At 35.8% G+C, this 243793-nt stretch overlaps 1 protein-coding gene across 1 annotated transcript; it reads right to left on the bottom strand.

Annotated features, from left to right (window-relative positions):
• Nucleotides 1–468: 468 nt before the first annotated feature.
• SEMA3E (semaphorin 3E) lies at nt 469–131657 on the bottom strand. The gene is made up of 17 exons (XM_008493024.2): nt 131517–131657; nt 62666–62826; nt 53938–53997; nt 49378–49497; nt 34287–34380; nt 26299–26418; nt 25009–25151; nt 22549–22663; nt 22159–22228; nt 20743–20887; nt 15791–16013; nt 13164–13255; nt 12154–12195; nt 8927–9093; nt 4342–4409; nt 2840–2979; nt 469–1167 (listed from the first exon to the last, which is right to left on the bottom strand). The coding sequence occupies exons 1-17, from the start codon at nt 131638–131640 to the stop codon at nt 715–717; spliced, it is 2337 nt and encodes a 778-aa protein (XP_008491246.2). The 5' UTR covers nt 131641–131657; the 3' UTR covers nt 469–714.
• Between the last annotated feature and the right edge of the window lie 112136 nt (nt 131658–243793).

Raw genomic sequence — 243793 nt, 5'->3', positions numbered from 1 at the left:
TCAGTTTTCTATCTAAACCACTATTCAAATTTTTAATGTATATAAATTGAAGAATTTCATTCTGTTTGTGTTCTCGGCATGCATTTGAATTATGTCAAGTTACTGGGCAGTATTACTTAGCTGTGAGAGCACACTGCACTTTTTAAATGACAGATGAGACAAAATGGGTGGGAAGAAAGAAGGATTGCCCTTCATTATTTTTAGAAATAGCAGTACACTGTATTAACAAAACTATTTGTTCTCAGTGATAAACTCAGACAGGTCACAATCAAAAGGAAAGGTCTTAAGATGTGCCACTTTCAGAAGCATGAGAAATTTGTGAACTGAAGATACGTGTTGCATTTTTCATCTGCTTATGAATGCTTAGCTATTTGAATTTGCTTAAATATGCCACCATGTGCAACAATATACAGCGCAAGCATAGTCCACACAGGAAACTGACTCAAGCACTCAAAGTCTGAAGATTGTCATGTCCCCCATAATGCAATATTCTGATTGCATTGACCTACTTAGAATCAGACACGAAGATTCTGCTTAAAATTATTCTAAACAGTCATCATGAGTGTAGAGTATAACTTACTATAGCATTTTTGTTTTCAGTCCTGATATTTATATATATAAACCAGGGTCATTTACTAAAATCAAGACTGATCTCTCCCTCTTACTTAAGTCCAAATAAAATTTTGCCCAGAAAAAGTGGAGGGATTTGGTCCATCAAGAGTCAACTACATTCCTGGGCAATCGGTAATGCTCTGGCCTGATCCTTGCCTTCTTCTCCTGAGGGTTGGCATATTTCCACTTAGATGGAGACATTTTCAGCTTTTTTCTTTTCTTATCTGTACACCACACTTTTTCACAGTATTCTTCCACCCTCTGGAAGTTGCTGTAACCTATTAGTTGAAGAAATTCCTTGTACCAAGGCCTTGATGCCTGAGGTATACTGCTCTGCATTGGACATGGCATTTTGTGAGGTATTTCCTCCTCATAGTCTTTATTGAACATCTCATCTACACGTTCTTCCTCAACTATTTCCAGGGTGATTTTCCTGATGGTGTGAACAATGCTGTGTTCCACTGTCTGACAAAAATAGGTCCCTGCATCCAGACGATGCAGCTTCAGGAATAAGAGGCCAAGGTCCATTTTGATTATTCTGTCATCTGTTTTCACCTGAAAAACAAATGGATGCAGTTACAGAGCACAAGCCTTTACTGTTACATGAAATCAGTGCAATTAGTTCTGAATTGCACTCTCATGAATGCAGTATCAATTTTTCGGAGGAAGATTAGAGATCCGTAGTTTTTTAATTAGTATTTTTTTAAGCTACAAAAATAACTACTTGAAGTGACTGAGCTGTGAAAGGAAAGCTGTCTAGATAATCTGGAAGCAGGGAAGAACAGATAGTGGAACAGATAGTTTTCTGTTTTACCAGCATGAGTTAGTCACTTGTGGCTAAATCACAGAGGGAAATAAGGGAAACATGCAAGTAAACCACTGAATGCAAATCAAAGGGGAAGTACTTTATTTGCCTGAAGACCTGCAATATATGTTATATTGACAAAAGTTTTTGAGGAGACACTTATAGGTGTATTTGTGTATATAACTACAGGACCATTGTGATCTTAAAGCCTAAGTTTCTCAGTTTGGTGTGAGTTCCCCCTACAGATTCTGAGAACTAGGTTATTAACTATGAGGCATTCACAGATGCTACCAAGCAGGGAGACCTGAGCTGTCTAATCCATCCTGCAGAAGTGCCTAGAAGAATGGATTTCTCATCTTTCTATTCAACAGCAAAGAACTGAATATTAAGCAGAAAAGAAGTACCAGATGATCAATGGATTGACATCAGCCCTGCAGAGAAGGACTTCAGGAAACTGGTGGATAAAAAAATTAGGCATGAGCGAGCAATATGCACTCACAGCCCAGAGAGCCAACAATATCTGAGGCTGCACCAGAAGTGTGGTCAGGAGGTCAAGGGAGGTGATTGTCCAGCTCTGCTCAGCTCTAATAAGACTCCACCTGCAGAGCTGCATCCAGCAATGGGGTTCTCAGTACAACAAAGACATGAACCTGTTTCAACAGGTCAAGAGAAGGGCCACAAAAATTATCAGAGTGCTGGGACATCTCTACTATGAAGAAAGGCTGGAGTTGTTCAGTCTGGTGAAGAGAATGCTCCAGGGAGACCTTACTGTGGCCTTTCAATATGTAACATGAGGATTAGAAAAAAGAAAAACTTTTTACCAGGGCCTGTAGTGACAGGACAAGGGGCAATGGTTTTAAACAGGAAGAGGGTAGATTTCAGATAGATATAAGGAATAATTTTTTTGTAGTGAGGGTGGTGAGACAGTGGAAGTTTGCCCACAGAGGTTGTGGCTGCCCCATCACTGAGAAGTGTTCAGGGTCATGCTGGACAGTGCTTAGAGCAATGCAGCCTCGTGAAAGATGTCCTTGCCCATTGTGAGGGGGTTTGGACTAGATAATCTTTAAAGGTCCCTTCTAACCCAGACTATTCTTCGATTCTATGACTTATGATTCTACCTCTCTCTGCTTTTATTTAGAATGGAATCATAGAATGGATAGAGCTGGAAGAGACCTTAAGGATCATTTAGTTCCAACCCCCCTGCATGGGTGGAGAGTTGTCTTTTTCTAATTAATATATAGTTTTTCAAGAAAAAATGAGTAATTTCCAGGGAGAAACAATGAAATAAATTCACACTAGTAGTATAAAGTACCCATGTACATTTCAGCAACTGATGATAGGCTCTTCAGTGAAGAGTGGTCTCTTTTAGTTAAAAGTTAGTATAGTTCAGTTAAAAGAATAGAAGTATAGAACAATATTTACCTCTTCCTTCTTTGCTTCATGAGGTCGTTGAACAAACCAGATTACTTTTGCTTGTAAGGTCCTAGGGGTGCACTCCAGAAGGGTGCTGTTGTGCTCTATTCCATAAACAAGTCGTTCTTCAGTTCTCTCCAGGACTTCACCTAAAAGGTGAAGGAAAAGAAATATTTTAAAAATATGGGTTACTGCCAATACTTACTACACTCCAAATTCAGGGTATATTTATTTTAAGAGTGAAGTTGAATTCAGGTCCAATCAGGTAATTACTGAAAAGCAATGCCTGGTGAAGATCTGACCTGCTAAGTGAATTTTCCCATCATGTCAGACTCCCACATGATCTGGACATAAGAAAAATGGGCTAAATTGTGCCATGATTCAGCTAAGTTTATATACAGAGGAACAGATCTCAGCTTTTTACACTGCTAATTGGTTGTGCCTGGTTCTTATGAATAGTTAATCTATTTACTTTTCAGTCAGTGAAACAGGATTCTATTCATGCTTAAATATAATAAGTAATGAAATATTTTTAGGAATAGGCTTTTGCAGAATGAAAATCTTAAAAACTATTACTACCCTAATCAATGTTAGATATATATGTTATGTACATGTAAAATGAATGCATAGTTTTGGCCCAAGGCTGCTAATAAAAACAAAGTGAATTAAATTTATCAAAACTTAATTTTGCTTTTCCATCCAACAAACCATCTGGAGTAAGATAAGCTAGATGATATACTGGAGGAGTCCAGCTGCCTCATTAATGAAAGAATTTTATTCCATACTAGCGATAAATATTCTTGAGATCAAAGAGGTTTATATCCTTAAAAATACAGAGTGACATTGTGTTTTCTCTGCTGTATTTCAAACTGACTGTACAATAAGTATTTCATATTTGAACATACTTTTCCAGAATCTACTAAATCCTTCAATGGACATCAATTGTAATGAAGATTTTCTAGTAAAATAATTTTCTAATATTAAATATCTAAAAATACCTTTTCCCTGGCTATCTTACCAAAGTAATATTTTAGAGTTGATATTTTTTTTTCTTCTGTAAAGAAGAAAAGGTATTTATTGTTATAATGGAAAATACTGAGGTCAAACTTGTGTTCTGACATGTCATTGCCCATGTCTGTGCTATGGAGTGCCTTCAGTTCTGCCTGAGTGTCCTGGCAGCATTTCACACTCACATCAGGATGCAGTCTTATTCCCATCCAATCTTTCTGCTTGTATTTCCATTGGAAGCCTTTGAGATGCATTAGCCACATCTCTAATCTGTGTAACAAGGCTGTAACTAAGTGAATGTTACAGGATGCACCTGACCTGCCATCAAACAAAGTCATTCTTAAATTAGGATGAACTGGGCTCATGTCATGACTCTTACAATTTACAATAGGAATATGACAGTAAACTCAGGTGAAATTATGCCCTGGCTCATACTCTTGGCAAAGTCTGTGCTCTCAGCTCCAGGCATTTGTTAGCAATTTGTAAATATGTGAGTAGATTACCAATGAACTGTTGGCCAAAGCACTGCTGTGCTGCATTTCCATGCCGAACATCTTGTCTGCGGAAGCGTCTGGAGGGGAAAGAATGGAGTTGTTTGAGACAACATGTTTAGCTTACAGATTGTTTGGTTTATGCTAAAATGGCATTCTTGAAAAACATAAGCTAAATCTTAACTCCTAAAAATTTAGCATTGTTGTGAGAAATATTAATTTATGCACTGGTATTTTCTCTCTAGTCAACCTACATGGAAACTCATGTCTGAAAAAAAGGAACACAATTCTTTGGGGAAAAGGCACAACTACATGTCCAGTTTTTATGTAACTCCTCTGATGTTATAAAAACTAAACCAAGATTTTCTGTACCAACTGGATATCAGTCAGTGCAAGGAAGTCAAAGGGACCTTTTTTGCCTGCTTTTGTGTTCTGTCTGTAAGCCAAGGAAATTTTCTTAGTTTAGAACAGTCTGCCATGAATGTTTATGGAAGCTCTTTCATCTTTCTCCCTCATGATATTTTTTTTATCTTGGGAATCTCAAAGCACAGGACAAATCTTTGATTTTATCACATCTGTGTAGCAAACAGTTGTTAAACTAATTTTTCTCTAGCAGGAGAACAGACACATTCATGACTTGCCCAGGTCTAGAAACTGAGCTAGTGGTAGAACTGTGGTCAGAAACTGTGAACTCAGGCTGTGGTCTGGAAATAATGTGATTGCTTTTGAGAGAAAAAATGTTGTCAGCGTTGGAGTTTGGGTTTTTATAAACATTAAAAGAACAATAACTAAAATAATAATTGTATGGTGTATTCCCAGGACTACGTTTTTATATGACTTTTTTCTCTGAGTGTCCTAATAAATAAAATTGCTCACTAGATCAAAAAAAGAGCTTATTGGAATGTCATATGTTGCCATATGTAACATTTCTAAACATGAAATTTGGTTATACTAAGGATACCTTTCCTATGTTTGGATAAATAGTAATTCTATGCAATATTACCAATGCCTACATAGCAGACGAACAGAAACATGCACTGCAGCAAATCTTACACAGCAGGTACACGCACAGTATGTTCATGTGTGAAACAACAAAGCCAAGCAGTTTAGTTATTCTCTGTATCTACTGCTTAAATAATTGTTTTCTCCAGTGCTACACAAACAAAAAAGGCAGAACTCTTAATAAGCACAATTTGTATTTACTGCAACTACGTAGGTTACACTGTTTAAAGATCTTTCCCATGGACTTTACTCATTGTATTTCTAAACTGGCAGTAGGCAGTGAACATTTTCTGAGTTCTGTCACCCTCATGGACTTCTGATCCAGTGGTGCTCGTGGACTGTCCTGGCTTGAGAGGCCCAGGATAAACCTCGCCGTGGCGGCACTAACCCAGTCCCGGCAGGCTCCGGGCTTTGGCTGTGGCAGTGGCAGTGACTGTGGGGAGAGCGGCTGTGCCTGTGGGGAGGGGAGGGTGGGTCAGGTGACCCAAACGGACAAATCACAGCACTCCTTACAGGGAGTGCCCTAGTGGTCTCTGGGGTGCTTGGTTTTGTCTCTTTGTCCTCTTGCATTCTGCTGCTCCTTCACCCTGTTTTCTTGCTAGAGCAGGGCATTGTTTATAGAGACAGCTCATTCTTCCCTTCTACCCCAAATAGAACCCAGTTGGCAGTTCCAAGGCTTTTAGTGCATCAGCACCCTGGATTCAAACACTCTATCTGTTGGTGAGTCTTGTTTGGGACTTTTCTGGTTGGGACATAATTCCCATCTGAGGAGTGTTGGTTCCATACTTACATGCTTTTATATAAACCACCATTATTTATTATTTTATTAAACCTTTCAATTTCTTTTTCCCGTAGCCTTATAGTATCTCTCCCTTATTACTCTGTTTACCTTTCCCTGGGAAGAGGGGGATAAACGAGAACGCACACCTTAGTTTACAGTTTTTCTGTTTCATGTTTCTCTAAACACTTGTCATACTTGAGAAGAATTAGTATCTAAAGCAGGTAGCATTTGAATCAAAGTAGGGAGGACACACTGTTCATCTTTCCTTTGGCTTGACTCTTCACCAATAAGACTGGAAATAAAGCGAATTCTTAGCAGTACTGGGTCTGCACCAGCAGGGCTGCTCTCACAAGTGCAACTCTTGCCTCAATTTGACTGCATTTGAGCTGGCAGTGGTATAAAAGATAGCTCAAGTATATAATATAATTTAAGGCACATCTCCACAAGTCCAGATGAAGTGAGGGCTGCCAGGAATAGGGGGAACAAGTTTCCTTAAATACCCTTTGTTTTTCTCAAATACATTACTTTTACTACCTGATGCAGAAATCTGGAACTCTGACACAAGGCTAAATCACTATGTGTATGCTATGGGAGCATATCTAGAGCCCAGAGTAGCCATGGCAGGGTCACTGCCTGCTGAGGCCACTTGGTATCAGAAAAGTACATGTTGTTTAATGAGTTTTGTCTTTTCCACTAGAGGTCTCCACCCAGTACACAGGATGAGGCAACTTAAAACATGTGTCCTGAGCAGCTCTTTTTCCTCTCCTTGTACTGCATAGTGTAAGCTCAAATTTTAAATGCTCTGAACTTCAGCTATGAGCTAAAGTGAACAAAGCAAATGCCATTCATCCCTCTCAATATGATTAGTTCTTGCTGGTTGTTCTCCAAACTCTGTTATGTAAAACAAGTTCTGCAGACTTCAAGAGCATTCAATTGAGTGCAAATCCCTCCTGTGCTGCTGCAGTGCTTATCTTAAGAGAAGGAGGTTGATAACAGGAGTATTTTCATCTTGTAGAGGCTGACCTACTGAATGCTGGGGAGATAATGCACTGGAGGGTGCCTGGGGTGCTGCCTGTATCACTCAACTCCGGATAAATGTGTGTGTCAGGGGACTTAGGGCCTGCTACTCTGGAAATTGTCTTAGGTGAGAAGTATGTTAAAAATGTACAATGGAGTTCAGGATTGTCTGAGTTTCTCTTATCTTTTCTTAGACAATAAATAGTCAGCCGAATAATGTAAATGCTTATAAAGTCCTAGCAGGCTGCTGGGAAACTTTTCAAACCTCTCTTTTTCAAATGACTTTTACATCATTAGATGAGTAATTCATATGTTTCATGATTACGGTAATCCAATTTATACTTATGCTGTAGGAAATTAATCTCTTTGACCCACTATGTAGCTGTTCATCTTTCTTAATCTGGGGTCTGAAAATTTTAGCCCAATTCTTCTCATAGTAAGAAGACAACCAGAGCCCACTTCTTCCGTTAGGTCTGCTTGCATGAGGCATGAGAACATGCCTCAATCCCCCTTGTAAAAGTGGTGTAGATTTTTTACTTGGCTAAACTTATGCTTCAGTGTAGTAAATCCAAGAGTTTCTTACTTACGCTGAGTCACTGGCCGTATTTGTAATTTTTTTTATATTTTATTGAGACCTACTTAGTGCTTTCTCTGCTTATTGTCTCTAAGAAACATCCAGAGAAGTGTCTGTTGTGCCTGAGAACAGCCAACAGTACATTTGTTTGAGTGCATCCAGGTTTCTGAAAAGATAAGGTGTGTAGGGAAAGAAAAACAATAGAGAAAAGCTTTCCTGTTTTTCTTTAAGGAACAGTAACCTATTTCAGATGAAGTAACTTGGTTCTGACTGAACCATGTCTACTTGTTTTCAAAACTATCTCCAGAAATTATTCTATTCATTGCAGTCCATGTAGATCTAGTATCTATAAGCATATATGTGCAGAAAAAGTAAATGTAAAAAAGCCACGGAGAGGGTTTGAATTATAGATTGCTAAATTTTTGCTGACTAAGGTTAGAAATTACTCTGTCTAATGACAAAATTGCATCAAAGTCTTGTGAAAAGATCTGGATTAAAATACATGTTTGAGATGCTTGGTAAGTATTTTTGTAGCTGAACTGACCAGTCTAGGTTTGAGAGGGAAGGAAAGATGACAGGTATGAGTGAAATTACTGCACAAAAGAGTGAAGGCCAAGAGCCATGAATATGCGAGTGGTGGTAGAAAGAAGTCTTCTCAAGGGAAGACTTAAAGTACACAAATTAGGTTTGTGCTTTGAACTGGCCTCTAGATTAGCTTGTCAATAAATTCACCAAAGAAAGCCTAGTCCTTATCTTACCTTTTGCAGATACTCTGGTTTCATTTTCGCTACTGAAAGTATATGACTGAGAACACAGATTTTTCTTTGCTTTGCTTTTTTTTTTTTCTTTTGTTTTAATGATATTGTACTGTGATATTTGTGTAGAGTAATACTATGAAAATAGGTCTCTGTTGTAAGGAATCCTTCCTGTGAACACCAAAAGATGTAAAAGGAAATGGAAGTTTGTGTAAAACTTGGTGCAAATAATTAAGTGACTTTGCCTCATTCATGAAAATATTCGTGACATGGAACTTTATGCCATTTTGTTAATCTGGGTCCTTTGAAATTGTCTAAATTTGTGCTAATAAATTAGCAAATTGCATATCTTCCTACTGCTCAGTTATTTTTATAAAGGGGAGATGCGAAGTACTTTGTGTTGCAGTAGGATCTCTACAGTAGCAGCTATTTTGCAAAAAGGACATCACAGAGAGCAGCAGTTCTCACCTCTTTGCCTGTATTCCTGTGGGATAGTATCGGGAGCAGGAGATGCCATCCCAAGCACAGTACGGATCTCGAGCGAGGCAGCAGTCTGCACAGGCAGTGCCGTACATGTCACACTGGTGGAACTTCACCTGTGCTACGACTGACTCAGATCCAACGTAGAGCTGTTGCTGGAAAGTAACCACCATTATTAAATTCCTCAAATTCCTGCTAAAACTTATGTTACCAATGGAGTTATTAGAAATGACTAGCTTTAGCATTGCTTGTCAGTTGTGCATCCAGTTTGTGCCCTGAGGGAGGCAGAGTTACTCTGTAGGAAAATATGTTTACAGATTAAACTCTCTCACACATGAGGACAGAAAGAGGGAAAAATGAATGTTTACTTTGGCATTTCCTCACTTTTGGAGTTTCAGATTTGTAAATTTTGTGTTTGAATAGACAGGGTTTTAAATTCCTTTTTGATGCTCAAGATAGTGCCCAATGCCTGCTTCTCTCCACTTCTCTGTCAATTAAACAACCTGCAAAAAAAACCCCAACCCCCAAAATTACCCAAACGTGACATAAAGATTTCAAACAAAGAAGTTTAAATTTGCAAGTTAAAAGGAACCTCAATCTTAAAATAGGCATTATCATGTAAATCTGACTCTTCATATGGCTGCTTACATTATGGCCATGAATACCCATGCACAGTAGTATTATGATTTTTATTATTCCAGTTTGTATTGTCCTTCAGAGTATAGGAGACAAATGTTTTCCTGTTACTGTGCAATCCTTTTTTATAGATTATGTGATCACAATCTACTCTAATATTTATTTGTAGGGTTCTGTTTTGGTTTTTGCAGCCTTTGTCCTGAGACTGTTAGACTCTTATGAGTTCACATAAATGTCCTTTTCAAATCAAGTGAAAGGTCATCAGTCCAATTCATGAACTGGTATAGTAAAATCAGAAAAAAATAGATTGAATTTACAGGCATTTAAGGAAAAATGTTGTTGGTAGAGAATGTAAATGGAGTTATCACAGAAATATGCAGTTTGTGCTGCAATAGGAACTGTTTATGCATGACTCACTTCCATAGTTTTAATGGTCAGAAAAAGGTATTCTAATGAACCCTTAAGCTGTGCTTATCCTAATGCCCAAACTTAGTGCATAATTCACACTCCTAGACCAATCTTTCAAAATCTGATATTTAAAAATTCCTACAGCTCAAAAATACGAGCAGCCCATTTAGTCTGACTTGCCAATCACAGAAAATAATTAAAAAAAAAAAAAAAATAAAACTAACAGAAGCTGGTAAAGGTAATGCTTGAATATTTTTTCAAGTGAGGTAAACCTGAAAGATGGTAGTTGCAGGAATGTACTCTGCCAGCTGGAATGTAGTAGAAACACAGGATTCTTGTTTGAGGGGATTTTTCTTTTTTTGCAAAGGCTGCAGCACGATTGTCCCAGCAGACAGGAACAAGACTCAGTGAGACATACAAGACAGGATTTTCTTTTCATCTTTATGTAGGGGTAAAGACTAAATTTTGGTTCACCAGAGGAGGGCAAAAAGGATCCAAAAATATCTAGTCAACTGAACATCAAAGAACATTCCTTCCCAGCCTCTGCATATTATTAGCTCAGTCCTGAAGCATATTTTATTGTGCTACTGACTTAGTGAAGATTGATTAGTGTTATAAGGATATTGAGACAAAGCTAGCAAAGAGGTCTCTACAGGCTCACAAACTCCTTTGTCAGCCAAAATGCTCTAGCAGAGAAGCTATGTAGCTCTATTCATATAAAGATAGCTAGTTATATTTCTGCTCACAGATATGATTTTAAAGATAAAAGAACTTCGTGCCAATGCTGTCCCTAACATGTATTGCAACAGTTAATTGTCCCCAGTACCAGACAACTGCATCCTGTTTCAAAATAATCGACATTCATCAAGCTGTACTTGGTTATTTAATCTTGATACTACTTTGCCATCAATGTTCAAGAATCCTTAGGCACTAGGAAGTCACTTTGCAGAGTTGAAATTCTGTATCTGGCTAGCCTGTTCTTTCCCACTCTTTTCTCTGATATCTTGAAAAATTTGAGCTACTTTTACTTCTCATAAGAAAGTTTACTCTTCAATTGATTTGACAGGTTTTTTGCAATTCTTTCCAGATACTTCTTGAATTAGTAGTTAGCAGCCTCTTGGGAGCTGGATATAACGGAGGAGACTGCTTCACTTTTGTACAAAAACTCCTTTTTACTCTTCCAGTGAAACCCTTTTACTGTAACATTTTTCTGAGAGCCAAAGGTGAGCAAATATCTGAAATGACACTGAAGCTTTTCTCCAAAAAAAATCACTTTGCCACAGTGTTAGACAACACAAAGCTTCTTTGGCCATGGAAAACAAAACAAAACAACAAATTGGTCCAGGAAATAATTCAGAACACTTATGCCAAATATTGTCCCCTAAATTGCCATTATAGGAGTTTGTATTTCAACATTACCTGCACAAAGCATGAAAGCTGACTGGACACCAAGTCTACAATGAGCTTTTGGGGAACACTTACACTTCCCAGTAATGCAATTTTCAGTTTTTATTACTTGTGTTTCACAATGTTTATGTGCACCTACATGGTGCCAGATGTCTAAGATCTATTAAGATACTACTATCTTGGGATGTTTATAATGGCTTCATCCTGAGATTAGACTATCATATGGTATAGATACCTATGATACGATACAAATGAGAATCTACTTACATGAATAATAAATTGGGTGTTTAGATTATCAGAAACTAACAGGAACTCAAAAGGGAGTTAGATCCAAGCAGCCTTGCCTTTCATAGACAACTGGATTTGTGTGAAAGTCAGCAAGGCTCGTTTTACATTAATATCCCTGGGGGGCTGAAGTCTGTGTTTATCAGCAAGGAACTTTTCTGTGAGTTGTCATATCCACCAAGCTAATCACTACTGTGATTACTTTGCCAATAACTCATGGAACTGATTGGGGTTTGCTTGCCTGGATATGAATGATACTGTGAAATAAGATTTAACATTAGAATAGAAAACCATAAATGTTTCATGAAGGGACAGAACATGTAACTGTAATTTTATATTACAGAAGGATTACATGTATAAGACCAGATCTCATTATAGATGATGTACATCTGTCTAGCTATCTGTCTATCTCTATAGAGTTTATAGCTTTGTTACATTTTAGTTACAATCTTTACATTTCAAACTTGTTAAATACTTACCCTTTTTGAAGAGATTTCCATAGAAATAATAGGATCTGGCACCTACAAAATAGGAAATATTTCATTTCTTATTAAAAAAGAATACCTTTTTGCTATGACAGTAAATGAGTAAAATAGTGTTGATGTTTACTGATATTTATTCAGCCTTACTGAATATAAAGTCAAATATAAATCAAACAAAGCACTTTGACTTTCTCTAAGTTCTGATGCTACAGAAAGATGTGAGGAAATTGTGAATTTCAGAAGCATTGGTTTTAAAGAGTGCATCTAAAACCAACTAGCCAACACTTGATTCAGGATCGTCAGAGCCACGGGAACACTAAAAATTCCCTGTCAAACATGACATCAGCTCTTGCCACCACTGAATCTCTTTTGTCCTACTTGAGAGTGATAAATGGAGTGTTCTTTATAGCAAAACATTAATTGAAGATAAGATAAAAATAGCAGGAATTCCTTCTTTTACCATTGTCTTCTCTCTCTCTGCCCTCTGCTTTTATTTCCTGAAGCAACGTCAAGACATAGCCCCTGACAGATCTATTGAAAACCAGTTTTAACAAGAGGGACAATTTCTGTGATTTCTCCCCAGGCAACAAGTAAATACCCCCACTGCCAGATGTAAATATTTAAGTTTTGATGCTAGATTTTAGTAGATCCAAGATATTAGTAGGCACATTTTTGTGCATGCAATTATAATATTTTTAATACTTAATTAATACAAGGGGAGTTAAATAAAACACAGTCTAATAAAAAGTCACGCTACATCCTCCAAGCATGTAAACGAATTACAGTAGTCCTGGTTTTCTGCAATACATTTCAGTAGTTGGGCAAACTCCGCCTTATAAAAACTTCAGATTAAAATGAAGATTTCATGTCATAAAATAGCTAGATTATTATAAAACTTCTTGCAGACAATTATATATTTGACTATCTTGAGATTTTGTAGACATATCAATTCTTCAGAAAAATCCAAGACTTGTATATATGCTTCAGGTAAATCACAGGTAAATCACCTTGAATATTTGCAGCTCTTCAAGAATCACTTCTTCCATTGATTCTGTTTCTTGATTGTAAATTGTAATGACTTTCAGCACAATTCCATTATCTGGGAAAAAGAAACAAAATACAAAGCTAAACAAAAAAATTTATAGCTGGTGAAAACACTTATATGGATTTTAAATACATTAAATTGTTTCTCCAAACTGGTAATGGATAGAAGTTTATAAATATGTATGTGTAGTTGCAAATCACTGTTGTTAATTAGGATTCTTATTCTCAGAAAACAATCACATGACAACTTGTCCCTGGCAAACAAGAATCAACTGAGATATCAGTTGAGCTTTATGATTAATTGACTTGTATTTTTCAAACTCTGGGTTGCTACCTCTTGGCGAGCTGCAAAGGATCAAAGAGGGTGACCATATTTCAGAAAAAGAAATTAGTAGGCAGGAGCTGAGTCCACGAAAGCATGGGAGTGTAAAGTAGCTTTAATTATAAGATCTGGGTATTTACACTAGTTAGGAAACCACTGACTATCCTTAATGGCTGGCAGCAACTCTGTTCCTTCAGGCAAGAGCACAAAAACCTTCAGGGGTTCATTGTCCAAAGTTCTCATTGTCCTCTAGGGAAACACTGAGCTGCTGTAGAGCTGAAGGTGCTAGTCAAAGGCAGACTAACCCAAAAACCACCTAAAATGTTAAAAATGTCTAAGGTACACTAGTGTTTAGATTTACCAGCCTCTTTGTCTCTACAACTCTTGTAGGAAATAAAAACACATGAATAGCATCTGGTCTTCTTCTGACTATTATTAGAATAGTCTTTCCTAAATCTAAAGATTTGTCATCAACAATGGTAGATATCACTTCCTTTCTTCTGTTACTTTCAGTCATGTTTGATTTACAGGTGAAATATTAAACAGACAAGCACTAAGAAAAATGTTCAGCAAAAGTTCAAAGAGGTAAACATAGAGGAACCACTAAACTGGGGTCATACACCACTTCTCAAAGAGAATATATAATCAAAGGCATCCATTTTGTGATGGATGTAAAAAGAAATTGCATTCTGAGCTCAGATTTTGATAAGGAAATCCCTCTTTGAATCCTGCTGACAGACACGTGAAAGTTAGCCCTGACATTCCCACTTTGCCTTTGATAAACCTTTCTAACCTGCACTGCTACCCAAAGAAACCTCTCTGGTTACTTACGTTGCACAGTAGGTACTGGACTTGGATAAAAAACATATTAACTCTTTTTAACATTACATTTCCCAGAGACACAGTGAGGTTTTGGATGGGAGCTTTGCCAGAGTACCAATTTCAGGGTTTGTGTTAGAATTTTCTAAACCTGAATTTCTATTTCTTCTCACCTGAGATCAGACATCTTGAGAAGACTAAGCAGCCATTGGGTGTGAGTCCAGCATAGCAATAAAACACACACTTAAGACCTCTTGGATTCAATTTTGCTTAACAGAGGACTTATGTACCAGGGTACTTGAAAAAATATCTCAATCACAAATGCAAGTGGAAAATATGAAAAATCTAGGCACCACGATAAAATCTGTTGTACAGAAATAAGCTTAAAACAGTATTTTGTTGACTACATTAAGTCCAACATTGAGACCATACTGAGGCTATTTAAGAGCTTATAGAGAAGCCCTAGTATAAATAAGTCTTTTATATGTAAGTCTCAGTTCTCAACACTGAAATGTTCTTATCAGAGGAATTTCATTAGTAAAAAATAATTCACTGTAGCTGCTTTCTTAGACTAAATGGTGAAAATGATTTGTGATACCACTCCTGTTATTAAATTGATAACATGTGAATGTATGAATCCTTGGATTTTTTCCAGATAGATTAGATGTGACTAAAATCTTGTGTAGTGCCAGGCTTTCCTCTTATTTTCTTAAGTTTTCCTATTTTTCAAGTACCATTAGAATGCATTTTTTTCTCTGATTACTTAAGGTAGGTCTCTGATATATTTTATCTTAATCGTATTTGTTTGGTAGATGTTTAAAAATCCTCTTTAAACAAGCTCTCTGTGTCTTAGAAAAATGGTGCAAAATGAAGACAAGAAAATTTGACAAAAAACTTCTAACAGTTTATTTTTAAGAAAGTTGGGCATTTCCTCACTCCTTCCTTGAGCTGTGCCGTAACTCAAATCTGGAATCTTTTTAACGATATGTGCTAGACTTGTGGTCTCCAGAATTACGGAAAATAAAACTTGCAATAAAACCAGTAATTTAAACTAGTATTTTAGAAAATCTTATCACCTTTGTTTCTCTCAGGTCTCTAGGTCTCAGCTCAGAACTACACTCAGATACATGATTGTATTCTGAAGTCTTAAAAATAAGGACAATTGTCCAGGAAAAGAAAAAAGAATAAAATTGAACCTTATACCTAAGTTTCTCTTCCTAGTCTTTAAATGTTTCCCTGCTGTTACTTTTCTTTAAAAGGTTATCAACATAATGAAGCACATGTGCAGAATGAGTAACCTCTTCTTCAAGGTGGAGACTGGTAGTCATACAAACAGTAATTAACAAGGAATGTCATATTGACTTTTTATTTTTGGACTACACAGAATGTCATTCATCCTAGAGGTAAAAAAACCCTATTAAATCATGTTCCTTGCTTTCTTTAATTTACCTGTGCCAATGAACAAGACATCATATTGCCCATCTTCAGCTTCCACTCTGTCCACTGCTATTTGTTTAAGATTGTACTTGCCATCTGTTTTAACTAGTATTGGTCTCTTATGAACAGGTTTTATGGGCTGATACATCAGTGGATGAGTCCTGGCAAAATGGACAGCTTCATCAGGGTAGTCTTTAGTGGTAGTATACAGGCCACCATTCACCTTGCTGGCACACTGCAAAAATATAGAATATAGATTATCCTCCATGTTTGCCAAATAATATGCGAGAAACAGGTCTTAGCATAATTCTACAGAACACCTGGCACAAAAACAGGCACAGAAGAGTACAGTAGAAACTCAGGCAGTGAACTCTGTCCTTTATGCACGTGTGGATTATTCATAATGAGAAATCAAGGAAGGGAATGCAGAACAGAGACTTGGCATTGTCATGTTTACAAAGAGGGCATTCTTTCCTCTCTGGAATACAAAGAGCAGGATAGTCACACTGCTAGATTTTGACAAAAAACATAGTGCTTATGTTTTTCCCAAATTCATAGTAAAGATAATCAACATGGCCACCAGAGTTAGGAGAAAGGGGTTACCTATCCTAGAGACACAGCCATGTAAAGTCAGCAGTATATTAGTGCTTGAAATCAATCTCTAGTCTTAATACTTTTGATTGCAAAATATATTACTATAAGAAACTAAGAACACTTTACAATTATGCCAGCAGCAACAGTTACTCTTGATCTCAGGCATTCTAACAGTATTACATTTCCTAACTCTCAATGACAGTATTATATATCACAGTTTAGCCTGAAATACCAATGTTTGCATTGATCAATCTACAGTTTTCTGAAGCAAATAGACTTTATGTCAGTAGTTGATTAGAAGAGGCTTACTCATTTGGTTGAATGTACAATTAGGGAAAACTTAATGCATTAAACACAAGTTAATTTTAGGATGCTTAGATATAGTGTTCCCTAACTAACATATATTCCATATTTCCAATTTGCTACATGATGTCTAATTGAAACCATTTATGATCAAGCTGGAAATATCTCAGTAATCACTTACTTTCTCCAAATATTCATAAGTGTGGTTTCAAAAAGCATTTCAGGCAAAGCCACAGTAGTAGCCTTTCCTTATTTAAATTGGATTTTTCAATCAATAAAATGAAATCAAATACCCTTTATGTTTGCTGGAAACAGTAAGTTTAAACTTGTGGTCAACTGTAACTGACAGTAACAAACTCCTTCACTTGTCAAGTGGGGCAATGTCTTTTTCCACTTTTGGGGCTTAGCTACAGGAAAGTATTTGTTCAGTGTTGACTTTAAAGTAATTGTCTAATCAAGCTAGTGATGGAATTTCACTGGCTGTTTGCAATAAAGAGACAGATCAGGAGCATAAAGACAGGGCCAGGCTTCTGCTTTCCATATAAAGTGAATAAGCATTGCCAGATTCCCTTCACAAAATCCTAACCCTGGAGAGATTTAATAAAAATAATCCTTTACATGCTTTTCATTTTTAATTGAATAAAATCAAGTAGTCTAGAAAGGAAACAGTAGATGCAGCAATCTTTAAAGTTTATCAGCAGTGTTTTTGAGGTAACTGATGTCATTCTCAGAAGCATTCTCAGCAGTTTAAATGTGGTAAATGAATCAGCAAAACGGGAGCAGAAATTATGGCAGCAGCAGTGTTTCAATCGGGCTTCAGAGAGCAGTGGATTGCAGAAGCTGTCAGAACCTGTGCAGCTCGTAACAGTGGTTTTCTGTTTATTTAGCTTTAAGCTACTCATTCCTTACAGGCTCCATCTTTACCCATTCAGTAGCTAGGATCAAAGAGTGCTGACTCTCAGATTCCTAACAGTAGGTTATTTTTGGCCTCTTGTCATTGTCACTCCTGTAATGGGAAAATCGGTGGGACTCAGCTTACCAATATGCTGACCTTTTTTTGAGTATGAAATGTAACACTGGGCTAAAACCCAAAGCATGCTTTCTCTGCATGCTACTTGAAAAATGATGAAAAGGCCTCTAAACAGTGCCCTAAATGAACAGTCAAAGATATATCAATGAATACCTAAGCCTTGCCTGCTGGGGAGGCTATAATCCAGTATGGCCCAAATGTGGTGTTCAGAGCCAAGGGACAGAAGCATTGAAAGTGAGTGGATTTTAGGGCAGCCTTTCTGTAAATGCTTGTCAATTTTTTCTGAAGCACTGCCTCAGTAGTCTCTCCTTCTTGCCAAAACCACACAATTTAATCTTCAGTGCTAGGACATGTCACTGTAATGACTGTAGTCGTTAATAGTGAGCTCCTGCCTGTTTTAAACACTGGTTCAAATAACATTTGTGCGATGTTCTAGTGCCTGGGGAAAAAAAAGTGGCACTTAAAGAACTTGGACTGCAACATCTTTTTAAAATATCTGGTCTTTCTGCAACCCATGCATGGTACTGTCTCATTATTTGGTAAAACTGTAAATTTGCTATATAAAATGTCAAATAGGAAACCAATAATTCCTTTGAATTTGACTACTTTTATCAATTCAGTAAATTATCAGAACTTGATAATTTACTTATCTGTTTTTCTATCCTGACTCAATACCAATGACTTGCTCTGATCCACATCAAACAAACAAAAAACCATTTGGTATTGATGTGAGCAATGCTAAAGTAATAGCTTATTGTCCAAGATGGTCAAATCATATTTATAATCCTTAAATCCCAGATAATCTCTTTTTTGGAGCATCCACTTCTGCACTATGACTTATGTTTCTAACCCAAAGGGAAGCAGAGGAAAACATTGATTTAAAATGAGAGAGGGCATGCATTTAAAACCATACTACAGGGGGTAAGGCTGTGCTGGCATGGCTAATAGGCCTTTTCACCTCCTATTCCTGTGATTCAATGATAAATTAATTGTATGCAATATTTACTTCTGCAAATGCTTGCTTTTAGTGTAGGCGAGGATATTGATTCAGATAGCAAAGGAAAAACAACACAAAGTAATGCTCGAGCATCTGTTTATGCCACCTGTAAGCTCAAGAGAGTGAGCTTCTACCTTGAGAGAAGATAAGGAGGTCAGGTGTGAAAACCAGGCAGGAGGTCAGACCAGCAGCTATTAGAAGTGTTTTTGCATCTCACAGAGTCAAAAATCTGCACCATGCTGACATCATAAGGGGCAGATCTTAAGTGAGTGAAAACAAAGGCAGCTTTGCAACATATGACAATTGCCATGAGTGGGTAAGTGGCTGTATCCCCAGAAGGTATGGGGAGAAGAAATCCTGGAAGTGTTGCTTCTCTGGGTTTGCCTGGTGTTGCCTGCTGTGGAACTTCTCCTGACTTAGAGCAGGAAGGGGAAGGAGACCCTATCCATGAGATGCTGAGGAGAGCCTGCAATGAAAAGGGCACCCTTAAGCCACACTGACAGGCAGTGGTCTCATCCCCTGAACTGGAATGTGAGATTCTACATGGATAGGAACTTATACCTAAAAAGAGAGTGAAACACGGAAAGAGTTTGAAATGATTACTTGTGATGCCTTTGGGACATCAACATAGAAATTAGGAATTCCTTGTAGAAATTAATTACCTGTCTCCAAGTAATGAATTTGTGATTTCCTCAATAAATTCTATTTACCAAATGAAAAATCCAAGTGTCAGACAGGAACAACTCTCTACATGTCAGCACCAGTATAGTTGCAGAGTGTGCTACAACAGTTGGCAGATTAATTGCTTTTTCAAAATCTGTCATTTATTTTCTTCACTTAATCTCCATTGGAAGAAAAAAGTTTATGAAGAAACTTTCTGAAAGCAAGAAGTATGAGCCGTTTCACTGAGTTTGATTCTTTGCATTGTTCTTTTACTATTTCTGTATTCTTTGTAGAGGATACAGAACTAGAATGTTAAAAAACTGAAGAACCTGATTTGAGTGTAATAACATCTCACTCTGATGTCTGAATACAAACTGATAAATATTAAGAATGCTGGACCATTGCCTCTAGAAAAAGCAGTCTTTAGAGAAGGATCTCAGGTGATGAAGCATTTACTCCTTATCTAGGAACATGTTTATTCCAATTAGTTACTTTTGTTAAAATCTATGTCTGATTTCTAATGTATGACCTGATAATAGAAATTCAGTGGTTCCTGTTTGAAAAAGAGACAAAAAAAGGAACCTGAACCACCTGGTTTTGAAATAGTGGATCATCTCTTTTTAGTTCCTTTAACACTTGCTAAATGCCCTGGCTTAAGCAGGCTATAGAGGGGAAGTGAATTGCCATGTGTCATCTTGTTTTCTCCAGCAATGGTCTTATTTACATTGAAAAGTAATGCATACATCTTGAATATATATATTTAATGCAAATAGAGGCACATGTTTCTAGTTCATCTGTGCTTTTTTATGTCATCATGTCAGTAGGGGCAATTTGTTCTTCAGAAAGATCCATTAGGGAAAAAACCTCATGGTCCACTCAATGCACTTAAATAAATTTGATTTTTCATTTATTTCCTTGGCATTTATTAAGGTCCAGATGCAAAACTATGTTAGCAGCCAAATTTAAAAGAACAGTTACTCCAGGCTCAATAGAAAGTGAGTTTTCTTCCTAGGTAATGCACTTACTGCTTTTGAACAAAGCATCAGACCCACCTTCTAGAGGTGCCTCTGGTGCCTGGTGTCCTAACTATGAGACTTTAGGATCTTAACACCAGGTTCCTAAATTCAAGTCTGATAGGATTTTGAAAAACTTCATATACTTAATTCCATTATTTCCCTTTGGGAAATTCATGGTTCTAGTACTTGGTTAAATATGTCTGAGCTGGTCCGCACTTCTCCAGAAATGCAGGGGTAGGTATATATCAAAATAATTATATCTTGGAGTGTGAACTCAGGCAGATTGTACATTACCAGCAGTCTGTCTTGTCTTTCTGACTTAATTTGTACAGCAAATAAGTGGAAAATAAATTGTACTCACTGAACCAGGTCTAGGATAGGGTACTTTTCCTTCGTATAGAGCCCAGTGGTATTCAGGTCCTTCTTTATGAGCGTATGGTCCATTGAAAGCTGCTCGGACACTTGCCATGTGGTAAACACATACAGCATATCCTCTAAATATATTGCTATGAAGTGAAATTCAAAGACATTATTAAAACAGTATGTCACATTCTGTATATATATATATTACTGGTATTAGTGTGTAATTAAAAATAAGTAGCATTTCAACAGTATTCAGCGAGAAAAAAATATTTGTTTCCCATATGCTTTTCTTACAGCTTCTGTATCCAATGTTCTTTGCAAAGTCTTTAATGTGTTTATAACATTTCTCCAAGAAAGCTCTGTTGTTATCCCGGTCTTTGAAGATGGTGAATGCAAGCTCTAAATTACTTGTTTATAAACCCAGAGGAAATGCAGCAAACTGAACTCAGGTCTTGTATGTCTTTGATTAGAGACTTAACAGTAAACAGTTAATCATTTTTGTTCTCATTTTTTCTTCTGCCATTGGTACTTTGGAAAGATGAGAATCACCCAGTGTGACTGAAATGAAGATGACTCTTTTTATGTTGACTAGGAATGTTGGTTAGTGCTCTTAGTTAGATCATCAGGATCATATTGTGTAAATCACTACACATAAAAGTACTTATTTACATTTAAATTCTATTTGCTTAGTTACAGAGAAGCAATTCGTTATTTTTTCAGAAGCATCAGTGCCCTCCACAAAGAAATTATTTCTGGGAGACTCCAGAAGAGGATCTAGTTCATTTTAATTACGTGCCCACCATTCTCCTCTGGCATAGGGAGCCAGTAGGAAATGATAACTGTCTGAGGAGATACTTCCAACCCTAGAGGACCATATCTGCCCTGTTTTATTCCAAAAAAATAATTCAGAAGAATGAAATACTGGCAAAAACATGGATGCTCTTCTCTACCAGTTACATCCTAGACTAACAGTTGGATTTGCAAGACAAAGGTACTGCATGTGTGCACTTGAACTTGGCTGCAATGGAAAAGAAGGCCACCAGCAATAGCACAGCTGCTGTTTTAGGCTTCACTAAGAAGTTAGTAGGAATTTTAGCTGCTATCTACTTAAGCTTGAATTAGAGTGAACCTCTTGAAGGCAGGTGTCTCTGATACACTACTCTTACAGGCATGCAGAAGTGCCTATACTTTAGTACCAAGAAATTTTCAAGCAGGGAAACATTTAATTAATACATGATCCAGACAGACCATAGAGCAGTTTTTACATTAACGAGGAATTCCCCTGTGAATAGAACAGGAACCAAACTGTTTTACTATGCATTTGCTATGGGATATTTATCATGCAGGCTCCATCTTTTCAATACAGTGTTCAGATATTCCCTTGTTGCTGCTATTATTTCTTCTAGTAGCTTACCTTGTGGTATTGAAGAGGCCAAATATCACTGGATTTTTGTTATCACGTGTTTGCAGCAAAAACACATCCTCTGTAAAATTGAAATGCAATGTTATTGGTAGCAAGCTACTTTTCTATGTGCCAAAAGAGAAACTTCGTTGCTTATTAAAAATGTGATCCTATTTTCTCATATATACTATTTAGTTTTATGCAGATTTTAAATGCAGTCTTTAAATCATAATTGATAATAGTCAGCTCCCTATGTATAGAACTTCATGCACATTGGAACTAAAATGCTGACAACCATTCCCTGTTAATGAATATAAATACAATATTTAACAATAATGTATTATCATGAAAATATATGTTTTGCATGGTATTTTTCAGTTTGTTGCAGTCTAGGTTACTTACCTAGCTCATCAAAATATGTATCAATTCCATTTGCCCCAGGCACAGAGCAAACTAGCCTGGTTTTGAGGAAGGTGCTCCATTTATTCACAAGCATTCGTTGGCCTCCCATATCATTCTGCATAGAAAGGAACAACGGTTGATTGTAATTTGAATGACTAAGTCTAGAATATCAAACATCTCTGCTGAATTAGATGCTCATTGTATCAATTTATGTCAAAAACATGCATTTTCAAACCATGTGTCTATTACTAGTATTATTTCTCTGGAGTCAGTTTTCAAGTATGATTGCACTGATCAAGTCCCTGTGTCATTAAGAGCTGATGGTTTATAAGATTTTTCTTCTAATTCTCTACCTCATCCATGGATAGTTAAAAACATAGAGTGATTTTAAAGCTTTTTTATATTTAATTTTTGTTAACCATATGTACTGAACACATTAATAAAGTTTAGCACTGCAGGGTTAGATCAACGGATTTGCAAAATGAAGCTCTGAATATTATCTGTAGAGCTGGTGAATATGGGATGAGTTTTAAGCAAGTGTCTACATGGGTTTTAACAAATTCTCAACAACTTTAATAATTCCTGTTTTGCTGTGGCTATCTCTTCTTTTTCTTGCTTTCACAACTGTTTGATTGTCAAGTAAACCATGCATTTAGTAAATCAGTCTGTAACCTCTGGGTAACATCCTAGACTGTGCAACTGACTGTTGCAGGCTATGTGCTAGGCTTGCAAAACTCCTCTCATAACTTTATTCTAAAAAGGTTATCTATACAATATCTACAAATACAATATCTAATTAATCAAATTAATCTTGATTTCCTCAGCTTTGCACTGAGCTCCTGCACAAACAGAGATTTTTTTATCCTCAGAAAAGCAGAAATATACAGAGTAGATGCCTCTGTGTTGTGAAACCTGTTACAGTTCAGATGAAAATGTAAAAGCTGGAAAAAAAAAGAAAGCTTGTTCTTGATTCACCAGCTAGCTACTTTTTGTATTCATTAAATCAATCTTGAATTATAGCATATGGCTTTGAATTTAATGGCCTGATGATAAGGGATTTGGAGTTTTGAATAAGTGGAAGAGAAAGGTCTGTGGGACTTTTTGTTTTACCCATGGCTAGAGATAAGAAATTCAGGTTGATATATTTCAGACTAAAGAGAACTGTGGAAATAATCTATTCAGACATCTACCAGAGAATAGACCAAAGAATTCTACTTCAGCTCTTGATTCAGACTTGAATTCAGAAAGCCAGATGGCTTTGTGAACATTAATATCTTAGGCTGCAATTTGGTACTTTGCATACTTCAGGTGCTTTAATTTATGCATGAGTACTCTTTAAGAAATTTTAGCAGGTAAAATCCTGGTGAGCATATGTGCCATATACTACACATTAAGATAACAGAAGCCTTTAAAGTTGTATCTTCCTCTTTGCCCAATAGTCTTAGGAATGTATCCCCACCATTAGGAGGGGGAATGAAATTTTTTTCAGAAACAAAATCAGATGCTAAGAAGTAAACTTTTTATTCCTTCCTTTTATCAAACAGATGTAGTCTCAGTGGGTATGTGACAGCTCCTTTCATCAGTTTCACCCCAGTTCAATTACTAGAGAAGGAATGCATCCAAACTTGATCAGTTGTTCAGATATGAACAATTATGGGCAGCTTAATCTGGGAGGTCACATGTTACCAGTTCTCTTCTACCATCAGCTGCCCAAGGTTTCTTTCATGTATGGGAAGCTTGGGAACCAAAAAGAGATGGGATCAAGAAACAAGAAGCATGACTTAGTATGAAATGGATAATTGCACAGGGCAGTGGAGAGAAGCAAGGTCTTTCCTCATGATTTTTCTGCTCCTTTTTCCTGGCTGTGATAATAATTTTCTGGATGAGACAGTTCTAGCTTCCTTTCTGCACAATTTTACTTAGTTGCTTTGAGAAGCAGAAAGAGAGATGAAATGAAAACATTAATCAGCTACTATTTATAAATCACTCTATAGATACTTGACATTGCACCCATCCTATCATTTTTGCACCAGGAAGAGGTTTTCAAGATTTACAGAACTGCAAAATAATTGAATTTGGCAGGGATATTTGGAGATCATCTAGGCCAACTGCCCTGCTCAAAGTAAACTGCTTTGAGCAAGTTGCTCAGCAAATTGCTCAGGTCTGTGTCCTGTGAGGTTCTGAATATCTTCAAGGACAATCTGTCTGGGCAGCCTGTGTCAGTGTTCAACTACCCTGGCAGTAAACAGTATCTTCTTACATAAAAATGGAAATCCATATGTTTAAATCTGCACCCATTACTTCTTGTCCTATCGGAACTATAGGTCTGATAGGGTAGCCATCAGCCTATAACATACCCTTATATACCTTAACAGAAGCCATAATTGCTTGAGGGAGAAGGACCAAAGAAAGAAGAATGCTTTTTTTCATTTAGCTGGGGAATAAGAGAAAGGCTCTTACCGCACATACACGTCCCACTCTGCTATATATGGCGTGAGTGCTTGTCTCAGCCTCTAATGCTTTTTCAGTAAAGAAGAAATATACTTTGTTGTCATCATGGTCTTCATTGTCAGGAATCATGTATGAGCCAACAAATTTTGGTTCTTTAAAAGAAAACAAAAATTAATTTTATTAAAGTTTATTAAAACATTCTCTTACTTTTTTTAATCCTTAAAATCATCAGGTAGCAAACAAACAAGCAAATCAAATGAAATCAGTGATTTGTAAGTCAGAGAAATACCGAAGTTGAATAAAGTCATAAAAATGGGAAAAAAGTATATATTTGTGGGTATGTAGAATGTATAGAATACATTGAAGTCAAAACTATTTTTATAACTCAAATGCACAAATCAATATTCCTTTGCATGTATACAAGAAAAAGACCTTTTTGCAGTCCTGTTCTCTGGGGTTTATGTATTTTAATTTGGTTGAAGCTAAAACCTGGCACTAAAATTCATATACCAAGCTCTGATCCCATACAACCCAGATGTAAGAGTGTCAATTTTTGGACAGACTTTTAGATAAAGAAAAAACTTTGGTAGTTCAGCAAATAGGTGCTATATATTCATGTGTCTTCATATATAGAAGGTGCATTGTGTATCTTTGCCATGAAATAAAACTCACCATTTTTCCTGCTTTGGCATTTTGCTGCAAAGTTGAAATGTAAGCTCAGACTGTACATGCCTGCATAACTTTTAACCTCACACCAAGCAGAGCTGTGAATGATTTCATCTCGTTCATACAATTATTATTATTTCCTAAGAAGCAGTGGATAATGTAAATATTTTCTAACTTCAGTTTCTCTGTGAAAATCCTAATAGTGTTTTAAGACACTTATATAGCAGTTGCTGATTTTCTGAAGAGTTTTTAATATACAGGGTAAAATATCTCTTTCTGCAAATTTAAAAATCAAACATAGACCAAATGAAAATCAAAGTTTGAGGCCATAATTTAGACAATTTTGTATTTAAAATTATTACATTTTCCAGAAATAAACTGAAGCAAATATAAAAGTGAAATATTAAGGATGTAAAATTTACAATTGTTAAATACAATATGTAATAAAGATTTCAATTTGTTTATCCTGGTGGCGGGGTTAATGAAAAGTTAAATGTAAAAAAGTTAGTTAAAAAAATTCACCTCCAAATTTATACATATATGCATGAATAATATCTTTTTAATTTATGGTTAAACAGAAATTGTCTGCTTATCTGAAACACCTCTGGATCTTCCTTCTCCTCCTTTCCATACCTTTCAAGAGGCGCTCACTGTCAGGTTCTGTTCGCAGATGGGCCATGCGATTCATGGTGCGAAACAGAGCAGCATCTCTGCCCCAGTAGTCACTGTAGAGACCAGCAAAAAGTTCACCACCTGCAGATCAAACATAAAAAAACGAGACTAAAGCAAAACACTTTGGTGATAGTCCACTTATTAATTTCATTGCATAAGATAGGAACTGCGTTATAGATGTGGCTCATGAATGTTTGCTCAGTAAGTTTTACGTATAGTTAAAAGAATGTATGGACATTAGTATTCCAGCTACCAATTCAGCATTTACACTTTGAACAGCAATGAGGACAAGAATTTAGAATTTTATCCATGGCCTCAGTTTCAAGGCTGACTTTGGTATAGGTTCCTACACAAAACATGAAGGCATTGAATAACATGTAGCTACATCTGACAGAGTAACATCTGTCACATCAAGAACCTAGATTCATCAAAGATTTCACTGTCATTCAGCTAGTGTGCAGCCCTAGAGACACCTATTCTGTGTCAGCACATAAGTTTTCACTAGTAGAAGAACTCTGACCAGTGTTTTGCTTCTGAAAATCTCCAGGTGTTCCCTGGACTTGATACTGAGAAGCAACAAAGTGCTTGGCCCCAGAGCTGGAAGGGATATGTTAGGTTCAGGCAGCAGAAAATGGGATGAAGATGCAACAGCAGGTTTCAGAGGATGAAGTACTAAGGAAAAGAATGGTGTTAGCTGCACCAAACCACTGATTTGGGCTATGCTGCATGGATACAGCTCAAGGCTAAATCAACCTGAATCCATGGATTAAACCTCAAATAGAGGAATGTTTCCTGAACATGCTTATAAGATTTGGCAGCTTCGCTTGTAAAACACAGTTGTAAAAAAAAAAGATTAATTAGTGAAGCTCATGCTGAAAATACTGGAGAGCTGGATGCACTTATCTCCCCAGCTGGAGAGAAAAGAAGCAGGGACATACTACTTTAAAAGTGATTTCAATAAACAAGCAGATGTTTTTATTAGGCTGAGGATGTTTTCCAGTCAGCCTATTGGAGCTGTTCCACTTTCATTGAAATAACTATAGTTTTAATATCACTTCCTGGCTGAGGAGTTTAGGTATTCAGTGGACAAAGAGGCTATTTTTCTCCATTCCAGCAACAACTTGTTTTCCTAGCCTTAAAATATTCACCAGAGTTGGAACAGGAACTGAGATCTCATCCATCCTTTGCAAGTGATGTTGAGTATTTTCTGAAGAATTTATGGGCACAGAAATTGGTCCCATTTTCAAAGGGTTTAGGTGGCATTAAAAATTAAGGATGCATAGGAAAATACAACTGTTGAAAATCTGTATGCAGTTGGTACAACTAGATCATACATAAATCACAGAATCCAGCCTATCTCTCTCTGAGCCATTTAAATTGCAGTACCAGGTATATTTTACTTCAGTGAAATAAAAATAATTCTACATTTTATTTATGCATGGTTGCAATGTCCCTTAACTGACCAAGCATTAAGAACAATATATTTTGTGTCTTTGTAACCTTAGGTTAGAAATATTTGTCCCATTTTAACAAATAGACCGTTATTGTCACTAGGTGGCATCCTTGTGTTAGAAAATAGCACAGCAAGAATTAGCACAAAAAGAGGGAAATAAATTATTTCCAGTTTGTGGCTAGTCTTAGAGGAGGTTTCAGTGACACAGCTTCCTACCATCTAATCAAAATAAACACAAATGATCCAGTCAAATAACATTAGCTAGCATTTATAATGGATCATAGCAAAAGCAAGAATTATTCTTGTTGGTCTCCCTTAAAGTACAAATTTTGTTTCTCTTAGGAGATATGTATGAATTGAATGGTACCATAAGTCTGAATAATGATTCTGAAAAGTTTCTTATTTGGCAGCTGGGACTGGTTCAGAGATATCTGCTGATTTGGACCTGAGCATAGTTTTGCCTTATGCTTCATTGTATAAAAATTGGTATCACCTTGTAAAATTCATGGTCATGATTCAGCGTAAAGTATTGGCAAGTGAAATGAAAACTAAGGACAAATCTTAGCATCAGTAGAAGATAAGGTTACCCAAAACTAATAGAGAGCTTTATTTTTTAAACACAGATCTGCTTAAATAGAATTTGCCAATGTCTGAGTAATGTTCCAAACAATATTCACAACCCTAATGAGTTACATTAGTCATAAATCCCCCTTTAAGAATTCTGTTGGAAAAATATCCCAGACCTTGCTTTTTTTTTTTTTTTTTTTTTTTTTAACTATAATGTGTGATACAAAACATGATGTGCAATACAAAACATGATGCTTTTATCTTTTCAGCCTCATAGTGAATCTTGGGAAATGCATCAGTGCAGGGTAAATTATTTGTCACCCATTGCTAGTGATCAGCATTGATGTTTCTAAGTTCAGACATTCAGAAGCCTATATGATATGAAGCCTATTACTTCTCCTTGACATAGGTATAAAATGTAAGAATATTTTACTAACATACTGTTAGGGCATTCTACCATAAATGAAGTTGTCACTGATTTTATCTGATAGATATGTGGGGGAGAAAATGGGAGTTTCAGTCTTAGATGAATATTGTTCCTACTGTATAGCTACACAAATTGAATCTGGTTATTATGACTAAACTAAACAAGATGGGTCACCTTGCCTAAGGAAGGCAGTAAGACAACAGTGATTAGTGTGTTCTGAAAACAACAACAATGACCATAATTCTGAGATCTTTTGTACTCTTGACATTAAGATGATCTCTTTTCCTGTTGAGCAGTCTTTTGCACATCCTTTAAATTCATGTTACAAAGTTGGAACACTGCTAGGTCTTTACAGGTATTGACTAATTCGATATTTAGGGACAACCCGAGGTTGATGTATGAAAAATCCTGACAAGACTTCAGATTTCTACTCTCTTCTCTTCTATTGAAAAGCTGCTACTCCATATAAATTCATTCCTCTTCTGGTTGCAGGGTTATACATGGCTGCACATACTACAGATAACCCCGTATCATCCAGTGAAAATTAGCTGAGCAATTTTACAGGTTTTCACCACTCCTCAGATTCCACGTGTGTTTGTTAAATTAATTGCTAAAATTTAACAAAGCCTGGTTAGTCCTGCTAGAACAGAGATAAGAACTTTCTTGTTTACTTACTAATTCAAACAAATCCCATGGACATAAAAAACTAATTTTATCTTAAGTGATGCATGTGTACTTTTTAGCTATCATTCTTTTGAAGTAAATACATTAAAGTTCAGTTGGGACCACTTTAATAAAGTTATCTTTAATTTTTCCCTTTTCTCAAAGCAAAATATTAACAAAACCAAGTGCAACATCTTTCTTCTAAAACCAAGAATTCCTACATGACAACTGTTAAACAGATTGAATCCTGATTTAATAAAAAAAAAATATGATATATACAAAGGATTTCTATAAATAGGCTTCTTCCACCTTAGAAGTGGGTTTCTTTCATTTGTTATTAGCATGTTGGAAGGAATTGGTGATCTGCTTGAGTGTGGGAAGGCTCCAGGTAGGGACCTGGACAGGTTGACTTGATGGGCCAAGACCAATTGTGTGAGGTTAAGCAAGGCCAAGTGCTCAGTCGTGCACAACAACTCCGAGCTATGCTACAAGCTTGGGGAAAAGTGGCTGGAAAATTACCCATTGGAAAAGGGCCTGGGGTGTTCGTTGACAGTGGCTGAAGTGTGCCCAGGTGGCCAAGAGGGCCAACAGCATTCTGGCTTGTATCAGGAATAGCATGGCCAGCAGGACTAGGGGAGTGAGTGTGGCTCTGTATTCAGCATTGCTGAGGCTGCACCTTGAATCCTGTTCTGGGCCCCTCACCACAAGAAGGAAATTGAGGTGTGGAAGCAAGTCTAGAGAAGGGCAATGAAGCTGATGAAGTGTCTGGAACACAAATCTTATGAGGAACAAACGTCTGAGGGAACTGGGGTTGTTTATTCTGGAGAAGAGGAGGCTGAGGGGAGACCCTATTACTCTCTAAAACTACATGAAAGGAGGTTATGGTGTGATGAGGGCTGGTCTCTTCTCCAAAGTAACAAGTGACAGGATGAGAGCAAATGCCTCAAATTGTGCCAAGGGAGGTTTAAATTGGCTATTTGGAAAAATTTCTTCACAGAGGGAGTTGTCAGGTCCTAGAATGAGCTGTCCAGGGAAGTGGTTGAGTCAGCATCCCCTGGAGGTATTTAAAAGCCATGTAAATGCAGTGCTTAGGTACATGTTCTAGTGGTGGACTTGGCAGTGCTAAGTTAACAGTAAGAGTTGATAATCTTAAAGTTGTTTTCCAACCAAAACAATTCCATCTTTCTGTGCTTTTTGTGCCTGCTTCAAATTAGAAGATAATGCAAAGGAAAGCTATTATTCTTCAGTAGTCTTTCTTGTTTAAAATCCCCATCATATCACATTTTAAAAAGTGGACTAGCTCTGTTATAATCAAAGTAATAGAATGTACAGAGTAGAACATAAGCAGCAGCTCCAGTTATTTCTCACATGACAACTGAAATCAGAATACCTATTTCATTTTAAGCAAGTAGAACTTTTTTAAGTATCAATTAAAAAAACCCTAACTCTTAGCTGGTAAAGTTTATCTGTATATTGGTACTTTCTGTCTCTGAAGTAGTCTGTCTTATGTTTTGAGAGAAAATATCTTATTCATTGTCTAGAGTAAAAGACAAGACACAAACATGTTAACCTGTTTAAAAATGTAAAAGCAAAAAATATTACCAGAATGGATTCCCTGGACAAAAAATCAAATTCAAACGTAGTTCAGGTTTTTCACCACTTGCTTACGATATATTGCAGGTAACAAAACACACATAAAATAATTTCTCATCTTTCAAGAGCTAGCGTGATCTAAGCTAATGATATGATATCAAAAATAGTTTTGGCTATTGAAAACAGATGGCATAGTTCATTAGAAATAGAAGTCCAAAAGTTTTAAAAGCCATTTATCTAAACATATACAGTTTATTCAGTCTGTCTACCAGCCAACATCTATACTGACGCTGACAATTAATTTCTGAAATTATAGGGTTTCTTTGGTTTTCTAAATTAATTGCTCATAAAAGTTCATCCTTAGATACTTTACCACTGAGTCAGATATCCTATAATAAGAATTATGACAGGATGAATATTTGTTTTTAAAGTCAAGTCACGAACTGTTTTTTTCTTGAAGTGGGTATTTTAGCTGATGTGTTAAAATACATGAAGAGATACAGAACAAGACATTCTTTTTCTTCCTAAATTAATCTAGCTAAACCTGGTTCTGATTAGTGATGGTGCAAATGATCTTTCAAGATCAAGATTTTAAAGCTTTTATCAGAGGTATGAAGTTTCCTTGTTAGTCATATCCTCACTGCTAGTCAGCAGCCATGCTAGTGCAGGCTGCTGAGTTAATGAGTTGCAGAGGTGGAAGCAGGTTTTGAATTGTTTAGTGAGAATGAAAAGATACTGAGATGTGAAAGCCTTTGCTGAGAGGTTTGCATAAAACCTGTTCAAGGGTATGCACATTGACTGAACCTACATGGGAGAGTGGAGGTAACTCTGGGGTGCAGCCTCCAAGGGTACATTAACTCCATAACAGGAGCAAATTTATCTCTCAAGAAAAGTGGAATGAATGAAGAAGGAATCCTTCAAGCATTGGAAGAAAGACTAGAATACCAGTCTTGGAGCATGTGTGGTGTATGGTTGTGATCTCCTGTCATGGCCATCTTGACATGGAATCAGGACTCAGCTGAATGACAGATCATCGATTTGGAGTGCACTTGGCATTAGAGGTCTCACTCACTGTCAAGTATTGGTTAAGAGATTCCTTCATATTCACCATATTTTCCTCTATGTCTTCTACACTTTTCAAGTAGATGCTTACAGAGGTAAAAAATACAGATTCTGAAGTCTCAGGTGTAATGTTAATTCTATTTATTCTGTAAGCTTTGATTAGTAGATGCTATCTGGATATAGTAGAAAACATGTTAATACAAATTTCTTTAGGATTTTTTTCCTATGTGTTGGAAGTGTTTAAATGGAATAGTAAAAAATATAAGGGAAAAAAAAATAAACTCTTTGAAGAATTTTGTTATGCTTTTAAAGTATCATTCTATGATCACTTGAAATTATAAAATTACCTGTGGTGTCTATAAATACATTTATTAGGTCATAGTTTTGATAGAGATGAAAGTTTGTTTGGTATTTGGAGTTGTATCAATGATATGATTAAATTTATTATTTTCTCCTGCTAATCTTGCCACATTACAGAATTGTTTTAGCTTTGTGAAACTGATTTTATAAGTCTTTGTCATTTGATGTCTAAGACTCCAGTCAACATTTATCATTATTTAATGGAATTTTCTTTATTACAAAACTGTGAGGGTCTATAGGACCTCCCATAATACAGGCAAACTAATGATTAGGCCTGAAACACAGGAACTATCAGTCTTGAAGTGCTCAGTGGGACAATCTGGCTTCCATTTAAGCAAATAAAATTCACATTGATCTCTGGGTAGGAACATGATCAGGTTAATTTATTTACTTAGTTCTGTCTGAGGAAAAACAGAGAAGGGCTTCAAGAGTAAGCCATGAGGTTTCAGGCCTACAGCAAATTCCACAGGATGAGTCTTTGTTCCCAATGAGCTCAGACTGGAGTCTGTTAAAAATGGCAGAAACAGTTTAAAAATAAGGGTGGAAGAAAAGTGCAGCAATCTGTGCTTCATGGATTTGTGAAGGTCAGTCAAAATACAGCAGGTTTGGTTTTGGGTTTTTTTTTTTTGATTCTTTCATGACTTCTTAACATACTGATTCTTAAGAATTTGAGCTGGTTTTTTTTTGGTTTTTTTTTTTTTTTTAATGGGAATGAACTATATTTTGGTGAACTGCTGCAGTTTTAAAGATATGGTATTACATTCTTCTTGTAAGTAATTTATTAATATGAAGGAACAAATATAGCTCACCAACCATGGCTGAGTTATGTCAGTGTAGTGAATAATCAGAGACTTTACCTGTCTGATTTTAACACAGGAAGTCAAATGTAAATATCAAAGAGCCCTAAAATCCTCTAAATTTTTTACCCTTGAGAAACTGAAAATTTATTTGATCTTTAGCCTTTTTTTCCTAGCTTTTTTTTTTAATGACTATTCCTTTTGAATGCTCATTTTTCATCTTGTTTATGTTTTCTAAAACTGTAAGTCACCGTGTTACTCCCTAAGGGCATCCAGCTTTCACCTTTTACTTGCTGTTCCAGTCTATTTTCAGTCAATGTACTATAATATTGCCAAGACTGTGTGTGCTTGATCTCACAAAATATTTTCAGGAAGACATTATACAGGAATAAACGTATGGTTTGCTGTAATAGACCTTCAAAGTTCCTAGCCCTGTAGTAATAAACTTACAAGCAAGGCACAGAAGAGCACTATGTCATCAAAGCTTTCTGGCCCTTCAGGATTTAAGACTATTTTTATAACTGTCAAGCATAAGATCAACTCTCCTAACAGAGTCACCAGTTTGGAATAGTTGGTTTGATCTCAAAAGCTTTGATTTCTATAAACAATAAATGCCTGATATAAAAATTGAAATTGCTGTTTTTACATGATGTTTGTTACTCAATAATGTCTCAGTAGATGAAAAATAGTAAATTTTCTGTATCTCTCTCAATGGTGTAAAAGCTTAAAATGGACATTCTGCTTTACTCTGTAGGAAAGCAGGAAATTACTGTTTCCAAAATTACACAGCAGTCAATTACCCCTTCAGGATGGCACATGTCATATAACATCTACTCACTTCAGTGAGATCTCTTGCTGGAGCTAATGCTTCCTGGGATGTAATATTAATGTGGGCATCAACATGAGGATTAGGAGTGACATGTGGAAGATTGCAACAGAAGACTGACAACACTTTGGTGTGCTGAAGAAAGAGACTCGGAATGACAGACTGACAGGACCGTGAAGCCTGTGATATAAAGATCATTACCAATTAAGATGGAGGTGAAGGAAGAACTGGGGTCAAAAGGGCACCTGCCTCGTCCTCTCTCAAATTTGTGCGATTCCAGTTGAAACAGATGATCCTTGAAAAAAGAAAAATCACAGAAAACAGAGTAAGCCCTACAGTCAAAGAAAAGTAGTCCTTAGAGACAAGCTGTAACTTTGTTATACCTTTTGTAATAAATTCAGTTCATTAAGGATGAAACACAACTACAATTGCTCACTGATGCATTAGTTCTCTTGGTTTCTAAAAATCACTTTGTATGTGAACTGTCCAAAAAGAATCAGTAAAATATTCAATTAAATTAATAATTTTTTATATTTTTTAAAAATCTCTGTGTGGGTAGAGAGTGAAGATTTCTCAATCTTTTCTCCAGATTATCTAAATACTAAGTAGATATCTAGGTATGGAATGTGGTTTTCCTCTTTAAGCATTTTCTTTACGAGTAGATATTAAATATATCATACTGCGTTATCTTCTCTTGGTAGCTTTGAGATGTTGATACATCATCTTCATAAAAGCATGCTTAGAAATGAATCCCTAGTTATGCTTTTCAGAGCAGATGTGATTTCTGCAGTGGATTTAACTGCATTAAAATATCAGCATTAAAATAATATTGACAATTTATTTTAATTTCTCTGTATGAGCTTTTAAAGGTTGAGAAAGAATTTGCAATTTCAATTTTATATGTAGTGTTATGGCTTTTCTGTCTTCTATCAGAGCCCATTAATATCTGATAAAACTATCAAGTGATAGCACAATATTTTAAAAATCTATGTATTCACAAAAAGACATACCAAAACCCACTTGGATCAGGAGAAAAAAACAAGAGAGAAAGCTATGAAATCTTCATAAAATCTATGCCACACAACTATCAAATGTGTGACTTGTAAACATTTGGATAATCTAGCAGTTCCAGTTCTGTGTAACACTTTTACTCAAGTCTATTGCTATGCAGGTTATATCAACATATTGAATACACATAACCTGCTGGTTCAGTAAATTAATCTCAGGTTTGCATCACTAATATACTAAAGCAAATGTTTTGTGAGGTATAACATTACATCTGACAGGATCCAACACTCCTCAGAATTTTGGTAAGGATCTGCCTGGATCTCTACAGCAGACATTCTCAAAGAGGTCCAATAGGCCTTTTAACCATAAAAATAAGGTTTTACTATAACCTTTCAGATTTTTATAAGAATAGTTCAGTATTCACACAGAAAAAAGCTTGATATAACTAGACTATACAAACTATCTACCTAATAATCTTTAATTAAGTATATGTAGTCCTTTTGTCATTATAGCAGGTTCTTTTTTTTCTGCTGTTTGTTACATTCATGTCATTTTGGGGTGTTGTAGCACACGCAACTTGGTACCAAAAATTTTACTTTTCAGAATTACAGAAACCTGATTATGTGCCTGCCATTTTCATGCCATTTTCATGCCATTTCATATCAAAAAGTAAGTTTCCAATAAGTTAGAGAGTTTCTATAAAAATAGGCTGCAACTCAGAATGCAGTTTTGGAAAAATAAGACATCTGTTTCATGTTTACTTGAAGTGAAAAATCCACCCTAAAATAAAACCAACAAGCAAAATCCATACAAATCTTAATTAATGGACCTGAAATTTAGGTGGTAACAAAGCATTAAGAATCTCACCTACCCAGAAGCTCCTTTGTGGGCTTAGCGCAACCACATTAGTATTTGGTGTTAGAAGCTGATACAACAGAAAATAATCATCTTGGGTAGAGACTGGTGTTGCTGGAATATTATTTTCTGCTGTATCAGCTTCAATAGCACATCAGTAGTAACTATTCCCTCTCTGCTGTTGGGTAAATGTCAAACAATGAAGAAATATTTCTCTGGTGTGGAAATCTCAGTTTCATTCCATACTTTTCAAACTTCACATACCAGATATTTTTCAAAACTAAATACTGTAACATTTTGGGTCAGCAGGAGGAAAAAAAAGAGTAAAGTGAAGTCAGGAAGAGGAAGAAAAACCTGAAATCACGAAAAAGAACTAGGGAGTCATAATTGTCATAAAATAGGATATAAAGGAAGTATTTCTGAAAACAGTCTGACTGTAATAGTCTTTATTATATCATCAGGTATTAAAATTACTTGTGAAAAAGTTTCTCCTCTGATATCTCAACTAAACTATTTATCAGTGAATCAGTTCAATAAAATAAACAGGCAAGCAATTTTTAGAGAGAAAGATGCAGAAGTAACTGGAGAGATAAACTATGTGTTAAAATTTAATAGATTTTTCTAGTCTTAATACTTTCTGTTCAACTTTCCCCATAGTAAAATAAACATGAACTTGTCTATGAAGGGAAAAATACCTAATTGAAAACTCATTACAGAAAAAACATACTCAGGTACAGTAACAAAATTATTTTGAAACAATTCTTGAAGAAATTTTACTATCCATACTTCATGTTTTACAGTATATGGCTTATATTTCATCCTACACAGTGAACAGAAACTGAGCAATGCATGATTCCACCAGGGCATCATAAGGCACACATCATATTCAGGTTTTCCCCTGATAAAATGCCACTGCTACTCAGATTGGGGTGACTTGGCTGGTATGGGAGTCTTCCAGATGGTGTGGAAGGATTTTGTGTCACTGTCAACCAGTGAAATAGTGTCACATTGAAAAAGCTACGACTGTTGTTAACCGTTCTCCTGTGAATCAGAATGAAATCAATGATGAAGATAAACCCATCTCTTTTAACGCTCATTACACACACATGCTTAAACCAGCTAACTCTATGGCCAGAGACTGGAAATGTTAAGCAGTCTGCAGAATCCTTCATTCTCAGCATTTTAATAGCTGGAATTTCTGTATAAGGATTGTAGCTTAAATATATTATCTGACACTAATATTGAAGGTAGTTAAAAATTAGGACTTCAGTGTTAGGAGAAGTTTTTAAGTGGATCTCACCAGTTTTGATATAAATCAGGATGTTTTTCTCATAAATGCTTGCAGATGCATTTAACTGTCTGAAAAGTCATTGCAACTGTAAGCAATAACTTCTGCAAGATTTTCCAACTCCGCCTTTTAGAACAGCATACCAAATTTTCCATAGTCACAGTAAGTTATTCCCATCACTGAGGCAAATAACTGGAGATCAAGTGTTAGATGTGTCAACTTCCATCGGATGCCACTTTAAATGAAATGAGCGGTGCACATTAATAATCAGCTTTGAAGGCTAATACCATAATTCTAACCCTCCTTGCTGTTTGTGACACTGGAATCCCTTGAAAAATGTCAGAAGAAAACCGAGTTTCCTAACAGATTATCCAACACAGTAGTTCAACACTGTAATTTATTTTATGAGCAATTTCAGTGGTTAGGGCTGAAATTACTCAAAAATCCATATGGAGGGCTGGGAGTGAAAGTACAAACTTCTACATGTAATTTGGGAAAAGCAAAGGAGTTCTGGGCTTGATTTATGTTACCTATAACTCAGGAAATATAATATATGTTCAACTACTATGAAAAAAAATTGTTGATTAAAAAGAAATAGAACATATTTCCAAGGGTATCAAGCATTTTGCCATTAACTTGATATAAATTTATAATTTTAGACAACCTAGAATAACGCAGGCTAAAAATAATAATGAAAGAAAAGGTCAATCAGAGCCATTAAAATTTAAAGACCGCACTTAACTTTTGTTTCAGAAAATTGCTTTCTCTAATGCCAAGTGCTGCTTTGCTCTGGTTCAGCATTTATGCATGTGGTTAATTTCAAACATATGCTTCTTCCATTCCTGTTCAGCAAAGTACTTAAGCCTATTCTCAACATTAATAAAAAGTCTTAAAAACATAGGGGCTTTGGTTGGTTTTACTATGATATTATTTTTATGAGAAACTATAACTTGATTTTCTGTAAGGGATTCTTTTCCCCAACTTTCAGTTATTATTATTTGTGTGGTAACTAAGTGTAAATATGTCATCCTGGCTTTTTATTTATTTATTTATTTATTTAAATAGAAATTGAAGCAATTTCAGCTCCTTTAATTATATACATGTATGCATATGAACAATATAACCAAGCTTTGCTCTCCAGCTGTGCCTTTTTGGGGCTGCTTTGTTTTCAGTGTTTTTTGGTTTTGATTTTGGTTTTTAAGAAGTCCTGTGACTTCTTGTGAATACAGCTTTTAACACTGATTTTATTACTTACTGTCATTGTAACTCACTGGATAAAAATAATTCTTAACATTAATCATCTGGTTTTCAACCTTAGAATAGAGAATGATGTTAAATGCAGAAGTTGTTGTCTTTCACTTACTATGGGTCATATATTTGACAAAGAGAACTATGAATAAGAAAGTTCATCTGTAAAGTGCATTGAATGAGAAAGTTTAATATAGAGATGCATTTCTTGTGCAAAACTATGAGAAATGCTCTTTTGAAAACAATAAAGCCATATAGTGCTAGTCTTATACAATTTCTGTTCAAGTAATTCTGAAAACATAAGAGGGGGACTGTAAATCTCAGAGATTCATGTTATTTGATCTTAGTGCCCTGCTTGTGAAGAACATTGTTGGGAAAGGATGGTGAATACTGGGATGCACTGACAGGGAAAGGACATCCCACTGGAATGTTTGACTGAATAACCTGGTAAAGTGGGCTTTCAACAAGGGTCATCAGGGTTGAAACCCAAAGCAAGAGGGAGATGTGCAAATGCAGAAGGTATGGGAGGGAGAGAGCTGCCAAAGGGATGTTCACATCCCTGCTCTCAAGCATGTTCAGATTTCCTTAAACCTCTGTACAAAACCTGTAAGGTTAATTTTTGCTTGCAGGGTTGCATCTTGTCAAACAGCACTTCCATTCCAGTCCATTACAGTTTTGCCTTTGCTCTGTATAACAGTTATACTAAGACTCTTATCTCAAAATAGGGGATGTTGTTCTTGGGTTCAGTGGTTCCATCTACTCTCTCTTTTTTTCTAATTCTATCTTAAAAATAAAGTAACAAAACAATAAAATAACATGGGGGGAAAACTGTGATTTAAAAGCCTCACCAATTTAGGTACACAGTGGGACAAAGATGCAACTTTATTGATGGAAATGCCACAGAAATGAATGCAACATGAAACTGTCAAGACAGCAACAGACCTTATACTGTAGAAAATAAAATTCAAAAATAGTTAACATAGCAAGTGTGCTATCAAAGAAAAAACTTGCTGCCAAACACAAATTTATTCTCCAAACACTTATAATAACACTAATAAGTTTGTATCACAACCTTCTGGCCTGTTCAAGTCAACATAATACAGGCATGCAGATGTATGGGAGAGTAACACAAGAATGCTCCAACAGTGAAAAAACCCATTTTTATTTAATATCTTATTCATAAATCCCTAACAGTAATTTTCAAAATTATCTAAGCATTGACATAAAAAATTGCTCTTGTTGTTAGAGGATTACTAATATATCTTCCGTGTTCACTCAACTTCACTTGCTGACAAAAATGAGGATACAATATTAGGAATGGAGTCCTCAAAGAACTGGATGAAATAGTCAGGTATCTGCTATTTGACATAGTTAAGATTATTTGGGAGGTAGCATTTCTTCTGAGGATCTGTTTTCAATCCTCTTTACTATCCTGTGACATACTGAAAAGATCAGTCGTCCTGTGGGATGAGAGTACATAAAATATTACAGACATTAAATCCTCCCTAAAAATTCAGATGTCTTTTTCAGGTCTATGCATTTTATTTCACAGTTAGATGATTAAGACACATTGGGTTCAAATCTGAAAACTTGTTTAAAATATGAAGCTATGTCAAACTGCTGTCTGCGTTTGCTAAAGGATTAGTAAGTTGTGACTTGCATCAAAATATCTGGCCTAAAGTGACAGAAATAATATATATCCCTGATTTAATGCCTGTGAAATACTCTGGCAGTACGAAATAAAACAAAACAAAACAAAACCAAACAAAAAAAACCTACAACCAAAAAAGCACCACCCTGGATATAGAAATCACAGACATTTATCCTTAGCAGTTCAGAATGTTTATATAACTGACAGAATTGGTCAAAATTTTAGTAGTTGTACCTTTGCATGACCTAAATTAGTCACATAAACTCACTAGGGGCCTATGGCATAGAAGAGGATCATTAGAAAAATAAATTGTCATTATATTGCACTACTGTGGGAGTAAGTATATATGAAAATTACAGGGGCCCTATAAGGGATTTCCATAATTAATATGCTTGAATAGCTGTAGATGGGGTGAAAGACAGTATTAAATTCCCAAAATGAAAGGAATTCTGTGGGGAAGTGTGCAGGATTTACATGGGACCTTGCTAACCAAGACTTTCCATTTTCCTTGATTTTGACCAGCTAAACTTGTGTTGAGATTGTGAGGCTCACATTAGAACAAATAACACAACAAAAACTCCTCCCATCTAGTTATTGCTATCATAACAACTGCAGATAAAGGTTGGAAAAAAAAAGTTAAAAAGAAAGAATAGAGCTCTATGATTTGATCATAACAGTCTGGGCTTTGGTGATGCATGGAGCAGCAGGGTCTTGGGCACAGCCAGGCCAACATCTACATTCAACTGAGAATGGATTGGAGAAAAAAGCAGATACTCTGGGAAATTCTGTCTGTCTCCATAGTGTGGAGCCTTGGATAACTGAGTCCTTTTGCAGAGCTTCAACAGGGCATGCCACAGTTTGCCATTCTGGAAGAAAGGGCAGAGGAATTGATCCTCTGACTCTTGATGACACTTGAATTGCAATACCTGTAGTAATTGCAAGTAATTCTTTGTAGTTCATTTTTTAAATTTAGAATAATCTTTCTGAAAAGATCTCGGTCAAATAAAAGTAAATAGAAGTCAAAAATTATAGAAAAATTAGAGAATATTGCATGGATTTTATAAACCTGCAAAAAATTAACTGAACCTTGTCATTGTTCATGGACTCCATTTAGAAAAATACATTGTCTCATATCTAAAAGTGGCAGATCTAAAAATCATTATGATGAGCATGGGAATATTTTACCTACCCCCAACAAATTACCACACAGGTGGAGTATTTATTTCTTTATCTTTTGGATAATAGTATTATTCCTCTGTATTAATTCATTTTGCCTTGACCATCTGTCTTCAATCTTGCAACAGACAGGTTAATATGATGGAAAATTCATGTCATATGGTTGATCAATTCACATTCTTTACTAATTTCCAAATTGAACTTAAAATTCTAATATGGCCATATTTAGATAATATTCCAAAGTAATGAATGTCATTTGCCTGATTTTATGGGTCAAACAACCCTGTTGCCTGCTAAAATGTGTAGGATTGGCTAAGAACAACTGATACAGAACACTTGACTTCTCCATGGCACCAGACTTAGTACATAGCTATGATGTCCTAAGCTATGATGACACACTGTGCAACACAGAATTATTAAGAAATGCAAACTGCTGAGATATATCAAAATATAGTTGTTGTTAGATATGCAACAATAAATCTTCCTTTACTGAAGGTTGCCCTAAGTTTTGTTTTTGATAGAAGATGATTTTTTAAATTTAGCAGTAATTTTAACTGGTCATGGGATTTCTTTCCTAGTAAAGTTTGAAAAAAGGTTGGGAATGCATAATTAAGAAAGAGAAAAGGTTAATGAGACCTCTGTGTGTGTTCAGGTTATTAAATGCTCTCAATACCAAGTTAAAAGTCAGAAGCTAACCAAGTAGATTTTAATATAACTTTTCTGAAGTGGTGTCTCTTGGAATAGGGAACAGAGTTTATATCTGAAGTACATCAAAATGCCCTAGAAGGTGGAGGTTCAGATACTTGTTCAGACTACTTTCATGTGTTAGACTGAGGTGCCTCATTTAGGATCTTGGGCATCTTAAGTGCCTTTTTACAGCTGACAGAGACAGGAATCTCTGGAAATCTCGTCATTGACCTTGACATGAGACTGCTAATCAGGTGCCACGACTTAAGTGTGTAAACTTTGTGCTCCAGACAAGAATACTGAGTCAAGGGCAAAATGCTAAAACTAGATTTCTCACTGTGATGCTTTGCCAAGAACTCAGCACTTGTCTATGAAAAGAGGAATCTCAAACAGAGGTAGGGAAGTGACCTTGCCTATATACACACCATTGAATTGCATGTCTGGTTCTAGTGTCTGCACTTCCAGAACATGTGAAAATAGTGCAGAGAGGTCATAGGAAGGATAAAAATGTGATTGAGGAATCCTTGTGATAGGAGGGTTAAGGAGCTATATTTATTTAGCTTATCGAAAAAAGTGAAGAGGTGGCTTGATCTTTGTGCATGGGTACTTACACATGGAAACGATGTGGAAAAGATAATGGGAGACTTTTCAACTTTGCTATCAAAGGCATATCAAGGTTAAATGGCAGGAAGTTGAAATTAGATAAATTTAACCTTGAGTAAGTGGTTATTTCCTAACATTTAAAGTAATTAAACATTAGGACAGTTTACCAGATTGGGGAGTTCCCATTATCTGGAGTCTCTGAAATGACAATGCATATTTTTCTGGATATGTTTGAATGTCTAGGAGAAATTATTCATGTAGTATGTGACTGACTATTTTACTAGTCAGTGAAATAGTCCCTTCTGACCTTTGTTCTATTTACACTGTACCCATTATCCCTTTCCTAGCAAACCAGGGAAAGAACAGAATTACCCTTTCTTCATAATCCTTACTGAGGTTCACATATACAGATGTTCACTAAGGTAATTATTATAACAAAATTTCATTTAATTTAAATTTTCACACAGCCATATATGCATTTGTTTGGAAGGGAATTTTTTCACCCTATGTCACCAGGATTTTTTTTTTCCTGGAAGGATTGGATCTTGGCCAATTGTGAAGGCTGGGTTGTTTTATGAGATATTCTTCAACTGTTGCTTGGCTAATATTTTCTTATTTTCACAAGGGAATATAGATAAGCCATGGGTTCAGTAAGAAACACTTCAGGTTATGACTGAAGCTTCAGCTTTTGATTTTTACTGTTTGCAACATGACACCTTTGTTGTATCCTGTGGGATTGGGGTAATCTTTACCCAAACAATTTCATAGAATCATAGAATTGGCTGGGTTGGAAGGGACCTCAGAGATCATCTAGTCCAACCCTTGAACCATCGTTGCGGTTGATAGACTATGGCACTGAGTGCCACATCCAGTCTCTTTTTAAATATCTCCAGCGACGGAGAATCTACCACTTCAGTGGGCAGCCCATTCCAATGCTTGATCACTCTCTCCGTAAAGAAATTCTTTCTAATATCTAACCTAAACTTCCCCTGGCACAACTTAAGACCATGCCCTCTTGTCTTGTTGAAAGTCGTCTGGCAAAAGAGACCAACCCCCGCCTAGCTACAACCTCCTTTCAGGTAGTCATATAGAGCGATGAGGTTTCCCCTGCGCTGCCTCTTCTTTAGGCTGAACAGCCCCAGCTCCCTCAGCCTCTCCTCATAGGGTCTGTGCTCGAGTCCCTTCACCAGCCTGGCTGCCCTCCTTTGGACCTGCTCCAGGACCTCGATATCCTTCCTAAACTGAGGGGCCCAGAACTGGACACAGTACTCGAGGTGTGGCCTCACCAGTGCTGAGTACAGGGGCAGAATCACTTCCTTGGACCTGCTGGCGACGCTGTTCCGGATACAGGCCAGGATGCCATTGACCTTCTTGGCCACCTGGGCACACTGCTGGCTCATGTTCAGCTTCCTGTCAAATCCAGACTCCCAGGTCCCTTTCTGCCTGGCTGCTCTCAAGCCAAAAAAAAAATAAAAAGAACACAATCCTGCTTTATTTACCCCTTTGTACAAAACCTTTTTTCCCTGCTTCTTATTTTACAAAGCCACCTCCGGCCCTCAGGACTACTGTTTAGGTATCATTTTAATCTCACTTGAAATGTATGCATATGTAACTTCCAATATCTGAAATGCTTTAAACTAACAGAAATCTGGAGTGTTTGATATTTTGGTGCAATTAGAGACACTGTGATGTGGGTATTCAGACTAGATGATGTCATGAACACCTTTAGTAAAAAATTCTGACATAGTTTTGCTTATTTGGCAGCATTTCATATATATGAACACTTAATATTAGTTTAAACATCACCCAGTTTAATGACTTGTTTCACATGAATTGCAGATGCAGAGGACTGTAATAAATCAGCCAATTCATATTATTCAGGATTTCAAATTCAGTGAGTTGAAAAACCTGTTAATATTTCGTGGATAGCATTTTAACTGGTGGCTTTTTCTCTGAGCAGAGGGACAGTGGAGGGGGGCTGGACTAGATGACCTTTAAAGGTCCCTTCTGACCTAATACATTCTATGATTCTATGACACTGTGAGCAAATATTTTCAGATTAGAGAATTTGTCACACATTCAATCTAATAAAGGACTGACCAACACCCACTTCTGTTTTGTCAGTGAAACCAGATGTTTCTCCTCCTTAATCTACTGCAAACTGAGAGCTGAGGTAATAGGAAAAAGCACAGAGAGGGAGTAACTGGGCAGATCATAATTTGTTTTGATTTGAAAAATATCTCAAAATAATATAAATAAATACATAATTTTGTTTCTCACTAAAGCTGAAAGCATGATGGCATTATGAAATGCTGGTCAAGAGCAGAAGAATTATGTCCTGTAAAATTAAACTGAGATGTAATTGAAACATTCTCTCTTGACTTTTATGTCGATTCACTTCAGTGCATTAAAGCAAGAGCTCATGTTGCCTACATTTCTTTGTGGTAGATAGGCAAATGGAAAGCTTATTGCACAATTGAACCTTATCCTGTTTTGCTTTGAATCATAGAATATGTAGAAAAAGAAGTCCCCCTCCCCATATCCAAAGAAATACTGAGGGCAACACAGGAGAGAAGGAAGAAATTCCATTTGACCAAACTGTTCTCCAATCTGTCAAATACACCCACTGTTCCAATGAAGGCAATTCCTTTCCAAAAGGCCTTAAAGAATTAGAATTCAAAGCTGTTTTCCCCTGATAAGCAGAATCTCATCTGGGTAATTGAAGAGCAAATAGCATAATAAGGACTACCTCAGATCAAGAATATCTGGAGGAGACTCCCAGAAACAACCAGTGCATTTTGTGGAAAGGGTGACGTAGTCCATTGGTCCCTTGAGGTGAGAAATATAACTGTAAGCAGTTTACTGTGCTAAGCTAGGCATTTAAAATGGTATTCTGCCAGCTTAATGTGCATATTCAAAATTTACTGCATGTTCAAGAATAGAAATTCTTAATGCAGAGTTCTTTCCCACAACTTTCATTCCCTCAACAGGTTTGGTCCTGTGAAGTTGCCTTCCCCTCCAGGAATCAGCTCTATCTTATCCCCATATAGTTTGCAAAAAGTTAGGATATTATATCTGCACATTTTTTCTTTTGGAATTTCTGCTCACTTTTCAGGTCATATGGAGGAAAAGTGATTTCCTTATCTGTATGTGGTGGAGCTACCACCTGGATTTGCTAAAGGTACTTTGTAAGTTAGCTAACAAGGCAGTTTGGATCACTGGAAGGCCTTGGCAGCACTCTTAAAACCTGTGTGCTTTGCTGGATAGATAACTCATTGAGAAAAAATCATTGCTTGACTGCAGATAGCTCATCCAGTTTGTCAAAATTTTAAAATTCCCCTAGAATATTTTGAGCTATATACAACTGTGGAGTACTGTTTTACTTACAGCTAGATGTGGAGAAACATAGGCACTTCTTCCAGTGCTCATCTTCTACTACCAAAACTAAGAAGTTTAAAAACAATGCAAAAGGGATAGACTGGATGCAGGTCCTGTAGATCTTTCCTCCCCATTATTGGCATGAAAGCCAACATATGTTTGGTGAGAATGGAAGCAGAGTAAATTTTTTTCTGCACTTTTCTTCATCTTTTATATTTGGTTTAAAAACTTATTTCAGTTTTTTTTTTCACAGAAAATGTGGAAAGGATGCAGATTAAATTGACCAAAGGATATTTGGGATGAAGGGTTTCTAAGTCCTGTTTTCTTCAGAAAAAATTGTTGATTTTTCTGGGTGATAGACAAATAGAGACTGGAGGGACCCAGCCTTTTCTGACCTGCATGGATTTTTGACATTTGGAAGCATGTTATGACATCAGTGATAATGAACTCACTGGCTGGGAGTTAACTTGCTTATAGTTTTTTGGATGAGATTTCTTAGTATGTTCTTTTGCAAACACCAACAGTTCTGTCTGCAAAGTCAGCAATCCTTTTTTTGCCAAGTTATATTTTATTTCTAAATGGTAGAAAAACATCAGGTAAACTGCTGAAATCTGAAAATCTGGAAAAGAATCATTCATCATAGTCAAGGTAACTGAAAAGAGACAAAGATAAAAAACTGCATGGTGCTGTCAGAGACTGTAATTGTATATTTTTAGAAAGGTATTAGCTGGCTACAGCTTTATGACAGTGAACAGCCTGCAATTCCAAAGCTATACCACTTAAACAAATATTCCAATAGAATAACTACAGTAAATCATTACATATTTCATCTTTCTAATGGATAAATAATACATTGTAGAGTTTATAAACAGTTTTGTTTTAAAAAATATTTGGTTAGCCTCTGGTGGTACAACACAAGTTAGGGGAAGAATTCAGTAAGTCAAATATTTATTGTGTCTTGGTTTATATGATCAAAATATGAAAATATAATTACTTAAATAAAAAAAACCACGTATCACTAAATTTCTGTAAAACCTTGAAAAGCATGAAAGAATCATTTAAACATATATAATGAATTATAGTAAAATTTCTTTATGAAAAATTATAATTACTGCATACTAAACTAGGTTAATGTTTTCTGGAGAGACTGGTTAGGGGAATGGACTTTTCTACTGTGTTTTTTGAGAAACCCAGAGGTATTGATTGTAAGTTCTAAGATTGAATCATCTGCCAGTGAGGCAATGAAATTCTGACTCTTTTTTTGAGATAAAAATCTCCTTTTGGCTTTCCTCTTTGTTTACAAGAGCTCAGTGTTTTCTTGCCAAATGGCTTTTCAGAAATGGATAACTTTATGTAATCTTTTGCTGCAAACCAAGAATGAAATATTGCTATGTGTGACTAGTGAGCACCAAGAACAAAAGCCTCAAAATGTATTTTGTTCCAACAGACTGTTTCTGTTCAGCCAGCTCAGTAAACTGTTAAAACAAAAGTTTATAGAAGATACAGTCTTGCTATTCTATCATGTTCTTAAGCACCTGTATCACTAATTTGTATTTATATAAAGCTTGTAATTTAAGAACTCTGCAGTCTTTACTCAGTGGGTCACATCTTCCCTTTCCTCTTAGCTCAAGTAACATTATTGAAACTTATGATTAAGAACCCTGACCACAGAACAAGTATTTACTCTGTACTGATACTGCTGATTCATAGTTCTGTGTGGAAGGGTGAATCTAGTTCCATAGGCTGCCTTAGCTAGGTACCTAAATACACAGAAGCCTACTATAAGGACTCCCTTTTTACCTTCCACTTTTATACCTCAACATGACTGCAAAGTGCAATTGTTCAAATGTATATAAGCCTCAAATACAATACACCTTGTGCCACTTAAAGAGACTGTTCAGAAGCAACCTGGTTTGCAGATCAAAGTTAGATTTTATTTCTACTGAAGTTCAATATAGTTCATAAAATTGCCAACAATATCTAAAACCCCATGCATTTTAACCAGCTGCATATTATGAACTGCATTCGACTGCATATTAAAAAACAGCAGTTAAAAGTCTGAATTTTCCTAGCTTTTTAATAAAGGTGTTTGGATCCTATTCATAAAATTTTCATATATTTATATTTTTTCACACTCCTTTCTATGACAGTCAAATGGTGAGAAAGAAGCCAGAGAGTTGAGATGGAAGAAATGGGGGACAGTAATCAGAAGTCATTGGGTAGGGATATTTTGGACAAACAGATAAACAGAGACTGAACTGCAATTTTCTGAGGAAGGATCTTTGCTTCTTGCAGCAACATGATGTCCTTATCAGTCAAAGAAAGTAAAATTAGAAAGTGCCCACTCCATCACATATCACGGGTTATTTTTAGCCTATCATACAAATAGCACCTATCTGTTTTAATCCTGATGGTCAGCTTTTCAGATAATGGAAATTAATATAGCTACATGTTACACATGCAAAAACATTGCAGTTTTCCCATGACTTCAGTGTGGGTAAAATTTTAGAACTTCTGTTTGACAACAGAGAATAAACAAAAAGACAGGAAGGAAGGACAGTGATACATAAAAGGAGGATCACGGGCCACATGTTCTTATATGCAAGTCTTATTTCTCATTTTTTGTTTATTTGATTTCTATTTTTATTAGCTTGATGCTTATGCTTTCCTAAATAGTATTCCTAAATATACAGACATTGCTTCTATCAAAGTGTACCAGGAAGCTTCAAAGGAGGTTCATGAGAGGAGCAAAGGCAAAATGCAGTTTCCTCAGTTTTGCAATTGTGTATTATTTAGTTCCTTCCTCAATTTTAGAAGATGTGTTTCTGCAATTCAAATAATTTCAAATGTGCTGGGGTCTTCTGATTTAAACGTAAATGCCAATAAAACCCAGTCTTATTTTTGTCCTAAAGATGATCTCCATCTATTAAGTGCTAACTCACAAAGTGTGTGACCAGGAATCCCTGGTCAGATCTCTAAAGCTGTTATCACATGTGCCTCTCTGTCACAAGATATTCCATCTCCCATCAAACTGGTATGTATTTTGCTATATGGTATATTCAATTTTTAAAAAAGCAACAAACAGATTTGGTGAAAAACCCCTAAATTTTTTTCAAGACTTTTTTTCAAGACTTTCTGTGTCAGCTAATCTAGAAAAAAAATTCTAAGATGAAAGTTACTTTGCATAACTCTCCAAAATGTAATTTCAATCATTGTTTGTGAATTCCTCTAGTAATAAACTGAATTTTAAACCAGCATTGCATTACATCAGGGAAAATTTCTCTTGTATTGTTTGTGTGAGAACTCTGAGTTCTTGAATTCAAATATTTATTTTTAACCATAGAGGATTTGCTGCAATCCAGACCAAAAGAGTCTGTACTGTAAAACAAATTTCTTACCTCTGATGGATGTCCAGCTCTAACAAAAGTACAAAGTGGATCAAAAGCTCCTGTTCCACAAGCCAGAAGATGTGTTCTGTTGTAGCGATGAAGGACACGAATGTAATTTGCACATTCATCCTATTTTACATAAAAAATAAACACATAAAAATATTGGCATTTTTTAAAAGTTGGGTTTATTTTATTTTAAATATCTTAGGTGCTCTTAGGTGATACCCTGCATATCAAAACATACTGTTCTTTTAACTGTAACCTTAGTTCTCTCACAATGCCAGTACCTCAAAAATTAATGTACCACCAAAAATTAATGTATCACCCAATTAATGGATGGAGACTTTTGACACAAAAAAGCAGGTTTAGCACACTGATTTATCACAATTTATTTTAAGTGCTTAACCAGTTAGGACTTACTAGTTATGAAACACTCTTCTGTGTTTAATCTCAGAAATACTGCACAAATCTAAATATTTGTTTTTCTAAGTATTACTAGATGCTCTAGACTGTAGAGTAAGGGCATGAGATGTGAATAATAAGCAAATACACCTTCAAAATTTATTTCTTGTGCAACTAATTGCTAGTTAATATTTTTTTGTATAATATAATCTCATGCTTTATCCGTTTCCACTGTTCTAACACTTATTTGAAGAAGAAATCATTAATTTCCCGAGGGCAATACTCTGGGATTCATTAGTGTATTTGCAGCTTCATAAATCTTACAATTAAAAATTTTTCAAACACAGCTTTGAGCTCTGGAGCCATTTTTCTCCCTACACTAGAAAAGGAGACAGGGAGATAAAAGTATCCACTGATTTTGGTACTCCTGGGACTTGGCTTTACAGAGTATTTAACATTTTGCAATGATTTCTGTGTTTGGAGCAAAATTTGTGTTCATTCCATTCATTGCTCCACACCTGTGTGACTCAGACCCTGGGTTTTAAGACAGTAATACCAAGTTTAAAGGAGCCAATTATAATGGGACTAATCTTACGTAACTTTAGCTGTTCTAAAGCTTAGACATCTAACGTATGCTATTCTCCTTGGCTTTTTCAGTAATCAACAAAGAAGGCCAGATGTCTCCAAAAGGCAATTAATTCTATCCTAAAATTAATGAGTGGAGGATTTTTTTAAATTTTTTTTTTTTAAATTTGCTATCCTTTACATGACTACTCTAGTTTTCAGACTGCAACATCTAGATGAGAAAAATCCTGGATATTACTGACCATCTGCAATTATTTATGTCACAGAAGATGGTCCACAGCTGTGCCATAGGCAGAATTTGGCTCTTACAAATCCATACTGAGTTCGAAACTAAGAAACCATCTTTATTCTTCAGACTCTTAGTGTCATTCACTGTAAGTCTTCCAATTGCTGCAATATATAAGGATAATAAAGAAAAATGCTCCTTTGCTATATGACTTTCTGTAATTTTTCACCTTGAAGATAACATCATGGTAATGGAAAGAAGAAGGTAACCTACACAGACTGGTGAACTGTTGCACAATTAAATATTATGCATACGAAAGGGACAAATGAACCTTGAAGTATCTTACTTTGGAGATTTCTTAATTCTTAACTAATTTATTTCTTTTTTCCAATTGGTTTCATACCTGGAGAAAAGTTTTAGATCCACTGAAAAAAACCCACTGAAAAATCTGTGCTTTACTGGGCACCAATGCTATCCCTCGTTCTCCCTCCCTTCATATATGACCTTACTGACCTAGCCCTTCTGTTCTCTCTCAGTGGTCATCTGGTCTTTATGGTTTCCTTTTTTTTATCCACATACACCTGATACTCTTGATCTTTGTCTCAAAAGCACTTTGTAGAAAAAGAGATCCTAGAATTTTTTTAAGTGGATAAAATTTATGCATTTTTTTCTCCTGTGCACCTTCACAGAAATGCCTGAAATTTTCTGCAGAAAAAGCAGGATGAGGAAGATACTAAATAAAGAAAAATGTTGTTGTGAATGGCTAGGCTTTATCGTTTGTAAACAAATGAAAAAAATACCTATTCTGAGAGGTCAGGCAGCTAGGCATTGCTGCTGACCCCACTAAAAATATCCTGTACACATAACAAGGAATAAATGAATCAGCCAAGGAACATTAAAAGAAATTTTCTTCCTACTATATTTATTAATTAAGTGTTGTAATTGTATTTAGGAGGCTCTGCAGACCTATTACTAGATATGTGGAACTTTACACATCTGAAACTTCTCAGCCTGAAGGAGTTAACCATCACTACAGAATTTGATTTCCACATTTAAACCATTTCCAGTTCTGATAAAACATTTGAAAGGATCTAAAGCTTTCTCCCACCACAGGCAAACAGGTGAGAGCAGAATGATTTTTCTCTGGGATTTGTCTGGATCAGGAAAGTGTGGCCTGAGCTAAACATGATGGACATAATGTTAACACAAGGCTTTTCTAACTGTCCTGTTAAGTCTATTACGAGCTCTATGAAACTGTTTATGACTACAATATTTGCAGTTTTACTTCTATAAGATGAATCATTAACTTTTAAAAGTTGTAAGAGCTTGTAAAAGTGGCCTGTTCTGTGATGTAGAAAGACGTAGCGGAAAACATGAGGTACCTTGACAGTGAGATACTTAGTAAAACATTCTCAATTCTACTAAATATTAGTTATGCACAGAGTAACAGAACTTATGCGAAGGAAAAAAATGAAAGAAACATCTTGGAAATAAGCAAAAAGCTTGGAAAGAGTACTGATGAACACTTTTTTTCTGAGACTTTACAGTGTGAACAAAATTCAGAAATGGTAAAGGGTTGATTTTAAGAGATTATGCCACTAAGCTTATGGCTACAAAAACTGAAGGTGGAAAAGAGAGTAATAGGAAAATTTAAAATTCTAATTTAGATTTCTTTCAGGTTTAGCAGTTTGTCTTACTGAATACTGAGCATGCTAATGGCATGCTAATCTAAGTGAACAAGGTTTCCCTGTAGTAAGTCATAGCCATTCTCATAGCCCTACACATAATTAGGTCTGTGTGAGGATCAGTATTGTGTGGTATTGCAATATTTACACCTTACACAATTTTAACAAATATTACAGCTCTGGAGTCTTATGACTATTTACAATTATGTATTTTTCTTTTAAAAAATAGAGATGCCTAACTTTCATAAGACAGAGGGACACTGCAAACACTTGAAGTTCTTTAAATGATCACATTCATTTCAATGCAGATTTGAAGAATAATAACAATAGGTGAGATTGTTAAAAATTTTGAATTTCAGGGAATCTCGTAGATCCGAGTGAGATATTTTTATATTACATTGCAACAACAGTACTTATTTCTCTATTTATTTAACATTGCAAATATTGTCAATTTACCAGAAAATAAAACCCAGAGCTTTAACTGTAAGGAGAGCTTGGGCTGAGGGTTAGTATTAAATAACGCTCAAAGAATTTAGGTTTTTTTATTTTTTCATATGACCACGAAGTTTGATTAATATATAAAATGTAGAAAAAAGTTCATAGCATTTTGTACAGTGAGTCCTTGGGAATTTTGTTTAAGGAAACTAAAAAAATTATCAGTTCTAGGCCAAGTGGTTGTAAGGAGTAAAGTATCATGTAGCATTTTACTGTTATTTTTATTTTCCAATCATGTTCACTGATTCCCTCAATGTGGACAGTTCTCATGCTTGTACTTCAACAGAAATCTTTAAAGCTTCCTAATCTTCACTGAGAATACATTGTGGTTATCACCAAGGGTGCCTGCTTGCTGTGGTTTTGGGGAAACAGTGTGTGCACCCTGCTGTGTTCTATGTTCCTGTCACGGCTGCTGTAAAACTATCATCATTTTTAAATTGTTTGGTACAGTGTGAGCTCTCTCAGCTGTGGGATTTATTAGGTGTTGTACTTTTTGTGTATTTATGAGGTGCAGATAATGAGCCTGGTGCACTGCAATATTAAGGAGGGCTCCCAATGAGGAGAATTCTCATCCTGTGGTGCCAGGGATATCAGCTGCTGTATGTCACTCAGCTTTTAGATCTTTCCCTGGGAAATGATTACAGTCATAGCATTAGATCATAAGAGAAAAACAGTTCTGGGGCTCATTAAAGCAGAGTATTTTTATTAATATACCTAAAAGCATACAGGACACAACAATTCAGAGTATATTTTAAAATTACTAATAAGTTAACTACTTGTAAAAAAGTATTTGAAGTATATTAAAGGATGTAAATTATGAAGATAAATTAGAATGTTAGTGTTAGAATGGAGAAGGTATCCTATGTTTATGAAGAGAAAAGGAAATAGAAATGGGAAAGAAGAATTATTAAGGTATCTTATTTGATATTACCAGAAAAAGAATTAGGAGAAAGTTCAAATGATCAAAAGTGTTAATTGCCTGTTAATGAGCTGGTTTGAAGAGCAATTAAACTAGTAATTTAATGTGTTTGCAGTAGTTACACATTTTTAAGATGCAGCACTTAGAATTATATCTGTGCTTTGATCTCTCTGAAGTTTAGGGATGCCTGAATTCTTGTTTTGGACCAGCCACTAATATAATTAAAATATATTTGATTTTTAATTATAAATACTTACAGCATCTCTTCCTTTAATTATGCATTCTTCAGTTTGCAAAGGTGTACTAGGCCAATGGATCTGAGGAAAAAAAATAAACAAACACAGAAAATCATTCACTTGGCAGTCTGATCATGTCAGTCCAGCTTTTACTTTTCTTGTCTCACAGAACAGAGTTACAGAATCATAGAACAGGGTTGCAACAGCCCTTGGAAGATCATTGGGTCCAACCTTTCATGGGGAAGGAAGCCTAAATGAGATCATCTAGCATCTCATCCTATCACATCTTTAAAATCTCCAGGGATGAAGACTTCACCATGTCCCTGGGATGGCTGTTTCAGTTACTGATTGTTCTCACTGTAAAAAAATTCTTTCTTATCTCCTAATGCAACTTGCACCTGTTGCTCCTTGCCTTAACTATGTGAAGAGAGAGCCTCTGTCCTCTTCCAGTACCCAAATACGCTGATGAGTTCCCCCAGAGCCTTCTCCAGTTAGAAAACACCTAACTCCTTCAGTCTTTCCTTCCAGGGCAAGTTCTTCAGCCCTGTGACCCTGGTCTGTACAGGTACATGGACTATGTTAATTTTTCTTTATATATACACACACACGTATATTTATATTTGACACATCATTAAATTTCTGTTGCTGTTTGAACGGTTTTTAAGTAAAATATTTCGGTTTATTTTTTAAAATGTATAAAAGTTTACAAGATAAGAAACCTTTTGAAACATAACGTTTGCTTAGCTGAGCAAACTTAATACTAGTCAACAGAATTTAAAGGAATTCAATATATGGAACATGTTAACATAAATTCAGTAGAAAGATTTCTGCTAAATTGTCAGTGACTTTATTAATAGAATATTAACTTTGAACTAATGTTTTCCTTATTTAAGTGACCCTCAAACCATGAAAATAGTTTACAGTGAAGTTAATCAATTTCAGCAATTGACCCTATAGGAGCAGAATCAACTTTGCACAGTCAGTTCCTAGAAAATCAGCCAATTACACATGCAAGATTTTTTTCAGCTTCCTACTTTATAAAACTTGTGTTTCCAGATGCAGGACTTCTTTGGATGAAAACAATGTTAAACAGTGACTGAGCAAACTGGAATGATGACTTCATTTCTTAGAACTTTTAAATGTGAAAACAAAAACATGTTCAGTTCAGTGATATCAGTCTTGGCTGAAACCAAATAAGTATTAAAAAATGGACGTCATCATTCATACATTTTTGTCAATAATCCAGTCACAAATTATTATTCTATCTAAAAACATTTTAAAATCAAGTGCTTTACTTGGCTTTTTTTCTTTCTGTGTTTTGGGGTTTTTTATTTTTGTGTTGGTTGGTTGGGGTTTTTTTGTTTTTTCTTTGTAATTGAATTAACTTTGTTTTTTGAAATAATTCTAATTCTAAGAAAAGTATATTGCAATAAAAGCGGAGAAAAATCAGAAATCCTAGCACCTAGTGCTGAAAAGCAAGAGGCCAGCTAGCTATCTGTTAGTCTTGTCAACTTGACCAGTCAGTGTTTAGGTCTCAGAACCCAAATCAGACCACCTATGGTCACATACCATCTAACTCTGCAAGAAACTTAAAAGTAATCAGAATTCATCCAGTCACCCTGGTCAGACCATTTCTCATTCTTTGACTGCAAAATTCCTCTTCCCCAGTCATTTACTGACTGCTCAAGAACAGCAGAGGCAATACCTTGGCAGGTACTGTAAAGAGTTGTAAAGAGTAGAGAGCTTGTAAAGAGTTTGTGGACAAACAGGAAGGACAGTTTATTTTCACATCCAAAAGCCTTGAAGTTAGGAGCTGTGAAATTTCGCATCTCCTGAGCTTAGAAGTTTGAAGTTACAGCTTTTACTTCCCAAAGAAATTTTCAAACTAATAGGCTAAAATGGAGGCATTTGCTCATATCAGATGTCGTTGGCTGTTAGGAACAGAAAAACCATGGAGGGAGTAAAACACCTGACTCTGTAATCTAGTATTGAATACTCTGTGTGTAGGTGATTATTTTTGTATTTGGATACTTAATCCCAGTGCTATTGAAAATACTCTTTATGTACATTTTCCAGTTAAGAAATACTGAATTAAATGCATAAACAGAATTAAGAGAAAAAAGCCAAAGAGGTAACACTATACCCCTGCTTTCTCTGGAATGTTGAAAACCAGCTGCAGTATAAGCAAAAACTTGGTCCTCAGCATAGAACTGTAGAATGAATCATAGAATTATAGAATGGTTTGGGTTGGAATGATCTTTAGAGATCATCTAGTCCAGCCCTTGCCATAGGCAAGGATCAGGTTTTTCCAAGCTTCAGCCTGGCCTTGAACATTTCCAATGACAGAGCATGCCTTGTCTGGGCAACTTGTTCCAGTGTCTCACCATCATGCTCATGATAAAAAAAATAATTCTTCTTTATGTCCAATGCAAATATTCTCTCTTACAGTTTGAAAATGTTGTCTCTTGTCCTGTTGCTACAGGCCCTATTAGAAGTCTTTGGCTTTCTTTACATACTGGAAGTCTACCCTAAAGTCTCCCCGGAGCCTTCTGTTCTCCAAGCTAAACAACCTGAGCTCTTTCTGTCTTTCTTCATAGGGGAGGTGCTTTGGCTCTATGAACATTTTTTGTGAGCCTCTTCTGGACACAATACAACATGTTCATGTATTTCTTGTACTCTTCTCCTCTCTTTGTCTTGCAGCCAGGCCATCTTTCAGAAGATTCTCACAGAAGCCACCCCTGTGGGCCCTCCCCTACTACCAAAGCCCACAAATACACACCCAACCCAGGCTGATGTGTAACAGGAGCAGCTCTCTGTCCCTCCATCTACCACTGCTGCCAGGTGTCTGTTTTCTAAAGTGACTCCAGCACAAACCCTTGTCTAAACCAGGACCTGCTTCTGTGTTGGTTCAGTCATATACGTATTCCCTATTGGGATATTCCCAATGCTTTATCTTAGCAGAAGATTCCTTACAGAAGGAGTAAGAGAGGCAGATATTTCTGTACCTCTTCTGCATCATGTGCAGAGGTGTAGGAATCTGGCTCAGATGCTTGTAGCAAACTACCTACATCTAAGGCAAGTCTGTTAGGAGCTTGAATTAAATGGGTCTGAATTATGACTTTTTGATACATATGAGTCTTCTGAAGATTTTCTATCCATAAATTATTTTTTAAGACATAACTCTAATGAGGTTTATGAGTCTTAACATAAATGAGCATTAAGATTTTAATCTCTTCAAGATTATTTTAGACTTGAGACTAAAAAAGCCCCTGTATGTCAGATTTTGCTATCATGCCTCATTTTAAAATTCAGTTTTATATGTATCCCAGGTCTAAGCACAGTAGTCAAAAATACAGATAGTAAATTTTTTTTTCTGCAAAATATAAAAATATAATATTTTATTATTTTTAATCTTGAGACCATCATGGGATTTTAAAGCAATTGAGAAGAACTGCTTGCTTTGTTATCATTTGCAAAGAAATCTATAGTAAGTGGCTGAAGCTAGTAATACTTTACCAATGTGTACTTACTGTACCTAATCATATTTGTTTAATTATTGCTATTTTACTTAACAATGTAACATAGGCTGTGTTTGTACTGTATGCAGATCCAGATATTAATCAACTGCAATGGTAGCCTTTAACCTGCCACATATCATTTTTCCTAATGTTTATGCTTTATAGTTAGGACAACTACCATTGATTCTTTAACTTCAAATTGATTCTTTGCCAGGACTACAATCTTTTGGCAAACTGTAGATAACTATCTTTGGGAAATTTTCCTGTGCATCTAGATTGGAATAACATCACATCAGAATGCATTTCACTGGGATGTATGCATGACTTGGCATGATTATTGGCTTGGATATTTTTTTTTTTTAAATGTTCACTCCTGGAGGACCTGTGAAGAAAATTTTTAAATTGATTGTTTAGTGAAATTTTGTGATCTTGCACCATAATATTATCATCCTTGAGATGTGGATGATGTAATTTTATCTGTATTTAAAAGACAGGAAAAATTTACTTTTACATATATTCCTCGTGGGAAAAAATGGAATTCTAAGGCAGTACAGACAACAGCTACTGAGCTGTCCTGGTTTGGGCCAGGATAAAGGTGATTTTCGGTTTTGTACTTTTACTTTTAGCTAAGTCTCTTTAAGTAGTTGCACTTGCTGAAATTAACAGCAAGTTTCTCAGACAGTGTGTGCTTCTAAGACTGATAACACTTGATGTTTATAGTTACTGCTAGAGACTGGTATGCAGAGCCAAGGACACTGCTCAGCTCTGAGGAAAACATTTTACCGTCCAGGAGGATAAAGAGGTCTCACCTGAGCCCTTCTTTGGGGAGGAACAGACAAGATAGATGCCAGAATTGACCAAACAGAGTATTCCATCCCATACATGTCATACTCAGTATAAATTTGAGGCATCACGAGGGCCGAGCCAGATTTCCGGATTTCCTGATTTCCTGCTTCCCTTCCTTCACCCGGCATCCTGGAAGGATCCCGTCCGTTCGTCTGCCTGTGGTCCTGATCCGTGCCAGCCCATATCTGTGTGTTCCTTCCTCCAGTTTCCGACTGCTGCTGACTCCAGGAGTCCAGCCTGGACTTTCCCAGGGCTGCCCTGCAGCCTCAGTGGTGGCATTAGAGTTATTGGGGGAAAAGGGAGGGGAATGTGGTTTCCATTTTCCTGTATATTTGTATATATTTAGTAATTTTTCCTATTTATCATTACTGTTTCATTAAAGTTGAATAGTTTAGTTTCCAACCCATAAGTCTCTCTCCCTTATTCTCTCTCCTTTCTTTATCAAGGAGGAGAGAGACATTAATAGAGAGCGTCTGTTATTCGGTTTAATTGCCGGGCCAGTGTTAAACCGTGACATGAGCAAATTCAGATGGGGAGGGACTTTAACTGGAACTGGAATACTAATTGGTGTCTCTGAACAGTTTCCCTATTCAGTCACTAGCCTCAAAAAAATAGGATGGCATGTTTAATAAAAACTAATTTCAAGAAATTATATGAGCTTTATAGCACTTCAGACTACTTTGTGAGCTAGTGTGAACTCTACTGTATGACAGAGAAATTAAACAATTCAACTAAAAGATCCCTGGTTTAAGTCAATAAAGATTGCTTAATTAACACAACCTGCAAACAGCTGAATCTCAGATTCTGTTAAAATGTCTGGTTTTTACAGGATATTACATACATACATTAACAAATACATAGCCTCTTTCCATCTTGGGAGGTAATTCCAATAGATAATCAAACTCACTGCTAAATGGTGTACTTCTAGCTTCAGTTTTAATATATATATGTCCTGATATAGTTTTCAAAGGGGATACAAGCAAGTCCTGTTCTAGCAGACTTGTGTTCAGCAAGATCTGGCAATACAGCTAACTTCAATAGAGGCAGGATTTATTATGAGAACTGTCTAGTTTAGTACAACAGAGACACTATTCTTAATATGGAGCTATCTCATACTAGATCAGAAACAGCACATTGTAATCTGCCTGCACAAGCTTGTAAAGAGTTTGTGGACAAATAGGAAGGGCAGTTTATTTCCACACCAAGAAATGAAAAGGAGAAACAAAGGTCATCCTTCTCTATGAGCTGTTAAATCAGTGGTGATGAACTACTGGCACTGGTCCAATCTTCCTGTCAACAAAGATCTGCTCTGACACCAATTGCAATGAACTCAAATGCTTTTTAAAATAAATTTGGCTCCAGATATCAAAGAAAGTTCTTTATCAGTGTGTTAGAACATTACAGGCCTTAAAAACTTTGGATCAAATCCTAAATATGTGCAAAGTTTGATTCCAAGAGTGGTGCCAAAATGAGTAAGAATTTAGGGAAAGCAAAAGTCACAATGGAGGGTACCTCCAAAGCTTTGGCTTTACACAGGTTACAAGTACTGTGTAAAGTACTGTATGGTTTTAATTCTCTGTCAATACTGATAACCACATTTCATATTCTCCCTCAATCTTACTAAGTTAGGGTTAGGCCATTCTTCATATAGAAACCAAATGGTAACATACATTAAAACCTTGTTCAAAAAAGTAGGACTGTCTTTCTCCAAAATGACATAGAAGACCTACTGCCACACTTGAGATCTCAACCCAAACTCTGGATTTCCTAGACAATACACAAATGGTATTAGTAGTTTTCTTTCCTGAAATACTTTTCCTGTTTTGTATGTATCTTTTCTTTATTGGATATGAAAAGTAGTGAGGATAATATATATCCTTAACATAATATTGGTACATATATACACAAACAGTGAAGAGCTTACATGACAAATCTATAAGATCTTCAGAGTGCTGCTTTGTATTTGAAAGCTAAAGAGAAATGAAACTTAAGGTAAAATGTAGTCTATTAAATGCAGATTTATAGGATGCATACCTCATATGCATCATAAATTGAGTTTTTGGGAATGCTGGATTACTTTGGCAGTCAGTAGGTCCCAATGCAAAAGCTTTTTATGTTCATTCAACATTTTTGTATTTTTCTTTCAAGATCTTCTAATATGCTTGCTAGAAATGAATTACTGGGTCATTTAACAAGAGAAGGGATAGACCTCTGGTTGGCTTTTACTGTGATTTTTACAGGCACATTCATATGCCTATTTGTGGAAAAAAATGGCTGGCAATTAATTAAAACACATAAAATGTTTTCTAGAAGACAGAAGATGAAAAAGATCTATGCAAATTTGCCTCAGTGATACCAACTTCATGAAACATCTGCAGCTGGTGACTCCTCCTGGTTACCAAAAACAGAATAAAACACAGGGACTTGCTTCCACTCATATTTTTTCTGGGTTGAATGGTGTTTCGGATTAATTAAGCTAAAATCTTCAGTCTGAAAGAAAAGGTCAAAGGCTGACCAACACAAAGTTAAAGGCAGATTACTGAAGAACTTTGCTAAAAATGAATCAACTGGTCTGGTCTCAACTCCAGGAATCACCTCCAGTGTATCTCACGCAACAGAAATGTCTCATTCCATACTTTTTCTGAAAGTGCTGTGGGACAAACGTTTTCTCTAGTTATCACTTACTGAGAAGACTGGAATAAGAGAAAACATGATATTTGTATTCAAGGGAGCTAAGTTCTGGAGAGGTCATGTTTCTAAACATGCTAGGTCAAGCTCCATTTATTTCAGTTTCTCATCTTCTGCACATCATAAAACAGGCAAGCAGGAAAGAAGAGCTTCGATTAATTTGTCATACTCTGCATACAGGTCTCAAGACAGAAACTATGATTTCAGAGTAAATGGCTGATCTTCCACCTTACAAAAATCACAAAACACCCCCCCCCCCCAAAAAAAAAAAACCAACCGTCAAGAAGAAAAGCAACAAACTTCAAGAACGTGTCCAGATGGGACAATGGTAGTTGGACAGAAGCACAAAGGGCTCTATCCTGTCATCTTTCTTCACACAGATTTACTGCCAAATAGGGAAAAAGAGAAGAGTAAAAAAGCTTATTTTATAGAAACAACTCCTTCCCAAATGTTTTCATATCCCCGAGGTCTAGTATCTTGTCACAGGATATTAATAATTTTTATCAAATGGAAAAGGAGTTAACTTATATCTGACTGTGGAGGAGCAAAGCTCAGCATGTAACATTATTCTCTGAGGAGTTAAGAAATTATGTTTTTTTATATGGAGATAAATTATCAAATGGCCTTCCTGAGAATATTCATTTCCCTATATCTAGAATTGCCTTTCCCAAACTGTTTATAAAAAGGATAAAGTATATTGTATCTGTTCACAGTAGAGGAACATGATAATTACATTTGGAGATAAGCAAAGCTGCTTACAGTACAGTTGTCCAGAGTGTTGGCATGGGAACAGTGATATTCAATTACAACAAGGGGGCAGGGGAAAAAGTAATTTGCAACATCAGTGGTCAGTGCTGTAAGCAGATCAACAAAAGTAATATTTCTCAGGGGGGGATTACTGATTTTGTATAATTAATTAATTTGAGAATGTATGAAAATGTATAAAGCTACCTTGAAGAAATTTTAAAAAGTAGATTAAATATATTGAAGCAGGAGCAATACTCCTACCAGCTTCCTTTATGCCTGCACACTTTCAGTCCTAGCTGCTGGAGGGAGAAAGGCTGTCATCAGCTCAGACTCCTGCCTCTTCACTTCAATTGCCAGCTTGCCCATCAGTTGTGGTTTCTATGATTACCAAGCTCTCTGGTAGGATTGTGAATTAACCCAACTTCCTCCCATAGACCACCAAGGAGACTTCAAATTTTACTTTCAGTCACTATCTAATAGCACCTCTGGTTCAGTTTCAAATCCAGGTTTTAAAGAAGGCTAAAAATTAGCTGTGTGACTTATACAGCTAATGAATAGCTCTTATAATTTCTGTGCTAAATTTGTAGTGGATTGGGGTTTTTTTTCATGCTTTCTATGTTGCTGTGCAAAATCCCCCACAAATGTCAGAAAGAAACTATTCCTCAGAAATCAAGTATGTACAAAGTATGAGATGCTCTAAATGCCTATAAACACGCTGGAAAACATAGAAGTCCCCCAGATCTCTTCACCTAAAATTACCCTTCTGGTGTATTACTGAGGAAAAATGGTAATTAGTATATTTTTCTTGAAACATAAACATGACCTTAGAGTTTACGCACAAACCATCTACAAAAACTCCATTATCTCATTCCCAGTCATGCAAACTGTGACATTCTGTGCTACTCATTACAACATGAAGTGACCAATGTATTTATAGCTTTTTACTCCACCTCTCGGTAGTTGTCGCTGACTCGATCCAAGCTGAGGGAATACAAGAGGTCTCTTCCTCCCACAAACAGTCGCTCTTGATACTCATCCAGCAGCATTATATGAAGACCAAGATATCCAAATGGGCTATGAAAGACTGACGTCCTGTTTAAATCCCAGAGCTCTGAAATACAAGCAGAGTGTGCATGATAAATACCAAACAGCTTAGCTTTCAGGGCTTCATTTTCATATCCTCCTAGGGAACTAGACCAGAAGTTGCGGGACATTAAAATGGTAATGGCATAATTTTTGAGTAAGAAAGAGACACAGAACACCTGGGAACAATTTTAAAAAATGAACCAGCTCTCCAGAAGATTTGTATGTGAATTTTTACATCATGATCTTTGTACTCGATACATCATGAGATGAGGATGGGGAAAAAAAGGTTTCCTTCTTAATAGTTCCTGAAAAGGAAAAACCACTGCTTATGATATGAATTGCAAATAGGAAAAATTTTAAAAATCAATGGAAAATGAAAAAAATACCAGAAATTGTCTAGTTTTTTTCATAAGACACATCAAATGGAAAGTTTTTACTGTACATATACCATTATTTTGCGGTTTGGGGGGATGTGGCTACTTGGTTTAAGCTCAGCACTCAGGTCACTGAAAATGTTGCCTCAAAAGTCAGTGAGAACAGTACAAAATGTGTAAAATACATAATCATAGTTTCCCAAGTGATTACTGTTTTTTCCAAGAAATACACTGACCAGATAAGGAGACCTGTGGCTCAGCTGCCCGTAATCCAGGCTAAAGGCACTTGCACAGAGAAAAGGAAATTCAGCCCGGGCAGTGTTGCAGAAACTTGGAATTAAGCCTCGGGAAGGAGGAAAGAGGCAAGCTGAGGGGTCTTTCTGCACTCCTGAGCAGATGGTGCAGAGCACAGCCTGGCTCACAGTAAGCCAGAGGCTGAGAACCATTTTGCTGTCAGGAAGCAACAGAAGTCATTACAGAGACTACCTTAGGACAGCCTCCTAATCAGTGAAGCTGGGACTAGGGGAAAGGAATTATGGTTTTATGTTTATATTTTGGTGAACTGTTTTATTTTGAACAAAAGTCACTCCTAGTAAAAGCAACTAAATTCCTTTTAGCTTATCCTCACAGCTGTTCCTAAGGACAATGTTTCCACTTGTTTGGATGTGGCCCAGCAGCTGATATTGGCAGAAGAGGGACTGTCCCAAAGCTACTGAATACAACAAATGGGCCCTCATCCAGTTTGGGGTGGAGGCCCCAGCTTGTGTCCTACACCAGCAGTTGTGTTCATACATCCATGGAGCACCTTGTCAGCCACATAGAGGACACAGCTGTTCTATTGCTGGTCCTACATGTCAGAGAAGGTCCTCACACAGTCCTATCACTGTGGCATTCACTTGTCATGCCACATATTCAATCCATATATGCTGTGATTTTTGGAATTTGATGTCTACCTTTAACCTGAAAATGCAGCCTTATAAGTTACCCGAGTATTAAGCCACCTAAATTCATAAGAATTATTAAAAATTTGTACTGTATACCCTGATAAAAGTGTGCTCCTAACTAATAAGATTTAAATTCTATGTTTGAATTTTAATTTTATCACAAAAAGATTTAGCATCACCAATTTTAAGATACCTTACTTATATATTAAGTTATAAAAAAGAGAACAACTACTTTGAGCCACAGCAAGAAATTTAACATTCAACAAGGGTATTAATTTAATCTAACAAGTAGCCACAATTCCTTTTCTTTTTTTTTTTTTTTTCTTTTTTTTTTTTTTTAATTATTTATATAGTGTTTGTGATGAAAATTGAAATTGATTAGTAGGATGTTTTATTCCATTTGTTCACTAGGTTTAATTCAAGTCAACAGAAACTGAAAGCAAATACATTCTGAAAGCTTTTTTCCTAGATGATAAAATTTCTATAAAGAAGCCATACTGGAGAGTCAGCTTCTCAGTTGTTTTCTTTCCTGAACTATCTTCAAAAAGAATCTGTTGATTACATAGCTGTGGAAAATAATGTAGATATCTAGGCTTTCCATAACATTTTTTAACAGTATAGGTCAAAAGACTTTGTATCTGGGTGAGATTGGCCTCATTTAACAAATGGGAAAACTAAGTCACAGAGAGAAGCATCATGATGAGCAGAACAAGAGCCTTTTATGCCTAAGCTTTCCCAACTTGCCAGTGAACATTCTTTGACAGTGATACCCTTAGCACAGAACTGGGCAGCAATGTGGAAATGGCACTTTCAAAACAAGCCTCTCTATCCAAGCAAATCCATCAGAATGCTGTTTTGGAAGAATGCTGTTTGTTTGTGATCATATTCAGAATTAGAAATATTCTTCTGGTCCTAAATAAAGCCACTCTTTATTTCCAAGAATACAAAACATCCAACATATTTTATTTTTTGAGTCAGTCTTGGAGTTAAAAGGATTTCATTTTACATTCTAGTTATACACAAGCCACAAAGGACACTGGCAGCTTCCACTGACTTATTTCCATGTTATCCTGAAGGCAAATTTTTCATGAATGAGACAATATTTCTTTACATAGATCAGATATATTGTGCACATGTTCTCAATGAGATCACAAATCCCAATGAACAGTCCTCTAACAGATCATGGACACTCTTACCTCCTCATATAAGACTCAGTCCAGCCAGGTACACCTGCAGCTCTCTCTTAAATGAAAGTTGAGAGTATGTAATACCTTTAGAAATCAAACTTGTAAAAAGATATATCTGAAGGACTACCTTAGCAAAGCTGTATAGACATGTTTTTGCCATTAGTGTGAACCTGACATCTGGAAGGGCTGGAAAACACCAAGCAGTGGGACCTAGAGAGCAATTTTTTTACTGAAACACAAATGTGCTACTATCATGTAGTTCCTTTGAAAGTTGCTAGTATTTCTCAATGTTGTAAGACGACTGAGATATTAAGATCATGTTGAAAAATACAATCCAGCACCTTCTGAATGTCAGGAGAATGGGTGGGATATTTAAGAGCCTAAAATGTCACTGCAAGCATGTCATTTTAAGGCAAGGAAACCTCACCATGATCTGGCTTCCTGTAAATGACCCAGGTTTTGAAGCAGTAGAAATTCATTCAGGTAGTGCTATGCCCCTTCAACAAAGCTGGATGGCTTCATAACCCAAAAAGAGGCTTTTCTTCCACCTAATGCTAGGTACATTCATGCTGAGCATATCTAGCAGACTTAAAAGATCAGGTGCAACTGCAATTTTCCTAAAGAACATGGCCAGAGAAATATAGTGCTGCCTAATGTTTTTAAAATATTCTGTTGGCTAAATTGGTCACCTGAGAAATAGCAGACATGAGTTCAATTTCCTTTTCTAAATGGATTGAGACCCAGATCTTTCTTTTTCCATAAAGAAGTCTAATCACAAGCTGTTCACTACTGGATGGATAGGGAAGGACAAATGTTTTCTCCATTTCCTGTGGCAGCAGTGCAACAGAATAATCAAGCTTCAGGAAGAACAAACAAGCAGTTAACTACTAATTCAGTAGTTAAACTGATTTTCTGGGAAAGAAACGCTGGCTCAAAGTAGTCCATGCATTTTATCCCAAGCAGTTAGTGGATAAACTATATCAAAGTGTTCTAGCACAGAGAATAGAAACCCTCTGCTCCTCTCTCACATGGGAATGACTACTTTGCAGCTGAGTAAAACTCCTCCTTTTATAGATTTTCTATAGATTTCTGTGACAAAAAGCCCTTCTCTATACTGATCTTGTGTAAAGAAGTAAAAAGCAAGAGAAGACATGAGTTGTTCAGGGAGAATATATTGTGGTCAATACACAGGACAAAAGAGAAAAGACCATCCCTATTCTTCTATCTTTTGGTAAGAACAGCTTCAAGTTGCTTTGCTGTAGAGATTTCCAAGTTTGAGAAAATGTTATTTAGCTTTTGTACTGTAGTGCTTTTCCATTTGTCTAAAATCCCAAAACCATAACTGAAACCACACCACTGCAGTACAAACAATATTTTACTCAACAAAGAATGGGCTGCTTCAATGTTTATTTATTCCTATATGGCACTTCACTTACCAGTGAAAGCCTTAAAGCAAGTATGGGTGGCTAGATTGTATTTCATAAGAGAACAAGTCTTATTTACTTCTGTTTTAAATGCTGAGAGCAAACCTGAAGGCTTGTTATTTCTCTCCCATGGCTTGCTGGCAGATACCCAGAAGTCACCTTTTTATTCTGCTATTTTGATTGTTTTTTAAATATCAATGCTTGATAAGTAAAATGTTTAGGACGTCAAATGCAAAATACTCATTTACTGCTTCACAAGAGCCAGAGTATACTGAGTGTGCTCCAAGTGTGTGTAATTAAGCATATAGTAAGATACAACTTTGAATCTTGCATATAGGCAAACATCACAGAAAACAATCTGTTTTCAAGGAGTGAACAAGCTGCTGTTGTTCTGCTCTGTTTTTCATAGCATTACATCATCACAACTGCACAGGTCTGTTGCTTTTACCCTCTTTTTGCCCTCATAAAAATCTGGTTCCACATTTAAATTCTACAGAAATATAGTCTCACCTCCCACACTACTTCATCCTGCAGAACATTCTTCCAGCAAAGATATTTTCCAGATGGAAGACACTGACAAATGAGTCTGGCACTTTGAACATGTTGAGTATGTAAGGTGGACATCTCAGGGCTGCTTTACAGGAAGAAGCAATGATTGGGGTGGCCTTCTCTCCCCATCAATAATGTCAAAGACCACAGATATAAAGTCTAGGTAATGTGAACATATGAATGACTTTTTGTGTTTCCAATTATCAGCATGGTCGTGGAGTATAAATATTACAGTGGAACAAGTTTTATAAGAATATGGTGAGCCTTATGTAGTTTTAGTTAGTTCAGCTTTTTGCCATATAGCTGACAACTGATTATGAAAAAGCAGTTCTGGTTGAAAAAGACCTATAACATCATCTAATCCAGTTCAGTTCAGTGCTAACCCATGTCCCTCAACACCATGTAATTGATTTTGAAAATCAATAAATGCTTTACAGAAACAAAAAGGAGAAAAAACAAAATACCTGTGACACAGTTTATAAACTACAGACTAATAGTAACATGAGGCAATGCAAGTATTCTTCAATTTTAAACCACTACTTTAAGGCAGATTACTGTTCAAGGATACTCTAAAGAGTCATCCATCACAAGAACAAAAATATAACCTAACAAGTGGTTGCATCTTTCTGACAAGGTTAAGACCTTTAACTGGCAATATTCCATGAAAAATTGGTAACAGGAGGCAGAAGTTTTCTTCCCTGGGAAAAAAATAGAGACCAGAACTCACCCCTTTAAAAGTCCATGCTGCTGAATATGAGGAAAGACACTAGCAATTTTTACACAGTCACCAGTCATCTCTAATGCTGCAAAAATGATTATAGAATCATGATAGTAATTACTAGGCAGTGGAAGGATACCACAGGTGAACCAGCAAGCAACTGAACCGTTTGAGCTAAAGAGAGCAGTGTAAATTGGCCAGAGATGGCTGAAGTCAGTGCTCCAGCAGATTTGCTGGCAAAATCTGAACCAGGAATTTAAAGGCAGAATTAACTGCAAATAGAAAACTAACTAAAAAATCTTGGTATGCTGAAAGTTGTCACTACACTTTTAAAACACAGTTCCTAAGGTGTTTTAGTATCTTATTTGGGGATCATGAATCAGTAGGAGATAAACTTTAAAGGCTGTGAGGGAGGCTGCAGTCTGAACTTTGACTGCTGGAGGTTTTAGCCGTGTGACTGCCAGGCAGATGCCTCAGAAACTTGGCAGGGAAGAAGACAGAAAGCAAAGTCTAGAAATGACAAGCAAAAACCCCTTAGTCCATAACTACTCTCACATGATTCAACCTCTGCTCTTAACAGCAGGTGAGTTTGGCTTTCCAGCTATATTTGGAGAATCTAATTGGCTTCATGAAGGGAGCTGGTGCAGCAAAGTCTATGAATAACTTTGTTTGGTGTTTCTTCTCCAAGTGTGTAGATCTAGTGATGAAGTTTAAATTATAGTGGAAGCTTCAAACAAAGAACTTCTCCTGTGAGTTTGTTTAAATTACAGTCAAGTTTCTGAAATTAAAAGGTATGGTTTGGAGAGACAAGAATATTTTCAGTCTGTATGCAATAAAAAATATATCTTCTCTCTTTTTTTTCTAAAAATATGGGAGAAACATGCAACTGGAACATGTAAGAAATGTTATGGTATATTTTTACTTCTTCTAATTCTACTCAGCTTATGGCACAAAAATTTCAGTAAAACCTGAAAGTCTTCAACACAGCTAATTAAGTTAGCTCATGTCCCAATTCTTGATATTTCTATTTCAAATTATTGTATGTTACATATATACTCTGACATATATACACTCTGACACATCTAGCAAATATTTAGTTTTTCTTCTGTACTGGGAAATAACATACTCAATTATTCCCACTATAACTGTTCTGGTTTTAGTTACTGAACAACAGAAATATAAACATTACAAATATACCAGGGCTTATAGTATTGATATGCAACATACTACCAAAAAACCGAAGTGTATGCATACACAGTATTTCATAATGTTTCAACTTCTCGCTGGAAAATTCTATAGTGTACACTAAATTAAAATAATGACACATAATCTTCATACAGGATGAGTTCACTGCAATTTTTACATGCATGTATAGGAGCATGAGCCAGCCCAATGAAAATTACATGGAACTCAATTTAATGTTACTAACTTTTAAGAAGAAATTCAATCAGTGTAATGAATTCTTGATATTCTTTGTATTCAGTCAGACATACCTAGAAATGATGGCCAATGCAGACTGTATTAAAAGTTCCTTGTATAATAGCTGAAAACATTTCCAGTATCTGTTTAACAGTAGTGTGTGTTGAAGTGTTATATGTGACACTACTAATTCCTTGATCTTTTAGTTGTTTTCCATTACAGCAGCAGTAAGCTTCTATGGCTTCTGATATAAGGCCTAATCCAGAAACCATCTACCTATTTTCCAAACATTTAAGTTCATTAACTTTGAGCTAGGTAATCACCCCACTATGGACGAAATACATGTGAAATATGTATGAATAATATTTTTCCTCCCACATTTTATCTGAAACTTATTTTATCTGAAACAGACAGGGAATCAACTCAGAATGAAAAGAAACTTTCATAATTCCAGTGTTAAAATTTTATTTAAGGTTAATTCCTTCCATGCTTTCACAACATGCTTTTAATTATAATATTTAATAACATTATTCAGTCCACATTTTTTTTTCAAATATTTAAAAAAAATTACTATATCAATTCATTATCTATTTAATTCTATTGGTCTGTCTTCAATTTCTATTCCCAGTTAGCTGGTTATTGCTTGGCAACTGACAGATCACTTACGTTTTGATTCATTTCAGTGCTAGATAGTAAATTCATTCAAACAAATTTTCTGTGGTCAAGTTGACATACCTGTCTGTAAACTTTCCAATGTGATTTTTGTCAGAAAAGATACATTCAGCCCCAAAAGGTTCTTTTACAGCCCAGTTTACAAATGTGGTTGTGGCAGAAGATAGTGAGCCATATTTGTTGCTTTTGCAAAATGACATTTTTGCAAAATGACCATTGCTGTTATAGGCTTCCAGGTCTCAGATCAAGGTAGGGTAGATTTTTACTCATGTGAGCAATATTAAACCAGTATAATATGGCTGCCTAAACTTCCCTGCTGAACTCTAGTCCTGATGTTCCTTATCTCTTTAATAAAGCATTTTGACTAGGTAATAATAAGAGATAATGTTTTGGATAATAATAAGGCTTCTTTTTATTGTTTTTCTTTTCTAAATATAGAATGCATGCTAGAAAGCTTCAGAAATATGATTGTCTATAAAACATTCCAGCAGAAATGTAAATCAGAATTTTTTAGTACTAATTTATTCCAGTCTGAGGATGGTACAGACATCCATGAAACAATCTTTCAGCACATTATCCACTTCATTCAGTGTATTTCTAATGGAGTAAGCATAGCAAGAAATGTCCTCTTTAAATTATATGCACAGAAGATGTTTCACATTATATTTAATATCTTAATAGTGCTAACAAGTTAAAGAATCTATTTATAAAACTCCTGAGTTTTAGAAGATACATATGGTTCAAATAATCACAGCCTTCTTCTGATGAAACACAGACAGTCCAGTCTCTTGAGGACTTGATTTATTAAGGTGTACCACTTACTGCATGCCTATTACCACACCAGTCTGGGAAGGGTAGAATTCTTTCTCCAGAGAGATACAGTGTTTTGACAGGAAGAGAATCTGGTGCTTTCATTTAAAATGAAGATGCCAAAAGTCAGGGTTTTATGCTATTCAAAATGACTGTTAAATTGAATTTCCTTTGGAAAAGATGGATAAAAAATGAGCTACCCCATTTGATTTTCAGGGGCATATGCTCTTGGGCGGGATGGCATGTGATTGACAGTATATGTAAGGCTATCTGGAATCATCAACATGATAAAAAATAGAACGAAGGAGAAAGGAGGCATTGTAAGAAAAGTAAAAGGCAGAGGGGAAATTGAGATGGAAATAACCAAAAAGAAGAAAGGAAACTTTCAGGGTATTTTTTCCACCAAATCAATTGCTTACAGCAGTTGCAGAGTTTGAGATGATATTCTGTAGGTGAGTTCAAAGATTTGCTACAACTCACACACTGAAACAAACTCATGTTTTACTGAGCACAGCAGCTCTGAACAACAGTGAATGGATTTGTGTGGAAATGAGTACATTGCTCCCCCATTCTCTTCAACTGACCAGAATAATTTCTCTGGAAAGATTTAATTCACAGGAAGTAGACAAGTATTCAGTTGGTAAACATCAGAGTCTTTAGAAGACCTACCAGATTTAAGTTATCTAGCATTGACACATCCATTATTTGATCCTGCTTTTCCTGATATGTCCCAAATACTTTAAAATATGAATGAAAAATAAATGCACTAAAGCTCTGTTTGTTGGCTTTAATTATGTTATCTTCTTTATTCTGAGACAGATTTTTAATGAAAGAATTCAAGCTCTCATATTGTAGGTGGAATATGTCACATTCAGCTTTTGTTCTTTAAGACATTTATTCAGCTGTCTTTTATCAGAACAAGAGAAAGAAGCATGCCCATATGGCATTTAAAATTTCCTTTATAAAAGCATCTCATGGAATAGTCTAAAAGTAGTCATTTTGTACTCCAAATTTTAACAAATTCTACCAAATTTTATACACATAATAATGCACCAACTCAAAACACATTTGATATATAAGGTAAGGTTATACTTTCTCAATTCTTGCAATTTAAACACTGCAATGAAAGGCAATAGAAATAACTTCAGGGATCTTTTGTTTCTACTCTTTCTTCCCCAATATACCTAATTATCTGTGAAATTCCAGTTAAGTTAAATGCCTTGGGAGAAAGAGACAGAGAAAAGCTTTATTTGAATAACTTGGGATATACTTGAAACCTTTCAATATCAATAGCATTTTGCAAATATTAGCAGTCAAAACCAGGAACATGCCTCTGCCATTTGACTTAGAGCCAGCAGAACTCAACTGAGTTGATGTTAAGTAGTGTAACTAGAGAATAAAAGTCAATACTAAGCAGCTATTAATGGTCACCTAACTATTATGAATTGTATTATGAACCATAGCATATTATCCTTAAAACTTCACAGATAAGTGCACCCATTCTCCCCTTCTCCCCCTCTTTTTTTTTTTTTTTTTTTTTTCCCTTTACTTTTCTCCACTATTCATTTGTTTCTGTACCTTTAGAAATTCACTGTAATCTTGATGTTTGGTTCAGCAGTGGTGCTTAAGTTCAGATATTTTGTAGTCAGCTTTTCTTCTACAGCTGAATTTACAGTAGGTGGAACAGGAAATAATTTCATTAGTTTTGAGGTGTGGCCTCAACAGCACCAAATACAGATCCATGATCACTTCCCTAGTCCTGCTGGCCACACTACTCCTGTCACAAGTTAGGATGCTGTTGGTCTTCTTGGCTACCTGGAAACACTGCTAGCTCATATTTAGCCACTGTAACGCAACACTCCCACTGGTAACTAGATAGCTCAGCAGAGATAAAATACACAGCCCTGGCTATCCTTTTTTCTAAGAATTTGCTATCTAGCTGCAAGGTATAGCCAAAAAAAAAATTATTTGGATTAATATCTATAGATTAAGCTCTTCATGATCTTTAAAAATCATTCAGCAAGTCTGTGTGTAACTGTTGTACACTTCATATGTTGAATGCAAGTATAGTGCATCCTGTGATGAGAATTTACCTTCAGAAAAAGAGAGCTGAACATACATGGAATTAGAACTGGGAAGGAAACTTTTTCTGGCACTGAAAGAAATTTTAAAGACTTTGAAAAATATTTCCACCCCAAACTGGAATAAAATCTTCAAATAAAATATTTTCAAATATTGAAAAACCTGTTATTTTTCATGCAGATGTGATGGAAATATTTTGAAAAAATGTTCATATTTTATTCTAATTAAAACAGTGTCATCTTTTTATTGTTAGTCAGTTAGCATTTCAAAATTAAATGCTCATTGAATAAGATAGAATTCTTCATTTAATATATGTAAATATCCTTTTTGTTTGGTTGTTTTTTTCCCAAAATATTAATCAATAGAAACAGTCTAATTTCATGATTTCGTAATGTTTCATAGAGGGAAGAAAAAACAGAAAGCAAACCTAGATCCATTTAGCCAGCAAAGAAATTCTGCATACTTTTAAAACATCTATTGCTACTCCTTAAAAAAAAAAAAAAAAAAAAAAAAATTAATAAATTGTAGATACTTCTAAAACAAAGTGATCTTTTGAATAAAATGTGTGTTTCATTAGTGAAACAGATACAGATTTGTCATAGTGGTATGGAAAGTTGGAAATATGTAGAGATAATACATAGAAGACAATATGCAGAAACCTTTTACAGGACTACAAGACAATTTCTAAGTATTTACTTCTGACATATGAAGGTCACTCCTAAAATTAGCCTTAATACAAATATGAATTAGTTGAAGATATATTATACATCCCAAGTACCACATTACTGAATCTGTTGGCAATGTTTTTGGTTAGACTGCAAGAGGAACAGATGGTTGTATTTTACACATTATTTATGAGTATGGGACTATCTGAGGACATGTTAATTTTGTAATACATGCTGCATATTGCACCAGTATATATCCATCAGGATACAATTCCTCATTCCTGATACTCTGCAAGATACATAAAAAGAACATAATTAACTGTAATAGCTGAAATAGCTTGTGACAGAATAATGTCTCAAACTGTCACAAGTAAATACTCTTAGGAATGAATAGGTCCTAAACATGTATTATTTAACTGAAAGCTATTTAATTGTTTATATTATATTTCATTAATACTTTAGAGGAAAGTGATGCATTTAAGTAGTTTTGCCACTTACTAAATAATCATAACTGAAGTTCAAGGGAATTTTCTCTTTGAGAATTCAAAAATCGGGAATATTATAAATAGTGTCTGGTCTTAAGGCAGTGAGAAAGCTTTCTTTATACAGAACAACAAAGAGCAGGAAAAGCATTAGAAAGTGTTGAATTGTATAGATATAAATGCAATATATCTAGTTTATGCCAGCTTTATTCACTGAAATAAGTATTATCTATATAATCAATTTCTCATTTTGACAAGCTCTTAGCTAGAGGGATATATTCCTCAGTCTAAGAGCTGCATGAACAACTCATGTATCTATCAGTGGATGGCTGGTGCTATGAGACCACATGGGACATGATGTGTATTTATATCAAAAGAAAAAAAAAAAAAATGGTCTTCATCACATCTTTTGTCATCTTACACACAGCTGCTGAAGTCGTGTTTCAGATAAGTATAAAAGACTGTCTCCGCATTTTCCACTAATGAAAGCAAAGGAAAATAAAGTTATTAAACAACAGCAAAATTACATATACTTGTTTTTGAAAGAAAAAAATTGGGAAAGAGAAAATGGGGAAAAAATGGAAAGAAAGAAAACATCAAATACTTTAAAGACAAGATGATTTTTTTTTTGTCATTTAACAATAAAGATAATAATGTGAGAGTCAAATATCTTAGTTTCAGAATAATCTGCAAAAGCAAACACCAGAACTACTATTAGATGAGCCAACTAAAAAAAAAAAAAAAAAAGATAGGAGAAAGCATTTGACAATCTAGTTTAGGTAATAGCCATGCTCTAGTTGGAAAACAATTACGCACCTTCCAGGTTATTTTGACATCTTAATTTTCTATCTGATACAATTCATGCTAAAGAACAGAGTTTTCTGTACCCACAGGATATCGGTACCAGGTCATTAGTTGGGTGTGTCACTTTTGCAAATAAAATATGTCTGCATAACAATAAGATAAAAAAAAAATATTTACATCCACATCCTTGGGACTATAGGCATCTGAGGAAAATATTCTGTGACCTATAGAATGTGTGTTTCTGTGCATGTACGTGTATTTATATATGAAATGTTATTTTACATGAAGGTCTCATTTTACAAGCAAAGCTGCTTGTCATCTCAAACTATGCCAGTGAAAGTGGTGTCAGCAAGTGAATAATAAATGTACAGATATGATAAATGTAAGGAGGAGCTATATTTTCAAAAGATTATGAATCAAATGTGAATTTGATAAAAACTAGCAGCATTCTATCAGTAGTGTATTTTTTTCCTGTTGTGACTTTTATTTTTTGTTTCAGAAATAAGTCTCAGTGGCACCACAATAGAAAATAAAGATCATCTCTAAAAACTGACACAGAGGTACTTCATATTTACACAGTTTCTATACAAGTCTAGCTTGCAGCTGTTAGTAATGTCATTTACCAGTAACTATTTTCCCTGTGGTATCAGTATTTCTGCCCTTGGTCCTCTTAATTATCTGAATACCTTCTAAAAATGCTAAATAGCTTTTGAAAAGAATTATTTTTATTCCCTACCAAATTTAGCATTTTGCTAATTCATAGCTCAGTTGCTTAGTGTGTCTGTGTGAATTATTAAATTATTTCAAAGAGCTTAACCATTTGGAATTGCACTACTTTCTTGTTTGCTCTTTTTAGAAATGGTATAAAGATCAGAAGTCAAGTCCTTTAGAATTATTTACTTCACTGTGTATCTGTTGGTGAGTTACTATGAAAAGGGTTTACATGTGTTGTAAAAGTAAGGAAGCAATACAGATGCTGTCTATAGTGAAATCTAGAAGCCATGGTGTTTGGATAGGTGCCTTGACATTGTCAAGTCAGCTGTGGCTTCCACCAGTTCCAGCTGCCCCTGTTTTTGCATTTATACCGAAAATATAAGCATTGGCCCTATAACACAAATTAGATGTCTTGAAATACCATCCTCTGCTTCAAGTTGTGTTAAAGACATCTAAGGAATCCCTTCATGTTAAATATTTACTCTACCTCCTTTTTACATTCTTATGTCAGAGAGCTTTAAATAAAAAACCCAAGTAGAGCAAGTCTCCAGAATATTATTGTAAACATTCAGGCGTTTCATTACAGAAGGGTTCTAGGAAATTTGGATTCTTTTATTCTTAATCACCTTCATCTGTCTTCCAATACCACCCAATTTGGGCTTTCAGTCACAGAACTCAACACGCAACTACAAACAATAAATTCCACATCAAGCTACAAACTCTATGCAGGTACTGGCATTTTTTCCTGAGTTCTAATGAGCCTTCTGGGGGAAAACAGGAATAGAAATATAGGTGGTTAGAGTCTAGTGCAACAAATCCTGAAACTGATAGATTTGACACAGGTAGGGATTCAATTTCAAATATGTCATTCAGCCTTAAGTGTCTCCAGGAAAATCCAGCAGCAAAAGGAGACGACGTGAACATTATGCACAAGATAGCATTATAAATTGCAAGTAACTTTTCACTGCTGCATCGTATTCTGAGGGCCAGGCATGTAGAGGTGAAGTGAATTTCTGTTAACCTCTTTCCACAAGCATAAATTGTTTCATTTACTAGTACCTGGGTAGAATCTGGCTTTAATGCACTATATTTCTGTTTTTGATTGATTTATACACCCTGCTAAATTACAGAAAGAATTTTCTTTCCTTTGTTAGGAAAAAAAGAAGATGCAATGCCTACAATTAAAATCCAAAATAATTCAAATTTGGCAAACAATTTTTGCAAATGCACATCCAAACATTCCAGTAATGTTTTTAGTTCTTTCTCTAATGACTATGATGATCTCTAATGATGTTGAACTGAGAGTATTACTCACTGTTGCTCAAATGGTACAGATTCATGCATTTAAGCTAACAGTTGCAGGTTCAGCCAGTCTTTGGCCTCTCCTTACACATAAATCTCACACATAAATCAAGTGTAATGAGTGGCAGAAGCCTTCAAAACCTATTAACACAGGTGGACCTTTGGTGCTTATTTGTATCCTTGGTGAATAAGCATGCTTCAGGCTGTTTGCATAGGTCCAGTAGCAGGGTTAGAAGTTGGGAGTGACAAGGTTACCTAAACCATAGCACAGCTAAAGAAAGTCAAACCATCCAAGAAACCCAAGGTTGGTCTATGTGTCACATTTAAAAACTAAATATGTACATTGCCTGAGGAATGCATTTGGAACAGCAAAGTCTGTAGGAAAGAATGTTTTAAGAGTGCTATTTCATCAGGGTTATTTCTACTGGGAATAAATAAACTGCTGAATGTACCTCATATTTCAATGCCCCACAGATGAAAACTGTACTTGATTCTATTGTCTGTAATTTAATTTAATGCTTGGAATGTTGCAGCAATATACAGTAACTGATATGTCCTTTGAATAAGAAAAAGTCAGACAAAATTTTATAATTTTTCCTGTACTACAGAGCCTTCTTATTATAAAGAAAAGGTTAATTCTAGCATGAATTCCTATTATTCAATTTTTTTTTTTTTTAAATTACATTTAGAATTTAGAGAAAGACAATGCCTGCTTTATGTCTTCTCTTATTAATGGAAAGCTTTTCTGCTATACATGTATTGGATTTTTCTTTTTCTTGTTGATTGTGAACAGTATCTTGCAAATTTAATTAAAAGTTCAATAGAAGCACTGGTTGAATCGTGCCATCAGCAGTACTGTGAAACTCTTTTCTTCTTCTACTATAATAGAACTGGTTTTTAGCTACCCTCATCTTTGTTTCTGCTGAATGTCTCTTGTTCCTTGAGGAATGGGCACTTAGCATTCAGTACAAGAAATATGCAAAAGAGTGCAGTAATATTAGAAATTGCTTTTCACTTTGAAACATTTCTAGTCAGAGAATTAACTTAAATATTCATATTTATGCATGGCACTATGTTGTGAATCATGATGTAATAGAATTTTAATTATTTACTCCATGTTATTTCAATAGATTTACACTGTCTATGGATTAGAAAACCAAATATATTTTGATGCATCGATACTTTGGTTTCTTTCCAAGTCAGAATATTGTTGTGTTGCTGTTCTTCAGACTACCAGACAGATATAGAATATCAGTAGTTTAATTTTGTAGGAGGAGATAATGGAATACTTATAATGCCAAAATTTATCAATTAAACAAGAAATATTTAAACTTTTTTTTTTTTAACTGGCTCTGCAACTAGAGCCTACTGGAAATATGTTAAGTGACCTCAAGGCTCTCTTATCCATAAAAATAGACTTTCCTGATTTTATGAACCTTATATTAGTGGAGTCTTATATTGTGCTTACATGGACTAAAATTGCCAACACAGGCACAATATATTGCCCATACTCAATATATACTCTTTTTGACAAGGTTGTCAGCTTCCATCATTTTAATGTGACTGTTGGAGCCCTGGCTTTTCTGCAAGTCCTTATGACTGGGCTGTTCAGTTCACATGTGAAGACAATCTTTTTGAACTACAAGCTTCCCTTTTGATTGTGCAGATGTTGAACATGTAACAGGATCATGAAGATGTTGAAGCCAAAAGAAATTGAAAAACAAACAACCCAATTTAACTTTGTTTCAGTTCATTATTTATTTTATGATTTTCAAACTACTTTCACATCAGTTCTTCTGATTTTTAAGCTGACTCCATGATTTGGAACAGAGATTGACTATTTAGGTTAGGCAGTGCTTAGTTACACAGTATATAAGTGTTTCTTTGTTTCAAAAATTATTTTTGACATAAACAACTGGCCTTCTAAAGTAATGTGCAAAATTTATTTCAGACAGAAGCGAAATTTGGATGGAGAAAAAGGCTGGAGACATTTAGAAGCTTGTTGATGACCTGCAAACTTCAACTTCACAATTTTTTTTTAACTCTTGAAAGAACATATATACTTTGATTGTTTCCACCACTGGTAGAATTTTCTGTATGGATGTATGCCATGTGGCCTCTAAGCCGTGTGCACGGGGTTTGCTTTTTGGCTTGTTTATCAGTTTTTAAAATAATTAACACTGAACAACACAAGAAAAAACCTACAAATGTATCACATGGTTTTTAAAAATAGAAAGTAATGAAATTGAATAGAAAATACATGTAACAGTAACAGAAAATCCATGTCAGACTCAAGGATTGAATGATTAATATATTGAATTGAATGATTAATATATTATAACCAAGGCAAGATGGCCATAGTATTTATGTATTTACTTATTTCTTCATTTCTGCACACAAATAAATAGAAACAGAATAGTAATCATTCATTGATGGTATAAAATCATCTACTTCCTTATTCTGAAAAACTGCAGATTTCTGAAGGCTGAATTACTTGCTACTATGGATATATCCTGAATATAAATATTTGCATTCCTTGGAGGATATTCTTCTCCACAGGAGCTAGAAGCACTTAGTTTTGGCTTTATGCCTAACTACACACCTTTAATGTGGGACTATCTCAAACTCTTTTGCAGTGTATTATACCTAGAGGTCAAGTGTGGCATGTTAAGGGGAGTCAAATTTCAATTAAAAAGGCAATAATGACATTAAAATATGCTCTGCTGTAGTTTCAGTAAACTGTCTTTTCTGTTACCATTAATAGGAACTTAAGAGTTTGCTTTATTATATGTGCACAGGGAATGATAGAGTTGGTAATGGTGTGGACAGTGGCACTTGAGCTGCATGTCAAATAAAACCTTGGCATTTTAAAACTGATCTTCACATTTTGGCACTTCAGTCCATATTTTGTGAGGTAGCTGCTTTTACTTTCATAGCTGCTGAGAATCTCCAGTTTTCAGCTGAGTTACTTGAGGAAAAAGTATGGGGGGAAAAAAAGAGGTATTTTGTAATGTTTATTTAAGACATATTAAGTAGCAGAAATATATCAAACAGGCACTGGCTGCACTGCCCAGAAAATCAGAGAATTATATAGCAACAACAGGGTTGTTGTATAAGATAATTATACTGTGTTCTACACAGTGCTCAGCTCATAGGAATCTCCTATTTAGACTTGGTGAGTTAACAAAGACTGAGAAGTATTACAGCTTATTTTAAAGTCTACCATCAAATTGGAAGCTGATCTATGGCTGGCAGGTTGCTTGCCAGGTATTTTATTCACCTGGAAGTTCAAAAGATACGAGCCTCTGAGCTTTGAGGCAGAGAGAGAGAACTTGCCTTTGAAAAAAGCAAGGGGAATAAGGCATGAAGAAGATGACTGAGACTAAAACATTTTATGTCTGAAAAGAACATGCACTGAATACTAAGAAAGCATCATTATTAGTGCTCTGAGCAAAAACTGGTATTACTAACAACCATCCCCTCTTGTTGATAGGATGGCACATGTTTTAAAGGATGGATTCAGTGGCAGATTTTTAATGAGATCTCCTCATCGTTACAAATATGCTGCTGCTTCCCCACAACAGAGAACTGTTTAATGTCTTTGCTCATGAAACCTAAAATTAATGGTTAATTTGCCTACTGTTTCTGTAAAGATCTCTTCTTCCCTCTGAACTAGTTAGTGAACCACACATTAATTTTCTCAGTTCAGTTTTGCAGCAGATTTTGAGAAATTCTTAGTCCCTTTTCTTTCAACCTATGGATGTGGTTCACTGCACACCATGCAGCAGCTTCTCTTTGTTCTGTATGTGCCAACAGCAGAAGTGGTTTATAGCATGCAAAGAGAAAAACTTGCAATGCTGCTGCTGCTGCACCTTGAATAGGAGTAGAGTCAAAGGCTGAAGCCTCAGGGAGAACTTCAGAGGCAGTCACAGACCTGTACTGGTTTTTTTGCCTCTTCTGCCCTTATCCGTGAGCATTTTTCTTCTGTGGGATTATCCACAGTTGGAATGAAGAAGTAAAATAATGGTTTAAAGGTGACCAGTAAGCTTCTACTTAGATGGATACTCTCAGTTATTGTAGTTTAACTCACTTGTTTTCACACTTTACTGTTGCAAGTCATATATTCAAGCCATATAATCTGGCACTGAACACTGAATTTGTTTGTTAAACAAGTGTAGGATTTCAGCATTGCTGATGCATGTTTTTATTTTGTTTTTCCTTTGCACAAACACCAGTAATGCACAAGTGTCAACTCAAATTCAAATTGGTTTTATTACATGTGAAGTGGAAAAGAGACTAATAATGGCTTTTTCTGCTCAAATACTTTGTTAACATTTACTCCATAGAACACGTGGAATGAAAAATAGTCTTGCCAAGAGAGGTGAAAACTGAGTGTGTGGTGGAGAAACCAAATATTATGGCAGTAAGTGTGTTTAGTCAAAAAACTCCCTAGCAGGCCAAAGTTTTTGGTGAGTAAGTGACAAAAGTGACTGTCTGAGGCTATGATTAATTCCCTTTTGTATGTAAATGTTAGAAGAAAAATTCTCATAAAAGAAGCAATTAGCTACAAATGTCAAATGTGAGATAGTATGACTGCACATATTAATCATATAGCTTGGAATGGAACAATAGATTTACTTTATACCCTTTTTATTCACTATTGATGGACTTCATGCATTTTTGTGAAGTAGCCAAAATGTCAGCTTGACAAATGTTTTCACATGATCAAAAAGCTCAGAATGGTTTTATTTCTGTTGTATGATGATGGATTTGGGAAACTATACCGTAATTGCAATGTCTGGAATCAAGGATGACTTTGACCATCTTGGAAAAAAATTTTATGATATTTAAGAAAATGTTATGGATGAAAGCCACTAGGAATCATGTTTTCTCTATTCTGCACTTCATTTAAATATGAAAAGTTAATGAACAAAGATAGTTTTCAGAGTTAAATCAAAATTAAAATTCATTAAATTTCATTTGTACTAAAAATTCAACATAGTGAACAGGTCTGCATGAGCAGTCGTATTATAGAAGAAAACTGATGAATAACATTTGCTATTTGTCAGTATTATCTAAATCACATGTAGCCACTCTTAGTCTCATATAAGATAACAAATCACATCAATAACAAGGAGCTGTAGCTGATGACATTACAACACAACCTTTTCCAGCTTTTCTGTGTGAGAAGTATTAATGCTGAAATAGGCACTGCTAGTGTGAAAGATTATAGTTTCCTTGGCTGCTTAAGCATTACTAAATAAAACCATTTTATGGCTCAAAGGCCATATGGCATATATCCATTCAGCTAAATTATTCCACTGCCTTCATCTCCAAGCACCATAATATCAACCTTCCTATGCAGAATGGTCCTTGTTGTACTGTCTCCTGGACCATGCCCAGATATTATTTGGAAGAGTGCTAGTTTTCACACTTGCCAAGAAGAACAACAAAAATTTAAATACTTTGGATAAACACAGGTCAATGCTTTAATGGTTGCTTTCTTTGAATTTTTTTTTCTTCAATTATACCTTTACTAAACCTATCTCTGTTACGTTTATTTTTATTAGGATAATTTCTTATTTTATAGCATGGTTATTCTGTTCCAAATAGAAACATTATCATTTTACTGATATATGACAACAGAGCTGAGAGAGCTAAGAAGGAAGAGTTTCTGTTGTCCCAAGCATCTCACATGTACCATAAAGAGTCCAGTTCTTTGCCTTTGATTTTGAAGAAATAGTTGGGAAAGATTAACTTGCTGCATAGTAGCCAAGGGGCAGTAAGAGCCCAATTACCACAGCAATGTTAATAAGCAGTGTGGTAACTTCAGATACCATCAACAACAGTGTAAGAAAAGCATCTCTGCAATCTCTTAGATAATATCTCATTAGAAGCTGCTTTGAGTACTTTCGCTGACCACAGAGATCAAGCATAATAGTCTTGGTTAATCCAGGTAACACTGCAATATGGAATGAAAAGTGAAGATAGATCTTTTCTTTTTCTTTTATTGATCCAAATCTCATTCTAAGAAACCTGTATTATGGAATTTGTCCATAAGAAAGGTTCTAGAATCTATCAAAACAGGCCATTTCACAGTGATGATGTATGAAGTGATTGCTTTGAAGTGTGAAAATTATAATCTGTAATTAATCTTAAAGACTGTGGAACAATATAGGTCACTTTTATCCAGCATGGTCTCATCAGATAAACACATGTTCTACAGTAGGTAGTATATTCATAAAGTATTTGATAGTGTGCATAGGAGCAAATTCTAGTCCCTAGTGGAAACAGTACAGTTGCATTTAAAATTTTGCTTGTTTTTGTTTGTTTGTTTGTTTCTTTTTAATAAGTAACTTAGCAACTGCGACTTGTTCTAGAGCTGAGAACAGAATTTAAAGTTTGTATCCAGAATTTCACTTCATTTTTTCCTTCTTTCATCAGTGCCCCTCCCCCTCGCTGAACAACTCAAGCATCTGATGTGGGGATGCCTGCATAGAACAGAGCTTCAAATCCACAGCGTATTGGAAAGATGTGGGGTCTGGGAGGGAGGGCAGGGGAGGGAGCTGTACACCCTGTTTCCTTAAGGAGCAATCTACAAAAGATTGGTGCTATTATGAATACATTATTTAGAATTTAAACATTTTTCCTTTTCTGTGTATATTCATATAATCTATGAATTATATTACAAACTGTAACAGCAGAACTCTGCCAACCTCTGAAGCAGAGTTTCATTTTCATATGCCTCAACTAACCTTTGCCTTCTCACATCTACTATGTGATAAATCACCATCTTGTTGGCAAAAGTCAACTCTTCTCATTTCAGAAATAAGTAATAAGCTTGAGTGTGCTGCAGGATCAGCCTTGCCATGCCAATACATCCTCACTCACTTTTTGCTGCAGGCACATAGCTACGTTTTCCCCTATATACTGTAGATATGCTGAATTGCATAATCCAAAATCAAACAATCTAGACTACAAACCCACATCAAAGTAGCACAAAGGAGTTAATTAGCCTCAGAAGAGGACTGCAGATATGTTTTCCATTGCCTCAAGTCCATTTAGCTAATTGTCCTGAAATATTTTTCTGATACTAAAAGGAGAATGCAAGATTAGTTTTAAGATAAATAATTTGCCTCATCTTGACTGGGACTTTTCTGCTAACCCTGACAAAAATCTGATGTTTCAGGAACTAGGAATAATTCTAATAATGTCCAGGTGATATTATTAGTACATGTTGCCCCAAAGTCTTCTGGTATATAATACTCATCTAGAAGCATGAAAATATTTCCATTCATGAGTACATACTAATGTCAATAGCATTAATAGTTACAGCTAAGTCTATTAGTACATTCAGTTGTATGAGTAGAATAATCATTCCTGTAAGTTGCCAGAAGCACATAATCCTTTTAATGTTCTATCTTATGATGTGGATTCAATTTAAAACAACATTGTGCATTTGTCTTCATATTCATTTACCCTTGGTATTTGGGAATATAAAATCATTCTTGACTCTCTGTTAAGTGCTACATTTAATTAGATCCTTGATAACCAGATCTTATTAAATACATTCAGATAAAATAAGATCAGGAGAAATAAAAAGACACAGTAACTAATCTTAAGTAAGAAGATACATTGTTAATCTGACTAAATATCAACTCTGAGATATTATTGTTTTCAATATTTTTTACTATTAATAAAACCAAGTATTTCCACAGCACACTTCCAGTAGTTAGTTGGAATAGTCTTTTTCAAGAAAATTTTTGCTGTGAAAGAAGTGCCACTAGAACAAATTTTTTCATTAGCAGTATCAAAGAATAGAACCAAACTATTCAAACATAAAACATAAACCAATGAGCTTATGAATCAATAAAGCATAATATTTATAATCAATGCTTGGTATTCTATAGATGTCAGGTTTTTACCTTTTATCATTTTCCCTTACACTTCATTGTATTAAACTTTGCAACGTTGCTTGAGTGAGAAATATAAATTTAGAGAAAGAAATGAAAACACTTATCTAAGGTCCCTATATATATTCCTTCACTTTACAGTAACATTTCTCCCTAAGAATGCATTCAAGCAATTCTATGAGTCAGAAGAATAATCGGAGAGATGTAGGAAAGTGTATGTTATGACCTTTAAAACTTATTAAAATTTAAACTAATTAAAATTAAAATTATACAAAATAAGTGGTTTTAGAGGCCTAAGACACTAAATACAAAGCCATAGAGAACAAAACAAAACACAACAAACAAACAAAGCCAAAAAAAGTCTATCTCATCTGCTACTCATTAGCGCACAGTAACTGGATAAACACATAAAAGGACTCCCCTCCTGTTTATACCTAACTATTGTTTGCATGGACATATGTTCTATTAGCATAAAAGTGTCTGTATTTCATTCTGATCATGCTTTAGTGGCATGTGCATTCTTTTTCATATATAAGACCTACTGATGTCATGTGGAAATCTCTGAAACAAAGTCTATATAGGGAAACTGCTGTTGCGATGATTTATTTGCATCATTATATGTATATCTTAAAACTTTTCTCTACATTTTTCTACATTTGTAGATTTTTTTAGCTGAGGTCATATTTCAAAATTTGCAGTTTTACAGCTGCTTACCACACACCTCAAACAGGATTTTTCTATGGCATGAGCTGTGATGAGTGGGTGATCACCTGTATGAAAGGAACAGAGAGGACACTGTGCCACACACCTGTAATGTGCTCCATGAGCCATGTGCACCAACAACCTGAGACTTCTTTCAAATCGTGGTACTTAAGCTATTTTCCTGAGTAAAAGACAGTAACTCTGGCTTCTGAGCCACAGCAGGGATACCATGTGTTCAAAGAGCTTTGTGGTGGGTTTGGACATCAGAAGCAGGAAGCTGGAGAAGTCTCACAGTGCTGCACGAAATTTCTACCATCTCCCTGGGAATTCAGGTCCATGGACTCAGCTCTGATAGGTAATAATGAAGTTTGTTGTAAGGCTTGATGTGGGAAGTAGTGCTCAGCTAAGGAATTCCAGCACTGGTGTTGGGCTGGAATACGTTTGCAGTATTACTCTTGTTTCATATAATAGGATTTCCCAATTGCATTGGAAATATTTTGCTTGATAGATTTTAGATGCCCCTTTTTCTTTTCATGACCAATCCCACTGTATAGCTAATTATCTCTCTGGGATCAGCCCTTAGACTTCTGCTTACTCCTTCCCTGTGGCTCCCAAAAGTCTTCACTGCAGCTTTTAACAGTCACTTTTTATGGACATTAGGTTTACAACCAAGCATTCAGTACTATTAAAACTTTTTTCAGTCTAAATCTGACACTTTTTTTCTTAAGGTCATCTATTTTGTGTATTAACTTCTAATTTCATTTACACACTGCTTGTTTTTATGCCAAGCCCATACATGAGTGGATAAAGTAAGATGCATTCCATGAATAACCCTTCTGGAATTTAAATTTAAAAAGCCTCAAAAACCCACAACCAAACCAAACCAGACCAAAAGATGCTTTGAAGCCCATTTATTCTTCTTTATTTATTTTTTATGAGGTGTGTGCTAATACCTGTCTAGCTATAACCCTTAGGCCGACTAACAGCATCTCATAGCACTATATTAATGATTTTACTGAAGTCTAAAAACATTTGCTTTACTACATTTTATCTGTTTGAAGAAATTAGTCATGTATCAAGCAACAATAAATCGGTACAAGTAAGTGCACTTTTCTTTGATGAAGCCATCTTCTGTGTCATCTCACTGTCCATTTAATTCTGTACTTTAAGGACTCTTTTATTTTTTCAAGTTGAAAAGATACTCCACCTACATTTAGCAAAACAGAATGTAGACATGAAGTTTATAGTAGCTTTTTAGGTTCCAAATAATTAGGAAGACATGTGCATACATGAAGAGTATGTCACTTCAAATATATGTACCTACATATATACACAGGCATATTTAAAATTAAATACAATACCTATTTTATCCTTGAATGAATTTGGAGCCATAATTTTAGACAACTGGATAAGCCTACAGTTTAGGTTGAAGAAGATTCTGTCTTCTGCCTTGAGGTTATCAAAGTCCTTATGCTTTGGGATTTTTTTCCTAAATCAGTCACACTTTCTTTGTACATATCTATTGTTATTAATAATGATGGTTTATTCCTGTATTTAATATTGATACCATTACTGAAATAATTTTTTAATTTAGCTTTGGTTTATGCTTAGATCATCTCTAAGTTCTGCCCAGTCCTTACTGAACAAGTGATCTAGTTGCCTTCTCCTTTATCTTCTTTCAAACACATTAAGATCTTAAAGCTCCAGCCCCTGTGAGGGCTTCCTAGAGTTTTAAAAAGTGTGTATTATATAAGCATATCAAATGTGGTGTCAGGAAATAAAAAAGAATAAAAAAACAAACAGGTTTTATTCTGCTTTAATGGAGACAGACCAGGCATATTAAAGAAAAAGCCCCTACTGACTTTAATGGGCATGACTTAATGGACCCTAAGGAAAAAAAGCATCTTTGCAGTCAGCAGACATATTATACCTTTTTGCTCAAAGCAAGTCTGGGAAAGTACATCTTCAGGTTCCAGCTTCCCCACCTCCCATTGGCTATGATGGAAGGACTTGAATAAGAACAGTAGCTGAACTGACAGCTTTTTCATTTCATAGCTTTAACTGCTGCATTTTAACATGCCTGCTACAGATATTCTTTTCCACAAGCTGGTTAAGGGTGCCAATTCTAAGGATACTACTCTGAAAATAACATTAAAAAAATGGCTTTTCTACGTATAAACATAACTATATCCTTATGTCAATGTTATTTTTTGTGCTTTTCGATGTCAAATTGGACAGCAGTGACACAAAGCCTGTAATATGAAGTAAAATGAATTCCAGATGGATTGCCCCAGTTTGTTATTTCAGTAGCATTCAGAACAATTTTAATTTATTTTTACTAAAAATTGTACCTTACAATGATGCCTTTGATGGTGTAGCTCAAGGGTGTAAATACATAAATCTATATTTGTGCTTTAAAATGAAGACCACAGTCCTTAAATTTCAGAAACTGTAACAGCTAGTCAGATGCTTCAGCATATGAGATTTAGAGCCACTAGCAGTGGACTTTATAAAAACTATTCTATAAATTTAGAATTGTATTACTTTATATATATGTATAAACAACCTCATCTATCATCTTATTTACTGCTCTTTGGGATACTTCAGTGAAATCAGTGTGAAATTCTTTTATGAGGTGTAATGCAATTTACCTTCAAAAGGTACTTCAGTGAAGATGGAGAGGCTGTGTGCAGCCAAATGAGCAAATGTATGATTGAGCCCAACCTAACAGTTACTTAGTGTATAATCCAGATATTGCAAGTACCTTTCAGGGCATGAGGTACAAGATCCAATGACATTTCTGAATGAAGACACTAATCACAGATTTATTGTTTGGAATTTAGATGAATGATAGGCTCCTAAACACAAATGTATGCATAGCTGAGACAAGCTAGATCTCATCTGAAAAGATAAGAAGATACAACTGGAATGGCTAAATGTTTTTTTACTTGCTATGTCCACTCTGATTTCTTTTGTGTAAAAAGACAGTGAGGATATTGATTGAATTGCTTTTTTCCTATAGATTAGAAACTATGTATTTCTTCACATATCACCTCCTGTAACAGAAGACTAAGTTGTTTAACGATAAAACTCAACAGTAACTAGGACAAATCAAGTGCTTTACGTTAAACATGTAGTGATTAACAAGATGAAGGTTGTCATACTCAGCACTAATAATGGACTGAATTTGACCTTTTCAGTAGCCTGAATGTGGGAGACCCATTCAGTCCTCCAGATCCTGAGTATTTTTATCATTTCCTTCTCAATAATTTTTGAGTCATGTGGATTCAGAACCATTGCTTCCCAAGAACATATCAGAGGCACTCAAGATACATACCTACTAACCAAACAAAATGCCCCTCCATAGAGTAATTGAGCCTACTTAAAATCAGCACTGCCTTCTAGAAAGGTCCATCCTTTTCCACTGACTGCATGAGTAGCTTATTTAGATCGTAATATTACTTTGAGTATTAGAGGTGCCTGAATTTACATTAAATAAACATACTCTCTGACTCACAATAGATGTAAGGACACAGATGTGGTTATAATGTTATATGAGATGTTTCCATGTTGTTTGGTCGGCACACATCTGGTATTATTGGTGCAGAATTTGCTACTTTGGTAGTCTTTAAGGCAGGAAAGTTATTTTCAGCCATAATGCCAGTACATTATGTATGGTGGCAGTATGTGTAGTGGGTAGTGGCAGTAAATATTTTCCTGCCTTTGCTAGCTATTTGTCTTAGCTCTGAACTGCAGAGAACCACCCACTCAGCTGCAAGAATAGTTCTGTCCCTGTGCCATTCAGTCTTCACTGCAGACTCTGGGACCACCAAGAATGTCCAAATATCTAAGCTCCAGATTGTCTACACAGTTTGCCAGTTACGATTTACTTGCTAGCCAAATAATTGTATGCTTCATGTCTTGTACTAATAAAGACATTAAACCCTACTTGATTAATTTAAAAATAAAAAAAAATTAAATGTTACTTACTATTCATTAGAATGTTATTGGAATCTATAACAATCAGAGTCAAGACTATCCTGGGTTTGGGCTAAAGGAAATTACAGATACACCATTATTTCTTTTACTTGCAACTAAGCTACTTTTCAAAACCACATTAAGTGCCAAGGAGATTGTCATCAGAATTTGCAGTGGTAACAACAGCTTTTGTAGCAATTGCAATTCAATTGCTATTTTAATTGTTTCCAGTCAAATGCATTAAAAAAGCTGCTGGGGTTGCTGTAAGGCTTTCAAGACAGCAGTCATTTGGCAGTACTTGCACAGTCAAAGAAGTCAGAAGACTAGGCCCTGCTTTTATTTTAGCAGTTATAGAATACTTTCATCCATAGCATGTCTCCAGTAAGATCTCAGATACACATTTAGAGGACAGGATAATGACATTGTACTTGTATCACAAACAAGAAAAATTTAAGCTTAGAATCATATTTTTCCTAAAGATGCAGAGATATGCCTAACACTTTACAAAATCTGATATAAAAGGTAGGACATGCAACTTCAGAAAGGGCCAAACTGGATGAGGCTCAACAAGTTCAAATGTAAGGTCCTGGATCTGGGTCAGGCCAATCCCAGGCAAAATTACAAGCTGGGTATAAAATGGGTTCAGTGTATCCCTGGAGAGAAGGACTAGGGATGCTGATTGAGAAAAAGCTCAGCATGAACCAGCAGTGTGCTCATGTGGCTCAGAAGGCCAACCATACCCTAGGATACATCAAGAGAAACATGGCCAGCACATCAAGTGAGGTGATTCTCTCCATTTAGTCTACACTTCTGAGACCCCACCTTGACTACTACACCCAGTTCTGGTGTCCCTGCCATGGGAAGGACGTAGATCTGTTGGAATGAGTCCAGAGGAGGGCAACAAAGATGATCCAGGGGCTGGAGCACCTCTGCTACATGGAGAAGCTGAAGAAGCTGGGATTTTTCAGCCTGGAGAAGACTCTGGGGGGACCTTAGAGATGCCTTTTAATACCTGAAAGGAACCTACAGGAAGCCCAGAGACTTTTCATAAGAGTGTTCAGTGACAGGACAGGGGGAAATGGATTTAAACTGAAGTAGAATAGGTTTAGAGTGGATATTAGGAAGAAATTCCTTAGTACAGGGTAAGACTCTGAAACAGATTGCCCAGATTGCCATAACGGAAGTTGTGGATGCCCCCTTCCTGGAAGTGTTCAAGGCCATGTTAAATGAGGCCTTGAGCAACCTTGTTTAGATGAGAGGCATTCCTTTCCCATGAGGTTGGAATATATGGTCTCTAAGGTCCCTCACAACCTAAGCCATTCTATGATCAGTTCTGATTTGTAGATACATTCTAGATGTATAATCTCTACAACAGAGGAGTGTGATGTTCTGGGAAGTCAGACGTTCAACTCATGTAAGTCCAATACTGCTGAGATTAATTATACTTTAGATGTGCTTGTTTCTCTTTAGTGGCTATAAAGGATGCCCATATGATAAGCCCAGATATAGATATTGGCACAAGAATCTGGTAGTCCTATTTATGTCTATTACTGATATGATAGATTTCATTACCCCCAACCATCCAGTCCACTTGCAGTTCTAAAGTTAAAAATTTACTTTTAAAGACTCTTTACCTAATAGTGTTGGTCCATCTGTCTTTAATATCTTCAGATTTCAGAATCTGTTTGCAACCCATTTATAGAAGCGTTGTCATCTTGGTACACAGACTATGCTTTTGGTATTTTTTCTCCCAGGGACTGTCTGTTAGCACATTGGTTTTTCTCTCTAGTTCTCTCAGATTGCTTACATTATCAAGCCAACATATTAAAAAGCTATAAAGCATCTGAGCCACATCCAGTATGATTCTCTGGTAAGCGAAAAAAATATGCTCTCCTAGATATGGATCAAACTTTGGGTTTTAGCGAAATGTCCATTATCACCTAATCACACATAGCTGAGTTGCAGTACTACCTCCTGTGCAACAGAACTTCAGTTCCCTTTCTGTTACTCTGTTAAAATATTTGGCACAATCTGTCTAAGAATAATCCTTTAGTTTCATGTTTTCTGGGAGTTAGCTTAAATTTAACAGGTTATCAGTAGATCAAAAGATCTGAAAACACGGAGATTGAAATACAATAGTAAATATCAATGTGCTGGAACTAGAACAAGAGCCTCAGAAGGAAAAATTGAACATTCTTCCTTTTGGTCTTTAGTTTTGTTTGAAGTCTTTTATTCAACAAAACACTATGAAGATGGACAGCCTCATGGTTAAGAAAGCTTTTTTGTGCAGTGTTTCTTAGCTGTTACTCTGATTATATGATAGTCTTTCAAGGAAGTATTTGAGAGGAAGTATTACAGAACAGCTTCTCTAGAGTATATTTCAAAATTCCCATCAAACACAATTCACATTAATGATCCATTAGTAAACCTAACTAAAATGTCTCATGACTTTGTGCTGTTATCTCAAAAATCCAATTGTTGCTGTCTCTTCAGATCGCCTTCAGCATTTCACAACTCATCAGAGTAAATAGGATAACATCATCTCGGTTCAGCAGTTACTAGGGGTAAAAGAAATCACTGAGGCCAAAGCTAAGCCTGTCACACTGAATAGTGAAATCCATCTGACAGAGTTCCTGCTGAAATCACACAGTGTCTTCAGGACTGACCATAGCTGGTCCACAGACAGTAATGGGGATATTAGAAATTTGGCTGACAGTGGAAAATAGTTGGCTAAAACTTCAGTTTTCCCCAGCATCTGTGGAAAACCTAATGTCAGCAAGGAACAGATCACACAAATTCATGCAGCACTTATGATCTTGGATTACAGTTTGCCAAGGCTTTAGACATTAGGAAAACCATTAATATATTCTCACATAATTCAGAATCAGAACCATCACTTCTGAACCAACGCTACAGTATTTTTCTTTCACCTAGCCTGAACTGAACCTATTGAACATTTTCTCCCCGATATAAATTGATTTTGCTCATTTTTCCACTACAGTAAATCTGTAATTATGACATCAGGGTAATTCTGCGTGGATTTATGTCCAATGTTATCTTATTCAACGAGAGCTTCCCTCTATGCACCATCCATTTGGCACCAAACAATTCGTTAGTTCAAGGCACCTAAGAGGTTCTTCTGCTATCTTCACAGATTATACCTTGCCACCTACTAACATTTGAGAAGGATTTTTTTTAACTATAGGACTAACCAGGAGATTAGGAAGTGCAAATTGTCTTCTTAAATTCCTCATCCTAATTTAAATGGATCTATTCTTGTTCTGTCAGCATGGATTTACTTCAGAGAGAAGGTTTGTTTTGGGGCTGCTTCACACAGTCTTTTTATAACATTAAGTTCATACCTAAAACTAGTATCTCCGAGAGAGTGGAGTCCACTAATTACTGGTATAGAGATAGTCATAGGAGTAAATCTTCATAATTTTAGCAATACAAGGTCTGTACAGAAACCTTGAGTTTCACTTTATTTTATTTTAGTCAACACAAATAATCTCACAATCTTTAGAAGACTGTGCAAGCAGAAACAGAAGCAACCAGCTGTAAACTGTGCTGAAGTAGCAGTGAGGAAATATGTAACCAAAGTACCATAATTCTTTCTCCATAGCCTTAAGGCAATTTCTCCCCTTTCAGGCAACATCTTAGATTTAAAATGCCTGCTTTGTGCTAAAACTGCCATATCATTAAATCAATCTCCTTTTTTTTTCTTTTCTTTTGCTTTTGCTTCAGTTATTAAGAGATAAAATCAGCATCTTTGATGGATTAAGTAATGATCCAATAAAACTGCAGTCAGCCAGAAGATCCATTACTGACAGCATAAATCCCATATTGAAGAGTTCCTTTATAAGGAAAAAAAAATTATAAAAAAAATCAATTGATTCTAATTACTCTATACCTGTTCCAAAATGCAATGAGATAATCTCTTTTATTAATGGATGATGAATAATAAAGACTTAAGTCTTCCAAAATACACACCAATGCAGATATCATTGTAATCAGAAGCACATGATGATGGGGTAAATCATATCCCGAAATTTAATTAAATACAGACATAACAAAGAAACATTTATAAAAATATTTACTTTTTTTTGGCTTATAAGCACTAAAATGACAAAGGCAATTACATTATAAATTTTTCAACTGTTTGCCAGTTGGCTATTGAAAAAAACCCTGCAAAACATGCAACAAATCCTCAACTTTGTGTCTTAAGAACAAGCCTCTTTGGGCTGTAGAGTCATCTTTACGAATGGAGATTTTCTCACAGGAATAAAATGTTTTGACTTTTTTTAAAGAGATGAAACTGTCTATGCTTAATTATCATTAGAAAGCATTAATTAAAATGAAAAAGAGTTTGTCAATTTGATTGAAAGCCTACAAAACAGTTTTCATTGCATCATGGGAGGTTTAAATTACATATGAGCATAGCTCTTTGTCTTCATTTTCCTTAAGAAATTTTAATTCTTATAACTCTAATTAGCTTGTATTTGAATATAACTCAGGTTCTGTTAACTAAAAAAAAACAACTAACCAAAACCAAACAAATTTGAGCAGCATCCGCATTGACTACTTTTTAATTGTGTATAGATTTAAATGGGATTTAATAATGTCTTTTGCATCTTTTGGGCACAATTTTTCAGTTCAATAGCAACTGTAATAGTATTTTGGATGTTCGCTGCTGAAAACACAAACCCATTTTCTGCATGTCTAAAGTGTTTCAACCTATGTTCCATACTATGTCAAAGCAAGGAGTATGGCAACTCAAGTTCATCTCTGCTTTCCAAATTTTCGAAATGTATCAGTCACCCATTCATTATTCCTTGAAAAGGGACTAGAAGTCAACAAGGAGACCTCAGCTGCCTCTAGAACAATTTGCTCGTTTTCCCCCCACAGAGAGCTGAAGAATGAGTGAAGAAATCTGTATCTGTATGCCAAGAAACACTATTGCTCAGGAGAGTTCAGGATGGTCCCAGTCAGACCTTCTTTTCCTGCAGCTGGCTGCACAAACCTGCCCAGACATATCTTTAGTTAGGAAAGCTCTCACAAATGACTGATATGCAGAGGACTAAATGTTGCTATTCTGACTGCTTAATATGACTCCAGTATGTGACTATAATCTATTTTAATAGGTTTTAATGTAGGGTTCATGCATATTTCTGAAAAATCCATTACGGGATTAAATCACTGATTTGCCACTTTCACCCTTCCTGGTTTCTGATCTGTTCTTGTACATTTTTTAGTAATAAACTCATGCTTATATCATCAGCTGAAGACTTAATCGAGATTCATATATCCTAATGTTAGCTGCCTAAAAATTAGATATCCAGTCTAAACAGGTACATCTCTGGTATACTTACTTGGAGATGGAAATTCAGCCACTTGCCTTTGGAAGTGTGTCTTTCCACAGACCATAGAGAAAATCTGAGCTCACTGAATTCTTAAGTAAAGGCAGATGTGACTACTCTTAAGCCTTAGTTAACTGTATTTTAAAGTAGATCTTTTTCTTCTGTGTATTTCATAATTGCTTTTGGCACGCTTCATTTTTCAAAGCACTTCCCTTGTATGCTACTGGCAAACTTTTACTATTATCTTTAAGTAACATTTTAAGAATTGATGGTTTTAATATGGGAAGTTATTTTCTCCAATGTGCAGACAATGGCACTTTTTTTTAAAACAAGTTTATATTTTTTCATATTTTTAACTTATATGATATGTGCACAGTTGTGTCTTCTGATGACAGTGGTATTACTGATAGTCAAAATTAAGAAAAAAACTCAAGCTAAAGTATTTTAAAAACAACATCTGTAACTTCTGACAAAAGTGCATTGAAGTGCACAACTTCACCAGTGAAGCAATTTCTAACCTGTCAGTGATTTGACTGAGAACATTATCTAACAAATTTGCCACTAATTGCTGTTGAAAATCAATTCACTGAAATAATGGCTTAAAAGTATTGCTGAATGATTTGTCATGAAGGATATATATGAATGAAGATAAAATGCTTTCATTTCAGCTGCAATTTATAAGTTATGTCTGTGCTGCCAATCACATCTACACAGTCAGAGCATTTCTTCCAGTGGCCGGAAATCCTGTCAGCATTTTCACAAGTGGAAAGTGATTGAATTAACTCCAAAACGCTAACATTATCCCTTTTGATGTGCAGTGAAAAGAAAAAAAACACAAGTCCTAGAAATACAGAAATGTTTTAAGACAGAAGCAATTAGAGGTCACAACAGCAGACTGACCTCCTTTACAGTGGACATTGCATTACCCTCTACCACATTGTATGAAGGACCTAAATATACAGGCATTAACTTGAAAGAGAAAAAAAAACAAAACCAAAAAAACCTGTAGGGTCCATAACCTTTTTCTCAGAGAAGTAAAAAATTTCTGTAATTGACTAGAAGAGGACTAAGACTAGTTCCTCAACACACAGTGTATATGACATCTGTATATATATGCATAGATATTTACACACATATGTGCACACTGTATCATAATATTCAATAAATGAAACATTATAGTCCATTATTAAGTAAAATCTTAGCAGGGCATCATTGGATGTTGTTTTAGTCATAATGAGCTACAAAAAGGCAAATGAGATGTTAAATTTCCAGAGACATTCAGCAGTTTTCTCAATATGTTAAAGGGGATACTTCTACCAGGTTTGTTCCTTAAAGGCACACGAGATAATAATAAAACCTTTTACATCACTGAGTCCATCTTTTCAGAGGAAAACTGTGCATTAACACCTTAACACCATACCTAAGGACTTCTGTAATGAATTTGCTGAAAAGGAAACTAATGGCCAAATGACAAAATGTTTGGTTCTGAAGATATTAACAATTACTCTTTGTTGTCCCTGATGTGGTGAAGCAATTGGACTAGATGATTCTTGTTGGTCCCTTCCAACTGAGCTATTCTGTTCTGTTCTATTCTATACTATTCTATTCCATTCTATTTTTAACTATTCTATTCTATTTTTTAGATTATTACTGATTTATGATTCTTTGAAACTCTTAACACACAGCCCAAAACCAGATAACTTTCCAGTTTTGCAAAGATGCTCTGGTTCAGATTTACTTCAGATGCTCTCTGACTGAAATCATCTGAAATCATTAATCATAGTTGAAAACAGAATCTTGATACCAAGAAAAGCAGCTCCATGGGGTGTGAAAACTAGAGCCAAACTGAATGAAGCTGAAGTAGAGACTAGGACTGTCAGCAGGAATATGGAGTTTATTGGAAGCTTCATTGCAATAATATAAAATATTGTGATGTTGCCTCCATGTTAAAGCTACCACAATTCCTACTGGGATACCATTTCTTTTTCACTTTCAAGCTCCTTCTGTGCAGGTGCAAAACTGCCCCAAATCCAGAACTGTTGATAGAAGTAACAGAGCAGCAGAAGAGAGGCAAATTAATTTTCAGATTTTCTGAGTTATTTAAGAACTACTGGTATCATGCTTTGCACTTTTCACTGAAGGTCTTTTGTTTATCAAATCTGATGTTTATCATGTGATTAAAAAACCCTATCACTACAACAAGAGTAGCAATATACACAGCTCTCAAAATAGCTGAAGTATTTTTACCAAAGGGACAGTTTTGTTTCATTTTTGAGTGAAATTATGAACTTTCTTTATTAGTTTACAAAGAACTTTGGAATCCCATGGTACAAAGGAGAATTAAGAATAGAATTGCTTTTTACCATAGCAAACCCATAAATAGGTATGTAGCATTGTAACCAGATCTCATTCTCCTTCGCTACACTGGATTACATAGCGTAATTAAAAACAAATTACCTAAAATACTCTCTCTTTCTGTATCCACCTGATTTAAGTGGAAGTTTTATTCATAAGTGTATTGGATGAAATAATTTTCTTATTGAAATCAGTAAGAACTAGGCCCTGCATTCATTTGGCCACAATTTCACCTGCAAATGCAGACCAAAAAGGATTATTATGACTATTTAGTTTGACCTCTTTCATTACAGGGGGCATGAAATTTAATTAAGTAATTTCTGCATCAAGTCTAATAACTTCCTGGTGAGTTTAAGTACATGATTTAGAAAGACACTCAGCTATAGCTGCTCGAACACTCTTGCTAGAAAATTCTCCCTACAATTAATTATTCTTACAATAAAAAAAAAAAAGTCTACATAATTTCCTATCCAAATCTGTCTTACTATGCCTTTGTCTACTATATTGCCTTTGTCTACTATATTGCCTGTGTCTGGAAAAGATGAATTACTCAATACTGGCATTTTGAAAGGACTTCATATAAATTCAAGAAAAACATGTCGCTTTTTTTTCCCCTTTCTATTTAACTTTACATGGCCATTCAGGCATGGTAGCAGGCCAGATGTCATTAGATATTTTTCTAATTAACACAAGTTAGTCTCAGTTGGAGACATAAATGTTCTCTAAAGCAAAAATGATAAAAGCAGGCTAAAAGAGCAAATTACACAGTTGAGCCAAATTAATTCTTAAGGCACAAGTTGTGTAAATCAAATAAAGTGAGAGAGGCAGATGAGCCAGAATGGCTCAGAATGAGCTCAGAATGGCTTTTCAAAAAAAGGATGAAAAAAAGAACTATTCCTGTTCAAGTTAAAAAGCAGCACATGATACAAATGCAGCATTGTTGCACTGACCAAATAGTCTGTATATGTGGATGTCTGGAAAATACGAAGTGTAAAATAAGAGAAACATCACTATGATTTCTACTGCATGCAAAATAGTAATATCCAAAGGAGAATCTGCATTACAATCTTACACACCTTGTTTCAGTCCCTTGTGAGAGGACAGTATTGCTAAGCATTTTATCATTCAAAATGCCAGAAACATTAAGGAGTTTATAAACCAGTGAGCAGAAAGTTTGATTCAGTGCTTTCAACTCCATCCTCATTTATAAAATTATGCCTGCATGGAAAAGAATAGGAAAAAAAAATAGGAAACCAGATGCTGAGCAAAATGAAAAGGGAAGTCATCCTATGTCTACTGAAGCCAAGCACTGGTGTTTCTTGACAGACAGTGACATGACCAAGTACACTCAGCATAGTCTAGAGATCTGATATTTGTAATTATAGTCTCTTTTCCATTAGAAATTGGGAGGTTAGCTTCCTTGTACATATTTCAGGACAATTTGTCCTTGTCACCTCTTCTTATTTTTCTGAAAAATAAAGTCCTTATAAAGCTGTTTCAGACAGGAGAGATATGAAGGATTTGTTTACAAGCAGATAATCAACAGCATATGAACTCTATAGTGGAGATAAAGTTACACATACTAACCTCTTGCCTCATTCACAAAGATCTAAAGTTTGGCCCATGATATAAAGTCTCAACATGAATGACCTTGTAAGCTGTAATTAAAATTCCTTGAAACCAGGGTTCTTCAAAAGTTTTAATAGTTTGCAGCACTGGCATGTATAGCCTGGGCTACTGGGACACAGACTTGTGAAAATGGACTGCAGCTGATACCTGACTACACCAGACTGGGAGGGGTGAGATGGAGAGATGTCAAGGTTTGCTAAGGAATAACTGGTGATGCTCTTCTCCCATTAGTGTCAGTGCGAATAAACTTTTATCTTACACCAAAAGAAAGAAAGAAAGAAAGAAAAAAGGCAATTAAGGGTTTTCTTTCCCTTTACACCTTGAAGGTTGATGTAAATTTATTTTTGCATAAATGCAAGTGAAAACTGAAAAGCTGGAATTTTTGTTCTAATAAATAATTATACAAGAGTTTCAGAAATTGATCCTAAATAGATGGGACTAGTTTCAGGCAGGGTGGAAAGCCTTCTCTTTTGGAAACATTTTCATATGTATTTATACCACAAACGGAAGCATCTTTCTACTTTCTTAAGGAAGATGAATGTTAAATTTGAAGTCCACTACACAGACTTTAGACTATGAATGCATCTATTATCTTTCTTGTTTCCCCAGTAGAGGAATTTTCTCTCTTGGAGGAATAGGGACACTCAGTGAAGTAGCCAACAGTGAAGCTGGCTGAAACTTCAGTGCTGGGGAACAGAACTGTGTTTTAATGGAAAAGTTACTTATTGAAATGTAAAATTCTTCCTATGAAGTTCTGATCCTTAAAAATATGGAAAATATATATATTTGGAATAATTTACACAAAGAAATTACTGGTGTTTCTGTTTTACGTGTGAATAAGTATTTTGCCACAGTAGTTGCTCCTTTTTTTATTTAAGTAACAGCATGAATGATAAAAATATATATTTATATTTAAAAATACAATGAAAATGTAAGTAAACACAGAATTCCTATTATGTACTAAGTACTGAATGAAAAACTCCATGCAACTTATGCACAGGACTGTAAGTCTGAGTCATTATGGTGCAGTGTGAACTCACAGCACAGAAACAATTACTGCAAGAGCTTTTTGAAACAAGAAGTGTAGAAACATGTTTGCATGTGTATATTCATGTATATCTATATATATGTGCATAAAAAAACACATTAAAGAAATTTGTGTATATTTACACTCCTATACACGCTACATCCAAACACATAACACAAATGCACACACTGTTATCTTCACATAAACACTTTTATATTAATCTTACTTTATCAGAAAAATAAAATATTACAGAAAAATTAAGCTGCCAACTATTTTACCTTTATCTAATGCCAAGGTATATCTACAAATGTGCACCTGGAGCCTAGTACCTCACTTGGTGCTGGCAAAGTCCTGACTGAACTTCAAGAGCATCAAAATCTTACCTAACTCTGGATCATATCAATCCAAGGATAAACTTTTCTCCTATTTTACTAGAAACACCTCTGAAGCTTTAGGGGCTTTTATAGAGAACCTTCCAGTAAATCCCTGAGGTTTTAATGCTTCTAGGCCCAGTTCTTAGCTGTGCTTCTCAGACTGTGATTAGAGCAAGACAGAGCAAAGGCTAAAGTGCCTTTCCCCTATCTTGATGAAAAAAAGCAGATGTGCAAAAAGTATAAGCTGTTTTCCCACTTATGAGACTGATACTGGTACTGGGAGGCACAAGCTACTCCACATTTTGCTTCTTTCACCAGGGCAGCTATTCAGTAAGGCAAAGATTGCCACTGGTCTCTTGTACGTATATTCTCTGATTCTTATGAGAATACTTACTCAGACACCAGATAAGCAAAATTGCCATCAGATTCATAGTGTGTTGGAGGTATTTAGCAAGGTTAACTGTGAGATCAAAGTGTATTTCTAACATGGATATATTCATAGATGTGTTAACATTTTAGCTCTGTTAAAATGTTTGAACATGAATGTGTTTCAACATACATTGAAAAACGGGGACACTTGAAATTCCCCACCGGAGTAGAGTGAAGCTGTAGAAAAAAGTATTCCTGCACCTAGGAAACACCCAGCTTCAGTGTCAGTAAATGGGTGTTTGGCAGATGTCCACCAGTGAGGCTGTAAGCCTTCTAGAATGAGTAACCACGTCGTTGTATTCCTATTGTGAGGTGTACCATCGCACTTGTACTTCTCACTGTGGACTCATCATTAACACAGTGGAAGGAATGAAGCAGAATCATGATCTCAGATTTGCTAGTGGCTTTATCAGAGTTACTTCAGATGCCCTCAACTCAAGCTGAAAGCACACAAAACCACAAACAAACACCATTAAGAAGCCACTCCTTGCAAACCTATACTTCTAAGCTCAAGTTCTCAGTGCTCCCTGTGCAGTGGAACTGGTTTATGCCTTTATCCTCAGCCCAGGCAGGAGTCTGTGTGTAACTCACAGAACTGTGTGTAAGCCCAGGGAACCACTGACTCACAGAAATCTCTCTGACTCATAATTTCTCTCCTGCTTCCTCCTTGCTCCCACAGCCTTTCCATTTGCTTATGGTCTTTTCAGAAATGAACTACTGTCCCACCTCCATGCCAGCTCAGCTACATTGGTCGGAAAGTGGAGGAACTGAGCCACAGACAGTGTTAATTCCCTTGATACCTGGGATGGGCAGGCAACAGAGCCAGCTCAGGCCTCCACACGGCCCTGCCAGTCTGGGAAGCTCAAGAAGGAATACAAAGCGGTTACAGGTTGTCCTGGTTTGACCCTTTTCTGTGGTCATTTAGCTTTTATTCTTAATCTAACCATTCTCATTAAGACCCAGATAAAGAGCTCAGAAGAAACTTTTAAGAGTTTCAGTAATTTAAGAACCAAGAGCATTACTGATACATAAATAGAACAATTTAACTAGCTACTGGCACTAATTCTCCAAGGGACGTACACCAAATACTAGGGATCCAGACTAAAGAAAACTTTGGTGTCCAAACATTGTTTTATTTAGTACATTTATCAACTGTTGCTTTTTCTCATTTGTCAGCCAAAGCAAACTTTCTTTTTCAGAACAGGTCTGTTAACACTGAAAAGTCTTCAAAGCAGTTAAAATTGAACTTCTGAATCACCAAATCCCTAAGCTGAACCAATTAGTAGATAAATAGGATCTGCCTCTCACAGACCCCTATTTCACTGCAAATGTTGATTGTTAAGGCTCTGAGAATAACCTAATAGAACAACTTAATGTATTAACATTCTAGTGCTTAAAAAACTGCACACCTGCTCTGAATTTAAAATAGGAACTGACGAGAAAAGCAAGGCAGAACTTCAGCAGTCTCAGAGAAAGCTAAATTAATTTCTAGAATTAAGATGATACTTCCAGTTTTCATTAGCTGTGTAATAGAATTCTGCAATGAAGACAAAAGTTATAAATTTTGTTCAAAATACTCAAAAAACATCCAGACAACTTCCTAAATCTGTGGAAGACTTAAGGTTCTGTATCTCCAGAATTTCCTTAACCAGGGCATTACTATAGCTTTTATGATGCCACAAGAGACTTAGTTTCACTTGCATCCTCTCTTGAATGACTCAAATATTTTTATAAAAGTGATAGCTGCAGTGGGGGGAGAGGCAAGGCTCCCCAGCACAGTATCAAAAGTCTCTATTGGAGGTGTAGGATAAAGGGTTGAATAGTCTGCAGCCAAAGAAGGAAGATGAGTTCAGAACTCTTAAAACTCAAATAAAAAATGTTCTAAGCATTAAGTTAGGTGGGAATGAAGCTATGTCAAGAGAGGAAAATTGAGACCTCTTCTCTTATTTCAAAAGCACATGACTACTATTTAAAAAATAGAGAGGTTCATGGTCCTGTCTTGCAGATGTCTGAAGTCATTAATTACCTGAGGACTGGGACTATAATGTTGCCCTTTTTGTTGACTAGAAGAGTGCAATTCCTGAGTTTGTTTCTTACCCGAGATAGTGTATTTGTCAGAGTGGGGTCTGTTTTCAGTCTACTGAGGTCACATGTGAAAGGTGACTGGACACTAACACAGGACCTGTCTCCATTGCAGAGGACAAGCGTCTGAAGTAAGTACTGGAAAACCTAAATTTTCATTGATTAAGCCAATTTCTTGTATATATTATTTTTCTTTCCTGTTTCATTCTATCATATCTTATACTGGAGAGGCAGGAGTATACATTTAAGTTTTCTTTTATTTAGATTATAGCAGAGAAGGGTTTAACTTCTCTGTTCTTCCCAAATTGTCTCTTGTTTGTCTAAATACCTTTTAAAATCAAGATTCCAGTGGCTGCTGGCCCTAATGAGGCAATTTTTCATGAAGCAGAGGATAGAGAGAACAAAAGAAAATTCATCCTATTGTCAATTAGTGATAGTGTAGAATATATTCAGTTTATTAATTGCTTTTCAAAATTATGCCTATTAAGATAAAATTTTCCATGGTTCAACACTCCTGGCAAATTCTTTCTGATTATTATGTAAAGTTGATGTGGAGGTAAGTTAAATTAAAAAAAATAAAAAACTTTTAAAAAGTCACCAAATGGAGTAACACCCTCCCAAATACTTTCCATGTCCATTATTTTTGTAAAATTGCTGATGAAATAACTTTTTCACTGGCAAACCCTGTGAAATGGACTGTTTTTTTCAGAGATTAACAATGGATCTTGAGAAATTTTCCAGTTAGTAGAGAAGCACTATTCCCTTCAGAAGCATAAAGTTAGTATATAAAAAATGTTGACAAGAATTCCTTCTCTGATATGAACAACTCATCACACTGGTTAATGTGCTACAAAGTGTTTCTGACAAAGCAAAAACAAACCTTCAGAAAATTCAGGTCTAAAGTAAGATGAAGAATGAATTCTCTAGGAAAACAGTACATGCATTCCCATGGCCATAAATCATGGTGTTCTAACTACTATAGAAGGGAAGAGAAGAGAAGAGAAGAGAAGAGAAGAGAAGAGAAGAGAAGAGAAGAGAAGAGAAGAGAAGAGAAGAGAAGAGAAGAGAAGAGAAGAGAAGAGAAGAGAAGAGAAGAGAAGAGAAGAGAAGAGAAGAGAAGAGAAGAGAAGAGAAGAGAAGAGAAGAGAAGAGAAGAGAAGAAGAGAAGAGAGAGAGAGAAGAGAAGAGAAGAGAAGAGAAGAGAAGAGAAGAGAAGAGAAGAGAAGAGAAGAGAAGAGAAGAGAAGAGAAGAGAAGAGAAGAGAAGAGAAGAGAAGAGAAGAGAAGAGAAGAGAAAAAAAAATTGGATACACAGACCCTTTTCTCACCTCTGGAGAATATTTTTCTCTGTATTTTTGAATTTGCAAACACATATATATATCTTTCACTTTATAAGACATCACAAAAGAAAGAAGGGAACTCAAGAGTAAAATTTAATACAGTTATCAGATCAACATAGAGACTGATGCTAAAAACATGTTTCTAGTGCCCCTGCCAGTCCATGATTCTGTAGGAAACAGTGAAAAAAAATTAAACCATGAAATACTTGTATTTGAGAACCAAGCTAGAATATGAGAACTTCTTTTTGAAATGTTATAATAAGATCTGTTCAAACTGTGAATAACCTGCTAACTTTCCTTCCATATCATTCTGATTTCCACAGACATATAGACTCAATTCAGTTAAATTCTAACAAACGCTGTATGGCTTTGACCACCCAAAAATAACACCACGATTTGGAATTTCTAAGATCTTATTATGAACTGCCTCCAAAAATAGATTGTGCTTCCTATTAGCAATAAAAGTTTTAAAAGTCAATTAGTTGCTGGCTGAATGTGGGGTTCCCCATGCTCTTTTTCAGTTGAACAGAAAAAGTAACTTCACAGGATTATGAAAGTGTTAATGATGTCAAATGGCTCCCTACAAGAAACTACAGACAACCATACATGTTCTTCTATGTAGCCTCTTCTGTTCTGTAATTATAAATTCATTGGATAGATTTTAATCCCTATTTTGTTTGTGTAAACCACATACAGCATCATTCATCTCTGTGCAGTAGTGTATGGAGCAGACAAGTCCATATTTTTCAGTATGGTTAATCCAATGTAAGTAATCAATTTGACTATGGGTAAAATCACAGAATGGTTTGGGTTGGAAGGGGTCTCAAAGACCATCTCATTTCACCCTCTGACATGGGCAGGGACACCTCCCACCAGATCAGGTTGCTCTAAGTGCCATCCAACCTTAAACACGTCCCAGGAGGGGGCATCCATAAATGCCCTGGAACACCTGTGCCAGTATCTCACAATTAAGAATTTCTTCTTAATGTATGATATAAATCTACCCTCTTTCATCTTAAAACTGTTCCTCCTCATCTCATAATATTAAAAACGTTAAGAACTAAAGACCTATAGATATGCCAGACTATTGTGTCTCATCTTAGAGATGTATTTGGTTGTATTTTAAATTTTATGCTTATGAATACTTAATACAAAACTGATGCGTAAGTTAAAATACGATTTAAAAAAATATATAAAGCATTTAAGGGAGCAGGATAAAAACAAATTGTGGTTATATTGCTAGATACAAGCACAGTCAATTCTATTGCTGTCTTCTACTAATTCACATTTTTCTTGAAAGATTGTTTTATACTTCTCTTACAGGAAAATAGTTAATTAGATATGCCGTTAAGCTTCTACACATGTAGCAAAAAGTTACAACTGCACTTAAAATAATAAAAAAATCAATTATTTGAAGGTTTAATGAATATCACTCGAAAATCATATATTGTTCTCATCAAAGACAAGTGTATGTCAAAGGATTATATTATAGATCATTTGAGAAGTACCTGAGTATTTTCAGAAATTATTCTTTAGGATAAATCAATAGTTAATGGTAGGATTTTCAAAGGGATTTAAGTGGATTAGATAAGGACTTGGTCACTGAAATCTCACAGCCTTCATAGAAAATGTCAGCAAACATGAATGTTTCAGTAATGAAGTCACACATTCATAGTCACTGCTTTATGGTTATATTGTATTCATTTATAATGTACACAAGTCAAAAAAGAATATAAGAACTTAAACAAAAACTTATTTAAGAATTCAAGTCACCAATAGTCTAGTGTTTAACTCAAAATAAAATGGCCAAATTAAAGAAAAGGGCATTTGTTTTCAGGTTGGTTTTCACTGAAACGTATCATGCTGACTGAAGTTTATTATGGAAAATATATTTTGATTTTTATGAAGTAAAAGGTTTTATGAATAATTCCACTTCTCAGGTACTCCAATCAAACCTTTAAAGGGATAATTGAAAAATCAATTCACACAAGTGTTTTATGAAGCAGCATCACAAGGGATGACTCTGCTAACACAGTTATCAGTAGTGCAGATGGACTGTGTGGAATTTCTTGTTAAAATTCTATCACATTCCAGACATGGCATCTTAAATATTGTACTTGCATACATATACATACATATATGTAAGACTTTAATTTATAACATAATCAGGAATGGTGCTAAAAATACTGAAGCGTGGCTGGATGGAGCCCAGAAAGTTCTTCAGTTGTTATATCCAATATCAAGTCAATGTATGCAGAATCCCCCAATTTATCCAAACTATTGAAGTGACAACTACTTCTCTCAATTTAAAACTAATTGCTCCTTATTAAAAATCTCTGCTTGAGTATGTTAATTAAGCATTCTACATATGCTTCTAAAGAAAATATGTCCTGGTAGTCTATTTCTTTTCAAAGAAAGAAACACTGCTGGATTTATACTTCTGTCTGCTCTCTTTTCTAAGGGTTTTTTTGCTTTTAATAAAAGCAGTGTAATGTGATTTTAGTTGTTAGTGTCTAAAGTTTTCCATTTCCAGTGCTTTTTTAACAGTGAAATCCATTAAAGTTAGAGAAAACATTATGCTACACACAACACACTATGCTTTTCAACCAGAATTATTTTTTTCCCTGAGGATGGAAAAAATATGCAGTGGTTAAACAGGATAAAGCTTACTACATTTTTTTTTTCTTTCTTTTTAAACTCAGGCATGCAGTAGCAGCTAAAATGATATGTTTCATATGTTTGCTCAAAGTTAAATGAAAAAAAGTGCATTAAATGAAAACTGAACATTAATAATGAAAGGGTATCAGAACTGCCTTTATAAATTAAGAGTCTATTGACAGTGAAATTGCACTAAGCCTATACATGCCTATGCATTCAACAGACCTGGACTGAATTATGCCAAATAAGAAATGTCCCCAAAATCCAAAGGATATAAGAGAACATTATCCTGATCTATTCCAACCCTCTGCATGGTACAGACTGTGCTGTTTCAATAGTCAGGTATGAAAAGACCCTTTCTTGTACCTGAGATATTCTAATAGAAAATACTACAGTATAGGCACTACCAGATAAATATTTGTATTTAGAAATATATATTTGTTGAGAAAAAATTAACATTATTTAACAAATATATATAAGATATATGTAAATAACATTATTTAACTAAAATATATAGAGAACCCAAAGACAGAACGATGTCCTCACTTAGGCTAACAAAGACTAACTAACACCATGCAGCTAAATAAACATATAATATGTCCACATATTGTGTTGTAAATCAAATCACAATTTGTGAGGCCAGTTTTCAATGTCTATCTAGACACAGCATACATTCATTCACATGGAGACAACAGGTAAGTCTAGGTTACAAAAGCTTTTAAATTTCATGCCTCTAATTCATGTCTAGTAGCTGTGAAAATGGTCTTTCAGGTAGGTAGTAGGATGGTATAATTGATGTTAAGGCAAATTCCATGTAAACTGGGAGACAGGAGAGTTTGAAACCCTTTCTTTTATCCTTTTTTTTTTCTTTTTTTTTTTTTAAAAAAAACATAGTTTTGCAATACCTAAGACAATGAAAACTTCCTCTTTACTGGAACAGATTATTAGTAATCTTAGTGAATAAATACTTCCCTGTTGGATTCATGAGGGAGGCCAAAGATTATGATAAACACAACACTGCTCTTGATAGCCAAAAGTCAAGCAGATGCCAGCCTTGATGAGAGATTCTTCTGGCTGGTCACTGGATCCCAGACAGACAAAGGCCTCTTCTGGCTCTTGTGAAACCTTGTTCAAGACTATTTAGCTAATCCAGAGTTACAGTACTGTACTCCTACCACCCTATTCCCTTACTACTTTCTGCTTTCTGCCTGCATATATGATTTACTGGGGTCAAAAAAAAAAAAAAAAAAAAAAAAAGTAATACATACTAACAAATGTAGACTGCCTGGCTTTATTGAAGGCTTTCCTTTTTTACACCTGTTTTGTAATTAAAGAGAAAGTGAGTAAAAGTAAAATCACGTGAAGAAGAGTTAATGTGAGTGGGAGCATGCTTCCAAGTGTTTTTGGTTCCAATTGGTCTTGTACACGTCTTATCTTTGCCAGCATGATGGGCATTTTGGATAAGAATTATGTTCAGTTGTTTGTTATTTTAATACCTTCTTTTTATAACAACATACTTTAATGGTTTTTTTTATATTTGGGATATGCCCAAATGGAATGGCCCAGCACATCTGTGCAAGGATAAGGAAGCAGCAGGTACACTGAACCTGCACCTACACTGAACCTGAACTGATGTCTGATAATTCAATTTACATTGAATGGTAATGTAATTTGCAATGAATTTGGATGCAATTTAATTTGCGCCGAGTGGCAATATTGTAAGTAGAAACTTATGCATGTGTAGCATAACAAGGAAAAATTTAATTCCTGGATTACTCAGTACATCAACTTGACAAACTATTATTTCAGAAGAAAAGTGTGGTTCTATTGAAATATTTGTTTCATGGATAAATGTGTAGTAATTCCAGGAAAAGGGGTGTTTGAACTATGATGACTGAAGTGCCAGGTGTAGGCTAGACTCATTTTACCTAATAGCATTCATTAAAGAATAAAATGCTACAATCACATTGATTTACCACAAAGAAGTTTTGAAACTGTGTTTGTACTGACACTTAAATAGCTAAGCCAGATCACAGTCTGTCTCAGACTCTTCAGGTTTCTCATCTGTAGAAAGGTTATAGAAACAGCCAGCTGTGGACAGAATTTGCTCAGGGGTTATAATTGCACACTTGCCCAAACATCTTTTTACAGTCAATCACTTCAAGGTGTACAAGTTGAAACGAGTCCTACTCTTCTTGCTGCTGCAGACCAGGTTGTGCAACCTCCTAAGCAAAGTTTTCCAATACTGATACTGACTTTCTGCTCTGGAGGCCCTGTTTGGGATGACTTTGTTGGAGATTGCAGGCATTACATTCCTTTTGTTAAAGCTGAATTCAGCTAGTCCACTGAATCCACTGAGTGGGAAAAAAGATATCTGGGCAGCTTTTTTTTAACTGTGAACATCACATTCTTCCTGAATAAGTGCAGCTACTCATCACTGCAGGCAAACAACTGGAATTCCTGCTGGTGAAAGACATATGTTATTCCAATATTTAGAGTGAAAAAAACCCCAACGTTGCTCCATAAGATATAGGCAGATGTGTTTTTTTGGATCTGTAGGAATGATAAACTGTCTCACTGGCCCACAGTGAAGTAGAAAACTCTGTCCTTAATTAATAGTCCAGGAAACGGGCTATACTCCATGGATCTACTCCCTAGTAAGCTGAAACACCAGGGATCTCTGCTTCTCAATTACACATAGTGAACAGCAATTGTTACACTGCGTGCAAGATTTCAGTGTCCCGCAGGCTACTCAAAATTGAAGTCTGGAAGAGAAAATTGAAAACATGAGATTTCTTGCTTAAATCGCAGAGTAGTCTGCAGCATCTTTTGAAAGACTGGATTTACTGATGGGAGAAGAACAAAGTGGTTAATGGCTCTTCCTGCCAGGGTGAACTACAAAGGTTACTCACATAAGATGGGCTAACCTTCATATTATAACAGTTCATCTATTTTCCAGACAGTCCCACAGGATTAATGAACCTGGCTTTAGAACTTCAAGTGGTATTAAAAAGACAAGGAAGCCTTCTTTAAACACTGAGGAGTGGTATCGAAATACTGTATTTAGCTATACAAGGTTTACATATAGTTGAGTTTTACACCCCTTCATGATTAACACATTGCAAAATACATTCTTTAATAAAGACAGCAAACCTTGTATTTAATTACTATGAAAACAAAAACACTATAAGAACCAAATAATAAATGATAAGGTATCCAAATCAGGACCTATGCAGATTGACATTGTCTATAAAGATCATGTATATAGACTGAAAACAGAATAGCATGTATGATTATTACATATCTGTATTTAGTATTGTTAAACTTTTCAAAAAGAAGCAGTATTAATTTACATAAAAATTTTATGTTTTCATTTCAGCAAGGGTATAGCTTTTTCAAGATTATGTGTGAAAAAATTCATGAGATCCACCTCATTGCTGTTCACAGCTCTTTTCCATAGGCCGAGCTGTGTACCAATTGGTAAGGATAAAAACGCACAGATACACAAACACGTGCACAATCTGCTTCATCTGCTTTGCATCTATCTGGGATCAGATTGGAAACTTTCTACAGCCATTGCTCATATTCGAAATAATAAGTAGAACAATAATAGCCCAGTATTTCAAGTAAAGAGAAACACACATCTCCCTATCAAATATGAAGAAAAAAAATTGTTTTGAAAAAATTTATTTGTCTTGACAAGTGAGAACTTGACATTTAAGGTTGTGTCAGATTCTATCAAAGCACAATGCAGTATAATACAACATAGTTCTTCAGTTCAAAGCTGTTTTCAATGTGCTTATGCATGCCAGCCTTAGGTGACCAACTGTAGATACAGAAAGGCAATGCTTGTTTCCATTCTAGCAGCTCCAAATAGCCAATTTGTCCTAAAATTGCTTGCCTTAAACTTTATTCCCAAGTGCAAAGCCAGCAATGTTAGAAATTCAGAGTTATTGGCCTGATTTAAGATGGGATGAATATACAAAGGAAGTCATATATATGAGGGATTTTTTTGTAATTCTATATCTTCCTCTAGAATATTGTCACACTTCCATTTCTGATCCCAGTCATAACTAGAAGGGTAAAAACAAGGAACAAGGGAAATAGCAGAGATATTTAGATAAATTGTCTAAATATTTAATATCCCACATTATTGCTGTTCTTTGTTTTGGCTTTCATTTTGAGAAAATGATTGTTTTGGAGGGTTCCATTACATGAATTGTTCCTAATGACGAATTGTAAAATAAGTCAGTCACTTCCTACATTTTAGTTATAGAATGTGCTTATGGTTTTCCTAGAGTGTAGGTAAGGAAAACAAAGAGGTTATAGCTTCTAATGACAAAACTGTTGGAAAAAAAAACAAGGTTTGCCATGAGATTTTTTTCAGCAGGTCTCTCAGATATTACATTTCCCCCTTAGATGTAGGATTTTGATCTCAGAATAACAATTAGCATTTCAGTTAGATTAAGAGTGTCCTACTGATGAAGATAAACCATCTGTCCAGCTGATTACAGATCTGAAATATTAGAAAGACCTCTCATGTCTTCAGTGGGTATGTGTCAACTAAAACAGATTAGACTGCTATTGATCTATCAGTTTAGATTAAAACCTTTGATTGTTGCTCTCTGATTTTCTCCTGTGATGACCTGGACCCTATGAGTAATGAGAAGTCTATGAAATCTCACAAAATACAAAAAATGTATTCACAGTTATTCTGGTTGAGGCATGTGGGTGATGGGAGTATGAACAGGCACAAACCCTGCTGTGGTAATTTTAAGAAACTATGCCAGAGGAAATGTGTCACAGGGGCACAGTCCTCTCCATTTTTGACACATTAATTGGCATCATCCTGAATGAAACTCCAGTGTTTTTTCAGATGTGGTTGGTTTGGTGGTTTTTGGGTTTGGTGCAATCTCTTCAGATGGGGGGGAGGGCAGGGAATTATATTCTCCCTTTCCTTTCCTCCTCAACCCCTGAAATTGTTTCAGAGGATGCTCACACTCTATTTCTTTTCTATTACAGGCACAACCACAAATCCTAAGTGCATGGGGATAGCTGTTTTGGAAAAGATTCCAGAATCATAAACAATCAGAAACTGGGTGTGGATTCACAGAAACCCAGAAAAATTACTTAGTCATACTATTTTCTGAATCAGAAGGGAACATTCTGCCTCAATATGACTAGTAACCACCAAGGCCAAAGCTTTACTTCCCAAACATTACTAATTCAGCAGCATACTTCTAATACCTTGAGGAGATATAGTTAGCTATGAAGAGAAACAAAGAAGTAACATCTGAAAAGATCATACATCTTTGCTATGCTCTTAATTTGGGCTTTTACTTGGTTCTCATTCATACAAAAATCCCATGGCCAAGTTTAGGAGTACTTCAAACAAAATGAAAAGCCCAGCTTGGGCTGTGGTATGTGAGCTAGCTCTGCAGTGAGGATGAAGTGAAAATAAAACTAACTAAGCTTCCAAAAACATAAGTTCCCTCAAAATTTGGAAAAGATCAGAAGAACCTCAGCCAACTGAAGCACTAAAAAGTCAAAGGATATATTCACAGAAGTCCCAAGCACATGTTCAAAGGATATGCTGAACTTCAGCTTCAGCATGGAATCCATAGCTCAAATCTCATTCTACTAACCTAAATGCAATTAAAAATTAACATAAATGTAATGTATATGTAAGTAGGGAGGCTTTGTCCTTTCTCTTCCCCTTTTTCTATAGAAATACATGTTCTTCAGCTAAAAGACAAATTAATCTTGAAATTACAGAGAGTACAATGCATGATTCATCAGATATTTCTGAATTCATTATGCACTGATTTTACATCTCAGAACAAATCCCACATACTCTTTTATCACCAGGCATCATTACAAAACCCTTATCCAAGGGAATGTATGCTTTTAACACAGAAACAGGCACAAAAGGCTATTCAGTTTAGAAATGCTCAGCTTAGGAAAACAAAAACATGCCACTTATTCAGCAGTCATGAATGTGCTGTTCATTAATTGTTCTGTTCAATTATGTCACTCTCCCATTTATCCACAGGCAGAAAAAAAGTTTTCATCTACTATGGAACTCTGGCTAACCTGAACAGTACATCAGAAACATAGTCTATTATTTTAGCCGTATAAATATTACCTAGGAATTTCTTGCAGTTTGAGAGCTTACATTTGCCTTAGATCAAAAGTTTAATCATTTTAACTAAGAATTCAGTTGGTGTTGGTGTCTATGTCTTAGAGGTAACAGTCAACTTCACACTACTGTAATTTTTTTTTACTTTTTCTTCAGGTTGCAGTGCAAGCTTAAGGGAGCAAATAAAAATTGAAGCTCATTTCTGAAAAAAGTAGACAGTTTTGGGAGCTACCAAATCTGGCTATCAGTTTAATCCTAATTGTGCAGGACATAACAACAGATACAGGACAGTTTAATGCCAAGAAGGGCATAAAGACTGTCTCTAGTTGTTGCCATACTCCAATACTTCTCAGAAGAAAGACAAAGAAAAAGCTCAAACCACAACATCAGGAAAAAAACCCAACAACTTAAAACTTGAATTCAAATTATCAAGAGAAAAGAAAAAAAAAAATCAAATCTCACCTGCAAAAGGTAGTCTAGGACCTGAAGCACAGGAATAGGAACATAATAGACAGGGCTGAAACAGAGAGTGGCCTATGTCTTTTCAAACACCACAAAACATAGAAGGACAGAATATTTTGATTGGAAAAGACCCCTAAAGTCATAGAATTTAATCCTTAACCTAACACTGCCAAGTCCACCACCAAACCATGTCCCTAAGCACCACATTTACAGGTTTTTAAATACCTGCAGGGACAGTGACTCAACCACATCCCTGGGCAGCCTGTTCCAGTGACTGACTGACAACCCTTTCAGTGAAGAAACTTTTCCTAATATCCAACCTAAGTTCCTCTTATCCCTTTTTACTTGGGAGAATAGCCCAACACTCACCTTGCTCCAGACTCCTTTCAGATAGTTGTAGAGAGTGCTAAGGTTTCCCCTCACTCATCCTTTCCTCCAAACTAAACAACCCCAGTTCCCTCAGAAACCCTCACAAGACTTGTTCTTCAGATTTCACCATCTTCACTGCTCTTCTCTAGACTCACTCCAGTACCTTGTTGTCCTCCTGAAGGAGGGGGTCCAAAACTGAACAAGGTGCAGTCTCACCAGCACCAAGTACCGTGGCACAATCCCTGCCCAAGTCCTGCTGGCCACACTATTCCTGATACAAGCCAGGATGCTGTTGGTCTTCTTGGCCACATGGACACACTGCTGGCTCATATTCAACAAAACCCATGTCCTTTTACTCCGGGCAACTTTGCAGCCACTTCTCTCCAAGCATGTAGCATTGCATATATATATATATAAAATGATAAGCTGTGCATATATACCAAAACAAAAGCTCTGCAAGGACTAATAGTAAAAAATATAATTACTTATTGCCAATATTTCAATTTTTTACTTACATAAATATTTTTCAAAAAAATCGAGGTCTATTTAATTACAATTGTCTTTTGCACTCTTCCTGTAATATCTCTACAGGGACACAAAATGTTTAATACTGTGCAGAATGAAAAGGTCTAATACTAACATTTTGTCACTCATGTTACCAGGAATACTGGTATGGCACTGCATCAGTGATGTGTACTACAGCCATTATATTATCAACATCCAGCATCTTCCTATAAGAAAAAATTAATTTTTTAAAAACTATTTCTTATTTAGTCTTTAAATAAAAATTAGCCCAGATAAAAAGTTTCTAGAAATTTTCAGCGTGTCCAATTAAAATAAAATAACTAATTGAAATGAACCATTTTCTTTTGCACTAAATTGATTTAGTAAGTAAAAATTTCTGCCTTGTGCTGACAGTTTAGAGGTTACTTTCTGTATTCTCAAAGTCTTATTCAAATATATTAAAAGGAAGGTCCACCCAAGAAAATCGAACTGGACAGAAATTCCTCTGTTTATAAAATATCCAGGCTGCCCAAAACTGAGCAAGAGACAAAAGCCACAAAAGAATGGGTAGAAGAAAAACTGCTATAGTCTACAAACAAGAGCCTGTACCTAATAAATACAGCTGTTGAACTAAAGTAATTATATTCTAAAATGTGAGAAATGTATTTTTTTTCTTAAACTGCACTCTGTTGAGAATATGCAGAGCACCAGAACAGTATGCTTATATCTCTGCTGTGGAGAATGTTCATGACATGGTCTTGCAGAGATCAGTGTGGTTATACAAAAGAATAATATTACATTAGAAAATGTCTCAGACATCTCTTTTGTAAACTGATTTTGTGGCATAATAAAGAAAATATTTAAGAAAGTTCTATTTTGCATGTTCAATGATTTCTTCTTGGAACAGCTTGCTTTGGAATGTATGAAAGGAAATCTTATTCAAAAATGGAAAAGTAGTTATACTTGAGACATCAAACAATAGTGACCACATCAGAATTAAATTTTTCTCTTTTGATGGAGGAATACTATTTAAAAAAATTTAAAATATCCCTATGGTTCGAAACTTCAGAAGAAATTCAAAAGCAAAAGAAAAATATATACAGAAGTAAACCAAAAAGGATCAAAATATTTTCAAAGTAATTTAAACCCTTGTATTACTATCTGGATGTTATATAAACACATGATACCAATCACACATGTTTATGGACCCTGAAAAATCAAGAAAATTAATGAAAAATACAAACTTTTACAAAACAAAGAAGGAAGAGTCTTGGATGTTGTGAGGGTTTTTTTGCATCAAGTAGAAATAATTTAAAGAAAAGAAACAGTCCATTAAAGCCAGCAAAAGAGAACTAACTATGACACATGAACTTATACATGACCAAGTTATGATGGGATAACAAGTTAACATACATCAACTAACTTGAGATAATGGGATGTCTAACGAATCAAAGTAATTTTGGCCCCCAATTACAATAATTCTGTGAAGTTGCTTTAATATATATTTGCTGCAGGTTATACATGTGCCCCCAGATGTCACATGACTTGCTAAACCATTATAAATTTAGTGTGTTCCCAAGTCCTGTGTTTATGATTTGCAAAGCTACAGTGAAACTCAGAACCAGAAAACCAGTCTGCAGAAGGATGTGTGTGCCACCTGGACTGCCTGCAATGAGCAGCTGAACATTTCCTTGCAGTTGTTCTTAATACAAGCAAATAATTGAAGCAAATACCTATTCAAGACATATTTATTTCAAGAATGACAAGCCTCTGTCCTAGAGAACAAGTACCACTTAATCTCACTAATAATTAAGAAGCTATTAGTATTTATTGGGTTCCATCAAAAAAAGCAATTTTGCCAAACCTTAACATTTTTAAAGCGAGGGACCAGACTTTTGAAAGAAGCCTGTAATATTTAAATAAATAAATGTAAAACTCTTCAATTTAATGTCAATTTTTCCCAAAATTTGGGGTTTCTGTTTCCAAGAATTCTTCACAGTGCTGAACACTATAATTAAAAAAGCCCTAATGCTTATATTCTTTAAAATGTTGAGATTTTAGAAACTAGGACTTCAAAGAAAAACACTGTAGCTCAATTCATTAATATGGAAGTCTCAGCATTGCTAAGACAATTTGTATGGAATTTATGAATTAAGTAACTTATCTGCTAGCAAAAATGAGCATTCTTGTGGAGACAAGAACCAAAAGACAACACCTGCCATTTTTGCTTTAAAACTGTTGCCACTGTTTCAAGCAATTGTGAGAAAACAAAGCTTGTTTTAACATTCCTAAACTATCTGCATAATTGAAACAGTTTCTGGCTCATTACAGAATAATCAATGGCAGCAGCTTAAGGAGAAATTTGGTTTCAACAGAATTCATTTGGAATCTTTGGAAATCTTTGGAATTTATAGTATGAACAATGAAAGGAAAAAAAGTTAATTTATCTTAATATCTCAGAGTACATTAAATAAAATGCTGCTCTACTTAAGGACTTTGGAGGTTACTGATAAAACTGCTTGCTAGCACCAAATGAAGTTATTTATTAATAGCTTATCACTTAGAGTTAAATGATACCATCTAAGATAATATAAAAAGTTAACAGAAAATGTTTTCTTGTATTGACTCCTAAATTAGAATATGCTCAGATACCCAGATTTTTCTGTCTGCATGTCTACACTATTGTCAGCTGTTAGCCTGATAAGCTTGGGGGGGGTTTTGATTTTGGGGTTTTTTTGGATTTTTTTTGTTGTTTGTTTGGTTGGTTTTTTTGTTTGTTTGGTTGGTTTTTGTTTGGTTTTTTTGTTTTGTTTTGTTTTTTGTTTTGTTTGGTTTTTGGTTTTTGGGTTTGTTTTTTTTTTTGGGGGGGGGGCTTGAAACTGTTCATATCATCAAGTCTTATGGTGAAAACTAGCTGATACTGACATAGCAGGATTGATTTAAGTTAGACCAAGCCCTCTCTCTCTGTGCCACTAAGCTAACTATTTGGTCTTTCCTAAAATTCCCAGATCATACAGTTTTCTAGCAAGGACTCTTTCATCTTCCACAATCATGAAGACCTTACGTGGTCTTTTTTTTCCCCAGGTGTTCTTTTCCTTTAACAATATATTGACCTGTGGCAAGCTGCTTCATTCCTTGGGTTCTTGCTTTAACATCCTCTCACTAGAAAGGTCCAAATGTGTGTATGTCTCCAAGACTCCCCTGGGAAAGAGATTATGTTAAATTCCTACAGGGTAGGACTGGGACCACAATTCTAACCCATTTGAAACCAGGTAGTATCAGAGAAAATGTCTTCCAAATATTCAGCTTATTGCACTGTCCCCAGTTATTGGTAAAATACAAAAAATTAAGAAATGAACTGTTCATATTTATTACTTTTAATCCTTCAGATTGTGCACCTAGTGTCTTTAACTCCCGTAATAAGAAAATATCTTCAGCCTAAATTGGTTATCAGCTTGGTTATCAGCAGGACTTCCTAGGAACAGCTACCTAGAACACAGAAGATTGAAATTCCCATAGGAACTATTGGAAAAGATAATTACATGGCCAGTAGGTTATCTGACTTCACTACAGAAACACCAGTTTGGAGGGCCTGAAAGGGAGGATGATGGTCTATCATAGAAACAATTATTTGATTCTCTTGTGATAAAAACAACATTTTAATTTCCTAAGAAAATGAGGCTTTCTTGATCACTCTGCTTGTTGGTGTATGCAGAATATCATGAAGATACCCAGTGGCAGGCAACAGGTTAATCAGTCATGCTAACTGGTCAACAAGCATATGTAGAAACAATCAGACCTCTGCTACTTATTCTCCACCTAGGAAGCCAGAAAAAGTGATTAATGAATATAAAGAGCTCCAGGCATACTGTTGAAGGTCATATGAGAGGGAGATAGTTGCTACAAGGAAGACTTTAGTGCCTGGAATACCATTATGTGTGCTGCAGTAGGAAAACATTATGCATGAGGAAAGGTAAATTTGATTTTGGGAGGATTAAGTATATGTTAGGAAATCGAGATACTAAAAAAGCTAGTGATATGGAGAAGATCTCAGACTATTTCAGTGGGGAAAAAAACAGAGGAAGCCCAAGGGGCATTGGATATAAACATACAGGAGAATAGAATACATTTCTTTCAATTTTCATATTTTTCTGCTTTAATGCTTGTGTCCTACTGAGGCAATTCCTTGATAATAATCCTTATTGCAATAGATACTTGAAGATACTTCAGTCTAAGTAGGCAATACAGTAGTTGGAAGGAAGTTTTATTTTCACATTTATTTTCACATTCAAAAAATTGAGATTTAACGAGTCTTAAACATTTGAGGATCCCATAAGAATGTTGAAAGTTTTTCATTAAACTTCAGAGTGAATCAAGATTTCTCAGATACAACAGATTATTAACACATTATTGGTGATCCAATCAGACCAAAAGAAAAACTCTCAATGAAACATAAGGACTGTAATTTTTCTTTCCCCAAAGTAATATTTTAATTATAAAAGGACTTAGTTTAAAATTGCGCACGTTTGGTGTATACTACAGTTTCTATAAGCATCACATCTCCTGGTAAGATGTGAACCTGTAGTTCTTACTGAGTCACCATCTACAGTTTCAGCAGGTGTGAGGTTTCTATAAGTGTAAAACTCATCAGATGCTTAGGTTAGGAACTGACTGGTTAAAAACAACATTAAGGTCAGCCTGCAGGCTTTCTAATCCAATTATGGAAGCTTCTCTCAGGATCTACCTCCACCTTTTAGTGCTCTCAGATGTATTTTTAAAAGTCTGTACACAGTCCTGTAGTGACTAAGAGGTATCAGCATTATTACAATCCCTGTGAAAGCAGCTGCAGAACTCCAAGATGCCAACAGAAACACATTATTGCTCTGAGCTACTGTAACGTAGTTGAAACCATAAGTATGCTACTCAGGTGGGTAGCATAATAGCTAACCTCGTCCATCAAAATTACAATGTGCAGTAAAAGCAGACCAAAATACAGACAATGACCAAGCACTTACAAAGCCAAACCAGAGTTTGCACAGAAACCCACACCTACAGAAACTTACCAGGTTTGGAACAGTTAAACACAGAAGTCAAACCATTCCAACAAGGCTACAGCCATGGATACAATGTATGACTAATTCAGGAAAACTGTGAAGTACCTTTTTGTCATAGATTAGAAATCCTCTTTCTTTATGTTAATCTATAGTTTACACCATTTAAAACATAAAACATGCTCAGACATGACAACTTTAACTCTCAGCTATTACTTATGGGTTCTGCAGTACTCCCAGGCAATAGTATCAGCTACTACTACTGGTCAGTATGTGTTACCTTTCAACAGTCCTGAGGTAGGGCATATCGCTGCTGTTACCAAATTCCCAGCACACTTCAGGAGCTGTTTCACAAGAATGTATAAACATCAGTTGTTATTATAATTTCCAAATCTCCATGCTGTAATTTTTTTTATTTTTTTTACCTTTAAATTAAGAGTACAAGGAATTTTCACTAGCCTGGAGATCTAATTTTACAGCTCAAGGGTTTTAGTGTTATTACACATTAAAGCAGTAAATGTGAAACCACAAAAAAAAAACCCAAACAAACAAAACAAAAACCAACCAAACAAAAAAAGGCCAAACCCAAAAAAGCCCAAAAAACAAACAACCCAGTCTATTAACCTGATATTATAAAGTAGTTTGTTGCATTTTTATTTCTCCATGTCAAGAACCTTAGATCCCATATATAGCACTACAATATCTGTTTCACAACTCTAAATGACAAGAACCCACACATACTACTGTATTCTATAACATCTTCTAAGAAGCATTTTCTGAAAATATCTTTTTCCTTATAACAAAGGAGCATGGCAAGTTGTATGTGTCAAAATTTTTTATGTGTTTTAATCAAATAATAAAACGGAAAATGCAATTATACATATAGAATCATAGAATCATAGATTTGGCTGGGTTGGAAGGGACCTCAGAGATCATCGAGTCCAACCCTTGAACCACCGTTGCGGTTGCTACACTATGGCACTGAGTGCCACATCCAGTCTCTTTTTAAATATCTCCAGGGACGGAGAATCCACTACTTCCCTGGGTAGCCCATTCCAATGCTTGATCACTCTCTCTGTAAAGAAATTCTTTCTAATATCTAACCTAGACTTCCCCTGGCACAACTTAAGACCATGCCCTCTTGTCTTGTTGAAAGTCGTCTGGCAAAAGAGACCAACCCCCACCTGGCTACAACCTCCTTTCAGGGAGCTGTAGAGAGCGATGAGGTCTCCCCTGAGCCACCTCTTCTTTAGGCTGAACAGCCCCAGCTCTCTCAGCCTCTCCTCATAGGGTCTGTGCTCGAGTCCCTTCACCAGCCTGGTTGCCCTCCTTTGGGCCTGCTCCAGGACCTTGATATCTTTCCTAAACTGGGGGGCCTAGAACTGGACACAGTACTCGAGGTGTGGCCTCACCAGCGCTGAGTACAGGGGCAGAATCACTTCCCTGGACCTGCTGGCAACCCTGTTCCAGATACAGGTCAGGATGCCATTGGCCTTCTTGGCCACCTGGGCACACTGCTGGCTCATGTTCAGCTTCCTGTCAATCCAGACTCCCAGGTCCCTTTCTGCCTGGCTGCTCTCCAGCCACTCTGTCCCCAGCCTGTAGCGCTGCATGGGGTTGTCGTGGCCAAAGTGCAGGACCCGGCACTTGGCCGTGTTAAACCTCAGCCGTACCAATTGTCAGAGTTTCATGTTGCTTTTTATTTTGTATGGGCAAAACAGAACAAATTTTGTCATGATTTGTTGTAATCAATCATGTTATGGGGATGGCCACAAAGAATCTGTGCCTCAGAATTTGATCTTGAAAACACATACCAGCTTAAGTTGTATTTCAATGTCTGATTAAAGGAATTCACATGAACAAGCATTTATTTATAGAATCTAGGTTTTAGGATATCATCTATAAAGCCGCATAAGGCTTTGGAAATAACTGAAACAGCTCTTATATAATTACTGTTTATTGCTGTTTCTTGGCCAGAGCGTAGCTGAGCTCTGGCAGGGAGCCATGAGAATCTCACCTATTTCAATATAATAGTGCACCATGCTGAACTTAGTCTAAGTTCAATACTAGGCACTTCTGAAAGACACTTAGCCTAATTCAGTGCATCGTGCTTCAACTAAATCAGCAGATTGTGCTTGAAAAAAGTCAGCATATCTGTGCACTGAACACCTGTGTTGCTGTTGTTGTCCACAGATAACTTCATACAGAAGCTCTTGTAGACACATGGACTACTCAAGTCACAGCTCAAGTGACTAAAACTTTGCCCTCCTTTTCCAGATCATTACTAGATCAAAGACATGTAAATTTTGTAGTAATATCTTCAGTTGCACTTTATCAAGGCAACTGTGCTGAAGCTTGTAAACTCTAAATCATTCTCAGTTGCAGGGTTTTATCCTCAGATATGTAATTTCCTAGGCCTATCATCAGACTTCCATCTCAAATCTACTTTACCTACTTTTAACTGAGTGCAAACTAGGCCTTTGGTTTAAGCTGGCCATTATTCTCCTCCTGTACTCAGTAAGACAGACTTCCAGGCTAAGTGCAACAACCAAATGAATCACCTTTTTCAGAGAGTAAAGTCAAGAATGAGGAATATTCTGACAACTCTTTAGTCAAAGAAGTTTGTGGAGAGTTTACTATTGTCCTTAACGGTGAAATAAGGCCTCTGTTTTATTTTTGTATTAAAGGTTTCACATATTTAGCAGTAGAATGTAAAGACAATATGTCACATTCAAAGCTGTTGTTGGAGAGCAACTCTTTACTGTAATGGTTTATCTTTAAACGTGAAGCACTTTATCTACAAGAATTCAAGTATTTAAAAAATGAAATAACCCACTGCAGTGTTTGAGTGTTGACTCAGAACCTGCAGCCACTCAAAAAGGAATACTATGGAATCAATGAAGAGCTGGGGACTGTTTACAGCCTAGTTCTGAGAGATAAATGTTCGAGCTGCTGAATACTTTAACACCTCTACAATTGTTTAGAAATTACTACTATCCCAGAGGCTTGTGTAACCTGAAAATATGCAGAAGGACATGGCCATGCCTAAGATAAGCAGAGAAGAGAAAATAATTACTGCATGTAAACACACACCCATAAAGACATTTTTTCAGCAACAACATCAATAGAAAAAGATCTACAAGACAGTTTACTAATTCAGGAAAACTGTGAAGCACCCTTTTGTCATAGATTAGAAATCCTATTTCTGGGCTCCCAGACAACATATTTTTCAAGCTTTGTATCATACCATTCTCAGTCAAGTGAGATGAAATATTTAATACATTAAGGAATGGGTTTATTTTCCTTTACTCTTGGCATTTAGCACACACCCATGGAAAAGCACTTAGCTTAATCATAAATAAAGAGTTACAGGAGCTCATGGAATTGAGCAACACATGCTAACCTTTAGCTTTCTGGCTGAAAAATGACCTTTAGTGATGACCCCAGTGAATAGTGCTATCTAGAATAATTCCCTCACATCAAGCAACCTATTATTTTACTATTATTAAGTTTTAGTAACACTGCTGGGAGAAACCATCTGTTAAAAGAGAACCAAAGTACTGACCCTTAGGTATTTGATGACTGTTGTTTTCTGCAATCAGTTGAAGACACTTCTCATTCAGTTTGTACAATTTCTTTTCACCAGTGTCAGGAAGATCAGAATAAGAAAAGACCAAACATCCCTGTGATGTTTATTGCACATCAACAGATAAAAGATATATTTACAGCTGCATTCACCATTTCACTAGGCCTATTAAACAAATGTGTTGTAAGTAAAAGCCTATAAAGCAAACTTAGCAACAGTAAAAAGCCCATTGTTTGCCCCCTACAGAAATTTCAATTGCTTCACAGTATGGAGTCAGGAATCTTTCAGATAAAAATAAACACAGAAGAAGTAAAGAATAGACACATTAAGGATGTTAAGAGGACTGAAGTCTTCTTTTACTGAATGCCTATCTTCCAAGCATTGGTTCCTTGGTTTAGAGAATTATTTTACAAATAGGTTGCAAAAAAACCTCCTCCATCATCATACTAGAGAGATCCAGTCAAGAACCCTTCAAATTTTTATGTAATCACATTTTGGGGGATTTAAACAAAAAGAAACAGGGGGTAAACTTCACAGGCTGCACTGAAAGAGCGAATTTCAGCAAGCCTGAAGTTCTTCAGTACTGATGAAACAGAAATGCTAGCAACAAGATTTCAAAAGGATCATGAATGTTATTTTTTTATTAGCTGTTGCTGCCAAACAGCAGTCTAGAGAGTATTATATATTGCCTGTCATCAAATTCTTACAAATAATTAATATCATCTGCTCAGGCCAAAGTGATATGGTAAGTTATCAGTGACTTTTTAAAATTTTTTTAATTTCTCCTGGTTTTGGCTAGTAGATTTGGTTTGATTTGGTTTGGGTTTTTTTTGTTTTTTTGTTTTTTTTTGGTTTGTGGTTTCAGTTTTGGCTGTCAATTTTTTAATTATGTATTCTAGGAATCCTTTCAACTATGCTTTTGTAGATGATCCAAAGCACAAAAATCCGATTTCTACCATATTTGGTATGGTACTTGGTAGCTTCATTTTCCTTGACTGGAAAGATAACCTTAATAACTAGGTTTCTAAAGTGAAAGCTCCAATCAATCAAATTGAACTAAGAAGCATAATACAATTTTAGAAGCTAAAGGCTGCCCTTCTATTTGCCGTTAGACTATTACTGGGTTTCCTTTGCTTTTTAACCTGCAGAAATATAAAATTCAGTTTTGAATCTTTTCCTTGGTGCTGGAGAACTGAGTATCAGGAGTCAAGCAGCAGCAGATAGGTAAGAAATGCTATGGTACTAACTGTCTTCATGGAAGGCCAAGAGACAATCTGGCAGAGGGTATTGCTTTTTCCTGATATACTTCATTGACTTAGTACTGTGAAGTGTACAAGGAAAATGGGTGACACCTTCATCAGGCAAATGAAATTTCAGTTTGAAACACTGCACTGCATTCAAGGACAAATTTTATCTCATTATGTGTAACTGAAAGATTTGTGTTGACTTTTAATGAGAGTTGAGTGGATTCTGATTGACAGAAGAGGTAATGAAGCACACCAAGTTCTATATTGAGAAAGGGTAACAAGATATGATGTAAACAACTACCAATTATCTGCTTTCACCTGAGACTAATAAAAAGTAATTTAAAGATGAGATTCAACTTTTATTCCATCAAAAATATTTTTCAGATACAAAAGGGATCCAAGTTTTGCAGCTATTGGCTATATGCAGTCTGTGCATCATGCCAGGGCCAAGGGGTTTGGCAGGCATCACTTTGTTGACATCTTTGTGGTTACAGACCTCCTGTACATACTTGCACAGAAACTGGAAAAGGCAACTTTGACATCCCATTATATTCTGCAGGTTCTGCAAATTACAGGTAAAATAAGAACGAGAGCAGACTAAAAGAGGAACAAAGATTCATGCTATGATGATATATTCGCCTAGAGAAGTGTGGTTGAGTACCCAGGTGCCTGATCATAATGTGCTGCAATTTGCATTCCCACTGAAAAGGCCATCAAGAAATGTCACAGAGAAACCTTGAAAAAAACCACAGAAACCTTTCCTTCTCATTGTAATGTTGTTTCTTAAAAATAATTATCTCAAAACAGTTTTGCTTAGGCAATTCTTATAGGCATGAAAATCATCATGTGGTTAGAAAAAAATGAATACATAATGATACATTCCTGTTTACATTGCTTTAAAAGGGAAAAAAGTCTTTACACTACTATAAAGCAGATTGCCAAAGGGATGCAGCATGAGTGAAAGCTTCATCAAAACTAACAGAGGATGCTTTGAGGAGAAAGAACAGCAGTATCTGCCTTCAGTTGAATTAGTTAACAAAGTGCAATCTCTATTCCAAAATAAGAATTTGAATCCTTGAGGGCGATCAGAAGAATCAAGATCAAAGGAAAAAGGCATTTGACAATGTGAGATTATAAAAGTTAGGAAACAATAAGTTGGCAACATTTGTTTTTGAAACTATGCTCCTAGACAATCATAATGGTTTTATTTGTTTTAATGTGTGTAGTAAAATCACTCAGTTCCTCAAACTGAATATCTGTGATGAAAATTTACATTTTTCACCAGTTTAAAGATGGGTTTTATTTTAAAAACTTCTCAAATGTTACTTCTTCATATATTTGCTTCCTTTCCTTTCAGCCATTTACAATTTTAACAAAACTACACTAAGGATTTTAAAGAATGCAATATTGTAATTCTTTTTTAATGTTTTCCTTCATGTTTAATCACGAATCCCTATGCCGAACATTAACTTACCAACACTAAACATTTTAAATAGTATACTCAAGTTAAGGGTTGGGGTTTTTTCTGTAAAACATAGATTATTATCTTTAACCCTGCAGGCTATGACTTCTTTAAGAAATGAAGATTTTTCTAATTAATGCTGGCTGCATCCTATAACTTCATCATGTTTGCCTGGTTTCAAGAAGAAAGTCAGGGAGGCAATTTTAATAACATTTAGTATTCCTATTGCACTTACAGAATATTTATTGACCAAAATTCCTCAGAAGGCCTGAAACAGATTCTCACCCTTCGACAGCGTACTGTAAATCATAGAAAGAGAATTAATCCTGTTTTTATTTAAGTAAAATATAATGCTTTCAGTGAGATAATAATGAGTACAATATCTGATGAAAAGTTTCAAATGGCAGATGGTGTCTGAAAGCAGGGAGGTAGCTGTGTAGAAGCAGCAGCATGCAGGATATTCTGGTCTTACACCTTCAGATGGTACTTAGTTCTTTAAAGCAAAGGCGGGAAAGTGATTGATGTTACGCAGCAAACAGTCTGTTTCTTGCATCCCCAGCCATGGTGCTTATCATTTCAGAGTTCTGCTGCATACAGAAGCCTTTGTCAACAAAATGCAATTATGAAAGGAACTAGCATAGAATCTCTGCCAAAAATTTCCTGTCTTGGTGAGTTAGTCCCTCTAGGATTACTTGAAAACACTCCTGAACTTCCTGCCAGTTACCTTTTGTAATACGGATTAATAACAAATCTAAAGCTTGCCCTGATTGTTTGAAAAGAATCAGTTGTCTGTCCAGGGGGAGAAAGGATGCAGAAGTTCTTCTCTCTACACTATAATGTCCCAGAGTTACTTGTGTAGCTTTCCCCAAGGTGTATCTCTGCCAACACTGAGTTGTCTGTGACCTCAATAATTTGGGTAAGAAGAAGAGACTGCTTGTCATGTGATTTTTCCAAACACTCATAATTCTGATATCAGCCCTTATAAACAAATACATTTAGACCTGAAGCCATGTTACAGGATACTACAGGTCTTTAGTTGCTAAACCCCTGGAATTTTACTGGTTTTTAATTCACTGTAAGAAAAAAACCTAACATATTTTATCGATACATATATATACAAATGTGTGTATATACATACACATAATAATTACCTTTTTCAAGATGGACTTCTATGGACTTTATGTAAGAATAGATGACAAGCAAAATCCTTGTTCTAGTACAAATTCAAGGTAATTTCTATCTAGCCTGACTTAACATCTTTCTCAAATTTGAATTTGTCTTGGGAAAAAACTAGTCTTTTCTAGTCATTCAAAAGCAAAATTCTATTACAGTAAAGGTGTTAAAAATAGAAAACATTTTCATGCATGAAATTGAATCAGTCATGACTCAGTTATGGGTTATGTGGCTAGTCATTAATTAGCTACAATTTATGCAGCCAGGTGATTACTGATTGAAAATATAATACTTTCATTAAATACATTTACCTACTTCAGCACTCACAAATAGTCTAAAAAGTTTTGTCATTCGATTTAGTAATTTATCCCTGAGTAAATATGCCTGTGACCTAGCTAGAAAACAGACACCATAAGTTATCATGGTTAAGTATTACTCTTAGAAACTCTCAGTATTAATTAAAATGAATTCTAGATTACAATTATGAAGAAAGTTAAAGCGGGTATGTTGAAAGTCTGGCTCCTGCCAATGGCAATGAAACACATTTTTTTTTGCTGTAACAGACCTCAGCAGTCCTCAAGGATGATTAGCCAGGCCTAACTAACCTCAATTATTACACACTAAATATTTAATATAAAACATTCTGTATATTGCAATCTGTACATGAACACAGACAGTATCACTTTTCTCCAGCAACATTTCAGCTCTCCCTTCATTAGTTGTCTGCTACTATTGTTTGACATATTTATGCTGGGAGAATAAATTTTCTGGTCCAAATTATTTCTCGCTAAATTCAGTCTGCTGCTTCTGCCTGCTGCAGCTTGACTACTATAGAAAGAAGCAAGCAATTCCCAAAGCAGGTAAAATGGAGGTATTTGGACTGAGAGGCAGGTACAATGGCTACTTGCCTAACCGTATCGTTTTCAGAAAAGTAGAATGTCCAGTGCATAGTTATACAGCCTGAGATCATGTGATGCCAAAATCCCTCTAGTCACTTAAGAGCAATATAAATGGCTAAAACAGAAAACAGGTCCCACAAGATCTGCAAATCTTCACATAACCAACTACATCAGATCCCATTGCAGCAAGAAAATCGTACAGACCCTCTTAAAAATCTCAAAATCTCACTTTCATACTGTGTTATCTTTGCTCTTTACCATATCCACAAACTAGAAAAAAAAAAGCAGCCCAAAATCCAGTTACAAATAGGCTCAAAGGCATGTGTAGAGCCTGAATTATACAATTACATCCTTCATGGGCTCTTCAGGCCTACATGCTTCTACTGTAGCTCTGTTAGGCTTATATAAATATATCCCTCATGTCCTCTGGAAACTCAATCCATTTCAATCTGCAATGTAAATAGTTTCTTTTTAACATGCAGTGTGTGGTGATTTCACCTTAATTATATATTTCCCATTGCGAGAAGTCAAACTGTGGGATACTGGAAAGGAATTTAACCAGAAGCCTATAACGAACAGGGGCTGAAGCTTGGCTTCCATTAACACTTCATTTGGCAGAGCCTGTACTGTACGTAAAATGAGCTAATGATTTTTAAATGTAGTTGTCAACCTATAACTTAATAATGTAGAACTTTTATTTCTCTGTAATACTGAAAAAGGGATAATACATTTTTATCTCCTACAAACCAACATGAAGCTATTGGAGCACATTATTACCCCAAGCAAGATTTTTGTTGGTCATCATCAAACACTGATCTTAACATAACCATACTACCAATACCACGTGATACCAGTAGCAGTGCAACTTTTCTGACAGACAAAAGCTTATGATTTGAGGAAAAACCTTCAAGTCCTAGATATGAATATAGTTCAGCTTACTAGAAATGAAGTTATAACCATAAAATGACTGTTAGGTGGTTATAGGATTAGTTCTAATCCCATATAAAGGAATAGTAAATTCTCATTTTTGTTGTTTACTGTGAATAAAGAGAATCCTCTACCTTACCAAAAATCACCAATATGGTTTCCATTAACTTGGCAGGTTTAAGCATGCAGGACTTTCATGAACTCCCACTGAAGCTGGGTAAATGACCATAGAGTCAAACATGGGTTGCACAATGCATCCCTGAATTGGCAAGGGGATTGTGGTATTCCTATCCAACAGGTGACCCCTCTGCACAAGGGTTAGGACCTGATCTTGTTCCAGGGGAGTTGGAGGCATGTGTGTGCTGCAGGTGAAGCCTGGGTTGCTGTGAGATGAAAAAGTTCTCATTCACTGTCAGTTCACTACATTTTCATTGAATATCACTTTTAAAGAAAAAAAAAATTGGTGAATTTATAAAAATAAAAGAGATTCTGCTTCTAAATTTCTCATGTTTTTTCTTGGTCTTTAAAAGTATCAAGATTTTAAAACAGACTGGTTTCAAATACTTCTTCCATAACAAAAAAATCTTGTGTCCATAAACCTCATCACAGAAGCCTTTAGCTCACCAGTCAGCACTATTGCCTGAATCCCAATTAAACACCAACAGGGAGGCAGTGAGCAGGCATGCTTACTTTCATGTTTCTGTGAAATTTTTAGCTGAATTTACAGCTACTCCACAATGGATATTTACACACATAGCCTTCATCATCTGCACCACATGGTAACTCACAGGCCAGGCTGGAGCACCTTTGTAAAGAGGGTGCACAATGCCTCCTCCCTACTACCCCATGTGTAGCTGGTACCCAGAGCAGCTTTTCCCTGGAGTAAATGCAATTAAGATTAGGGACCCTCCTGCTGTTCCTGTTTGATTAGTGAACACAACAACGACATTTACTCATTGTCTTCATGCTTGGTTGCTACATTCTTTTGGCTGGGAGGGCTGCAATAGCTGTTCCCAGGGTGAAAGCAGGTATGCCATTTCTAACCTTTGGCTCAGGAACTGTGGTCAGGCACTGGCTGACTGCAGCACAGCTCATAAAACCGGTCACATTTCCTAAGTGTGAAAAACGTGACAGGGTATGGTCCAAGGTGAAGTATAAGATGGTGATGTGTGTGTTTGTGGTAGAGAATTTACTTAGGGCAGATCTTTCTATGTCACTGGATTGGAGTGAATTGACATCAGGAAGGGGAGGTTTGGCCCTCTCTGAGAAAGGAACTTTTTAAAATCTCCTTGAAAATATCAGAGTTATTATGTGTTATGGCCAAATTACTGATTCCCTGATGAAAATGGCAGTAGTATGCAGTGAAATATACATTGATTCCAACCAGCAGAAAAACAATTATTTCTACAAGTGAGCACAGAAGCAGTTAATAGTTGCAGCACCATAGTGGGGAGGCTTGCCAAAACTGGCAGCTAAGCCAGAGTCCTGAACCAGCATAACAGTAGCTCTATTTGTTTCATTTACTGTGCTTTTTTCCCTTTGCCATCACATGCAAACAAGCATCAATAATAATGATAGCCTTAGTAATTACACCTAGAAATAGATCAATGTGCAAATGCATTTGGAACAGTAAGAGATGTGAAAGGTTTATGTAATCAGCATTGGTCACTCATACTTACTGTACTCTGAAACCACAGGCTAAGAAAGAAGTGGTTTATATATTAAAAGGAGTTATATAATTTATTTCATTGACAGCAATTAATTTTTTACTTGCAAGACAGCTTTCCATGACAAATCTTTTTTTCTTTAAATGTTTCACTGCTCTATAAAAGCAAACCCCATTTCTTACAGCTTCCTGGCAAGATATTCAGACCAATTATCCTACTCAGCTTCTCCTTTCTCTATAATTGGTAATTTAGCTTGCAATATAAAACACAATTAAACCTTGTTTAGACTAAAGCTATCTCTAAGTGGAGCTGTAGCTGATGCTAATTCTTAAATCTTATCCATACTTAAAATAGGTATTATAATGTACTTCACACTAATGCAGCTTAGTTATCACCTTCATAACCACAGAAATGTTCTTGAGCAAATTAGCATTTGCTTATTCCCAACTATGTCAGCAAAAAGACATTTGCTTTTAATCTTTGCATTAGAGGTAGTATCAAACCATTACTGACTGGCCAATCATCAATTTATCTTGCATACTTAGATTTTTTTTTCACTCCTACTGCAACAACTGCCTGCCATATATTTTTAAGTACATGAATTACAAATGTATGTACTGCTGCAGAGAACTGAAATGTCATGGCTGTACACATATATTTATATGCAAGATTAAAACCAAGTCATAGGAAACAATTTAAATCACATGAAATCCAGAATGGAGCAAGGAGATACTCTGAAGGAACTAAATTCAGGCTTCAGGTAAATTGAAACTTAATAAGTTATAACAAAAAAGTTGTAAGTACTCCACATACATCTGTCAGGAAAAAGAAAACAAACCATTTTCTTCTTTGGGGCTTACATTGGCAGTCATTTTAATTACAGTGTGATGACACTTGCTGGTTTAGAAAATGAATCATATGGTTGCACAGCAATTCAGTCTTTTTGCCTTAGCTATATTTGTAGATAGAATTCTAAAAGTGAAACAGACATTTAATTGTCTAAAGGTTAGTTCATGCATAAGAGTGTATTTGTCCAGCAATAATTTCAGGTTATCTTATCTTCTTCGTTTCTTACCCCTTACTAGGGACCAGACATCTTCTTACAGCAAGGAGGATGAGACAGAGTAAGACAGGAACATTTTACTGTCAAAGAACCATTTAACCCTGATGCAATACTTTCACAGAAGTCAATGAACTTGCATTAGCATTAAGTCTTAAAAAACCTGACACACTGACCTACCTTTATGTGAGAGACGTAACCTTGGCTGCCTCGTGTCTGTTGCATGACATCCAGTCGGTAACTCTCGTAACAAGCCATATAGTGCCAGGATTAAAAGGTCCTGGGCAGATGCCATCCTGACCATGATCAGATTCTTGTGCTCTTCACTTAACTGCTGCAGTTTGTTTGTTGTTTCCGTGGTTTGTTTTTTTAAGGCTCCAAGTTCCTCTTCCACTTTCCCAGTGCAGCTAGATCTCTCTCTTTGGACAGTTTGTGGGGTATCTCTATGGGAAATTCAGCATTCATCAGAGAAGGACACAGCTTCAGCTAGCCATTTGTCAAGCTGTGCAAATGTCATGTAAAAATATTCCCTTCCTGGGACAATTGTTTATAAAGTATGAGGACATTCCAAGACGTTACTCTGCAGTGTTGTGTCTTGAACCCTCTTGAGTAACTCTGCCAGTGGATTCAGGAAGAAGCTGTATTTTCAGTCCCTCCTGCAAGGCAATTCATTCAGAGAACGAGGGAGGGAGGGAAGGAAAAAAAAAAAAAAAAAAAAAAAAAAAAAGAGAAAACACCCTCCTCCTCCTTGGTGCTCTTCAGAACCCAGCCCCTTGCTCTGACTTGCCAGACAGCTAGTTTTAATTCACCTTTCACCTTTGCTAATTAAAAACAAGAAGTGCCATTTCGTCCTGGAGCTGCAGGATCCACCCAGCAGGGAAGCCGGGCTGTCAGGCTGCTGCATTCACTGGGAAAGTTCAGGCAGGGTTGAGGCGATCTCCAGCACCAGCGGCTTCAGGAAGCATTTTAATCCACGTGCCGTGCACTGATTCCTCAATTACTTTGTGTTTTCACGTTGTAAAGTATCGGGAGAAGGGTCAGAATTCCTCCCATCCCTCCCTTTCCAAAAGTCATTTCAGCTTTTGTTCCCGGCTCAGTTTTAGAGGAGGATTAACACTTGAATTAACTATTTAAGTACATAATCATGTAGAGTCATTAAACAGCATGCCTCTAAGTGGATCAGAATAAAAAGATTCCATTTGTATATCCTTTCTTACTTTAAATGAAAAGGTTTTGCTTTTGTGATTTTTTATCCTCCCCCCACCCCCCCCGGAACTCCCCTCCCTAAAGTGGCTTCTCCCCATTACATTTTAAAGGTCTGTAAGTCTGGAATCTGGGGTCATCTATACATGTCAGTAAAAAGTACTTACCTGACTGAATGCTTGTAGGATTGGGCAATATTTGGAAAAAGATAAGAAAAAGAAAATCCTGATCAGAGGGCTGTGATACTATGATAAACAGCATCAGATTTACACGTGCCAAACAGTTCCATCTCATATTGGAACAAATAGCAGACATCTCTTTTTCATTTAATTTTTAACTTCAAAATATACTTATGTATATAAAATACTAACTTTTCAATGAAAACATATTTTTATAAACTAAGACCATAGAACTATGTCTGGAGAACATTAATTAAAAAAAGGAAAATGAAAACTAATATATGCATTTGCAATAATGCACTCAAAAAATTTGGTTGGTAACAAAAGGTAATGATATCTGGAGATAAAGATTTAATATGTATGCCAGCAAACTGAAAAGAGCCCAGTACAATAATATAGTGAAATTTTAACAATTGTAATAGCAGGATATATGGATGGGAGAAGACAGAGCTGTTGAAGAAGAATAAAAAATATGAACTACTACAAAAGAAAAAAAAAAAGTGACTTTGGTGAAAATACAGAAGTAAATCATGAGAGTGCCTGAGGACTCCTGGAGGCTGTATAATTAGGAGCTGGGAGGAGGTCATGTCTACCTGTTAGTTCTCCAAAAGCAGGTCATACACACATACCTGTGCTTGCTTTAAATCAGCTGGAAACTGTGCCAACAGTAGATAAACCACAGGAACAAGAGCTGTATCACACAGCTACTTGCTCCATTTCTTGAACAGAACTGCAGGTTGCACTGAATTTTCTTCTGGAGACAGTGGAGTCAGTGGAGAAACCAAGGCAGGCTCTGCCTCCAATCACTGACCTCAGCATGGATGGGTTCATCATCTACTCCATGGGATTACTCTTGTTATTGGCATCTTTCTGTAGTAAAGGCATAAAAATGTTCTGTGTTTGACCATTAAAATCTGCTATAAGTGGGCATGACCTAGTGCCTGCTGAGGTTAGTGAAAACTTTGAAAATTTTCATTTGTCTTTGGATGTGATTCTGAGTCCTTATGGAAATAGCATTTTTCCTTTAAAAAACTAACATAACAGAACAAATAACCCCCCTCCCCCCAAACAAATAAAAGAATTAAAGCAACAGAATTCTCAAAGACTTATTGTTTCTCAACTTAAGTCTACAAAATAAAAACATTTCCTAGCCCAAATGGAATTTTTCCTTTGAAGGATCACGATATGGAAAATATAACACTCCTTCTAATTTAGTGTATACATGTTCAAAAAGGACACAAAAATACAAATGTGAGCTCCCACCATCAAAACTAAAACCATATGCAATGAGTAAAGCAAACATTAGCTCTAAGTCCAAAATCCTGCCTCTCTCCAGAGCTCCTCTCCAAGCTATAGTAAGGTGTTATTTATTAATTTTTGCAGGCTGCAGCTAAGATTATAGTTAGGCTTCAGGTGTCCTGAAGTGGTACCAAAAAGTTAGTACAACAAGCTCAAAACAATTTCCCCAATGTTAAAGTTCTGGTTTAATTTTCCAGCTGGGGAAAGGCAACTGTGGGGTTGAAGGGAGAAAGGAGCTGCTGAAAAATATGAAGCTGCTGGAAACTATGGGCCTATAAGACTTAGGGTGCAGCAGGTCTATTTTAACAAGACATATATACAAATAAAGGCAATTGCCCACCAATGTGAGCTTACATGTTCTCACACACATTCTAACCTCACACATCCTCAGCTGTTTCAGAGCTCCTTGGCTCCCTGCAAACACATGACCCAGGGCTGCAGCTTCAGTAGAGTCAGAAATACCTGAACAAGCTGATTTTCATATTTGTGTCCAAAGACAAAGCTTTTTTGTCTGAAATCTGATTCTCAAGCAGGGTGGGCCGTGCGGGTGCCTCAGGCTCCTTCCCTGCCTGCCAAGGGAAGGGCCATGGAGCAAAGGTGCAGGAGAAGGTGGAGCTGCTAGGCATTAAGGTTTTGGCTGTCAGCAAGAGATGCTGGGAAGGGCTGCTGAGCATGGGGAAAGATGCCTGCACTTGAAAGAGGCCTAACAGAACAGAAGAGGAAGGGAAAATTCATGTATAGGTATGTGCAGGAGACTGAATTTTATTTCTAAGAGAAATGGATATTCTCACAGGGCTAAGCCTCACTTTAATTTTCTCAAATTGCTGCGTAAGGATCACAAGCCTCACGCCATTATGCAAGTGGTTTGGATGCAAAGCAAAGTAGAGGAAAGGTACACACAATTTCAAGTCAGAAACTTGTCGCCTTAGGCAAGGCAGTCAAGCTTTTTGCCTCAGCATCTTTCCAATTAAATAGGCATATGGTCTTGCCTCAAGGGGTGTTTTGAGAGACTTCTTCCTGAAGGATTTTAAACAGTGGTAGAAGGATGGCAACAAACATGTTCAAATATTAGGATTCAATCTTAGATGAGTACAAACACAGATGCCCCAGGGCTGCATGTATTACAGTGCTGGGACTCTGAAGAGTAAACAAGGTGGGTTTACAGCTTATTTTCTGTTAATACCACAAATACAACAGATCTCTGTCAAACCTCAATTTGTTTCAGTAGTAAAATCTCTACTTAAGTAAATGGTGACCAGTAAAAAAGTCATGCTCGGAAACTTGTAAGTAAAGAATATTTAGAAATTCAAATGCAAACCCTGTATTAGATTGTTGAAGTAGAATTTGTACACTCTTAAAGAGGAAGATATCAAGTTTTATTAATAGAAAAAGAAAAAAAAAAGGTTGTTGTGTACTTTACCATTCTTTATGTTCAGTAAAGAAGACAATAAAAAGAACTACAGGTTAATTATGGATTGCTTGTAAAGTCTGAGAACCATAGTTTAATGTAAAGTAGTTCTAGTGAAGGCATTGAGCCTGTAAACCTAAACCCTCTAACACAAAATTCTTCTGATATATTGTGTGAACCAGTTTAAGTTCAACCAAGTGAGTGAAATGTAAGCATGGGAGCATGATAAAAATTGGTAGATCTGCAGTCACTAGAACCAGTAACAAATTCTAAACATCATAACATTAAGTAAAATGAAGTAAAATTCAGAAATTTTAAAGTGGAGGTCATCCAAGAATTGTCATTACCATAATTTAAAACCAAGTTTAAAAATTAGGGCACTGCTTCCTGCTTTTAATGATACATTGAGCCATGGCAGGAATCCTCTTTTTTTATTGGACTGTGCTTGCAGATCAAAAGAAGGTGTGCAAACTCAGGAGGAGCTTTGTGGCCTTCACTGATATTACTGATGCTTTTTTTGTCATTAGTGCTATAAGCTGTGGCAGCTGTATTGCACAGGTTATGTCTTCTTTTGTTTAATACAGAAAACTTTAAGACATTTAAAGAACTTCTCTGACAATACTTCCTTTGTAAAAGCTTTTTAAGTCAATACTCATCCACAGGGCACTGCAGTTCTTATTGACACATCAGCTTTCAAATTCTATTATAAATAAATATTTACAACACATGTAGGAGACAAATGAAAGATCTATATATCATGTAATTGTTATCTCTGGCTTATCTATGTTTGAGAAGGGAATTTATGTCTGTTCTAGTATCCATTACAAACTGGTATCTAAGTCACTTGCATCAGTGGAACTGGAAGAAATGGTAACAAAACTGCTTGTCATCAGCAAGGGCAGATACTGCAGCCTCGTAACTCTTAATCAACCCATAAAAAAGTTTGTGGACACATTAAGTAAGAGCTCTGACAAGACTCAACTAGAACAAGAAAAAGCTAATCCAACAGGTGAGAATTGACTCAGTAATATCTTCTGGGATCTCTCTTAACAAAGGGAGCAGAAGCATGGCTTGGCTGACCCCACTGCCCCTCAGGAGGATATGCTAACTGATAGCAGAAGAATGTTGCCAGATCATACTTAATACAAGGAAATAGCAGAAAATATTAATAAAATTTGGTCATTCTACTGAATCTGCAAAAGTTTTAGACCTTTTCTTTTGTCTGCAAAAGTTGGATACATGAAAGTAGATGTGTCTATATCTGATGTCTGCAGGATGGGGAAGTGTTATTTCTCTTGCTTTATATATGGTGCATTCTCTCTTTGAAACAAGATCAAATTTAGGCAATATTAATTAAGCAAAAGAGTTTGACTGAACATGAACCTGTACTTCAAGCTAGCCACAAAATTATATGGTAAATTAATTCTGTGAAGAAAGACTAGGAATTCTCAGTTAAATTACATTCCTCTTAATTCCAGAAAGACTGGGTTTTCACAGGTAAATAGTGAAACATACTGTGCTTGGAATATTGTTGTTTGCAGTAATATCATTTGTATGACTAATTAGAAGCAAATGTCATTTCTACCTGGGACATGGATTGCATTCTTTGCTTAACCTATAAAAAATGTGTAGTAAATGTTTCATTTTTTGCATGCAGTCTTCTTCAGAAATCTCTTTATAGGTTGCACTGAAAAAAATGGCATATCAGTGTATCTCATTCCTGAAATCAACTCCATGTGCTTGACTTGGGATTCATACATGGGTCACAGAAATCTATGTGGTTATTACGGATTAAAATCAAATTAGCGGTTCTCTAGGGGAATGTATATTTTGTGGTATTTTTGCTACTAAATAATTATTGATAACTCCCAAAAGAAAAAAAAACAACAAATGAAACTGTTAGTTGTTGCTGAAGATCAAGATACAAAATGACATCTTATATTTTCTACAGATTACTGAGCAGGAAATAGAAATGTAATGGTCAGAAGGCTAATACTATGTAATTATGGCTATTCCTATTAACTCAGAATAAGTAATATATTTTATTAGTAGATAAAGATGCTATTTTTTATAACAAATGTACAATGTTAATACTCTTTGATTCTCCCTTTAAATAATTTCAATTGTTTCCTGATTCTTCAATATTTCAAAAAGAAACAAAACTGGTTATATAAGAATGATATTTTATGTCTTAAAATTGCCATTTAGTTGCTTCAGTCTTAGCTAATAATTTCTTTATGCAAAAATGAAGTGGTTTGGACATTGCCAGAGAGTCTCCTTGATCAGACACATAAAGATATAACCTACACATTTTTTGACTGAAGCCTACAGTCATTTTTTAATGCAATTATCATTCCAAAGGTGAAATGGAAAGCATTTGTAAAAAATAAACCATTTTGAGCACAAATCAGTTGCAGGTTTTAAAGCTACAAATGTATTTTTATGCAAAATATTTGCAAATCAGTTCCAGTTTTATTGCCTGCTAATGTATTCCACATTCCTGCTTGAGCAAGGTGGTGACATCATCAGTCTGGACGTAAGTCTTGAGCTACACTTAGCTTGTATTTTCACTTACACCTATTAGTGGAAGACACATACCATGACAGAACCCAAAAGCAAGTAGTACTATATGCTGTGATTTGAATCAGTGGGATGTAATCTGCTTTCAGGGATTAATTTGATTTCTTATGACAGCAATGTGGGTCCAAAAACTGAAGGAAAGATAAAGAAAACCTAACGACATATTTTTAGGATTTAATCTGGAGCCTACTTGTAAGTGAGCTGTCTGAATAGCAGTACAGAAAGCAGCTTAGCTCATGTGCTTCTGTGTCACAGTGGTGAAAGCATTAATTCCCTCCTTGGTTTAAAGACTTTCATAGGTATGTATCCTGCTTGGAATCCCTTCTCAGTTGTCAGGCAGCTAACATTTAGGTAATGATGCTGAATACTGAAGCGCACAAATCCCTAAATATTGCAGCAATACCTGGTGGGCAGTGGCTGTGCTCACTGAAGACATCTCAAAGCAATGAAGCAACCAGCATGGTTGGAATTGAAACATTTATTCCATTTAAGATTTTTAGAAATGCCATCATTAAGCAAATCAACACTTTCAAAGGGAAAAACAATAACATCAACTTTATATTTCTAACTGCTTTACTCGCATACACACCCATAGCCAATAATATCTCTGTTTAAGAGAAAACTGATTGAATTACTGCCCTTCTCTGTGAGGTAACTGAAACAAAAAGATCTGGCTTTGCAGTCAGAACAGCCAGAACTTGGGTGTTCCTTACACCGTAAATACTTTTCTTTTCTTCTTTTTCTTCTTTTTTTTTTTTTTTTTTTTTTTTTTTTCCCTTATCTGCTTTATCTGCTTTATTATTATCATAATGAGGCAAGTCATTATCATTGGATTTTACTTTTCACATCCGTCTAGACAGATATTTATTTGAACCACCAATCCATTCACTTAAAGAAAAAAAAAAAACCCAGAGGCTTTAATACATTTTCTTTATTCAAGAGCCAACTTTAGCTTTCAAGAAGTCTTTGGACAGCATTAAGTTAATCCTTTAAATTACAAACTTGAGGAAATGAGAGAGGAATGTCAGTCTATTTTACCACTAGATAAGTGAATACTTTATCTCAGGAAAATCTTTTGTCTGTGTTTTGAGATAATTTATATCATTATTATTAAAGATGGACAAGTATCACTCTCATCTGCTAAGATACTGCCATCTTCATAGTCACTTGGCATTGTTCCAGCAACAAAATCAATGGTTACAGTCATTAGAATAACTCCTTAGGAATACATTTTACAGTTGTGTAGCGAAAGAGCAGTAGCATTGCCAAATGTGAGAAAAACAAACAAACAAAATTTGAATGCTAAGCCTGTATTTGCTGCAAGAAAAATTCCATGTACAGAAATGTCCCCAATTCAAAAAGAATGACAATGAGATAGAAGCATAAATAAGAGCCGAGCAATGGTCTATACAAATGTGAAAAGCTGTCCTCAGGCGAGGGAGGTTCATTTCCTTGCCATGGATGAACTCAAATCAAAGTGAGAGGCTGGAGCTATGAAACAAGGTATCAAGTAAAATCAATGGAAGTGCGGCAGCGGCAGGATAAGTTAGGCAGTTGACTGTCTTGAACTGTGCTCAAAGTCATGGGTTTTGTGTCATTTTGAACTACACTACCCTACCCTCTTGGGGAGGTGTGATGGGTGATGTGCCAGTTGTTTTCCATCCCTAGATGCTATGCTCTTATACATGTTGAGGCTCAAGATCCTGTCTATTCTGAATTAACAAAACCACTTTATATGTAGTGGGCAAAGCAGGGATTAGAGAGCTGATTAATCAGACCAGTACAAGACTGTTTATGTAGGGATTTTGTATACTTGGTGAGGGCACAGTGAAAACCACTCTTTTCTGTTTAATCTCTCTGCAGGGATTCTCTGAATCATAATTTGTTTTTATATGAGTGACCATCTTCCTCCAACACCAAAGGAGGCCATGACCCAAAAAGAGAGTCACCATAGACTGTAGTTTAGTCTGCTATGACTTCCCTCTTCTAATACAAAGCACATGTGTATTCCTCAAAATAGAAAAGTTAAAGTAGGCAAAACCAGAAGAACATACAAATTATGGCTGCCTGGGGGAAGCCCTGATTTACAATAAAGGAAGTATACAGTTTGGTGTTGCTGCATAATTACCACAGCAGTTACTGTAATGAAGTTTTAAAAAATATCAGTAATTAAATTATTAAATAATCTGGAATACAAACCTGGATTGTAAAATGCAGAACTTCCTCATTCTGGGTCTTGTGTATCACTCCTATGTAGCTCTTATTCCTTCACTTATATTTTCCTAAATTTTCAAAGCCAAATTAGTGCATCAACAAAAAGGCCAGAAACAGGATTGCCTTATTTTCTGGTTGTTTAAAAATTACTTGATTCAATTGTTATTAATAGGAACAGCTAGGAATATCAAATATCCTGAAATTATAACTCTACAGGTAGGGAATGTGAACATGCTAAAAACATTAACTAAAAAAGAAACAACCTTATTTTATGTGTTAAGATTCCTCAAACTGAATTTAGAGGCATCACTATTTGTCAGAACTGAAAAAAATTATAAATAAAATACATTTCTTCTATCCCAGTAATCTATGGCAACACTTCAGACACATTTCAGACTACAAACAGTCTCACTGATTTCATTCATGTGCTTTAAGTTAAGCAGCATTCATGTGCTTTAAGTTAAGCACTTGGGTAAGTTGGGTCAGGTTTAAAATCCTGAATTTTTTAGTATTAGAACAGGAGATGAACAACAAAAAAAAAAATTATTCCCAGTAACAGTGTTGCAAAAGAACAGTCTGTTACTTAGTTTTAGATGTGTTTTGCTCATTTCAGGAATTCTCCAAAACTAGATAATTTCTCTGAAAATTATTCCAGACAGAGATCTGTCCAGTAAAAAATTAGTCCTGAGGTGGTAGAAAATTTATGGTGTGGAGGGTAATTTGGGGAGAGCCAGCCCCAGGGAAGTGAAGGCAGGCGATGGGGCCAGATGTAGAAGTGGGTGTGGAAGGTACCTCTCCTAAGAGGTTCCTAAGAAGGTCAGGAGATTGTGGCTACAAGAGTGAAAAGACACACACTGACTGCTTAGGGCTAATCTGCAGATTGGCCATATCCACCTCCATAAATCATGGACCAAAGGTTTCCCCATGATCCCAAGTTCCTGGTGTGCGATTGTATCCTGGTGTGTTTTCTTAGTTTCAAACACTCTAATAATACCTTGGGAGATGTTTTGGAGTTCGCTAGTTTGGCATTTTTATGAAACAAAATTAAGGTTCTGTGATTGCATGCCATCAGGTGGGTTATGAAGGCTTGTGAGCTTTTCTGAGGATGCAAAGTCTACAGGGTTAATTTTGATGGACTTTGTGGGCCAAACATTGGTGCAGCCTTTTTGTACCATCTGCCCAGAAGCATCTCTGGAGTGAATTAATTGTCTCCTGGACTAGAGAGAGCTCATCAGAACAATCTGAACAAGAGCCAGGGAGCAAATGAAATACTATTGAATCCCAATGAAGTACTATTGAGTTCCCTCAGTGAAAAGAGGCTGAGATGGACTCTAAGAGACTTTAGAGGGATAGGAGTGAATGCAAGGACCTTCTTCTTTATTCTCTGGTTTTCATTTGTGGGATAGGAGTTATTCATTCCTACCAATACCTACAGACACCTCTGCCTTCCCTGTTGCAGCTGTTGTTGGCTACACTCAGGTCTCCCAGTGCAGAGCAGGCATTCCCCCTTTTTCCTTACCATTGACATCCTTTTGTACATCTTCCCTGGTATCTCAGGCTGACATGAAGCCTTAGCTGCTTTTACATGGAATGAAGGTGGATTGGGCTCCTCCTCTTCATCAGGTCAGGGTCAGCTTGAGATCTAGAAACTTCTGCTGTGGAAAATGTGCTTCTGCCTCCCCCGGCCTTTGCAGGGATAGGCAGGCTGAAAGCCTCCCTCTCACCCCCACTGCAGCTGCAGGAGAAGGGAACAGTCTATTGCAGGACACAGTGGTAGGCAAGAGCCTATCTCTGTTTATGCTGTGCAAGCTTTTAACAGTCAGATACTATTTTGTGTGAACAAATTCTAATCAGCACTTATCAGTTACTTCACTTTGCTGGAAATAAATATTATTTAGGAAGCTGGGATAGTCACTTCTGTCATCACACAGCTTTAGCTATTCTTCCGTTTCTGACCAAATTTTTGCAATCTGCGGTTTCTCTATCACTTAAGAATTTGCTTGAAAATGCCTTATTCAAAGGACTTCTCTGTCCTTTTCCTGACTGTGTCAATGGAAGCAAAACAACATGTTACTGCTTTCCTCTTTGAAAAGTTTGGGTCTTCTCCCTTACTTATTTCATTCCCACTACCAAAATTGCCATAGGTAATTTCTGGTCTTAAGGTCCAGAACTTGGGGATACTCAAGTTTGAGAAGATTCACCTGAAACCTACATAAAAAATATTGCTTTGAATCCAAAGAAAAGAGTGCATTGAATTCTTTTGTATGGAAGAAAAGGAAGTAAACAGCATAACTTGGAGAATTTACATTCTATATTGACTTCACTAACAGTGTGCCTGGGGAGAAACAGAGTAATAGAGTGCATCTATCTCCATGAACACTCATCAGGAGTTGACTTTGGAGTGAATCTTCTGATTCACATAACATGCTTCAGTTGACATTGCAGAGCAGTGGGAGAAAATGCAAACTGGATTTCTTTTTGATGAAACTCAACTGGAAGATACATTCCAGGACTGCAACCAGCATTCTCCTACTGTTACTGGGCAGAAGTCCAGGGAATCAGACTAGAACTAATCCAAAATTAAACTCCTGGAACGTATTTAGGAGAGATGTCAAATCTTATTAATAGTATACGATCTGATAAAAAAGGCTAAGTTGTGTTTGAGGATGCTGACAAATTTACATCAAATAATTGAACCATTTTAGATACAAGTACTTTTCATGAAAATAGTGAGGAAGTGATTTGGCCGACAAAACTGTTAAAGCAGGAGGATGCATCCTAGCTATATTGATCCAATAGACCAATGATATCCAGATGTGAGAGATGCATCTTTAAACTATGTCACTATTTGATTTATACCTGTTCATCTAAAATCTTTTTTTTAAATGAGGCAGTGAATAAAGTTGAACTGTGGTTCATGCCCACCTCAAGATTATCTGACATAGATCCACTTCAAATTTCTCTCTGATGTTCACTGCAGAAAACCAGGGTTTTTTTCCTTTTTTTTTTTCCTTTTTTTTTTGGTTTTTATGAGAAAGAGTAAGAAATTCCATATTCTTTCCCACTCATAACTTTATTTTCACTTTTGAAATACTGAAATATAATTATTCACATAACACTATTTACAGGACCTCAGCAGATCTGGCACTCAGTTCCCATGTTCAGATCATCAGACTAAAACACTCAGCAGAATGGAAGCCTGTCTGAGAAAGATTACTATTAGTTGTCACTTTTATGGAAATCTGCCATTTTCTTCTAAAAAAGGGGTGTGCTGGATCAAGAAAGCGTGCCAACTAAAAGTATATATTTATAAATACATAAATCTTGATCAGCCATAGCTGGGAGCTTTATTCTCTCTGGGCTGAACACCCAACAAATGACCAATTGACTTTACTATTTGGATAGCTGTAAGATGGGATGGATTATTTTTTACTGAAGGTCATATTTTATTTATTTCAGTTCAAGGTCCAGTAATTTTCCACAGCTAATATCCTGTTTTTTAAATATCTTTAAAGGATATACCTAAAAATAAAGTTGTATACTCACACATGTCTTTCACTGGCACTTAACTTTTGGGAAGATTTAATTTTAAATGTCTGTCATTGAAGTAGTTCTTTACACATATATTCTCAGGAATTTATCTCAGGATAAATATTTCTTTGAATATTTTCCTCCAGATTTTAATCCCTTTAGGATTTTATGATTATTCTAAGTTCTATAGAATACCCAAAAGTTTGACCCCTGTCCTCCATGATCTGAAAAGTATATTAACCATGTTTTCTACATTCAGTAATTTAGACTTTCACTGCTCAACTCTTCACCAGCATTGCCTTTCTCAGGCACTTTTGTGGGAAATTACTTATGAAGAGAACTCTTCAAGATTTCCTGTTTGAAATAAACACAAAACAAATAGAATTCACCAGAAATTAATCTACATTCCTTTAGACAAAGGAGGAAAAGAGAAAATCTTTTTATCAAAAACTACTTGAATGTCAACAAAGGGTTAGTGCAAAGAGGTGAAGATAGATGCAGAGTGAAACTGAAATATCATTTCAGATAATTGTGGTTTTAGGATAGGATATGAAAAAGTGAAGGTAACTCTCCAGTGGGAGGTTTCAAATGAACTGGAAGTAGCACAGAAGATGTCATATTGCAGTAGGAAGATTCCAATGACTATGGCTACCGAAAGTAAGGGCACAGAGTGTTTATGTCTACATTTTCAACTTGGCCTCCATGGCTACAGCAATAGGAGAAGCCACCAGCTGAAGAAGGAGCTGCTTTCTCAGTTTGGGGGCTTAAGAATCTTCATTAAATATTACAAGCAACACTTAATAGAGAGAGGTGGTATACATTTTGGTACTTGAGAAGGGAAAAAACAACACAATACCACCTTGCTCAGAAGAACCACATGGCTTTATATACTCAAATATATCTTTGCCTTTTTCTGCTGAGGCCACCAAAAGATGCCACAAGTCATTAGGTTATTAAGACTAGAAGAAAATGTGACTCAGCCCAAATATTTCACACTGAGCACTGGACAATAAAACTAGAAACTGTTGTACCTGTGGATGTTCTGGACTGAATTTAGCTAAAATGTTTGATACTCTGCAAGTTGTTAATTTGAATCAGAAGTTTTATTTTTTAGACTGTATTGATTTTGAAACTGTATTCTTCATAAAGTTGTAATTTCACTCCACATTAGTAGGGATTTAGAGAATAAAAACCATTTCAGAAGAATAAAAAATAATAATCAGCAACAGTTTCAAGAACTGGCTTAAATTCAGATCTCCTTAACTCAGGCTGCTGTTCATCCCTGTGGGGTTTCTACAGCTGCCCACATTTAATTGACCCCTTGGTAGCAGAAATCTCATTTAAATTTCTTGGCCTTGAGTTTACTATAAGGGCTCATAGCATTATTTGTGATGCTGCCTTGACCAAAATTCCTGAAAATGCCCTTCTTTTTCAAGTTGAAATTTCTTGCCTCTTTAAACCTTATAAATAATATACAACATTTTGGGTTCAATTCATTCATAATAAAAAACATAATAAAAGTAAAATGTGAAGTGTTCAGACTGATTAATAGTTGTATCCCTTTTATTGCAGATAACTTGCTTTTAGTCATGCATTTCAATATCCCCCCACCATTTTCTTCCCTTTCTATAAACTTCCTTCATATGGATATTTTCTACAGTTAAATAATAAAAAAATAATTTAAAAAATTAGTTACTATTGTGAATAGTTACAAACTTAGTTGTAAATTTTGTTCTGTTTTGGAGAACAGTCTTATAATTTTGAATCTTTAATATGAAGACCATATGATATTGGTATAATGTTTCCTTCTGCCAAAAGCTGACTGGCAGCAACAAGAGCTGAGTTTAAATTTTATAGAGGCCACTACAAAAACACTGGCTCCATCCAAAACCCTAGAAAATTTATACAAACAATTTTGCTGCTAAGTGAGCTAATTTTTAACACAATAACAACAAAAAAAATAACAAATCTTTTTGTAACAATCAAATTTTTCATCAAGAGAAGAAAAGAGCACACTTAAACAGGTAGATAAACAGAGCAACGGTGTAATTTTACTTATTTACTTATTTACTATTTTACTTACAGTCTTTTTCTCCTGAGATGCAATAATTTTTAAAATTTTTACAAGAGCATATGGTGATAGGACAAAGGGGAATGCTATTGAAATGAAAGAAAATAGATTTGGATTAGATGTTAGAAAGAAATTCTTTAGTTTGAGGGTGGTGAGACACTGGCACAGTTTGCCCAGGGAAGCTGTGGATGCCCCCTCCCTGGAAGTGTTCAAGGCCAGGTTGGATGGGGCTTGGAGGAACCTGGTCTGGTGGGAGGTGATGGTGTCCATGGCAGGAGGGTAAGAACTAGATGATCTTTAAGGTCCCTTCCAATCCAAACCCTTCAATAATTCTGTGATTCTAAAATATGTGGCAGATACAAAACTATATATGTCTTGTACCTCTGCATTTGTCCTTTTGATCTTTTACATCTTTTCTCCACCCAGTGACAAGACATCTCTGTCTCTTGTGGCCTTCTCTCCCCTCCAGAGTTCTTGGGATGTAACTGATATCTTGGTCATGAAGCTTATATAGCATGAAGCTTTAATAGCATGAAACTTTAATAACATGAAGCTTAAATGAGCACTAGGCACAGAGTTCTTTTTGCCCCAGTATTAGTCAGCTACTAATAGCTACCCTATGCTATACTGCATGTATGTGACTCTTCAGTGACTGATGAGGACATTTAAATGTCTATGCTCTATAAGCAGAGCTTACATGTCTAGATGTATCTAAGCAGCTAAATTTTGCTGAATCTACCTGAATTGCTGAGGTTCATCAAAGGTGCAATGTCTCAGAAATGCTGACAATATTTATTGCATTTTTCAACAGAAAATATGAGTCCTAATTACAAACCTATTTCTTCCAGTTGGCAGCCATCACATAATACATGCACATCTTTTTTCTTATGTCATCAACCAGCTAAAAAAGTTAGTGTCAAGGCCTAGAAAAATAAAATTTAATTGAATAACTAGATAGCTGTTTCCTTTCAAAATCACTGAAAGGAATATGTAGCTTTTTGCTGCTTTCTAAACCACATGGATGCTCTATTGGGAGCCAAAAGAGTAAGTACAGGAATGTCAAATGAAAGATGCCAAACTGCAACAAATAATTTCTTTCCTAAGAAACCACAGAATTAGTGTTCAGGAGATATAGTCTAAATTCCTGGCTCTGCTTTTGTGATATTTGTTCAGGTCATTTAATTTCTTCATATCTGAGATTCCCCATAGAAAAAAAAGTTACTACTTTTCATGTCAGAAGTGTAAAGTAAGGATATTTATTTGCATATTTATGGAGTCTAAAGATATCAAGTCTGGAATACAAATACCTCTTGGTAGGCAATCATCTAACAAAAGCATATACATTTTGGACTTCAAAATACTTCACACATCACACTGTATGCCTCAATCTTCTTATTCATATATTCCCCACCAAGCAGCCACAACAGAAACAAGATGATTTTTAAATAAACTTTGTTCTTTCAGATTCAAAAGCTAAAATAATCTGCTTTCTCAGACGCTTCAAGCCTTTCAGAAAGTTGTGAAGATCTAAACATTTTAAAACTTTTCCCAGAAGTCTCCTGCAAAACTTGTGGAAATAAAACAACTTGGGTTTAAGAAACATCATTTATCATGTTAGGGAGGCAGATGTTATTAAATACCAAAGTAGACATCACACACAGCAGAGAAAAAAAAAAAAAAGTGTAGTAGCATTGTAAGTGAACCATAAAATTACGATGTGTTATTTTTGCTAGGGGTGGTAAAACTAACATCATACTCAGCAAGAGGGAATGTTCCCTTCCTTGAAAAGAAAATATTACAGGAGAAATCTCCATTTAACTACATCTGTCAGTCTATTCATCTAAAAGATGTTTTCTTTTTCATTGATTTCTGCTTTTATAATGGTACAAACCTCATGAAGTTTGCACTAGAATGGACTGACAAATTGTGGCACAGCTCAACAAGTCAATGTAATGTGCTTCTGCTTCACTGACTTCCTATGTGAATCTGAATGACATGAAAAGGTCATTTTTTTATCCTTCCTCTTTTTATTCAACTGTTTCACAGGACATTTTTTTATGACACACCTGAGTGTGGACTACTACTATAGGTACCAACCTCAGATGCTGGCATATGGGTAGACTATGAGTAAACTATTTTTTCTTACATTGTTTTGCACTTACTTATCTCCAGAATGTTGAAAATACTAAATGTATTGAAATAAAATTGTAGTACTTCTTCTCTTAGCATCTGTTACACACCAAAGATACGTTTCAGAGACCAACCTATACTCCTTTACACTTGCAATCCTTTACACCTCGTGCAATAAATTTGAGTTTCACCCTTCTTTTTTGGAATTTGATTTTGACTCATAGTACAAGGGTGTTCCGAGGTTTAAAATTCTATAGGTATATCAGAACAATAATTGTAATATAATCCACATAACACAGTGTGGTTTCCTTTTTTTTTTATTTCTATAGAAACCCAAAACATTCTCTGATAAAATGAAAGCTGATGTATAGTAGAGTAAAAATAAAAATTTTTCTTTACTGCTGACATTACTTTTGATTTTTCACAGAATTGATTTTCCAAAACTGGAAACTCTTACTCTTTAGCTTTAGCTGAGAGTTACTCATATTTGGAATAAATTATATCACCATATGTTGAATTTTTTCATAATGATTCTGCCATATTGCTATTTACTTCCTTTCTAAAAAGACCATTTAATTCAAAGCTGATTTCACCATTTGACACTGAAGATTCAAATCTAAAATTAACACATGAGAAATTATAAACCAGGTGAGTGGATTCATCAACGTTTTAAATATTGCACACATTTTTAATATTGCTCACGTTAATATTTACTTATAAATAAAGAAAATTAAAAAATATTTAAGTCCATTTAATATTAATTATGCTTGTATTAGGTCGGTAGGTAAGAAAGTAATGATCAATAGAAAGTAATTATTAAATTAAAAATATTCTGATTTTAGAAAATACCTATTAAGTTTCAGTTGAAATTAATAGTAATTGGAAAACATTTAAACAGGGAGGAGACAGAATACAAACAAACCCATTAACCAATAATCCCATCAGATTTCACAAACTTGCAGATGAAAGATCACAGTTTTCAAATGCACTACTTGTAATTTTTAAAAAAATAGCTGTTTTCACAATCAATTTTTTCTTTGGCAGATGTGAAACCTGTTTTTTCCTGGTTACATAGATAGACCATGATGCTCTCTAATTCCAGTGAATAGTAAAAAGAAAAATTATACATAAAAAATGTATCATAAGTAACGTTGTATTTACAACTTTCATAAGGTATGTCATGCAGTCTTTGTCCAGGAAACTACAACATGGGAAGATCTTCTATGTAAAGAGAGTAATCAACCAGTAGGAAACTAATTTCTCCAGATTATTTTGTGCTTGGCTCTTTTCTAAGTGCAGTCATACACCTGCCAGCCCCAGTGGCTCACTTGATGGGGCTTTTGAGACCTTTGCTGTGTGGTATCACAATGCCTAGTGGAGCTTCAGCTAGCAAGAACTCTGCTTAGCAAAGCTGCTGTCTCCTTTTCATCCAATCTGTATTGTGCAGCCAGATGTGTGGCATCTGTTCAGTTATAGACCTGTATATTCTCTTTCCTTATGCCATGCCAAAGTAGATACTCTTCTACCTTGGAATGAACTATGAAGAGAAAATGAGAAACTGGAAAAACAAACTATAAAACAAGTTAAAAAATAGGTTTACCTTGCTAATGGACAGTGCTACTTACAGTAAAATAGTTTTCTTCTATTTATGATCATTTCATAGAATCATAGAATCCTTGGGGTTGGAAGGGACCTCGAAAGATCATCTAGTCCAACCCCCCCTGCCAGAGCAGGGCCACCTAGAGCACTTCGCATAGGAACGTGTCCAAGCGGGTTTTGAATGTCTCCAGTGAAGGAGACTCCACGACCCACCTGGGCAGCCTGTTCCAGGGCTCTGTCACCCTTACAGTAAAAAAATTTTTTCGAATATTCAACTTGAACCTCCTGTGCTCCAATTTACACCCATTACCCCTTGTCCTATCACTGGTCACCACTGAGAAAAGCCTAACTCCATCTCCCTGACACTCACCCCTTACATATTTGAAAACATTGATGAGGTCACCCCTCAGTCTCCTTTTCTCCAGACTAAAGAGACCCAGCTCCCTCAGCCTTTCCTCATAAGGGAGATGTTCCACTCCCTTAATCATCTTAGTAGCTCTGCGCTGGACTCTTTCAAGCACTTCCCTGTCCTTCTTGAACTGAGGGGCCCAGAACTGGACACAATACTCCAGGTGCGGCCTCACCAATGCAGAATAGAGGGGGAGGAGAACCTCTCTTGACCTACTAACCACACCCTTTCTAATGCACCCCAGGATGCCATTGGCCTTCTTGGCCACAAGGGCACATTGCTGGCTCATGGTCATCCTCTTGTCTACCAGGACCCCCAGGTCTCTTTCACCTACACTGCTCTCCAGCAGGTCAGCCCCCAACCTATACTGGGACATCGTGTTATTCTTCCCCAAATGCAAAACTCTACACTTCCCCTTGTTGAATTTCATCATGTTTCTCTCTGCCCAACTCTCCAGCCTGTATTTCCATCTTTAGAAAGCTGAAAGCCCTAGTTTCCAAGCAGTCAGAAAATTTCCACATGCTTATTCAGTATTTCTCAACTTTTGTTTTGAAGAACCTTAAAACCAGAATGCTTTGTGTCATTTCTATCTTTCTGGTCCATGTATTTCAGCTCTGATGGACTCCAGATTGTTGGTCTGTGTTTGCAAACTCTTGACATTTATGTGAAATTATAGTCCACTATTTTATTAGGCTATTGGAATGATTTAAAAAAAAATTAGAGTTACATGGGATATTTTATCCTTGTTTTTTATATAAATGGCACTGTGCTATTTATTCAGTGACATAACATGTTTTGTTTCTCAGTCTGCTTCATCTGCCTCATTAAATATTGACTGTTTCTGTGCTTTTACACTGTATAAAATTCTAAAAGCAATGCCTTGTTGCCTTCCCTCTCTCTGCTTGGGCTGGCAATTTAATCACACTACAAAAGAAGGGGGCTGTCATGCAGTTCTTGCCAATTGACAAGTTGTTTCCTCTGTAATGTAGATTCCCTGTCCCACCTTTGCAAGCAGCTGTCCCAAGTGAGGGAAGCAAAAGGAAGAACATCAGTTTGCTGTTGGCAAGTCCTGGGCATTTAGGGGCAGTGGAGTCTTGATTTGTCAAGATCCTTCACCCTTCTGAAGTGAATCCTTCAGAACACTTATTGATTTGAAAGGGGAAACATAGCTTAATGGTTTAATTTCTCTGCATCATCATAATAGGTGGTTGCTCAGAAGACTTTTAGGAAATAAAAATTACCACAGAATCATAGATTCATAGAATGCTTTGGATTGGAAGAGACCTTAGAGATGTTTAGTTCCAACCCCCTACATGACCAGGGGTACTTTCCACTAGACCAGGTAGCTCAATGTCCCGTCCAATGTTTGGTTAAACATATCTAGCAAGGGGAAATCCACAGCTCCTCGGGGCAAGCTATGTCAGTGTCTCACTCCACTCATAGTGAAGAATTTCTTCCTAATGTCTAACTTTCTAAGGTTCTTCTTCAAGGTGAACAACCCCAACTCTCTCCGCCTGTCTTCATGGAAGAGGTGCTCCAGCCATCTGATCATCTCCAACAAGCCCATGTCTTTTTATGTTGGGGGCTCCACATAAATTCCTAAAATTTGATATCTATTGCAGTGAATCACACTTGTCAAATCTAGAATGTTTTCCTCTGCAAGATCTTTCTCCGTACCTTAGTGCAAAAGCACTTTATCTACAGTGGTGGGAACCAGATAACTCAGGCAGAAATTCAAGAAAACTAATGAGAAGCACAGAGTAACTTTTCACAGGATAATATATTACTGACTCCTTGTTTGATGAGAATTACCATCCAGAATAAAAAGATACTTAAAAGCTCTATTCTTACATCAAGGAGGGAAAGTCAGTCATTTTATGTTAGAAAACTCAGATCCTGATCCTATTGATTGCATGATTCCTTCAGTTCTTCAAGCAATGCTATGACATTGAATCAAGTGCTGTTATTCTGAAAGATTTCCAGTGTTTGCTCTTATACGTCCAAAGTGAAGATGTCAATGAGGGTTGTGTATTTCTTTAATAATACCATAAGTAGTGAGTAAAAATAAGACAATAAGGCATTTTTATGTAATTTATGACTGTGTATCTGTATTGAAGTCATGTAAGGTATTTATGAATTGCCTTCTCATCAGAGACCTGTAACAGAGTCTGATATGGCATATGTTTATTCTCTTCTATAGACGTATCAGTACTTACCAAGCTGTAGGCAGTGCTTTATCTATAAAGGTTGATCTCAGGCCTTGTATTCTTCAGATATTTTCCTGGATGTTAAATCCTTTTGATGATGTCCATGAGCTAGAAGTCAATACATAAACCTGCTTCTATTTTTTTTCCCTTAATCACCATCGAGGATTTAAGCCAAGGCTCTGCTGTGTCTAACAGTGACCATTATCTAGTGCAACATTCCTGATGTTTGCAAGGTTGGTTGACTTTGGCTTATATGAGGTATTTTTTCATTACTATAGCTACTTTCCAGGAGATCTGGGTTCACTTGGCAAGTATCATGCATTATAACTACCAGATCCCCTAGAAACAGTTGTGGAGGTACTGAGGACAGGTCAGCACTTCCCGATGTGTTGCTGGAAAAAGCTGTATCTTAATGGATAGCATAACCCCAAATAAAGTGGAGTTATAATGGTTCTTTTATTAAGACTGATTTATGTAAAATCTTATTTATGTAACAGTCAGCCATCTTTCTGAGGAGCTTAACTTCCAAAGGGATTGTAGAATACAAAACCATTCTTTGGCATGAAGGTTGCTACCAGCAAAATGCAGTAATAGACAGATGGAAAATAGAAAAAAATTATATACTGAAGGCGCATCTCAACTCGAGACAAAACTTCCTCTTTTAGAAAAAAAATAAAAATTTATTCAGAATATGGATCTTAACTTGCTTTACTTATATCCTAATGACTTTAAACTATGAATCACATTATAATTGTAAAGTCAGAACACAAGATTCACTATGAGGACATAAAAACATAAAAATGTAGAGTAATATGTATCCAAATAGACAGCATTCAAAATGTGAATTGACTTATTTTTAGGACTATGCATATTGAATAGTAATCACAAAGTTACCAGTGTTATGACAGCTGAAAGCCACAAGTTTTTTTCCCCTTGTATGTATATTGGCATTTCAGATTTTTCTGATTTCCTTTCTCGAGCAGCTGTAGTACTCTTTATTTATTTCTCTAAAATCTAGAAACAAAAAAAGTTTGTGACTCTTGCCATTTGCTTTAAGTCCTGTCAAACTACTGTATAAGCACTCTCCACGGAAGAAGAGTCCCTTTTTTTACCATCAGTTACATTACTTTCAACATGGAAAAAGGTTTCAGTAGGAAAGCATGACAGCAGGCCTCTATGGAGTGCTGTATAGCTGCTGCCTTCTTTTATTTAGGTAGCTTGGCTTTGTCTCATTTAAATTCTCTACTAAAATCATAAAGTAAAATCTTTATATGATATCATTAGCCTACAAACTAGGGCCAAATAAGTTGGTAAAGTATTGAGATATGAATGTGATATTAACAGTCAAGGTTACTTGTTCTATTAGACAAGTGAAAGCATTTTACTCAGTATTTAAGAAACTAAATGTCTGGTCTACAAGTAACAGCATTAAGACTGATTTACTGACTGAGTTAACTGAAGTTATTCTTGACTGGTAAAATAAGCTAGTAACTAGTTAAAGTTCTTGGCACAGGAAGATATTAACTGTGTCCTAGTACAATCTTTCCTTGGGGAAAAAGAAAAAAAAAAAAGAATGAAAGAAACTAAAGTAGAGATCCAGAAATATTATATAATAATGCCAGTTCATTTATTCTTTGTAAATCTATTACAAAAAAACCTAAGCTCCACATCTGGGGAGGAAATGATGCATTACATCAGAAAAAAAAATGTGCTTTTTGCTCCTACTTAACCTGGAGTCTCTTCTTGGTTTTGGGCACGGGTTCCTGCTTGTGAGTGTTTTGTGAGTGTTAATCCTCAACTGTTCCTACCTTAAAGCTATCTCATTTAACTTCTTCCTCAATCTCCTTCTAACAATTGTATTGATTCCATACACTCATGCAAAGAAGATAAGACATGATTTGAGTAGAGATAACAGATGTGGTTTTTTTCTTGTATTTCACTAAGACACAGCAAGTGACTTCAGATATTAAATGCAAGGCCTTTTGGGAAGAATATATGACACCATCTTTTCTACTCTGTAATAAGTAGACTTGCAAAACATTCTTACCCAAAATGAACAGACATAATTTCCATTTCTACAGGGAATTTGAACAGGTGAGGAGGTCAACAGAAGTTACACTCAGACTGAAGGCAGCACTTTTGACAGTGGTAGCCTGAGCCCCCAGTTTCCATGAGTCCAGTGGAAGGCAGTAAATATTTTGAGAGTGCACAATATCTATTTCACAATACCATAATGATACTCCTTTTAACGTGTGCAAGAGAGAAAGAAAACATGCTATAGATGCTCCTATAACCTTGTTTGTTCTTTGCAAGCCAATATGACTACAAAAGGTTTCCTGGAGTATTTTTTGATCAATCTAAAGTAGGTGACTATAAAATGGATCATCATTTTTCGCCCAGTCCTCAGCAGGCTCGAAGATATTATGGAATGAATACTAAAGGCTGAGTTTCATACTTTAAGTTTGAAAAGTTCATATGCTCAGCTATAGAATTTTTCAAATTTTATGTGGCAGCTGTAATGGTAACTTTAAAAATAACCAGTGTTATAGTGCTCTTACCAACTGCCAGAACTGAGTCTCTAGTTTTTTATAGGAAGAGTTCAATAGGAATTGCAAAAACCATGCTTGTTTTTCTTATAAAACTAAGGCCAGACATAATTTTACATTTTTCAAGTATTGATAAGCAAGTTCATCACTAGGAAAATATGTTTAAAAGTTTAATTGTTGTGGGAATGTTTAAAATGCAGTGTGTAATTGCTCAAAAGGGGGTGGAGGGGAAGGAGAGAAAAGCAAGAGGCAAGGAGTATGCAGAACAGAATAAAGTATTTTCTCTTTTAGAGTTCTGGCATCTTTTTTATCTTATGTAGGTGACTGACTGTGCTGCAAAAGCTCACTTAGACATGAACTGTGATTGTCTGGGGTACTGCACTGACATTAAACTGAGCTGAAGTTCTCTCCCACATAAATCTATTTCACTTGAGAATTTAATATGGATGAAGTAGCTTTTATAAATCTTCCAACTGAAGAAACATAATAAGACTCTGACAACTTTACTAGCAAGAGGCACTTTGCAAATATATAAATTTGGAAATAAATTTTCTCTCTCTAATATAGAACCACGATGTAGCTGCGAATTCTAGTTTTTTGGGATTAGATCCATGATGGCATAAAAAATGAACAATATAGGGTCTTTTCTTGACATCAGTAGCAACTGGAATTACCAGCCAAGAGGTAGTCCTTATGCTACGTGCCCTACAGATGTTTGGTGAAATACTGTCCCAGTAGTGATTGAAATATGCAAAAAATACTGAAAGAATGAAAATGTCTTTAATATTTAGCAATACTAAATACTGCTGCAGTATAGTTCTCTTTCAGTGGTTTCAAACACTTCAGTTTTTCAGTGCACTCTGTTACTGAGGAGATTTGTTTGGAGGATTTTAAAGGTTTTTGAAGAATGCATCCTTCAGAAGGTTCATGTTATCTTTCAAGTTGGTCAAAAGAAAGCATTTAAAGATATATACAGCTTCTTGGACAAAACCCAAATAAAATAGATGCAGAAATGCAGACAAATAATAATATTTATACTTTGCCCACTTTCCCTCAAGCTGCCTTCTATCTCAGTATCTTTTGAGGAAAACAAAAAATGCATCAAAGTCATATCACATTATTTGGATCTGGTTCCGCCCATTGCTCCCTGTCCTGAGGTAGCCTGTTGGACCTGGTGGCACTAATTTCAGACTTGGGGAAAGAAATGTGCTATTGAGCTATGTCACATCATTCACATACAAAACAGATGTACAGAATGTCATTGTAATTTTGACTTCCCTTTTTCGTGTTTCAACTTATTCTTAAAGCTTATGACACTGGGGAAACTTCCAGTGATACCAGGGTTTTGTACAAAAGTATAGAATACACTGAAGCCTCTGTTCTTTACAACATGCTCCTGCTTGTAGGCTTCAAGCAACAAAACTCTTCTCTTAGCAAGTATTAAAACAAAAGCTATGCTAATGGCTGAAAATGTACCTGTACTTAAAATCTTTTCCTTTCCTATAAAACTGATCATGGAATCAGGTCTGTGTGTTCTTACAAATCCCTACAGTTACAACAAGGGTGTTCTTCACATTGGTAAAAATCTAAGCATTTGTTACCCTTAAAAGCTCCATTTGCTGAAGATCCAGTAAAGTTCAAATTAATTTTCTTTTTTCCAGTCAAATAGGGGTGTTTTTGATAGACTAAGTGTTTATTACTGCCTCCATTCCCCCATGCCACTTAGCACTTCCCAGTGCAAATAAAGACAGATGGCCATTGCCAATGAAGGCTTCTGTCAAAAATTGCCCTGTCCTAAGTATGAGTTGGGAGGTTGGTGTGTAGGGAAGTTGTATAAAACCTGCTATGTGTTTTTACAGAAGCAGACCCGGCAAGAAATTTTATGATGGTATCGCAGTTAGTTCTAAAATAAGAATTCTGTTTAAGCAGAATAAGAGTTCTATTCTTCATCTTATTTTTTAAACTTTACATAATACAGGTTTAGCTCAGGTACTTAGGAAAACAAAGAGAATTACAGAATTGTTTCTGACTGCTTACAAAGTATAAGCAGTTCTCAAAAATCCAATTTTTTAGATTTAGAAATTAAACTATTAATCCAGAAAAAAAAAATAAAATCACAAACTATTGCACTGCAAGTAAAAATGACCTAGTCAGATCAGGGAATTCATATGCAGTAACTATTTGCTATTAATAGTAGTGAGCTAAAGGAGCACAGAGTATATTATACTAAATAAAAGCCCCATATTGTATTATTCCAAAAATTGAGTAAGATGGAAGTGTAATAAAGCTAGATGTAAGTGACAAAGAGCCATAATTCTTGAATCTTGGCTAAATTTCACTTAACTAATTGTTTCTATATCTATATTTCTTACACTGGTGTGAAGATTCCTTATTGATCTCCTATCATATTGATATATTGATGTCATATTGATGTATGCTCAGAAGGCCATTCTATTCTTTCTCCAGCCATAACTGAATTTTAGTAATGGATGCAGTGATCTCATATATAGGCTGTAAAATTTGGATAAGAGCTGCTTTATGAAAGACTGTAATTTAAATAAATCACCTTTTTCCATGTCCTCCAGCTCAGTAAATTTTTCTTCTGAATACCATGTCTTTCTGCTTTTTCCTTATCTTCAGGATAGAGGGAACAAATATGTAACAGGTATTATTTTAATGTATCTTGTTCTATTACAGTTTAGAAGCCTCTCATTATAAGGGAGTCAAAGTTGCAAAGACTCTGAGCTCAAGGTGGAGGAGAAAGAACATTTATTGCTGTTTGTGTTTGATAAGTTAACTATGAGAAATGCAAATATTTGGATGAAGAAAATTATGCACTGATCATTGACAGGGTGTAGGCTTGAACTCTGCAACTGAGTGGTTGATTTTCCATGATGCCACCAAAAGACTATTAAGATTTAAAACAGTAGAACATAATTTTTAATGTATAATTTCTTTATAAAATAAGGAAAAGTTAGAAATCAGCTCTAAAAGGTTTTTTTTTTTTGTTTTTTTGTTTTTTTTTTTTTTAAAGTGACCTTCATTGAGATTTCCTTTAAACTCTGAAATTGTTATTGGCAGAGAATTAATTTATAAAATGAAAATGTTGTTCTGTTGATAATTCACTCTCAGGGCTGTATGGGAGGGTGGATGCTAATAGCAGGACTGTGGTAATATCATAGGTAGTTAGTAGCTATTTTAATTTCTCACTTCAACTCCTTACTTATGTGAATGCATTTACATGGGATGATATGTGCCCATTCAGTTCACAAACTCTGTTTCCCCCAGGTAAAGAATTTCAGGTTCTTACTAGGTGAGAAATTATGCATAAACCTCCCTTGTAAACCATATTAACTTGAACTGTGTGTTGGAGCTGATTTTGAACACTGCCAGATAAGTACTTCTTGAAGCACATGCCATGCTCTGATATCTAAGATTCTATTCCCATTTGTAGGATGAAATATAAAAGTTCCTTAGTTAGTTTATTTTGTATTATCTTGTCTTTATTTTACATCTTTTTATCCCCCTCATTATTTTAAAGACATCTTAGAGAGCTTCTGGTCTTTCAGTGAAATATTCCAGTCTTGGGAATCTGACCTTTTATGCCTACATTGTAGAAAAGTATTAGATTCATATTCATAGCTTTTTAAGGCCAGCAGGGACTATTTGATCACCAGACCTGACCTCCTGTATAATAAAGGCAAAAGAATTTCCTCTCTATTGAGTGCAGTAACTTCTCTGTAAACCATTTAGCAATTGGATGTTATATTTTAAGTGTGTTTTAAAATTGTACAGGTCTCACTTTAATTTTTCACCAATGGCGTCTTTTTATCATTCAAATAATATTTATAACATATAATATCTGTATGAATATTGACATTACTTTGTACAGATCTTTGGCTAAGTCTTAGTTTACTTTATTAAACCACTGGTGAAGCATACGTTGCTTTGCATTTCAGTGATTACAAATCTGAGTCTTCAAATTCTCCAAGTAGAGAATATGCTGCCATTAGACTGAATAACTTCATGCCACTCACAGGCATCTACTTGCAACCGCATAAATCATCAAGTTCAAATTCAAGGCTTACTTGTTAGTTGTGAACACCCTGTAGTTGCTGCCAGATTCAGTTTTTCCAGTCATAGAGAGTTTGAAAAAATGAAATGGCAACATTAAATTGCCAGTTCACATCTATTTACATCACATATAACAGCTTTTATCTCAGCTTTATTCAGCTCTGACTCCTCAGCTACATACAAGTTGATGGGAAAAATTACATTATGCAACAACTAAGAGGCATGCAGTGGCAACAGGCTCAGCATACAAGACAGCAATGAGAACCATGTTCAGATTATACAGATTTTCTAAAAAAAACATGGATGTACACCAAGTGCTCTGCTGAATCATAGCACAAAATGGCTTCTCTAAGAAGAACAGGAATAATGGCTCTTATAGAGGTTTGAAGCTAAGTCAAACCCAACTCAAACCTCTTAGCCAGTAAAAAAAAAAAAAGTGAAGAAAGGGTGAAAATCTCCAGCCACAGCTACTGATGAGTGGAAGAAAGTTTTTTCATTTTCACTGAAATGAGTAACACTGACTCCTACTTCTAAATGACTTCTAATGGAGAATAGAATGTGAGGATATATAGAGCCACTAATTTTTAGAACCTTACCACACTTAGAAGAGAGATCAATATCTACAACAACATTGAATAAAATGTAGGTGATGTAAGAGATTAGAAAAGACACAAATCAGATTGCTTACAGCTGACACAATTTACTTCTGTTAACACTGTCATTGTCTGAATGTGATACAAACCAGGGGAAGTTAGTCATGGGCACATAACTATTATTGTCTTGTTGCATCTGCACTCTACTGCTGGATCACACCATGTCCGCCATTCTTAAGATCATCTCTGTGAGCCCTTTTGTCCTTGAGGTCTCCAGTACTCCAGAGTACTGTGAGAAACTTCCATGAATTTTTGAATGCAGCTGTCCTGATTGCTTCAGTGATGTTCTGCTGGGATGCTACACTACATGGTCTCAAATCACAACATCTGTGTGGTTGGTCATAACCACTGCTTTTCACTGAACTTGAAGAGAATTGTGAAATGTAGATGTGAGCCTTAGAGTGTTATTATATAATAATTGAAAGGCTCAATGCTGAGGTGCAACTGCCTAGGAAGAAATGCTTTATCAGTCAGCTTGCCACCCAAAAACAATTCACTTCAAAGCCTGTGGGACATATAGTATGAATTTGGCCTCTGAATTTTAATATGTAGCTTCTTGTACCCAAGGCAAAGACAAACATATTTTCTTTCCTAATCAGAAGAATAGCAATTCTTACTTGGCATTGTCAAATAACTCAAGGTAGAGAATCTCTGTGTGCTGTAAATGAAGAACAGTGATAAAGTTGCATAGAACCTGGAAGTTACACTGCTGACAGACACAAGATCAAATAAGAGAAGATCAGGCACTATGACAATTAGCAGAATATAAAGGACTAATTAATATGGAGAAAGGATCACCTGAAATGGCACCAGAAGCCATGGCTGTGATCATTCAGAAAGTGTTAAACAAGCACTTTGAAGCAATGAAAACATAAGTGATGTGTTGTTGTGGCTGTGTTTTCCTTGGGTCCTGAAACATAAGTGTAAAGGCTTGTAGTTTAATACTGAAATAAAAAAACGGAAAATGTGATTTTGACACCATGGACTTTAAACCTTAAAGTATATACTAAGTAGACAGATGAGCACTTATACTGCTATTTTTTTTAGGAAATGTAAGCGAGAAAGTGGCCTGAGCATAGTCCAGGAAATTTGGAAATTCTTTAAGAGTAATCCTGCCTCTCCCAGAAAATTTTGGGTTACTTTGGAGAATAATTTCATTGCTCTACTTTCATCCTCCTGTACAAATAACAAAACAAACCAAAACAAAAAACAGCCACAAAAAAACCCCCACAAAAAAGCCCTGGGTGGCAAGAGGAAGACATTAGCAATGAATTTTGAATGCTTTGAAATTATGAAGCTGCTACTTGGGGGACTATATGGGGCCACTAAATGTGGCCACAGCTTTATGAGACCTAACAGGAAGTTTTAAACCATAATACTCAATATCTGAGATAGGTGTGGTTTATTGACCTACTACATAGGCTAATGCATTTTCCACTTCTTCTGCTGGAAAATTTATATAGAAAAAAAATCAATATCAAGTCCAGTTTCCCTGACTAAAGAGGACATACTGACACTGACAAAATCAAAAAGGTCTTTGACATCTGCTGGGCTGTCACCATAAACCTTGTAGATTAGTCTCAAATTTTCCAGTTTTTTTAGGCTTTGGAGTGGCTGCATTGTGCTTGTAATACTAATTATATGTATATGTAAATATAACCTTCAAATTCAAAGGAGTTAGGGCACTTTTTTAGTGACACTTAATGTGCTGATTCTCTTGTTCAGGACATGGACAATGTATGCAACCCAACATCTGAGTTTCACCAATCTCTCCATCTAGGAATAAAGAATTATTATGAATGGTGTATGAATGAAGATCTTTAATGCCTAAAGGTATAAAAAGGATAAACAGAATGAGGTATTTTCACAACTGCAGTGAAGTTACTGAGCAAAAGCAAAAATTCTTTCATTTAAAATGTGACAGAGATTACGTGAGTGCAATATTTCTTCCATGCTGCAATTGTAAATTTTTTAGTTCCTTGATTAAAGTAGCTGATAATCTGGATAAGATGATAATTCCTGGAAAAACAGGAGTTCTCAGAGTATTGTCTAGGCTGACATAATTTCTATATGCAAGATCTCATGTGGTAGCACCTATAATTCCCTGTAATGGCTTTCTTTTCTCCTTCCATCTCTATAATTTTGAGAGTCACATATTGGGGTCTATTAAAGTGTTGGGGGTGTTGCATTTCCAATATCTGTTGTTCAAGATGTGAAGTTAAAATGTTGCCTTATAAATCAAGTCTTTTTATGGAACTGCTCCAGCAAACTGCGTTTGTATCACACAGACATAGAAACATTGCAGTAAAAAAAGTCTTTGCTGAAAAAAAAAACCCAAGTATTTTGTCATATAAAACTTGCCTGAAGCCATGTCTCCAAAAAAAAGGTTTTGTCTGTAAAGCTAATAGAGAATTTTCTGGCCCACCATCTACTTCTAGAGCTGGACTGTTCACAGTGGGAGTTAGTGTGGGATAACAAGTATTCCATAAAATCACATCCTTCCTTACTGAACACTAACTTCCCTTTTTAGACAAGACTTGAAAGTTTGAGATTTACTCGTAGAAAGGGTTTGAAAATGCAGTTCCACCTGACATTCTTGTGAAAAGTAAATTTAACCTTCTATACAATTAACAGTGATATGTTCTTAACAATTCTTTTTAAAACAAATGAATTACTAACAAGACATTGGATAATGGTATCTTGTCTGCAGAGATTTCTATTTTTATATTTTGCTAAGAATAGTTTGAGTCTTAGCATTGTAATTAAGAAGAAGGTGACATTTTGAGTTCAGTTTTCATGGAATCAGCAGTCATTGCAGGCAGCTGGTAAAACAAAGAAAAAGTTCTTTTACCTTTTTTAACTCTATATGACTTTGAGCCAGAATTCTGGAGCCAAGTACAACCCCACCACCAGGAGAACTCCATACAGTCATAACAAGCTCACTGCAAATACATTGTCCATTTTCTTTCTCCATTATTGCTCACAAGTAACCTCAGACCAACATGTACAGTCTCTGGGGCAGCTATATGGTGGGCCACTGTTGTGCCCATTAGTCGATGTTGTGTAATGACTGTTGGTTTCTTTCCTTCATTTAATTTGAAAAGAAATCCAGAAATTCAGGGGTATAGAGCAAGGCAACAAGTTGGAGGCACTCAGGTTGAGACCTGGGAGGAAAGAGTGGAGTACTCTTCCCTCTTAGTGTTGGTTCAGCCCCTGTAGCTGCAGGTGGTAATAGATTTTACTTTATTTCTCTTCCTGCAAAGCAACTGCTCATTCAAGGATGAACATCTCAAACTGTGCAATGCATTCTGCAAGCTGATGAGTGTTTTGTTGTGCTTTCCACTTACTACTACTATGATAGTACTTATGATTCATATGCCACCTGACTGGCTAGGAAAAACTCAGAAGCTGTGAAACGTTGATGGTTTCTGCAGAGAATCAGTGCAATTATGGTGTGATCAATTGCAAATATAACCTGCTTTTTCAGATGAAGAGATACTTTTCTAAGACATTTTCATCTGGGTTTTGCTTTCAAACTCGAAAGCTCCTGTACACTGCAAAAAAAATATATGACCATATGTCAGCGTTCCTTCAGCCCACTAGATGTTGATAATGAAGTCTGTTTTTTCATCAAATCTGTGGAAGGAAAATACCTTATGTGTGTGTTGTAGTGAATGCATAGAGTTTAGCCATGTCCTGTGGAATCAGAACAAAAATAGTCAGAGGGCTAGAACACCTCTTCTCTGAGGACAGGCTGAGAGAGTTGGGGTTGCTCAGCCTGGAGAAGAGAAATCTCCAGGAAGACCTTAGCACAGCCTTTCAATATTTAAGAGGAGTTTATAAGAATGAGCAAGACTTTTCACCAGAGCCTGGTGACATAGTGACAGGACAAGGGGCAATGGTTTTCAATTAAAACAAAGTAGATTTTGTCTGCATGAAAGGAAGACATTTTTTGCAATGAGGGTGGTGGGCCAATGGATGAGGGTTGCCCAGAGAAGCTGTGGGTGTCCCATCATTGAAAGTATCTTGTTGGATAGGGCTTTGAATAACCTGATCTAGTGAATGATATCCCTGCCCTGAGAAGGAGGCTGGACTAGATGATCTTTACAAGTCCCTTCCAACCAAAACCATTCTATGATTTTATAACTTCCCAAATTGTGCCTGATGAAATCCAGGTATGCTCAGTTTTCACTGTGACTAGGACATCTATCTGTAACTCAAAATATCAAGGTCAGATTTCAGCACTAAGAAACTTTAGAAAAAGCTACAGAAAGCAATGTTTTTAAACCTACTCAGATTGATTCCGATATGTATGATGAGAAAAGAAAAAACTACCAATTTAAACAAATAAGAAAACCAAACTGAGTAAAAGATTTCCACGATACAAGTCAATTGAGACCTTTGATTTCATCACCTATGTTCCGGTAAAATGAAAAGTCCACAGACTTTACAGACTATGCTTTCATGCCCTGTTCAGAACAACTGGGCAATGCATCTGCTTTCATGTGCTTTACCATAAATAAAGAGTTTATTACAAGTCAGACCAGTTGTATCTAGTCAGAATTGGGGTCCACATGTTTATTTTTTATTGTTGTTAAATACACTGTACTTAGTTTTAACAGATGAAGAAATCAGACTTTTTTTTTTTTTTTTTTTTTTGGCTTTGCCAATCCTTATTCAGCTGACAGTGATCAAAGGCTAAAAAATGGAGTGTTCCTAAAATACAGCATGAGTCATTAGCCCAGGTTGATGTAAGCAAAGGCATCATAGCCTCTCTGTTTCCATACAGAGAAAGACATTGTTTTGCTGACACTAAAAATGTGAACTGCAATCAAGACACACATAATGTCTTACAGTGCAATGGGAGTCATGTTTGTAGGATCTGTACTGTATAGGAAGTTTGGATACTTGTATAATTCACACTGAATATAGAATGTGCTCCATCAGTACTAAACTTGCCAAATCATGTGCACAGTCCTGCTAGTGCAGTGTGAAACAGAGACCCATTACTTTCTTCTTATTCACACAAACCTTGTTTGAGTGGCATTGTAGCAAACACAGTGTAATTAATACCATTCATATTCTGTCATTGAAGGCAGCAAAACACACAGTAACAGTGTAAAAAGTTGTACTAAACCATTACTATACCTTACACTGAAATTATTCTCTAAACAGCTTATCCTAGATCCAGTTGGTTGCACTCCAAATCTAGCTATGGGATTTCTACCCAGTCATGGTTTTGAGTTCAGTCTCCATTTCCCAACTCCTAACACAAGCTACATGCTGGATTGTCCTCTGGCTGCAGTTTGGAAGGAGTCAGCTAAATTTTTGGGATGGGAAAGTTGTCCAGTATAGGACAGCCTATTCATACTCAAACTCTACTAGAAGCAGAATTAATAGAATTTTCTAGTTTCTTTTTTCTATTTACAAAATAGAGTTATCTAAAGAATTTTAATACTTTCTCAGCATTTTATTGGATACACTGTATTCCCAGGAAAACCAACTGAAATGGAGACATGTTAATTCTAGGGCAATTAAAAATTCAAATGCCATTTCTCTGAAAAGAGATCAATTGTGTAAAGCTTTGGTGGTTTTTGAATTTCTAGTTTTTAAAAAAGAGAACAAAACCCCTTCTTTTGACATAAGCCCAAAGTTCCTGCCCATAATCACAGTGTTCAGAAAGACTTCCAGCTTCTTCTTTGAATGAAAATCAATTCCAGTTAAGCCATTTAATATTTTTTACAATTTGGTTAGGAAATATACACTATATATTTTTTCTTCAGTTTGGTACAGTAATTTAGTGAACCACTAATATTGTCATTATTTTTTTCCCCAAAGCAATTTTAGATTGAGGAAATACTATCTCCTTTCTGAGACACTGAAGTTTTTAGATACTATTGTGTACTATACCTTATATTAAAGGCTGTAGTCTATTAATATTTAGTTGACACATAGGAAAAGAAACTGGGGTTCTTTTGAAAAAGGACCACTTCCCAGTATGAGTTCTTATAAATCTCTTATGAAATGAGACCTATATTGTCTTGCCTGATATTAATGAAACATAATGAGCAAAATTTCTGAAAGAGCTATTGTAGTCTATCCGCCAAGTGGAAAACTGTATGTCAAAAGAAATAATTAGACTGTTATCATAACTGAAACAAATTGTGAATCTAAACTAAAGGAATCCACTGGGACTGGTAGACTGTTCCTGGTCTCCAGTTCACAGAAATTTAACCCTAATGACTGTGCTACCAGAACTCTTCTGCTGCCATACGGGCCTATGCTGTGCAGTTTTAGCTTCAGAAGGTACCTCCAAAATCAGGAGTGAAGTGGTGAGAGAAAAATTCTATTAATTGCAACTGGGATTAATTAACTGGCTTCGTTCTTGCCAAATCAGCAGGATAGGCATTTACATGTATGATGTATTTTTCAATAATGTTCTGCAAATGAATTAATTAAAATGAGACTTCCTTAAGCAACTTGTTGTTGAATGAGGTAGCAGATGTACTTAAGAATATATATATATCTTCATATATGTTTACATAAATATGTCTCTATATAGTTAGCATATATATAGAAGCATATACTTGCACTTCTAGAAGATATATATGTGTGCATATAGGCTCATATATCCATAATGAAAGACAGGGAGACAAAGCATAGACATCAGAAGAGAGACTTTTCTTTGAAATGTATTGATAGGTTTCCAAGTCAACTGTTACTGTGAAGTAGATCTAGGTAGACTTTTCCCTTATAATGAGGTCCCTGAAGAAGACCATAAGGCTTTTAAAATTAATAAAAGTTACATTTCTATAAGAAATAAAGCTAGAAGTTGAGAGGGTTTTTTTATACAGAGGAATATTTTTAAACTCTTTTTATCCAAGGGGTACAGAAAAGAAATATTTATTCACGAACTTCCCTTTCCCACATTCAGCCTTGCAGGTAAAATTTGCTTTCATATCATGTTGTAATTAATTCAGTGATCTTTGAAATGGAGTAGACATTGTACAAGGTCTAATCCTTAGAGAACTTATAATTTTGTTTCATTTAAGCCTTGACTGATTAGGCCCTGATTTTCACAGCAGCTTCATCATCACAGAGCAGCATTTCCCCCATGCTAGTTTTACAGACTTTTGCCTGTCACCTCGTAAAGTCTCTGATGCTTTCTCTTTTTGCCCACAGGTGATGCCATCTCACCTAATGTTGAAAGAAGAAAATGCATGACCAAGAACAAATATGACACAAACCTCAACCATCACAGAGACTAAATAGCATACAAGACTGGTTTGGAGGATACAGTTTGAAGAAAAGAGGCCTTAAATATTTAAAAACATACTGTTCTGAAGCACGACTAAAGAAGTGCTAAAATAAATCAATGTATCCACCCAAAAAGAACTTTCTTACACATTACTAAATCTTCTTCCAGACAGTTTTCATAGACAGTTAAATAGAGTTATTTCCAGGCACTGAGTTTAGCTTAAATTAGATAATGTGGTGAATAGACTGCACAATAAATCTCCTGTAGTCAGTGGTCTGTCTGTGTTGGTTCCTCTTTATTATTCATAAAGAAGTGCTACTGTTGTTACATATTCATCCAGAGCTTACTTCACCAGTAAATAGACTGGTCCAGGAGTCATGGGCATTATGGATTTTAAGATTCCTGTATTTTTTAAGCAATCGAGACCAGACTGCGTAATTTTCACTGACTGGCACCAAGCCATTTGTAAGGACAGAAAAAATTATAAATTTACTTTCAGCAAGTTGTCTTGTTATATATTTTTTTAAACCTTCCTTTTTTATGAAACAGAAAGATTATGTATATACTACTGGTAAAACACTACGGAATTTTAGAGCTGATGACTTCTTTCTCCCAAGACCAAAAAGCTGATATCATGTTGGAAGAAGAAAAGTTATAATTGATTTTGCTTGTATTCTGACAGGGCATTAATGATCTCAGTTTCTCTTCCCAGTGTCAAACTCTATTTGATATTTTATGGAAATACCCACAAAACAAAATCCCACAAATCAAAAAAGAAACCCAAGGCATGTGGTAGTAACAATTTAAAAAAAATCACTGTGGACATGATAAAACTGAGCAGCTGCTTCAGATGCATTGCTGGAATTTTTCTCTTGTCCTCAAGACACATTATTAGGTGCAACTGTAATCTCATGAGCTAAAGATTTTTTGTTTGGAATCCCACAATGTTAATAATAATGAACTGTGATGGAGAACTGGCTATCACCCAAAAGTTTCTACTTTACTTTCACTGAATAAATATTCTGAATGCTACTTACTTATCTGAATATCTAAGCTTTTTGAGTCTACAAATGACAGCTAGAAATCTAGCTCTCAACACATTTGATGTCTTTTCTTTTTTTTTTCCCTCCTATCAGGCCAGCTATACATTAGGGCTAGGCTCTTGCACTGAAAGAAATATAAAAGTCATTGATTTTTGGTTTTAAATTAGACATGAGAGTAATGCAGAAGTAGATTCAGTGGCACAGAATGTCAATCTAGGTCTCAAGTCAGAGACACGTGGAAAGTCATGGTGCCATAATGAGTTACCCAATATAGCTGATCTGCAACAACATTTATCTTCAATCTCTTAGCCTGTGACAAGTGTGAAGTGATTTACATTTCTTTGATCCTCAACAAAATATGTGATAAAAGAGGATAAGGATTATTTGAATTACTTCACATTTGCCACAAACCAAGAGAACACAAAAGCACAGTTACAACACGTTGGTTGTTATTCAGTAACTTGTTATCTCTGTGGGAATTTGTCCATGTGTCTAAGCCCATAACTCTCTACCTCTTGAAATGAGATAACAGTGCTTCCTCCTCTTCCTGCTTCATCTTAGATGATTGTAAATTCATCAGGCCTAAGGGGGTCTCACAATAAATGACTTTTTGTTGAAACTACTTCTCCTCTATGAATAGGGGAACTTCAGTAAATAATGCCTACTTTTCTTGGCTCACTAACACAGGACTGTTGCCAGGTAAGTATGTTTCAATTTGCAAATAGCATGTGATAAATCACACACTGAACATGGTATATGCCATCTGCAACACTTGAATCTCACATCTTGACCATTCAATGTTATCAAATTTTGCTTAAATCTCTAACTTCTTTAGGGTAATTCTGAAAGAAATTTAACCACAGAAATGGTAAATTTCTTCTCTAAAGTTATCTGGCAATCTAAAGCTAGACTGAAAACTGGATAAAATTTTCAGCCCAGTTCTCTGCATAACAGATATTACTGCCATGTTAGGTATATGCAAACAAAGAGCTCATGAGAAGAGCCTATTTGTTCTCTAAATATTTTTTAAGGCATTACAATTTTGCAATTTACAATAACACATTAAAGTGTCACAACTTGTGTGTTGTCTTATGAAGTATATCAACAGCACATTGAAAGAATAAATGTATTTTCCTTGCATAAAATAGCTTCTTTATGCTATTTTTGTAAGCCTTGGTCAGTAACAAACCATTCAAAATGGAACAAGTATTTCAGACTGAAGTCAGTCAAAGGAAAATGGCAGCTGGACAACAGACCACTCATAAGCAAAATTTTTCTGCAGTGACCTCCTATGCCAGTAAAAAATGTCAAGAAGCAGTGAGACCAGACAGGAAGCTTACTGCATTCTGTGTGCTTGGTGGAAAAAAATACATTCCTGGCCTTGGCATCAAAATCTGACAGCAGTAAATGTCAAGTTGTGTGTGGCCAGAAAGTTCTGGCTGGAGGTTGAGTGTGTTTTAGGAAGTCAGGTGAACTGGAAACATGGATACTGGAAACCCGTCAGAGAAATTTCAACAGCAAGAAAAGCAGGGATAGTCTGGATGGTCTGACAACATATTTGTTTAACAGCCTCTTTAAGAAGTGTTCTGCCAAAACATTAATGCAGTTCACAGACTTTGACATTCAGGAGTGATGTATCGCTGCTTTTTAGTAGGAAAACCTAGTAATTTCCATCATGAAACTTTGTACTCAGTTGTTTATGGTTTTGATAAAACTAGTATTTTAGGGTGAACTTGCACAAGACTGCCATAGATTATACCCTTTCTCTTTGACTTCAGTCACATCAAAATGTCCAAATTAATGAAACAAGAAGAAAACCTGTAACAAGGCTATGCATGAAAACAACATTATGGGGATATATTAAATTCTTATAACCCCTTTCTTTGAGAAGGTCTTGCCTTAAGCATTTAAAAGCATAGGAAAAAAAATACTATAACCTTTGTCTTTGAAGCAGAGACAGCTGTGGGAATAAAGCCACCACAGATACATACAGGGGAAACTGGACTGAAGGAGAAAGAAGGAAGGAGCTCTCTGGTGAGAATAAAAATTGGAAGATAAAGTGCATTCAGCAGGACCTGAAAGGTGCCACTTAAATCTTGAAGGAGATAAAGTTGGAGAGGAAATGAGAGTCACAGGAAAATATATGGTATTCACTTCTCTCACCCACATAAAGAATAACAACCTATGATTACAGACAGATAATAGGTGGTTACCTGTGCTGGTAGACATGTCTGAGCAATGAAACTACAGTTCAAACTTCTTAGCAGCCAAGAGATTGGTAATGAAATAGTAATTTTAATCAGTTTGGTTTTTGAAATGTTGATACTACATATCCAAAAATCTCTGCAAATTATGAATTCTCGAAATTTGGAAATAAACTTTCTTTTTCAATTAAAATATGCTCTTTAAGCATATGATATACTCTTTAAATGTATGACCAATTTTGCTTCTACCAAGGGAATATCACGCCTATGGGCAGAAGATGTTTTTTTATATTTACACAAGTATACCTAACCTTAATAAATCCGTAATTGTCAGTGGCTGATTTAACAATATTATTTTAACACAGACTTATAAATTCACTAAATAGATAATGCAGAAATTACTATTATCTTAATTCATTCAAATTTTATTAATTTATTTGCATTTGCTAGCTCTCACAGGATGGCACCGCTTGGTGTAAGGTCTGGAAAGCCGTACTTAAAGATTAAGTAGCTATTTTCTTTTCAGATGGTGGTTTGAACTGAACCTAGCAAGCTGTCCTGTTTGCTGCAAGTAATTTTGGTGGTGAACTATCTTATCCTCACACTTGGCAGATGCAGGAACCAAAAGTTAACTTTTACTTTTTACCAGAATACCATGTTAAAGATGGTACAACAAATTTAGTAAATTCTTGAGAGTAAGATAAATCACACTGAATTTTCTTCTTCACTGGCCAGGGTCCCCAGCATACAGAGGTGAGAGAGAAGGTACAATCAGACTAAAAATGGCTGGCTCATTTCACTCATCTTAGACTCCAGTTTCAGAAGAGAATGAATCACCCTTGAAATGACACAATAAAGACCAAAATGAGAAGTACTTTAACTTAAATATTTTTAACACATGTAGCCTCACATTTGCCATAAGCATACAGCACGCGAAGGGTCAGTAGCTAGAGTTTGTGATAGACAAAAATTCATTAAATGTTAACATTTCACTGAGCTTAGAAGCCATTCAAAGTCTAGTCTATACACTGCTAGATAGATGCAGCCAAAGTACTAAAGGCTTATAAATATTCTAAACCCAGAAATTATGTATTTATAAGATTTTTTTCTTGAGTTAAATTTCTGAGTCAAAAAAAATACTTTGCTGAAATAGTAACTCTCATATCTGTGATTTCCCAAGCTAGCTCTTTACTGTCTTCTTTTGTTAATACTTTTCTTTAAATGTGTATTTTTGATGCATAATTTCCCAGATGAGAATTCGTCATGACTGAGGCTAACAGAAAATGCACACAAATGTTAAAAACTTTCCCCTCCAAAACTCTGTTCTTTTCTACAGAGAAAACAAAAAAATAAAATTCCTGACTAATCTCACTATAGTGTGGACCCCAACCATTTTTTTCTTTCAAGTCCTGCCTAATTTTGGCTGTGGATTGAATTTTCACAACTTTTTTTTGAACGCTGCTAACAGTATTTTTAATTTATTCTGTGTTTGTACACACCTCTTTGCAGGTCTCCAACTAATCCTGGGCAAACCTGCCTCTTTCAACAGTTTGGTCAACAAAGGTAAATAGGAATGTTGTTCTTTGCCAGCTGTCCAGGGAAAATACTAAGGAAACTAAGCAAGAATAGAATAGTAAGTATTTTCTCTAGCTGAAAAAATGATACAAAAGGCATCTGCACAATAATTAATCTTTTTGCAAATTTCACGTCACTGGATTGAAGATTTTGACAATGCTCAGTGTCAGCTGGAGACAAGCACATATCTGCACTGCTCAGTTAGAAGCTAATCTCAGTCTTCTCAAAAATAGTAAGTATTTTAAGGTCAGTAGAAGCATCTTGGTTCATTCCAAATCTGTACATATGGGGCTGTAGATTGGAAATTCTTGTGGGCTCAAATTTTACTTTCTTAATCAGTCCTCTCTCTAAGGTTATTGTTAATATATTCTTTGATACTGTGTCTAGGTATAGTTTAAATTCTGCATATAATTATTTTTTTTTTCTAGATTCACCTTCTCTAAATTATCTGTAGCTTTCCAGGCACTTTCCATTGGCAGTTGTTTCAGTACCTTTCTTTTTCTTTACACATTTATTCAGAATTCCTACATTTCTAATAACATCATGAACATTGCTGATTCCTCTTTAGCTCTGAGTACATTCCTATTCTCTCTAATTATCAACCCCTTTTATCAGAAATTATCTGCTGGTATTTTTCAGCTGGATTTCAGATCAACAGCTTATGGGTGTTAATGTTTTGTTACCTTCTCCTTTGCCTCTCTTGCACGTCTTCATTAGGGCACACTGCAGCAATGATATCAATATAGAATCTTCTTGAGTAGAGCAATTCTCATTTTAGCAGATCTTACCAGACTTTTCCACTTTGACCTGTTTATTGCAAAAACAAAGAGATACAATTACAAATTAAAACTACATCCTCTTCTTTTATCTTTTAAGAACAAGGGAATTAATGTAATAAAGTTCCTAAATATTCCCCAGAAAGCATCTGGCTTCTGCAACTTTTTCTGTTTGTCAAACTAAAGAGGTTCTGCTTGTTTCATAATTTGTGCTCTAGCAGAAGGAGCACTGAAACCATATGCATTTTAAATGCAATACATGTATGATGTACAGTCATAGATTCAATACTACACAACGAAAAGTAAATAAGTTCCCAAAGGACAAATTCTTCATAAAATATTTAAACTAACTTAAAGTAATGCACTATTTCTATACAATACCATGTAATTAAAATGTTAACGATATAATCCATGTCATGATGACATGGATTAATCTCCTAATAAAAGTATTTAAGATAGCTGTGCCAGTGTATGATTCACGCTCTCAAAGGTCAGAAACAGATGTAACAGTGATACAGCAGAAAATCAGCCAAACATGAAACCTTCAGTGCACGCAAGGTTCCAAATAGTCTTAAAAGCTGAAACATATTTCCTGAGTAACATACAACAAGACCATATTAAGCCTGTTCCCTTTTTAATCTGGCATTCTAACAGGTTATCAAATATTATTTTTGGATCCAATAATTATTTTTATGTCACTCAACACTGTCAGTTAAACTGGTTTAAAAGGGGCAGCTAATAAATATTTTGGCAAATATTCCATTACTCAAGTGCATGCCAAAGTAAGGATTTTCTTCTTAGAACATCAAGCCTTAACAAGTGGTAAAACAGAAGTTATGGATTAAATCCTACAGAACAAAACCCACCAATATTCTCATTATCTCTTATGTCAAGTCCAAAGAAAAAATATTCTCTTTATCTCGAACATAAAGGTATTGCAGCTTGAATGTATGTATATAAGATTAAATAAATCCTACTATTCATCAGTGGAGTATAGGAATGAAAAGAATATAATAGATAAGATAAATATACTGTTGTATATAAAGGCTTGAAACATATGTTTGGAACAATTCATACACTCCTGCAAGGCAAGACTTCAAAATCTCTGGGATAAAATATGTATTTATATTCTGGTGTTGACATATTATGTTGTAATTATTACTCTGTAAGCTCAATTAACTATGATATGAGGAAAAAGAATTATTGTAAAATGCATGTTAGATTGCATGATTAAAAGCTAATCACCATAAATACAGAATTCAAGCAGCATGGAGAGGAACAATATCATGATGAGAAATACCAGTAAATTACTGTGAACAGGGCACCCAGGAACACTTCCTTGAGCCTATGCAAGAATGGTGAGATCTTTGCTCCTGATGAGAAACCCACCAAAGTTTTGGAACCTTGAAATGAGGACTTGCAAGAGTCTCATGTTCATTGAAGCAGTTCATTCAGCAGCCTCTAGCATTTTAAAATAAAACATTCCTAAATCCTCAAAGTTTGAAATGGTGACCTACTAGCAGAGTATTTTTCTATCAGACACTCAAATTCATAGTCATGTGCTTCATTTTATTTCAACAAGCCCTGCTCCTCCCCCATAATATAGTTAGAAGAATCCTTTGGAAATCCTCTATAATAATATGACACATCTCCTGTCAGAACAAGATAATTTTATCTTACATAATTGCTCTAAAAGGATGTAATTCTTTTATGCTGTTTTTTAAGGACAGAAATTTTGAACAGGGATCATGAGCTGGTGTTTCAACTATGAGAAAGACAAAGGTTCATTGTGCTGCCAGTGATTCACAAACATTGTTGAAAAGGGAAAGGGTGCCTCAAAATGCAAAATGTGAGAGAAGAAAAAGCATTTCTTTACTTTTTTCTGTTATGTTGCTGTGACTGTTTGTTGACCGTTCACCATTTCTGGCAAACTGATAGAATTGGTCTGATGTTTCGCTTTGCTCCTGTTCTAGAGTGTGCTGTCTTCCTTGGAAAGCATTCCCACATTAACACTGAACAACTCTGATTTCTTTCTTTTGTCAGATTCCTGAGACTTCAACAGTGAATGCAAACTTTCACCTGAAAATGATGACACATGTATTGTCTCAACACTCAGCAGAGAATTGGTAAAATCAGAGACATTAGACAACTCCACAGTTTCTCACAGAATAATGATTAAGTGCTATCTGGATGCAAAATAGGTCTTTGTATCTTAGGTCTCTGTTGAACTGTGCTCAGCCACACATCCAAGCAAAACAAAAGTCTAGTTATCCAAAAAAGTTTCCTGAAACTTGTGTGGGTTGACAGCAGGTCATTCAACAGCTAGGAAATACTAGATGATAACCCGTACCTCACTACATAGCCTAGAGAGGAACGAGTTCTCCACCTTTTTCTATTCATAGATTTGCTAAGGCAGAACATCCTTAGGCAACACAAAAGCTGTAATTTTGTTGCTAGAGCTTTGTGATGTGCTTAAATATTGTGGACCAGTACCTCCCTTCATATACTTGTTAATGAATAATCAAGCAAAAAACAAAGCTCTATCACTGGTGAAAAGAGTGAACCATATGCCCTTATGTCTGACAATAAGGAGTTATATAGGATGATTATCTGATTTAAAATATTTTGTCAGTCAGCTTCAACATTGTGGTGTTGAAGCTAAGTAATATAGGAGTGACCTCCAAATCTGAAGCTGTGGAAAGAGAGAAAAATGTCTAAGTATAGATTCTAACACAAACTTGGAATGTCTTCTTGAACATTTTCAGATTCCATATTTTGAAAGTTACTGGAAAACAAATCAAAAAAACTTAACAATCCAACACTGTGATTGAAAATGCTGAGCTGAAATGACAGGAAATTCTCTTTTATGTACAGCTTTTATTTTGTATCAGCATAGAACTTTAATAACATATCTAATAAAGTACTAAATATGTTTGAGGCCACATTACAGTTTGTGTGGGGACCATCACTAGGAACTTCCTGACTTTGGTGAAAGTAAAACCTACAGGAGAGTGCATCATCTCCATTTTTAAAGTTTCAGATTTGATCTCGTAAAAAAAGTTGAAAGGCAAAAAGCACTACTGATGATACATTTCTTAATTAAAGCCACATAATCTATAGAAGCTCTCTAAAAGATCTTTGAATATAACTTTTAAAGCAATGATGTATCCTCAGTCAGCAAGAACATATGCATCATATTTAATGACTGATATTTGACCTTCTGTAGTTTAAATATATATATTAACATCAAAAAGGTCTGTAGAAGATAGAAGAAAGATATTCTTTAATTTAGCCCATAGCAAAGATCTGAAAGTAAGTACATTTACCTACCACCAACATTTTAGATGTTTGGAACAAGTTAATGAATTATAACAAAAGCCTGGGTTTTGTTTCTTCTCTGGAGCTGGAGGACATTTTCATTTTGGACCCCAATTATAGTGATTGTCAAAAAGAGAATACATTCAACAAGCAGTGGAAAAAAGTCAAAATGCAAAAAACTGCCAAAGCAAATAATAATCTGCATGAAAACACACTACAGTAATTCTGCAGTTGCAAAAAATTATGTATAGTCTCTTTGTAAAATAATTCTTTTATTCTTATAGTAACTGTTCAAGCATGACTGAAAGCAGAAACTATTAGAAGAACAGATGCATAATAAAATGTATAAAGAAAAATCCATGCTTAAGATATCAACCAAGACTGAAGCTATTTTCCTACATATTCTGTTTAACTTTATGCAGTACTCTTTCCATTAACCTCTCTGTTCTCACTATGTTCAATAATAGCACCTGAAATAGTCTTATTATTTTAAATCTAATATTACATCAAAACATTTATAGCAGTAAATATTGCAAGCCAAAATACATTATTAAAACTTTTCAGAAATAGGAGCTTAAGCTGTAAACCTGGAAAATAGCATAAGTGAAAGCATAAAAGTGATGACAGCCATCCTTACTGGCCCTTGTGAAAATAAAGCACCAAGAGTGATGTAGTTTAGTCTAGTAACTTTGTGAGCTAAGCAAAACCTTACTAGAATATAACTTAGTTCTAAGACATTTCACTCTCTTACATTGTTTGAGATCATATGAAACTCAACTTTCTAGCTCCCCAGCTAAAAGATTCATCGCAGATCCTGAGGATAAAATAAATTCCAGAAAACACCTGGGGAAAATGTTACTGATGTTAGGGATGAACTATTGCCAGATTTAAAAATAAATATATATATATATATATATATCTATGCAGAAACCCTGCAATTTTTTTTCCATAACTGTACATTAATTTCTTCCCTTATTACTGGAATCTAGAAAGCTGAACATTAAAATTTGCCTACTTCATCTTCTTGGTGGCTGCACAAAACATGAGAGAGATACATGTTCAAAAAGGATTTCTGGAGAGGCCATTCTGATAGTTACCCCTGCATAAATTATGTGTCAAGACTGTTAGCATGTGACACACATTATGATGCACAGTCCATGTATATTGACAGTTAATGAAAACATTTTCACAGCCAGCATTTTGCTGCAAATCAAATCCGAATGAGAATTCAGTACAATACATCTTTTGTTTCCAATCATACTTTGGAACTGTACTTCTAAATATAACATGACAGAAAGGATCTAGGTGAGAGGAAACTGACATACGTATGCCTGCTAGTGCTAGGAATTTGTACATGTGGTTCAACTGCCCTAATATGTGCCTAAAATATCAACTTCACACCTCTGGAAGACAGAAAAGTGAATACAAAAACGGATGACCAAAGTATATACCAACATGTCAGAATATCTCAAGTTTTCCTAAATGCTGGGTCTTTCATGAAATATTTCTTGAATACAAAAATGGGTAGAAGGTCCAGCTGTAAATGTACTCACTGCTAATTTTGGCAATGACTTGAACCAGTCCAGGATTTAGACCTGACAAGTTTATGACCAGGAATGTGAAAGTATTGGGAAATTAAACAAAATTACTTTTTAGGAAAATTTTAGAGGTCTGAAGCAGTCAGTAGATTTTGGGTATATAATAACAAAAACAAATGAAGTGCATTTAAAAGCATAAGGCAGTAGAAACCATTCTTCTGCTTGTGGGTGGAAAATAAGGGAGATATTCAAGGCTTGGAGAAATGGGATTACCCAATATGTTATGTTTCTGTCTTCAAATGTGGTAAGTCTAGGCAGGATCTACCCTGACTTGCTGGTAGACATATATATGTAACTGTCATGCTGGCTAATGAAATAACACAAAGGTTTTGTGCCTGGGTTCACAGTAATAGAGAAATATGTGAAAGAATGTTGAGGGCAGGGGTGTGGATTAAAAAAAAAAAAAAAGACGTAAATTTTCAGGTTAGGAATGACAACAAAGAAAATAATTATTAAAATTTAACAAGTGTTTTAATTATTTTATAGAGTAAAGCAATGATGAATTTTGTTATTTGGTGAGATAGACAGTATTCTAATTTCCTACTCTGGGGCTAAAAGTAACACTAGTTTTCAAACTCTGCTTTTTTATTACTCTTTCCATATTTTTAAAGAGTACATGACTATTATTGGAAGGCAATGACACGATCTTTCCATATTTGTAAAGGCAAGCTCTCCCACTGACTTTGGCACAGGCTTCTTCTGGAGAAAGGATGCTGGGCTGGGCTCACAACAGCTTGGTTTATTTAAGCTATGATTTTTATTACTGCAACTCATGTTTGTCATCTTCTAGGGAGCAGTTCATTCCCTAATCTTTTTCAATACTATATACTTAGGGTGTGTCTGTTCTGTGGCTTGGATGTGTACTGAAACATACTTAAAAAGTATATGTAAAAAACACACACAAACCACCTCTGACTGATGTTATCATACAGCTAGGATGTGGGATATTGTGCCCCTAGACATGCAATTGTTCAGTCATGAAATACTTTGGCCCAGTAGTGAATGGGGAAGCTGGTTTATACCAGTTCCAATATGTCTATGTCCCCTGAAGTTACACTTTTGGCTGCAAGGCAGAGAGGCTCAACCTGGTCATATTATCAGTAGAGATCCCTTAGATGGAACGATTAAGGGATGCAGGGAAATCCTTTGGGGAGGCAGAAAGTGGTAGTTGTCTTCCCGTCTATGGACAGTTTTACCAGGTGACACAGATGGAGCAAAGTCTGTGTTGGACACCTGTTTACCACCTCTACAGCAAATGGAGAGGTGTCTCACAGCATGCTTAACTGAAAGATCATGGTATTTCTTATCATGCTACTTGATAATCCCTATCCAGTTTAATGAAACACAATGGCAAGCTGGCTTACTTTGAAACGTATGTGCTTAACACCTTTATGCTAAAGTTAGGGATTTGATTATGTGCTTGGGTGACTCAGTCTAACCACAAAATTGAGAAAAATTACTAAGTGTTCATGTGTCAAAAACGAAGGGTTTGTTTTTTTTTTTCCTAATTTATTGGCAGATAGAAGCTTTGTGATACAAAGTCATACGATAGAAAGTCAAAGGTGTATTTTCCAAATCATGCATTAATTTACATTAATTTTTATTGCTTCTTACTGTTGAATCAGCTACTACATACTATGTCAACATTTATTCAGAGTTACCATTAAATGGCTCTTTATGCATTTAACTTCAACTTTAGTGATGGAGAGGTCTCCTTATTGAAAGCTTTCTTACCAAGAATGTTAAAGAAATGAAAATGTTACACCTGCTTCAGACAAATCCATCTGTCCAGAGCTTATACAGAGCTTAAACTTTTTTTGCTTTTGTGTGTTTACATAAGGTAGCAGTATTTTTAGTCACCTATGTACTATCTATGTACTGAAACTGTATTACATTCTTTGTTTCACAGTTCTGACTATAATACCTAAGACTGATTTATCTTTTTAAAGATGACATTAAACGTGGTCAAAAAATGTGAAAGAACCAAAGGCAGCAAGCCAGGTGGATAATAAGTGAAAACAGATTAGAGTATGCAGAATCTTACAGAGCAAAAGCACAGTCATTTTTTCCTATTTATATAATCCTTTCAACCCCAGTTAGCTGTGAATGATTTTGCTTGGAATATCTACCTTAAGAACACTTGTGAGAAGATAGGAAGATAAGCTTTATAGCTTTGCTTCCTTTTACTCAAATAAACAGCTGTATATTTGACTGGCAAAGGTTGTACTAAACAGAAAAAAATTCCATTTGGATTTTTTTTCAACTTTCCACCTTCATAATTTGTTTTTATTATTCAGGAATTTTGGTAGGATTCTTTGACAGAGGAAGAAAGAAAAATCTTTTGGTTTGGTGGACTAATTTCTTAGTAACTTGTTTTCCCTGTTGTTTCCAAGGTATTCAGGGGAAGCTCAACATTTTAAAGAAACACACAGATGAGCTCAGTGGTCTGGATCCTCAGAGTTGTTTAAATTCTTCATGGTCACTTTCAAAGATTTCAGATTCTCAGTCTGTAACAAGAAAAATCTACTTGACATAATGATAAAAATAAATCTAGCTTTTTTAAACTTATGTTAGCTTGGCAAAAGAAAGAGAATAGTAAGACGAATTCAATCTTGTCTTATAAAGCATCAAGGAAAGCAATGTCTTTTGTTTACTGTGTAGTCTTAATTAAGAATAGTGATGCATTGGAATACTTGGTACAATGGGATAAAAACTTCACTATGTATCCAGGCCAAATGATTACAAGAAGAGTTTAACAAAATAATGGGAAATATTGAAGTCATTAAGCAGTAATAAACTGATGACAGTGATTTGGAATCTTTTAGTTATTTTCAATATAGCTACATAATTTGCTGAAGTATCTTTTGAGGATTTCAGCACAGGAATATGAACTGATAATTTCTACTACTTATTAGTTGCATAAAGACACCAAATTAATTAGTTGAGTAATTGTGTACAGTACTTGGATTTGTAGTGGACTACCCTGTCCAAATAACTATCCAAAGAGGAAAAACAGTGAAGGAAAAAGAAATTACATATTTGTAATCCAGTTTTAAAGATTCAAACCTTACACTTGGGTACTCTCTCCCAGAACAGCAAAGTGGTGAAACATGAGCTTCCTTTAAGGTATGGGAGAACTCCCTTAGAAGTCAAGAGGACTGCACTGTTTGCTTTACATTACAGAGGTATTTCAGTTGTTTGCTGTAGGGCCTGCCTTAATACTGGGTAGGACTTACATTCCCAAGTTCCTCCATCAAACAACTGCATTTCAGAGAGCTCTTGCCCTCAGTTAACTTCAATTACTTGGCTTATTTGGAGATAGTGGAATGTGAGAGCTATGATCCACTGCAAGATCATGTGCTTCAGGATGAAGAGTGACTTCAGTGACATACAAATGTACCAAAGGATGAGTTCTCAATTAAATCCACATTAGTACATACAAGTTATCTTGATAAGAGCATGTACTTAGCCTTGTAATCTTATTTGACTTCTATCATAGACTAAATTAACCCATGAGTTCTCTTTAAGTTCAGCAAAATTAAGAGAAAATTAAGAGAAAACCTATAGTAAAGCTACTTTGCTGGAACTGCAACAAATTTGTGAAGTTTTACTATCCCATAAAAATCTTTGAAACCAAGTGTTCATAGAGAACTATACAGTTTATGTCTGCTCAAAATCTCCATCAAATCCTTTCTCTGTATTTTTCACCCTCTGATTAAACTTTAGCATGAAAAAAAAAAATTCTACTTGTACTTGGCAGTCCTTGAACTTAATCTCTCTATCAGCACTGGCATGTGTGTTGCACTGTATACATCACGCCTGCTTTGAAGCGGTTCTCTCATTCCTTCAGGAAAACTTCTTTATGAGCATCTGGGTACTGAAAAGAACACGTATAACCAACTGGCAGATGTTCTTAGTAAATCATTGAGAAGCCCACATTAAAAACTAGCCACCTGTGGTTTTATCCATTCTTTTCTCAGTATCAATAAATTATTCAGAACACTGAAATGTCTGTTTGAATTTATCAGTACATTCTTGATCCCAGGTTCTAGTTTTCCAGGACTCAAAACTATAGGAGAATCCTTTATGTATAATTGTTATTTTGTATCAAACAGCATAATCTCTGTCTGAAATAACATTTTTTTAGTCAAAAAGCACCCCTTTAAAATAAACAAGGTACTTAGGTTTCATTGAAAACTCAGGTTTTACTAGTCACTTGTTCCTTCACAGATGCCACATGCCAAATACACGTCTAAAGCACTCCTAACTTAGTCCTCTTTAGAAACAGACAGAAATTTGCTACCTACAATTTCTAACAGGTTCAGTTTTCCTTTCAGAAGTTCACTGATAATAGGAACACAAAACCTGCTTTTTCTTACTTGTGCTAAACAACAGTGAAAGAATTATGTGACCAGTTCCTAATACTGAGAACCTTGTATAACAATTACAATTCTTTACATTCAGTAACAGTCAAATCTAGGGTCTGTTATGTTTTTGTCCTCTCGATTCTTGTCACTGTGGCATCATTAATCTAACTGAAAGCTATATGGCTTTTTGGCCCCTATCCAAGTTCAGGTAAACCTGAGAAGATAGTTAAAAACCCCAGTGTGATGAGGGAGCTGAGGAAGAGCTCACCAAGCTGCTCTCCATCATTTACCAACAGTCCTGGCTCACTGGAGAGGTCCCAGGTGGTTGGAAGTTGGCGAATGTCACACCAGTCCACAAAAAGGGATGAAAGGAGGACACAGTAAAATCCAGGCCTGTCAGCCTGACCTCAGTGCCTGGCAGGGTTATGGAGCAGATCATCCTGGGGGCAATCACACAGCACCTACAGGATGGACAAGGGATCAGACCCAGCTAGCACAGGGTTAAGAAGGGCAGGACATGTCTGACCAACCTGATCTCCTTTTACAATCAGGTGACCCACCTGGATGAGGGGAAGGCTGTGGATGGAGTCTACCTGGACTTCAGAAAGGCCTTTGACACCATCTCCCATAGCATTCACCTGGAAAAGCTGTCAGCCCATGGCTCAGACAGGAGCACTCTGTGTTGGGTTAGGAACTGCTGGAGGCCCCCAGAGAGTGGTGCTGAACGGTGCTGATCCAATTGGTGGCTGCCCACCAGTGGTGTCCCCCAGGGATCAGTGTTGGGCCCAGTTCTGTTCAATATCTTCATTGATGATTTAAATGAGGGGATTGAGTCCACCATTAGCAAATTTGCAGATGACACCAAGGGGGAGAGGAGTGTGGATCAGCTGGAAGGCAGGAGGGCTCTGCAGAGGGATCTGGACAGACTGGAGAGTTGGTCTGATTCTAATGGGATGAGATTCAACACAGCCAAGTGCCGGGTCCTGCACTTTGGCCACAACAACCCCACGGAGAGCTCCAGGGTAAGCACAGAGGGGCTGAGAGCAGCCAGGCAGAAAGGGACCTGGGAGTCTGGATTGAGAGGAAGCTGAACATGAGCCAGCAGTGTGCCCAGGTGGCCAAGAAGGCCAATGGAATCCTGGCTTGTATCAGGAACAGTATGGCCAACAGGTCCAGGGAAGGGATTCTTCCCCTGTATTCAGCTCTGGTGAGGCCACACCTCGAGTCCTGTGTCCCTCAGTTCAGGAAGGTGATTGAGGTGCTGGATGAGGTCCAGAGAAGAGCAAGGAGGCTGTGAAGGGATCCAGCACAAGTCCTATGGGGAATGGCTGAGGGAGTTGGGGGTGTTCAGTCTGGAGAAGAAGAGGCTCAGAGGAGACCTCATCACTCTCTACAATTCCCTGAAATAAGGTTGGAGCCAGGGGGGGGGGGTCGGTGTCTTCTCCCAAGTAGCTACCAGTAAGACAAGAGGGCATGGACTTAAGTTCTTAAATCAGGGAAGATTTAGGTTAGATATTAGGAAAAAATTCTTTACCGAGAGAGCGATCAAACATTGAAATGGGCTGCCCAGGGATGTGGTGGATTCTCCATCCCTGGAGGTTTTCAAAAAGAGACTGAATGTGGCACTCAGTGCCATGGTCTGGTAACCACAGTGGTAGTGGATTAAGGGTTGGACTTGATGATCTCAGAGGTCCTTTCCAACCCAGATGATTCTGTGATTCTGTGAAATTAACAATTTCTGAATGCACGCACATGTGCAGATCAAACAAATGATCAGAGCTCTGGCACTTAGTTGAAATCTGGCATTAGGTACTATCAGTAGTTCTAGTTCATAAAAGTTCTTAAAATTTAAACCAGCTCCATCTGTGACTAATCAGCTGCCTCCCAATTGTACATCTGAGAGGGGAGATCAAATAGTAGTTTGAAGATCACCTGGTTCTCATAAAAGCCTGCTAGAAGCTTGGCTTGGGGTGGTAAATAGGTAAGATAGATTTTGCAGGAGTGCTTGGGTTGAAAGAGTATGATTGATAACTTAAGTTTCTGATTTATTTATTCTGTTCTGAAACAGTCAAAATTTCTGTCTGTGGGAAAAGGACTAAAGTTTTGTACTGTTAAGTATTTTACCTGAGTGTGGTTTGATAGTTACTTTTTTCTTTCATATAAGCAGATTACAAAAATTGCTACAAATAACTAGGTCAATATGTAACTAGGTTCTTGCTCTGATTCATCCTGTCTTTTTTCACAGTAAAAGAAGCTTAGGGATATTAGTGAAGTTAGGTGATAAAAATAACATACATGGGAGCATTTTCCCTTGTAATGCAAGTTCTCTAAACTCTCAGCATAAGAAGAAAATCGTATCTTGTCAAGGATTTAATCTTCCCTTTTTCCACTTGGCAAAAGAAAGCTTTAAGAGTTTTCATAGCTGCTTTGAATTCTGAGCTGAGACAGGTACCTGCCAAATTGTCAGAAGGGTAAATGTTAAACCACCGTATGCTGCTTCATGATTTCTGAATGTTAATCTCCCTGAGCCTGGAACTACCTGGAAATTACCCTCTCTAGTGCACAGTAGCCTCATGTACTCTGACTAGTTAAGTGTCCAGGGAGTGGGATACCCAAAAATTTGTCTGAAACTTTGCTATTATCATGTTACAGAAATTAACATGTCTTCATGCTCATACATAACTTGGTGGCTCTGCTCCACTGCTAGGGTTAGGAGAAGGTAATAATGTATTGACATAAAAAGGGAACCTGAGTGGAGAGTGGAAATAAAATGCATGTCCAAAAATCAGCTTACTCTTGATTGATGTTACTGAAGAAAGTTACACAAGAGTGCTGTGAAGAGTGAAATAGAGATGTTGAGGTTCTGATGTAAAATAAACCAATTAAACCATGCTGTTTGATATCAGATGAAGTCACACATGATGACCTGGTCAGATAGATCAACAGCACTGGCACATAAAAGCAGAAACTCCATCAAAACCAGATGCTACCAGTGTTTAACTCTCATAAGCATAATACATTTAGAAGTGAGTACTGTGAACAAGTGTTGTGAATATGAGTATTGTGAACTCATCCTCTATATTGAATATAAGCAAAATGCCCTGAAGGAAGTATACAACTTAAATCAAAGTCTTAAAAAATGATCAATAACCCTATATAAATAGGGGAGAGGGGAAAATAATTTTATATTTAAAATAAATCCAACCCTTGTTGCTATGTTACAAGTCTTTGGAGCACAATCATGCACACATGGAAATCAATGTCAGTTCTGTTTTTTTAGTTTTCTTCCTGTGTCATAACTCTCATAGTTCCTGGCTGGGAAACAGATGATAACAGAGCCAAGTCTTAATAAACTCTGAGTGGGGTACTCCAGCTGAACAGAGCATATTTTGAACAGAAAGAATCTGTAATTGCTCATAGCAGAAATTGTAGACTTTTATTAACTGTATTTTGAGGCTAGGGAGTGTGTTAAGGCACTTGGAATGTGTGGCATTGAAGCCAGGAGAGCTTCAGGAGACACCATGGCTGAGAGGACACATTTCTGAGGCATTACTATTTCTACCTCTGCAACAAGGGATGAGGGGGAGAGAAAGCAGCAAGATCAGTATCACAAGAGCATGACTTCGTTCTTCTGGATTTTGCTGAGGCAGAATGAAACAGTCCTGACCCCAAAGAGTTGCCAGCCAAGAGAAAAAGCACAGGAAATACATCAAATCACAGAGAGGAACGTGAGGAAATGGGTTTTTATGCAGAGTAGTAGGCAGGAATCTCACTGAAACCAGTGTCTTAACTACTTGTTCACTTTGCTTCCTAACTCATGGAAACACTGAAATCTCCAATAGGGGAAAAGAGACCACGTACAGTGAAATTAAAATCTGCATGATGAAGATATCCGCTGCCACCAGTTTATATCTAAAATACAGTGAAAGCAGTAAATTACTATTTCACTTAATTTCTTCTTGGTTTCACTTTAGCAAGTCTAGGGGAAGGCCAACAAGATGATTCAGGGGCTGGAACAGGAGCTATGTGACCAGAGCTTCAGAGAACTGCACTTGTTCATCTATAGAAAGAGAAGGCAAAAAAGACAGGATGACCTCCAAAAGCCTTTTCAGCTTTTGATTATATGATTGCAGGAACAAGGGCTGAAAACTACCATAAATGAGACTCCTTCAAAAGTTTTATACTGAATGTACTTAATACGAAGTATCATGATACGGTGAAAATAAAACAATTACCAACACTGCTGTGACACATTTTGGGACTGAAGATGAATTTAGATGAGGGATCACAGTCCTTAGCTTATGTTTGACAATGCAGTTTAAAGACAACAAAACCCCAGCTGTATGGTTTCAAACAGCCACAAATATTAGTATAGTTAGAAAGTTAGCTGTTCACAAAATCCCCAAAGGGAAAATAGACATTTTTCCCTTCTTTCCAAATCAAATACACAGAGCTGCTATTGTACAAGCATTTTGTTCATTTATTTGTCTTTCTAGCACTTAATCTCAAAGCTTGTCTCTGCAGTTAGATTTAGAAAACCTTTTGAAGTCCTAAAAGATTACTGCAATACCAAAAGTGTAAGCCAAGTGGTTTCTTTATTTTCCCAAATGGAGACTCTGGAGGTATTCCTCATAATATGTGTTATAAATATGACCTATCAGCCTATATCTGTCTAGATGGACACAAGGATAACAATTAATAGTGATGTTTTCTCTTTAACAGTCATATTTTCTCTTTTGCCCTGATTAATTCCAACAATTTCCAGTCTTAATGATCTGCTGGATATTCAGAAAGACTTAAATCCTCCTCTTCTCCATTAAGTCTTTCATCTGAATATTGTTTAATAAGGCAGATTTGCAAAGGTTGTAGGAAAAAAGGAAACCTCTCTTTGTCTGCCTGATTAGACTGTAGAAAGACAATTGAAGCACTCCATCATCTCCAAAAGGATTACCATTACTTTGGGTAGATATCTTGGTTTTGACTAGTATAATTTAGTATTTTAAAATGAAAATCACATGTCTATATAGGTCTATTAACAGACAGCAGTGATTATATCATACATTTACATTTATTTATTGAATCCCACTATTTTTTCTTAAAATCTCTATACCAATATTTCAAGGCAGATGCCTTGTATTTTTTCCATAACTCAGTTTGGCCAATGACATTCTTCCCACAAAGACTTCCATGCATTTAACCCAAGAATATCTAAGGGTATGGCTTGGTCCTGAAGTATTTACTATGCTACTATTTTTCATCGGTATCTTCTTAACATTAAAATAATAATTATTTTTATAATTAAATTAAATTAATTAAAAAATTAAAAAATAATTAAAATAAAATAACATTTAAAAAATACTATTTCCCTCCTTAAATCAGGACCAGCTTAAATACAGTATTTTGTTATCTGTACATTAAATTTGATCTTTTTGTAGCTTCCATTAAAAAAGAGCTATATATGACTCTACATTTTCCCTCAAAATAGATTCTTTGAAACAGTTTTATTAAATGCTTTTATGCTTGTGAATAAGCAACTAGTCTTTCTTACACTGGAATCTGCTCTCTCACATATAGGTTTCCATGGGTTTGCTTTTAATTTAGAAGATCTTCGAGAAAGAATAAATGGATAAAACTATTTGTCTTACTAAACTAATAGATATTGAAAGAGATTGGATTTAATTCATTAACTAGGTCTTTCTTCTTTTTTAAGGAAAAGTCTAGGTCAGCAATTTGAATGTCAACACGGGCAGTAAGGGAAGTCTCTTTACACATGTAGCTGCAACTCCTGTAAGACAGCAGAGACCTTATGAGGGAACATACTTTTAAAAGTGTCTGAAGCAATTTAAATATGATCCATGAATGACTTCACAGTGGATTAGCCCCTAACCTTTAACTTCTGTGACATTAGTCACATCTCATCTTGACATCTATAATGGGATATTCTCCTATTCAATTGCTTAAAAAATGTCCGGTTTGACTTCACATTGACCTCTGATGAGAGTTGATCTCCTTAAAAGGGTTTAACAGTTGTAGACTCATTCATCTTTCTGTAAGACAATGACAATAGATGGAAATTATTTACATAAAGCAGAAAAAATACTGCAAATTTTCTGAGATTCAAAATAATGAAATAAAGTTTACTGGGCTTGCTTCATTCCTTTAAATCTCTGTAAGCATTTCATTCCAAGCAACCACAAGAAATAATTCTTTGGCATTCTTTCAATCTACTAAAACCTCCCCTTATTGCAGGGAAAGCCCAACAGATTTCAAAACACAACTCTGCAATCCTATTAGGTAAGTATTTAGAAGGATATCCTAAATATCTTTAAAACACAGTTCATAAATTATAGCTCTAGAACCTGGAATAGCAAATTATGGTAACTTCTTAATTAAAGCCATCAAGATTTTGCAATAGCATTACTCATGAAGTCTGTGAAATTCTGCATTCATAAATAAAAAAAGAGACCAGCATCTGGATCCACAGCAGATGATTTGTATTAATAAGCAAGGCCCAAAAAAACTGACCCTAAGTTGTCCCTTAGGACAAAAGTTTCTGCCATTCATGGAACAGAAAACACTAAATGGTTTATACAGAGAATATATATTATTATCCTTGTTACCTTTTGTCCCCAACACCTAGTAGGATTTATTTCAATTCAGATATATTAAAATAACAGGAAAATACAGAATTGCTATTGGAGTTCTTTTATTAAGGAGTGAATACAAATATAAAAGGCATATATATAACATGGTTGAAGGATGTTGAGCTTATTCTCACTGCTTCTCATTTAAACCAGTTATTTGAAATTAGAACACCACAGACATGTGTCATGAGGACAAAAAATCATCTGGAAAAATGTTTTTTGTACAAAGGCTTTTTGAACAGATTACAAGTGTATATTTACTTAAGCCAAAGATTTTTTTTTATGTCTTTGTGTTTGGGTGTCAAGTATGATACCATCTGTTGGTCTAGATGTCCAAGATTTGTGAAACTATAGGACAGAAATTTCAGAAAATTCTAAAACTTGCACTCTACTACATAATATGAATTCCTTAAAGATACAGTGCCAGCTACTGGTACCAGCTATGTAGACACTGTGTGTTCCTTGGGTCTCTACTTGACAGAAATTTGGAACAGTTGCCTAATTAATAATGTTTAAATATGTGAATTTTCAAATAAAAAATGCATTTGATCAGCAGCCTATTAATATCCTTATTAAGTGAGAAAATCCAAACCAGGAACATTTCTAATCCATCACCCCAGCACAACACTTTTCTCTCTTGTTGCGTAGATACTTCCAATGATGATTAGGAGGATGCTAAAACTTGGTAAGGGAGTTTCTCATAAATGGCAACTGATTCTTATCATCTGTATAATTTGACTGCATTTCAGCAATGTAATCCATCCAGCATACTGAAGGGTATATGGCACCTTGGAAAACAGCTTTATGCACATACCATTTCTCATGGCCTCATGGCCTCTGTCTCAGCAGCCATCTCTCCAGTATGCTTAAAAAATGAAATCTGCTCACTTGAGAGGGTCAGAATTTCTGTCTTCCTTAGCATGGAATTATCTTTGAAGGTAATGACAAAGAACATACATATAAACCCTTTTCTCCAGGTGTGACAACCGTCTTACATGAAGAGATTTTTCAAATTTTTTTTGCATTCTCTAGAAAAATCTTTTGAAGTAGCAGCTGTCATGGTCTCACATTGTCTAGCATCAATATTTGCTACCAACCTTCAGCTTGCACAAAGGACAGCCTTTGTGGCAAAGTGAACTATTCAAGTCACTTACATGAGCTGTTCTTGGGGGAGGGGACCCTTTCCCTGCTTCCAAAACCAGCAGTGCATCAACTCAGAACGCAGTATCTCACCTTCATGGTAAAACTTTTCTTCGTTATAGCGAGTTTCAATCTACCCTCTTCTAGTTTAAAATCATTACCCTTTGTCCCATCACAACAGGCACTACTAAAAAATCCGTCTCCAGTTTTCTTATAAGTACCCTTTAAGTATTGAAAGTCTGCAGTAAGTTTTCCCCAGAACCTTCTCTTCTCCAGACTGAATGACTCTGACTGTCTCATTGGGTCCTCAAAAGAGAGATGTTTCGTCCCTCTGAAGAAGAGATGTGATTTCTTACCTCAAATCATGCCGTGCGACCAAAGTCATAGGACTTAGCAGACATCAGGAATTTTGATTTTAAATTAAAGAACCTCTGTCAGAATTATTTTTCCCTTTAAGAAACTCATGCTTTACTGTGTTAGATGCTATGCTGATTTTTAAAACTCAGGCTTTGCATGCATAGAACTTTTCCATTTGATTTTTAAAAATGACCAATTGATTGCACCAAATAGCCTGAGCTATAAAATGAATAATGAGGAGGACTGTATTCTCCCCCAGCCTGAAAGCATTTTCTGTTTTGAATCTTTGGATCAAAAAAGAAATGGTATAATAATAATCAGTTATTTTTGTTCACTGCAAGAACAGCAGAAGACAATTGAATCTGTAGTTTTGGAAATAGTCTCCAGAAGTCTGTAACTGGGAACTAAAGGAGAAATTCTATTTCTCAACTGTGAAACTGAAGACAACAAACAGATACATAGATTCCAGTCTGCTTTTTATTAGAAAGATGATATACTGCAGCACAGTTTTTAGCTAAATATACCTACTATTTTGAAGGGACAGAAGGTTTTCAACATAAGCTGAGATGAAACATATTTATTATGCTTGCCAACTGTCTTATTTAATTTAAAAAAAAAATCAACCCTTCCCCCCAAAAAAACCCATGAACCCCAACTCCCCCCCAAAACCTGATTTAAATAATATATCGTGGTGTCTAGTTAATAGATACAGAAACTACCAAGATACTAAGAAATGACTGACAGCAAGTAAAGGTCCAATAAATGCAGATTAAAAAGCATCTCTTGGAAGAAAGATGAACTATCCTCTACATTTTTACTTCATTCCGGACCTTTTATTAATCATTAAGGAGTAAGTAAAAATAAAATAAAACCCAAAAACCCACAATCCCCCAAAAGAGCAGCAGAAAAGACAGAGTAACTTTTTATGAGTAAGTTCATGGGCGATATGTTATGTGCCTCAGCTACACAGATCAAGATATATGTGGTGAAAGTTTAATTAAGGAATAAGACTGGACCTATTTTTAAAAATATCTAAGTTACTTCAATGGTCTAAAGGCAGTAGTCACCTTAACGGTAAGATGGGCAAGCTACCTGTGTGATTTAAGAGCTTCTGTCCCATGACCACCTAGATGTTTATGCATACCGTGCAAACTGAGGAATTTAAGACTTGCTTCTTCAGATTAAGGTGACTGTTCAGAGCTCATTTTCAGTATGCAAGATCAGTAAATTACCTTCTATGGAAAAACCATTATCTTTCCACATTATTCCAACTCTACAGGATCCTAGGACTTCTCATAAAGAAGAAATTGTGTGGAAGTTGCCTGCTTGTATACTAGCAAAGTGTCCCCTATCCACCTTTCTTTACATAGTTCTCTATGTTAGGGGCTCTGCAGGATGAAGCATCCTGCCTTCTGTTATTTATTTTTCTAAGGAATCTGTATGGATCAAAATATCATCTACAGGCTACAACCAACACAGTTTTGTATCTTGGTCCTTGGAAGTCACTTCCCTAGGTATGGCTGATTCCACACCCCCTCCCCACTCTTGGCACCCATCTACATGGCAAAGATGATGCCCAGTTGCTGTTACTGTTAAACTACCAACATTTAGGAACTGTGAACTCTTATTTATGCAGTATGGGACAATTTCCTCGTATGAATATTTTGACTCCATATGCTGTAAACTGCACCTATTTCCCAAATGTCTCTAGGAGTTTGTCTTGCTAATTGCCTACTGTGACACGGTCTTCACCTATGTGACCTGAAGTGACAAGTTTGGGTGTTTCTCTAATCTTACTAATGACTGACAATTCTGTTACTGTTGTTGAGCTGCTTCTGTTTCCTTGTGAAACAAGTTAGGTGCATTTGCACCAGCTGACTCCCTGTCCATCAGTCACTTTCTATCCCTGAATTTTCTTCTTCATCACTACTGACCATTTCAAACACATTTGAAAGAAGGAGAAAGTCTAAAAAAACATTGAATTCCTATAAATTTTGTGAAAATAGCCATCTGCATATCAGAAAGAGACTTGGATTAGCAGTCATGTTGGGGGAAAGAGAGATCAAATTCAGACAGGTAAGACTCAGATCAGCTCAACAGAACCAGCTGTTGCACTCAGGTGGCTGGCCTGCCAACATAGCAACAAAGAGTGTGTCTACATCTGTATTATCAGCAGCACATGTAAAATCTTCCCCAGCTGTTGCTTGTGTCCTGCCATGGTTATAGCTGCAACAGGATTTAGGTGCTAAAGAACACAACTGATGAGAGATCAGCCCTTATTGGCATACTGCAAAATTCTTTTATTTTTTTTTTCTTTTTTTTTCTCCTTTCATACTTGCATTGAATATTTACAATGTCTAATCAGAATAAGTTTGTCCTATTTTTCTTTTCTAAAACCAAACAATCTTATCAACGTTCAACACATAACAGCACTCAGAATCTAACTAGATGTGTTCTCCTTTATTTGAACTAAAGACAAACAAAAAGGGAAACTTCTTTCCAGAAATATATCAGCTAAGAATGTCACTCAATAGTCCCTTTTAGAAAAGTAGATACAATGAAGATTCTATTTATAACATTTGAGTGGCATATTGGAAGTGTGATGATTAACTCAGTAAGTGACCAATATATTTGCTGAGCTTGTACTTCCAAAACTGTTTCAACTTCAAGACAGTAAAATGTGTCTTATAAGAAATTTTGAATCACATTTTCCCTTTACCTAACATAATGATAATTGTCTTCAAGAACCTTGCACAGCTGTTGAGATAATTAATGTTTTGAGGCTTCTTTTATTGGTCATTGCAAGTTACTATATTTGCACCACTTAGAAGCCATTGTATGTCAAGTGAAGGCATGGAAGTTAAACTCCTCCGTGGAGATAACTGAGGCCCAATAGAAAGGAGGCTGTATGCCAGTATCTCACCTGGCAAACCTGAAGACTACCCAGATCTGCTCAGCCACCTCTTTCTATTCCTTTCATTAGATAATTTTCCTTTCATGAGGAAGGGAGAAATGCAGATCCATATATGCTGACTTTGTACTGAAGGAATCCCAAGCGTCCTTAGCGCACATTTACATCCTTCTTTTTTTTTCACAGAGTGGGACATACTGCTTCATGCTGGTCAGATTTTGGCTGACACCATTACTGGGGCCAGTTCTGACACTTTTAGGGATACTGCCTGCATCTACAATGCTGTAAACAGAGGATATAATGACCAATCAGACTATGCAATGCGTAATGGGTGGCTACACTTAATAAATGTTCATTCAACGTGATCTTATGAAATCTTTTGATGAAAATATTAATATTTTATAAGCCAGTTAAACAGCTTTACTTAACTTTCCTATCATTAAAATTGATCCCCTGTGGCTACAAAATATAGAAAATAAATAAATAAAAAAAAATGTAAGATCCTCCTTTAGTTTTTAATTGTGCCATGTTTTTCCTGAGTCTGTATATTCTGCATTTGTTTTGTGCATAAGCACCCACCTCTAAAATTTAAGGATTTACAATCATTAGTAACTATCCTGTTTTGAGGATACAATCATTAGTATTGTAGGGTGCTGGAGATGCCTAACTGATCCCAGGGGAATTAATTATACCCACAAAGACCAAAATAGAGTCAGGTAGAAAACCAGCTGAAAACTGTTAGTTCATTGCTTATATTGTATAGAGTCTGTACCAGACTAATTATTGAATTTCTTTTCCTACTGCTCATTACATAAACTATGCCACAGCACTACTTTCAATTTCCTTCCAGACTAATCCTAAACTATAGAGGTACAAAATCCTGGCCCAAAAGCAAATAATTTACAAAGATGTAGTTTATTTAAAAGTATTTAATTTAAAATGGAGATTCATTTAGTTTTTGGCTTCCTACTGAAAGATAAAACAACATTATAGAGCAAAGAAATTTTCTTGTAAATTCTGCATGGTTCACCCTAGGATAAAAACCTACCACTGCTACAAGGATCTGGTTAAGGTGTGGGATAGCAAATACATCATATGAATTCCTTTGTGCTCAGATTAACAAGCCAAGTGCCCTACTGAGTGCACAGAAATGACAGTGATTTTGATACTTACACGATTATTAATTTTCAAGTCTGTTTATAAAAGGCTATGTTTCTACAGCCAAAAGTTTGTATTTAATTATTATGGAAATTCTGTGCTATCTCTAGTGCAGATAATATGCTAAGTTTCCACCAAAGGAAGGCACAGTAAGAGAGCATGCAGCTGAGGGATGAAGAGGGAGATGGATCAGAGAAATCTTTGTTGCCTAAGTTATGTACAGAGGGCCCTCTGGCTGCAAGGTGGTGTGTCACTGCCACAGAGCAGAACTTGGAGGCTGTTTGAATGGAAGAAAATAAAAACACCTTTCAGTAACCACTGAGAGAAAATACAAAGCAAAAAACAGCAATACAAAGAGGGTACAATAGTTCTCATCAGCTACCTAGCTCTGCCTAATGCTTTATTACTGGAAAGATCTAGCAGTGGAAAAAGCAAAAAATATATTTGTGACGTATAATGAAAATACATCATTGCAGTTACAGGTTTAATTCTATTTCCATGAATATTGATTCCTTTTTTTTTTTTTAAAGTAAAATCCTACAAACATTAAATTCTCCTAGGGAAGAAGTTGAAAAACAATGCAAATTACTGTGAATCCCTTAGTCAGAGACTATTCTTTAATTGCTTCTCAGGTTTTGTTGTCACACTTCTTAGGCTTCATAACTATTCACACTGGAGCAATAAAATTGGCCTCAAAGAGCCAGACCAAAGGAATCTCAATGAGATCTTAACAGTAATTTGTGAACAAATTGAAATGAGAATTATTGAAAGACAAAGGTGTGAAATAGGAAAGCAGCTCTGTGACCTCTGCACTTGTTAATTTAATTCAGAAATTCAAAGGGGAGACTAACACGGGAGGATACAGCACAAAAGGCATGAAGTACCAAAAAGATAAATATATATGAAATACCAGAGTTTTATTCTAAAACAATCTTTCCATTAGTTTTTGGGTTCTATTCTTGTATTTTCAAGTTTTGTTATGATTTCTGGTGAAATTATAAAATTTAACACACTGGGAGAATCAGTTTTCTAGGTTTTCATTATTACTTTTTGAAAGTTGTTTGGGTTTTTGGGTTTTCTTTTTTTGTTGCTTTTTTTCTTTTGCCCTCCACAGGCTAAAGCCAGACCCAATATCTAAATTTTAGTGCACAGTGCTTGCTAAAATAGTATTTGAATTTCAAAGACATTTTATCAATGTATTTTCTAGTCATTGAGAACTTGTTGAATCATGTAACATTTAAAACCTCTTATAAAAAGTAAATAATTTTTAGTTTCTAATGAGATGATCTATCACAGTGATCTGCTCAGAAATTTTGTCCCAAAATGCTCCAATCATTTTTGGGTTTTTGTTTTTTCCTTAATATAGAGGCTTATAGGAACAGGTAGCATTAATTGGTTTGTTAGACTCTATTTGTATACAAAAATATTTGCTAGTAAGGGGATTAGCAGTGCGTGAAGACAGGAAAACATTCACCCTGCACATTCTTTACCTCATTCTAAAATGGATGGAACACAATGCAGTACTCAGTGTGATTCCCTGCCACTGGCTGGGGTAAAATTCCTTCACATAAACAGAAAAATTCACAGTGATTTCAGTGGTTTTGTACTAAGATTTTAATACCTTGTCAGCAGGGTCACAAAAGTCTAAGTCAAAAAAGCTGACTTTTTTCAAGTCATCAAAGTAACTTTGTCCTTTACTCTTGCTCAAGGATCCTAACACCTTTCTAAATCTTAATCAGACAATGAATTAAGTCATAGGTATGATTTGATCCCTAGAAGACGTGTTGTGGTATAGTCTTAGTTCTATTGCATGTGTAATGGTGAGAACACCTGTAGAGCTGGGGAAAACCAGAAAGATGAAACGTAAATATTTCAAATATATGTAAGCAAAAGAACTATAGTAATTTCCAGTGGTGTGAAGGAATTGTTTATGTCTGCATTTGTAGAGAAACAAGATAAACCAGGTGCCTCGAGTTGCCAGAGTGAGTGTGAGTCCACCTGTGCCTATTAAGGGCAGGCCCCCTATTACCAGGGGGCCAATAAAGGTGGGACACACAGCCACAAGGAGGAAGCTCACTCTTGTGTGAGGCAATGGAGAGGCCAGCAGCTCATCGAGCCTCCAGACCAAGAAAGGCTCCTTCCCACTACATGCATTTCTAAAACATTGAAAACAGTAATGCTGGATTTGTGAAGTAATTTTATGCCTTCATAGGATTTGCTTCTGTCTGGAGGTATCTCACCCTAAAACCCAGACACACTTCCTGATATGTTTCTTCAGATCCTTGTCACTAATTTGTGGGTTTAGAGAAAAAAATATAAATGGACAACTTTAATTACTTAAGGCAACTCTTTCATTAAGAAACATTTACTTTTAAATGGTTAAATAACCAAATCAGTTTTATGACCTTTGCTGTAGCTGTTTAATGGTACAGAAAAGCCAAGATTATCTTGAGATGTTGAGGAAATGGCTGGGTTATGCAGAAGGCTCTGCAGGTGAGGCAGAATTTAAGGAAACTTCTGTAGCTTCATTGTTAGTTGTCATTAAAGCTTCAGGCCTTTCCATAAGACCTAAATACAAATGCATACTGAAGAAACATCTGCTACCAGTTCTGCATAGTTACTTCCTATACCCTTAAGCATCAGATATTTGAGTGCTTACCATATGCCTGTACCTTTCATACTTGACAGCAGATATCAAAAGCCAAGTCTGCAATGCCAAGTTTATATAATTTGTCACAGATTTCAAATAGCCAAGTATGTATATACTGCTAATTGAAGGCCTTTGGTCTTCTGTGCCCACCAATGCTGCAATCTTCCCTTTTACCACTGGAAAAACACTGTTGTTCATTGTTGCCAGCAATGAATTGCCTTTTGAAGTGCATGCACACTTCATCTGGTGGCAGCTGTTGGTTCAGCTGAGTGTTTTGTGAAGGTAATGAACCACAATTTACAGGGGAATTTGGAGAAATGTTAAAGGGGGATATTTATTCAACTGGTTTCAGCCGGTTTGGAGACAAGATGTTTATTTGTTGTGCAAACACTGGAAATGTTTGTGCCTTGGATCGAGTCCATATATATTTACATAACTAATAATTACATGGTTACATTTGGCTTACTGCTTTTTTTAAGATAGCAGAAATTCTCTTGCATCGTGCTACAAGCCACATTGTTTGGTTTATACATGAAATGGTTAACATAGATCAAAGCAGCAGTTAATATAGTTTGAAGATTTAAAAATACTTTGGTGACACTTCTTTTTATTGGTAGATTTATCTGCATGAATTAGATACCTCCTTCCTGTTATCAACAGCTAAGAGATTTAAGATCAAATTTCTGGTTTAATTGTAAATGTACTTTTACTGAAGCTTGTATTAAACAAGAGGTTATTTTTTTCCCTGAAATGTAATTTCTTCTGTACCAAATAGTCTCTTGCCTCATCTTGAATCAAAATCATATCTTCCAGAATGGTATAAAATAGTTTCAGGTGAGACTGACAGTGAAGGAAGTGACTGGATGTTCCTAAACATTTCCCAGAGACAAATTAGACTCGTTAAACCAAATATTGTTTTGAGGTTCTTGAAAGGTTCTTGACTTCAGATGAGTTCCAAAATCTAAACTGAGATCCCAAGTCTGACAGAAACCCATTATTTAGGTACCACTTTTTAAACAAAGAGAGGCAGTGAGCCTTCGAAGAGAAGCATAGAAACACGAAAACTTTCTGTTCAAATATTCCTGTGTTCAGAGAATTAGAATAGTGTGTTTTTTCTCAGTAGAATAATGTATCAGATGTATCTGACTCTATTATTAGCTCTTCTTTCAAAGTAAACTTGACCTTTTTTGTTAGTTGATTATTTTTCTCCATCTTCTGGATAGTTATATTAATTGCCTTTACAAATTGCTGACATTCAAAACTAGAAAGTACAGACTTTTCCAGATCAATCCAAACATAATTTTCCTGTTAAATTATTCAAATATTCACAGAATCAAAAAACAGGTTGTAAAATCCTCTACAATTCAGTGTTAAGAATTCTTACAAAACAAAAACTATTTGTGAAAATTAACTCCCTTGAGACCCTGCAGCTTCTTGACTTGAGGTACTTGTAGCAGGGTTGTCTAAAAACATGTTTAAATATGCTGTTACAGCTGACTTGGTAGCTAAGAAGCAGAAGCCATATCTTCCTTTAAGAATGATCTGTCCTTGGATTTACTGTGTGTCTAAAACACTTACAAGAGTTTTAAAAGAAAATACAATCTAGTAATTACTGCTTATTATGTTAATTTCTCAGGTGAATAGGAAGTCACAACTCCAATGATAAGAGCAAGGACAACTGTTCTTCAGGAATTCTGGATATCAGTTAAATAGGAAATTCTTGTTGACATCAGGGAAACAGAAACTATTTCCTTCCCTGGATGAAGATGTATCATGTCCATGTTACACTCTGCTGTCACTTTGGCCACAGTTACCTCAGTGAATGATCACACTATGAAAATCTTGGGAAGATGGCCCTCCACCCAAACTCTGTAGGACACTTCAGCTACCTGTCCTCTCCATGTGGCCCTTTCAGTCTCAGCACCCAGCCACTGTGGACATTGTAGGCAGGATTAGTTCCCCCAGGTGCCAATTTAACCCACCCTGGCTTCAGCCATGCTCGTGGAACAGAAACAGGCACCTCAAGAAGGCAGTAGGTTAATAGGTGGTCTCTGACCTGCCAGAGATACAGCCTGAATTGTCATGGAAAAGGTTCTCATTTCTCCATTGCTATAGAAACAGCTTTAGGCTAATTTAAATCTCTCAGATATCTATGCTTATTTGGAACAAATAACTATATAGCTAGTAAGGCTGGGTGAGAGGCAATTAGATTATCTACTCTATTATGTATATCTTGGGTTTTTCACTCTTCCAGTGTACATTTTACAACTAAAACTGGGGTAAACATGTAGCCCTATGAACTTACTGGGCATTGCAAGAGGTCTACATTAGCAATAAGGTTATTAAAAAACACACAAGGCAATGAGTTACAGAGAAAAACATTTCTGTATAGTTTCTGATTCTGTCATTCACTAGCTCTTGTGAGAGTCACATAATCTTTTTTGACTGTTTCTCCTGGTTTTGTCTTCCTGATTTGCTTCTCTATATTAGGAACCAGAAAAAGCTATTTACATAACTAATAAATGGGCACCTGGTGGGACAGGCCATCATTCCTGAATACCTAAAAATTAAGTTGGCTATCAAGATACTTTTAAAAATCTGGCTTGACATTTTCTCAAGAAATATCTGCTCTAAGTATTTGTCAGTATAGTTATTAATTCAATGAGAAGTGACTTTCAGGTGGACATGGTGATTAGAGAGTCTGAAGTTTTCACTAAGTGCACTTCTTCTATTTCAACACTGATTAAAATAGAGACAAGCATACCCTTAATCTGATTAAGAAAGGAAGATGTGTAACCAAAAAGACTCTCCTACGTCCCATAATCAAGTCAGAACACGCTGTTACCTGTGATGCTAGTGGGAAGACTATCATATCCCCTTTTTTTTCTCGAAGCTATCTGAAGAAATAAAGCTTTAGAAATAATCCTCATTAAAATGTAATACAGTAGAAATATCCATGGCACATACTGGAGGTGAGCCACTGACATTGCTATTTCCTGGATCATTATATAAAGATAGTCTAAAAATGTGATAGGTAATAATACTAATATGAAATAATCATAAAGACACAATTGCTGGACATAAAAATGAAAAGAAATATTTGAATTATTAATTGATGATTGAAAAGCAACATTACCAATGAATGTACCAGTGTGGCTTTGAGTAGGAAAGGCATGATTTTTTGTGCATGTGTACTAGATAAATTCCTTGTATAATCTTTGATATTTATGGAATGTTTTGTGAGTATGTTTTAAGAATTCCTTCCTCAAATTGTCTTCTGGTCTATGATTTATTTTTCTAGAGTGTTTGGAAGGCTTTTTGCAGTTGCTATGTAAAGTTTTAATGTTATCTAAGGGAATGTTTACCTTCATAGATAAGAACAAAGTTTAGTGAATACCTTAGTTTGCAGGCTTGCAAGAAGGCCTATTTGGAATAACTCACTAAAAAGGTATGCCTTTACCCTGAACCTGGAGTTTTCTTATTTAACAGCCTTTTTTTGTCTTTTTCATCTTGGAAAAAAATGTGATTAAAATGAAATGCTGCTTTCCAATGCAAAACAAGTGCTTTTGGCAGGTGCCAAAATTACTGTTCCTATACTTCATAATTATTCTTTATTAGTGGATTTTTTTTTGCCAACTGAAAACTTTGAAGTCATATGTGAGGTAAATTTCAACCTGGAGTGGAAATGCAGTTCTATTCTTAAAACAGAATCAACTGAAAAAAAAATTTGGCATATAAGCAATATGTCTGGTATTTGATACTCCACTAAATCGTATCTATTCACAGATCATTGTTGAATAGAGTATTAGGCATAGGAATTGCCTTTATATTTGTATCTAAGAGAAAGATTAGTAAGTAGAGAGTGTTTAATAATATAAATACAAAACTTTCTAATAGTCACTTGCCAAGAAATTAACATGTTAAAAAAATCTTTTTATACTCTCTTCTGCAAGTCTGATTGATCAGTCAGTGGAAACCCCAGTGTTCTGTGCTGTCAAGTTTACCCTGGGCACAAACCATTTCCCCCCTATTTCATTAAATTCAAATTCTTAAAGTTATTTAAACAATTTATCCTTAAGTTACCACAGTATAAACCACATAATGTTAAAAGTCTACTCTATATTTCCTGTATCTTCAGTATAATTAATGAGTTAGCCAAATTGTGGAAAATTGTTCCCACTTGTTTTCCTAGCAGAGAACATGATTCTTTCTAATGGTTCTCAAATTGTTATATCCCATTACCAATTCTTTCAGAAGGATTTTCTTATTCCCTTCAGATTGCTCTTTTTACTATTACTTGGGCAACTCTCAAATCTTTAGTTTTAATAACAGTCTCTCTAACCTCTAAGATAATTAATGAGCCCCAGGGGATGCTCTGTATTGCGCAGCCACGATGATCACTTGAGACCAACATCTGAGACTGAAAGGGTAATAGTTCTAAGCCATATGGCAAAAGGATTAACCTTCCATCTTACATTTGGGCAGAGCTGAGATATATTCCAATGTTATCAGTATGAATAATTAAAGCTTATTCAAGTCAGACTACTTGTGTTTTTATTTACATTTTCAATGGAAAGCATATTTAAAGAGTAATAATATTGGATAATTAAACTCCCCAGCTACTTGCTGGAAGGACCAAAAAATTTTAATCTTCATAAAACTATGCAATGCAATACCTTTCATGTATTTGATATTTTATCAGCCACCTTGTTAAATCTGGATATGCTTATAGTGATGGTGTTGGCAGAAGGGACAAACTTATAACATCTTCTACAACTTTCTATGAACAGTAAGCCATATTTGCTTGAATAAATAAGTTAATAATTATGCATCACCTTTTCTTATTGCACTTTATCTGTAAATCCCAATGTACTTTAAAGTTAAATCCTTCGTCATTATCCTCATTTTAAAGAGAAACCAATGGCAGTAGCTTGCTTAAGGTAGCATAGCAAGCTATTTTATTCTAGCATGCCTTTTCATCTTGAACCTCACTCTGTTGTTTGATTCGACAAAGCATAATTTTTTTTTTACTGAGTTTTTTTTTTTGTTTCTTTGGTTTTTTTTTAGTGTTAATGTAAATGATTTCTTGATATAAATGTAGAAAAAGCATAATAATCTATATCAAAGATACACAGCCTATTGAAAGCTGAAATAAATATTATCCCAGGAGTCTCAGGAGAAAAAGACAAGAGCTGTGGCAGATAGGGTTATCTATGCAATTAAAACCATTAATGATACACTAGATCCCAGGCAATTATCTTGACAGTACCAGTAGGTTTGGTTCTTCTTTAGCAGTGGATACTAAACAGAAAATTTCTTTTAAATTAGATGTTCAACGTCTTCAGAAAACTTATTTTGAAACAAAAGAGAAGTAAGGCACTCAGCTTCAGCTCCTATTTTTAGGCTGATTTCCAGGGAAATAGAAGCTGTATTTCTCTGTGTCTCTCTGTCTGCACGTCCTCTAAATAAGTCTGAAATACTCTGATCGATTTCAACTGAAGCTGAGGGGCTGCTAAAGGTTCCTAAGATGTGCTTTGTACAGAAAGATAGTCTGGTAGACACTTAGACCCTTTACAATGGAACTGAGAAAATACATTCAGCCTTTCAGTAATATGTTAAAGCTATAGATGAAATTATTACTGCTTCCAACAGATCTTTTTATCTCTGTGAGTTCTGCTGTTGGAAGACCAGGTACATCATTCTGCAGCATTGGTCCTGGAGCTGCATGAACTCATTTGTTACCTATAAAGAGAGGTCCTTACACTCCTGTCTGCCTGTTTTCCTGTTTTGTTTTGTTTGTTTTTTTGGTTGGTTGATTGTGAGGCACTAACTCAGGTGGGTAATTACTTAAAAAGGAGCAGCCATGTGCATTTACCTCCTTCCTGTTAATGACATAGCCAAATATAGTGAGAAGGCTAATGACCCTGACCCTTGCTTAGACATAGGAACTGCACTTCAGCAAGATTTGTGTCTTTCCATGGAAAAACAGAGAGGAATAGAGTGCATTTTACAAGCCCAGTGCCACAGTAAGTGAGCTATTTCCAAAGGGACAGGAAAGCTTTGCTCCATGGAACTTGATTTATCACTAATAAACATATAATCACTTTGCATACAAGTTGCTAGATTTTACTTCCGAACACAAAACATTTTCCTAAAGTTTTCCAGGAATATTTTTGTGAAGAAAATTTGTTCTTAATATGCCCAAGTTTTTCAGATGGCCTTGTTTCTAAATGCTCTACACAGCACTCACACTGAGGAAGAAGGAATATGGGACACACTAAAAGAACAGTTTGTTTAGGCTGGGTTGTTCTTTTTTTGTAATTCAAAATCCTATGCCAAATTACCATATTATATGCTGGTTAATATAAATTTTTATGTAAGTTAAGCTAGAAAATGAGGTACTTTAGCACTAGCAGGTTTGCCTATTATGAGTCATTTGGATGATTTTGAAAATTGTATGCTAACATTGTTTTATACCTATATGCTAATACCCTTAGGATGTAGTTACATGTTTTTATGTAATTACATTTTAATATTAAATGCTAACATTGTTGAACGCTAATGGACTCAGATATGCAATATGATGCTGGGGGCTAGGAAAGCTTTTGGAAATAATTTACATTACTCTTGTACAGTCAAAAATAAAACACTTCCTAAGAATTCTGAAAGCCATATTGCAGCTACTTAATGAATTTTTTATTTTTGTTCACTAGTACTGTCTTCAGACATAAACCCTTTAAATCAGAGACTGAGCAGACATTTATAATTTCTGGATTCTCAATAGGGAATGGGAGAGGAAGAGGAAAAGGAAAAGGAAAAACAGAAGAAAAAGGAGGAAGAAAAATAGTAAAATCATGTTTCTAATACACATTTTCGAGAAACAGCAGGATATATTTTCAGACTAAATTCATGTTTTAATGCTTCCTCTCAACATCTTCGAGGAAGTAAAAATTTTTACTGATAGAAGTATAATATTGAAAGACTAATCACAGTTTGATTAAGAATTATACTCAAGCTAAAACTGAAACCCAAAATAATTGGTTTACCCAATCTCAAATGATTAAGCTTTTCCAGAGAGCAAACATCTGTTCCCCTACTTATATTTAACAATTTTGCCAATGCTCTCCTTTAACATCACAGTCTATAGAGGCATTTTTTAAAAGTATCTAGTCAATAGCTGAAGGACAGGAAGAGTCACGAGTGCAGATTGCACTCTTCCAGCTGGAGGTAACTCATGTAGGGATGGAAGCAGTCTGGCTATAAAATAAACCATTGGGAAAAAAATGAGTGACTGGAAACAACTAGATTTCTAAGTAATAAGACAGCCAGCAAAGGGTTGCAGGGCAGAGTTGGAATCCATCTAAATTTTTGCTCTACACAAAGACAATTCTAGGTTACATTTATGTAGGTTTTGGGGTTTTTTAACTTCAAGCATTGAGAAAATTTTGAACATTTCATTTTTATGCAGAAAATTTCACTACAAAAAAAAATCATATTTTAATAATTCAAAACCCACCTATTTTAGCCAATATGATATATAGTTTCTGTTTTGTCTGCCAAATCAAATCCTGCACTAATTATCAGTATTTTAGGATTCTACAGTAACAGAACTCAGCTCTGCAGAGAAGCTGTGCAAAACGTCACCTATATCTGAGCACCCTAAAAAGAATTATATATATGTATAAGTAAATATCAGCACGGTTTTAAGAAATATCTGAGGAAACTTTACACTATTCTCATTCATAATCTCTTCTGATTATTTAGTAGGGCAAGATTGCTAACTGGTTTCATCACACTACCAAAACCAGTGCTATTATGTTTCAGAATCACAAGCTTTTAACATTGTTAAATATTATTCAACTGTAATTAACTAACATTGTTTAAAAATATAATCCAATGGAATTATCTGTTGTACTTACACCGTGATCTGAGCAATGTTTATGGGGACTTTGCACACTTCTCTGTGTGAATTATAGTACACATTTTCTCTTCTACAAACAGACATTAGGCAGAAATAGTTAATAACTATGTCTTTGACATCAAAATAAAAACCACAAGGTAGACTGAGCTGTTCTATTCCTTTTAAATTTAATAACCCCCTGATATTCTCAGAAAGGCTAGACTTTGTTTCAAGAGTACCTGGGAACCCAGGGGACTCACATACAGAACTTATATGCAACTCACTGATGGCATATCTAAACTTGATTTAAAGTCTATATTCCTAGGAATATACTTTTTTTTAGGAAAAAAAAAAAAAAAAAAACAAACCAAGAAAAAGGGAGACAGAGTTTTTATCCTAGTTGGGCTACTCTTTACTGTTTAGGAGTAAGCCCAAGGCTATTCCATGGGGCTTCTGAGCAGTTAAAATATCTCCTCTGGATGCTGTTTTTTCAGATTAACCTTTGGTTCTCAAAAGGTCATATTTTTATTCATTTTCTGAATAAAACCACCAGAGCATTCTCTTAGGAGAGCCCAACACAGCCCTCTGTATTAAGCAAAGGAAATAGTTCACATGGCTTCCACAAGTTTTTTTTCCAAATATATATATTGACCTTATAGCACTATCTAGCCTGAACACAGTTTCATTGTAAAGCATATGTGAAAGGCAAGAGCTTCTTTTCAGTGGAAAACCAAAAATAAAGAGCCTCATGATCCTTTTCTGTAGGTAGGACTGCATTTTCAGTTTATTTATAGATGTCTAAATGGATGCTTTTATTTCAGTCATATGCCCATGTTACTGGCATTCATAAATTAATATACATGAGTGCACAAGTTAAGTATTACCCAATTTTCTCATTTTCTAAAGAGGTTTTTTTTCCTGATAAATCCACAAATGTTCAAATAAAACCTATTTTCCTATTAAACACTGCCAGATGAACCATAAAGCAACAGGTATGAGCCATTAAGTAGGAGTAATGATTCTTCATCCTTGAAGGGCAGGATATTTGGTTTTGAACATTTTATGAGGAAGTGTTTCTGACTTCCTTCTAATTCTTAGAGTAACAAACCCATTTAGAGGATTTACTTACATAGATTTAACCAAAATGTGAATTTGATTAGTTGGGAAAAAAAAAAACCAAAATAAGCTTTTCTGTGCTTTACTTTAGAAGACTCTTCTGAACATTATGGGCCAGTTCATAAACACTTTCTAAACTGATAAGAAAATTGATCTCATGGTCTGACCGCTGAATTTTGGTCTCTTGTTACCCAACAGTCATAAAGCTCAGGAGGCAGTTGGCCAAATGCTGGAGTGGATAGACCTCAAAGCTGGAAATCAGAGATTTAGTTGTACCTCCCTGCTACTGATGGCTGTGTCCTTGGATATGGATCTCTGTACTTCACTTTCCCCATCTTCAAAGTGTGAACAGTCCAGCTGTATTCCCTGTAAAATGTTCTCACATCAACTGATGAAAAGTACTATAAATAATTTGTTAATTTGAACAAGCTGTTATATGTCACTTTCGTATTGATAGAGTGGTTTATGCTAGCTTCAAAGTAAGCTACAGTTAAGTAAAATAAAATCAAGACTGAAACAAACTGAGTAAGAGTATCACCTTTTCAGCTTAACTCCACATGTTTAAAATCATGCAGTTTCCTCCATTCTTCAGCTGCAGTGGTTTGTTAAGTACTGAGACCCCTTTTAGTCTCATTCATGAAATCTGGCTCATTATCTCCTCTTCTTTCCTATGTGGATGTGGGCTACCAGAAATTACACATGGAAGTTATCCCTCTATACTTCAAATCAAGAGAAAAAAGTCAGTTTCCTGACATACCAAAACATCAACATGAAGGATATTTAAAGGGAGGTTTGAGGGCAGCAGAGGAACTGAGTTGGGCCTGGAATAATCAGAAGGCTGTTCCAGGGCTACAGGGTGGCATAGTAAAAAACGTGCAAAATATTCAGTGGACTTGGAAGACAAAGAAAGCAGTCAGCAAAGGAGGGCTGGCAGGCTGCAGGGAGCAGGAGGAGTTGAGGACGGCAGTGGTGGAACCAGAATTGGACCTTTAAAGCGTTTTGAAAGTGAGGAACAGAAGCTTGAACTTAATATGCAAGGAAAAAAGGAAAGAGCAAGACAGAAAATCTTGGCAACTGTATTTTGAATGGAATGAAAGGAGTACAAAACAGCTGAGAGCAATGGATGCTGTTCATCCAGATTTGAAATTTTATTTACAAGATTCCCACATTGGTTGTATGTTTTTAATTTATTTGTTAATGTTGTATTTAGATTTGACCCTTCATATTTATTCATTTGCACCTAATAAAATAATAATCTATCAAAAACATAATAATGCAAGTATTTGATATTTTGTATAACATACTGCCACTAAAATGAATGAAACTATTGTTACATATATTAATCATAGCTATAGGTATTTTAAAGACTTTGGATTAATCTGACACACTTGAAAGAAAAATCCAAATTTAAATTATGATCATTTACAGTTATCATTTGCATGGTTAGTTATCTTTTAGTTGGTTATCATTAAGATGGCTAATGAAATATATTTGCTTCCAAAAACATCTACCAGCCTGCCCTTTTTAGCTAGAAAACTGCAGGAACACACTGTCTTATATTTCCTCCTTCTCACCATTACATTAAAAAGGAAATCCATAAATGCAGATTTGAACTTCTTGGTAGCCCCAGAGCATCATATTTCCAGTTCTAAACCTTCTGTCTCAGTCTCTCCAGATACAACAGTATTTTCATATCACTTCTTAGGTCCAGGTCCACATCAGTCTCCCCTCAGAGATCTGCATCACAGGATTTCAGTCCTCAAAATTTTCAGTCTTATCTAGGTATCCTCATTCTCACTCTCTTTATACCCAGTTTGACTTTCTTGTTTCAGCTGTGGTAAGGATAGAAAAGGGTGAAAGATTCCTAGGCTGCTGTGAACACTTACTTTGATATCTAATTGCCAAAGAATAACTGAAAGGGCGACAGTTGCCAAAGAATAACTGAAAGTGTGATAGTCTTGGCATACGTTCCTCTTCCTTGAAGGGTGAAGAACTTCTTTAGAAATCAGCTTTGATGTATCTATCATCTCTTGGTCAGAATTAAGCCAAAAAGAGAGCTTTGAGCTCCAGCATTATGGTTGATAAATAATAGTACAGTAAAACTTTAGTATTCAAACAGATGTCTCCTCAGCACAAATAAATTGTCTATTTCATAGCTTTTGGGATATCTGATATTTCCCTTAATCTTCAGCTCCTTGTATATAAGCATCTGCTTTCATATAAACCCCTCCCTCCCTTGGTCCTCATGGTGAAAATGTTAACTATACAGTCTCATGTAGAATTCCAGAGGGCAAATAGATTGTATAAAGATGATCCTATAAAATATATGTTTTTAAAACCAAAGGGTTTATCAAGGGTTCCTTTTTCAAGGGCTAACACATTCCTTTTGAGTGTCTGTGCCATCAGTAGTGTAAATGACACAAACTTTACTGTAGCAATCTAGAAGACTTAAATCAAAGAGGGTGAAATCCTCTAAACTAATATAAATCAGAGAATAAGGAAAGGGTGAAGAACTTTCAGGAAAAACACTGATACTATTATGTACCATTTCCAGAGGTACTTGTGTGTGGCATAGCTGAACAGTGGTAGGGACTGAAGACATTAAGCTTGACAACAGAAGCAGCTGAGAAACCTGAGTGGAGAAAGGGGTGGTGCTTCTGTGGGTGGGTTTGCAGAGCACTGTACATAGGAGACACTGTTAAAGAAAGTGGGGAAGGATATGAATGGGCCAGTAAGGATGACACTGATGAGGAAGAAAAGGAAATCATACACATTTTCTCATCTCTTTTAGGTCTATCTGAAGCTGACACAGATGGAAGCTCTCTGGATTAGACAGAAGAGATTTTTTCTACAATAATAAGACATAAAATGATTTTTTCTATATTTTGTATTCTGTAGATTAAACACTTTTTAATGCTGATAAAAAAATTATCTAGATCTTCTGTATGCAAAATTTATGATTTTGAAATTTTCATTCCATAATGATAATATGTATAATTCTAAAAATTATAAAGAAGAGAAAAGAATATGCCTGCATTAGCATGTTTACATGTTAATTTACAGCTCACATTCAAGTACAAATTCACCATTACTCCATTGCCCATATATTGGTTTATATATTAGCTCTGCTCAGGGAAAGCCAACGTGTCCCTTGTCAAGCCATAGCTGAACAGATTGTATGGTTAAAGATACCTGAATCACTTGGCTCTGAAATCTCAATTCAAATCTTAAGTGCAACCATGGCTAATTAAAGACAGTTATCTTTAGCTACCTTAGACAGAATAACTTTTAATGACAGCCTTGTAATGTTCAAGGCATGTCAGAACAGAGTGATCCTCTGTTCATCCTCCTTGAACACCTTCAGAACATATAGACCATTGCAATACACTAACATCTCCTGATTGCTTTATTGTATTGCAAAGAAAAGAAAGTCATGGAAGCACTGAAGTATTGCAGCTCCAGCCAAAACCAGTTCACATTACTCTTGCACCGGAATAGGTGGAGCTGTCGCTGACAGCACCTGAAGTGTATGTAGAGCCTGTGGCTAGTGCAGAATATCCCCAGAGCAAGGTGACCTCTCTGCAGAACCTATTTCTTGGCTTTTCCAAGTCTCCATGGAGTAATGTTTGGCATATACAAGATCTCATATTTTAAATATGTTTAAATAAGTTTTTCCAAAATTCTCTCTAACTACTTGAGCAGTCTCTAAAGATCTTGAGCTGTTAAGTCTGAAGCTTTGAGGTCCAGTAAATATGGAGTATTTATTTAAGTTCTATTGTTCCTCTACTGGGTAATCTTCTGAATTGATTACCCCTGCATCACATCATTCACATCTTAGATATCTTTCTCAAATAATTTAATTATTCAGAGTAATCATCTTTCTACCTGTTTATAACCAAGTATGTTCTCAGCTGGCCCCCTATTTATTTCCTCATTTTCCAGCCATTTCTAAGCACTTAATTTTAGCTGTGTTTTTGTTCTCTATCTGCTTTTGAACACTGCCAGCTAAAATGAGGAATCAAGTTTCAACATCACATTATTTTGTATCTATGCCTACCCACGCAGTCAAGGAAAAGTTAATCAGGATGTAGCCTACAGCACTGAATGCTGCCATGCAATGTATTGAGCACTGATTAGAACAATTTGGCAACAAATCAGGCCAGCTACTAGCACTGGGATCTACCTGCCCTTCTGACCAATACAACTTTTCAGGAGTATATTCACTCTCCACGTCACTGAAAGCAAATTTATTGCCTGAGAACATATTCTCTACCAGCTTTTAAGACACCATGCAATGGAAATTGAATATACTTTAGTCTGGAAAATTAAATGACGTCGTGTCAACATCCTGATGATTTAGACATGCTTGAATGCATGTGCACACATTTTATATTAGTTCCAGCATAAGGGGTCCTGTTTCATGTAAAAAAGCCTGGACCAAAGCTTAAAAAACCAGGTTCTATAATTCTGAATTTTCCAGTGGCCTGTTGGTAATCCTTAGGATGCATTCTGATACCTTCTGTTTTCTATCTGCCTAATAAGAAGATGATACTGCTCTCTTTTATGCTGCTTTACAATCTATGGATGAAGTTAATGAGGGATGAGAAGTCAAAAAACCCCTAACTAATAAAAGTCATTAGGCTAGCTTCTCAAGCTTCCTTAACAGCTTAGTGTTACTAAATTATGAAAATAAGTAGCAAATTGTTGGATTGCTCTTTGATAGTCTTCACAATCAGCCCTATGAGAAGAGAGTCTGGTTCCCCCTAAAATTTCCCTTCACCTCACAAAGTACCACAAACTCATATATTATGTCTATACTGCCTAGGCTTTCATATCTAACTTGGCCAAACTTGCACAAAATCATCTTTGTGTTCTACAGACTGGAATGCCATCAAATTTAGGTCTGGCACAGAACACTGAAATTACCCTGTGACAAAGAGTGGGTTTGGATGAAGCTTTATTCTGAGTTCAGATGTGTATCTCATGAAGTATGGATTCAATGAAAGTGACCTTTTCACAGGACTGGTCAGAAATAGAAGTATGAAATATGTTTTAGGGTATCTTAGCTCTCCCTTGATCTTAGTGCCAGGTTGGCTGCTAACATCTATCAGAACAGCTTCAACAGATGCTTAGTTATATATAGCCCCAGAGGGGGTATATAAACCACTGGGTATATTCATTATTCTGAAATGATCTAACTCTGCCTCAAGCTATGTGGTCTATGTTAGTGTATGGGAATCATCTGGCCAAATGTAACTGCCTGCAGAAGAAGCTATTTAGAACTTGTTTACAGTCAATGGAGAGAAGTAGGTACTTGTAGGGCATGGATCATCTCACTCTGAAGAAGACATTTAAAACAGATCAGATAAAATGCATCCTAGAAGTGCCAGAAAATGCTTCCAAACTGAATTTGTGTAGATAAGAAATTAATTAAAGTCAGAGAGAGAAGGAGGCAGCTCAGTATGCAATGTATCTGGCTAATTTCATATGTCAATTTTAAAATAAAATTTTAATAATTCCTGTAGAGTCTCACTTATCTCCTTTAACTAAGAAGAGACCCTGGATTGCCAGTCTTGGGTAATAAAATCTGTGTATGGAATTCTAAGATGGTAGGATGAATCCCACTCTGGGACAGGTAAGGCCAAATTTGACCAAATCTGCAGGCCTTATAGACCTTTAGATTGAACACGGACATGTTATTGGGGCAGATGATTAGCTCTTGTTACTAAAGATCAAGAAAACATAAAAACTATAATGTTAGTTTAAAATTACATTTTATTTTTTGTGTACTTAAGGTGGCTTTTTAACATTTTTAGTTGCCCCCAGCTGTAAAATGCATTTATTCCTTCTTAAATTACTTCTGTGTCCTATCAAATAATAGTGTCATAAATGTATCATATTCAGGTCCTCTAATTACTTTACACTTTAGCCTAAAATTGCTTTGCAATGGAAACAAATCTAAGAACTTCATCTAGGTCATACTGCACAATCAGTATCATGATAAGGTGAGTTATTATCACTTCTGGACTAAGCAGGGTAGTCTATGTATATAACTGTGGTAGTGTACAAGTATACCTTTGTCTCCAGCTTGTTTTTTGGGTCAAGTCAATTCATCACCAAACTGCATCAATGCCATAAACTCCAAGGATTCCAATCAGTTTAGGTACCAGGTCATTGGAGTATTATGAATCTGAACAACTCATTGGAAGTATAATTTCAAAAAGGGATGATTTTAAGTATAGAAAAGACAAACCATACTTTATTTGTTGAATACTTTGACCACAATTATCCTCCAGATTCTTCCATTTCTCTGTATTACTATTGTGTTATCAAAAATAGCATAAAGACGTCAGGGAAGAAACTCCATGTTACTGAGAAACTTTTCAGAACTTTAAGAAAAAAGAAGTAGACAAATAAGAGCATGAAAATTTTCAGAAAGATAGTAAAATTTCTATAATATAATGAAAGAGAAAAGAGAATCACACACTATATGCTGCTTTTGATGGTGAAATAATCTTCACTTTGCAGAGGAAATGATGGAGGAAGAAAAGCCTTAAGCAATAAATCCACCCTTAGGCAAAAGCTATTTCTTCAGCTTCTGGCAGTAGATTTTTAGAAGTCTAGCATTTTTGTTGAGATGTGGGGTTTTTTTCTTTTTAAAAATCATTAGTTAAAGATATTTCCTTTTCCCCAGACTGTCTATGTAACTTCTTTTGTGAGTATACACATCTTTTAACATTTTGAGGTAAAAGAAGGGAAAGTTAAAAAAAACAAAAAACCCGTCTGTTTTAATTAGTATTTTAAAAGAGTGAGTGACAAGAGAACTAGTATTGAGCAATACAAAAAAGAAAAAAAAAAAGGAAGTCAAGTTTTGAACTTTATGAATTTATAGGGACAGGGGTACAAGTGGGAGCTGAAGTGCAATTTACCTTAATGAACATTAAGCCAGGTACTTTTCTCTACTGAATTTATAGGATATTTGAAGTATCCCTATTACTACTTAAGCTTCAATAACAAAATTATCTTCACAATTTTAACACAAAAACTCTAGTGTGATGCCTACACTATAAAGTCTGTTCTGTATCTTCACATTTGTACTATAAGCAGTTACCTATCTAAGAGAGCAGAACTCAATTTAATACTGTAACTATGCTTGTTAAAACAAGCATGATTACAATCTGAACTAGTGCATCCAATACCACCTAACATCAGAGGTTGCTGAGAGTGTTGGGTTTTCTCAGTATCTGAGCAGGATGTGCAATGGAAAAAATATTTGAAACTCTATTGGAAAAGAGCTTCACTTGATTAAACTAAAAGAGCTATGCTACCATACAAAACAATTTTATAATTACTGTGAATCGAATGATGTTAGGGGTGGAAATATAAGGTATTTTTACTCTTGAGCAAATACATAATATTACTGATTTTCTGACTCACTTTACATTGATAATATAGTGAGACTAATTTTGTTGTGCAATAGCATTTCAGATTACACTTGTACATCTCTGAAATTGGTCCTGGAAGGTTAAAAAGCAAAAGTAAGTTGCAACACAGGAATTCCCCCACACGTGTGATAAAAAAAAAAAATGTAAGACACTTTGTTTTAGCAGTGTATGAATTTTTTAATTATAGCCTGACTCAACTATGTTTGACATAAACTGTGATTATTTCCTATAAAAAATTGGCTATAGATTTAAAAAATAATTAAAGTTACATACAGAAATTTCAGTTTCAGATTCTTTGTAAGGAACTATCTCCAGGAAAAGAAATAATTCAAAGATGTACATAGACGCTAGAGAAATTTTAATATATCAGAAGACTGGTTAAAGGAAAAGGAGCCATCCTTTTGCTCTTGAAGTAAGAAAAGCAAAAAAATAACATCAATTTTCAGTACTTCAGTGCTTCTAATTTGTAAATTTGAACAGGTAGACACTGAAGTTGTTCGAGCTGCTAAATATTATGTTCTGGATATAAACCCATTGCTCTTACACAGAGTGGGAAGGAAGACCACTTGGAGCTTTACACAATCCTTCTGCATTTGTTTCTGTCACAATATTGTCAAAATACTTCAACCATGACTGATTTTTAATGCCTGATCAGAGAAAAAGTAATAATAGATACATTCAAGTAAATTCTGATGATTTTGCCAGGTCTTTAATGACATATTTTCCTCAGATTCTCCTGTGATACTTGTTTATCTTGATTAGTTAATTAAATCAAGATTGAGCTGGTGGAAATAAAAAGTGAGATTACAGACTTGTTGAACAAGTGATACCCAGGAGGGTGAATTTAGCTTTTGAAGTCTCCTTGTGGTCTCACAGTGTATCTAAGACACTTGTTGAGGACATTATTTGGATACACAGTTTAGAGGAGAAAAGTGCTCTTCTGGAAAAGCAGGTAGTAGTCTAGAACAGATAAATTTGGTTTGTTTAAGAGTCTCAGTTCTACTGACAGCTTTCAGTTTTTCCTCTAAATAGTAGATAAGAGTTCACATAAAGTAGAGAAGGGGAGATGAAGAAGAGCTCACCACAAATGGTATAACACAGATTCACAGAATGGTTGAGGTTGGAGGAGGTATGTGGAGGTCTCTTGGTCCAGTATCCTTCATCAAGTGAAGCCATATAAACCCTTAATAATATGATGACATGAGAACAAGGCAAACTCCTCAATAGTGAAATATATATTCAGAAAAGAAGGAAAGTAAGTTAATTCCTTAGTATGATGTGAATTTCTCTATCTTATTTTGCTGAACCTGAACAAATTTTATTTTCCATTAAAAAAAATGTAGGGAAATATCTTGGTCAGGCTCAAACTGTTATATTTTCCTTTCTGAGTTTGAACCTGATTAATCAAGAAGTGAATCATTCATGATTTCTTCTGAAGAGCCCATTAAATCCTCCTGATCCCCCTCCTGACATGAGAGGTTTCCTTCACTTCTCTCAGAGCATGATTGCACCTTTGAAATTTTGCAATCTGCTCTTGGAGTAGATGCCAGGGTAGCAGCTTACTCAGGTTAACACAGCATCTTTTTATCTTTTAAATACATGAGGTTAGTAGGTGACATAAAGCAGCCTTTGCAGGATTAGGGTATGTTCATCAAAGGAAAAATATTTATAAATCAGTTTCACCTCACTTAAATATTAAATGCTTCTTACACCCCTGCTTCCACTTCTTTTTGTATTTATCTGCAAGGGAGAAGCAGATTGTGAGACTGAATTAAATGTCCAGTCTTCATTTAATGTCTCTGTCAGTATTCTTCATACTGACGACTCAGTTAACTTATGTTAAAACTTTCTTATTTCTTTTTCATATCCAAGACATATTTTGAGTTTTAGCTTTCATTTTGTTTTTAAGCTATTTGAGAAAACAAACAAACAAACTGTTTTATCTTAACAAAAGCTGATTAAGATTGTTCCCAATTAATATATTTCTCATTTTCTAAAATGACATAAGCATTCAGAAGAATTCCCTTCAGATTTCAGCTCTTTGCCATAGATTATTGTCTCACTGGTTTGTTTTAAACAGCCTCCTATTATTTGAGTAATAAAATATCAAAGAGGGTAATAATGGTTTAATTTACAGCAAAGTTGGAAAAAAAAAACAGTGACAGAAAATCCAGTCTAGCTCTTTGACTCCATATGACATTGTGATGTTATGAAGAATTAATTACTTTTATTTAGCAGTAAAAATTGCAGTTTACTCAATACTGCATAGTGTGCTGTTACAGGAGTGGGATTTCTTTAAATATGTGATTTCAGCCTCAGTCATCTCATGTAACGAGTGATTTTACATACTTCTATTTAAAATATAATTGAAAGACTTCTTATTTTTCTGATAAAATAATATCTCTCCAGTAATTATAATCTTGAACCATCAAAATAATTTATAAGATTTGAAAATTATAGACAATACACTACTCATAGAAGAGATAGTAGAGCAACAATATAAACATTATTTCTTTAAAGGTACAGATGATTACTTTCTACATTAGGTATGTTTGAATGGTATTTTAAGACACATACACACAAAAAATTGTGTGGATTTTTAAATGTTTTGTCATTCCAGCATTTGTTCTAATGGTTGTTACTGAAGAATAAAATTATTAAAATAAAGAACTGAAAATTAATATCAGTAATTTAAAACACTACTTTTCATAACTCAAGATTTTAAGAACAATAAATACAATGATTTTTTGCTAGAGGAGAACAACGGTACACTGAAAATACTCCAATATTATGAAAAATCATACATATGGTTTGGTGGGTTTTTTGTTTGTGTGTTTGTTTTTGTTTTTTTAATTAAAGTGACCAAAAGGCTAAAAAAATCAGTTGAATAATTTTAGGAAGTTTCATGTATATTTTTCAACACCTTATTATTTGTTAAATTCCAAAAGTGGGATGTTTATTTTTTTTATTCTTTCTTCAATAGATGTACACCTGAATGTGAATTTCCCATTTATATTTCTAACTCTAATAATCAACATAATTTGTTGGGTCTTTTCACGGTGCAAGGAATCACAGAAGTTTGGGAATTGTTGAAAGAGCCCTCTAGAGGTCATCTAGTCCAACCCCTTGCTCAAAACAGTTTCTAAACCCAGCTCCTGCCAGAAGTATTGATTAAGTCACCAAAGATGTTTCAGAGTAACTGCAATCATTCACAGACCACTTTTCATTGAGGTCACATAATGGTAGCTTAAGTTGTGTAAGTAAGAATGAAGTTTGAAAGTTAAATTATTGGTCCATCCATTTTCACAGTAGCCCAAAGATTTTAACAGAAATGACATTTGACTTTTACACATTTTTGCTTGACAAGTTTCTGTCAGGATTTTCCACAGACTGCAATTAATAGACATGCCCATGAAATGTCTCTTCAACTGAAATACAAAGTCACAACCAGAAACGATAGGAAACATATTGCATATACTGCTTTGGAGGAAAAGATCAAATTTAGTGTCAATAATTGAAAAAATACAACAATTAGCACGCAAACAAAACCAACCAAACAAACAAAAAAAGTGTACACCTGTTGGGATTCAAAGCAAATTTCTAAAAACAAATGAGATAAAACTCTTACTCCATCCATTAAATGTATTTATAGAGTTATTAGACTAGAGAAAAGATTTTCAGAGACATTTTACAGGTTATGTGGCAGAAAACTTGAGAAAGGTCTTTGTGTATTAAGGAGACTGCTAAAGGTTAGTGTATAGGGGAGGAGGATGTTTACTTTCCTTATAGATTGCTCTGAAGCTCTGCCATGAATTTATGTACAGAACAAATTACCTTCGTTTTCATATGTTGACAGTAACATTTTTGAAGACTGACATTGCCTAGAATAGTCTAGAATAGTTTAATTTCCAGAAAAACAAGACACCTTCCTCTAAACCAGGCAGCATTCTTTACAAAATGTTGAGACAACATTTCCAAGTAAAATATGAACAGCAGGATAACTGTTTTGCAGGACCCTCGTGTAGCTTGGGAGCTATTATCACAATGTAAGAACAGAACCAACTTTCAGACCAGTGAATGGTCATTTTCTGGGTGATCAAGTGTTTATATAGTTCATATGTGGGAGAAAGAAATACCTTGCACTGAAATACAGCATGTGTTCTTTCAAACATATTGAAGTGAGTCATAGTTGAGAATGATATTCAGATCAAGGACACCCTAAACATGCTCAATGGGCTTACTGGACAGAATGAAATTATTTTAGTAGCTACAGACAAGAACTGTGTTTCAGAGACTGATTTTGGGTTAAATGCTATGCTGAGGTGTTGTGGAAAGCTTTTTACCCATGGGATCAAGAAATAATGTCACAGCTGTATTCATGCATAGAACTTTACTGAGTAAGAACAGACTGATCCACTTCCGATTCTAAATGACAATTTTTTCCTTTAGGAAAAAAAAGTACAGTTTCAGTCTGACAGTATCTGAAGAAGAGCAAAATCTGAGCCTTAGTGAAAGCTGGATTAATTTTGAGGACAGAGGAGCAGTGTTCTGTTAAATAGAAAAGAGCAAGTAGAACATCACTGAAGAGTTTATGGAAAATGTTACTTGTATGACACCATTCCCAGAATATTCTGAATCCTGGCTAATATTATTTACAGCCCTTTTCAGCAAAATGAAATACATAAAATTTTCCATGGTATGGCAGACAAATATCATTTAGCTGAAAATGAGTGTGGAAGAGTTGCAGTGAGATTTTCTGAACTCACTAGTTTGTAAATACTTACTCCTATCTTTTCTTTCAATTTCACCCACTTCCTGAAAAGAGACCCCTCTCAGTCTGTTCTAACTTGCATATCTCTCCAGCCCTTTATCCTCTCTACAGAACTGCCAGCTGAACTAACTCATTTCAGACAAAATAAAGACCTCTGAGGCTGGCAGAAGTCTACTGTTTCAGATGCTGAACCTGTTTTAGTCCCCAAAAATGGTCAGGGTGATGAAATGAAATTTCACTTTGTAGATCAGATGACATAGCTTCAGTTGGCCAGAGATTTGGAGAAAGCCTGGAAGGAAGCCTTCTGGCATATTAGAGGAAGTCCCTGAACTCTCTTGATGGTTGTAAGATTGGATGGAGTTGGTTTGCTTGCTTACCTTGGCAGTCCTTTACCTGGACCCTGCAGCCACAGTCTGTTGGAAGGAGACATTAATCAGAGGCTGCATGAGACCACTCCAGCTGCCTGGTAGTTTTTTTGGGTTTTTTCTGGTATAACAGTGATTTCAAATACATGAAGCTTCAGATAAAATAAGAATACATAGTCTCAGTCACAATGAAGTGAATCCATCGTCACAAAGTATTATGACAGCTTGAAATAAAAGGTGCTACAAGAGTTGTGACACTGATTTATCACACTATGTTGAAATGAGATACACAAGTGGCAGCAAGTAGCATTTTCAGAGCCATTTTTGCTGCTGTCCTCTAGTAACATTTCTGCTACTTCAAGTGTACCAAGAGCATCAGTTAAAGCACCTGAGTGTCTTTTATCTGAGGCTTTACTAGCACAAGTATATAAACCACAGCTTTGTCAGCTCTTTGCAGGACAAAGTGATACTGGTGGTAGGTTCCAGTTATCTTTTTCTCATCTGTAAGCAAGAAGACCATGCAATTTAATTAATTTCTCTTTAGGTATTTAAGATATAGGCTTTTTGTATGAGCATGGTATTAATCCTTAAAGACTGTAGAGAAAAAGCATAGAAAATGCAGAAAGTTTTTATAGCACAAGATGGAAGTGTCTGTCTTTTCATTAATTAGAAAGCAGCTTAGCAGGACTAATTCAAAACAAGGTGTCTACATCTGGAAAGAGCATCCCTATCCTTTGAGTCCAAATACAGGAGATGATAATGTTTGACATACATTTGACATCTGTCTGGCAGTGCTACATAGTCTAGGTATTAGTATTTCATTGAATGAACCTTAGAATGTCTAAAGTATTCCCCAGCAGAAGTTCTTGATCATTTGAAAAGCATCATTAAACAGAAATTACAATGTTAGATCAACCAGTTTTCACTGTGTGCTCTCCCTGCAATAGCTTTCAATGGATAGCCAAAACTATTTCAAAATATCAAATATTGAGCAGTTTTCATAAGAACTTAGTTGTTTTGGATGCACTTAATCTTGAAAGATGCAATTTATTTGACTACCAGTAATTATTTTGGATATTAGTACTGAAATAACATCCCAGTTCTTACCTTTACTTTAATTTATAACATATATTTCAATATGGCATATTTGTAACTACCACAGTATTTTTTGATATAGATATATCACAATGTTTTATATAATTACTATAACTTCCATTATTAATATTAATATCAATATTGTTATCTTTGTATACATTTAGTTTTATATTTATAGTTACATAGTGATTTTTCACCACAGCTAAATGAGTAGCCTAAGGTCAAAAAAAATTTCTGCAACAAAGCAGAGAACTAGCTTCCGTCTCTCAAATCATAAGCAAATGCATAAGCACAGAAAAAGAAAAAAAAAGGTGCATCCTTCCGTATTAGATTCCTTTTGAAGCTATTTAGACTTTTACTTAAAATGTTCAGAATTTCTTTATAAACATAGCACTATAGAGAAACAGAAGACCACCCTTCTTCTGAATTTTATTCCTTAAAAATCTTTAAAAAAAACACCATTATATTTTAAAAATGCAACATGAAGTGTAGAAAGGGAGTAACTGTGTCCAGAATTTTGTGAGGGCGTGTGGGCAGGCTGAGCCATTTCCAGTAACCACTCTTGGTCAATGTGGGTACACTGAATCGTTTAGAGGGTAAATGCTTCAATGCCTACTTTGTTGTGCTGAGGGATAGACCAGCCAACAGCCACACGATCCCATCCTGTGCTCTTGGCAGTCTGATAGCTGAGTTCCTGCATATAGCAAAGTATAAATATAACTCATGCAATAAAAATTAAGTAAAGGCTTTCAAACATTTTTTTAATAAAAGGCTTTTGGATTTAGATCATGGTCATCTTCAAGTCATATTATTTCCTTCAAACTAATAATTCTATCTCAAGTCAGATAAATAAGTCATTTTTTTAATTTTTATTTTTATTTTCTTTAATACAGGACTGTGGTGGAATCTGGGGCAGATAAAAATCATTGAAGGGAAAGGGGCAAAATAAAACACAAAGGAAATAGAGATGAAGATTAAGTTTTCATGAGGAACTTACTTCACTGGACTCTAAACTGATATGATAAATTACATAAACATCTGATACAGATGCACATTATGTTTAGTAGCAATATAAAACTCCATAGTAGTTAACCACTTTACCATTCAAGCAATGCTGATCTGTCTGTGTTGAGTGTTTCAATGAGAAGGCTCCTCTTTTGACTACCTATAACACAAGAGAGGTTACTTCTACTAGCACTGGCTAATCTCTTGGGAAGTCTGCTCTGATCTTTTTGTTGGCTTGACAAAGGCAATAACTTAATTTAATTTTGCTTCTAGAATATGTGATACCCTGACTTCTGGAAACAATTTCTTCCCGGGTGGCATCAAAAGATGCATGACCAGCAGGTTGAGGGAGGTGTTCCTCTGCCTCTACTCTGCTCTTGTCAGTCCCTAACTGGAATTCTGTTTCCATTTCTGGCATCCTCAACACAGGAAGGATATGAAGCTGTTGGAGAGAGTCCAGAGGAGGGCTGTGAAGCTGATCAAATGGCTTCATCAAGGTGGACACATTTTAATACTAAATTCCTGAATCTTGTAGCCATTATTTAAAAAGGCAGGCAGCAAGTAAGATTCAATGAGATTGAAGTACAGGACTGATTTTCCTGAAGGTATTTTGTTGCACACATATGCTCTCTTGATCCTTATTGAAAACAGTTATAATAACTTTGCTTCCTCTGAAGAGGCAGAGTTTCACTAAATAAATACGAACTATTCAGGTCAATGAAGCATATGAAATATTCAGAGGAACAAATATATCATCAGATTTCCCCATTTGTTTATGATTGAATTTCAGATGTTACCAAGATATTTTTTCATTATCATGTATAAATCTGTCCTCTGCATAGAAAAATCATCTTCCCCTTCTGCTCTCACAATATACCTCCTGTATCCTCCATGAATCTGCAGTGATTCTTACTTGTTTCTGCCTGTGCTGGGTGGAAGCACACACCTCCTCAGGATGCCATGAGGACCACACTCAGTGCTGCGTCAGGCCCTGCTATCAGGAAACAATTCATCCCTCTAACAATTTTTGTGACAGTTTTTCTCTTGCTTTTCATGGCCCACAGAAAGAGGCCAGCTTTTGCTGCTGGCATGACTCCTACACCAGGCAGGTAGACAGAAATCCTGACCTTGTTGACTCATGGTGTTTGGTGTCTCACTTGCTGCTGCTTCTCCTCTGTGACCTCAGCTTGGTGAGTGTGAGGACTGAGCTGAGGTAGGAGTAGCAAGTTCACTGTATTTCTTGGTCCTGTTCAAAATGGCACAGAAAATTACTGCCTCTCATGCCTCTCTACACAGATCTGCAGAGAGAAGTTTGGCATCTTCATCAGCACTTTGCTACAGGTCAACTCTGTCTCTTCAGCTAGTCTTTTAATAACAAATTTTAAATTATTTTTCCAGTAATAAGGTTAAAAAATTCATAGGCAGAGAGATGTTCAGCACTGTCATGATAGAGTATGAGTGCAGGGTTTGAGTGCCTACCCAGTGGTATAACCACAGGGCCAGCTGTGCTGCATACTGTTTGGAAGAAGGACACTGATTTCAGAAAGGGTTATTTGATAACCCTGAGCTGACATTCCAGCTCTGCAGCAAACATAGGGGTTTTACAGCTCCCAGAGTCTACTTCTTAAGCAAATAACTATTTTTTTTTTCCTATTCTTAGAGCTGGCTTTGATGGTAGGTATCGATAAATGAAAAATTCGTTCCCTGTCCTTTGCTTGATATGGACCAGACTGTATTTCCACAAGGAAGATTCCTGTTTGGGCAAAGAGACCTTGTGCAAAAGCAGAAGCTTAGGATTCTAGACCAGTAGCAACCATATTGCAATGTAAATAAGATTGTTCTCATGCTGAGAATTTCTCATAAAGTTATTTTGAATAAAAATAATAATGATAAAAACCGTTATCCTTTCCGTGTAACAGAACACTATGAAACTTCCAAAGCAAATAGGAAGAAAAACAAAACCTTCTTCAAATAGGAACAAAAACCATTTTCTAATAAAAATAAAGCCTCAAGCTATAATAGAATACCTCTCAGATACCTCTCCAAAATCTTTGCATTTGCATTATTCTTCCTAAGTTATGGTGGAAGAAATCCAACTCATAAAGTCAAAACATATTATAGAAATATTTATTTATTTAGAAGAGACAATATGAAAGCCAAGTAAATGAAGAAGTGGGGTACCAGCTTCAAAGATTCAATAAACTAATGGAAACCAGGAAGGAAATATCTTCATATCCAGATATTATTCATTCTGGAGCTTTTATTATAGCTTCAACAATAGCTACTAGTGGTGGTTACTCTCAGTGATGGCAACACAGACCCCATGGCTGTGCCAACATTATTTTTATTTATAATATGGACTGTGTGCACACCAAGGAGTCCTACTTGGGAGTGTAGAACCTATATACAGCACAAACACAAAAACATACCACAGCACTACATTCCTAAATATCTTTACTTGTTTGTAGGCCAAAGGACTCAACTCAGAACTGCTTGGTTGTAGCAGGAATCACTAGTAAAGTCTGTTGTGATCATTGGAACATGTTACCAAAAAAATATGTCTACCACAAAGATATGCACAGGACTTGTACAAAGATAATACATAAATAATCCTATGAATCAATGAGTTAAAAATCCATTGTTGTATCTTACCTAACATCAGTATGATTCAACATTTGGCAGGAAATAGACTGGAATTATACATACCCTATCTACTTTAACAGAAAACCATTCAATGACATTGAATTATGTGTAGTCTTGCACGTTCTACTTACTTTTGGATTTCACCAGGTCACCCAAGATCTTCCAGCTAAAAAAGTGACATAATTTCTGGAATTTACATTAGGTAAAAATCACATAAAAGCATAATACCTTGTTTTTATTACATACCTTTCACTCTATAGAACCACAAATTTCTTTTCAGGTTTCATATTTATCTCTTAATATGTATAAGAATAGCAAATGTGACATTTCCTCTCTGTTCCCAGCACTACATACCATGTTTAGGAAAGGAAATTCTGAGTAATCTAAACCAGTGAAATCACAGGTTAATTTTGCATAGGAAGAGTGTGATCACTCAAAGAGAATTTAGACAGGTCATCAAGGAAAAGATTCTGCAAACATTTCCCATGACATTTCTGATAATACAATCAAAGATTGCTTTTTCTGAAATATGACATACAAGAAACAGTGTTAGCATCTACTGAAAAAAATCGTTGCTTTGTTACCTACTGAATCTCTAATGTCCTTCCTACACACTTGTATCTTAGAAACTTCTCCTCCAAATATTAGACTTAGACTATGAAATCTACCATGGTGGCAGCTGAAACTAATGTGGCTTCAATGGGCCTTTTTATTAGTCACGAGTTTCTGAAATTCTTTTGGATAAATTTCATTTTTACAATTGCAGAAAGTATTTTCAAACAGAGCTATACAATCCACAGAAGGATATTTTCAAAGCAGGGAATACCTGCATATTAAGTTCAAAAATATCTCCCTTTGCATTACTGGATGTAAAATTCAACATCTGGAGCAGAAACATGGCTTTTGTAGTCATGTCAAGGCTGTCACTGTGAGTCTAATGAGTTGTCTCCAAATGTTTTGTTGTTAAGCTTCACTTGAAAAACACAGCTGGGAACATCAAATAAGTTCACTGATAAGTTTAATAGGCTACTGTATTTCACCTAAGCTTGAGGAAGAATTGTTAAGCAATCTTATGGTTTTTTTTTAAAAAAACAGCTTTTACCTAACCTGTTCAAGAAACCCCTTTATGTGTCCAGATAAACCTGAACTACTATTGCTTCCAGCTTTCTGGATGGAAAGACATTATGAATGATTGACTAATGTCTTCCAGGTGCCCTGTTCCTTACTGAAGAGCTGTATAATGGAGTAGGTGTCAATAGTCCCCAAGAGTGATGGGGGCATTAGGTTCCTGGGACCCCCTGGAACAGCTGCTGCAATAATGGAAAGATATTGGGAAAACAAGGAGCAACCAGCTAAGGTGGTATAGCAAAGACCTGCAGGCATGGTTTGAGGTTCTGTGGCAGGGAGAGTTGTCTGCAGTGTGCTGCTGTCAAAAAAGACATATTCTACCAGAAAGGACAAAGGTAATGAAGTCTGGGTTGCTGTTGCTGCCAGTTTTCTCTCCTCTCTTGCCAAGACCTTGCAAGAGCCAGGTTCACTCAGCAATGTGCTTTTACTGTCATCAGCCCTTTCCACAGGCTCAGTGAAGGGGAGAAAGGAGGCAGAGAGCAGAGCTGGAAGATATATTCATAGTAATAAAGGAAAACTGACCAAGGACTGTTCTCTGACTCTGTGAGCAAATGTTATGGCTCAGATTGCATCCATGCATACTTGCAGTCATAGATAAGTTCCCTCCAGCTAAAATCATCTTTTTCCATGCTGCTTATTGTAAATAAATTTTGTCTCGAGGTTCCCTTGGAGTGTTCCACTTGGCATGCTAGCAATTAAGCACTCACATTGCAAATCTCCCTTCTCTTGTTCTCTTGTGTCCTAACTGAAGTGAGTCCCACCAGTTGGGAAAGCCTTTTGTACCTGGATCTGTTTAGGAACAGGCACTGGACCAGCACTGAATAGATTTTCAGGTGACTTTAGATTTCCGTGAGAATTTACACGAAAACAAGCATACTGCATGTCCTTCTCTGCTGATAACAACACAAATATCATACAGCTTCTGAGTCCAGTCAGTTTAAGAGATTCTGACTCAAGTAAATCATATATAGCTAATTAAAACACAATCCCCCAGGATTAATACATAAAAGTACAGTACATAGGGCTTTCTGTCAGATTAACTGTGGATGCTATAATGAAGGTGAAAAATGAGACTGTAATAAAACCAGAAGCATATTTTGTGTAATTTATAAACAGTACCTGGCCACTGAAGAATCTGTTGTGTTGGGTAGCTACAATTAGCTCAGGATTCAGGGTTGACTATCTCATTACTTTAAGACTTTCTAATAATTTTTAAATTTTAATTATTCATTCAAAATTAAATATTTGCTCCTGTAAACCTTCTTTCAGTCTTTCTTAACATTTCTGTAGTATGAAAGTCCATGAGGATGTTTCAATGAAATTCTCCTTGAGTTAAATGTTCCTGTTATCACAATTTATAATGCCGAATTAAAGGCGCTTGTCCATAGTCTCTGGTGCATTAGTGTCAGTGTGTGCTACACAACCTAACTAGTTTAGGGAATTGATGGCTCTGTTCATACAGTGCTGGCACATTTTGATGTATTTATACCTTATGAAGTGGGAACTACTACTGTCCCCAGTCTGCATATAAAATTAGGCACAAAGAAATTAGCGATCTTTTGGAGTGTTTGTCTGAAATTATAGAATTGATGCTCTTAAACATTTTTATACACCAGTGCTTAAACTATTTATGTGGTCTCCTGCAAAAGTTGGGTATATTAATCTGAATGCTAAGAAAGTGCTCTATCCAGCCTTCTTATTCCAGAAATACTGTCACTGTAGTATTTTTATACTTTAAGGTAAACAAAGCAAGTGACTTAAAAGTGTACCCTGCCACTCTTTCTCAGATGATGTCAAAAATTGTTAACTCTCCCAGTTTCACATGAGAAAGCCTAAGTCTGAAGAAGGGATGGTGCAACAAAGGAGGCAAGTTTGGCCTGTAAAATTAAAAATATAAATGACCACTCTGCAAAATTCTCTTACTGAGCAGCTTTTTTTTTTTATTTTCCTCCACAAAATTTTGCAATGTGTCTTACTGCCTGCTGAGCTGATTATAAATCCCTGATAAAAAATATAATTTAACTTTTAAGGAGCATGGAAATATGAAGTTTTGGTTGTACTGCCTTGTGCTCACTAAGGTGAATGGAATGTAACTGCTTAAACCCACAGGTCAATCTGTACATAAGGTGTACAGGAACCACATGGGCCAGTGAAAAGAGCAAAGCTGCACGTCACATCATTCTTCCCTCACTGTTTCAAAGACAGTTGAGGTTCCCTTGGTGTCTGGTGGTATTTATGTTATTTTCTTTTTCATCAGTATTCATGTCACATAGGTAACTATTTCAGCTTTCATTATAAACTTTAATGAACCGTGTTCCTGTGCTTGGTGGTAATGACTGCCTGCCCAAAATTAATGGTAGAAAATCCTACATTATCAAACATAGCTCCCAAAACTGTTCCCCAGAGTATCTTTTAATTGAAGAGTCCCAAGTAACAGAGTATCTAAAGCTTCCCTTAGAAGCCTTTGTTGATCATTCAATTTGCTCTCAGGAGCTTTTCTGAGGATATTCATCCCAGATATTTGTGTCCTTAAATTAATCCAATTACTAACTTAAATCAACCAGAACTTTTATTGTGCAACTGATGATAAAAAAATAGAGGAAAGAAAATGGAAAGGAAATGCCTAGCAGGAAAATTAATAATGTGTACCAACAATTTTGTCTGCCGTTCCTGTGTCCAGATACACCTGTAGTCCTCATCCTTACAGCATCTATGAACAGTTCCCAGTGCAGGCCTGCTTTCTGGAGAAGGAATGTTTGCATTTATCAAAATCACTGGCTTTATATAGGTAAACACTATGTCTGTCTGCCACTGTAATGACAGACATGCACACTTACACGATGCATTTAGATGAATAGAGAGAAGATAAGCTCAGTGGATGTTTTCCTGTTTGCAGCTTTCTGCAGAGGTGATACGTGCAGGGGCTCTACTGCAGAACAAGGCCTGTTCTCCTGGCAGCTTCAGGTGGAAAAAATTTTAAGAAGCAGTCTCAGTGAGCTCTGCCTTAACACAGGACAGAGTCTAATTGGTGGTCTAGGTCTAAATCATCACCAAAATTACAGAAAGATTCTAATCTTACACCAACAAAGTTGGTTTCTTTACTGTCTCTGGTTAGAGAAGGAAAAAAACCTGACTCTTCTGAATTTCCTTTTTTGTCCTCACCCTTTGTATGTTACTTGTGACTTTTCAAAGTTTAATTGCTAATCCAGCTCTCCTGATTATGTTGTGCCCTAACAAATCAAATGGCTAATATGATAGAATGGAATAAAGTTGGTCAGAATAATTTTATTTTTTTTATAGGGGGAGGTTATTTTTTAAATATCAATTCAATAGACTGGTTTTTTCTCCTAAATGGTTTCAGTTTTGAACTTTTCACAAATTAAAGTCTTCAGGGAACTTTCTTGAGGGAAGTTCAGCTGGCTTTTTGATAATAGATCTCCTATGGCCAAGGAAGTTAATGTGTCATTTTCAATCAACTCTTCCCTCTGACTTCTCACTAATTAGTGTAACCCACATACAAAAGGTATTTGGAAACTGTCTCAGTCACCTTTATTAAAAATGTTGTGGAAAAAGGCAGAAGAAATACCGTGGTGGAGTACTAACAATATTAACTAGTGGTACTATCTAGAGGCTTCTTTGGCTACTTGTGTTATTAACTTCTTACAAAGGGATGGTTTATGCCATTCATAATGTATATTTACCTTTTCTTCAAATTTTTTGCATGTTCCAGAATATTAGGGTTAATTTTTAGAATGATCACTCTGAATTATTCTGCTTTGGATATAAATGTCTAGTTTTGTTTTAAATCATGCAATGTTTTAGCCTGAATTAATATATTGTAGAAAAGAAAAGAAACCACAGATGCCCTGTCATTTTCACAAATAGAGTTTGTTCTTTTGCAATTTTCTGCCAGGAACAGTGCAAAGGGATGAAAAGGTTTTGAGAAAGTGTGAAAATGGAGACACTCAACCTCACATCACTAACCCAAGATGTCAGACTGGTTCAGTTATCTATCAAGCTTTTTGATTCCTACCTCAATCAAAGCCAAATGCTAAAAGTTTTGAAGTTCACCATCTCCTGCTGTCTCTCTAAGATTTGTTAGAACATCTCATGCCCTTTTTAGTGCAAACAGCCAGAGATTTTTTAGCTATCAAGCTGAGCTACCTTATAAAGCAAGGTTTTGCAAGCAGAAAAATCACTATATGTGAAATAAGGTGTCAGATAAATCAACATGACAGCTACACAGAGTGACAGGAATCCAAAGACTTTTTTGAGTCTTGAAGTCTGTTTCCCATGTGTTCTCCTCTGCCTGATATGACATTAAATTGCAATGTATAGGTAACCTGGAAAAGTGATCCAACATGTGTGGTGTGCAACACAGTTCCTGTAGACTGACAGCTGCAGCAAGAAGTAGTTGACCTGTACCAAAGGAGAGTCATTAAAGATGTAAATCAGTATCAGGAAAGAATGGTAATGAAAGGGAACATTAACTGTATCAAAAATGCTCTTGAATGTCTTCTTACTTATAATTTTTCACCCTTTCAAAACTTATGTCTTGCATTATAGCTAAACTGAAAAATGTTGTCCCTTGTCACAACCACAGATTTTAATAAACCCATTTAAATTAACACTGGAGTTTGAAACCAATTTTTATATATAAATTATACATATGAAGTAATTGTATCTGTGCATAACTATAGCTAAACAATTTATACTTGCATGATATGTGCTGGTGAACTTGTGAAGAACATCTGCAAAGTTGTTAGTGCCAAATATGAGCCCTGCTACTCTGGTAACTTGTCATGGTTTGCATTTCTCTGTTTACAGATGATGTGTAAGAGAAACAAGATGATGACTACTGGGAAAATGTGACCATAATTCCACATGGCTCAGATTAGGTCTAAGTCTTTTTTTGACATTTCTGCTTGTATAGTTTGATCTCATTTGTTGTTACTTCATTTTTAACGAGTAAGATGAGAGCTGTCTCTTCAAACAGGCAAAGCAATTGTCATTTTAGTTCCATGCAATACTCATATTGGTGCAAGGTATTGGAAACCCATTGGTGCTCTGTGCTCTTGACAATCAAGAGAGTTACAGAGATATACAAAGTGATTTGCAGAAGCTCAAAGAAGAAGTACATACCTTGCACTCACTGTCAAATATTTTAGTTAATATTTGATCACTATTTATATCTGAAGTGATTTGCTTACGTGTAGGAAATCGGATTCATTCAGAAAATCTTTTGAGTCCTACTCCAGAAAATAATTTTTTCTAAGCCTATTTAAAACTGATCAAAAAGAAAGGGAAGAAAAAAAAAAAAGATTATTGCCCCTTTAATTGAAAAAGTATTTTAAGGATACAATATTGTAATGATATCTGCTTAAGGGACTTTTGAACTCCTAGTGAGGTGAAGCATGAAAGCTGATCTTCTGAGTTACTTTTTTTTTATTGAACACTTGGTCACAAATTACCTTTTATCATACATGTGTTTCTGATTACTATCATTCAGGGCAAAGAGATCTCAATGTCTGTACTGAAAATTCAGATTTCTTATTGTTTCTTCTTTTTCAGTAGCAAATAAAGACACCCTGTGAGCAACTACCTAAGCAAGAATTTTAAATATATAGAATTTCTGAGGGGAAATGATCTAATATTCTTCTGTCTTATGCTAACACAGTGTAGATTTCATTTCATATGGAGCTGTACCTGAACTGCCAAAAGAACATACAGAAGAACAACATACAAACTTTCAATGGATTACAGAAACATACTCACACAACAACATATTTTCTGTGTTAACTTATTTACAACGCTACAGGAGTAAATCAAAATCAAAAAAAGAGGCTGGCTGAGTGGAAGAAAAATGAATTTTTAATAAATAAAAAAAGAGAAACTTAAACTACATGTATTTAGAAACAAATACCTTTTTGTTACATTAATGGATGTTCAGAGGCTTGTAAGTATCAACAGAATGAGGTGAATCTGTGCATCATTAAATGCTGTCCTTTCTTTTCACAAAAGACAGATTATCAAGTCAAAAGTATTTGCTATAATAGTGTACCCTTCATCCTAACACAGACCCTCAGATCTTTTGATTTAAACTAGAACATGAATTTTCGAAAGAAAAACCAACAAAATGTGTATATAAAAAACTCCAACCAACCAAAACTAAACTTTTAAAATATTAAACTTTAAAAAAACCTTAAACTAAACTAAAACTAAACTTAAAAAAAAAATCCTTCAATGGGTTACAATGATTAGTTTTCCTGTTATGTAACAAATGCATATTTTTTAGGCTGCACTGCTACGTTACAATCTGCTGGACTGAACTTTAAGTGGGCTTTAGACTGCCATCTCTGGGACATTGAAAAGACATAAATATAGTCACAGATATGACTTTCAAGTGATACAGAAGTCATACAGAAATGTTTTTTAAATCCTGAAGGTTTTTATTAAACATATTCTTGTTTCCATTTTTGTCATGCTTTTGCCTAAGGAGTTATTTTGGAAGAAGTTACTTGAATTATATTGGTAAACAGTTGTCAGAACTACAGTTTTGGAAAACAAATTAAGCCTATTAATTAGTCTGATAAAAATAGATTTGTGGTAGCAGTATGTTGTATGTTGTAATGATAGACTTATTTATAAATCCATGAAATTAAAGGAAAATATTTTCTCAATCAACACATTTTACATTAGACAACAGAATAACAGCTTCAATGGAAGCTTTGTCATGTTCCAGTTAGCACTATTATTGCAGCTTTAATATAGATGTTTAATCACTAACATTCTTGTCTGAAATAATAAAAGAATATTAACTCAGAACCATTTAAACTTTAACAGACTTGAAATATCACCTTTAAAGAACTGTTGGCTTTCTTGACATCCAGCTGACAAAAAGGAAGTGGATAAAGTAAACTTCCTCAAAGAGTGATTGGCGTTTATTTAAATCGGAATGCCAAAACAGCCACAGTGAATTTCCCTACAATCTCAGAAAGACTTGGAACTACTTAAGTGGGAATTTAAACATTTCTCCAGAAAAAGAATTTATTATTTCTCAAATAGTGGAAATTAATTTTCAACCTAAAAAAAAAAAACTTAGAAATTGAATATAAATTAATATAACTATTCTTGATTTATTTGAAACTGTGGCAAAAATGAGGGTAAATTAAATAACAAAAAACTGAGGATAAAAGGCTTAAATTACAGTTTTTTACAATTCATTAACAACAGTTGAGGAAAAGATGTATAGTAGTCACTATATGGATAATCTATTAAAAGTCCTAGCTTCACTATTTACCTGAACCTCTGGCTACTTGGATTAAAAGGGCTCTATTAGGCAGACAGATGTCATAATTGCGAACTTGTGTTGCACCAGCGTAAATGTTAACTAATGATAAAACACCTTTTAAACTGTTCTGCACTTGACAGGCACAATTAATAAAATAATGGAGACTGGAAAGTTGGGCTGATTCCAATGGGATGAGGTTTAGCAAGGCCAAGTACTGGATCCTGCACTTTGGCCACAACAACCCCATGCAGTGCTACAGGCTGGGGACAGAGTGGTTGGAGAGTAGCCACACATAGAGGGACCTCGGAGTTTGGATTGACAGGAAGCTGAACATGAGCCAGCAGTGTGCCCAGGTGGCCAAGAAGGCCAATGGCATCCTGGCCTGTATCTGGAACAGCGTGGCCAGCAGGTCCAAGGAAGTGATTCTTCCCTTGTACTCAGCACTGGTGAGGCCACACCTTGAGTCCTGTGTCCAGTTCTGGGCCCCTCAGTTTAGGAAGGATATTGAGGTCCTGGAGTGGGTCCAAAGGAGGGCAACCAGGCTGGTGAAGGGACTCAAGCACAGATCCTATGAGGAGAGGCTGAGGGAGCTGGGGGTGTTCAGCCTGGAGAAGAGGAGGCTCAGAGGAGACCTCATCACTCTCTACAACTACCTGAAAGGAGGTTGTAGCCAGGTGGGGGTTGGTCTCTTTTCCCAGGCAACTCTCAGCGAGACAAGAGAGCACGGTCTTACGTTGTACCGGGGGAGGTTTAGGTTGGACATTAGAAAGAATTTCTTTACCAAGAGGGTGATCAAACACCGGAATGGGCTGCCCAGGAAAGTAGTGGATTCTCCATCCCTGGAGATATTTAAAAAGAGACTGGATGTGGCACTCAGTGTCATGATCTAGTACCTGCAGCAGTAGTGGTTCAAGGGTTGGGCTTGGTGATCTCTGAGGTCCCTTCCAACCCATACAATTCTATGATTCCATGAATGTAAATCATTGTGCTATCTGGAGCCTATTCCTGACAACCAAGATAGCCCAATACTCATTCCATATGCTGGTTGGATTTGATGGGTTGTTTACTTGCAGCTCTTGTGAACAACGGTGTTTCTAAAACTACAAAAATGTAAATGTCTGCTCTAATTTTAGTAAAATGCTTAGGTACTTAATACTGAAGGTATTTAAAGACTGAAGAATATTAATTATATTATTTGATCAAACTGATTTTAAAACTATTCAGTTTTAATTTAAGGTCTGAGCTTTGGAAAAACACTTAAGTGCTTCCATACTTGTCCCTGCTCAACAGGAATGATTTATGGATTATAGGATACTGTGAAGCAGGATGGAGAAGTGTGCATATGTTTATGAATAATTTTGGATTTAACATCTCAACATGGCTGTTTTCACTGCAGGAAAGTACAACTGGTGACCTTCATAGTCCAATAATTAATAAAAAGACAGAATGCAGTCTTCAAGGAGGGAATCCAACAAAATAACTTTTTATTAGATTGCATTTAGGTTTGCTCATTAGAACCTTAATACTTAACACAAGCCACTTCTACTTTTTAAGTGACTGAGAAAGTGAGATTTTTGTTTGATATTCCTTGAAAAAATGATGTGATGTGTTTTTTGATGATACTTCTAAAGCTTGAGATCCCCGGCAGACTTTGAGGTATTTCTTAACATCAGAAGCTAGTTCTGAAGTTGTGAAAAAAAAGATGTTAGAATATATATTCCTTGTCTATAAATCTAACACACATAGTCAACTTCAAAACATTCCTTTAATGCTCTTCTTTTTGACAGCAAAGATACAAAAAATCCTGTGTTGTAAAACAAGGATACTGCAACAGAAGGACACATTTAAATTCAGTATTTGGGCTAAAAGTGCTAATACATCTGGAAAGGACCAACATTTTATTTTTCAGCAGCACTCTGAGGTCTTTATAACTTACACTCAGTACAGGGGAGGGGATGTGTAGCACAGACTGTGATTGACTAGCTTCAGATTGCCATGTTTCTACCCTGGTTCATCTTGCATTAGCAAAACATGCTCACCCTGGTTGTATTTCAGAAAACAAAGGAATGGCATAAAGAATGAGCAAGACATTGAGTTATAAAATCCAGTGTCTCAGTGCAAATACACATTTCCAGGGTTTGATACTAGTCATGAGTTAGCTCTTACATAATCTTTCAGAAATCTGTGCTTTCTCTCAGTAGCATATTTTGTTCAAAGGTGTCCTTTCCACAATCCCCTCCCTCTTTTCTTAATTGCTTTTTTAAATTTTTTTTTGTTTTTACTTTTTTTAAAATTAAGTAGTATTGTAATAAGTTAAATATACTGTAAACTAATCTACCCAGGTAAACTATGGCCAAAGAATAAGTCTTCCTTCTTCAATTATCATCTTCACATGCTCTTACAATTTATCTTCTTTTCTCCAGATAATTTTCCTTCCCAATTTTTTGACAGAAAGTTCAGGCTCTTAGCTAACTGGAGTACAGAACTCACTGGTGTACATGGGCTCATACCCTCATACCTCCTCCATTCCCCCATGCAAGTCTTATAGACAGAATACTGTATCTCAAAGATGCAATTTACTGTGGTTTTTCAGAAATAATTACTTATTTCACATTTAAACTCAATATGAAACCTCTATGATCTCAATGTGATCCTTACAGAGATGCAAATGCACCATTATTATTAAAATATGATTAATGTTGCCCAGTCAGATGGTAGTTAATGATGGTTAATTGCTTTTAAAATGTACAGATCCCAGCCAAATCGATATGATTTTTCCTTCCTACCAGCTGTTGACTGCATAATTTTTTTCTAGATTGAGGATGGCTGTCATTAAAAGTGCCTCATAACCTTGAGAAATATCTGGATCTTGGGCTGACAGTGTACTCTTCCATCTGGTAACACTGAGAGGTCTTCTCTATATTTTTTATTCATTTTTCATGTACACTTGGTCACAATGGAAACTCTATTTACAGCATTTGTGCTTCCCTTTATGAGACAATCCTTCCACCTCCTGGGTTTACTTTATGGGTCATGATGGTCTTTTGCACTGGCAGAAGTGAGAGCTAAACAAATATTTCTTTCTTGTATCTCTTCCGAGTGGGATTTTCTCCCATGAGGTTGGCCATTTTCCTTCTGCATCAATAGCATCCATATGCTAATTTTTTTCTGCTCTATTTAATATTTTCTTTATTCTGGGATCTTTTCCAATTTAGCGGTGTAAGAGGTGTCCTTCTTTAGTCTGTTTGTGTTGCTAACACACTGTTAAACAAGTCCAGAAATTTCGAAAAAATTTAGACCTCAAATGAAGAAAAGAAATGTGAGGAATAAGAAATGTAACACAGAAAACACAGAAAAAATAACACATACTGCACATGACAAGTGAACAGAAAGGAAGGATGCTTAGTCAGAACCAATCAATAATGAGAGATAGACAATAATTGCACAGAAAGCTCAGCCTGGTGTTCAAATTACCAATGCTCAACAATTTTCTGAGCGTGCATTGAACCAGTGTCATTGTCTGTGTTCTTAGCCTGTAGCAAAAAACCACGCCAAGCCAAAACAAGACAAAAACAAAAAAACAAACCCAAGTAACTTTGTTTAAGCTATTTTCATTGCAAGTTTGATCAAATTAAATTGTTTTGCTTTGTTGTGTGTTAAAGCTTGCACATTAAAAGGGATTAAAACTGTCACATTTTTGCATGTTAATCTATGGGAACATATTTTGTTTTCTGACATGCTAAGTAGTGACTTGTTTTTATCAACAGTAGCATACTCCATTAATATTTATTTCTTTGCTCGAAACACCGTTTGGCTGCCTATGAATCTGAACTGGCAGAGCATAAACATTATATAGAAACCTGTCAGTGAGTGGCAATGTGAGCATTTGTGCCCACAATCACTGAATTTCTTCCTGATGACTTTGCCAATATGTCTCAGAGGAGAGAAGGACTCAGGGCTGCTTAAAGAATCACAGTCAAAGATACCAGAAAAAGTGATTTTAATATGAATTTGTAAAAATTTTTTAACAGAACTAGATAGGAAGGTTCATTCTATTATTTGATAAGTGGAAGGAATATTCAAAGAATATTCCATTCAATATTCAATGGAATTGGGCTAGACTGATTTATGCAGGAATTAGGAGAATTTTTTTTTATAATGAGATGGAGAGGAATAGCATCAGGATCTGGTTGGAGTGATGCATGCAGGGATCAGGCAAAGAGAATAGGGGAGGCCCTCCCATTGAATTATGAGGTTCTAAGTGGACACTCTTGCTTTCTCAGGTACTCCTCAGAAAGGATTCTAGGTGCAGCTGGATCCAGATTTAGTCCCAGGCTTGGTCAGCTGCTGATTTCTCAAGAGATCACATGCAGAGATTTCAGAGCAGCTATTCAACATGTGGTGATGGGTCTTACGTAACTTTGAGGTAAGCAGTAACTTGAGCTTTACTAACACTCTTGCAATGAATCACAAGATCAGATTATATGATTTTCTAGGAGGATTTAATTAGTCAGTAATCAACAGTTTGTTATAATCAACACAGAAACTTTGATAAAGATTTAACAAAGTCTACTAAATCAAATTGCATGCATCCACACACACACAGATACAGTGGCTGACATTAAAATGTTTCTTTCTCTGCAAGTATAATATATCCCTGGTACACAATAATCCTTGAAACTCCATGAAAGTGACATATGCACTTTTTAGATCTTTGAACTCAGCAAAACTGAATCACAGTTAATTCCTTACTCTTTCCCTCTGTCAGCACCTGTCAGTGGATGATCTGAAATACCTCATGGAACAGGGGGTAGCAGCCTGTTGGGATTCTGGAGAGCTCTAAGGGCCTCCCTTAGGATCAATATTTATAGGGTTGCAAGATGATTGACTTCTGTCAGAACAGGAGGGTTCTTAGGTGTGTTTCCTAGGCAACAGGAGTTGTGTGTGAGGTTAGGGAGTATCTAATCTTACAAACTCACTGTACTTGTACCAAGACAAGAAAGTATCAGATTGTCTCAACTCACTACCATGTTAGGCAAGATCATCAAGTACCAGATTGTCCCAGCCCACTGCATTTGCGATTGAAACAAGAATAATGTTGAGCCCACTGCCCTCGTGGTTAAATTGAAAACAATGTTGACTGGTATTGCAATATAGCCCAGGGTGGGGGATCTGCAACACCTCATATGTGAATGTTGTGGTGATCCTGTGATGCTAGAAAATATTTACATATAATTTCAATATTTACATGTCATATAAACATTTACAAAGAGAGGCTATGCATGGTTTGTCAATTAATTCAGAACTTCTAGTTTAATTCAGACCAATCTTCCAGGTGGACACAAGGATGACCATATGCCAACAATGTGCCCTTGTGGCCAAGAAGGCCAATGGCAACCTGGAGTATAGTAGAAAGAGTGTGATTAGAAGGTCAAGAGAGGTTCTCCTGCCCCTCTACTCTACCCTGGTGAGGCCACATCTGGAATATTGTGTCCAGTTCTGAGCCCCTCAGTTCAAGAACAGGGAACTGCTTGAAAGTGTCCAGCACAAAGCCTTCAAGATGATTAAGGGAGTGGAACATCTGCCCTAGGAGGAACACCTGAGGGGACTGGGTCTCTTTAGCTTGGAGGAGACTGAGGAGCAACCTCATTGATGTTTATAGATATGTAAAGGGAGAGTGCCAAGATGATGGAACCAGGCTCTTCTCAGTGATGTCCAATGGTAGAACAAGGGGTACTGGGTACAAGCTGGAGCATAGGACGTTCCAACTAGACATAAGGAAAACCTTTCTCATTGTGAGGGTGGCAGAACTCTGAACCACACCACCACTTCCCCTGGGCAGTCCATTCCAATGTCTGATCACCCTCTCCATGAGGAAGTGCTCTCTGATATCTAACCTAAACCTCCACTGGTGCAGCTTCGGTCCATGCCCTCTCATCCTATCACTAGTAGCTTGGGAGAAGAGCCCAACCCTCACCTGACTACAGCTTCCATTCAGGGAGTTGTAGAGAGTGATCAGGTCCCCCCTGAGTCTCCTCTTCTCCAGGCTAAACAACCCCAGCTCCCTCAGCCTCTTCCTTATAAGACTTTCCCCCTAGTCCCTTCACAGCCTCATTGGCCTCCTCTGGACCCGGTCCAGCACCTCAATATCCTTCTTGAAGTGAGAGTCCCAGAGCTGGACACAGTACTCGAGGTGAGGCCTCACCAGTGATGAGTATAAGGGGAGAATTCTATCCCTGAACCTGCTGGTCACCTTGTTCCTGATACAAGCAAGGATGACATTGGCCTTCTGGGTCACCTTGGCATATCGCTGGCTCACATTCAACTGGTTCTCAACCAGTACTCCCTCTCTGTCAGGCTATTCTCTAGATAAGATATAACTAATACAATGTACCATATATTACATATCTTACTAGGTCATGTTATACCCACATAGAAATCACTACGGAAAGGACACATGGTGGAGTTCAAAGGTCAGAGAGCTTAATCAAATACATCACAACTAAAATATGAATCAATCTCACTGAAAGCATGTAAAATGTGCTTTGGTATCAGGGGAGGTGTGGTGAGGGAGGGTTGTGTGAGAAACATCAGTCATGCTATTTGCTCCTCACTCTTATGAACATAAGGTATTCTTTTTGTCTGCTCTGATATTTTTTTAAGTGCTTTGTGTTCATTATTATAACTTCTTCCATTTTATGTGAATAAAAATAAGGCACAGTTATAATTGATAACAAACAAACAAATACACAAACAAGTACATTAAGGCAGTGGAACCAAATTTAGCTGAATCAAATAAAAAATTAGACTATTCCCTTGAACTGGAGTTATGTCTGAACTGCTTGTACTTGAACCAGAATAAAGTTGAAACAACTTGACTATATTTTCTCTTCTTACTCCAGTTGCATTTTTTCATTCTCCTTTTCCAAATGCTTATGGATATAAAGCACAGATGTATACCTTCATTAAAGCTTCAAGTATCATTTCCAAAATTAAGATACACTAATCTAGAAATGTGGAGAGCTGTTCTTGAAATAGCACAATAAAATGGAGGCATTGTAGAATGTTACACTGAAGTTACTTTGCCATGGAGCCAACATACCAGTTCTAACAATTTGCATGGTAAACTAGAGTTCTGAGCAGGAATCTCTAGCAGATGGTAGATCAGATCTCCAGAAGAAACCTCTACATAGATCACAGAACTGACTAATTGGCATCTGTGGTAAATCCAAAGTGTCTAGGATGTGATTTGTGATACAGAGCTGTTGCACATATGCAGTAGATTTGACATGGCTTAAGTTTGACAAAATCTAACAATTGCCATATTAGTCAATATTGGCAAGTGTAAATGGGACACAGCCAGGCTGACAACCAATTCAGTGTGTAGGACACACCAAAAATATTTTCTGACTCTGTTAAAATGGAATATTGTCTTCTTGATTGATTTAATAAAAAATTTTTTTCCAAAAAAAAGACGAAGAAGACTATTCCCCCCCTCTATGGAATACTTATTTGATAGAAAGGTTTAGGATTGGTTTGATCTTGAAAATTTAATTGAAAATTTCTGGTTTGTTTCCCTTGAACTTCAAGAAGTAAATATGTATAACTGCAGACAAAAGTCATCTCTATATTAGTAAAAATTGGTCTAGAATTAACCTAAATACATTAAGTGTTACAAAATTTAGTCCATATTTGTATTTACATAATAATGGTCTATATGTAGCATAAATATTCAGAATGTGCCACAATTTAACAGAAAGTAGAAAAAGCAACTGTTAGAAAAATAAAAAAAAGTCCTCTCCTCTCCTCTCCTCTCCTCTCCTCTCCTCTCCTCTCCTCTCCCTCTCCTCTCCTCTCCCTCTCCCCTCCTCTCCCTCCTCTCCCTCTCCTCTCCTCTCCTCTCCTCTCCTCTCCTCTCCCTTCTCTCCTCTCCTCTCCTCTCCTCCTCTCCTCTCTCTCCTCTCCTCTCCTCTCCTCTCCTCTCCTCTCCTCTCCTCTCCTCTCCCTCTCCTCTCCTCTCCTCTCCCTCCTCTCCTCTCCTCTCCCTCTCCTCTCTCCTCTCCTCCCTCTCCTCTCCTCTCCTCTCCTCTCCTTTTTGTTGTTGTTGTTGCTGTGGGATTTTTGTTGTGTGTGCATTTTTTATTTCCAGTATTTTATTTAAAATCTACTCTTGAATTAAGGTTCTTTTTTCAATGCATACTAGAATAATTAGCTGCACCATGAAACAACTTAAGCTAATTGAAGTGGCCACAAAAACTGTCAATGCAAATTGAGCCATCTGGATGAACAGATAAAAGCTTTGGAGACATTCAAAAGACAGGTGGCATTCAGTTACTTTCCATCTCTTCCTCACAGTATGGATAGAAAGCTGGGAGAATGAAAAGTAAAACCATTGAGGCCACTGAGACAAAATCTAGTATCACCAAGATATTTCTGAAAAGAACAGAATTAGAAGCTTACACTATTAGCAAAGTTTTCTGTGACACCACACAATAATAATAAAGGACAAATTCAATACAGAAGCCAGAGGCTTCAGCTACTCAGTGTACAAAACAAGATCAGACCAAACTGTAAAATAAAGCATTAACTTTATAGAGTAATGAGCATTTTTAAAGATACCTGTCTGAATACAGAAGATCTGACTTAAGTTTCAAGCCAGTCATACTGGGTTAATCCCCTCAGTGTATACTTTCAAAAGTGTGAGCATCCATTTTTCTATTTGATGTCTGTAAGAATTATGTGTGCTCAAAGGTTGTGGAAAATCAGACCAGACTGTTTTTGAAGCCTTGTTTGTGAATGGTGGTGCCATTTCTTCTTCTGTGTTATATATCCTGCCTATTCAGATTACAAGGGATTATTTTTGTTGAGTTTTGTTGGGTGTTGCTTTGTTTTTTAAATGGGTTATAATTTACTGTAGATATTTTATAATATCTCATATGTTATATTAGATATTATGCATAACATTTTAGAAAAACAAACCTCAAACACGAACTTTCCTTTTTAGATTAATAGAAGTTTAAATTTTTCAGCCTTTAAAAAAGTTCTAAAAAAACCCAAGTAGGTCTAAAAATAATAAATAATAACCACAGGAATTACTTGGTAAATCTCAAAAAATAAGTGATCAGTCCTGATATGCTTAGGGATAGTATTTGAGTTCACCTGGAAGAAGCCACTGTTGAGAAAATCCTGTGTTTTCACAGCCGCTCATTTTTATTTAAAGATAAATAGTTCTTTTATTGTTACTTACATGTATTGGAATAGCTTTACATTTCAAACACATTTGGATTATTTAACATGTGCTACCCTACGTAGCTTTCCTATGAACTTTTTTTTGATGTGTGGAATTTCCTTCCAAGTCACCTGAGGGTTTTGGTCATTACACTGTGAGGTGCTGTACTAGTACCTATAGACTAGGAGATACATGGCATCTGACCACCATAATATTATCAGTCTATTAAGTACCCAAACCCTTGACAATCCAGTAAGAGAGGAGCATGGTGTTGTTCTACATGCAGGAGATACACTTGTAGCTGTGGGGTGCCTCAGAGCAGAGGCTGTTGTATGAGTTTAAATATATAAGCAGTGGAAGCCCTATAAACAAGCCAAGTTGCCTAGACCCAAACTGAGAAATAAAGCTTAGCAGGAAAAAAAAATAAACAGACTGTAAAACAAGCCTAGATCTGCCTGAGGCTCAGATTACCACTAGAGGGTATTCTTGCTCACTGTAATAATTTCCATCTGAGACTACCTCATATCAGGCACAGAAGACATGGAGCAGTAGGAAAAAAATCAGTGAAAATAAACATTTTCTAAGTGTGTCTGCATTTGTCCATAGTTTTGCTTACTGCACAGACCTGAAAAGCTTGCATGAGGCAGCTAAAACTGCATACTATTAAACCAGGGCCTGCTTTAGGGCAGCTGTCCTTACTCAGGTGTACATTCTTGTTTCCAGAGCCCAACTGGAATAGACAGATATGACAACAGATAAATACTTGACACTTCATGAAGTATTAAAAGGAAAATGAGATCACTGTTGTCCTCTGAGGTTTTCATGTAAGTAAGGCCATTTGTACCTTGCTTATACTGCAGAGATCAGGACTGGTTGTGTTTTTTTGTTCTCTTTGGTTTGCTTCGGTTTTTAATCTACTTCTTGTTTTTATTTTTCTTACCAGTATAGCAAGAAAGTGTCTGTGGAGTCATTTGTAGAATAAAACTTACAATCTTTAAAGTGTCGTATTTCAAATAACTTGTTTATTTTAGGGAACTGTAACATGAATTTAGTATGATCAGTGAAGATATTCATAAGAGCATGTTACTAGTCAGGTTTTTGGTTTTTAATGTAAGTTATGTTTCAATATTACAGTAATGCTGTTATTTCACAGCTTACACTTAATGTCTGATCTATAAAACAGGGCTATTAATTTCTTATTGTTCAGCAATTGTAAAGCAAGTCTTTAGTAGTAAACTTCAGATATGAGAGATTACATGTAAATACAGCTGCTTCGTTTTTCCAGCTTAAATGTTCCTAAAAATGATGGAGTTTTGGAACTTTTCTATTTAAATGACCTCAAGCAAGTTCTTTTGTAAGATTACCATCTTAAGTAAAATGGACTGGTTTTTTATATTAGTGACTGATAAAGTAAAATATTTTTCTGTCTTTGGTTTTATGTTTGATAATTATTATGTGTTTTTACAAAGCACAGAGAGTGGATTTGAATAAGAATAGGCTGAAATATTTTAAAATTATCATTAATCTTCTTTTGAGTAAAGAAAAGGAATTCTGTTCTTCCTAGGTGGCCCAAGTTTTAGTTATGCAAAACAGGAGGCAAAATTCATTTGTCAAATTTAGACATCTAAAAGTTAGACACCTAAGTCATGCCAGGTTCTTCACATATTCAAAGAAAAGAAATGGGCACCTTCAGAGGGTGAATCAGCTCATCTTGGCATGAGTGCCTAAGATAAATGAGTTGAACAACCTTAGAGGGTAATTGCCTCATATTTAAATGTCTCATTTTTAGATGTCCAAAGAAAAGCAAATTTAATTCACTCAGAATGACCAAAACCCAGAAAAAGTGCTGATCATCCTGATATCCTGAAACCAAATATTGCCTTGCATTGCATTCATTTCAGTTAGTGTTCACTCCCTGATCAGATTCTTCTCTCTGTAGGGATGGGACAAAGTGTGGAAGAAATAGGAGACTGCTGTTGCTCATCATAAATACCAAATGTTGAGATTTTTAATGTTGTAATATTGTAAAGAAAAAAAACGAGGCAAAACACTCCACAGTCTCCAGGGGAACTTTAAAAGTCAAAATTATTTTTAAGAGTAAATTTTTTTCCACAACAACAAAACCTCCTATTCCTAATTAAGTTTTTAGATATATGACTGGTTGAAATATTTTGACATTTCACATATGAGACATCTTAAATGAGAACATTCAACTATTTTTCAATAAAAGTGAGCAGCTGTTCCCTAGATAGTATTCTGATTTCTAGACATACTTCAAGTGTTTTTTCTACTTCCGTTTCACCAACTGTAACAATTTCTACTACTCTGAACAAGTAGTTCTGAAACTGAAACAATTTTTACAAAGGACCCCTCTATATTAAAATTAATAGTAAAACATTCTAGGTCAGAGAAAACCTTGTGTTTAGATCTGTGGGGTAAAACAGATGATCTGGTTCCTATCAGTAAATTCATATTCCAAAGAGAATTTTTAAAAAAACCATGAAATTTAATTTAAACATCTGCTAAGATTCTGAATCTACCATGACCCCTATTAACTGGTTTCTTAAGCATTCTTACTGTTGACATTCATGCCCGCTTTTACATCTGAATTTATTCTATTCATCTTTAAAAGTGAATCTCATTAAAACATTTCAGTATGCCATCCAATGCTTTTCATTAACTGAATTCTGTCTCCCAGTAAAGAGACACTGAACTGTGGTGAAAGTATCCCTTTGCTTTCTTTTAGTTAAACTAATCAGATTGATTCATCCTTGTTAGAGACTTTATTGAAACCAGACCTTGAACTTAATACTTACAAAGGACAGTCCCCTGCCTTCATAGGTGTCCTGGCAGCCAGGGGAGCTGCTAAGTAGTATTAGTTGGGCAGAGGCAGAGTGGAAGAAGCTGATCAGAGCAGCCATCTTCAAGCTTTTGAGAGATTTATGTCTTGTATAAACACTAAGTACACGAATAGTGTCTTGCACCTTAAGAGCTCAAAATCTTTTGTGTTTCACAGTGTATTGAATCTCTCCTTCCCTGCAAGCTAGATGGGCATTATCCCTGTTTTAGACAGAAGGAAATGCAAGCAAAGGGAACTTATATAATTTGCCTTAAGATTACTCTTCTGCCTTACTCACCAGCATGAACTTCCAGCTTTTCAGTAGCTATAAACATTTATGTTTGAGTAGGATCTGCAAGGACATTTCCTTGTAATGCTACTTGTTGATCTGTTGGTCCCAAGAGAAAAGTATATGTAACATGCATGATAATTTTCCTACAGATTGCATAACTTAAATTTCCTTTTTATTCAAACAGGGCCTGATTCCAAGCCTGATGAAGGATGAAATTATTCTCATGAGCTTTGCAT

The sequence above is a fragment of the Calypte anna genome, chromosome 1 (genome assembly GCF_003957555.1).
Source record: "Calypte anna isolate BGI_N300 chromosome 1, bCalAnn1_v1.p, whole genome shotgun sequence".
Taxonomy (NCBI): Eukaryota; Metazoa; Chordata; class Aves; order Apodiformes; family Trochilidae; genus Calypte; species Calypte anna.
This window is presented reverse-complemented; position numbering and strand designations above follow the sequence as displayed.

Excerpts from the sequence above, each read along its gene's own strand:
- SEMA3E (XM_008493024.2), bottom strand. The coding sequence starts at position 131,640 with ATGGTCAGGATGGCATCTGCCCAGGACCTTTTAATCCTGGCACTATAT. Across the intron at positions 34,381-49,377 it reads GAGCTGGACATCCATCAGAG|GATCATCTGTTTCAACTGGA; the intron begins GTAAGAAATTTG and ends TCTTTTTTCAAG. Across the intron at positions 25,152-26,298 it reads CAGTGAGCGCCTCTTGAAAG|AACCAAAATTTGTTGGCTCA; the intron begins GTATGGAAAGGA and ends TTTCTTTTAAAG.